General features: G+C 38.8%; 1 protein-coding gene and 3 long non-coding RNA genes across 8 annotated transcripts; 2 read left to right on the top strand and 2 right to left on the bottom strand.

Moving 5' to 3' along the window:
• Nucleotides 1-77,826: 77,826 nt before the first annotated feature.
• LOC120757765 (uncharacterized) lies at nucleotides 77,827-106,180 on the top strand. 4 transcript variants are annotated; one of them, XR_005702648.1, is made up of 8 exons: nucleotides 77,827-77,901; nucleotides 78,138-78,207; nucleotides 79,434-79,600; nucleotides 80,189-80,350; nucleotides 80,819-80,978; nucleotides 90,624-90,714; nucleotides 104,462-104,651; nucleotides 104,776-106,180. It is a non-coding gene; the product is annotated as an uncharacterized LOC120757765 (long non-coding RNA). The 4 variants fall into 4 exon arrangements; XR_009208212.1 differs by lacking the exons at nucleotides 104,462-104,651; nucleotides 104,776-106,180 and adding an exon at nucleotides 91,207-91,497; XR_005702646.1 differs by lacking the exons at nucleotides 80,189-80,350; nucleotides 80,819-80,978.
• A 6,712-nt stretch (nucleotides 106,181-112,892) lies between these two features.
• LOC131378623 (uncharacterized) lies at nucleotides 112,893-196,125 on the top strand. The gene is made up of 3 exons (XR_009208220.1): nucleotides 112,893-112,989; nucleotides 141,127-141,232; nucleotides 196,022-196,125. It is a non-coding gene; the product is annotated as an uncharacterized LOC131378623 (long non-coding RNA).
• Nucleotides 196,126-205,129: 9,004 nt separating this feature from the next.
• LOC120757988 (uncharacterized) lies at nucleotides 205,130-234,749 on the bottom strand. Of its 2 annotated transcripts, XR_005702718.1 has the most exons (5): nucleotides 234,685-234,749; nucleotides 230,181-230,301; nucleotides 218,187-218,278; nucleotides 213,843-213,972; nucleotides 205,130-208,153 (listed from the first exon to the last, which is right to left on the bottom strand). It is a non-coding gene; the product is annotated as an uncharacterized LOC120757988 (long non-coding RNA). The 2 variants fall into 2 exon arrangements; XR_005702719.1 differs by lacking the exons at nucleotides 230,181-230,301; nucleotides 234,685-234,749 and adding an exon at nucleotides 218,678-218,738.
• Nucleotides 234,750-238,072: 3,323 nt separating this feature from the next.
• CBLN1 (cerebellin 1 precursor) lies at nucleotides 238,073-241,077 on the bottom strand. Its single transcript, XM_040075180.2, has 3 exons — nucleotides 240,492-241,077; nucleotides 240,191-240,310; nucleotides 238,073-239,016 (listed from the first exon to the last, which is right to left on the bottom strand). The coding sequence occupies exons 1-3, from the start codon at nucleotides 240,756-240,758 to the stop codon at nucleotides 238,819-238,821; spliced, it is 585 nt and encodes a 194-aa protein (XP_039931114.1). The 5' UTR covers nucleotides 240,759-241,077; the 3' UTR covers nucleotides 238,073-238,818.
• Nucleotides 241,078-253,791: the final 12,714 nt, after the last annotated feature.

Genomic DNA, 253,791 nt, shown 5'->3' with positions numbered 1-253,791 from the left:
ATGTCTAGAAAAATAAGTTGGAGGTAATTTGGTTTATATGGCTGTTAAAATTTTTCAAACTTTTGTCAGTCATGTTATCCACTTTTTCTTGCTGCTGTTCAGTCAGTCTGCAGCCTTGTCCAGACTATTAGATCCTTAAACAACACACTTTCGTCATGCATGTAGAAATGTGGATAAATCAGGATTATCCCCAAAAGCATATGAACTGTATTTTAGCACAGTTAAATGCAATTTTGCCTTGGAAATAAGATGCAATTTTTGAATTTCCTCCCTGGACAATGCATACTCTTGTCTGGTTTAAAATCATCTCCTTTGACCCTAGAACATGATATATTTATTTAAATCTATTTCTAAGTCCAGTTAATCCATGGAGATTTATATAATTATTTATATTTATATTAGAAGAGCAAACCTGAACCAGTGTTACTCAGGCAGTACTGAGGGCCAAACTTCCTGCTAGAAACCATCAAGAGTAAGAAGAAAAAGAAATCTGGGATGGAACTTGATTTCTGAATTTATTTGGAGATATACTCTTGTGAAAACATGATACATAAGTTTATGACGTACAATCTTACAATTTTGAGTAGAATTTATATTCTGTTGAATCTCATCACTGAGCTTGTTCTTGGGTTCAGTTCATTTTGAAACAGTAAACTATCAGGAACATTTTTTCCCCTTACTGATGAGTTGTAAAGTTACTATAAATGAGCAGAAATGGTTCTAACCAAGTGTTTCCCAATATACAGGTGCTGCAATTTCAATTTTATGTGCTGTGACAATGAATAAGAAAATTTTTTCATTTCTCACACTCTACTGCAGAGGCATCCTCATAAGAATCAGGTAAAAGTGTTCCTCTTGTATCAGTGTTTCATTGTGCTTTGAGCTGAAAAGGACAAATGCAAGGTCACAGTGGTATTGTCTAAATAACATCACACATGGTAAGATTTGTGATAAAATAGGACTTAGTAATAAAAAAGCATGCCTGTTCATGCCAGCTCATTAACTTTGCTTACTGATTTAATTTGGGTTACTTTTGTGGCATAAGGACTTGTGAACTGCAGCCATTTCACGCTGCAAGCTTTGAACAAAGGTAGGTGATAGCAGTTTTAAGATTAGATATGTTTAAGAGTTGTCACAAAGGTGCTGAAGGTCATATCAAAGGCAACAAAGTACCCAGTAATATTTATGTAGTTTACTTTGAAATAGAAAAGTTCATTGTGTCCAATATCTTTAAGAATTTGGGGGTTATTTTTCAGTTACACTGGTGGAAATCAAGACTTAACAGTATTGATGTCATTGGGTCTACTGTGGCTTAAAAGCAGAACAAATGAGACACTGGTAAAAGCTCTTCAGTATTTGAGCTCTCTTTCCCTGAAAATTGTTTCAAACAATAATCTTATTGCTTTACCTGCCCATTGAGAAATCCGTTACAGCGGTGTCTGTGATACCAGAACCATAAAACTGGATTAGGAACTGAGCTGTGGTCTTCCACAACTCCAAGGCATGGTATAGGCTTTGTTAGCTTTTAACGAATTGTGTCAAATTGCTACCAGACATCAAACACCATCCTCTCGACTTTACTGTTTGAAAAATATCACCGCTACATAAAAGTTATTTGATGTTTGATGTGATCAGAAATGCATGAAGACAAAAAAATTGTATTGAATCTTCATACTTTCTTCACCAAAATGTGTAACTCCCAGGAAGCTTAGATTCTATGTCCTCTCTGGCTGTTTGTGTTCCTGAGAGTTCCCTCTACAAGGAAAGGCCCTTCATATATTTTAATTAAAGTCCAAAGAAGAAATAAATTGTCCCTGGCATGTGTCATGCTAATGACTACTAGTTAGTTTGAAAATACATGTTCATTGGTTTTACATGATAATTCCCTTTGAACCAAAATATTGTGTTTATACAGAAACATTTTCTGGGAGCAGTAGGGGGCATCATTTCCCTTTTGTAATTCTTCAGAGACGTTAACCTCGTGCATTTTGTGTGCAAAAGGAATTTTCGTTTTGTTTATGGCATTAATCCTGGGGTTAAGGTTGGCCTATGGTGAGCAATAATAAGTTTAACCTTTGACTTTGTGCAATAAGATGTAATTTATTATTTTTGGACTCTTTGTAAGTGCCATTGGCCTCATTTCTGCTTAAAATAGAGACAAGTGAGCATTTGATATCAGTGATCTTTACATGCAAGACATAAATCTAATTTACTTATTGTCTGAGTGATCTTTACATGCAAGACATAAATCTAATTTACTTATTGTGTGAGCTTAGTTCTTTAACCTCTGATTATGTTTTTTAAACAGTGCAAACTTTTTTTGTTTGTTTGATTTATTAGTTGATTTTTGTAATTCATAGAATCTTTGGTCCTTCACACAGATTTCAAACCAGTAAACATAAATCCTGGAATGTCTAAATGCATAGAAACGTTATGAAATGTGGAAACAAAGCAAACAAGCTATTAATATGCATAATATTTACTTGTAAAGTAACTGAGATCAGGAAAGCATTTAAAATTTGATTTTCAAAGGCAATTTAAAGATGATTAAACAACTAGCAGCACGTAAATAAATTGTTTCTGTAGCCGTTGCCTTGTCTTATAATGCATATGTTATTTACAGTTTTTTTAATTGTAAGTGAAAGATTTCTAACTTTCTTTTTTCTTTGAAAAACACTGCTCTTTCATTTGCATTGAATATTTGGGTTGCCTTTTGGATTGTAAGTGAAGAACAAATTTATAGCAAGTTTACTTCTCTCCATGCTCTTCAAGCAAGAAAAACCCCAGCTTTTTAATTGTGTACTGTGAGTGCTTCCTCTTTTTGTCCAAGTGGAGAGGGTGGTGACTCATCAAATATTTTTGGGTGGGGTGTGAGGTATATGCTGATTTAATAAATGATTTGGTTTAGGATTATTCAGGTAGAATGATTCAGGCTCGTAGTAAGACCAGAACATTGGATCTGTTGCCCATCTCAGGCTTTATATTTTGATATTGGGACCTGTGTTTATCATAGTAATAATCATATAAAAATATTTTTCAGTATATATAAAGAATGTGAAAGTTAAAGGCCAGGAAAACTTGAATAGAAATAAAAGTCACATAATGTTATTTTGGAAGAGTACTGATGTTTGGTAGGATTCTAAAATAGGTTTTTCAGTCTGGATTTAATATTTTTGAATGAAAAAAGGAAGTTAAATCGTATAAATGAAGAAGCTGAAACTGTTTATACACTCGTCCCATGAAAGCTTATATAATTCTTATATAGAATTATGTGTAATTGCATCATTTGCATGGCAGGACTGCCCATGATTGCTTTATTTGGTCTTCATAGCAGCAAGGGTTAGTTTGATGGTAGTTTCAATGCTGCTCCTAAATTTAAATGTTTGACAACTGAAGAGACTACTAGTGTCTGTAATATGTCCTGGTATTTGAATTTTCTCTGGTTTGTTTGATATAAGTTGTCTTTTGGCTGAGCTTTCTCACAATAAAAGAGCACTCAGTGGATGAGCTCAGCTTCTGCTGGCTTGTTACAGGTAAGAGATGTGCAGAATTTTACAAATCCAACAGTAACAGCTGTATCTCATGACACACAATAGATAGTGATGGATTGTCAGAATAATTAGACTACTTACAATCTTAGATGAGTAATTTTGAAAATCTTCCTTCAGCATGACTTTCACAGATATACTTTGTAATTTCCCTAAAGTTTTAATTGTTTTAGATAATGAACATGTAATAGTAAGAATTGAAGGCACCATCATTTATGCTAGTTTCATACACTGCAGCTGTGCTGAGTAGAAAGTGTTTAACTGAGATGAGAAGGAAGAAATTATTCTAGTGACATAGAAAAAGGAAAGACGAAAGGAAGTGCTTCTTTTTTTTTTCAAATGCCACACATATGACATCAAAAAAGGGCAATTTATTTTTTAATAGCTGGGCTGTTGTATTTGAGAACACAAAAGCTGTGTGAGAGCTGAAGGGTGTGCTCCTTGCTGGTGAGCCAATAAAATGTATTGCACTAAGCTGTTATTCATACTGTAACACACCATATCAAATATTTGCAATAGACACCAAATTCTAAGCTTGCAAATCCTCCTCACAGGGTTAGAGCATCAAGGGATGGTAACTTCGACTTGCGACAAAAGTGCATTTTTCAGCTAGTGATAATAAACTATCGCTTTGGATGTTGATCAGTTGTTAAAAAGGATCTCTTTTTGGGCGGCTACTATTCCACTCAGAATCTGGAATATCTGATGTTGTTATCAGAACTGTTGTGTTTGAAAATACCAATCTGGAAGCTGAAAATCTTCAAAGAGGGATAGAAAATGTGAGGATACTACATGTCAGTTAAATGTGTTAGTCTGCCCCTGGAAGTTGTACAGATAAGAGGTATGTACTGCAAAATGTCATAGTCCCAGATTTGCAGCCATCCTCAGGATAAGTCAAGAGGCCTTTTTCTCTGTCCTATTTGCAGTTATTAATATTTAATGTGCAGTTATGATGAAACAGGACAAAATCCCAGGCCTCTCCCCAAGACAGATATTTCTTCAGACAGCTGTGAGCAGACCAGACTGAGTGCCATCACCTGGCCAATGTAGGACACCAGGGGATTGTGCCCAGTCACCCTGGGTTTATGAAAGGCAGTTCCTGGCTTGAGTAACTCGATCTCCTTCTGTGACAAGGTGACCCACTTAGTGGATGAGGGTAAGGCTATGGATCTTGTCTACCTCTAAGCAAAGCATTTGACACAATTTCCCACAGCATTGTCTTGGAGAAACTGGCTGCACATGGCTTGGATAGGTTCCCTGTTTGCTGGGTAAAAAACTGACTGCAGTGTTGGGACCCATCCTGTTTAATATCTGTATCAATGATCTGGACAAGGGGTTCAAGTGCAACTCCAGACCCCTTGCAGCTGACACTAAGTTGGGCAGCAGTGTTGATCTGATGGAGCACAGGAAGGCTTTGCACTGGGACAGACTTGATCAATGGGCCAAAGCCAGTGGTTTGAGTTTCAATAAGGCCAAGCGCTGAGTCTTGCACTTGGGCCACAACAACCCCATCCAGGGATCCAGGCTGGGGCAGAGTGGCTGGAAAGTGCCTGGCAGGAAAGTGCCTGGCAGGAAAGTGCCTGGAGGTGCTGCTTGACAACAGCTGAACATGAGCCAGGTGTGTCCAGGTGGCCAAGAAGGCCAAGGGAACCTGGCCTGTATCAGCACTAGTGTGCTCTGCAGGACCAGGGAAGGGATTCTTCCCCTGTATTGTCCCCTGGTAAGGCCACACCTCAAATCCTGTGTTCACTTTTGGGTCCCTTACTGAAGGAAGGACACTGAAGTGATGGGACATGTCCAGAGAAGGGCAACAAAGCTGGTGAAGGGTGTGAAGGGTCAGTCATATGAGGAGTGGCTGAGAGAGCCAGGGGGCTCAGCCTGGAGAAGAGGAGGTTAAGGGGGGGAACCTTCTGACATCCCACAGCTCCCTTACAGGAGGGTGGAGCCAGCTAGGGGCTGGCCTCTTCTCTCAATTGACAAGTGATGAGGCAAGAGGGTTTTAGGCTGGATATTAGGAAAGCTTTCTTCACCAGAAGCGTTGTCAGGCATTGGAACAGGCTGTCCAGTGAAGTGGTGGAGTCCATTCCCAGACGTATCTAAAAGATGTGGAACTTGGGGATATGGTTTGTCTATGGACTTGTCAGAGCTGGGTTAATGGTTTGACTCACTGGTTTTAGAGGTCTTTTCTAAACTAAAATACTATGATCATTTTCTATGATTTCATCTGCTTGAAATTGTCCTTGTGGACCTGAAAGAAATGATTTCAACATTGTTGCTACTTCTCTGCTGTCTGTGTATCTTTGCCAAGTTGATTGAGAATGTCATATTGGTAGAGAATGGAAAGAGAAATCCTGATCTGAAGGTGTTAGTCCTACATTTGCATTGCCGGACTTCCATGTTTTCTGTTCTTTCTCAGAATGGATTGTAATAAATAGTATGTACTATAAAAAAACTTAGTTCAAAGACTCTTAATTAAAATACTTTTTTCATTTGATCAAACGAGAAAAGTTGAGACAGCAATGAGCAGACTGCATGACGTCATGCACAGTAGTGTCTCTCCTCACAGTACTGCAGGAGAGACATATATATAATACATCCATATATAAATAATGTAAATGTATTTTAAACATACAATATATCAATACATAGCATTTATTAATATATACGATATAATATGTGTGCAATACGCAATATATGGTATATAGATAATATTATATCTTTACATAAAATATATATAGAATATAAAGCAACAAATTAGCAATTTATCAGTAGCCACTTAAAGGCTAAGGTCAAGTGAAATGTAGCTCTGAGCTCTGAATATACCTAATTTTTCCTTCTGTGTTCCTTTGTGCCATTTCATATAGAAGTTGTAATGATAGAATACTTAAAAATCTTTGCTACCACCAAAGCTGGTACCAAAAAGCTTCCTTATTTGTCAGAGACAGCAAGTATGAAGGTCTATCATGAGATTCTCCATTTTACTAAGTAGAAATCTCTTTCCACTGCATGGATAGTAGTTCTGACAGCTCTTCAAGGTTGACATAATGTAATGCAAGTTTTTTTTCTTTTTGAAAATAACCCAACAGTGCTCAACAGTATTGGGATCTTCACTCTGTCTTCCTTTCCTGGTGAGCTTCTCCTCACTTATAACAGGGTTTTTAGGTCAGAAGAATGGTTAGCCTTTAAAAATTGAGGGTTAAGGTTTGGGGAGAGAGAAAGTTGTGGCTCATGTGGAGAAGCGAAGCACTTTGGTAGCTGAAGATGAATTAAAGTCTCACAGCAGGGAGCTGCTGCTGACCTGTTACCTCTAATCATTCCAGAGCCTTTCTGGGGTGGACATTTGCTCCAGCTGCAGCTGAGTCACTGGTGAACCTGAATTAATACAGCTTCTGGTACAGGTACTTTCCAAGAGTGAAATGATTCAAAAAAGCATAAATTCTGGTGCAATTAGAATACTTGCTTGTCCACACTAGAGGTATGTGTTGGTACAGCCGTTATCAGTGGCTTTTCATTTGGGCATATTCCCTTTTATAGACAAAGACTTAAAGGATTAAGAGATTCACTGGGAAACTATAAAGTGGGTGAAATTTTGCTCTCATTCAAATAAAAGTGAAATGCTGAGAATTGTTTCAAAATAATCTTGTGTGGGAGATGCTATATAATTGTGATGGTTTATTCTTCCTTCTAAAATCTGCACCACTTTGGCCAGTGGCCAGTAGAAGAATTGCATTATGACAGCTTTGCCTTTTTATAATCCTATCAAATACTCTTAACTACCCAATTAAGGCAGTTTCTCTTCCACTAACATGCTTCTTTTCCTTGTATTTTCCATCAAGACTTTTTTTGCCTGAGTTTAAATACTTGAATTACTGCTTCAAAACGACAGTTGAACATTTTTAGGTATGCTGAGATCAGTTCAGGTGATTTTTTTCTGATAGGTTGTTATGACTTAAGGGCTCTACAGATCCTAAGCAGTGGCATCTGAATGAAGTTTCAGTGCATGTGGAGTCTGGCCGTGGGTTTCAATGTGTTGTCTTTTCTCTCTATTCTTTTTGTAACAGAAAAAAATATTTCTGGGAATTTCCAATAAGTAAGTACACTTAATTTTTAGTTGTCAAGATAGCTGACAGTTTATTATGATACCATGAATAAATTATTTCAGGGTTCACACATAAAACAAAGGCAGAAAGACTTTCTTTTTTCTTTTTTTTTTTTTTTAAGCTGACATTTTGAATTTATATTAAACATAGTATCACCTGGATACACACTGCATGAAAATTTAGACTATTCATAATGAATTATTAACCCATAGCTTTTACCCTTTCCTAGATGCACTGGAGCTGCTGCACAGGATACTACAGAGATATAAATGTGGGAGAGAATAGGAGGTTTCTAATAAGAGATATAGCAGACTATAATATCAGTGGATGTCATTGTTCAGCAGCTATTTTCCATAAGAGAAAGTTTTTTACTACTGACTGTTGTGCAGAGACCTCTGAATATATCATTAGAAGCACAGTAATTTATGGATTTACTTTAGGTAACCTTCTAATATCCAGGTTAACTGCATAGTCAGGATTGTAGTTTAAATGTAGTCAATGAAACTCTAATCCAATTAGCAGCAGTGCGCATTTACAATAATGATGTCTAAAATGTCTAGGTTTAACCTTGTCTCGGTTCTGTTTGAAGAGTTGACAGTCCCCATGTACCTCTGCAAGACTTTTTGGAACAGTCAGCTGTTTTTTCAAAATGAAATAATCAGTTCCAGATAAGATTCTTCAGCTTCAGGTTTGGTGAACATGGTGGTAGGTGGATTGAAAACAGTAAAAGGGTACAGGCAGAACTTTTCTAAATAAAAATCGTAAGGTTTGTCTTGTGTTCTTTGGTTCACTTGTAGTAGATGAATAACTGAAGAGCAACAAGACAAATGTTACAGCTGGAGGAAGGCTGCTATTGATTTCTGTGGACTTTGAATCATATTCTCAGGGTCATATTACTGATTGTCAGAAAGTGTAGGATATTACGGGTTTGAGCTTTTTTTCCACTGTAGTCCTAGAATATGAAAATACATGGAGTTACATAATCAGCAAGCTCTGTAAAAGGACGCTGACCTGAATATTATGAGAAGACTTTTGCCTCTTTTCAACTTCTTTAATGTACTTATTTTAATGCCAAGACCTTATTTAAAAAAAAAAAAAAAAAAAAAAAAAAGGTAGTAAAAAAGGGTCAAAATTACCCAAGTAACTGAGGAAAAATTAGATAGTCCTTAGACAGTTAATATATAAGCCTCAAATCTCCCCCCAGTTAGTTGGCATACAAGGTTGGAGAAAATGAAGTTTAACAAGGGCTAAAATATGAGAAAAAAAAATTCTGGTGACTTTTACTCAACTTATGATAATTTTCACAGTTACTTTAGTCTTCTAATGCATCTTACCTGGTTGCTACTTTCTTACCCAGTGGAGAGCTGAAGTCTTCTCAATATATCCCTACATGATAAATGTTTTACTTGAAAATATTATTTAGGATGTGAAATGATGCTATTCCTCTGACTTTCACCATCTGTGTGGAGATTCAACTTTGAATTTTGAAATAATCAATTCAATGTTTCTTCCTTTACCTTCTTTCATTTTTGGCTGACATTTTCAACCTTGGATTGGTTAGTTTTTTGTCTTTAAATTTTATTAAATTATAGTACTTTTACTAGCAATTTCTGAGTGGCAATGCTATCTGACCTGTAATTCCTTAAGGTCAGACCTAAGTCCGGCATACAGCATTAAAACAGGGATAGAAACATAGTGCTAATGCTGCATAGCAATATCAAGAGGTGCAACAAGGGCAGATAGTTCTTTAAAAATCCTGCCACAAATAACTAAAATATTTTCTTCTTTTAAACAAATTTTTTCCCTTTCTGAAAAAAAGAAGTCTGAAGGTTCAGTTAAACTACTGTTTGCTTAACACTGAGCACTAAATTGAGCACAGAAAAAAAATCTCTTTTGGTCTTCTCTAGTTCAGAATGTTTGAAGAGTGACCAGCAGAATCACTCTCTCAACAGTCTCTGATGTTGTCGTGCTTTACAGCAAACAGTACTGTTTAAAGGATTCTGGACTTCACAGATTCTTGTAATCCTTCTTCTGTACTCCCATGACATGATGAAGGTCTGTTTTATTTGTCTTTCTACTGCAAGATCTTGAAATTGATATTTAGGAATTATTTTACTTGTTGAGATAGCTGGGATGGATTTGACCTCTAGTTTGACAGGCTTCATTTGGCTAAAGTATGGGATATGCTTATGGTCCTTCAGTTGGAGTCAGAAAAGTCATAGGAAGGTCCATAGCTGCATTGAAAAAAAAAAAAAATCAATAAATATGAAAATGAGTTTGAAAATAAAACATGAAAGAATTAGAGCAGTGCCCATTTTTCAGCTTTTAACTGTAGTCCTCTGCACAGAAGCTTGAATTTCTGCAGACAAAAAGAATTTATAGCTCTTTTTATTTTGTAATTATAATGTAACCAGCCAGGAGACAGTTGAAAATCTGGGTGCATCTTGTCTTTAGAGACCTATGATTCCTGATTTTCATGGATGTTCTTAATTTTTAAGAAAGTGCATATATATATGTGTATATATAAAATTATATATAATTTAAAAAAAAAGAAAAATCAGCAGGATTTTCTCCCTGCAAAAGTACAAAACAGACTAATTACTGACCTGAGTGAACGGAAATTCATTTCTCATTTCCCTTTATTAAGAGAACCACCATTGCTGTTATGATGCAGAAGACAGTAATTAAAATACAGTTAATATAAGCCACCCTCATTTTGAAGCTGCCTCAGTTTGCAGCCCGGGGGTAAGCCAAGTAATTAAGTTTGGCTGGAGCACTGAAGGGAGGATACATCTTACTAGCTAAAAACCCAAAATGGTTTGGGCAGTACTGGCACAGCAGAAGGCTCCCATGAGTTCCCAGAGCACTGCTTGTGGCCCTTAGTGGATGCACTGCTCTTAGTGATGTTAATTTCAATAAACACTAGAGTTGAGTGTTTTACATGTCAAACCACCGACATTCTCCAGAATGTCCAGCCCATCCTACAAAAGCAATGTCTCTGCATTCAAGAACCTGGCAGCTGAGGTGCCTCTGTTTGCAAAAACACCCAGCTTGTTGCAAGGCAGTAAAAAGGTGAATAAAAGCAGCAATTTGAGTGATCTGTGGATGGACTGGGAATGGAAGACAGAGGAATATGAATAGATAGAGTAAAGCTGGCCTTGGAAATGACCACTTCTGTGATAAAAATGAGCACATGATCCTGATTCCACAGGAAGGTGCAGGAAGTACCCATCTCTGAGGCTTAAATTTTGAGGAACTTGGTATTTACAGGGAAAATAAAAACATGACAAAAACATTCACACTTCCAAAAATTTGCAGGTATATTTGTCTCCTCAAGAACGGCAAGAGTTTGAGTGAACATTTCCAGTGTGACTCCCAGCGTCAATCCCGTTATTTCAGTTCTGCCTGTGCATTCCAGTTTTTCCTGTAATATAGCTATGATGTAATATATGACAGAAATATATGTATATATACATAAGTGTATTGATTAGCATAAATTCCTCATTTATTGACTGTTGCAAATTAAACTGAGTCTGCACTGAGAATTGTGATCCCTAATAAAATCAGCAGGGTTTTATATCGGGGATCTTTTCAGGCTCCAGAAAACATCATGGTATTAGCAGGACAGAGTAAGTTACTCCATTTCTTCAGAATTCCTATATTTTAGTGCTATTTTCACCACGGTTTTGTTCAGCCTTCTAGTTGCAATGTTCTGTTAGGTGGTGTGAAACACCATGTCTTCTGACTGAAACCAGTTAACACATCTCATGTGAAGAATTTAAGAGGATGCTTATCTTGTTGAAGAAAAACTTGTCTCAGGTCTTTTCTTTCTGGTGAAAAAGAATAGAAATAGACTCTGGCTTCCTGGACAACAAGTCTTCTCAATAAAAGAACTTTTATTGCCTATGAACACATCTGAGGTTTTGCTGAGAGCATTCTGGCTGCCACATTTTTCTGTACTCAATGTGCTGTCAGTAAGGTACTTTGTTAAAAAGTTCTTTGGGACACTGTCCTTAAAGAAGTATGATACAGAACCAAATTCTGTTTTATTTGTGTTATATAGAAAAGAAACCTATGCATGTGTCCACCATGATTTTATATTTATTTATTTTTAAATCTATTTGTAGGACAATTAGCTGTGGCATGATTGATAAATTCAAAACTAAAAGAATGAGCGCATGGAACAGGGAAGGGACAGGCTTGTCTGCCAGGGTTTCACTGAACTGTAGCCAGCTCTCAGACTGTTTTTACCAGAGAAAGAATTCAGTGTAAATTGTGGTGATACAAATGAATAGTATAAAGAAGAAAAATCATATCCAATTATACTCTACAGTTTAATATTAAGTGCAAATTTACCTTACTGGTCTGGAGCTTAGCTCCATGCTAAATAATGGCTGCTGTCCCCATTGATTTGGGGAATGACCTAAAGAATTCTTCCAAACCAGAGTCAGACTAGCTGTATGCAGAGTGAAAGTGATAGGATGATAGGATATGTCTGTTACAAACTTAGCACATCTGGTGTTTTTTTTAGCTTTTCAAAGGAGCTTGAATTCGTGTTACTTCGGCCATTGCACTTTGAAACACCTAAAGCACAGACTGGGGAATGCATATGTTTTCATAATACATGCTTTTCTTGTGAACCAGAATTATTATTTTGCAAAACAATTCCCTCCCCTGTGGTGGTGCGCAGTTTGTTTTATTTGTTTTATGTAAATTTATACAGTTTTCTGTAATGGTTCGTTTCTTGTACCCCCCCTATTTCTGTATTGGTTCAGACTTGTTTACTCCAAAGTGCTCCCACTTCGTTTTCTGTCAATCATCCCTTCCCCCTGTACCCAGGTTGTCAATTCCCTCTCTCTCCCCTTGGGCGCCCTGTCTATCACTCCAGGAACCTTCCCTGGCTCCTGGAAAGCTCCCGGGAGGGTGTCGAGTGATAGGCTGGGGCCCTGGAAATCCCCTCCCAGCATTTTGTGGTTGGTCCCCTGTTCCATGGTTTACACCCCCGGTTACACCCCCAAGTTCTGTGATTTGCTGACCAATTGTAGCCACACCTCTTTCCACCCCTCCTTATAAGCTCCTGCACACCTGCTCTCAGGGCTCTTCTAGGCAGCAGGTCTGAGGGTGCAGAGCTCTGTGCTCCCTCTCCCCCTCAATAAACCCGAGTTGTACCCTGCTCAGGAGAGTCACCTTTCTCTCAGCTGCCGTGATCTTCTTTACCATCTATTGCCTGTCGCTGGCGTGGGGGAAACAAGGCCCCACAGGGAGGAGGTGGCTTGCCTAGCCTGCCACCCCGGCCTACCTACGTTGGACCGGTGCACGGATCTGAGCTAGCCCGTGGCCGAGCTCACCTGCGCGAAGGACGGCACCGCGACACTCCCCAAAATTCTCCAGTAAATTCATGGAACTACAAACTCACTGTTTTGTTTTTAGTATCTCTGTACATCATCAGTGAAGTCTGGATGGATGGTCTGTGGTATGCAGAACACAGAGAACTGGTGCTGCAAGTGCTTTTGTTCCTTGGGCATTCTGCAAAGTGGGAAGCCACTTAAGGAACACTCAATCAAGGCATAAGGTTACCTAAAAAATATTTTCTCAATAGCAGAGCTTTAACTTATGAGAAATGTTTAGAATATCCACAGGGAAAATCTTTGGTTCTGCAGTTTCATATTTAGATTACCATAGTTGGAAGTTAATTAGCCCTGCTAGCCTTTTTCTTTTGGGCTAATTAGTAAGAAAACTGGATATAAAAAGTCAAAGTCATTTTGAGAGAAAGAACTTCAACATTTTGTACAGAGCAGTCCCTTTGGAGGATATTATCTCCATAATGACCATAGGATGCTCTCCAGTCTGACAGAATGTAGTTGTACAGTCTCTGGACTCATTTAGACGATGTCTTAGTCATTAATGATTTCAGGCCTAGCTGCTTGCCATTGCCAGATGAAACCACATGACATGTTGTTTAATTATGCAATGATCAGCAGCCTTTACATTTTAATTAGGGAGCCACTGTAATGAAGCCGTCCCACTTTACATATGGCTTCTTGGGCTGAAAGGTTGTCTTTACTAATTGGTTGTTTGGAAATGTAATTTTGACACAGCAATACAGGTAGACTTGTCTTCACTTCTAATGTGTTTCCTGATCTCTTTTTTTGATTTGGCTAATTAGTGCTAATAATTTAAAAGCTTCATGGATTCATGGCATTCCAAAACTCCTGCTGTTTACTATATGTATGGTAGTTTTGTTAACAGATTATAGTACTGTTATACAGGGTGACATACTGCTAGTGCCTACGCACAATTTTCTTTGGTTTTGTAAGATCACAGGGACTTTAGCATCACACTAGTCTTTCAGTTAGCTGTGTGTGAAACAGATTCCTGATTCAAGGAGTTTAAAGAACTATAATTTAATAACCATTTTCAGTACTCTTTAGAGACTACTTGCATTGGAAAATGCATGATCTTTTGAGTTTTTCAATGATTAATTCATGAATATATCTGCAAGAATGCCAAGATCTCCAAAATGATGAAAGCTTATCCTTCCACTGCTGTTTGTTTTCATTTCAAATCAAAGCTGTCTTGTTTGTTTGTATACTTTTAAAAATAATAGTCTGTTCTTTCCATTGGGTTTTTGGTATAATTTTGACAAGTAAAAAAATTATTTTACATTAAAGAATCAAATAGGTAAACTTTCCATCTCCCCTTGCATTATATTGTGTGATATGATAAGCAGAAACATTCCCAACCTGCTCCACCAATCCAACCCACATGCTATGTCTCTTTCCTATTTGGTGCTTCATTTTATTTATAACAATAAAGTAGACAGAGTTCATCTTAGTTCCTCTCAGGGATAACTGTTGATAAGGATCCTAGCTCAAAAATATTTGTCTCTGTGTCCTTTCTCCCTTTAAGCTATTTTTGTGTACATCCAGTTGGACAAAATGTAAGTTGCCTCAGTTAGTCAAGAGACTCAGCAGGAGTGTTTCAGGCAAACGTTACCGCTGCTGACTTGTTAGAGCTTTCTTCTGGTCAGACTAACATTGATTAAATCCAGGGTTATTTCACATGACACTCCCAAACCTTTTACCATCCTTCCCAGAGCACTCCTTTAGGTTTCCTTTTCAGCAGCTTCTGAGAGCCACACAGGCTTTAGATCCATATGAGTTCTCTGAAAATATTGTTTCAATTCGAAGATTTCCTGTGCATTTCAGAAAATCAATCCCACAGTTCTCATTTGTTACTAATGTAAAAGTGTTAGGGTGGGGACATATTGTGCTCTGTATTTTTATTTTCATTTTGCCTAGCAAAACAAAGACTTGAGAATGATGAAATGATTTTGCAACACTGATAAAAATTAGTAACAATCTCTCAGCTGTTAGAAAACTAACAAGAACTTGCACCACCTGCTATCTGGCAGTCAAATAATTTTGTCACAGATATTTATGTGCATCACTATTGTGTCTTCAGCCAAGCCTCAGTGAATAATGTTTGTAGGAGATAGAAGCTTATCTTGATAATTGCTTCCTCTGCGTAATACTTTTTTGTATAACATTTTTTTTGTGTATTGGTAACTTTGCTGGCATATGCTACTGGAGTACTAGAACTCTATGGGTGTTTATATAGGACAATATAAATATATTCTTCAGACAAAAATACAAAATATTTAATAATTACTAGATGAGGTACATTAGAGTTATGTTTGAGCAAGTTTACTTTTTCCATGATAACCATAATTTTTTTTATAGTTACCTACAAAAACTTGCTCTAGCATAAACGACTGTACATAATTCTTACATATTCAAAACTATTTCCTCATTTTCTTCAGCCTAAATACCAGATTCTGATCATTACACTGGAGTTAAGATGAAAATTTTCACTGAAATTAATGTTAGCTGGGATTTCTGGAAAAGACTGATCATCAAGACAGTTGAGCTGTACATGTCAAGTAAACAAATCTATCAGAATGTTTTTAGCCACTAGGGTTCCATTGTCTCCTGCCAAAGCTTTGGCTTTCAGCCAAATTCTCTTTGTTGTGTTTATACAAAATGGACACAGGGCACAAAAGATAACAAGGTGCAAAAAGCTGAAGTGATTTTAATCAAAATATGAAACATATGAGGTGGTAAGAATTTTGCGGTGCGTCTACTGCATTTTTCTGAACTTCTTTATTTGTATCCTTTCCAAACCTAAAATTTATGCTTAAGCAATTGGATTTTACTATGTATGGTTTTCTGGTTACTTCTTTATATCCAGCAATCAGGATGTGATCCTTCATGGTGCTGAGTGGTTTTCCCTTTATTTCCCATAGCAAGTGAGTCAGTGTTTCATCTTTACCCAGGCAGCAATGTCTAGTTTTATTGCGTTCTTTTGTAGGCTAAGCTAGAGCAACTTCAAAATAGCCAGCAGGACGATCTACATGCTTAGGACTTCACCAACTCAAGACTTGTACACGTTCAAGAAAATTCTAATGGGACAATAAAACACTTGCTCCTGATCCACATGGTGTCTTTAAAAGGAAATTGCTTTTGCAGTTGTGAAGTTGCTCACAACTTCTCATTTGGAATGCACTGCATACTGACATCTCTTGTTACCTGCCTCCTGTCAGGCGACTCCTGTGACACACTGACACATTTACACACTGATCTGAGGGAAAAGAAAAACTTCACGTCATTTCAATAAACCAATACAATACAGCTCATGCTAACATGAAACGAAATCTATGGTGCTTCTGGTTTTATGGGTTGAAAGTTTTTCTAACGAGAAAAAAATCTCTGTGTAAAATTTGTTTCTGTTGATCATAAATACTTTTGAAAAATGCCTTCTTGATCATACATGTTCACTTTCTGTTGCATTTTTCATGTTCTTTAAACAGTTATTTGGAATTTAGAGAGATGCTTTTAGTGAGCTGGTCTTTTTAAACTGTAGTTATGACAGGGTAAAGAGAAGAGGATAGCATTGTGGATAAATATGGCCACTTTATTTTCTCAGTCATGTCAATATGTTTGATATAAACCTACACTTACTTACCTGGTAAATTTATGAGTATTTTTTTTCAGCTTTCTAGACTTGCAGCTTGATGTTTCCAAAACATTTAAAATGAACATTTAAAATGAGAAGCCCAAGGATGAGGTTCATTAAATTTGTATGGAACATTGAATATCAATCATAAATAATAGCTGGATTTTTCGGTAATATGAAGGTCTTGGAAGACTGATCATGCAAAGAACAATCTTTGCAAAAGAGCCCTCAAGTGTTAAGCAGTCTCTGGAATGATAAGAACCATCCCCTTGCGTCATGGAGAGGTGAGCATTTGATCAGCATGCTTTCAACCTCATGCTGGCCCTACAGATTTTGATAACAGGGTGTAGTTCTTTCTTGGGTTTTCTGGTTTTTGAATGCATAATTTAGAGTTTTCTAGAATGTATGACATTTTTTTAGCTTTATAGTCACCGCTCATGAACTGCTTACCAATACAGAATTATTATTTCTTTTGTTAAGTTAAACAATGGCAAAACAGGGCCCTTTTAAAGCTTAAATGGCCAGAACTCTTGTTTCATGTAGCATTTTTGTGAGAGAGATTAAGAACTTCAGTATTTTTGTGATATAAACAGATATATTTAAGGTTTCGGCTGAGTTCAGTGGAACTGCCCAGGAGATGCACTTGGCATTACTTCCCATATTACATAAACCCAAGACTTAGATTTTTATCTCTTCTGAGAAAAGGATGGTGCATATACACTTCTGACTTCTACAACATGAAGGATTCTTGTGTTGTCAGTAAAATTATATGCAGTGGTTAAGAGTGGGAAAGAACAGATCAGAATTCAGGCAGTTTCTTTCCATTCTGCATTATGGCAGATTACTTACTGCACTGTCTGATAATTAGGTGTCACATAACCTGTATACCAATACCAGATTTTTATTGTAAATCCTTGGAAAAAGAGAGGAAAAACCCCACAATTAAAGGCAGGCAAATACACATCAGGTATTTAGATGAAGTAGATAAAGGTACTCAAATCATTAGCTGGTGATTTGCTGATAATTATGTATGCATTTCCGGTTTGTAACTCAATTTGCCAGAACAGATTTAAGTTAGGTACTTTAGAATTCAAAGTAGCTATCTAAATTAAAAATATGTTGCCAAAATTTTAGTGGTTGTGTTAAGATTTTTATGATCCTGAATTTTAATAGTGCTATATCAGCATAGCTGGTAAAATACCTGAGAAGCATGAACAGGATTATTGTTCCCTATGGCTGGCTCAAGTATTAAGTATTCAGCCTATATCTTATTTGTGCATTGCACAGCACTATCTGGCATCAGAACAAAATATGATTTATTTGTAACCCAAGGGAGGGATGGGGATACCTCCTATAAATGCTTAGTAAAGGAATAAACTAAAGTCTGCCAGCACCAGTGGGAACAATTCTGTAGATTTGAGTTTGGAGCTGGGGCCCAAGTGCACCCAGGTGGTCATAGGGGATCCAGGTCAGTGTCTACAACCAGGTTAACTGAAGAATGCCACCCACACAGCAGAACAGGAGCCAGAAATGTTTGCCTCATGCAGAAGTGCAGATTTCATACCCCACATCCTGCTGATGGGATGTGTTCATGTCTGGCAGAAAACTTGCTGCTCATCGAGGCTGGAATGCTGCCTGTGAGAATGAGAGGTTCACACGCCTTAAAGCTTAAACTGGTTAAGCAGCTGGATAGAGATAACAATAAAACCTCATATTGACTGGGTGTCAAGTCACTGGGTGTCAAGTCACCACTGCCAAGTGGTTCTTGGTCATGCTAAGCCTCTTTCTCCAATCTGTTTCTCTCCTTTCTACCAGATAAAGCAGAATATTTGATAATATACAAGTTTTTTTCCCAGTGTATTAAATGTATGTGATACAGCAGATAAGACATTAGTATGATAAAACAACCAGAGTGGTATGTCTTGCTAATTGCTGCAACTACTGAATTTTAAACACAAAAAAAAGGTTTTATTTCTCTTGAACTGGTTAAAGTGATTGGTATATTTTAAAAGATGATTAATGGAATTGTCACCTACTATACATCCTTAAATATATGCATGATATGAATTCTCTCTTTGGGGAACCTGAATGGTAAATATTAGGATTAAGCCTAAATGCTAAAAAGAAGTGATAACAATCATAACAGTATGAGCCAAGGGTATCCCACAGCAGTTCAGTGAGTCATGGCTTACCATTATTTGATTGGATTAAGTTGTAATGGAATTCCCCATCCAATTTCTACAAAGTTTCTAAATATCTCACACTAAGATCCATCTTTCTTTTAAAAATGGTTTTCAAAATTTTTTTTACTGTAGTACACAACCAAAAGGCCTCATGATTGCTATATAGTATTAGTATGAGCTGGTGCACTGAAGTAATGAGGAGTGATTTTCATACATCCTGAGCTACCTGCATTCTTATTTACCCACCAAGACAACATTCATCCCCATAATATGAGTTTTTGCTGTGTTAGTGTTTTATAGATAGAGAGGAGACATGCAAGCACATTAAGCTTGTCTCTGCAGAGAGAAGCATCACAGAGTGGAGTCCTGGACTGACAGCCCTAAGCCTGTGGCAGAGCCCAGGGCAGTAGAAGGCTAAAGGCAGAGTTTACTGGCTTCAGTGGCTGCTGCTTCAGTCTCTCCTCTTAGATCCTTGTGTATTTCCATGCCATTTCCATTTCCAAGGCAGCAACAGCACAATGACCCCCCCTCATTACACCCTTGCTACTCTTCAGAGTGACATCTAAGTCACACAGAGTCCTTTATAACAGAAAACAAAGCACAAAGTTTGAACCCACATCATGTAAATTGGTGCCTGGATCAGTCATTTCTCTCCTTAGAAATACCTGAAAGTTACAGCATATTCACCATGGTGTCCAGATATTCTTCAGAACCAGCAGTGAGCCCTGCAGATCTATCTGCTGTATGCTTGTGGAAGATCAGCTTTCAATTCCATCTTACATGCTCATCCCTAGAAATATTTGGAAATCTTAGGGATTAATTCTCTTACAGGTCCTTAAATTCTGCCTTTTGTTGTTTTACAGAAATAAGTCTCACAACAAATAGCTATGGAAATATATATTTGTTGTATCAAGAGAATGCGATAGGAATTAACATCAGAACTTCCTTGAAAGTTATAGAGATGCCTTGAATACTTTCAGTTTGTACTAAGAAAGATGCTTCCCATTAGAGAACTGACCTTGATATATTTCAAATTGAGCATGGTGGGGGTCATTTATACTAAGAAAGCTTTTGACCATCGGGATAAAAACAAAATAATAACCCCCCCCTTCTAACAGATCAGGATGTTCGGAGAGTCCTTGTGCTGCAAGATCTGTGGGTGGTGTCCTGAAAATTAAAATTCCAGTGTGTTACTTATAAGAAGAATCTACTGCTGGTAAAAAGAACACTCCTTTTGGCTTCTTCACATGAATTACTGCATGCTAACTACAGTTCTCATTATCTGGTTCCCTTTTTTGTACTCATGTGCGTATGAGCTTGTATTAAATTGTCTCTTTTTACTAACTGGGTGTGGTGAAAAAGCAGTGGCTAAGACATGTGGTCACTAAAGGTTGTTTTTATTGTTTGAAGCTGTTAGTTACATAGTTATTTACATTACAGCTATGTTGGACAGTTGACTTCATGATAATCTAATTAAATATTTTAAATAGTGACTTTATTTAAATAAAATTTTTCTTTCACCACAGCTGCCCCTGAGTTTCACAAAGTAATTTTACTGCATGATGAACTTTGCTGGTACTAGATTCAGAAAATTCAATATTTATTTTAAGAAATTTATTTTTTGTTAATATTTTATTTTTCCTGCTTTATACTTTCTAATTTTATGTGTGATTTATAACAGCTAATGTATGTCCTTGCTGCTGTATTGTGACAAGATGATATAGTAGCTGATAAAAAATATAATAACTGAAATAATTTTAACACTTGTAAACACATGAAAATAAAACTTTTATATTACTTATTATTCAGCTATTATATTGCTGACATTTATTGCAAAAAAGATATTTTGCGGAGATACAACAAATTGTGAAAGTGACCCTTTAAAAATGTACTTTCACAAGACGCCAAAAAAATAGGCAGGGAAAAAGTCAAAAGTTAAAATTTAGTACGAAAGCAGGATTCTGAGTTTTAACGGGCCCCTAGATGTTTTTGAAAAGTGGAGGTGGTCGCTATTCATGCCCTTGTGGGTGTGATCTCAGCTGTCTCTACAGCAGATCTCACACCCTGACTCACGGAGACCGTGCCCACCGGGGGCAGGAGGGAGCTCTGAGGATGGCAATGACCCTTCCAGCAGGACAGAGCAGTTTTCTGCTCGTGCCCTTTGAAAACCACTAATGCTCACCAGAATACAGTGAACTAAAGGTTCATTGTAGCACAGGAAAGGGGCAAAAATCAAACCTTGTTTTTTTTTTCACAAGCTTTAAGTTTTATGTAACAAGCTATTGTTGGAATAAGGAAAAAATTAAATGTGAAAGTCAGTCTTACTTTTTGGAAGTGAGTTTTTAATAGGAACTTCTCCATAGGACATGTTTAGTGTGAGTTTCTAGGTTTATTTCTTTCTGCAGACATGGTCTTTTCTTGCCTGGCAAAAGATAGTTTTTCACCTGTGTGTCACTGCTGTTTATTTAAATAAATTATCTAATTTACATATGCAAAAATTTCAAAGTCCCTTATAGTGACAAGTACAGGTGAGTTACAGAGACCTTTAAAAGTAGCATATTTTTGAAACATAGGTGAAATTTTATAACTGAAGTCCAAGTTAAAGAGAAGATAGGTTCTGCAGATTGGTTCAGGTAGGGAACTCACGGAATTAATGTATTTTTACTCACTTTGAAAAGAAGAGCAACAGACCAACCTTTGGTTGGACCTGACCTTAGAGGTCTTTTCCACCCTTAACAATTCTGTCATTTTATGGTTTTCTAAAGTAAAACACAGTAATTAGAACTATCGATAGAAAAATGCCACAAATCATCCCCCTCTGTTAAAGAAGCTATTAAAATCAGAGTTTGAAATGTACAGCACTGTCTTTTAAAAGCAATATTTTGAATTCTGTTTCAGTGAGTCATTTGAGCCTATGCTTTATTTAAATAAATTCTTAAACTTAAGTAAATTCCTCAAAAGTGTTGCTGAATGAGAATGACCCAACAAGTATACAATTTTTGTTTGTTTGTTTGTTTGTCTTCCTAATCAGAACCTCATTGTTCTTTTAATTGATTTTACTGAATGTAATACTTTTCCATTTTCATGGAAAATATTGTTCCTGCATTTCTCAAACAATTTCGGAGCTATTTACTGAATAATATTTTAAAGAAAATGTGCATTTTCTAACAAATACTTGCTCTGGTTCTTCAATTCTTCAGGAGACTATTTTTGCTGGGTTAGTTGACTTAAAGGTTTTGCACATCTCTAGCAATAAACAAGCATGTCGGACATGTTGTTTGATGAACTTCAAAGATTTAAGCACTCAGCTTTAATTACTGATGGTTTTAGTGACAGCACAATAACGATGGGCTCCTGCTTCACTAAATCAAAGAAATGTGACTGGGGGACTTCTGATCCAATTGTTCTCATTTAGTTCAGCTCTCACAAACATGGCTGTAAAATATCATTGTGGCTTGAGTTGACATGAAACGCTACTGACATCAATCAAATAAATAAAAAAATTTGTGAGAATCAATACATAACACAAACCTAGTAGATCCAGCCGCTTAATCAACTGCACATATTTGTGTTTTGTTTCCCTCCTGCCACTTTTCCTCTCCAACTTCTACTTTATTTTTTTTTTAAGCACTTGTCATCTGTAACCTAGTAAAGCTTAGCAGCCATTGAGATGAAAGGATCAATATTTCCCAATCAGGATGATCTGAAGGACACTATTACTACAGAGCATTCAAGTGCTAATATTACTGAGTAAAGCTCTGTACCTTCTAGTTGTTCAGTGATAATAACAATCTTTTGTCTGCCTGCTGATACAATTATGCACACTATATTGAATAGTTATGATTGTGTGGCTTGTCAGCATTCCAAGGTTTTGCCAGAGACCTGGCTCTATGAACTCATTCAGAGCAGCAGGGCAGGTTTAATGGGCAAGTTGGATGAAGCATGAAGCCAGCTGGTGTCAGCTGCCTCTTAACAATTGTAGTATGTATCAATCACTCAGCATGGATTTTTTTTTTTTAATTGGTGTATTTTTGATCTTTGAGGTCTTATACAAATAAAACATAATTACTGGGATTTTAAGGAGTAGTGTTATTTAGAGGGAGGAGATGAAATATTCCTTGAATGGATAATCTTCATCATTGCCACCTCTCTTGAAATGAAGATAATTCAAAGGAAAATGATGGAACCAAAAAGAGCTTCTTGTCATTGGATTCTCCAGAGAGAGAATCCAATGCATGGTTTCTAAAATGAAAGGGGGATTCTAAAGGATATACTTTTTTTGTTTGTTTTAAAGCCATGTAACTTTAGGTTAGAAAATTGGTTTAAAATACCCAACAGATTATTTTGGAATTATCAGATCACCAGATCTCTAGGAATATTTGTTAATATAATTCCAGTAATTAATTTTTCTGTACTATAAATCTGATATAAATATTGTATGTCTGACATGGATAGCTTAACAAAACCTTTTATATTTAATATGAGATTGTACACAAGGTGAAGCAACATCCTAATGAAGCTGAACTGATTATTGTTCCAGCGTTACTTGTATTGACTATGCTGTAATTTATCAAAACAAATGTCAGCCATGTCAAAACCAAAAAGTCCTTCCTGAAATCTTGTCTGAACTGCCTTCATCAAAAGTCAGCCACAAACTACCCCATGTACTGTAAAAGGCGTAATTTAGTCCAGGCGAGATGTTCAGAGTTTTTGCATTGCTGCGTTGAAGGCAAAGAAGAGGAGGAGACAAAATGTTGTAACCAATTAGCTAAAATGGTAGAATTGGTGCATTCTAAGCTTGATGGGCTCATTAAGCATTAAAACTCCTTGACATTTCCCTGTTGTACTGATAAATAGGAATGAACAGTTTGCATTTTATACTTTACTAAATGGTATGTCGCTTTGGCTTCTACATCTGTCATGTTTTGCAGGTTTAATTTTGCATCTATTTCATTAAAAAAAAATCAGCACAAAAGATTCTTTGCTCTTCTAATAATCTTCCTTTGAAAACCTCCTAGGTTTGTATTAATGATATTGTTTGGTTCTAAAGTGTAATAGTTAAATTGTTAAATTGTTAAATTGCCAAAAGGATATAGACTAATTTAGCATGTTATAGCTGCTTGGTGAAAATGCCATCATTAGTGATCCATGAGTTGCAAAGAAAAAATAGGAAAGGAAGAAGGCCAATAGTCTACTAAACACTCCAAATGATTTTTAGAAGTCCATTTTTATTAAAAGGGTTTTGAATTGAACCCTCCTTGATGTCATTAAATACATTAAAACATCATCTTTAAATGGAATTACAACTGCATTGATTTAATAAATAGGAAAGAACAAAAGGCAGATAGTGAATGAGATAGTGTTAGCCTTTTTATACTAATGAAATTAACCTCAGGACTACTTTTCTGTACTATTCACAGTTCAGGAAAAAAAATTCACCTGGCTTGGAAATTAGTGACATGAACTGATGAAAAAAACCCTAAAGTTTTTACCTTTTATTTTTCATTTGCATTCATAACTAATTTGTTCAAAAATCCCCTTTTGAATTTTCAACTGTGTTCTCTCTCTCGCTCTTAAGAGGAAAGCTCCTGATAAATCCTAATTTTCTCTAGGGTTTTACAGGTCAGCAGCAGGCCAAGAGCTGCTAACTTCTGTATTAGGTGTAAAGGACAAGGTTCTGGTGGCAGAGGTGGCTGCAGGGGTGGCCTCTGTGTGAGGAGTTCAGGGGCTGCCCTGTGCCAGACCTTGCAATAGACACAGCAGTTGCCAAAGCCGAGCCATTTGGAGGAGTTTGTGGCACTTCTGTGAAAATATATTTAAGATTGGATAGAAGAACAGAGGGAAGAGGGAACAGAGGAACAAACAATGAGATAGAAGAGCAGCTGCTCGATGGTATGGGATGCCCACCCCAAAGGGACTGTGGCTCCTGTGTGAGCCCATGCTGCAGCAGGTATGGCCCCAAAGAGACTGGGGGGGCTGTGGAATAGCCCAGACCAGAGCAGGTTCATCCCTGAGAGGAACTGCATCCTGTGGAGCACAGGAAATGAGTGAGGAGCACACAACAGCAAAGAGAAAGCTCTGTACATTGACCTTCACTGCCTGACCCCCCACCGCCTCCCTGAAGGGTCTGAGTGTACCCTACAGAGATAACAAGGCACACAGGAGAGGGGTCTGGAGTGAACTAACGAAATTGAGCCTGGTACTTTCCCTGAGTAAATTTTTGTCTTCTTTGTTTGCCAACATCCAAATCAATAATCAAATATTTATGTAACTGGCAGTAAATGAATTTGTTCTGACTGTAAGAGAGGTTTACCTTTTGGCGCCTTTTGTGACATGTTACAATATTCAGCCAGTAGCTAGATAAATGTGTGGTGCTTCAAAAATTATTTATTTTTCTGATCTAGCACAAAAAAGTAAGTTTTAAAATCTCTGTTAATTATAATAAGACCACTTTTTACAGTTCTGGCAGTCTAATGGGACTTAAAATTATGATTAGTATGATTAGCTTTCATGCAGGATAGGCCATAGTAGCCAGTGAAGTGCTGCAGAAACTGCAGATGTTCTGTTCCCACGCTTTTCTCGTCGTTCCTGTGCTGAGGGCCTCAGGCTGACTTTATATTCCCTGTATTCTACCACATATGATGTAATTAGCTCACACGATTGCTCTCATTCAGGTACATGGAACTGCCAGAGGTTGTTCAGTTCCAACACCTGTGTGAGACACTGAACAAAGTTTCCATGAGCACTTTCAGGGTGTCTACTAAATGCACTTTCCAAACCCTCAATACTCCTGCAGCAACATGAGCTCCTGTAAATGACAACAAAGCCCAGAGCCATGTTCTGCGTCATTATGAAATGACATGAACTATTCTTTATGAAAATGGGAGCAGGTGGCTGAATAGAAGCCTTGCAGAATGTTTTTGAGGGGCTGAAAACAGAACCAATCCAACTTACAGAATGGAATATATTCTCATAATACTAAATTTTGATTCTCCTTCCTCACCATCTCAAACTTCAGGTTAATGGACACTTATATTTAGCCAAAAATTCTCTCTAGTAACCATAGAATGGTAAAAATAAAGTATTTGAAGGTGTTTTCACTGCTTTCCTATTTTAAATGATCTTTTCCCTAGTGTTGTGACTGTGTTAATCTGTCATTTTGCTTAAGCAGTCACTCTTTAGTTCTTGATTACCCTTGCTTTGGGCAATCCCTTCTCTTCAATAATATGATGAAAGCTGATCCAGTGAGGCTTACACAATGAGACCTTTAAGGTGCTGCTCAATCCTACATGGTCTTGCTGAGACACAAATTGGTCTCTCCTTCCATAGGATTCAAGATCAGAAACACAGCTGCTATTATGCTTACAAAAAGTATCCTGTGATTAAAATAATTAATAACTGTATCAATGCAAGAGACTGGCATTGCTCTTCCTGCTGCTGCTCAATTTAATATTAAAAGAAATGTTTGTTGGTTCCAGGGAATAAAAACATTTCAGTTGGGAGGCTCACTGCAGTCACTTTGGACAAACTTATTTCCTCTCAACACAATCTTGATTAATTTTAATGGAAAAAAGCAAAAAAAAATTAAAATTTTAACTGGGTTTCACTTAAATTTATAATACTCAATATCCATATGGGCAGATTGGTTCATGGCCCTTAGAGGAATCTTTGTGGATGAACCCTGTGACAGTTCTGGGGTCTTCAGGCTAGATTTGGAACTAATTGTGATGGAAACAGGGTAAAATAGATTTGTCACCTACTTCAGAGTCAGAGCCAACAGCAGTTGTGTGCCTCTCTGAAGCCATTGATTAAAACCTCTAAATGCCTCTTAAATGTGTTACACGTTATGAATAGTTCTGATGCTCTGTTATGTGGATGAATAAATAATTTAAATGGGAGAACAGGCCAGACTGACCTTCACCACAAGTTAAAAGTCTCAGTTTTAGCATCTTCTTTGGGTTTGGAACTGGGGTTGTAAAATCAACTGCTTCACATCAAATTCCTCCTTCTGTGAAATGTCTGCCTGGCCAGTAGGGACTCCTCACTAGCTGGGCCTCCCTTGCAGGAGGAGTGGGAGTGTTGCATATTAGTGCAAAGATACCAAGTGCTTTCAGAGGTGTTTACTGCATTGCTTTATCTCTTTGTGCAACTACACAACTGTAAAGGTTTTGGCTTCTTTTCTTCTCTGCCAAGGTCAGGACGGATAATGCTTGGGAAACACCAAGCCCAAGTTCAGACTTGGAATGTTCATTATATCTTATCTATACACAGTATTTACAGCTCACGCACAGTGAGCTCCTAGAAAATGAAGGTAGAATGGAGCGCTTCTAACTCTTTCCAAGGTTATTTAAGCGATAATCCCCCAATAATGAAATGACACCTATATTATTTATACTTTTGACACAATAATGACCATCCAAGGCCTGCAAGGCAGACCTTTTTCACCCAGTTACAGAAAACCAACCAAACCCAAGAAGAAGGAGGAAGGTGAAGAAAAAGGACTTAGACAACACACAAAATCCTCTATCTTGACTCATATGTACCACTATACACCAAAACCCCAAATTCTAAGTTTCTAGGATTCAAACATACAACCTCACACAGAGTCTAGGTCTTGTGTAATCAGTTTCTGAACATAAAATTTTCATAATGCCTTAATATATTTTTTTTTTACTTCTAAACCTTGAAATGAAAAAAAAAAAAAGTGCTGTTCAGAAGTGTATCAGTTTAATTGTGGTTAAAATCTATTTATTGGAATGGACTCTGAAGAGGTGGCTGAAATTAACACATTGTTGTAAATGATCAGTCAGTTTTAGTGCTTTGATACCTGAATTCATGGACTTAAGCCAAGGGATTTTTTTTTAAATTGTGTTGTTTAGGGAAAGTTTCACAGAACTACATAAACATAATCACTGAGGATTTTTAGGTTTTCTCATGGGGTCATTGACATCAGAAAAAGAAGACAAAAACAAATTTGAAGCCAGAAAAAAGAATGAGATTAGTACAAGTAGGAAGAAAAATTGAATAATTTGTTAATAGAAATACTGAATAAAGTGAATTCCTTAAATTAAAGAAACTGTATAAATTTCCTCTGACACTTTTGGGAAAATCTTTTTGAATTATAGAAAAGCAGAAACAATAAGTTGCACCAAAGTTTTTGTGGGAAATGATGAGGTTTTCTGACAGGGAAGTTTCCACATCAGAAATGCAAAGCTAAGCTAGATAGAAATACCAGGTTTTTGTCTTAGGTGAAGTTTACAAACCTGCACAGCCATTTCTTTTGTCTTTGCTTCGAAATGCTTGGGCAATATAAATATAGCAGAAATAAAAATTTAATCGCAACAGCATAAGACTTCACTGATGGCACCTGCCATCAGTTCCTTACCTGTCTTATCTCTACAGTGGCCTCAGCTTTTAAATAGTTCTTTCATTGGAGAGGAAGGAAAGGTCAGTGATCTCTTATTGTTCAACACCACCGAGGGGTTTCCGGAGATTGGCAGCCGGCAGAACCTTGCAGGGAAAGTGCTGGATAGTGCTGCCAGCACAGGCTTGCATAGATCAGCATTTCATTACAGAAATAGCAAATGACTGATGTATTTTCTAGGTCAAGGTGGAAAAAGTTAAATAAGGATACTGACAACTTGAGTAGGGGAAGGTGGCTATTGTGTGCAGTATTCCAATGGCTGTGGATGGACAGTGAATCCTCTTTTATTACATTATATAACAACACTTAAGTATTTCTTTCCTGAAACTTATTGTGTGTTTGGATATACCAGAGGAACTACAAGTACTTCTCTTTAAGAATTTTAGGTTCTTTATTTAGTTGTGATTTAGATTTAGTCATGATGTAGAGAGAAAATTAGTTTAGTAAAAGCCTCAAAGCATTTGCTTTTTTTCCAAAATGTTCATCATAATCACAGTATCTTATCTGAGCTGGTGGAACTGAGGGTTTCAGGGATGCAACTTAGGAAACTGAAGGGATCAAGAGGAAGAATGGCTTCTAAGGCAACAGGATGGTGTCTCTGGATCTTTCAGTTTAGAAGGCTCAGCAATCAAAAAAAAGCATTGAAAGACCATTAAAAGACTTCCTTAAGACAGCTAATTTGTTCCTGTCCTCTAATTATTGTTCAGTTTTAACTATTTCTTAGTTTTATTTTCCTGACAGTAAGAAAACTGAAGAGGTGTTGCCATTAAAAAAATCATAAGAGTAATCTTAGCTGATAATTTATCAGTTCAGTGCAATACCAAGCAAATTTTAAAATGGATTTTGGAAAATTTCATGAAAATTATTCCCTGTTCAAAAGTATTACAAGTAAATTGCCTTTCTTCTTTATCTTTTTGGTCCTCCTCTGTAGAAAGAAGCAGATGAGGCTAAAATAGCAATTGTTTATTTAGGATAGCTGCTTGGAGATTTGCATTTAGAATTTGCACAATTCAGGGAGAAGTCTGTGTAAATGTGACATGGACACAAGTGACAGGAGCTGATCCTTCACATTCCGAATTCTTCTCTCAAGGCAGTTTTGATGCAGAGCAGGTGGCTTGGCAGATAGAGCTCCACCTGGATAAACCGTGGGACATCAAAATAGCCTGTTACCTACTGATATGCAGGAACCACAACAGGAAATTGAGATGAAGTATGAAAATCTTTTTGCTACAAATTCAGACAGGTCTTCTGCTAAGGTGGACCAAGGAAAATATTATAAGTTTCTTCTTTGGGTTAATACTGAATGTTTCTTAATTTTCTTTATTTTTACTCTAGTTATTTTTGCATTTAATTTCTTATGTTGTTAATCAGTTTTGGATTATAACAAAAATAAACTGTGGGCAGAAAATTAAGAATATATTTGTGTATTTTTGATTGCAGAGAAAAGAGAGCTGCAGGTTTTAATCCTGAGGTCAGTTCACAATCCTCATCAGGTAAAATCTGGTGAGCTTATGTTACACAAATTTGGGTCCTCTTGAATAAATGAAAATAAAACTTCTTTTTTTTTTTTTTTTTTAAAGTTAATGTATTTAAAGTATTAGAAAATCCCATTTTATACTTAGATTTTATAAAAAATCAGAGTTTTGTCCACAAGACAACTTAGAGTTGTCACCAAGCTGCCAGATAACAAGCTTATATTGTTCAGGAAAATATATTACAATTTTATCTACTTGTACTGTTCAATAAAACATTAGTATCTCAGCATTTTTATTTAACAATAGGCAACCTTAGGCCAGTAATTATGCAACAATTATAATAATAAAAACTGTCCCCTGCTGCTCACCTAGAAACAAGAATATATTAAACCAGTGCTAACCATCTAAAAGGAAAGCAACAAACTACACTCATTTTTAATGCCCCTGCAGTGCACCATGGGAAGCTAATAATTCACCCTCTAATTAGTATCCCTTCTGCTGCTGTTGGCGCAAGGACAGACAAAGAGGCATCCGCTTCATTACAAACTTGCCTTGGTAATCTTTAAATGTCTTTCTTCTCTGCAGGTTGAACGCATGGAACAGGGGCAAATAGAATGTGCAATTAAAAAAGGTTTGCTGGTATCACTAGTCTGACCATGCATCCTAAGTCTAATGAGTGCACTAAAAAGTGGAAAAAAGAGAGCCATTTGAATGCACTTGTTCTCTTTTTTTTGCGCTATATTATAATTCTTCCTTCTTTTCCTTCATTAGTGTCTACATTAGGAGAAAAAAGGGAATATACCAATGGGGTAAATATTTGATAAATTCACAACATACCTGCAATGACAGTGTTGTTTAGACTTTGAGCAGTTGGTAAATGTTATAAATCTAGTTTAGAGAAAAAGTGAATGACAGTAGGCCTTAATTAATGCTTGAGAAGATTATTTGTTTCAAGGGGAGTGTATCAATTTTAATATATTTCTCTTTTAAAAACCAGAATGATTTTGCCACAGGGCACTACAGGTTTGAAATATGCAAAGCATTTCTGCATAATTTTTAGTACTGTGGTGATTATAGTGATCATACTATTACAGTGATGCTTCCCTTTAACTGTCTTGTTTACACATACACATATATTCGTTGATTAATTTAAACTTATATGAAATATTGCAGGCCTGAGGATATTTTCAACTTGCCAATACACAGCCAATTCTAATTATTATAGAGAAATTTTAGTTTGCACAATGGCCTGCTGGTGCTGTCAGAAGTGAGGCTAGCAGTGTACTAGGACAGCACTAGGACCTTGTGCTCTGGTTCAAATACAGCTTAAATCAGTTATATTATTTCTTTTTCATTACTGTGTAGTGATCTCTGTGAAGCCCATTAGTAGGCTCATAACAAAGCTAAGTGTGATGTTGCCTCTTCTGTTAATTTTAAGGATTACTTATTGAGCAATCAGAGGACATGCCTCGTCATCCCTATTGAAATGCAGTCCTGCTCTCTGGGAGGTTCTGCTTGTGTGATCACTAGGAGAGCTGGGTGTGCTCAGGAGAGTTGAATATCATGTCACATTCTTATGTACAGTCAATAGAAAATTCAAAAGTGAACGAGCACAATAACCAGCTTAAAATTTTACCTTCTAATTTGATATATATTTGTAATGCTCTCTGCTGAATAGGTAATTAAACTTTTTTTTTTTTTTTTTAATAAATATGTAGTTTGAAGAAAGTTAGTGGAGACTCATAATCCTTCCGCTTGGATATTGCAGCCTAAGAGCAGGTGAGTACTGGACTATCAGTATATAAATAACTCATAGTACTAAAAAAGTTCCTTAGTTAGTTTTTAGTTTTAATATTAATTAAAGGATCCACAAGGGAAGTGAAGGACTGTTGTCTGTAAAATGAAATACGATCTTCACTTGTTGTTTCCTTCCATCTAAAATAAAGATATTCCAGAGGTTCTTATAGGAGAGTAAAAAGACTTATATTACATGTGATAGAAAAAAAAAAATTGTTCACTTCCATTCAAATAGTGCTTCACTCTTGATCCCAGTATGTTCTAATTCAAATGTGCACAAATTAAGAAATGAGAAAAGTTGCTATCTTAAATATTTATGGAGCGCTTACAAGCTTTTATCAGTACTGTATCTGTCTGGAGAATAAATGGAGGAATCAAATAGTTCCATAAATTTAGGCTTGGCACTGATTTAACTTAAAAATGCCAAAATTGGATTTGGTTGGCACTCAATCATACAAAATGACTTTTTAAGGAGTTGTTCTCCATTTCTATTATTGGAGTATCTTGATAAGAAAAGAATTGGATATAAATTTGAACATGTTGGTTTAGTGCTGCATGAAGGCACACTTTGTACAAATAAGAATGGAAGCAAAACCAAAATCCTAACGATAGTCTCTTCTAAAACAAACGTGTATTTGTAATAATGGCTAAACCACAGGTCACTTGGTTAATTGTTAGTGACATGGTGGATTTATTGGATTTGGATGTAGCACTAGAACACTTCTATAACTGGCCATTACTCTCAATACAAATACTTTCTGCCTCAGTCATTATTGCTTATTGATCTGACACACTTGAGCATAACTTATTATCTTATGAATGACTTCTTATCCAATTATGTGGTGCACTGCATCAGGGTACTTTGTTTTCCATAAAATAATATATTAAGTCTCTACTTTTCATGGTCGACTAGAAACAGCGATGTCTGGACTAGCAAAACTCTGTGGTGGACAGACTCACAAATGTGTCCCAGCTCCCACAGGAAGGAAACCTTATGGGCCAAATGATTAAGGAATCCATATGCAAAAGCTATTTTTATTGCCATTCTTTTTAACAGAATCATGCCTGGCTTGCTCACCATGATGTATTCCCTGTGGAGTCTGTTCCTTGATTTCACTTTCCCAGAAAGGTTTACACTCTGGAAGAGAAAAAGAAATCTACACACAACTTAATGGTTTTATATTTTGTACCTCCATAGAGTAATTTTGTAAGTCCATATATCCTGAGTCTCAAATGGGACCTTCTCTGACATTCTGGCCATGGGGAAGTTGTGTTCCATTTGTGTTCTGCCTCTCGTGTCACCTTCAAAGTTTAATGCAGAGAAATTCTGCATTGGTTTTGTAATGACTGGCGGCAACTTGGGGAATTATTACAATAGTAAATATATTAGAGTTATAAATGTTGGTAAATACTTGTGTATGGATTCCAGATTCATAACAGTGATATTTTAATTATATTACTTTATTTTTTTGCCTTAATTCTCAGAAATATCACTATTCTTGATATCATTGATAATTTTTAATCTAGAGAATATGTATTTTTAAACATTGATCTAGATAAACAGCTTACAGAAGGTTTAACTCAAGACTGGGGTTAAATTTTTAAAATTATTATTGGCTGCTTTCAATTTCTGCTATAAATATATTTTTCTTAAGCACACCACATGTTCACATGTTTCACATGGTGAAAAGTGAGACATTTCTGAGGAAAAGAAGTAGTCTAGATTTACTTCATGTCTAAATTGATCACTACTTCCAGAAAATTAATTTTGTTTGTTGTCTTGGCATGGCAAAAAGCATAGCTAAGAAGTCCTGAATATTTGTCACACAATTTTCTCATGTGCTGTGCCATATTTGAAAGGTTATACACCGTCATAAAAGTGTAAAATTGTTGTTGGGAAAGACAGAAGGCAGCAATGGACTCCATGTCTTCAGTGTTCTAGATTTTTAGTACATCTGAATTCTGCCAGATTGCCCACAGCTGCCTCCACAGGCTTTAGAACATTGTCTTGTCCCCACTAAATCACTGACAGCTTTCTCTGGTGGTTTCAATACAATTGGTTTCAATTTCTGGTTGAATGAACTAAGAATGAACAAACACAAAAGGAAATGGAATAGTAATTAATAAGAATTGTGACATCATTCTTAAGTAGTTTTTTAAAAGAGATCTATACTTTTCATACTGATCCATTGTTCTTCCACCTCACAGGTCTCAAGAATAGTTTGCTTTGTGGTATGTAATATATAGCAGGCACATGAGAAAAGGATAACTAAAAGAACAATTACTGTTTCGTAAGGTAACTTTCAGAAGCAAACCTGCAGCAGCAAGGTAACGCCACATTATGTTAGTTTTTATACTCTATAGCTCCTACATTCCTTATATATTTTCAAAAATTCTCTAGGATAAAGCACATATTGTCCTCGTACACAAAATTAAAAAAAAGTTAAACCACCACATTCCACACTGCTGTTTTTATTGCTCATACTTAAAAAGTATAGTGTTGCAGAATATTTAGAACATCTTAGAGCTCTGAAAAAAGAGGAAAGGCATCCTTAAAATTTTATAATGTAAAAATATTTGCCTAATAGTGTGTAATTGAATAGTAAGTGTGCCATCACTGTCACATATATTGTCACATATATTGTTACATTTAGAGAAGTGGAAAAGTCCAGATGTAAGTGATGACCATGAAGTTCTGAAGGACTCTTATAGATACTGATAATTTTGACGTGTGAAGAGATATGGCTTTTTAAAAAAATTATTTGTACCTATTTTTGAGCAGTTCTTGTTTGCAACTCTTATTAATAACAAATCATTTAGCACACCATGACCCTTTAGAGGACTACATTGCAAATTACATTTCTGATTTGGGCTGCTGTTACTGGGCTGAATATGCTGTGCATGCACAAGATCGAATGATTATTAATAGTTCTAGTCTTTCTTGTGTTGCTAGCTGCACAATAATGAAAAAAAAGTCTCATGGCTAAGGTACAAATCAGATGGAAATATCACCTGTGAACTTCTCATTCTAAATTTGTACAAAGCAATTAAAAGCCCCTGTACTTACATATTTCTTTTAGACTGCTCTAATGGTTTGGAAGTAACAAGGTAAGATGGAAGTTCTGATTAGAGGAGACCAGCACTTCCCAGATCAATAGGAACAGAATGTCCCAATACCTTCTGTACCTCTGGATGAGGGATTTTATTCCATTGACTTTCAGTTTAGAGGTACTCACAGGAATTTATAACTGTAAAATAAGAGGGTTTTCCCCCCGAAATTCTGAAATAATATAAATTTGCCTACAAACATAGTTTTTCTGCTATGTTTATTGCAGTAAAATTCATGTGTTTCATGTCACATAAGCTGTATGAACTTTTGGGCACATATATCCGTGTATGTGATAAACAGGTGAAGGTTCTTTGATGTGCAATGGAACAAGGGACTTTTTTCCTTACTTCAGGTATGATTGGTGGATGAACGAGGGTTGGAAATCCACAGGTTCTAGACAGTGAAACACTGAGCAAACTTTCCATTTAGGGAAATGAAATATTATGATAATTATGTAATGGAAGGATCACAGTTTGGAATAAAAAGGAGTGAATTTTAATCTGCTTCTCACTTTCCCCTTTTATTATAGATTATGCTTTCAAGCATCATTCAATTTTGTCAAATGCTTGCTTGTGAATTTTTTTCATTGAATTATTGCATTTGCCTCTCTTTTTGTCTGGTCTATTTCTGCTTTTTTTCTGATGATTTTTTTTTTTCTTTTAATCTGCAAAGCCATTGATGCAGCACCTTTTTCTCAGCTGAAAGGAACAGTTTAAGGAGCTGGATTGCTGTGACAGGATTACAACAGCATGATAGCTCTGTCTGTCTGTCTCGCTCCTTTAGGAGTACTGCTGGCTGCTTCTTCTGTGTAGGGTAGTAATTATTCACTGATTTACTTCTCTTCATGTCTTCTGCCTCCAACCTTTCCAATCCCTATTATACAGGATGAAAAGAGAGACTTTAAAGTATTGGTTGCCTAAGGAGAAGGAAGAGTTTTGATGCTATTCCTAAAAAATGTAATGAAGAGCTTGCATTATCTCAGGGCCAGTACCTCAGTATTAATTATTTGAGCACCTGTAAAATAAATTGAGAAACTCATTTCCTCTACAGAGCTGAGTAGGAAGATAAGGGATGCTCATCCCTGTACATTTGAGCTTTTTCCATAAAGAATCTGCTGTGCTATTTCTGTAGCATTAGAGCCATGCAGCCCATCACAGAGACATACCTTTAACACCAAGTCATTTTGGCCTGCTACGCCTCACATTCTTTCAAATGTGCTGTTCTTCAAACCAGTCTCTGCTTTCACGGTCCCAATGTCTTTCCTGCTGTTGGAGAGTGTCTGTCAGCCTCTTCAGAGACTTTCTATGATTTCTCAGGATCCTCACATGCTCTTTGACCCAGCTGCCTCAACATGCAGCTGCTACTCTCGCGCCTCTCTTTTCTCTAGTCCTGTACAGAATCTGTAGCAACTGTACAGCCTGTGCCTTGTGTTATAATTTAGAGCTCTGATGTGATTTTTAATAGAATTACCTCAGTTGCAGGAGTTTAAAGCCGCAAGAATGCAGGATTACTGCAATATTCCCTCGTGCCACCTTACATGTCCCATAAGGGCTGCTCTTAAAGCAGGCACGAAGGCGGAGCGAGTTCTGTACCGCCTCTCCCTGGGTCAGCTCTAACATCAGGGCATGGTGAAACATTTCCAATTTCTCCTAAAGGGCTACACAGCAGGATACATTGCACCAGCAGCTTGCAGTATGTGCTGAAAGGCTGCAGCATATGCTCCCTCCTCACTGCGCTCCACAAATTTAACTCCAGCAACTTTAACAGATGCTGAGCCCGAGATATTGGGACAGTGTATTGATACTCAGGAGGGAATCACACTGGAGACTTTCTTTCCTTCTTGCCTTGTTCACAAAACACTGGAAACAACATGAATCTTACTGTTCAGGGTATTGTAGTTCGTGAATGGAAAGCTATTTTCATGCCTGTAAGAAGCTATGAAAAGTGTTATTATAAAAAATAAAAATAAAAAAAATCTTCTGTAAAATTTAAGTAGTGCTATCTGAAACTGCTGATTTCACTGTGGCCTCAAGTGGCACATTAACTTTTTTTAAACTATTCCTAATAAACAAAGATTTTTATCAGCATTTACTTACTTTGAATTTTATGGAAGCAGAAGTTTCTCACTACAATAAATGCAGATCAAAAAGTGTTTTCTTTTGAATTCAAATCAGCCAAATGGGCATCTCTATCTGAATTCATTCATACAGCTGATTTCAGATTTTCAGTTGGGAGTTTCACATGGTAAAAAGGGTGTAAATTTTTTACACTGAATTATGTATTTTTATACGTGTGCCAAACAGCCAGAGCCAGAGAAACATTCTCTAGTTAACTGTGGTTAATAAAAATTACAGTCTTTTCATAGAACTCCAGTTTGACAAGGATCTCTTAAAGATTCCTAGTCCCAATTACATTAGATTTTCTTTTACCTAAATAATTGTACTATCAGCCAATACTCTACTAGTATAAACATCCTTTCAGTGTGTTCCATTTACAAAGAAGGACCACAAGATTATTTCCAAAGGATAGTAATGATAAATATTTTGTATAACCCATTAATACCATAGGAATTTTGTTTAAGAATTAATTTTTGTCTGAATGAGAGTAGTTCTTAGGGTTTCCCATAAACATCAGAATAGAAGATAAGCATAATTTTTTCTATTGTAGTTACTATTTCCTACAAGCTCTTTTCCTCTTCTTATAATCTGAAAGCAATTTCTATAATGAAAAAATTCTAAGAACTGATTTTTTTTTTCTAAAATTGGCTGATAACTCAATTTTTAATTTTTTTTCCCATTCATGTCAGATTTTTCTGGGAACCTATAGAGAGGGAACGCAGATCATTAGGCAAGATACTATTATTAAAAAATGCAAATCTTCATCAAGTCCTGTTGTGGAAAAAGATCCTGGGCCCATTAATCCCAGCTGCTGAGCAGCCATAGCTCCAAGTGAAGTCAGTAGGACATAAAGGTGCTCAGCCTCTCCAGAAGTAGAGAATGTGGATTGAAAATAGAACTATTATAGTAAATTGAACTGGTAAAAGTACAGAAAGGATTATTCAACATTGACTATAAAATATGAATCCATGGAGACTGTTTTCGCACAACAATCTGGGTTGCAGTGTGAAATTGAGATTTGTGCAGAGATTCCTGTTGCTCCTATATATTTATTTTTGTAGACATTTGTCCTCCTTCTACAAGTTGAAGATGTAATTCCTCTGTTTTACCTTGATAGGTGATGGCTAAGTCCATGTTCTTCTTGCTCTCAACTGCTCCCCAATCCTGTTCCCTGTTGCATCAGTGGCAGTGTGGAGCATGCATTATATCGAGTGTGCACTCATAGCTCCGCCCCACAACCACCCAGGCTTTGTAGCCCTGGATGGGTCTTTACACCAGAATTGTGTTAGCAGACTGGACAGAGCTTAGGAGACAAAGAAAGTATATGAATTTTCATAATATATATGAGTTTCATAATATATTTGGAGCATAATATATTTGACTTTCAATTTACTTACCATTACTTAAATATTATCATTATCCTCATTTATGCTATTTGAAAGCTTCCCTGGAAGCTATTATGTAGTAAAAGTATTTTTTAATACTTCGAACAGTAAAACTAGTACATAAGTTTATTAATTTTTGTTAAGATTAAAAAAAGGCTACCAAAACATTTTCAGCCATTGATTGTATAGTTGGACCATGTGTGTTAAATAGCTGACTTTTGCCAGCTTACATGTTGTAAACATTGGCAGTCCTGAAAGGTTTTCAGTTCACCTCTCTCAAAACAATTTTTTTTGAAAAGGAAATGTATTGTATACAATCTGAACTTGAGAGAGCCAGAGCTTGGCTTTCAGTTTGCTTTGTTTGGAGGCAGTGAAATGACGTTGTTCTTTATCTGAGGTCTCTCCCATACCACAGTCAGGTGCCAGGCAATGCCCTTTCACAGCTGCCCTCCACATGCACAAGGCATCCTGCCTCTTCCTCAGGACCCTGTCACAGTAGAGTTTGCTTAGTAATCTCTGTGGACTGTTGCTTTTTTTGGTCAAACTGCATGCCAAAAATTGGAAACAAATCCACTTTTTTTCCTCCTCTCTATCTGTGGCAAAACACAGATCTTCTGTCACTTCCTCAGGTTGTAAAATACAGTTTGTGGATTTACCCCTTATTTTAAACTGCTCTGTGCTCGTGTGGTGGTGCAGGGCAGATGTGCAACATCCTGTAACACCCATTCACTCAGTGTATGTAAATTAATGACAGAGCTGACAGAGATGTTTTAAAACAATGCATTTGCTTTTCAAAACATGTTGCATTCATCAGTTTGGCCCGGCTGTCAATTATTTGGGGTTCTGAGGGGTAACCAAGTTACACACGGCAAATAATTTGTTTGTTTAAAACAAATATGGAGTTAGTGATCTGCTTAAGTCTGTCTTAGACCTGCATCTTAGTGCTTTCAGGATCTCTGTTACTGAGAAGGATTTTTTGGAACTTATTTAAGTGGGGGTTTATTATATTTGTACTGTAAATGAGCTGTTCTGGAGGAAATCCGTAGAGAATCTCCACCAGAATAGGACACAACAAATACAGCAGCAGCTGCAGCATCAGCATGCTCCTCACACTTTCAGCCAGCAGCTCAATGAAACATTTTGGCAAGGCAGAGGACCCAGTGGGTGCCAGATTGGCATTGGTGCCTATTGTGTTTTCTTTGCCACATAGGAATTTTTTAAAAACTGTCCAACTATTTTTATGATACTGCAGCTTGAAATAAGGTAGAAAAGGGAAAAAAAAAAAAATCTTCTTTAGGGTCTCTTCCCTGTCATGGACTTTTGTCTTTATTCTTCTCTTTTCTTCATCATGTTAATTAGGAAAAATATTCAAACACCCAATGCTGAGGACAGCCCCTGGAGCATGCTGATTTTAAAGGAGAGAATTTCCTTGACATTAACACCAGTTTCTTACATCTCTTTGTCTCTGTTTTCAAACGGAAGTGTTTGAAGGCGTGCTGATCTCACGCAGTACAGCAGAGAACAGGGCTGCCTTATTTCCAGTACCAGAAGCAAACAGCTGTGCCACTGTGGTGTAATGCTCAGGCTAAGTGGGGGACCTGCTGAGGACAGAGCCTATCAATTCAAGAAAATTGGCAACATAACTGGCAATACATTACGTTTAACATTGTGTAATTACTAGAAAGGGGATGGAATGGAATTATCTCAGTGAACATCCTGTGCAGTGTCTTGGAGTGACTTCTAGATCTGTATATATGGGTTTTCTTTGTTGACAGTATCAGCAGGATATGTTCCACGTTGAATGTAGTTAGCTCTGGTCTAGGAGCTAAATTTGTGATTAGAATTCCCCTCAGTATCTGTCTTCAAGAGGTGGAAAACAAGGCTACCTGATGAAAAGTATGACTACCTGCTTTTTAAGTAGTGCCTCACATGAGCATCCTCTGTGGAGGCTCTGCAGTCACTACCAGTTCCCAATTAACTCGCAGGATAAGTTCAAGCCTATTGGCTTTAACCTGTAAATCCCTAGATCCCTTGGGACCAGGCCAGCTGACACCATTTGTGATATTACTGTAGGTTTCATCAACAAATCATCATGGTGCCTTTTTTTTTTTTTTTTTTTTTTTTTTTTTTTTTTTTTTTTTTTTTTTTTTTTGCACTGATGTGCCGTTTTCTTCAGTTCTGATCTGCACTGAGCAACAAGATGCTGAACTCCATGTCTTGTCTTTCATGTGTGTTGCTTCTGTGGGCATGTTAGATGAATGGTGGCATAAAAGAATATATGAGAGAGAGGATTATGCACAGTAAAAACTGAGAACACGTTTAGAATTAATACAAGCCTGCAATAAATGTAATTAATATGAGCTCTGGAGGACCTCAGAAAAAATAATTTTGTTCACACTTGACAGCTAGTCTGAAAAATTTGCTTGTGACAAATGCAAAAAGATAGAAGTTGCCTTTGCAAAAGATATGAATATGTTTAAAGTGTCTAAACAGATGATTATATTTCATGTTATGAACACCTATACTCAGAAGTATGTTTCTGGAGAAAAAGAAATACTAGGTGCCAGCACATTCCTGCCTGGATCAGAACTCCAAAAGATTTGAACAACAGCTTATTTTTGACAGTTAAACTTGTTTTCTTTAAGAAGATCAAACCAAGTTTTATATAGTACAGCAGTTTCAGGATTTCAAAAGTCTTAGTATAGTTTGACAGTATAATTTTGAAAAATGTATTTTAATAATTAATTTTTGTATTTTCCAAAAACAAAGATACTTGTTTGACTTTGTGCATCTCACTGAAGTCAGTGAATTTATGTATATAGACTTAAACCGCTTACATCTTTATGCCACCAAAGATTTTGATGTTATTTATTGTTTAGCTGTTCTGTGGTAAAATTGTCATCTGAAGGCCAAGTAGTTGAAATGCAGAAATATTTACAAATGGGAAAGAAAAAAAAAAAATCCTAAATGAATGAGTGTTTATTGGAGAATTTTTTAGCAAGATTTAAAACATGACAGTGATGGTAATCATTATTTGCTGTGCTTTATTTTCTGGATCATAAATTAATGCATAAACTAAGTAGATCATTACCTCTGCTTTTGTGTAATCATAGATAAACTATGAGGAAAAAATATCACTGACAAGAAAGTGTGCCTGTGCAATTATCTGCTTGCTTGCTGTTTACCATGTCTGACTATAAATGTTTTATTTTGCCCTGCCCATGTTAGCTTGAGTAGGGAGGTCAGAACCATTAGCAGATTGATCCTTCTCTCCTCTGTTTTATGGCCCATATCCATTGTTATTTTCACTCCAATGACTTTTCTATTTCTCTTTCAGTACAGCTAATTTAAATAAAGTTTTGGGTTCTCAACTCTGATTTTCCTTTTTGCTCTCTGTAGCTGTCTTTTTTCTGAGCTGTCTACTCTTCAGATGGTCACTGTGTGCTCACTTACTGATTTTTCAATACTTACATTAGTTTTTGTGACTTTTTCTATTGGGTAGAAGTGTTGTGTCTTAAATCATCTCTATTAATTTTAGAATGGGAATGTTTCCAAGCTCTTTATTCATTTTTCTCTTGTGCCAAGCTATACATTTTCTTAAGCATCTGAATTCTGCAAGGCCACCCAGTTGTCATTCAACACTGTTATTAGCCACTTTAATTCTTGAGAATCTGCATTTATTTCCACATTTGCATGCCTATGTTTTAGTCATTTGACTTTTGCTGTGGCTACGATAAGATAGGAGATGCTTTAACACACAATTAATATTTATCCTGGCAAATGAGACTGAATTGCTCATCACTCTTATAACAGTGTTTGATCAAACTGCCAGTCATTCAGCTTATTAGTGTCAGTGTTTGTTACTGATTTTTATTGTTCTTCAAGTCTTATTCAGTCTTATTCTTCAGTCTTATTTTCAATTCACTTCCCAGTATCCTTTTGTTTCTGCATTGCAGAAACTTCAGAACTCTTCAGCATCCAGCATCTTGTTCTGGCCAGCATTTTCTTTCACCACAGGACTCCAAGTTCTCCCACCAATTCCAAATGAAGCAGCAGAGAGCCTAACTGCTCCTCTGTCCTATTTCATAGGATATAATTTCTCCAAAAATGTTTGCAGTGTCCTCTCAGGCACTGGTAACAAAGTGATTGTGCAAAGGTTAACATTTGCGCAGGAGCCCTTCTCAGGAGAATGGTTATTCCTCTTCTTGAAAGTACCATGGGAGTGTTTACATTCCAGGCACAAAGGAATCAGCAACTTGGGGAGAATTGTGTTTAACAGCACCTTTGAAGTAGAGTGCTTCTAATGGAGTATTAATGAAAGGCAAGAGGATGGCAAAATGATGTGTTAGATACAAATCCACATATGAATTTTTGGAAAGGATTTAATGTAGAAATTGCATGATTGTGGAGGAGTCCATAGAATCCAGTGAAGAACAGTTTCCATCTTTATGGAGCCACAGTGCAGAGACTGTAATACAGAAAGGAAAGGGTAGAAATGGGATGGAGTTAGCTTCCCCATAGCAGCCCTCATGGTGCTGTATGTATAGAAGAATAATACAATGCCATCATATGAAATTGTATTTTCAGTTCTGGTCACCCCATCTCACAAAGAGTATAAGGGGGAAGAAAAGTAGTTCACAGAAATTATAGTAGACATAAACAAGTGATATTTTAGTATTATAAACCAGTCAGGCATTGGAAAAAACCCTTTGAGTTTTGTGTTTAGTGCAGAATCACAGTTGCATATTAGCCCAAGGCCCTGTTTGTTTGTCCAGTGCAAAAGAGCTTCCTACACACTGGAAATATTAATAAATCAAATGAGAACAAATATGTGTGCTTGTGATTTTCTGCAAAATAACAGGTGTTGAGTGCATGTATTAAGGCACCTGTTTCATTTGGCTGTTATTTGTCCAGAGATGCTTATTCATGCTAAATTTAGCTAGGCTGTGGCAGAGCATGAGTTCACTCGGGAATGTGAATCTGTGAAATATGCTTTCACTGGAGCATGGTGAATAATTTAAGTCACTAAATCTCTTTTTCAGCTTGCCATTTAACTGTGAATAGATTTCAATTTTGATTTATTTTGTTCTTCAAGTTATTCAACAAAAGGTTTATGCAAATACATTGCAGCCTAAGGACAGCTCATATATTACCCACAGTGATTACCCACTAGCTTCTGCTGCTGCTGCTGGGACTGATTCAGTGCTCATTGAAGTTATTGTAAAGGCTCCTATACACTTCAGTTACAAAATCCTGCAGATATTTTTTCCATTGACTCCAGTGAGGATGGCATGAAGTTGTTCTCAGCTGTTGTACTCATGCTTTGTTTCTGGTCAGATAGCTCATATAAAGGGGTTTTTGCTGCTTGACAAGATGACTTGAAAATCCACAGTGAGTCCTTAAAGATTATCATGAGACCGTTCTCTCAAAAGCTGTTCATTTCTTCATGGTATTTCATCTTTCTGAAAAAAAAAACCCCAAACACTTGGAAACTGAGGTAGTACAAACATGTCTGCAAGAAGTGATTTAACAGCTACAAAATACATTCCTCAGTCATTACATGTATGTTGTGTATTTACCAATTTACAATCAACTTAAACAATACCTACTATGAATTTATGCATTATATAAAAGGAACACTCTAATATGGAAAGAATTTTTCTTAATTGCAATATATAGCAATTAAGTAATTTAATTTTTTTGATAGCATTGGTCCTAGTAGTTTGGAAAATACCTGGTTTCTTGTCAGCAGTGAAGAGAGTTTGGGTTTAATTTCTTATACTTCAAAGTCTTATTGGGAAATGTATTTGAATAACAAATACAGGATAGCAACTCTCCATTGTATGATTCATGCAACTAAAGAATTTATACACTCTCATATAATTTCCTTTAATATCTGATTTTTTTTCAAGGAGATGAAAATGTAAAGAAAGTTGTTTCTAAAATAAAGTCGCTTGATATACTTAGGGGTTTTTCTCTGTGCTTAAGATTTAAAAGAACGATGTGTTCATTTGGAATCTGTACCATCAATTCTAAGAAAGACCAAAAGAATTATTCTGAATCTGATTTTATTATTATTAGGCCTTACTTAGTTGTTTATAAATTTAGAAAAAAAAATACTTTATTGTTTTATTTTCAGTGATTAACCATAGAATGGCCTGTGATTATATTGTTTGCTTAACCAAGTAAAATATTTAAGTGTGTGCATATTTCTTTAGTCACTTGACAATTTTTATGGCAGTCAATTCTTTGAATTCCCTCTTGACAAGACAGATGATGAAATATTTGCATATACTTCATTTATATGCATAAAGATAATTTGACCTATTATTTTGGTTTACAAAGTCCGTAATAGCTTATCAACACTTTTTCCATATCCACCCATCATCTTGATGCACAGTATTTATTTTGATGGTGAATCTTTAACCTCTCCTCATTTTCCTGAAGGAAATTCTTGACTGAATTTTTAGGGGAAGTCACAGAAGGACATAGTTTTTCAGTGATTACTTAAGAGATTTATGTGGTTAAACCTCATCTTGTTTATCTCGATCTGTTCTTTTAATATCACCAAAATGTCTTTCCATCCCACTCTTATTTTGGTTTATTTAATATATACCTATTACATGTTAGATATTTTGGTAGTGGTGTGAACCCATCATGTCCATCATGTTTCTTTTAATGCCATATGCTTGCACTGCTGGATTTTGGATTTCCTTGGATAATTGCAGAAATGGTAAACATAGATCTATTCTCTTTCCTATTTGTCTCATTGCTTGCACGTTCCAGGCTTCTACTTCCTTGTAACCTTTAGCAGCCAACAGTTACTTCCCTCCTGAACTGTTCCAAGTACTCTGTACCCAGGTAGGTTATTGAAAGTATCGTTGCAAACACATTGGGAAAAATAACCTTATTTCTTTTGTTTTGTGAATAAGCTTCTGAAATGCACCTGGCAAAGGAAAAACAGCAGGTGCCAAGTGATTTGAAGTGACTGCACTACAATTTTCTATTAAACTAACTGGACAAAGAACTCATCCATGTACAATAACCAGCAGATGAGAGATGATTTTGTTTGGTTGTATTTTAAGGAATATAGTTAATTCAGTAGATGGCACTATTCCTCCTGAGTCACCGAGTTAATAACCTAGATTCAAGGTGGTTCTCCACTCTGACAATTTATCTTTTTTTTTTCTAGATGAGACTGAATAAAATTTTTGAATTTTTGTGTCCATTAAAAATTCCCATGAGATTATTTGCAAGAACATGGGAAGCTTTCTGCCAAGATTCCAGTGTGATTATTTGATTTGAATAAATTTATGGTTGTGTTCCTCTGTATCTAGGCGCTGCCTGCACCCCTTTTGGGTTCAAATGATTAACGAGGTAGTTCTACATATGGTGATATAGTGTGATAGTTCAAATACGTAGGCCTGCAGAAGCTCTTGCTGTTGCTACAAAAAATGCAGTGATCACTCCCACCCACCTATTGCCTCTGATAGCTCATGGTGGCATGAACACACCTATGTGGATTGGGAAGCTGGTCTGGATTGTAACCAAGAAAGGAATCCACCTGCAAGTTATTTAGCCTAGGTACTTTTCTTGATCTGGTTCATATTACAGTGACCAAGAAAGTGCCATAAGGGAGTGGTATCAAACAGGAGAGGATGAAAGAAGCTGACAAGATGAATTCTTTTAGTAACATGAACAGTGTATATCAGCTTTAAGTGTTCGTGGCTGGAAACACTAGTGCTGAAGTCAAGATTTAGAACTTGGTATGGAAACAGTTCCAGTTCTGCAAATTCAGACCCTGGTTCAGCGTGGGCTTCTGCTGTGTAACAAAAGGGCTGCAGCTACCTGAAGCCCTGATCCAGCACAGCTTCCCTCCATTAATTTGTTTGATCCCTGTAAAGCAGGCATAAAACTCTATATGATGTGTGAGCTAGAGTGACAGCAGCACTATGTCATCAGGCCTAAGCAGTTCATGCGCTAATCTGCTGTGAGAGACAACAGGGCCATGCATTCTGGGAGTGTGGGAATGCCAGACTTCAAAACTTGGTCAAAATGGCATTGATTAGGAGCATTAAATAATGAGAAGAAAAGTTATATGTGCTCTGGATATGCTTCTGTCTGCAGAAATAAGAAGCAGCATAACCTCAGCACTTCCTTCAAAGAATTTACTGTTTGGTGGATTGGATTTTTCCCACTAAAATCTAGGCATTTTTTGTCACACCTGTCTTGAAGATAACTATTTTAATTGGTTTATTTTATTTTATTTTATTTTCCTTTTAAAAAGTGGGATTTAAGTTATTCTGTGATTCTATTTCTTTTGGTGGACATAAGAATGGCAGACACATTGACAGTTTCATTGCAGGCATTCAAAGCTGCCAGAATAAATACTGAGTCTCTCTTTTAGAAAATATTGCAAAATGAGAGATGAATAAAATGAAAGGAAATAAAATAGTTATTTCCAAAAGACAATACCAATGATTCCCCAAATGTCTTTCATTTCACCAGGTGTGAAGTTGTTTTTTTAAATATGAAAGACTTAAAGGATGGGCTGAAAAACTTGATGCATTCTGTATATTCACATTCATGCTCACATGCATGTGCAGTTATTGCATTTGTTGCATTTTTTCCTTAGCCTAATAGTGGATAGTGGTGAGCTAAGAGTATCTATGAACATAATATATGTGTTCTCTGTAATGTAGTGCTGACTTTTTAAATCAAGCGGGAAACAAAGGTATTTTAGAGTAAATATACTATAGGCAATCAAAACCATTTTTCTTTCAGTTAGATATGATGTCTTCTAAACCAGCCCGTGGTCATAAATAGAAAATTATTTAAGATAATGGGCAATTTGAAAGGTAAGGGCGGAATTTATTGTTGTGTCTTGAAATAGCCTAATCTAGAATTAATTTTCTTTAATCACAGTAATAACATTTCACTTGTTTTTTTTGGAAATGTGGTGGGAACACAGCTGCTTTCTCTGAGGAGTGGGTTGTAGCAGCTCATAGTTCCCATCCTAATTTGCAGGGTTGGAATTAATAGGCAGGTAGATATTTAGTGCAGCAGAACACTGGAGTGTTTCTTACTGGAGTAAACTGAATACCAAGTGCTGTTACATAGCAGAGTAATTAGGTGTACTTAGTGAAGAGTGGGTGGTATATAAACACAAAGCTTTGTAGAGATGGCCTTTGGATACTTACATATTTTTAGTTTTTATAATGACTTATGTCCTGAAATCACCTCCTTGAAACAGACATCAGCATTAATTAAAGGGAGAATGATCTGTCATTAAGACACAGTCAAGGGACCTGGGTAATCTGAGCACTATGCCCAGTTTGGTTTCTAATGTCAGGTAAATAACTTCATGCAGGTTGTACAGTGTTTTGGAGCTGAATCATGCCGATAATCAGGGCTCCTGTGCCTCATCCTACCGCCTCACACAGTAAGTGTTTCTCTCGCCATGTTGTCACTACCATGATTTATCTCTATTCCTTTTACAAAATAGGAGCAATTCCATTTTACTTAGAAAGATACTTTAAAATCTTTAACTTCTCTGATGTGTCTAGCCACAATGATCTGAGTAATCGGTATGGTTACAGTATTGACACATAATTTTTAAAAATCAATGTAGTGGTAGCTGATAGGAAATCTGTGACAAATAAGATGATGATAGATTCCCCCCCCCACCCCAAATCAATAGATTTTAAATTTCATGTAAGATATGTAATTAAATGCAAGCTTTTTTTCTTGATTTCATTGGTAGCTTTGTCATATCCTCCCATTACTGTGCTATCCTCTAAAACAAGCCCTGAAGAAGCAGTACTGCATAGTTTTGATGTGTAAATAACCTGAGCTTGATTTGAAATAATGAACCTATTAAAAAACCCAAACCAGCAACTATAAATAATTTCCTCTAGCTTTCTCACTGAAGTCTTGAGAGTTATATCACCCTTTTAAAAAAATCAAAATAAAATCAGAAAATTTTATGCTAAGATTTCATTTAAATAGGAAGGTCTTTTAAAATAACATGTCAGTTGCCATGAAAATATTTAGAAAGTGGGAAAATGTTTTTTTCCCTTAGGTGTATTTTTATACAGCTGTGTATAATGGAGTGTTTTACACACTGTGCTAGGAGTAGCAGTGACCCCTGTATTTCAAAACTGGTGAAATAGAAACCAGGTAGTTACTATGGATTTGTGTTAATTGCTTAATGTGCAATTCCCTATTGTTTTAGGCACTGTACATACCTTATTAAAAGTCTTTGCTATCCGGGCTCTGAGTCCAGAATAAGGATTGCTGCTCTTGTAACAGGGCAATAAATGATCAGCTTTGCATTTTCTCCACTTAAAAATACTGAATTACTAACATTGTGCTGGTTTGATTTCACTGGGTTAAAAAAGGATAGAGTCTGGCAATAAATACATTTATTTTCTGTACAGAACAGTAATGATTCTCCTTGCATTATTCCAAATTCTCCTGAATTCTGTCACTCAATAATATGCTGCTCTTGTCAGCCTAAAAGGGTCCCAGATGGACGCAGCAAGTCAGCTGCGGATGCATCCTTCCTTCATTTATATTGTTTAATAAGCTGATACTGTGTCTTCAGTCAGTACTTTCTGTCAGGTTCATGTGTGTTCTTTTTAAAGCAGTTCTAATTTCATAAATAAATCTCTGTTTGAGCTGTCAGAGTATTCATTGTGCAAGACCAACTTTGCAATATTTCCAAGGCAAAGCAATTAAAACTCTGCATTTCCCTTCGCCCTTCTGGCTCCTAATGGCTGTTTATATTTTCTGTGAGGGTGATGGAAGAATGAAGAGATAGATTTGCTCAATACAGAACAGTGGCATTAAATGATACTGACCTTCTTTAAAAATGTGTGCTTTGTTATGCTGAATGCTTTCTTATCCTTTCAAATCCGGTGTGGCGTGGCAGCTTGTTCTGTCCTTGCAGATAAAAATGTGGTTTTGTGCTAATAAAGAGTTAGCAGCTTTTTTAGATCTAGTGAGAGAAAGAAACTTTCATTTGCAGTTGTGCTGGCCATGGGAGATTGTAATTGCTATGGCTTGTGGCATATTTGTTTGCATCAGAATATATCTATGTGGGTGATTCAGTTAATTGTAGCTGTTGGTGAGGCCCTGAAAGCTTTACACATTTTTTCTCTTTAGTGGTGTCCAAGGTTCTCTTGTTTTACAGTTCCAGTGCTTCCTCTGTGAAATTGAGGCATGTGCGTGTGACAGTCGGTTTTCATGAAGACAGATCACTGTCTGTGCAAGGTTAAACCTCAAGTCCGTGAGTTTTGGCAGCCACATCACTCAGAAATGGCAAAAGACCATCACCTTTCAGTCCCTTGGCTGTCTGTCTTGTCAAAAGCTTTTCTGGAGCACATTATGTCATTTAGAATGTCTTTATAATGAGTATGCAGAAGTAATTTAGCCCATGTATAACTGCTAAAGGGACCACAAAAAAGAGAAATTAGTTTGAAGCTACGTTGTTGAAGAATGTGGATGAGAAAGAGATATGAAAAGCAGACTTCACAAATTTCCTGTAAGGAATAACCAGAATATCTAGAAATGAGGATAGGCCTGTAATTCATACATGCTGATTTTCCAGTGATCATATACCCTTGAACACAAAGTGTAGATGCTCAGAACTTCTGACAAGGATCTGTTAAATAAAAATAAAGCTTGAAGAGTCCAAAGCCTCATTTTCAAGAATTTGAAGCAGGAGACAGAATTTTAAAAGTTCTTAAGTCCAACTAGGGCACGTATATCAGGACCACATTTTCAAACACAGTCACTAGTACAGTTCCCATTGTGACACCTAAGACCTAAGTTTTAAAAGACTTTGCCCCTCAGCGTGCTTAGGTATTTTTAAAATTTGTCTGCAACTGCATAGATGTAATAGAACTTCTTTCTCTGAAGTATAAATATCTAAACCCAAGAATGGAGAGGAAGCTCATAGAGAACTTTCCTCAGTTTCTTTTGAGTGGGCGAAATTCTCCTATTCTTCTCTTATTCTCTCACTCAGCTGAGGATACCTGAAACTACAGAGAAATTCATGAGTACTGGGACAAATAAAATTCAAGGAGGTTATGTAAGAATAATTAAACATTCATCTATTTGCCAATACAAATGGAGACTCCAGACGACTTTCTCTAGTTTCTACTTAAGTTTCTGTATTGCTTTTATTCCTTCCAGATAATCTTCCTTTGTCATTAGTGAGACCAGGATACCACCAGTAGAAGTTCTATTGGAAAACCATGGACTTATTCATGGTTAAATTAAAAAATTTGTATTTCTGTAGCTGCTAGTTAACCATGCAAATGTTATTTATTGCAAAGTTGATTTTTAAAAATAAGCTTCACTGCAAAAAGGGCCACAACCTTTTAAAAGTTTTAAAATAAGATCTTAAAACAAGGAAGTAGCTGACTTATTGATAATATCCTTATTGAGAAGAAACTTTCAATTGAAAAAACTTTGTGTATTATTTTCAATTATAATTCAATTATAAAATGCATCTTAACTAGGAGGATGTAAATTATCTAAAGTGAAAGGCAAAATGTTAAATTTTCATCTTCAATGGCAGGCTAATTAAAAAAAAAGTATCTGGATTTAACATTGACCCTTTTTAAAAAAACCAAATAGGATTTTTATATCACTTTATATCACTTTTGTAACATTTAACAGACAAAAGAAGTATGAATTTATACATTTAAATAACTTATATGGTTCTTGAGTGGAAATTTGAACTAGTATCAAAGAATGCCCTGAGTGTGTAAATATAATTAGTCTGGCTATTATGAATCAAATCCTTCATAATCCTCATACACACAGAGGCTGAAGGATGAGATTTGTTTGTCTTTATAACTCCTGAAGTGGAGTTAATTTGCAATGGCTACGCTAATTTAGCTTATCTATAAAATGAGTACATATTACAAGTGCTGTTTTATGGTTCTAATATGCCGTGAATAATTTTATAACTAATTTAAACCCTTAGACACTCATTGGTTCTTGTGCATGCACACACAGAGTACCCCGGCAAAAAGCACACTGCCACAAAGCCTTGGGGCAAGAAAATACACCAGATAACCTCTTGCAATCTCTTATTTGTTGGCAATACGAGCAACGTGCATTGTAAAGGTTTAGCAAAGAGTAAAACACATTTGTAAATTTACTGTCCAAAAAAGGCTGCTGCAGAACTTTTGGAGGCATTAGGGCACAAATTTTAGTACAGCTCCACCTTTAAAAATAAGGCTAAAGCAAGGACATCCTGAGACAGTTTTCTTCATCATGGCTGTGTAAGGGACCTGTGGTTCCTCTCCTCTCTCCTACCCACCACGTATTACATTGTTACTGACTTGAATTAATTCTATGCAGTAAATAAGATAATCCATGAAGATGAAAAGCCATAGAAATAACACTATAAGGCAAAAATGCTGCTTGAGCAGAAGCAAGGATTTTATCATGTAAATTTGCAAATATCTACCTATATACTGACATTGCAGTTTCTAGTGTGTTGACACCTATGGACTAGGGGAGATAACTGTTGTATGGTTGAATTCAGTCAACTGTACTGAATTTCAGCACAGCTTTGCAAAATGCCTCAGGAAGGTTGTTTGGCACTCCTGTGTTTAACCACATTCTGAATGTATCTGAAATGCCTGCAATTTTCTTGAGGTACTAAATGAAATAAAGCCTTTCAAAAAACTTAACACAATTCAAAGTAGATGATATAAATTCATTGTTTTGAAGATGAGTAGTGTCAGTATTTTATTTGGCAGCATTATTTTTTGGAAAGTGCTATTTTCATTGCATATAAGTAATTGTCTGAACATTTGCATTTGTTTTTTACAGCCAATATAGGTTACTACTAAAATAGTGTTTCTGACAGGTTTATAATTTTGCTGACACAGGTTGGCAGATAGATGAGCATCTCACATGGAATATAAACATAAATTTCAATGAATAAATAGAACACGGTCTGTTAGCACAGTCATCAAAAGAGAAAAGCCTCATAAGAAAATAACAGAGGGCTTTTGACCCTTTAAATTATAGCTCACTAGCTCACTACTACTATGAACTGAGCTCCCAGGCATTGCTGGTACTCTGCCTCCCCTCTGGCATCTCCTTGTATGCTGTTCACATCAAATCCCCATGGAAGGTCACATACTCCCAAAATTAAGTAGCTAATAGACTACTCAAATGATCCAGGTTCTTGGTCAGTATGTTAGTCTGCAAGATTCAGGACTGAGCATCTTTAGAAAATTGTAGAAAAAAGAAAGGCATACCTGAGTATTTCTCTTTTCTGTTTAGCTTTTGCCTTTGTAAGGTAAAGCTCAAAGCAATTAGAGTAAGTAGTTTGAATGAACATAAAAGCAGGGAGGTGGTGTAATACTATTAATTAGTGCTTATTTTCTTAGGAATATTTCCTAGGCGTTGTCCCACTCACTTTGCAGGGGGCATGCTGGGTTCTGACTACCAGATTATCTGCTAGTGTGACTTTAATGAGTGAGAAATGCCGCCTCACTGCTTAACTTTTAACACATCTTTTTCAATACCTCCAGGGATGGTGATTCCTCACTTCCTGGGGCAATGTTTCAATGCTTGACAATCCTTTTGGTGAAGAAACTCTTCCTGCTGTCTGTAGGTGTGTCTGCAGCTGCTTGTAAATGCAAAAGAGTCTTAATTTCAGGTCTGAGTTTGACACCCTCACTTCTTTGGGGATGTAATTACCCTAATATAGGGTTGTAGATGGGGTTTTTTATTAGTCAGGCGCTGGTGCTTGATTCCTATCTAGATCTTGGCTGGCTTCAGGACTGTGAGGATGTTACCACCCCGCTTATGACATTCACTTACGACATTGGGATTGGCAGTAGTTACACCAAAATTTACAGGCATCCTTTCAGACAGCTGAGATGTGTGACTGTAAACACACCCGAGCTAACATAAAGCTGCCTCATTACAGCCCTACAATGAATGAACCCATCAAATGTGGAATTCGGTGCGCACTGTTCCCGGCTTTCAACGACTCTGCCGTCCTGCCTTCTAGCAGAGTCCCCAGCTGAGCTGTTGGCATTAGAAGTAGTTAGAACATGGTCACTAAAATTACAGTCCTTACTCCTTTTACAACCTGTTTTTACTTTCCTGACTCGACTTTGACAGTCCCTTTACTGCTTGTACCGTTCCTGCTAATTGTCATTTTCATACCTGTTATTTATATTACTCCCATTACTGTCTTTGAACCTTCAGTGGAAGACTCTGTTGTCAGAACAGCAAACCTGGGAACTACCATAACAAAAGACCTTTTGTGAATCAGCTAGTTTCTGTTATTTACAGGAGGGCCCTTGATGTAGAAGAAAGATGTGTGGAGTTTTTTTTAAACAGAAATTTATTATAATTCTTAATGTTTGTAGTTGTTCCAGAGACTAAAATTGTTGGAATTTTCACAATAGATTCAATAATATATTGTTTCTATTTTAAACAAGTTCTGCTTATCAGAAGGAAATTTTTACAGTGCTAGTTCCTTGATTTCTTTTTGCAGGGTTGTGGGATGGTTTATACATTTTCCATCTGAGTTACTGTAATTTTGCCTCTGGCTAATATTTTTCATTGGTACTTTGGTTTTCATTACTGGCAGATTTTTTTGAACGGTATTGCATACATATATGTTAAACGTCTTAAAGAAGGATATCTTTGGTAGATAAGGCACAGTGTGTGGGAGGGAGTGTTCTTGAAGAAAATCGGGAGGAGCTGGGAATTTGATAATTAACCTAAAGCTGACAACACATCTGTAAACAACTGGCAAATAAATAACTGTTAGATATCATTGTCTATCAGGGATAATTGATTTTTTTTTCCATTAACAGCAACTCTGATAACTTAGCCTTTTTTCCCTAACTATATGTCTTAGCACACAGACCTTTGTTCTCGTTTACATTCAGCCTCTACACTGATGTACTCTTGCAAACTTTTACCTCTTCGTATTCTTTATATTTTATCCCAGTTAATAATTGCAAATTAAACTTAGGGGAAAAAATACACTGGAGGAGGGAAGGAAAAACTGTAACACAAAACAGATTCATCAAAGTAAACTAAGTTTTCTTGTAGAGCAGACCATTTCTTTAAGGGGAGCCATGTTGAGAGTTGTACTTGGCCTTTAGCAGAACTTGTAGCGATGTGTGTGAGTTTTTCTAAGTGTGTGCTACTTGGAATGAAGTACATTGTGACTCCTGCTGTCATTGCCTGGCATTTTGTGTGTGATGTTTGTAATTGCTTCATTGTGATCTTTGTGTGTATTGAAACAGGACCTGATGTGGAGCTGATGTAAGAGTAGTTGGAGAATTCTGGTCAATCACCTCTAAACTAAATTCAAATCCCCTTTGACTTTATGAAGAACACAATTAAGTGTGTGCAGACTAAGAGCATATTGATAGTTTTCCCATTTAGAAAGGGGTTTGGTGGTGAATCCTGCAGTCTTCATTCAAACAAATCTTTTTGTTGAATTCTGTGTTAATGGCATTTGGATGACACGTATGACTGCTTTTAGTGTTTAAAATACCACCAGTTTCCTTTTCTTCCTTTCATAGTTCTTCAAAACAGACATACCACAGGTTTGTATTTAATGTGAGATGGTTTTTTGGTCTCTTTGAAGACTAAAATTTCTCTCTTGTATAAACATCCTATTTCAAAATAGGTGCACTGTCAGAGGCCATATGAAGAGGTAATAAATATGCAACTTAAAATCAAATCCAGTTTACCCAGAGTTCAAAGGCAATAGTGAAGAGATCAGATAGAGGAGAAAGGAGATGGAAATGTTGTACTTCCTGACTGAAGTTAGTTCTTCATTAAGTGTGCAAAATTTAATGGTTAAAAACAAGTCTTTGAAAAAGGATTCCACTAGCTTCCCAAACGGCTAAATAATTCCAATCTCTGTAGTCTGCTGCCAGAGCTAGAATGTAGCATTTGAACTCTTGTTTCATAATTTTTTAGTTAACATAATGTAACCTTCCCCTGCTTTTTTATGGAGCATCACTGCCTTGCTTCTTGAAAGATTTCAAACACTGCACCCATTTTTCATTGGCCCTGTATAATCAGGGCACTCTGGTTTTTTGTTCAGAATTTTAATTACATATTTTGTGTTCCTGATGATGGGGTGTTGTGTAAGTAACTTCTGTTTCAAAGAAGGAAATTTTCATGCCTTTACTGATTCTTAAGATTTTTTTTTTTTTTTTTCAGTTGCTTTGGTAAAAGACTTCAAAGTGTTGTTTTCCATGTATAAATGGAAAAAGACATTGCTGTTCACAGCAACAATTTCCAGGCTCAAAGTGGTCAAGTTGAACCTAAACCATCATGTTACATTTCAGTAATAGGACAATAATAGGACACTTGGATCTTTTTGCGGTTCTTACACCCACAGATCTGCAGTAAGGTGAATAATGAGACATGAGATGAAAGCCAAATTCTTCCAGCAGCTGTGTAAAGGCAATTACTGCATAATAGTTTTTCACTCTGGCGTGGTTCAACTCTGAATGAGATCAAATCTGTGTTGTAACATACCATGATTTGTGAATAAATAAAGCCAAATACACTGCTGTTTATGAGAGCTGTGAAAATCTAGATGTTCAAAATTTAAGCATAGTAGACTTTTACTTATTTCTGGCAAAGTTACTGCTTCCCTTGAATTTTTTTCCCATGAAGATTGTTGCAAAGTCATCTTTTTACTCGATGGAAACCAGAGATTGGACTTCAGTGTGTTCTGGCAGGACAGATCTCTCACTCTGGCCCTGACTTATGGAAAAACACACATTACTTCATTACTCTCCCCTGAGCTACTGCAGTTTGTAAGGAGAATAATTAGAGTTTCACTGGGGAAAGGAACAAAGTGTTGCATATTTATTAGGACACTACATAGCACAAAAAGTCATAGTTACCTTTAAATTGAAGGTTTTAGACTCCAACCTACCAGAAATAATGAAAACAAGATCACTACGTTGACTTTTTCATTTAGCTTTCACTCCACAATAAATGGGAAATTCCTACTAAATCTGCACACTTAAACTTTCAGTGAGACAGAATGCTTTTCAGATTTTAAAAGAAGAATATTTCTCCAAATTCTGATATTGATATATATATATAGCAATGCAATTTCATTTTGCATTTGTGATTTTATTGAGATAGAGAACAAGAGACTTATTTAAAGCTTTGTGGTAGGAATCTGCTCACCTGAGAGCAAAAACTAAAACACAACCACATGAAAACGATACTCTTCTAGTCTACATGGTTCTGTTGAATTTGAAATGCTTCATAAAACCAAGGGTTTTTTCGTTCCAGAATTTAATTTAAAATAAATAACAAGTCTTTGGAATTGTTGACATGGGAGTTTACAATTTCCTTTAAAATTTGCTTTTAATTTCTTTTAATGGGTTTTCACTATAATAGAATTAAAAACATTTTTTGTTTTTTGGTTTTGCTTTTTTCTTTTTCATGATTACATGTGGGGGTGGGGAGCTCATTAAATTTCAGTCTTAATTCTGATTTCATGAAGCAAATTTTTCATCCTCTCATGCTTTTACCATCCAATGAATGAGCACTGGAACTGCCCCAGCCTTTTGTCAAACAAAAGTCTATTGCTCTGCTATTCTGCTAGGCCATTTTGTAGATGAAACACTGTATTTTTCAACCCCTCAATGCACTGACAGCAACGTTTTCTAAAAATCTTGAAAATAATTAGCATAAATACTGATTTGTGAATTCTCCTGAGAAGTGTTATTCAAAATGATGAAGTGAGCCACAGTCAAAGTAAACTGGAGATTTAATGAGAAATGTTTGGCTTGATTCTTCTTTACTTCACTATAAATCACTAATAACTATGGTACTCTCTTAAAGCAAATTTAAATGTAATAGGAAGTAGCATTGCAACAGAATGCTTGTCCAAAAAAAACATTCCTGGAAATATTGATTTGCTACATTCATGCCAAAACAGTGGAAATACTTTGACTTACAAAATGTTTCTGTATAATATGCTCTCAGTTATTTTAAAATACATTTAAATCTGATCCCATTTATTATCAAGTTTCAAGCAGATGGAGCATTTTTTTCTGGAAATGTTTTGGGAGAGGTGCATTGTTCCACATGCTGCAATTCCACTGATTTACAGCTTCTGAAGCTCAGGAAGCTTTTCCGGATACTCTCTTTTATTCATTGCAAAGGAGAAGGGTTTACAGTGCAATTTCACTTCTACAACAGAACTTATAAATGAAAATACTCATACAGTGAAAATTTATGGTGCCAGAGTCAGTAACATATACTCAAATTTAAAGGATCAGATATTATGGTTTTACAGAGATTGTGCTCCTAAAGTGTTTTTCACTTAAACGCAGTCTAGACAGAGAGACTGGGAGATTAAACAGCCATTTAAACCAAGAGAATTTCCTTGTGCCAGATCAGAAATCCTCTATCTTTAATCACATGAATATTTGATTATCTTCTGAACTGTGTCATTTGTGGATTATCATACAGGCCTATTTTTATTTAAATTATCACATTATCACAGATTTTTTTTGGAGTGACACACCTAAACAAGAGTACTGTTAATAAATAGCTCTTATGCAATGTTTTAGATATGTAGAACACTGCTTCTAGGTACTAAAGGTGTTTCACTAACTTTTTGGTCACTACAAACATATTATCATCCAGCAATATAAAATTAAAACAGAGTGATTAATTCCTTATATAGAGACATATAGAGACAGTGAAAGCCAGCGACATTTTAAGAAACATTGGAACTGGAAAGTGGTGTGAAACCGCTGAAAGTGCAAACTGATTTAGGCTCTTTGGATCCTATGAGGCAAAGGAAATAAAAACATTTGCATTTATGAGATTGGATGCACCCTTTCAGTGTTATAAAAGTGATGAGAAAGAGGAGGAGCAAGTCAGAAGGAAATATTTGGTACCTCATCTGGCTGCCCAGAAAATGAGCCATGAAGTTGGTGACAGGCAGTGCTACATTGCATATGGAATTGTGTCCTTCCCATGAACTCGACTGTCTCTGAGCAGGATCAGCAGCCATGAATTCCCACTTTGAGCCTGGTGGACCATATGTGACACTGTCTGTATCTTCCTCAGAAGACCTTAAGGGACTGTGGGCAAATCTGCTTTGGCCATGTGAGATGGAATGAGGATAAATACTGAATAACAGAATGAACGAAGATAGGAAAAAACCCCAAAACAAAGACAAAAACCTTAGGTGTTTTGTTGTGAGGATGAAAAATAGGTTTGAGCATATCCAAGAATATGATTTTGTGAAGTATTGGAAAGAAACTGCCAAGTGGAATTAAAGAATGGAGAGGCTGAAAGAAAAAGAAGAAAAGGCTAAATTAATAATGGGATTACCTATTGTACAAAAATGTTACCTCCTGAAATCTGTTTGTGCTCTCCTGTCAACCCCATCTAATTTGCATTGGGAGAGGTTACAAGGAGATGGCAGCTGTGCACAGTGTATCAGGGCACGAGAGAGCGTGCACATCGTGCAGTGCACTTGGTCAGACTGCAGTGTGGTGCTGGCACTGGCCCAGAAGGATGAAAAGTACTGGCTTGTGCTGATAAGCAAGTATTAATGAAACAGTGTGAGAGATCAGAATGAATGATAGAAGCCTTGGCTCTGTAATTGCCATTGTCCTCTGTGTTGCTGCTTTTGTTATCGTGTGCTAACAGCCCTGAGTAACTGAGGGCTTCTTGTGACAGATGCTGCGTGCGTTTGTGCATAAATACTTGCATACACATATATACATGCAGAGAGCAGGGAGGAGGACTTTGGGTTAAAGATTTATGAAAATTTGAAGAATATCCTCAATATGTAAGATTGTTTTTCTTAGCAATGGCTGTAATACCACAAAATGTGATTAATGGAATTGAAGGGGAAAAGATAAAGACCACAGAAAGAGTGAAAGGAGGGAGACTGATAGTTGAGGAAGAAAATGCACTGAGACACTGGCAATTGGTCTGTTATAAAATATATCAGTGTGAGAAAAGTAGAAGAAAAACAATTCCAACTATACCTGTAGGTGCTAATCCCCTGCTACTGGGGACAGCTTGATGGACTTCAATGATCATGGATCCTTGCCTTGATAGGATTAAGACAAATGATGCATTAATTCAATTTCCCCATTCATTTCATTTTCAGTAGCTACCAGAAGACACATTAAAGAATATCTTCTGAGTGAGTTGATTTTAGGGTTTTCTATTTTAAAAAGAGAATGTAGTGGAATTTCTTTCCTCAACCAGGTGAACCCACATTATAAAACAGCTTCAAAATCTTCATACCTACAGAGAAAACCTACAGAGAGAAAAAACAAACAAAAATTTCATTTGAAGTTAAATCTTAGTTTATTTTTGCAGCTGCCTACTGTCACCTTTACTTATGATGACTTTGCTGAAGCAGCACTGCCTCTGTCAGTCTCCTACACTGGAAGGACTGCATGGAAGAGAGCAGGTTGACTCAGCAAGTGTAAGACCAGCGGGCTGGTTGTAGCCAGTTTCAGCAGGAGGATGTGAAAGTTATTATATAACTTGCTCTGCAACCTGTTCAGCAAAACAGATGGAGAGCAGAAACAGATGCAAGGGCAAGAAGGAGTAAGAATACAAGGGTAGTAGGACAAAGTGGGGGCCATCATAAAGGGTCAAATTGAAGAGTGAAGAAGAAGAGATTAAAAAAAAAAAAAGAAAAAACAAGAGCTGATAGAAAACTCCTGGACTGACTGATAGAAATATAATTGATTGTTGTAATTTTAGTTAGTTTTCTCTTGCAGTTCCTTGCATTTGGAATATTCACTGAGAAAAACCCCAAAACAAACCACAAAACCCAGAAAGAAAAGACCCTTGCAATTTTACAGTATCATCCATATTATTTGTACAATATAAAATTATCAATGTTGCAAATTTTGTAGAATGTCATTTCACTTTAAAAATCTTATTTATTCAGAGAAATTCTAGAATAGTTTTACTGATGTCAGAGAGGTTACTTTACTTTTATTAAGTGTAATACAAGAATACTCGCCTGTATTTGGGGGAGATTAGTAATATTTGCTAGGTTTTGCTAGTATTTATATGTATTGTTTAGTATAATAAGTTGGTGTTTGGCAGTTAAAATAATGCATCTAATCATCATTGCTACATTACTCCTAATTTATTTAGCTTTTCTTGTGGTCCACATTTTTGTTACTCAGTAATGCCTTTAGGAAATACTTTTTAAAGTTTCGAGTGCAGTTACCATTCTGTATGCAGGGGTTAGATTACTTCTTTTTACATCTGTTTGCTGTTTACATGTGATATTTAATGAAGTCTCTACAAGCTATCACTGTAACCTTCTCCAAAGTCTTCAAGAAAAAAGCGAGGGTTCTTTTCATTGCTTACCAGGACTTTAGAATAAGTTCATTACTGAATCTGTGCTATAGTTTCTCCTACAGCAAGGGTACGCTAACCAAGAAAGAAAGATAAATTCGGCTTATTTAAGACAAATCCTCGCTAATTGTGCATTCCTGTGATAACATTGGCAGGATAATTTGCTAAGAGTTTGATCTGTGTTCTCACACTGTATTTCAAGATCAGAGAAGGATGACATTAAAAAGCGCACCACTAAGGAAAAATACTAATTTAATTTTACTGAAGATGAACAAAATTAACCTTCATTTGAATATACAAGCACGTATAACATTTGGCAACTCAAAGCTGTCCTCTGAGGACACACAATGCAGTGCTGAGACTGCTTATATTCCAACTCAAAACTTTATTCTTGAAGGCTTTTACACATGAGTAGGTGCTAAATAATAATAATAATAAGCAGAGACTGAAACAAACTGCTGGTATCTGAAGGGTGTCAATGCAGTCAAGATAAAGAACTGGGAGCTCTTCAAGTGAGTTGGGGTGTGACAAAATCTGTGCTGATGAATGCTGACATCCTGAATAAAATCACTACACGGCTTCACGTAGGTCAAGAAACTACATTGTTTCCCTGAGCCACAATGACAGCGGGGTGACAGAGATTAATAGCTTTGTATTGACTGAGCAACTTCCAGTTCCTTATCTTTGTCAAGTCAAGGCTCTGTCCAAGAGCTGAAATTGTTATTAGACTTATAATTGCAAAGACATTTAAAGGGTTTCCCCTTAAGGGACTATGAAATCCAATAAACCTTTCATAAAACCTCAAGCATTCAAGTGCAAAACCCTTGTCTCAGAGACAGGCACACTCACATCCATAACAGGGGAACCTTGAAGCCTCGTACATTGAATAATGTTTGATTTATGAAGTTGGTTTTGAATTTGTATCAGTTATTTTATTAAAAATATATGAAAGAATGTTTTAAATATGAGTGAGCTGTGTTCGCTCCTGTCTTGATCAAGTACCCTGTGTGTCTGAGCTGGAGGTCTTTCTTCACCTGTCACTTAGATTCATGGGGGCTCAGAAATACTGATTTTGTATTGCTAATTTAAGGTGCTTAATTCAATTCGGATAAGATTAAATCTCAATTTCTCACTGAAATTTGAAAATAAAAGCTGTAGGATCAGGCTTTGGTTTTCTTCATTTTTGCTTCATTTTGTAAGGAAATGTTTGCAGCATGTAACGAGTTTTCAGTAGTATATGTCAGATTTACTTAATGAACACATTTGAATGAGAAGATGGAATGTTTTCAAGCACTTGATTTAATGATTATCACTTTGGCTTACTTAGAGTCTCTTCCAGTACAACAGAGTGTAAATTGAGAGATGGCACTGGCCTCAGGAGATACCAGAGTGTTTCTTTTGTTTAAGAAGCTTGAGTTTTCAAGGAAATTATTGTGGTTTTACAGTAACCCATTTTGTGCTAATTTTTCTGTTACTCTGTTTATTTACTTCCTTCAAAGCTTAAAGGACTTGCATTGATGCCAGTCATAATAGTGCTAACAGCAGTCATTTGGCATCAGAGCAAACAATATTGTATGGTGCAAAGTAAGGTAGAATCTGCCCTTGATTTTAAAGACAGGAAATCTCATAAAAATCTTCTGCTGTGATTTGTTTTGTTTTATTTTGCTAAGACATTAAGAAAAAATAGGCAATATAATTAAAAATTAAAAATGACATTTTAGTAAGGTTAATCAGATTTAAAGCCATAACACATTCAGGCACATTCCTTTTATTATTTCATTAATTCTTCAGCAAAGCTGAGTGTCATTCTCTAGAATTACTTATTCCAAGCCATACAGATCTCCAGCAATGTGTCTGCAGCCACCACTGATTACTCTCCAGATATTTCAGAACATATTGACATGTATTATCTCCTCATTTCAGTAATAACTGTGTTTGCCACCTCTCCTAGCTATAAGCCTTATTCTAGGAGCATTGGAGTGTTACGGAGATTATACATGATCTTCCATTTTTCTTCAGAGAAGACATTTAGAGCTTTTTCAAAATAAGAAAATATTTTCGTTTTAGGGACGTGTACACCTTAGCATTGAAGTGACCATTCTGCATCTTAGCATAGAACTGAGCGTCTACTGGGTTCTGTGAAGGTTTATTTCTTGTTTGTTGTGTGTCCACTTAATTCACATGCATGTTTTAGGATAATGCAACCATTATCAGACTCAAACCCTGTTTTTCTCTACCCGAGGAAGAAGGATGTTGGGAGAACTTAACTCAGTTAGAACTCTCTTGTTCTATAAAGCAGCGTTGTGTGCATATTGTCAAGGGCAGAGAAGAATGGGAACATTTCATGCAGTCATAGGAACACTCACAGAGGCTGGTGTGGGTAGTGAAGGTTCAGTGTAGGGCACAATATCCAGCATTTTAGTCGTATTCAGTTAGGGAATAAAAAACAGTCCCTGTTGCCTACAACTTGTTCCCCACAGCAAAAAGTGCCCAAGGAGTAAACAGGAAGGAATTAATAAACTGGAATAGACACAAACTGGAAGAAGTAGCTAAAAAGGCTGAGGTAGGAGGTGAAACTTAACAAACCCTTAGTGTTTCTATTTGGTGTTTTGGAGTCCATAGAAAAAAGGAATAATATCATTAATACTTCTGAGTATTTCTGTAAATATTGGATTTTTGTTGTATTATGCTTTCTTCCTCCACCGTTTTTCACATATTAGTGTCAAAGCTGATTTCTAAGTATGTTCCCACAAATTAACTTGCTTTTGCTACTTGATTTGTGACAAAAAAATTGAGCAGTAAAAATGTGACTTAGAGAAAACTGTGATCACTTAAGTTAGCCACTGGCAGAAGACGAGCAGCCCAGCCATCACTTCTCTTATTGAATATTTACCAGAAATTTTATATTTATGTATTTTATTTTGTACATGTTCCCATATATACTAAATAAGAACCTTCTGGACGCTCATTCACATGAATATGCTGTGTATTTTCTGTCCATAATTGTGTCTAAGAAAGAAATTAAGAAAGACATCCGTATGTATATCCCTAAGTTGTTTGGATGCTGTGTGCTGTTTTGAAATTGGCTTATCAGAATTTTTGCCTGTTAGTGAAGTCAAGAAGCCAGGAGCTGGTGAGCTATTGATCAAACAACAACAACCACTGCAGTGAACAGATCAGTCCCATGTCTTCAAAGTGCACTTCCAATTCTTAAGCCAGTTTTGAATTTGAATCCTGAGGTTTGCTTGTGACAAATAAAATAAAAACTACAACCTGGGTGACTACTTAACTCAGCATAAAAAACCCGTTGGCAGCTGCCTGTGATTAATAATCTAAAGGTAGGAGAGTAAATTGCAGCAGTTTCTTGCTCTCCCTTTTTTTTTTTTTTTTTTTTTTTTTTTTTTTTTTTTTTTTAACGTTCTTTTCCAACCATTAGTTTTATGTTGGTCCCTCTGTAGAGTCATGTTTCATAATTGTGGTTAGATTTATTTATTTATTGGAATAACCACTTTAAATTCTAGGAGCTTCTTTAAGAAAAGTTCTCATAACAAATCCAGAGGACAAACTGTAGTAAATAGTGAACTAATATTTTAATAGCTATATTTTTTTATACATGCAGTTTTAAAAATCATTCATTTTAGTAATTGCACTAACAAAAGTTTCAAAGCCCTCTACTTTTTTTTTTTTTTTTTAATATCTGGAGGGGAGAATTAGTCAATTCAAGTTCTGTTCAGCTGTGGGCTTTGTGCGTGTGTTCAGGAAACCCATTTAATTTTGGACTTCATTACCTGTGAAATCTAGATATTAAGCTTGGATTTCAAGACACATTAGAAACATATCCAGGTTCAGTAGCTCCTCAAGATTTCACATGGTGCTTTTACAACAAGTTTTAACCTTATGTGGAATACAAAAGGGCACTGGTGTGACCAGTCAGCAGCTGGATACCTCCGTGCCAAGTATTCCCCTCAGAATCTTACCAAAGTTTAAGGATGGCAACATCCTGCAGGAAGAAAAGTTACCTAACATGAATAACTAATTTATAGTAAAAGCTTCAGGATTCATTCTACAACTGTACTTTGTCAGTAGTGCTAGGAATCAGTTTTGGTGGTCATTTCATCATTTATCCCAAGGGATGATTTATTATGGATCATTTTTCTGCAGCTGGAGATATTCAAAGCCCTGGCAGCAGCCTGTGAGCTGAATGCTGTCCAGCTGAAAACCAACATGGTATGAGCGCAGCTTAGGTGATCTCATGCAGCTCATGCCATTACCTTCTCTCTCTGGTTACCTCTTTTTTTTTGGAGCCAAAGGGGATCTGAAGTACACATTAAAGATCTATGATCTCATTAAATATAAATAGTGGTAGCTGTATATAATGAGAAGCCATATTAATGAGGTTTTTGTCCTGTAGTCAGTGGGTATCCTACTGTCACCACCACTGAGGAGCCAGCATTCCCTGATAGTTATTATGTCATGGGAGCTGTGGCAACCATGGCTTTCTCTCCGCTGCTCAGGAAGTACTGGCACTAACCCTGCAGTTAGGAGCAGTCTGGTAAATTTTGATTAAAGTCTTCTTTTTTTAATAGTTTTATCTGTGGGGTTTTTTATTGTGGTGGTTTTCTGGGGTTTGGTTTTGACTGTTTTTTCATTTGAAGTTTTCATCATTCCATAAGTGAAAAACGTCCAGTGGGTTATCTCACTACGTTAAATAAAGAGCATGGCAATTTGGTTAGAGAGTGATATTTTCCAAGTATATTCAAGCAAGCAGCTGATGTTGAGAACAGCCCAGGCCTGTACAAGGCAGTTTGTTCTAACACTTTTTTCACATTGTTTTCTTGTTTATCCTGAGATGGATTTTAGTCAAGCTGCTGAGTGCAAATGAGGTTTGCCAAGTTATCAAATTTTCCTTTTTAAATTCCAGAGGGAGCTACAAAACAGTTGTACTCGATTCATAATCATATTAATCTGACTGTAGAAAACTATAGAGAAATGGGAGAGGATAGGATAGTATTCATTGTGCTTTTGTCATGAAGAAACGTGATGTTTCTTCAAAAAGTTGAGTGGAAGAAGAAAGAGATGGAAAAATAACACGAGGCTATTCTCCCCTCCAATTTCTTTTTCTTCAGGGTGGTTCTTAATTTAAGAAGCCTTGAAGGATCATAATTATCAAGCTAAGAAGAGTTCCTGTTTTATTATAACATAAAGGGTTTCCTCTTCTTAATTTTGTTAATACAAGACTTGAAAGATTGCGGAAAATGACCTTCTCTTCCTCAACAGCTGCAGACATTATTTATTGCATAAATATAAAGCTAGAAAAAAATTGTTGTTATTGATTATTGATATTGTTTTTTCAGTATAACTGAAACCTAATTTTGAACTCTGTAGCTACTGAATAAATGTGCTACATTTACCAGATGTATCATCAGAGATGATTCCTGCCCTGAAGACTTAATAGCTCTTGTGATTCAGTGACTTGCACAAATATAAATCACAGCAAGGCAATACATTTTCAATAAATCTGGTACCGCACTGTAAATCGGCGATGCAGGATGAGGATATGATGGATCATAGGATAGGATAAGGCTTTGCTAGGTCAGAGCCTTATTTAAAACTGGGCACCATAAGGACAGGTAACAAACCTTATGAGGGAAAGGAAATGCAGCTCTCTGTAGGAAACACATGAAATCATCTGTGTGTCACCTCAGTGCACGAGTCCATGTTTAAATTAACTGAATTTGCAAAGACACTTGAAGCTGTGATTGTTACGGCTTTTTAATATTTAGTGTCCTTCAGGAAAAGAAAAGGGAGAAGAAAAAAAGAAAAAGTGCTGTTAAAATATTTTGTGAAGAAAAACTTTTGACCTCTCTATTGATTGTTAAATTTTTTTTATAATATGGAAAGTAAGAAACAATTTCTTTTCAGAAAGTATTAACTTCAAGGATCCTAGGTCTGGGAGAAGAATATTTATTAGTTTATATAATCAAAATGGTGAAAATGTTTCTTTTTCTGTAGCCTTAGCTCTGTTTCTTTCTTAAAAGTAATAAACACTGTACACATGAGTATTGCTGAAGTAGACTTCTGATACCAACCTGGGGTGTTGGATATAGTTACATTGCTCTGGGAAAAAAAATACAGGTATTTTATGAGTATTTCAGTAAATGAAAATACTGGAGAGAACGTGGGGGAAGGGGATGGTATTTGAGATGCCAGTTAAAAATGGCCTGAATTTGTGGCACTGTTTGTCACAGGATGCCTAGGTAAACAGAATATTTTTAATATTCTGAGTTTACCAAAATTTTTTTGCTAGATGCAGGTTATTGTTTTGTGCGGAGAGCTTCAATTCATATTACTTCCCTTCTTTTTTCAGCTTTCTCCTTAGTCTGCCTTTGGTCAGATTTCTACTTTCACTGTACATATGAACATGTGCCCACCCACTTGGTGACAGATGAGCCAGTGCCATGTGGGACACACTTTTAAGGCAAATGGAATTAGCTGATGTATAAAAAAGCTCAGAAAGAATTCTGGCAGTTCTGCTGACTTCACTGCTACTACAGTTTATGTGAGCCAAAAGTTTATCTCAACTTTTTCTGCCTCTAAGCCTTGCATATTTTAGCTGTTTTTAAAGTGAGCATGGGTTCTCTACAACATGAGCATCATCAGCACTAATGAGGATATTTCAGACCAGATCAAAGTCATGTTCAAATAACTCCCTTAATATACCCATGGTCACCCCAGTGGGCTAGAAAAAGGATTAATACAAAGCCTGTTGAAAAATCTTATAGTCATAATCAAACATCTTGCTTCAATTAATTTTCTGCTTGGTTGGATTTTGACCCTGGGCTTACACTGAGACAAGCAACAGAGTAGGATATAAGCAAATACTTTGGAATTTTTTTCTTTTTAGAAATTGCTGTAATATATGTATCCTTTTTTCCTTACTCCATTTAGCTGTATACCTATTAGTTTTTAAAAATAACTTTAAAGGCATGCTAGTGATAGTGTTAAAATTTATTGTATAAGGATATTTTTGATAATAGCCTTTGGATTCTGCTGGAAAGTAGAGACTAGTGAAAGTACAAAGTATATTTAAAATAAAGTAAATATGGTAGCAAGGGTAATCAAAATGGGTGGGTGCTGAAACAAACAAACAAACAAACTTGATTTATTGTCTGTTGCAGAACTGATGCAGCTGTCAATTTGAAATGATCTATGATTATCTGAAATTCATGAGCTGACAACTGATAAGTTGATAATAGAATATCTCCCAGATATCTGAGTTTGGGAGAAAACTAGTTAAAGAACAACCATTGTTACTGAGTATAAACAGCTGGATTTGCATTCAGAGAAAAGATGGTTATGGTCTAAAGATTCATTTGAAAGTCAACAGTCAAAACAATGAGAAAAACAACTTTGTCCATTACAGAGATGGAAACAAGGGCTGACCAAAGCTTTCCTTTAAGATAGTTGTTGCTGCCTCAAGGACAGTTGTTGCTTTAAGTATAGGGGAAGGGTTCCATCAAAGAAATTTTCTGCCACTGAGGCTTAATGTTACAGTTGCAACTGAATATTCAAATATTTTACATTAGGAAAAACAATGTAGGGGGACAGCTTAGTTAATTGCCTCCTTACTAGGAAATGAAGCAATATTATTGTTGTTACCACAAGGATATTTTTTTCCTGGTAACAGGGACTAATAATGGTAAGGTATTTTTTGGAGTTTGTTATGGAATGATGATCCATTCTAAATATACTTAAAAGACTGCAAATTTTCATGTATTCCTGCTGACATATGTAGCCAATAATTTCCATCACAACATCTCTGTGGAAATTAAACAAAATATCTTATCGGAACAAAATTAACACAGATCACACATCACTCCATATGGCAAGTCACTGTGCCAAGACAACTCAAGGTGCTTTGTAGTAGATGGAAAGTCACTAACAAATACCTTTCTCTGTCAAATGGTGTTTCTGTTATCTAAAGAAATTTTGACATCCATGTCTTCAGCCAAGATCCATCAGTGGTTTTCCATTACTTGATTACATTAGCCTAATCTGACCTAGAAGAAAATATAGATGCCTAAGCACAAGCTCTGTATCCTTATGTATTACCTCAGATACCTTGAGAAGGAGAAAAAGTTGGCATTGGAATGCTTAAAAATAATCATTATAAATTCTTCCAGTGCTTGACCTCTACATACTCAAGTTCCCTCCCTTCCCTTTCTTTTGCATTTCAACTGGAAGAAAATGGTCATTTATTAATTTTAGATCCTGTATGGGAAGTTGTCTTCAACTTTACCTCCCTTCAGCTTTGCCTATGAATGTTCACTGAGAGCAAGGATGTCCGTTTTTATTCTGGCTGTTCCATACACATCGGGCTGCAAAGTGAGGGTTCTGTGATGAAGCCAGACCAATTCAGCCTCAGTATCACAGAATAGAAACTTCCCCACTGAACTTCTGCCTCCACGGTGCAAATTTTATCTCCTCCCAACTATCTGTTTTACACAATACTATCTGTAAAAACACTCTAAAGCTTATTCTGAGTCCATGCTTATCTCTGGAATTATTAAACCTCAAAATACTTCCCCTAGCAGTTTCCTGCTATAATCCACATGCAGGTTTAGGACTGCTGTTTCTGAAAATGCTTTATAAATATGAAACCCACACTTTGATGTGGATGCAAAATCACACATAAACATGCATTATTTGCCACTAGTTTCTGGTTTGATCACATATTAGTTCTTAATTTGGTTTTCAGGAGACATCTTGATATATTTCAACTGCTCTAGCACCTTTTGCATGAGTAATCTGACTGTGTGCTATGGCATTTGTAACTTGGGAATGTTGTTATTCTCCAAGTAACATACAAAAATTAAATAGATATGTTTGATGGGGTATTGACAGCAGAGTTCCTAGTGAGATTGTGTTGGAATGCAATATGATTTGGCATTGCAATAATTAGACTAATCATATCCCAGAATTTTGGAGGCATCATTCAGATTACAACTTGGGTAAAAGCATAATGCATTTTTTTATTCAGTGGTGATTGCAGGATTATCACCAGAGGAAAGCTAAATCCTTTCTGTGAATCTGTAATCTATACATTTCTCATAACAATGAGTGACCTACTCCTTATGGCCAGGTTCAAAGGACTTTGAGTTCAAAAGAATTTTTTGTTCCCTTTGTTGAGGGCTAAAAATAGCCTATATGTTACTCCATCTACTTACATGTATAAGTAAACAAACGTATAAAATACCCATATAGAAAATCAGTTTTAAAAATGGAAATGAAACAAGCTCAAACACAGTGTGGTATTGACAAATATTGCATAAGTTCCCATCTATATCTATCTATATCTATATCATCTATATCTATATCTATATAATCTGTCTCTATCTATCTCTATCTATCTATATCTATATCTATGTCTATCTATATATCTATATCTATATCTATATCTATATCTATATCTATATCTATATATCTATATCTATATCTATATCTATATCTATATCTATATCTATATCTATATCTATATAATCTATCTCTATCTCTATCATCTATCTCTATCTCTATCTCTATCTCTATCATCTATATCTATGTATATCTATATCTACATCTATACCTATATCTATATCATCTATATCTGTATCTAATTTTAAACAGATATTATCTTACGGAAAAAACAACTATTTTGTAGTTTTGTATTCCTTTTCTTCTATTATATATATAACAAAACCCTTTGCGAAATATTTTGTGAGGTTCTCAGAAATAAAATTTCCCAGAGTATACATTCGCAGGAGCACCAAGGAGCAAGCAAAGTTTCCTGTTCCATTTTTTTCCTTTGGTGTGTTTGGTGAGGAACAGACTTGACACCCATCCTCTTGTTATCCTTTATGTGAACCTGCCTGTTCCAACTTTGTAATCTCACAGATCAGGATTAACTTCCACTACAGGCTGCATTCATTTTAGGGGGATTTGCTCACAATATTGAAAGACAGGATGATATAAATGGATTAGAACTCCTGGGTCTTGCTCCCCATCTCGTTCTCATTGCGCTTTGATCTTCTTCAGGAAGCTCCGTTTCAGAATGAGAAAAGACTGCCCATTAAGCGTGAAAAACCTCTGATGTTTGATGCAAGGAGAGCATCTGCCATGTTAATAGATTTGTCAGTGAGCTAAGTGCAGAGGTACTAGCTTTTGTTCTGGATTTGTAAAGTGCCTAAAAAAAAAAAAAAAGCAAATTAAAGAAAGAAATCAGTACTGACATGACTGAAGCTCCTGAGAATGTTTTCTATTTTACTGCCTTTGATGGGAAGCTGGCTCTATGAAAATTGTCTGGAAGGCGTATAAATGCTATTCTTGTAACGCTCAAATTCCTAATATGCTACCTATTTATCTCCAGTCTGTGTCTGATTCATGAAGGGCTCTAAACCTATCTGTTGAGAGGGTTAAAATGTGGGTCGATGCTCCAAATATTGGTCTGCTCAGAAGCTCGGGCTTGTTTCCTCCACAAACACGTATGTTCCGTCCCTTTAAAAGCCAAATATCATTTGTCTGCCTCTGAATGATAGCATTGCAACTAACTGATTCCTACCAGAAAGTCTAAATTTAACAGAGCTGAGCCTAAAGATTTAACAGATATTGTTACTCTCTGCACATTTCTCAGATTTTTATTGTATGTAACTTTTCAGAATCTTGAGCCTCCTGTGTAATATAAGGTGTTAGAAACTCAGGTTATTACCGAAGTGGCAGCCCCAGGCAGGAGAGAAAATTGGCACAGAAAGACCCACGCTTACTTTCCTCATCCTTTCTTCCTGCCTTCTGGCTTTACCCTCAACTAAAGTACCACAAACTTCCAGAACTCTGAAATTTCTGAAATATGTAGACTCCTATTGTTATCTTTGCTGTATCAAGTATGAATATTTTAAATGGGAAAAAGATATGAAAACATCACTGTCTACACATATGTTTCTGTAACTCAGTCTATCAATTTTTACATGAAATTGTAGCAGGGTGCCACCCCTACAGCAGCAGCAGTTTAGCTTTCCAACAGGCTGCCTCAGTTGCCTTTTCCTGTTTTCTTTTGAATTATTTATAACTATAACTTTGTTTCTGTTCACAAACTACTCTTTAAACCTTCTCCCCTTCCCCAGAGGAACAATATGGCAATCTTATTTCCCTAAGGCACTGATTCACTTTCTGCTGAAAATTGAAGCATCTTCACTGACTTCAGAAGGATCCAATATGGCTTGTTCAAAGACAAATTAAAAATTTCCTACTTGATGAAACTAAAACCATATTATACTGAGAATTTATTTTTTTTTAGTCTTTTGGTCTGCTAAGTATCCAGGCTTGCATAAAAAGCCCCAAGAAAGTGTAATTTCTTGGTGCCTAAGCCTCAACAGCTCTAAAATTGGAAATAACCAATGTTTTTTTAATCTGTATTCCTCTTCTAAAACAACTGAAATGGAGCAAAAATTTCTAATTTTGCTAAATGAGGAGCTCACCTATAATATATATTAGGATTAATTTCCTTTCTTTTCACCCCTCATACAGAAGTAGCTGGCCATGGTTCTATTCTTAGACTTCACACAACCACATTTGACATTGTATTAATAGGTTTCTTGATCTTCTGAAGGCTATCTCTGATTTTGTTTGATGGATTGCAAAGTTGAAATGTAATGTTGTTTCATTTTTACTTAAATCCTTCACTTCATCAGTGGACTGAAAGAAAGTCAGCCAAATACACCTGCAAGCTATTACAGTGCTTCTGTGTTACTACTGTGAGAGATAGGGAGCTGAACACCTTCAAATTTGCTGAAGTAGTTCTGTGGTGCTGCTCACAGGTGGCTGGAATTAAATTGACTAAGTGACTCCTCCAAGCACAGTACCTGTCATATCTTGTCTCCTTTTCATAACTTCAAAGATATGAAAGTCATAAAACCAAACCCAGAAAGGGTCAGAAGCCACATGTTCCTTTGATTGATGTTTTGTCATATTTTGGCTCATTACTTCACCAGAAACCTTCTCTGCTAAATTTCAGAATTTATGAACTCCCAGAAAATAAATATTATTAAAAAACTGTGTAAAAGGGTCGTAGTGAATCTAAACAACATGCATGAATCAAACAATTAGGCCTCCAGGCTGACCTCAGAATAAGGTGATATAATAGAGATTACATTCAACGTATTTGTTATCTATTTCTTTGACCTTACAGCCACCTTAAAATGCTGAACTGCTGTTGCTGAAGGAAATTTTTTTGCTGCTGTGTACAGAAGTTTCTTTCTAATGAACACCACAGGGTTTACTGATCGCTCTTAATGAGTTAGGAACAAGAGTCCTGCAGGTAAATTGTCACATATTTTTAGAAATAAACCAATCAATGAAGGTGATGTATAGAATGATAGAGTTATCTGTACTTCTCCAAAAGAGAAAACAAATATATCAATGTCCTTAATGCTTTATATAAAAGACACTTAAGGAGCTGGCAAAAAACTCTGTTTAGACCTGTGTTTCAGCCCTTAAGAATCAATAACAGCAGTTAAACTGAGATTTAGGGACTCTTACAAACATAACCAGGAATAATATTCTAAGGAATGAAGAAAATGAAGGTTGTCACGGGAGAAGAAAGGTCTGATCTTCTCACAGTATCTCTGTACTTTCAGGGGTGTTTTGGAAGAAACAGCTGCCTCTGAATGTTACTGCAACAGTATTTCTTTACAAAGACCTTTCTGCCATGTTTTGGCAATTACTTGGACTTCCTTAACTTGTGGTGGATTTCAGCTGATCTGCTAGAATTCAACCAAGGAAATAATTTATGTACACTTTTTATCAGACATATTTATATCTGAGTATATGTACCAGGTTCTACTTTATATGAAATACACTTAATTCTCTTGTGTTTGGTGGTAGATACACACTTAAAAAAAAAAAAAAAAAAAGTTTAATGCATTTATGTAGTTAATTTTTATCCTTAAAGGCACATTTATGTCTTTGTACATTATTTGGAAATATGTGCTGCACACATAAAGATTGCTTTGTCCTCCACTGAATCGCAGGAGGCTTTGGCCATCAGCTTGCACTGCCTGATGCACAGGGAATGGGAACCTACTGATAGAGGATGGATGCATTAGTGCAGTCCCTGATGGGAAGAGCCTTGTGCACATAGATGTCCCTGCCAGTCATGCGAGGCTTCTTTCAGGTTTTTAGCGTGAAATTCTCATGAGGTGAGGGTTCTATTTTCAGAATTTGAGGTTATGATGCTTACATAATGAATGCTCTGATAGAGTTTATATTTTTAAAACTTTAATCTGGGCCCTTACTCCATGCAAGTCAAACATCTCTGGAAGAAGGATACATAACTGAGCTAACTCTAATAAACTTCCAATAAAATTCTACCTATCTCGTACACAATACTTAATGCACTAACTCCCTTAGTACTTTAGCCTTTTTACATGCAAAATGGAGAAATAAGTTACTGTAAAGTTTTTCAATATTTTCCTTTTTCCACATGTAAATGTCATTTTGCTTAATTAGATAATATATCTGTTTAAAGACAGAAAATCAGGATTATTTTCTGTGTGAAAACATAATGTTTTACAGATCCCCTTGCAGAAAGACTTTTTTATTAGTTTCACCATGATTCCTTCTATCTTTACATGGAAGTTTTGAAATAAGTTCTATCAAACAGATTAATGCAATTCAGAGTATATAGCATAAACCCCAAATTATGTAATAATTACATAAATAAATGCATTTTTGTGATTTTCCTTTTATATGAGAATTTGTCTCTTTTCTTAATGTTGGGATTCTTTTAACTCGTGGAAGTTAAAAGAATCCCAATGCAGGGGCTTCCGTACATGGCCAAGAGCTACATTTATTCATGCAAAAGTAAGGATTTGCATTAAATATTTATATAACTCATTTATTTGCAGCTGCTGCCCCATAAAGAACAGACTGCTTTGGGGTTGCTATTAACCGACCAGGTTTTTCTGACCTCAGTTCAATTCTCAGACTGCTGTGCTTGAAATTGTCACCTTGTATAAAACATTCCAAGAAAATGACAACACCGTTTTGAAGCATAAGTGAAGAGCACATGCTTGTCCTGCTCAGTGACCTCAGAACATCCTTTACATACTTGTACTTTTGTCCTCGCTAGTTCAGTTCAAAAATTTACTTCTCCTGTGAGGGTTGATCATTTTATTACCATTTGGTGTCTTTAGGAATTTCCTTATTGCTCAGATCCTCATTTAGTACATTGCTAGGAGTGACAGACATCTGCTTCCCAGTAAGTCCTTGCTTGCTTGCTGTAAATATGATGTTCATCTGCAGCATTTGCTGCTTTGTTGCCTGGGGAGAGGCAATGTGGAAAATGTTATTTAAGGGAAAAGTACATACAGCATGCTGCATGAAAAAGTCTGCAGTTTCAAAGCAGTAGTGGCTAGAGACATGGACTGCTCTTAATGAGAGGCTTGTTATGAGTTTTTTAGATAATAATTTTGAATGCTACTTGTAATTCGGTTTTCTGAATTCTGCTTTGTTGTGGAAAAGGCTTTGCACTTCTGTAAAGTTTTGCTGCTTTGATTTTACTTTGTTGGGTTGCAGAACATGCCATTATTTTATTTGTGTCTCGTAATTTTTAATCTGTGTATACTTTTCTGTATTTTCCTTTTTTAAATGATCTCCTGCACTGTGGAAGCACTCAAACATTTGAAATACGGGCAGTAAAATGTAGAGTTCATGATGCATCTGTGGAAGTTGGTGGTTTGTAAAAGTCAGAGGTATTGGTACATGCTTACATGTTTTGCTTCACAACAGATTAGTGGGTTATTTTACAGTAGCATGGCATTATAATCTTATTTGTATGTAGCAATTTTTTGTTGAGTCTCCTTCGTAGCATATTTCAATTTCTATGTTATTTACCCACCTGTTTTTTTCTACAGCCTGTAGAATATTATGGGTTCATTTCGGAACAGAAGTTGACCTCATATCTGTAATTCAAATTAAACTCTGTTTAATTTTGCTTAAGTTTATGGTGTATTTATAGTTCCCTTTTGAAGATAGCTGTTTAAGGGATTAGTATAATCATAAATATTAGTATCAGTTGACTCAGTATTGCCATTTGTTAAAGTTGATTTCACTTCTGGGAATAGAAATTTACCAAATTAAACTGGATTTTAAAACAAATAAGATTTTCAAGGACAACAGTAGCTCATTGGCTGACCTGGAATCCTGACAAGATACAAGATATGAATCTTGTGTAGTGTTTAACCTGTATTTAAGTTGTAAGGTCGGAATTAGTGATGCACAGTCCTTGAATGGTTTTGTTATTTATAATAAGCAGGAACACAGAATTCTACCTGGAATTTTGTCTAGGCTGTTTATTTAGCATATAAATATAATCTGATTATTAGGGGAGCTTGAATGATTTGAGATGATTATATTGAGGTCCATTAAAAAACCAAAAAACAAAAACCCTCTACTTTGACTAGCGGTGGATATGAAGAATATAGATAAATGATATATTTCATATTAAGTCCATCACTTAGACTCATGAGCCCTGACAATGTACTTCTCTAACTTTTCAGTTTGTTTTGAAAGATGGCCTAAGTAAGATTATTTTTTTTATCTAATTTGCTTTTTTTGTCTCTAATGAGTCTGAGTTGTAACTATTTGAATTGTAGCTGGTGTTTCTATTTGATCTGTTCGTTCAAATATGCCATGTCACATCAAGGAACCCTTGATTTATTTCCACATCCCTTGCAGATGGATTTGCCAAGCAAACAATTTTCTTAGATTTATTTAGATTATTTTTGGCCTTTTGTATTTAGTGAGAAAAGTGCAATAGATCACACTTTTATTAACATTTCTAAATGCATGCATATTATACTGTATTCATCTACCCCCAAAATCAATATTGGTTGAAGCTTGTTAAGATGACTGACAGGCTGGTTATTACTTCTGCCCTCCAGTGACTGTCCACATGGATATTCCCAGCCATTCACTAACGCTGCCTGATTTTGGCTTAAAAATGAACTGGCTTGAGACTGATCCATAGATTTATAGACTGTGCTTCCTTTCCTCAAATTAGTGGTGTATAGATTATTTTACTTTCAAAACAATATTTGTTTTATAATTGAGAGACATACAACACATATAAGAGTTTAGAGCTTTGTTTACTTAAAATATATTCAGAAAAAATTATGCTTTTATTAACAACTGGGTAAGAAAATATAAATACTGGAAATACTTGAAATCTCTCAAGAGAATTTCTTTTCCTAAATCACCATATTAGTGAAACAAAAAATTTATTAAGAAACTTTAAAAGCTCTTTGAAATAATCCATAAAATAGATTAGGAAGTAAATATAATTTCAGTTAATCATGCTACTATTTACTGAGCCCTCAGTGGAGAAGTTGTGAAACATGAAAATCAGATTTAGAAAAAAACTGGCAAATTGAACAAAACTTTTTTTCTCCTGGAAAGGGCAGATCTGACAATAAGGTTATTTACATACACCAGAACAAAATCAATGAAGTAATTTTACTTTCTGTTTTCTCCTCTGCTGTATGCAGGTGTAATAAGTCATCTTGACTGGCTGAGCAAGGAGGGATCCTGCAGGCCATGGGTCTTTATTTTTGAAGCTGTACATACAGCAGCTCATAAACAGATTCCTTTTCCAGATTCATTTTCTACAATCCTTTTTATGCTGAGTAATTAATTAAAAATATATATTAATCATACCTTTCCTGAGATGCCTTTTTGCACAGCAATTTCTGTGTTTCTCTGTGTTAGGCTCAGTAGAGCACAGTGACATTGGCCCCTCGCCTTCTGGTCACTGCTAAACTTTGCCAGTGGGGCTGACAGGCACCGTGTCCTAAACTGCCACAGGCTGTGACTCAGTCTTTTCCTGTGCACTGCAACTGCTCTGAGAACAAAAGAGAAGGAAGCTCTGCCTTCCACACAGGTGTCACAGAACTGCCCATCAAATAAGCAAAGGGGAGGGCAAATCTTCAGCAGATCTTACTTTTGTTAATCAGTGAGGTTTGTAAGACATTATTGGTGAACGAATATCCTTAAATCATAAAAATGAATTTGTGAACAAGGAAATGTCCTGGAAAAAAGAGCTTCTTCATTGTAGAAGGGAATACAGCTCACCTTGCCCCTGCTAAGTAACAGCTGTGTTAATTACCCAGTACAGCCCTGCCCTGATGAGTCCCAGTTGTAGCCAATAAAGATAAAGGTGATAAAAGGGAGTGGGTTAGCTAGTGATGATGCATTTGTGGAGGAGGAATTGGGAATGAGAGGATCAGGAGGAGGAAGATGAGGGCAGAATCACTGTTGTGAGGTCAGTCTGGGTCTGCAGTCACAGTCTAGCTAGGTGAAAACCTGCAGTCAGAATTTAGCTGGAAATAACCAGCAGTCAGAGGCTGCAGGGGAAACCCACAGCAGGAGCTTGCTGTGGCCAGAGTCAGTGAATAGCTGGAGTCAGGGTGGCTGAGCTGTAAAGAGGAATGAACCAGGGTCATTTTCATGTTGTGATAAACGAGTCTGTGTTTCTGCCCATTTCTACCCTCTACCAAGAGGGCTGCTACAGCACTTCATGAGCTGCTTTGTGTGTGTGTTGCTGAAATACTGTTTTCCACAATGCCAAGTGAGTTTGTAAGCCAATTGCACAAAACTGAGTATTCAGACAATTGTTAAATTCTGAAGTTCTGCAGAGGCTGCTTTTAGATACATCATTCATTTCTTCAACCAGTCTGGGGACAGATCCATGTAAGAAACAGGTGGTGTTTCTTTTAATACTAACATCCAATGCAGCACAAGATACTTCTGATTTTCAAGTGTATTAAATGGAAAGTAGGCCAAAAGGATGGAGACTGAGCCTACTTTTTCTTAATGTTTATAGGAAGTAATTGGAAAGAAATTATATTCTGTGAGGGAGTTAAATGATACGCTCTGTGCTGGTGCTCTGGTCCTGCAGGAGGTAGAGCTCTTTCAACTGCCTGCAGGTTGCTGAAGGAGATCATGAGGTTTCCCCACCTCTATTGATCATGTGCCAATTCTCCACAGGCAGCCGCTGTTTCAAAGAGCTTTCAATAACGTCACAGGAAGTAAAAGATTTCTCTTTTCCAGCTGAAATGCTTTATATGCTGCAGGATACTTTAGTATCTTAACAGCACGCAGTATATATTTCATGATGTGCTCCATTTTTATGTATAACTGTTACAGAGCAGAGCTTAGTTGGTTCTTTTTCTTTCTCTAAAAATTAATCTAATTTGCATGAGGGTTTTTTTGGAGTGGTGGGGAAGGCAGGTTAATCAGTCTTATTAAGTGATATAAACTTTGGCTTACTAAGTGATATAAAGTTCAGCAATGTACTTTACAACACACTAAAACTTGATCAAAAAAATAACGCGAAGGCAGAATTATCATTCCTTCCTGAGCTCTTTGAAGTTTTGATCTAAAATACTGCAAACTGCTAAAATTTATATACTGTGCAAAGTAAAATATCCTGTATTTCTGAATTGCCTGCTGCAAGTTAGACTTTTCCCTCTACATGTGGACTCCAGAAAAAAATCTATTGCATGGAGGTAGCAGGAAGAATAATGCCAAGTCGTGTTTTTACAAAAATATGGCACAGAAAGATTTTTCTTTATTTGTTTAATTTAAATTTGGTGATATTAAAACGGCAAAATAAGATCAGACATTTTCACTAAAAAGGACAATGTGTTAGAAAGTGGGTGCTTTTTTGTTTTTTCCCCACTCTTTATGCTCACAGAATCAACACTAAATTGCAATTTTGGAAGTTTACATTTTTTGCTTGAAATATTTCCCTTTCTCCAAAGGAAATCTGTATTTAATAATGTTTCTCCACAGGGATCCCTGGATGTTTCAGTGCTGCTGAAGTCCTATTTTGAGAATTGAAATAGTGCTGTGGTCCCAAGGTTTGAATCTTTCAGAGGGATAAATCCTCACCTACTGTGAATCTGTGTCCCTCCCCTATGCATTATTATTGTCATCACTAGTGGTTCCAGAGCTACTTTGTGAGTATGGGACTATTTCTTCAATGTGATTGTAAATCTTAATTTTTAATTTAATGTGTCTTGGGAACCAGTTTCCTTTATCAGAATCAGTTCAAAGTGAAAGAGGAGGGAAGAAGAGGAGATAAATACTAAGGCTAGTCATGTTTTAACTAAAAATATTGGGCTGACTTACCTGGGGAAGCCATCAGGAACAAGGCTTCATAATGACTTTTTAAAGTAGCAAGATACTTAATATGACACTTTCATAATGTATTTTTTAAGGTAGCAAGAGTCACAGCTTCAGCCTTGTGTCTTGTGAATCAGATGAAGTTGCCAATACTCCTTCTTCTATGTCAGACATTACTTATTCTGCAGTCTCAAAGCTGTTTGCTGTCATTATTTAGAAATTGGTGTTATTATCTTATATATATTAGAATTATTGAGAGGACGCACAAGCACACAGTGCCTCATCTGCTTGATCTGCCGCATCTGCTTTCTTTGGAAACTGTTGAAAATCTGGAATGAAAACATTTCCTGTTCTTGAATCTACTGCTTATTATTCTTTATAGTCTCTTTATTTCTGAATGGTTTCTCAACACTCTTGGATAGATATGGTGATCTACAAAGGAAAATAAATACTCAGTTGAGAATGTTATATATAGTATGCCAAGAGGGGAAAAAAAGAAAGAAATGTATATCTCATCTAAAACTTCAGAAGGGAATCATTCACTGAAGATGCTGTGCTGTTTGTTGGAGATGAGGAAACTCAAGGTACATAAAGACACTTCTGGTTTTAGTTCTTCTGGTTCTGGGCTATGAATTATGTGGCATGGGAAGTTTGATGCTCTGGAGGTTTTCTTAGATGCTGGCAGTGGCTTCAAGTTAAACTTTTTAGATGCTCATAACTTCTTGAATTAGATGCTTAGTGTATCAAATGGAGTAGCAGCATGCTTTATAAATCATCCTTCTGTGGGTATGGTATTGTCTGTCTAAAGGTTGTAAGGAAGATTTATCCTGCAGTGTTTGTGGGATGCTTGGATTCTGACTCTCTCATTGCACTTATTAAGAGGAGGAGATACCAATATAAGAATAAAGTTTCCAGCTCATCTGATTACTTTCTCAGTAATCAGCTGGCTTTTTTCAGTAGTTGCTAAGAAAAAAAACTGTCCTATTGAATCGGTGTGGATTTCATAGAGGATCTGTTGCAGGGAAATTTTCTATTTGCTCTTTTTATGGCAGGTATTATGATTCTTTGATTTGTCACATTGAACAGCAAAATAATAATAATATTAAAAGAGGCACTGGAGTTCCTTACCTAGACAGCAAACATTTACAGACCTGTTTAGTAAAGATGGAAACTGCAGCAGAGGTCTGAGAAACAAAGATATGCCAGACAGAGGTGAGTTGTGTCTTTCTTCAATCTGCTGGAACAAATTTTCTCTGACATCAGATTCCAAGACTGGGCTGGCTGGGACCCGGACAGCTTCTTCCCTGTAGAGTCATATGCTGCCTGTTGGAGACAGTAACTTAAACCCAAACACAATCTTATAAAATCAATGTGCTATCTCTTATTTTTGGACTGGATTTTGACTTTGGACTGTCCAAGATAATACTGTTATTTTTAGAGTGACCAGAGGATCTGAGTCAGCCAGCAAATGAACCAAGGTGAAATACTCCAGGAGAGACTAAGGATATGACCAAAGTAAAAAGGTCCTCATGTTGTAAAAAATACTTTAGATCAGAGCTTTCCATAATTTGTCTTACCTGTAAGTTAGAACATATAACCCAGAATACGGAGGTGGAAGCAAGAGAAATTGATGTCTTCTGTGTTTACTGACTGCTTTGGAAGTTTTTCACCTATCATTTCCACAGAGTACAATGGGAGTAGAATTTAAAATTGCACTTCCTGTGATGTGTGAATGGTTAATGCATAATCATTCTTGCTAGTATTAACTTAATTTTTGTAAATGGACTTAAGATCAACGGTGCTAGAAAATTTCTTATAGAAGTATGGAAAGGTTCTTTTTTCTCAAGAATGAATAAGCTTTTCTGGAACACTGATAATCTAGAAACTGTTAATTCTGGTTTTTTTCCTTTGAAGCTGTCCTAAAAAGTGGCATCCTTGTGACCCTACCCTTGGCATGTGCCTCCTTTATAACGTTTGAGCTTGCTGACCAATTTTAAACAAATTTGGCATGGGTGAAAGTCAGAAGTTGGATATGTTCACATTTCATGAAAATGAGAGTTAGATATTGAGGAGAGAGGCCTGCTGTCATATCCTTACCCAAGGAAGACAACAAAATTAATCTTTGGTTAGACATCAGAGACTCTGCATAAACCCACCCTTGAGACAGAAATATCAAATATGATATTGGAGTGTGATAGTTTTGAGGCTCAGAAAATAACCAGATGGGGCTTGGGGAAGTTTTTTTCCCCTCTGGTTGAAAAGAGCATCCATATACTTTGAGCTGCAATAACTTCAGACATTAAAAAAAAAAAAATAATAAAAATGCAATTAGAGCTTTGATGAGAGCACTCAGGTCTAATTCAGAACAACCTGGACTGGGCATGAAATGGCTCTAAAAATATCAGGGCACTTAAAAACTGGAAGAGGTGCATGGAGAAAATACAGATTTACATAGTTAAAAGAATGAATGAGTAAAGATGGAGATTTGCTGTCACTATTTTTGTTTCCACTTCATCACCTAGAGAAGAAAGAGATGAGGACTTTATGTATAGTTTGAAGTTTAAGGAATGATTTGTCATCCCTGAGTTACCATAGTATCTGGTTTCCCTGGTTACCAGTGACCATGGAAGGGACACTAGGGAAGCTGAAAGCTGGTTATATATTTATTTTTTGAGAAGAAAAAAGAGAGAGAGGGGTCAGAGAAGATTTTGTATGTGTGTGAGAACAGAATGTGAGAATAGTCCTGGAGGATAACAGATTTTGTCTGAAATGGAATTTATAGATTTCTTTTCAGTGCAAGGAGTTAAGTAGTTGAAAGAAAAAGATTGGTGGTGAGAAACAGAAATTCTGATTAAAAAATGAGGAAAAGAAGAGCTCTAAGGCTGTCTTCCTGTGATATTAGAGGTTGTGTCAATACAAGTGATACAGGGTGTGATTTGACCAGATTTCCTTTTTACCATGGTAGCACTGGACTGGCCCTTTCTGTGCTTGGGGCTTTAAAAACAGACACCCAATCTTCTTGTGTCACAGACAGCATGTTTCTTGCTAATCCAGAGGATTGTTTTGGTAATTCTTGTGGCTGAAACCGCTGAATGGTTCCCAGAATGAAAATTTAAGGAGATCCTTTGTTTCCTTCTGGCCTGTTGCATTATTGTCAAGAGACGAATAAATAGAGCAGATTATAGCAAGGAGGGTTCTCAATGAGTGTTTGTTTGCTGGCTTCAACAATAAGAACATTGCTGATTTTCCATTTTGTTTTCAAACTTACCTATTTCATGTTCAGAAAACCTTTTGAAAGATGCCACACTGTAACAGACACCCAATGCAAGAAAGCCTCCTGGGCAGCTTTGGGTTTGATATTTAGTGGAAAGCAAAGGAAGGCTGTAATTGCTTTCATCCTTTAGACTTGTTGACACTTAATCAGAGCTCAGATTTCCAGGGAGGAATTATTCAGGCTTGGGGAATTTTTGACACCCTTACATTAGTAAAATATTTTTTTAGACATTTTAATATTCTTATTCCATGAGGACCTGCTCATGTCAGAGAATCTTTTACAGAAAATTGCCACTAATGCAAGAGTGGCTCTGCTGCACTAATTCCAGCGTCTGAGGCAGCTTAAATGGAAACATAATTCTGTTTTCTCCCTGTGTTTTATCCATGCTACACATTTCTTTGATTTCTTAATTTCTAGGACAATTTACAATTTTCTTGGACTTGACTGGACCAGCTTCTCCCTACCCTAAAAACAACACAAAGGCTTAAATAGAAGAACAGTAAACTTTATCATGTGTATACTATTGTTTATGGCTGAAATTGTAAATATGTCTTGAATATGCTCTTTTATGTCTTTGAAGATGGGCTAGATGGTAGGAAACAGATGATTTTACTAGTTAGATAATTTTAAGCTTGTAATTACAATGTTGTGAATAAATACATAATTTTGCTATCTTTCATTATTGAGCTTGTTTATGTTCCATTCAAAACTTAGTAAATAAGTTTTGCTTTTCAGAGGTTTTCTTAGTAATTTTTTTTTCAAGTTGTTTTAAAATGGCAAATAGCCACTTTGTTGTGTGCCTTCTAAGGCAGAGGTTTTTAGGGGGGAAAAATAGAAAGACAGCATTTTGTGTATGAGTCTAAGTTCAGTGAGGTAAATTTGCTCTGGATTTGACCCTTAAATTCAAAGTTTCGGACTATTAGTAACTATGATGTGATGTTGATTTAAACATCCTGAGCATTTCAGTGGCCTACAGAATACCCTAATTCACCAGAGGAGAAGGCTTCTGTAGTAATTGTGTTCCAAGCTTATTCACAGATTACCAACTACCATTAATTTAGTTTAGCAATTCTGATGACTTTAGTAGATTTTAGTATATGAAAGTAGAAAGAAGACTTATATTTTGATTCTTCAGATTTATTGTGCTCATATTCCCTTTTATTTGCCAGTATAACTCAAAATAATTGATTCCAAATCTGAGTTCAATTCCAAAATTCTCCCATTTTTTTCCTATTTACTGTGTTTTTCCATTTGATTGCATGTTTGCTGCTGTGTTTTTAAAAGATCTTTCATTTGCTCCTGATTTGCATGAGTGCAATGTCAAATGTACACATGCAAATGGGGCGGTTATATCTGCATACCATCACGCATGCAGGCCCTCTTTGCACTGGCAGTTAGGCAAGAGCTAAAATGCAAATACAAGTTAGTCTCAGTATTGTCACGATTCTCATCCATGTGACATTAAAGGAGAGTTTTATTAGTCGATTGGAGGAAGGCGTTTGAGGGAAGCCTTCCCAGACTAATAGGCTTGAACCAGCAACATGGGCTGATGAAGTGAAAAAATCTATTGGTCCCATGCACTGTGTCTCCTTATTCCCATAAACTTTTTTTCTTTGTATGCAGGAATAAATTTGGTGCATTATAGAAGGTTCTTTCTCAGTAACATTTCTGCTTTGACATGAGACAAGTTTTCCAGGCAATGCGTCTCCTCAAATTCTACACTTTGGTGCCCACAGCCAGAGCTCAGTTCAGCACGTCCACCTTGGGGGCTGAAGAGGTCCAAGTGCCCCATTAGTGAGGCAGAAGTGAACCCCAGGTACCAGAGCCACTCTTGGGTGAGCCCAGGCTGGGTCTGTTTGAGGGCAAAGCCACTCCTCCCACCTCATCCCTACACAGCATCCTCCTTTACTCAATAATGGGAGATGGTGATCCTCCTGTGCTGGAGTGTCATTCTTTCCAGCCAGCTGGTATCCTCTGATCAGAGGTAGGAAGGTTTTCAGCAATGAGATTCTCTCCCCCACCCTGACATTTAGGGTAAAATCTCCCTTTCCTCAGGCAGAAATACTTGTCTGGCTGTGTTGATAGGCAGCAGATAGCTTACAGTTAATACATGTCCTAACCACCTTTTTAAAAAGACATGTAGCAACATTTTATCATAGCTAGCCTTCCTGAAACATGACTGTCTTGTAAAATGTTTTTCCTCTTATGCTGCTGAAAAATTTTATTCAAGATATGACTTATCTAACAGCTAATATGTCTAGGTTGTAATTTCCTTGCTAGAAAGCTTTTTCCTTTTTTCCTTTTCCCATTTTTCTTTCAATATTCAGATACAAGTGGAAAAAAAAAACCCCAAAAATCCTCCAAACCCCCAACCATAATTGCCTAACTCCAAGATCAGCACAGCATACAATTTTGAGGAAAATCTGCCATGAAATAAAAATACAACATGTATTGGAGGGGACAGAATTCAGTTAAAAGGTTGCCAGTGTACACATTTTGCTACTTGTTCATAAATAGTAATTTAATTTTCTGTTCTGTTTTGCTGACTTGTTCCAAAAATCTCTATCAGAGGGTACTTTGTTGACCTTACCCTTACTTGCTAAATTTTACAAGCACAGTGGTAGTTGCTTCCCTTGAAAAAGATATTGTTGCCAGTAATCATTGCTAAGTGTAACTCCATCTATCCTATATATGAAAATAAAGCCAGCCTTAAAAAAAAAAAAAAAAAAAAAAAAAAAAGAGAGAGAGAGAGAAGCAAAAGACATTGATATTCTGAACCTCACAGTTTAGCAAAGGGGAACAACTTTTTAAACAACCCCCTCAAAACCCCACCTGCAGCTTGTTAAATAAATGCCGAGTGAAGAACACCACCCCCAAACCACCACATGGATCCAGGTGTTGGTGGTTTGTGCTAAGGATTTGTAAGTGAATCCCATCCAAAGGGTGACTCAGCAGATTAAAACTGAGGTATTTGAAGAAGCTTGGGAGGGAAGATGATGATAGTCCTCTCCTGCTAGGGCACATTTGCCCAGAAGGTTGCTAATTGCTGTGCAAAATTTCTCCAGAGATTTAGAAGGTGTAGGTAATTGGTAGAAGGATATTAATTTATTTTCTAGGGTGGGATGTCTTCTGAGGTGAGAAATGTTTTATTTAACAGGAGCAAAGATTAAGTAAAAGCTAGAAGGATGGGAGGGGGAGGCTCCTAGGAAAGTGTGATGTAATAGTATTTTTATTGCTTTCCTGCAAATAGGCAGGAAAGATGTATTAATGATTCGCTAGAAATGCTTTAATGTCTCTTGCTGTGTAGTTATCTTGTGAAATTCGGTTTGTGTGTCCCAGGAGGCCGCAGAAGGGGTATGTGCCTATACCATTTCACATCAGTTACAAGTCCTGTACAGAAATTTGGTCTTACAATTTTTTTAGAGATGTCCTCAATGCTTATTTTAAGAATGAAGACTGGTTGCTATTCAGTTAAAGATATGTTTTAGATGCGTATTTCTGTATTCCTAAAATATGAACTCTTTCTAAAGTAAAAATGTCATTAAATGAAGGGGGCAAGTCAGCACAACCCTTTTGTAGTAGTATCTTCAGAGCCGCTTTGTTTTATGCTGTCTTTCCTGAGGAGATCAATAATGGATGGCTGACATAATTCTTTGACCACTCAGAAATGAGAAAGCCTAAATGCATTTCTTTAGGGCAGGCATGTTTTTCATCCTGAGCTGAAATGCCTGTAATTGAGTGAGGTTTATAAGTGTGATTGCTATTGGTGTGTGTTCCAATCTGATGTGCCTCTGAAAGGTTCCACTGGCATTTACCTGACTCTTAGGAATGTTGACCTCATCTCCCAAGCTGCCCAGGATGTGAGATGTCTGTGCTGGGAGACACATATACAGAATAAATCTTAGAAGCATTGAGGTTCAGCTTATGATTGTGTTGGTAACTTCCTCAAAGTTTACTAGTTCTACCTAATTTGCATACACTGTAACTTTAAACGGAAAGCAGAGATGAGAACAGCAATATTGGCTTATATTTGTATCTTCTGGTGAAGTGATTGGAAAGGCTTATAAAGCTTCCTGTTGGTAAGAACAGGGGAAGACTGGAAGCCTTCTTTGACTGGTCTGTTCTGCTGCTATTCACAGGTCTAAAAAATCAGGAGGAATGTATAGCTCTGAAATGGTGTGTCAGTATGGACATACTTACAGCACAAGACTCTAAAGTACAGTTCCCATTACTTGTCAATACCAGCAGCTTTTAGGTCTCCAAATATTTCTAGAAAGGTAAATGTACCCGAAGGAAAGCAGCAGGAACAAAGGATTACAGGTTCAGTGTGAACCCAGAGTCGTGACTGTACCCCAGATCCCTCTCTCGTGGAAGCTGTTCTTTTAACCACTCTAAACACCTTCCCTTTCTCCAGGAAGCCCCCGTGGCACAGCTGCTCTGTGCAGGACCGTGCTCTTACCAAATGGGCACTCACGGGGCCAGAGCATTTTCCAGACCCAGGCAGGCTCTGCTCTGCTGCTCTTGCCTGAGGGAATTTTATTTTGTTTTATCTTTGGAAGGCTTTCTGTAGTATATTTACAATATATTCTCCAGAACGGCTCAGGTATATGGAGGCATCACTGTGGCTGTAAAACAGACTGACACTCTTGAAGACTTCATCTTATCTGCTGATTTTACCCATCTTTTAAATCAGATTGGCAGTCTGCTTTGCCTTGTGCTCATCCCAGAAGTCTCTTGGAAAAAACCAACAGAATTCTGTAATTTAATGCATTACTGTTTTCATCTGTTATTTTGGAAGGCTGTAGATAAGACAGATTGGTTTACAGCACGTGTGAAATATTGAAATATGGAACACAGATGCAATAGGGTAAAACTGTTCTTTTCACATTAATTACTATTGCTGAGAGGAAGGTAAATTCAACTTTGCTTAGCATTTTTGAGATGCTGGTTGGGGTTTGTGTTGTTTGTGAAAGGAAGGAGTGATTCTGGGGGTGTCGTGGGAGTCCTGGCTGATGTCACAGTGGTGGTTTCTGTGCCTGACGGGGGACTGCCAGGTGCAGAATGATGTTGAGGTCCCATGGGTCCCAGCTGTCCCTGCCCAGGTGTTGCTGTGGGGACTCCGTGGAGCAGCTGGGGCTGCTCCACATGGGACAGGGCTGGTTCCAGATGGTTCTGGAGGCACCCCAGCACAGGGCACAGCTGAGCCCCTCAGCAACACCAATGGTGCTTATGTGGGAATGTGTTCAGGAGAGCAGAAAGTGCTGGACAAATGCAGGAGGGAGGAGGAAAGGCAGGGAAAGAGCAGAAGGAACACCTCTAAGGTGCCTGCCATCATTGTGTACTTCTGTGATTGAAGGTGATGTGTTGCTGTTAGCAGCACATATAGAGCTTTATCTCCAGAAATAAAATAACCCCCTAAATGCTGTAAATCAGCACCACTTGTGAAATCCACAGTATGTCTGTCTTCCTTGCTGTGTGAACTCAGTTCTATTGGAAGCAGTATTCCCATGTTTGTTTTGGTACACAGTGGAAATAAAGTACTAGTTCTCTTACCCACAAATATGCTATGTGTTTGTGAATTGAGTTTCAAACTCTTTTATCAACACTGATTGCTGCCTGGGGAAATGATTCCAATATATCAAAGCCTGAGAGAAAAGAAAGCCAAGGGTAGCTGGATATTTCAAAGCAGAATAAAAAATGAGCATTAGAATTCATGACAAGTAAAAGCAATTTGTAGTACAGAGGTAGGCATTGTATTAAATAAATGCATTTAAAATATTGCTTGTAAATGAAGTAGATGTCTGAGTTTAAGAAGGAAGAACAAGTGCTATGCATCAGTGCTTAATCAGGAATTTGTAAGTAGTAAGAGGCTTAATTTAAAAATAGGATTACCTGTAATTCACTCTGAATACTTAAAATTTTTTTCTTTATCAGAATGACTCACATTTACTCCTAATGAGCAATATTTTATTCTTCAAGTAGGTTTCTTCATTTGCTTGATCTATAACACAAAATAGTATTCAGTGCTAGAAACAGTGGGAAAATATTCCTAGGAGCAAGATATTTAGAGACAGAAAAAGGGGGTATCATTCAATTTATTCATTATGGTATGACAAGGACAGCCTCCTAGAAGGGGTGAAAAGTACTTTGGATGCCAAATTGAATGACACTCACCATTTAATTTTTTTCCTCAAGCATTTATTTTCAGCTCATGAGTACATCTATTGTGTGTTTTCCTGTTTTCCAATGGAGATGTGGCAATGTCATGAAAAAGACATTTTTGAACAACCTTAGTTCTCAGTGTCAATTAGATAATTCTGGAAGCATGAGCTTCTTATATATTGGTAAAACAGCTACAAATGAGGCAAAATACACAAAAGTAATCCTTTATAAAAATAACTTAAATTAGTATATCTCTTGCACAATTTTAGGATGTGAATAGACTACATTCCTGTTTTGTTTTGTACATTTTGGATGTTTAGAAGGACAGGAGCTGAATCTGGTTCTTTTAACACATTGCATAATAGGTGTTCACTTGCAAGGAAACTGCTTTATCTTTAAATGTTGTTTTGGATGTTTTTTATTTAAAAGACATTAATTACTTGCTGATCTCGAAAGAGCGACAGTTTCCACCATAATGTGGCTGCTATTTGGGATATGTTCACCATTTTTATTAGATTCCAGTGTTGAACTTTATTTAAATGAAGGCACTGGGATTTACTTGGTGACACACAAAATGTGTGTACATGCCTGTGTGTGAGATTTGAACGGCAGCCGCTTTCTCTTTTCAATCACAGGACATCCATAAGAGCAATGTGAAACATTGCATTCAGTCCTTGTTTCCAAGGTTCAAACTTCTGTATGAAATTGAGGTAATTTTAGTATTGCTCCCTAACTGGCATTTGCATTTTGGTAAACTCTCTTCAGATTGCTCAAAAAGCACACCCATCAAAACTACATATTTTTGTGGCGAAAAGGTTTTGAAGCAGAAAATATTCTGTGGTTTGGATGATTCTCCAGCAGCACAACGTGAAACATGCCAGCATTAGAATAGTTCACAATTGATTTCAATCAGACTCTACAATGCATGCTATTTTAAAAAAATAAATATAAATTCCCTCTCAGCAATTCTGAAAGCTTAGCAATGTGAAAGTACAGATGTCTTAACTGCCTTGAAAATAAGAGCAAGGTAAGGCAGACTCAGGTCATGCTTCAGTCAATATGGCAATGATCCTGTGGACCTCAGACTCATTGTTTAATGCATAAAAATACAAATAAAATCATTAAACACTGACACTTTTTGTAACAAAATTGCGTTGGTAACTTCAACATGAAGCAGTACTGTCAGATGTAGCTGTATGATGCTATCACTTCAGCGTGCCCTGGGGAACCTGTCCTGCTGCTTTAATGCCTGAGTTGTGAAGCTGACAACTTTCAGTATCTCATTCCAATCAGATCTGATCCTCAGACACTCCTATGAACACAGCTCATCTGTTGCCTGGACTTTATCATTTTGTCTGGTCTCAATTTACTGCATGTTTGTATGACACATGGCACTCACCTGTGAATATTTTTTTTTTCAGATGAACAGCAAGTTGACAAGAAACTTGTGGTGAAAGTTACAACACTTCAAAGGACATGCAATCTGCTGTGCTTTTCAAAATCCCCAAATAGGTAAGATACAATCAAATTTGATTCTAGATGCAGTTTTACCAGTCAGGTACCATTATAATTTGACAGGCATGATGTGACACAATGAAATCTGAATGACATAACCTAGTGTGACATATCTGATAGGCCAAGGTAGAAATTTAATAAACATTTCCAATAAGTTTCCTGTACCTGGCCTGTCATGTCCCCAGCCATGCCTCAGTGTTCTGTCAATCTTTAGGTCAGGTATTTGGTCTTAAATATCACAAAATGTAACAGTTTGCTTATCCATGAGAAGCTCCATAGGTGTTTTTGTGTACTTTTCCTGGATATTTGGGGTCTGAATAATGTGGCAACTGTGTAATTATTCCAATGGAGGCACCTGTAAATCATTGTACATGGTCAGTACAGAAGCTGCTGAATATATGGAATCACTTAACCTACTTACATATAATTTGCCTAACACTGATATACTGTGTTGTGGCTAGCTATGACCTAGTTGGCTTCTTTCTGAAGTTCTTAGGTGTTGGGAAAAAAAGAAGAAAAGACACAGCTCCAGGGTTTCTTTCCTATAATTTATCATGACAGCGGCTTACTCAAAGAATTAAAAGCAAGGTATCTCCTCATCTACTCTTTGGATTTAAATTCCTTCTGCCATGAGAGGATTCTCTTCTAATTCAATGAAAACCAGTTGATGCAGCTAAACTCCCAAACCTCCTAAAGTGGCATTTAATGCATAAAATTAACAGAACATAAAATACCTTTAAAAGAGTTCTTCACACTAACCCTTCAGCCAGTTATCAGTTATGCCTTGGCCCCTTTTCTAACTACTTAAAATTAATGATTTGGAGTCCAGACTTTTTATTCTTCTGGAGTCATCTAATTCTCGTGATTTCAGTGGGAATTGGCAGGCTCACAAATGTAGCTCATAATTAGAATATATTTGTCATATCTGCATTACCTTATTATATAGAAAACCAGATTAATATTGCGTATCACAATGAATTTGCAAATATTATTTCTAAAAACTTTATCTAAACTATTCAAGTTCTTTTAAACAAAAAACAATGTGATTTACAGCACTTATGAAATAATTGCTTTTACAGCCTGGGACAATGCTGCTACATGGTCTATTCCAAACTAGCCCATGTAAGGGTTTGCTAAACTTGGACTGGGATATGGAAACCAGAAAGCAATTTTTATGTATTACTTACTTTTCCATTTGAAATGTAAACCAAAGAATCAGTATAAATTAATTTAATATGCCTATATCATCTCCTGCCAAAAAAGCTTGTGTGTGTAACCACTGTGAAAAATGTCACAGCAAAGTATGACATGAACACACGAGGTTGTTCTGTAAAAATAAAACTTGTCTCTGTGATTCTAACTTTGAAGGTGACTTATGCTTTCAAAATAAGTGTCCACAGAGTCACTCTGCATTCATATTTCATTTGAAATTCTTGCCCTTTATTATGGCATAACTTCATTGATGAAGGGCACTCAAATAGCTAAAGTCCTGAAATGTGCTGGTTAAAGAGAGGAAGAAACTGTCCCCTGCTCCTGTGTAGTAAGAACCCTGCAACTGTTCAGCCTCACAAGCCTGACATACCTGGAATATCAAACCTCCATGCTCACTTCTGCACAGACCAGGGACAGCAGAGGTGACCACTGTCACCTTTATTGCAAGTAGCCAGATGGTCCTGTTATTTCAGTCTCCTGAATAGATAATAGGTAGCTTAGGAAAGAAGTTCTTATTGTCAGCTGAGGTGTAATAAATCTGGACACAGAATATCACTGTTTATATCTGTTCTTATTGGTTTAGTTGCTATCTAAAATGATTTTCTTAGGCACACTAGATTATAGCAGCTAAGAGTAAATAAAAATATTGCATGGTATTGAATCATGGGAATACTAATAGTCTGTGTTGTTCAGGAAATAAGTTTCAGGTACAAATGCTGTGATCTGGCATTATATTTAATGTAGCTATTTATCATTATGAAGCATTTCTTAGGTATTTTACTTAACGAGCAAGCTATGCATTAAATTTCAGTAAATTTGACATAAATTTATAGGGAAGAAGTAAAGACAGAACGCAGGTAACAATAGGCTATAAAAGATTTGGGGATGTATGTTACTAAAGGATACAAATCTTTGCAAGTTACATTGAATGGTTGCATTCAGTAAGTCCAAAAAATGTTTTCTTTTCAAATCTATGGCTGCCTTTATGTTTCAAATCTCTAGCTGTGTTTTTGTCCATTTTCTACCTATCTGTTCTCTGTTGTACTTGTGTTTTTATGGCTTAGCCCCATGAGGATATCCAGAGGTAGTGCTGTGGCAGACCTTGCTGAAACCTCTACCAGCTCACTGATGCTAACTTGTTTTAATTTATTCTCTCTTCTTTCTTCCTCTCACCTTTCAAACCTTTGTTCAACAAACAGTCCAGAGATGCCTTGCTAATTACTTTGTATTAGATGTGCTGACCACTGTCAAAATGAAAAAGTGGTTTTCACCTAAAAGGAGTTATGGAAGTTAAATTAGGATTTAACTGGTCAAGAATGGGCCAAATTCATAGAATGGATGGGCTTGGAAGGGACCTTAAAGATCATTTAATTCCACCCCCTGCCATGGACATTCATTCTGAAAGTAGCTTCTCTAGAGCTGCCCACCTCTTGATCTGCTTAGTTTCCAACTCCACCTTTACTCATAGGAGCAGACAGTTTCACAATGCTGTTTTAATGCATAGAAACCTCTTGAAAACACAGTTAAGGTGTACTCATTCTACAGCAAGATGTTTAATTTTATGCATATAGTAATGCAATACTTCAGAGGCTGAGGGTGTTTAGGAACTACTCTGTCTGAAAGAAGACACAGAAGAGATGCTCACTGACTGGAATGATGGGATGACTGCAAGTGCAGGAGGATTTGCTATAGTTCAGAAGAAAATCCAATATTATTGCCACTGGCAAGAGACTTGAGATACTTGAGAGAGAAATGTACAGCTTCACACCATTCCAAGAATAGATTTGTATTCGTACAGCTGAATTGCACTTTGGGTATGTTCCCTTTCCTTTTTTTGCCCCAGAAGGAACATACATGTAATATTCCATGTATTGCATGCATTTTCTTTCCTGAGGAAAGTATTTATTTTCCCTCTCTTCTGTGGAAATTTCAGCGAATTGGCAGTAGAATGAATCCTTGGTAATAATGAGCCGCTTACATTCTTTCCAAATTTGCTAAGGGTTTGTCAGTTTTCTGTTCTGATTATATTTAATATGCATAGTTCTGGAGAAAGAGGTATTAAGTTAAAGGTGCTTTATACCTGTAGAAAATTCATCTTGCCTTGGCGGTATGAACTTTGGTTACTTAGCAGAGTTTATGCAATTGTTGCAAGCCTCATCTTCAAGTGTCTGCATTCACAGCGTGCTCGCTACGCTGCCCTGGTATAGGTGTGAAAGGAGCTGCCTCTTTTCCCCCATCCAGCCTCAATATAAACAAGATCTATGTTATGAATATGATAATTAACTATACATTATAATTCATTAACTATTCTTAATTCTGGAGGGGGAACAAATGAAATTCATCATTAGCAATTGAGTTTTAGAATGTGTATGGGTGCATGGGAATATGTATGCTAGAAGAAATTTATGCAGATTAAATCCATTAGCAGTTTTTTGCACACCTCATTAGGCAAAATATTAAATCCTACTTAGCTCTTCTACTGCTCTCATTAGACAATTTAAACTATCCTGTTCCATGCCATGGAAAGAATAAACCAGTCCCTGGTGTAGTGTCCCACAAGTGAATTCTCAATTCACAGCTGTCATACCAGCCCCTTGGGCTCATCATGTTCCCTCAATGCACTGTGGCACTGCTCAGTCTGCTGAGAGAGCCTGGCAACCCTAGAGGGGCTCTCTGGAAAACAAGTGGGTTTTACTTCTCACAGCACTGTCCAGGCTTTCTGGCACCATAAGTGGATTAAAACATGTGTGCAGTTCTGTGCTGTGTGTTGTAAATACTTCCCAGTGGTTGTTGAAAAAGTTGTTCCGTTGCTCCCCTTTTCAGAAAATACAGAATTATCAAAAATTTGAAGTTTTCTTTCTGAGGATGTCACTCTTGTTAGACTTCCTAATGGAATAATTTATTGGGTTGATGTTGGGATATCTGCGGTTATAACTGTGTCGGGGCAGTGGGTTAACCATAACTTTAAGTCAGTTTAAGTCAATTCCACTCTTTTGGGAAGTGTTCCCAATCTGCCCTGACCTGCAGCTCATTCCGGTCCTCCTTCATGTGCCTAAGCTGGCACAGAAATGGACAAGAAAGGCGGAAAAATTGGCTTAAAATTATCCTGGTGCAATAGGGCTGAGTTAATTTTGATACAGCTAGGTTTGCTGGGCTGGCTCACCATCTGACCTTGCAAAACTCCATCACAAAAGAAGGAAAGAAAGTACAGGCTGAGACTGGAGAGAGGGAGGGCACAAAAGTGCTTCTTTTAACTGTACTTATAGCAGTTAAGGTTTCCATGATAGTGTGGCAATAATACAATCAGTAGCTCAAAGGAAGCTCTATAATGCAAAGTTGAACAAAAGTAGGTGGAAAACTTTAAAGAGTTTGATAGCAAGAACTTGTCATTATTTTTGCAGGGAGATGGGAAGAAATAGAGTTTCCTCTTATTAATTAATTTACACACAGCAAGAAGTATGAAAGAAAGTACAAGCTCTAATATTAGAACAGTCTGTTCTGAGTGGAAGTCTAAAAAGGATGGAGAGACTTTCTTTAATCCTTTTTCTTCCTGTTATTTGACTACTCTTTCTGATTTTGAGACTGAAAAGTGCTAAATATCTTTCGTGCCATGCCCAAACCATTTTGTGCAATGCAAACTTGCACAGTTTAAAAACATAGGTCTCTCTTAACTAGAAGATAGTGGAGTGAGAGGAAAAATTCTCAGCTGAGTACTCAAGGTTGAGGTCCAATTAACTTTTCTTTCTTATTTAGGAGTGAAAATGCAGTGGAGTCAGAAAACAGTAACAGAGGCACTTCCTCTCCATGTACAGTATTAGAGCAGCATTTAACTTTCAAACTAGGTTAACAGTATTTTTAGCTTCTGTCCTCTCCTTACTTCTTGCAGATACTGGAGCAGGTAGAATTTCCATTTTTACCTCACACTGGAAGCAGCAGTGTATGAGAGAACAGCTGAATTCTTGCAGCGCCACATGGAGTGTTCTTTGCTGCCTTTGATCATTTGTCATTTTGATCATTACAGCTTGAACAAAGTAGTTAATTGATCCTTTCTCATCGCCTCCTTTGTGTCCTGCCTGCTACCAGCTTTGGTCATTTCCTTTATATTCAAAAATGTACAGGAAACAGTCCTGCAGGTCTTTGCACAAGTGGGTGTACCTGTCATTCTGCTGTGAAAGGAGCGTTCTGGCACCTTGCTCACTCGGTCAGGAATGCTTTGGAGCCTCACCAGGGAATAGCTTGTACCTCATTATGCTTTCTCTAGCCAGTAGGTGCACCTCACACGCTGAGAGGAAAGGCCAGAAGAAGGAATTGGTAGACAGGAAGCTTTTGAACAAAGGCTCCTGAAGCCTATATCCTCTGTTCAGTCCCACAAAAGCAGATCCCATGTGGGATGTATGAAAGTGGCCAAGCAGAGGTTTGTGCTCCTATTGGCTTTGTGTAGACTTGTGAGGGTTATGGTTCCCAGGTATCCTACTGAAACTGGGACAGTCTGGACAAAGTGGAAGCAATTCCAGTAATTTCTATATGAGTACAGCTTGTACTGTCCCCACCCCACATGAGGGAAAGGGCTGGCTGGCTGCTTCTGACAGTGTGGGTCACTGGCATATAGGCTGGAAAAGATAGGGGTCCTCTGAAGAGCTCTAAAGAATGGAGTTTAGCCTTCTAAATGGAAAATCTAATTTTCTTGGTTTTCTTCCGTCATCTGGCAATCCAAACAGGGTTAGAATCGATTTTGGCTGTTGCATACTCTCTAGTTCCCCTGGCCTTACCAAAGGAAGGGAATTCTGTCAGGTGGTGGCATATGAACAAATGCTCATAGCCATGGGGGAACTCATGGCACAGAACAGGCTCCCAACTGCACTTGAATCTGGGGATGGAAAAGAAGAGAGGAGGAAGAAGTAATCTTGCTTTGTTTCAGGATTGCCTTTTGTCCCACACCATAACCCATTCCAAATCCCTTTGTTAAATCATGAATACATCGTATCCTAAGCCAATAATTTCTCCTATTATACTTTACATGCAATTCTTCAAATTCAAAGGTCACCAGCCAGACATGTAAAATGACTTCATGAATGACTTCAGCTCGTTAATCATGCCTCAGTGTTGCAGTGCCTCTCCCCTGTTCATTAGAATAACGTTTCTTTGCACTTTATGGCAAACCATCGTTATAATACAGAACAAGGACAACAGAGTGTGAAAGATTTTTTTAATGAGACTTCATAGCTGCTCATGGTAGGACTCCTCATCCTGTTTGCTCTTGAAAGAGCTGTCTGACAAAGGTTCAGGATTTTACCTGATGAAGAGAGCCAGAAAGAGTTTCACAGGAAAACTGTCAATGAGCTTACAGAAAACTGCATAAACTTCGCTGCCCTGTCAGCTGAGCTGTCAGTCTTCAAACAAATGCAGAGAGAAAATCTTTAATTGTGCTCACCACACACAAGACATTTTATGCTGTATCATTGTCATTTGAAGCTGTTCTTAACTGAGAGAAAAAGCGGCAGCTCAGGATCCCCAGGATCTTCAGTGGACTCTGGACTTAATAAGGAGAAACTCTGTACTTTAATAATTACCAATCACTGAGAAAAATAAACTGTTAATCAGAATTTCTAACACACAGTTGCAACATCAATGCTCTTGCTGTTATTTTAATATTATCCTAGTCCTTACCTTGGATATACCAAAGAAATGGAATCACTACAATAGTGCTGGACTCAGACAGCTAATTTAAATCTCTCTTAATAAATATTTTAAGGGATGTTAATAATATTTTAGAATCTTTCTTCTTTAGCTGGAATAATGAAATTGCAAAAGTGGCTTATAAAGTTTTGTAGCTGTTCATTTTTAATTAAAATGTTCTTCCCCGTTTTCCCTCAGGAGTGGAGCGACCTTAAGCACCAGAAAAGGATACCAAGGTTCCTCAGAAAAAGTAACAGTCTGACTATTGCCCACATTCATTTCCTGTCTGAGGCCAGTCAGGTGCTCCCAACAAAAAATAAATACTTACAAATCCAGGCTCTAATCTTGTCCTCATGACAAATTTTCAACTTCCTTTGAAGGCAAATGCAGTTTTAATTCATATGGGAAGCAGCATCAGAACAGTTCGGCAATATGCAGATAGAGGAGTAATAATGATGAGATATACTTACTTTATTTCCAGCCTCAAGAGATAAAATTGAACTTTGCAATCAATGGATTTGTGATGTGTTTGAAAATGATTGTTGTTCTTTCCTCCTGCCATCTGTTTGTTCTTTATTGCCCATCTCCATTGTTTTTGATATCCTAGAGATGTTATTTTCCAATATACCTTTCCTCTCCTGTATATTGATTAATTTCTTTGTGTCATTTCCTAATAATTTTTTCTTCATCCCTGAGTCTATTTCATACCTGTTAACTCAGTATGTGCCCCTAGTTACTAGAACCTGAAGCAGGTTTTGCCCAAGGCTTCAAGAGCTTTCTCCCCAGCTTTGCTGCTATTTTGTCCCTGCAACTCTCTTGACGTTCTGTATGTCCATCCTTTTCCTCCTCACTGGCCAAGGTGTCTTTCACATGGGTACTAAAAAAACAAACGCTGTTTTTCTCAAGCCTTGAGTGAGCAAGAAGCACTGTTCTTTGTTCCCCCAAATATTTGTCATCACTGACTGAAGCAACAGAGGTACTGAAATAAAACAGGTTGTTTAAAGTATAAAATATTGTTACTAAGGTGCTCATGAGCTCCTTTCTTCAGCTGCTCTCTTCTCCAAATCATCCGGCTCCTTTTTGCTGCATCTCATAGACTATTTTCCATCTTTCTCTCTGATAGGCCAAGAAAAGGCTTTTTTTTTTTTTTTTTTTTCCCTTGTAATCTCTAGTCCTCTTTCCCTTGTGTTGCTCTGATCTGCTTTGTCAAGTGATCAAAGTCCCTGTACAGGTGAGCTGTTGCTTAGTTACCACCTGCTTGGAATTCACTCTTGAAAAATTGCTTTGTCTTGAGGAGTAGCCATATCTTTGTTCCTTGGTGCTCCATTTAAATGGATGATCAAAGTTTATCAGCCTGCTCTATTAGCTGTGTGTTCTGTGCAAAACTTTTTCTTGTCACTTCTATGGATTTTAGGTCCATCTGGAGAAAAAAGATGGAAGAGAAGGCAGGAATGCTCTGCAGTTTAGAGGGAGTGTTTGCCAGAAGGCAATCTTGCAGGGAAACAAAGTACATGGTCTCCAGCACCAAACAGTCTGAACACAGGCAAATAAATCCAAAAGGCAGTGAAGATATTTTAGTGTTGGGTGGCTGCTGACTGTCTAAGGGGAGAAGTGAAAAGGTGTGACTGCCACTGCATGGGAATTTCTTTTGGGAAGAGTAGGAGCCTGGGGGAGGTGACTGAGATGATCCTGGAGAAGGATTTAGCAAGTGCCGCATATTTCTCTCTCGATTAAATCAGCAAGAAGCAAGTTCTCACTGTAGTATTGCTCAGGTCCAGAGCTGTATTTTCACTATTTAGGAAATACAGATACTCATTTGTGTGACTGATAATTTATTCTGATATCTTCATATAGAATATATGCATTTCTTGCACTTCTTTTGTAGAATAGAGCTGTATTTTATGAGTTATTTTCCCAAGTGGCACTTAAATATTAACTTCAACTAGCATGCTTTATAATGCCAAGTAAGTTCTCCTAATACTTTTTTTTTGTTTTCACTAAGGCTGTTTTTATGTTAGTTACATCTATGTCAAGTTCCTATAATCACAGCACTTGCTGTATTAACTTATTCCTAGAAACATAGAAACATACAGCAGTCAAATTGTAGAGAAGTTAAGGTTGAAAGGGGCCTTTGGAGATTCAACCTCCCCTGCTTAAAACAGGTATTTAGGGATATGTCCAGTGGAGTTTTGAATAGATCCAATAAGCAAGAATCCATAAAAGATCTGGACAATTAATTTCAATTTTTGTTTATATTCATACTTAAAAACCAAATTATTTAAGAGGAATTTTCAGTTTGTGTCTCTTGCCTCTGATATTTCTATGTGTAATGGCTCAATCTCCTTTTCTTCCCATCAGTAATTTACACATGCTGCTAAAATTTGAATAAATGCAAACATATGCAAATCAAGGGGATGATGTTGAGGGTCAGTAAAATGTGCTGTGGGTATGGTATTATCCAGTTTCTACATGAAAGAGTTTGCAGGGGAATGAAAGCAAAAGAACATAGAAAATAAACAGATACAACTGAGATTTGACCAATCTTGGTATATTTGATTCTGGTGCAGCTGAGTGAGATTCTTTATTTGCTATCTAGATAATTCTTTTTGGGAAAAGGAGATTGTAAAGGTTTCACTGCAGTGTTAGCATCATAGCTTCTGTTGTTCAATATCCAGTGTTGTTCACTTTTTTTGCTTTTTTATTTTGTGTTTAATTTTGCTAGTATGTAATGAGATAGCATTTTTGTTGATGATTCTTTTGCGCAGGTACAATGTCAGCATAAAAGCTACTGGGGAGATCAAGGCTGGAAGGGATCAAACATTGGGAACATAGTTTTTATATTTCTGACAATTTGTCAAAAATTTCTAGGGTCTGTGTCATATAAAGGCATTACAGATTTTTGAAGAACTAACAGTTTTGAAGAAGTATTAAAGGAGGTTTAAGTTAGAAGCAAGATTATTGATTTGATATGCAAGATGGCTTCGATACAGGGTGGAAAAGCAGGTGGGGGAAAATGAATAAAAATGAGAGCGGTTTATGAAACCTAAGCATGTAGAGATTCAAATAAAGGGCCTGATCCTGTGTCAAGGACCAAATGGTGGTGGTACTACTGATTTAAAAAGCACACTGAATCAGGTCCTATTCTGTTTAAAATAGCAGGGAAAGCTCTATTTTCCTCCACAGTGCTGCTTTTCTTTCTGTCTCTTACAGGGGCTCTTAGAACAAGTGTCAAGGCAAGCTTTCACGTTGAGTGTTTCTATATTAAATTTAGTTTTTATGAAGCAGCTAAACTCTATTTATGTTCCAAATCTCATAATAGGGGATAGTTTTTGTTAATTGCTAGGCTGTGAATAACCAACCCAAATACTTTCATTTTTAACTTATTACAATAATGGAAAGAAAGATACTTTTTGATTCCTTTTATTTTTGTTGCTAATAGCTGAGAGCCTTGCAGAGTTTAAAAATATCAAACCTTGAACAGCTTTTCTTTGAAGAAGCTCTAAGGCATGCAATTTGTTTGCCAGCTGATGTTTGCTAGATTTAAGAACAACAACAGAACTTCCAACCCTGAAGTTAATTACACATTTAGTATATATTTTTATAATCTGTTACCATCATATTTTGTGTGATGTGTCAGTGTATATGCTAAAACTGTGAATTTAACTACGGCAAACCTTTCCAGCTTCTGGCAGAAAGTGTAACCCCTCTTTTTCTGAATCTGCAGTGTGCCAAAGGGACAGGGCTGTAACATTTTATGCAAGCAGAGTTCTGACTGCCTGGTCCTGGAGGGAGGGTATGCCATACCTGGAGATGAAATCCATCTTTTGTGAAGAACATGTGTGACCGAGGAGCTTTCTGGGGAGGATTTCCCATTGTTCAGGGGAAGGTGCTCTTGCACTGGCATCCTGCCCGTTGTACAGTCCCATTTTGTGTTCCATTCTGCCAATTCCAGTTAGCTGCACATCTACTAGAGCTACATAATTTTCCAATTTTCCCTGGTCACAGGGTTTGGTAAGTGGAGATAAGTCAAAGTAGTGAAATGCTCAAACAGCAAGAGAATGGGATTTTTAAAATTTATTTATTTAGTATGGACATGTTTGCTTTTCTTTTTTATAAGATAAAGACTGCTTATCGTTCACCCCCCCTCAGCTTTCTCCCTGATTTGAAAGTATAGATGAGCAAGACCTGTGTGTATTTAAATGTATGTAACCTCACACTGTCAGCCTCTTAGAAAAGAAGAAATTCAACAGAACAAAATCTGATTAACTGTCACTATCTTTAGTGATTCTCTTCTGGTGACAAAGGGTGAAGCAGTTTGTTTTCCTGTGTTTTGCTTCCACTTTCTGCAAGATAATTGCCTCCCCAATAAAGGTAACTGAGTTCCAAGACATGATTTCCTCTGGTTTCCTACCAAGTTCTGAAAAACCTCGTCTTCAAAAGTTATCATTGGCACCAGGTTCCAGGACTTACAGATGCACTGGTTTACAGAAACAGAGGTAGTTCTTGTGCTCAAATACTGGGTGGCAGTGCAAAATTATTCATAGGAAGCTACTGTGTTTTCATGAGAGCTATAGGAACTTGAGTCCAACATCCAGCTTGTCCATACACAAGGCAAAAGCATGGTGGATTGCATTAAATCTGTAATTACTAGGAGATATTTTCCTCACTACAAATTTTGTGGATCATTAAATGTTTTGTCCACTTCAGATAATGGACTGATGTGCACAATAGTATCTCCCATATGTTTTCAGCAAAACTGGTTTTATTAGATGTTTAAATATTGTTAATAATTTCCAGCAGAAGAATTAAGAATACGTCTCATCCAGTGTAGGATTAAAAGTAATTTTGTTGACAGTTAACTCTTATATCAGGCTATGTACCTGTGATATTTTGAAAACATAACACCTAACAACAGCTTCAAAGCAGAAATTGTATTTGTTTGGACTTTGTTTTAGAGACAATGCTGCAGAGAATGCATATTTTGTATATAAATGGGACCTATAGTTCTGAGTATGGAATTCTGCATAGAAATCCTGTGTTTATGTGAACCCCAGGGATGCATGCACACATCAGATGGGCTGTTTCCTTTTTCCCAGAAATAGTGCATAGACTCATGACTGGTGTCAGTTACAAACCCAGGACTGAATATTGTACTTTAAACTATACTTACAACAGTGATTTGCAGAGGCAGAGTCATAAATGCACATCCTGAGTTTCTGAGCTAAGTTTTTGTTAAAAGATCTACGCAAACCAGGGATGAGAACTTCTCTTGAAGAAATTGACTTTATGCTGAATCTATGGTTGTTCTGCTCTTGGCACAAGTTAGAGAGTCTCAGTCAAGCTGAGAATTGATAAAGCAGAGCAAAATGCTTTTCTGCCTTACCAGTGCTCTCCCCTCCTTGGCTGCCCCTGCAGTTCGTGGGGGTGTGAGCTCATCCATTTGTACACCAATGGAAAGATTCCCTGCCCCCAGGGAGTGGAAGAAATCCATAAGAATTCTATTTCAGCTCTTCACACTGCTCAAGGGCAGAATTTCAAATACAAAAGAATGCTGCTTGCTTTTATTAGGACTAGTAAATAAATGTCTGGATTGTAATTTTGTTTTATCCGCAGAAGTGTTGAAATTTTGACATAAGCCCAAGAAAAGGGTTCTAATGCTTTTGCATTCTGACAACTCTCTACGGGTTACACTGGGGCAGTGAACATGAATATATAGATCTATAATCCAATTTCTAGAAAGCCTATGAATAGGGAAAATTGAAGTGTTGGTATCACCTGTTTCTATGTATTGAGTCTGATGTATCTCTGGTTTTGTGGTTTTTTTCTGAAGAAATCTCATAAAGATAGTTTCTTTGTGCCTCTGCTCTGCACACAAAAAGGCAGTTATCAAGCACAGGATAATTATCTGGGGCCTGTTACAACGCTGACTCCCAAATTTGAAACTAAGTGTATTCATGAACAATTGACTGAGGACTCCCTTGCTCTGTTGAACCAGGAGAAAGGAGAAGCCATGAGAATAATAAGGGAATAAAAAGGGAAAAAAAAGTCAAAGAAAAAAAATCTCTTTCTGTTCCATCATCAAGTTTTCCATCCTTAGTGTAGAGGAGATTGCAGAGACAGGAGAGTTTCTAGGCCCACTGTCCTCTTAGTGTCTGATAGCGTGGATCCCAATTAACGTCAGTTCTGAACATGACTTTTAACATGTGAATTCTTTTCCACCCAAAGCTGCATAAAATACAATATTATATTCTTTCATATAGGTCATCTAAACAGCTGTTGAATTGTTGAAGCTTCCAGCCACTGCTGATCTGAGTCAGGTCTGAACTGATGACCTGCTGATGAAAAACTAGAGTCAGATTTCAGTCCCCTGAGTCATCTACACTGCCTGCAAATGCATAATTAACATTTAAGATGCAAGTCTTTTTTTAGTAGCAGGAGATGAGGGATGAAGGTGGCCAGAGTTTAATAATCTAGACCGTCCTGATATAACACTGTAAAGAAAATATCTGTATGGCTGGAAAGTGCAAACTTTGACGTTAGAAAGGAAAAACATTGAGCCACAAGTCAATCAGTATTTCACTGAAATAAATTTCAACACTTCATTTTCACTCTTTGTTAAAGGATTAGAAGAGAGAGCCATGGGGTAGTTAGGACACTCATCTGAAGTACTGAAAATTTATTCAATTCACTTACTTAAACAAGGTCCCCATATGTTAGGAAAGGCCTTGCAAGCCCTTACATTCTGTGTAAGAGACCAGGAGTCACCATTCTCCTACACAGATGTCTCTTTTCAAAAGATTGATTTCATTCTTTTGTGGAATGGTGCTTTTGTTCTAATTCAGGGTCTTTTTTCCAGGAGGACAACAAACCTTTTCCTGTTTATGAGCAAAGATGTACTGTAGTGAGCTTGCCAATGTCCTTCCAAAACAGTGGTCACTGCATCAAGCACAGTTCACTTTCAAATTTGCAGCGATGGAATTTCTGCAGCATCGTTTGGGAGGCTTTCTGATAGACTAACAGATTTCAGTGTCACTGAGTTTTTGCTGGTAAATGCAGTATCTATATTTTCTCTTAATATTATTCTATGACTCCCGATTACATACACCTAACAATTTGCCCTATATATATTTTTTTTTTTTTTAATGTGTTTACGGGCTTCTTTATCTGCAGGTTTTAATCACAAACCGCCAACAGTAATGGCCATCAACAAAGGGGAAAGAAAGTTACAATCCAATTTTAAACAGAAAGAAATGTATAAAGATATGTTAGGCTAAATGAGAGGCTGTGGAAGACTTGCTGTTTACACTGCTTAAACCCCTCCAGATCCAAACAGGACCGCCTGCTTTGCCAGCTTCTTTTAGATAGAATTTTTCAAGTTGAAGTTGTAATAAACTGGAAAGATCCTTCAGCAGGGATATGATGGCAAGTGTTTTTGGGCGAAGTTGTGTCTGTCAGGCTGTGATTCCCAGCTGGCAAGGTGCTGTGTCTGTGATGAGCCGGTGCAAATGAACTCTGCTTGCCCTTACTTGACTCTATGAAGAGGAAGATTTGCAGTCCTTCTGCAGCATTACTGAATTGAGAGTGCTGGGATGTGTGTTGAAAAGGCTTCAGATTGCTTCTGGAGGGAGTGGGGTGAGATTATTCCACCTGTTGCACGTGGCAGTAGAGCTGCTGCCAGTGGATGGAAACATCTGCTCCCCAGGAGAGAGGTCAAAGAGGAAGAGGGGCTCTAAGGTGGGGTAGGAATGAAAAGTTTGATCTAGTAAAATGTTAGCATTGCCTGAATGTTTTGCAGCTTGATTTGCAAAGAGTAGAAAGAGTTGGTTTGTAAATGGTTTTCTTGAGGGGAGCCCTTTGATTCAGCTTATGTTATTTGTGTAGGGCTTTACCCAACTCACAGACTGATTCCTGCTTGTGTGTGATTTCCTGCAGAAAATAAGGCATCACTGCAAGTGGCTTCCTCGCTGCTTCAATTATTGAAAGCCCTTTTCTACTTTTTGGCTTGAATTTATTCACATTCTCTTTACTTACATTTGGTCCTTTGGCACAATTGTTCATTAATTTAGAGTGCTCTTCTCTCAGTGATGCTTTTCTCCCCTCAGACGTAGAGAGAGCCATCAACTTCCCCTCAGCCTTCATTTTGCTGGAGTGAGTGAGACGAGTTCCTTTATTAACCTCTTTCAAGCTCTCCATTCACCTTCTCAGTCTAATGCTCTTTCTGACACTTTTTCATCCAAAGTTCAACTTTTTAAACAAAGGTAATGATCAGTATTATAGATAATATTCCAGATGAGACTTTATTTTCCTTTCTCTCACAAAAAAGTTTATTCACTTTAAAGTCTGAGAGTAGTCTCACTGAGAATGTCAGGATTTTGCACAGGTCAGAGAGAAGTCTCCCTGCTTGTTAGAGCTTTAGATATTCCCTCCTTCACTTTGTCTCCTGATTTCAGTTGCTTGTGATAACCTGCACAAATATTTTTATTTCACCCCCAGGAACAAAGGCAAAATAAAAATTATTAATTTGTGAAGGATCATTCTTTCCTATCTTTTATGCTACGTGAGATTAAAAACACCATGTACTAATCATCTTAATGGGAAACAGAAAGTAGCTATCCACAATCAATAATTAACAAAGCAAACAAACTTAGTAAAAAAATTTAAAATAATTTCAACATTTTAAACACATATTGCAAAGTGCTCAGTTCATTGTTTTCTGCATCGACAAATGTTAAGTTTTCACAATCTATTTTTTAGTAAAATAATTTTGGTAAAACTAGTTTTATTAAGACTTACATGACTTATGTACCTAGAATTAAGAAGAATGCAGCTTTTAAGAGCATTGCATATTACTTTCAAAATGTCCTATTTTGCTATGGCAGATAAAGAAATATAGCTCCCCACTTTTTGCATTATGTGTCATACTAGTAAATCATATGGAAGTGAGTCAAAAATAACTATAGAAATTCATAGAATTACTTGTGATATAAGATACAGCTCCCCGAGGGATGTTCTACCTCTGCTGAAATCTATGGGGTTTTCCCCTGCCACGACAAGAGAGATTTTTCAACATAAGTGTATCATAATTGAGGTTTATGGCTGCTTGCTGTGACAGGCAAAGTCACCACATTTAATTTACTCACCTTATATTTACTTACCTCATTTACATGCCTAACCAAGAACAGTTAAGGCTTGCATAAAACAGACAAATACAAGATGAACTCTGCAGCAAAGACAATAGTCATACCAGGATGCATGTGGAAAAAGGCAGAACTGGAAAATAAATGTGCAATTGCATGAACAGCTAATGTCATTTTTACTTACACAGTAAGGAAGTCAATAATAATAATAACAATCACCTCCAGATGAATTGTTAATGAATTACAAACTATTTGCAATAGCAGAGGAATATTTTTAATGTGTCTGCTCCTGAAAAGTCGGGCCCAGGGCAGATCAGCACTGAGTCTCTGCCTCACTTTCATCTTTAAGGAAAGGACTTTGGCAGACAGCCCTAAGTAGGGAGGGGGTTCAGGGTTGTGCCAGTGGTTTGGGAGTTGCACTTCTGTTGATGCTTAGTTGTGTCTCATTACAGTCACAGCAGTAAGAATGAAACATGTTCTGATTGTTTTTTTTTTTTTTTTTTTTTTTTTTCCTCTGATGGTAGAAACTTTCTTCTTTCTCTTAATTATATCATGTTTTATTATATATTCTGCTTATGAGGGAGAGGTCTGGACAGTAAACAAGTGTGGAGGGAAAAGATTTAGGCCACGCAATATAATTTCTATAAATTGGAAAAATTCCCTCAATACCAGGCTTTTTCAAGACAATATTTATTTCAACCATTCCTATCAAAGATAGAGTGAAGTGCTTTCAGGTACATTTGCAAGTGCATCCTTTTTTGCCAACCAGCCTTAATGTCAGTCTAGATTGTCTCTGAAGTGAAGCCTAAAATACAAGAAAAGTATCCTTCTGTTCTTATCCTTTCTAGAAAAGGACTAGCATCTGAGCATCTTTAATGCTTATTAATAGGAAAAGATATTAAATATAGTCTTCACCTTCATGTCCTGACTGCAGTGGAAAAAGGTCAGTGCTGAGCTGCAGAGCTGACGCTGCGTATTACACCATTATACTGTAAACAACTGTAGGCAGGTTTACTTGAAAATTGTAGTATTTAGTTTGCTGCTTGAAGGAGAAAATATAATGCCAGTAAGAAGGAGACATCAGGTAGCAATTTCTTCTATTTGTTCTTTTTTGTTATTGGATGTATTTCCCCGTCCCCATATTTCAAATAGCACTAGAAGGAACCATAGGTAGAAAAACATGGACATCACGTTCCTTCCAGGGTACACCTAAAGATTTGTGTACAAGACAAAAAGGCCAAAGAGGGAGCTATCACTGATTTTCTACAGTTAGCTTCATTTAAAATGAAGCTGCCCTGCGTAGAGAAAAGCTCACCTGACACTGAAAAACCATTTCTCCTAGAAATAAGTCTGGGTCTTTTTAAAGTACTTTTGGCTAATCAAAGCCACTATCAAAGAGTTTCAGACAAAGAATTGGACTAGATGTGAATTAGACTGTGAAGGTGTATAACGTAGTCTCACATAATTGCGAAAAATAAATGGAAAAAAAAATAACACCCAATAACCTTGCCACCTTCTAGAGGATGTTTAAAGCAAACTCTGCCAAGATTTCTTGCAAAAATTGTGCAGCCAATGCAATACCACTGGCTTCAGCAATGGTGAAACACTAGTGCTGTCTGAATCATCTAAATTGCTTTGCAGGAGTGTAGGAAACATACTGATTAAGCCCTTATAGGCTTTCAGCATTGGCATTGTTCTAGTTGGTGGAATTACAAGGCACAACAGGTTGTAGAAAATGTAGTCTGGTGCAGCTTTTAGTGTTAAAGCAATTTTGAACCGGACAAACTCTGGTTTCTAGGCAAGGAGTTTAACGTATCAACTGTGCCAGCTAGCCAAGAGAAAGAAAAGTAATGATTTTTGGGCTGCAAGCACATGTTGCCAGGTCCTGCTGAACTTTTTGTACTCCAAGACCTCCAAGTCTTCCTCAGGACTCCCAATCTTTTCTCTGCCCTGTCTTGGCTTGATGTTGCCTGATCCCAGGTGCAGGACCCTGGCCTTGTTGAACTGCATGAGGCTCTCCCAGGGGCACCTCTCAAGCCTCTCAGTGCCCTGGCTGGCGTCCTTTCCTCCAGAGTGTCACCTGCACAGCTTGGTGTGGGAGGCTCTGGCATGTAAGATCCCTGCCCTGCAGGTGTGTGTCTTCAGCTCCTCTTGTCCATTCCCTGTGCCACGTGTGTTTGCAGTCACTTGAGCTGGACCCCTGATGGAGCTGATCTACTGGCTGGAGTTCCCTTGTGCTGTCCTCCCCAAGCTCTCCTGTGGATCTGCAGTCCCCTTCCAGGGTCTGGGCATCTGTTGCTGGAATTGGCATCAGACTGGTGGGGGTTGCATGGATTGGGTTCTCCTCAATTTCAAAATTCAATTTCCTTCTAGAGAGGTTTAAATTTAGCCACCAATCCACTGTTGCTCGAGTTAATATAGTCCATGAGAAACTGTAAGGTTTCTTTACCAAATAAAGACACGTGGAGGCTACGGCACAGATTTGCCCAGTCTGAGCAGGGAGGTGCCCGGCCGCTGGAGTTAGGATAGGATATGTGGGATGCTCTGTTATATGTATGCAGCATATAGGCTGGGATTTAGGTTGTAGCACGTTTTAGAAGTTCAGTATTTATCCAGGCTATACGTTCTGCCTGTGGTCATGGGAAAGAAGTACTTTACAGTAATGTACTTTGAGTACTTTACTTATTTACATCATGTTAGCATAAATATCTCCAGTAGTGTACTTGACTCTGGAGGTCTTGTTCTCTTTTGCCCTCTTCTTCTCTCTGTTAACTTTTGGGGTAATTACAAAACTAGCTAGGCTCAGGTTCCTAAATCTCAGTCTAATTAGATTATCTGACATGTAGCTTTAGAGAACTTAGAATTTGCTATGTATATCATCAGTCAGTTCTTGAATTATAGTGTCTTGGGATCAACTTAATAGAAATCTTTACTTTTCCTGAAGTTATGTCAGATTTTTGACATAACTTTTAGGAATTCTTTCCTCCCTTGAGCATTTCTTTTTATTTATGATTGCCCATCAAATTATTAATTGGACTTTATTTAATTTCTTTAGCTTTTTCTTGTATGGACACATCGATATCAATTACATTTGCTCCACTATTCAGATTTGCATAATGATGCATGCATGAGGTTTGTAAGCCTATTATGCAATAATAAGCTTTGTATTTCCATAATTATGTCATAAGCAATTCTGCCATGAGTAGTGTCAGTGAAGTCAAATACGAATGACATTACAGTCATAAAACATGAGAAAAACACTTGTCTGCAATAATGTTAGTAATGACCTTACAGCTTCTGGTGCCCCAAGTGAAAGTGGGTTATTGCAAACTGTGTTGTTGTATGTGTGGTATAAGTGGGTTTATTAAAGTGAGTTTTTGATCACAAGATTTCCATAAACAGCACTACGAAACAACATGTCCATCCTTTTATTGAAACCTCCGGACAAAATTGGAGGAAGCTGGAAGTTTCTGTGATAAACTTCAGTCAGGCCAGATGACGATCTCCTGGGTTGTTTTGAGAAAGATGGGATGAAATTTAGAAGGGGTATTTTTTCAGCTGAATCTTCTCTCTGCAACTGATACATAAAACATCACCTGTATCCCTTTTTCCTCCCCTTTTTCACCTTTTTCTACTTTGCAGAAGCCTAGTTGGAGAATGGGGTTTGTATTCTTTGGGGTAGACCCATTTGTAATTTAAGAAGTTGTACAGGCACTGCTGCTGGGCTTGTATATGTTTTTCTTTTCTTGGAATATGAGAATGCTCTCTTCTTTAGCTCAAAGGTTGGCTTAAATGAATTAATTTAGAATGCCAATGTTATTGTTCTTTTATTGTTTTCTTTTTAGCCTTTTTCACAAACACCAGAAAAATAGAAATGTGGAGGCTCTGCTAGCAGTAAGGTTTTAGAGAGAAAAGGTGAAGGGAGCAGGAAATGTTTAATGAGAGTTAGCTGAATAAATAGCTGACCTACACATCTGAGTGCTCCTTTCACACAGATAATTTAGGCAGGCAGTTTATTTTAAATATTGTTACCATATCAGATCATTGCTTGCACAAGTATGTTTGATTATTTGTTTAATTTTTCTGTAGCATTTTTGTTTATACCTGCATACTTTATTTTAGTGTTTATCCAGAATAATAATTTGTAGTTGTGAATCAGTAGCATTTGAAGGTCATTTTAAGGTACCAATATATCATGTAATGTAACAAAACAGAAACTAGTCTTTAGACAAGCTTATATTAATTGTACATATTAATTTGTCTGTAAATCATTAACCTGGTTTTGAATATTGTGCTGTATTTTTATCTTTAATATACTAGCTTTAATTATCAAATGACCATTTGAATATTTTTGCAATGACAATCCCAGAATTTTTAGTATGAAAAGCAAGCACGATAGAACACACACTAGTCAGATGTTATTGAAAAGGTCAGTAATGTTGATGCTGTTTGGTTAAAGAGATGTTCCCGTTCAAAGAGTTAAAAAGTATCAGAGAAATTTTCTGAGCTTTATTATCAACCACTCATAATTTGCTCTAAACAGATATAGAAAACATATAATACAATAAAGAACCAGTCCCTTCGAGATTGTAAACAAATATGGCTAGACACGTCTATGTTACACAAACATGAGAAGTAACTAATTTGTGTGTTCACATGTGCCTTTAATCTCAACAGAAAAAAAATTGTTCATGCAACTGATCTTGTAGAATTTTTATTGTATTATTTTTATTTACTTCTACACATGAAATTGGTTATGCTGACTGAAAAAATGCCATTCATCCACACACTTATGTCTGTTGTCTGATTTTGCCTGTAAGGAACAACATATGTTTTTAAAGAAATGACAAATTGGAACTAAGTGCACATTTCTCTCAATGTTCCAATAAAAGCTTTTTGAACCAAGGGCACAGACTGCCTGACCAGTGAGCCATGTGATAAAGCACAAACAGTGCAGGAAATGAAAACCCTGGGAGTAGCAGATGATGTGGGCAGGAGGCACAGGTATTTCACTCAACTCTATCTGGTTCACTCCCCAGGCTCTCAAAGAAAACTTAAACATTATTTACTCAACCATGTGCTGGTTTAAACCAATATCTCTAGACCATCTGTTCAGGAAGATGACCTCATGCAACTTTCTGCCCCAACATTACGTCAATGTAATTCTGACTAATCAATCTCTGCTTGATCACATTGTCTTACCTATAGAGAAGAAAAAGGTCGACTTAGATTTAGCTGGGTAATTCAGCATCATTTTGGGAAAACAGTAAGACCCTTAGATGTGATTAAGTAGTTTGGCTCTCCTGGGTGATGGGAGCTTCTCTGATATATGCCCGATGAAGGGCTTGGCTGTGTATATTCAACATATCAAACTATAATTTTGCAAATTTTCACTGTGAAAGGTGTCCCTTTTAAAAACACTCTTCAAAGATATCAATATTATTTGGATCTTCAGGATTTTCTCATATCTAGCTTTCTATTCTCTTCCAGTTATGCCTTCACACTAGAGTGGGGTTGCTTTCACAATAAATATTGTGGTGCTGAAAAATGGCTAAAATACTTCTGCATAGTACTAACTTCTCAGTGTGAACTGCTGTTACCCTGGTTTTTCTGAGTTTCTTTATTAGCCTTTTGATTTTCATAAATGGAGTCAGATCTTTTAGTTACTGTAGAATATTAGAGCAGTTTTTCTACCTTTCCCACAGAAGTAATATAAACAAATCCTTTGTTTTTCATTCTTTGTCCTTTGTTTGCATATTTCTAACCTGAAAACAATTGTAACTGACAATTCGTCTGGCCACTGAGGCTGAGGGGTGGAAACCCCAAAAAGCCAATCTTCTGCTAGACCCACAAATGTAAAAGAATAAACAAAGGGGTCTCTTCTCTCCGCCCTTTCAGCTGGAAGTGGATCAGAAGAACCTCTGCAGAAATCTCTTGTCTGCGTGTGATTTCTTTGTGTTTCACGGTGACAAACTGCAGTTGTGCATGGTGGACCTTGTATGTCAAAGTGGCTGGCTCTTGGTTATAACCAAAGAATCTTGCGAATCAGTAAGTTACAAAGTACCAAACCAGCTCACTCTGTCAGCCTAGGAATTTCTGAATGGAAAGAAGTGCAAATAATGATCAATGGCTTTTAAATTCAGCGTGCAAGTGCTTGGGTTTCCAGAAGCTTAGCACCAAAATAGATGCTTGATGAGCACCTAGAATTGAGCCAGGAGTTTTGATCAATTCTACTTCATCTAATCAGGTTAGTGTTGGGTGTGTAATATGTGGATGTACTCAGTATCTAAAGTGATGAGAAAATATTCATTAATTTGCCTTTTCTCCCTATTTTATATTCTGCTTGTCTTGTCAGATCCAGTTTAAATATATGGGCACAAATCTTACTTTAATGGTGAGAAGGATTTGATTCAATGTTCCCCTTGAGATGTTGTGAAAGCCTGGTTAGACATTCTAGCACTGAACATGGTTTTACTGAGCATTTTCACATGTCCCTGTCACTTCTGTTTATTCATTCACACCTTTGCTCCTTTCTGATATAGTTCCTGTTTGTTGCCAGGCAACTCTGGCTGTATTATGCAGGTTCTGCAGTACACCCAGAGCTAAATTGCAGTGCACTGTAAAGCAATACCTGATGGTAGGCTGTACTTTTTTATTAATCACACCATACCTTTGTTTTCCAACTGTGTTTTTATTCAAGTGTTGTTAATCTGAACATTGAGAACTTTCCAGAAATATACTCAACAGAAAAAAAAAAAAAAAAAAAGACTGATCAAGAACACAATGAATTGTGGAAAGAAACCTGAAAGGCATATCTGTGTTTAATCCTGAGTCTTCTAAAACACCTTTGGGGTGTGCTATTGTCTTTTGAGGCATGGCTGTTTTGATGCGTGTTCTCACACTTCTCAGCTTAACTGTGTTACATCAGATTGTTACTGAGCATCAGCACTACCTGGAGACAGGCAGAGATACCATGGAGGTGAATAAGCTATTTTCATTTACCTTGCTGTGGAACTTCAGGCACAAAGAGGTTGTGTGTATGTATTGTTATAGCGCTGCGACCTGCGGGGCTGGCGGCTGGGGTTCTTCTATCCATCAGAGATATAAACTTCTTTAATCAGCCTGGACAGGGCATTGCAGGGAAAACATTTTGTATAAGATCCCAGAAAGTCTTTCTAAAAAGACAAATAAGAAAGGAAATTTACAGTTGCTGTCAATGAATACATGTCTAACACTGAGGAGAATAAATCTCACACACGGGAATTCATTTACATACTATTAAAGTTGACATGTTAATATCAAAGCATTAAAATATGTAAATAGCATAAGCATGCACAAAATCCTAATTACTGCTTCACATTATCAACTCATTTACTCTCTGATATTTTATGACTATTCAGCTGTGTCAGCAAGCAATTACAGAAATCTACTACAACTTGGTGGTAATGCGTTTCTGTGTGTTTCCTTTTCTTTCCAAAAACATTCTTCCAGCCCTGAAAGAGAACAGCATGGAAAAGACTCATATTGCTGAGTGTTCTTTTTGCATGAACAACATATGCTTTGAGTTTCTAGCGGTTCAGTGGTCTTTCTTTTATACTGCTTACCAAAAAAGGCAGATTTATATGCAGGCTAATGAGAAGTGACATTTTGTACGCTCTCTGCTACAGTTACAGTGCAAATTTAATCCATTGCAGGTGTTATATCATTACAAAATAAGCTGGAGGCATATGAGCACTGAGGAGAAACTTAACAGTTATTATCATGGAAAAAGATGCTTCATTTTATAAAGCATTGTACCTTTTCAGTCATAAAGTCTTTACAGCAGGGAAGAAATTTGTCATAAAATCTGTACCACCAACCTGTAATAAGACAGTCCCTTTTTTTTTTTTCCCCTCCCAATAACTTCAAACAGCTATTGAAAGCAGACAGCAGTGATGTGATATTTCTTGATTTCGCTAAGTGTCTGAACTTTGATCATGCTTTAAATTAAACGGAAACTTCTTTGGCAATGTAATATTGGTATTGTGATGAGGCTCTTGATTTATAAAAAGAAACGTTTCATGTCACAGCAACTCAAGATATAGCAGATTCTGTTCTGTCAGTTCTTTAGTGATCTTAAAAAGGTGTTGCATAGAAAAAACCTAAATCACAGAATTATAGCATGACTTTTGTTGGAAGGGACCTCAAAATCATCTGTTTCCAGACCCCCTGCCATGGGCATGGGCACCTTCCACTAGACCAGGTTGTTCAGAGCCCTGTCCAACCTGGCCTTGGACACTTCCAGGGATGGGGCAGGCACAGCTTCTCTGGGAACCTGTGCAGGGCCTCAACAGCCTCACAGGAAAGGCTTTCTACCTAATCCAAACCTCCTCTCAGTCAGAGGGAAGTCATTTCAGCTTGTCCTGTCACTCCATGCTCTTTAACAAGTCCTACTACACCTTTCCTGTCTTACTCCCTTCAGGTACTGGAAAGCTGTGGTTAAGTCACCCCAAACCTTCTCTTTTCCAGGATGAACAATCCTAATTTGCTCAGATTTTACTTGAAGGGGCATGCCCCATTTCTCTGATAATTTTGGTAGTTTCCTCTGAACTTGGTGCAACAGTTCCTTCCTGCAGTTCCTAGACTTCATATAAAAAACATTTCTGTCACAGCTTTTATGTGTGTTTTATATGCATTAGAAAACTTAGCTGAACCCTTATTGAGAAATTTACTTTTAATTTAATTGGGAAAATAGGTTTTTTTTTTAAAAAAACAGAGTTCTGAATTTTAATTTTAATAAATAAATAATTTTAATTATTACTTGGTCATAGAGGTTTTCTGTAAAGTGTTCAGTTCTTTTTTCTTTCCTCTGAGTAAGCATGAGGGGAGTCAAACTGTCGAGGATTAGAACTGTAATCTGATGGGATTGCTGTGGAACTGATGTGGCAAAAAAAATAAAGGGAGCTAAGAGATTGACAGAAACAACTTCTGTTAAAGAGGAAGTTAGAGACAAAAGGCTCACACAGAACTATTTTAAGCCAAGGGCAGATGATACAAGATTCAGAATTTAATGAGCCTTAAATGCCATAGAGTGTGCCCCATGTGCAGTTATAGCATGAAGTTTGTACAGTTGCACATCTCCATTTTTTTAAAGCCCTTGAAGCTCACCCATGCATAAATTTAGTCATAAGGAGCTCAGAAATGAAGCCTGAACCATTTCATGTTGGAGCCATCATCTCTTTCAGGTTAGATTTCATTTTAATTGTGGCAGTCTCAAGCTCAGTTTCCCGAAGAGCACAGATCACTTCCAAGGAATATCATTTTGCATCCCCTCACTGGCAAGGTCCAGGGGGTAACACCCAGGTGGCCCCAGCTGAGTCTATGAGCTGTGCAAACCCATCTCCATGCTGTGCCTTGGAAATTTCCTCTCCTGCCTGTGACTGCCTCTTGCCCAGTGCTCCCTTTCTTTGCTCTCCTCTGTTGCTGGCTTCCTCTGCAGAGATTTTGATCAGCCACCGCTTCCACTGAGGTTATTTTGGTTTCCCTGTGTGTTTGTGTTAGGGCTGCATTCAGGTCTCCAAGTAACAGTTCTGTGCCATTTTTGTGCTTAAGTGCCAGAGAGTTGAGACGGATTTAGATGCTTGCTCTCAGTTTTGGTAGACCTTGTGTGCCAGTGCAGATGATGGAGAGAGAATGATGGTTTGTATTCGGACCCCTGGCATGCAATCATGCCCTATGATCTCAGGTAACTGTCTCTGTGGTTGTGTTAAATTTATGTTGTGTTGGAGACACTAACATCCATCCTGTTTCTGACAGCAGCATTCCAAACAAAGCTTATTCCTATTTTAGATCACCTGACTGACTTGGAGATATATAATTATCTATTAGTGCAATGAATTAGTTTATCAACAATAATTTTTCAAAGAATGCTATTTCAATGGGATGAAATTCTCTACTTCTCACTACAGGCTGAGCTTGACAAGCCATTACAGCTGCAATGAGAAAGAAAACAAATACTGAAATTTCCTTGCACTACTTTTCAAACCTCTTGATTTTAAAATTCAAAATCAACTTTTCAATTCCAATTTGATACAATTTACAGAATAAATGTAGGAAAACAATAATATTTTTTAAAAAGCCATTTCATTTTAGGGCAAAGAAAATATTTTTTATAATCAGAATTCATTTTCCATTTTGTTATTCAACAGCAAATCCAAAACGTACATCAGCTGCTCCACTTCTTTATGCTTCTAATTTTTACATTTTGCCTTGAAGTGTATAGTCTAGTCTGAAACGTATATTGTAGCTGAGCTAAAGGATTGCGTACCTTTGTGACAGAACACAAGTAACAGAGATGTTCAAGGTTCTGCTTTGGCTGGCCGAACGAAGGGGTTCCTGCTTACATCACTGTACTTTCCAAACCCCCGAGCCCCGGGGGTGCGGTGCTGCTGGGGCAGCCCCAGCGCTGCAGAGGATCCCCGGGAGAGCGCTGGGAGCGCGCCGGGAACCCTCTGGGAGCGCGCCGGGAGCCCTCTGGGAGCGCGCTGGGAGCGCGCCGGGAACCCGCTGGGAGCGCGCTGGGAGCCCTCTGGGAGCGCGCTGGGAGCCCGCTGGGAGCGCGCCGGGAGCGCGCTGGGAGCCCGCTGGGAGCGCGCCGGGAGCGCGCCGGGAGCCCTCTGGGAGCCCTCTGGGAGCCCGCTGGGAGCCCGCTGGGAGCGCGCCGGGAGCCCGCCGGGAGCGCGCCGGGAGCCCGCTGGGAGCCCTTTGAGAGCGCGCTGGGAGCCCTCTGAGAGCCCTCTGAGAGCCCTCTGAGAGCGCGCCGGGAGCGCGCCGGGAACCGCTGCTGCTCCTCTGGGCGCGGCCCCGCGCTCCCCCCGGCCCGGGCTGCAGGCGGGACATCCTGCCCTCCGTCCCTCTGCTCTGCTCCGCATTCGGGAGAGCGAGCAGGGGGTCGCCTCTGGAAATCGGCTACTTGGAAAGGAAAGAATTGTGGGCGGGCTTCGGTGTGGATGAAATGAGAATCTTTCCTTTCGTCCTTCGGGAGTGCAATAGAAGCTCATTAGTAAATTCAGAAGGATATGCGGTTCAGCACTCAAAATGAGGGGGACTCCTTACAAACGTGTAGAAATCTACTTTGAGAGAAGGTATAGATTATTGGCTGTACGTTAAACGCTTTACGCAGGCAGTGGTCTTCCACACGGGTTTCAGACTAACAAAAAAACAGCGCCAGTGTGGATGTGAAGGGGACAAAAAGAGATGATAAGGTTGAAGGATGCATTTTATGCTCTAAATGCAATGTTCCCAGCTCTGCACGCATCGAAAAGAGTGAAATGTCAAGACTGTAGCTTAAATATGTGGGAAGCACAAGGTCGAAACATACTGGTCAGAGCTGAAGAAGGGAAGGGACACGAGAAGTCCTTTATTTGCTTACTCTAAAATGGGGGGCACAAAGGTTTGTCTACTACTTGGATTTTTTTCCTCTCCCAGCTTTTTTAGTTCAATACACAAACAGGAATAATCATCTGGGATTTTGATATTTGTTTGTTTTACACACAGACCTTTCTTCCCTCCCTTTAACCCCCCTACGCCATGCTCTTAAATAGTAAGTCACTTTTGCCTGTGTGTACTCTGCCATTATTTTGAGGGGTCTTATTTTCCTGCAGTAGTATCCAGATGGAAAGTGTGTGGCTTCTGTAATAAAAAATACAAATGAGATGCTACCAAATGAAAAAGCCCTGGAAACTGAGGAAAACAAGACAGCTTGCAATCTCCCCTGAAGTCATGCAGTTATGAAAACAAATATTCTCCACAAATATATGAATTATAGATAGATTTTGACTTTTGCTGAAGTGGTTTTGGCTTTTCTTACCTCATCTCAAGATCTCACATTAATAACTGCAAATCTATGTATAGTTAGGTGTGTAAATGTATACCTGGACTAGAAGAATTTTCATGAGATGGAATTTCTCATATAATCTTGTATACATCTCACGTTCCACTCTTGTGGTACTAGATACCATTTTTCTTAAGGGGAGTTTTGCCCTCTCATTTTATTTCATAATACAACCCTGAAATTTTCTGTTTGTTCAGTGGGACATCACCTGAGTTTGTGGAAAGGGAAACAAGTCCTCTAACTTTCGTAATGTGTAATATTTGCTGTAGTAGTGTGCAATGTACTTTGCTGATAGCAACTAATTAATTGCCTGGTTTTGAGATTAAGATTATTATTTATCTGCAATGGATATGGGCCATGGAGCAATAGTGAGCTGACTGAAGCTACACAATGATTCTATGATACAAAAAAGATTAAATGCGCAGGGACTTTGTCTCCAGTGCTGGGAAACTTGTGCACATTCTAAACTTCTGTTTATGTCCTTGCCTGTTCAGTAGGCTATGAAATCCTGTCCTGTGAGCAAAGTGTATCTCATCATACTCACTCTCCGCTATAAAAAAAAATGAATCAAAATATCACTTCTGAAAGAAAACCAAGGTAAAACCTTCACAACTGTTGTACTGGGTGTATTAGGAACAAATCCCCTCTGACAGTGCTTCATTGTTTGACCTTGCTAAATTTTTTGCCTACAACTCAAAAATAGGTGCACTGTGAACTGTATTTTGGCCTTTATCTTAGAGAATTTCTCTATGGATTTACCCAAATTCAGCTCAAAGTTTAGTTCTGAGTGGATTGTAACACAGATAAATGCAATTTAATGAAAAAGAAGTTGATCTTTAGCAATAAATTAGCGACGTGTCTTGATATTAGTAGGTGGAGTGTTGCACATAAGTTACATGATGCTTTCTAGCAGAAAATTAAAATAACTTGTGTACTACACAGCTAAATGGTATCCAGCTGGGTATTTCTTCCCATGCTGGGTTAGTGCTGCTTTTTTTTTTTTTTTTTTTTCCTTTAGCAGGTAAAATAAAAGGCCAGGTTATGAAATTGATTTAACTGAAATTGAATAAAGAAACAAAAAATATATATTTAAAGTTCTAAACTACCAGAAATACATGATTGTTATTAATAAGTGTGTTTGTGTTGTTCCAAGAAGGGAATTGAAATTGTAATTTTTAGTTCTGCCACCACATACCCTGAGATTTTGAAGGGAATTCTCCTTTGGTTTCCTGCTATTTGTTTAGTGATATTACCATGTGCTTAAGAAGGGTGACAAACAAAGAAGGATTTTAATATTTGTGTGACTTAGCCTTACTATGTGGTGTTTATATCTTTAACCTAACCTCAAGATACTGAAAAATACTTGCTGTTGTGGCTGGAGGTCCTGCTGGGGCTCAGGGGTAGGAATATTATCTTGGCCACCTCCAAATGCCTGTTGACACAATTTTTTGCCAAATGCATAAAACCTCCTCTTTTTATATAAAACCAGATTCGGTGATATGAGCAAGGATCCAGATGAAAGATTGGCAGGTGAAAATAGCAGTAAAAATTTGGTGGGCTGAGTTACTGTCCTGAGTTGAGTTACTTTTTCTCTGTTTTTTCTGGATATTTTGACTTTTTTTTATATGGGAGCAGATATGGCAGGAGGTCTTGTTGCTTTTCAGTATGTGAGAAATTGTATAATACAACTCAATGTTTTGATGCAAAGGGTTTTTCACTGACAAAATTCATAAATTTTCCATAACTGTGGCCTTGAAACTTGTCTTTGTCTAACAGTCATCTTCTCTATGTAGTTACAGATGTAGAAATAACTGGGGGAAAAAACAGTTGAAATACTTTTGTGGATTTTTCTTTTTATTTTAAAGTATAGTCTAACTTTGTATTTGAGAGACTTCCAATGAGCTCCTGAAGTTTTGGTCATTCAGTTGTTTTGCTTTCACTTATAATTTGTGTGAGAAGGCTAGACTAATTCTGTCTAAAATACATGTAATAATCCTGGGGGAAAAAAATCTGTGTGAAATATTGCATCACACAGTTTCATGTGTGTTTTCAGTTGTAAGAATCTTTCCTTGATAAATAGAAATTTTTAGCTAAAATCAGAAGACATTCATATCTGCTAATGAAGCAAGTGTGCATTATGTCCAGTTGTATTCAGTTCCTGAAGCTGATTGAAATTATTCAAAGTGATGAAGTGAACACAGAATTTTAGAAATTTTGTAAAAACTCACTGAAATACAATTTGGAATGTATTTCCTCATTTTGCTGCAAGTGTAAATCTTTGTGATGATTTATAATCATAAAATCGTGATCAGCATTCATGAAAATTCACAGAGACCTACTGAGTGATGATTTTATCCTGTTCTAAATTGCTTTCTACCATAACTCACCGTTTGTTTAAGTTCAAAGTTAAATTACAATTAATACCCTGTCTGTCCTAAAGTATAGCATTTTTATGCCCCCATGCAGCAGAATCCTGAATTTTGAATTCCAGTGGTGCTCAGGAACAGGATTTCTGATTTACTGATGATGTATCAATGGTACCAATTGTTCAATATGAGATTCAAAAGCCTATTAAACTTGGCTTTTATTTTTTTAACAGTGTGCTGAACCTATAGCCATGTACAGACTATAAATAATGCATCTTTTACTTAGTTAATGCTGTAAAACTGCCCAAATACCCTTTTTTCCCCCCAAACCCCTGGTGCCTGGCTGCTCATAGCCTGTACCTTATTGGATTGTTTGATGCATGAGCATCACATTGGATGGCCTTGGGAGCAAAGGCAGCAGCTTCCCTCTTTCCCTGGGTGCTCCCACCCTGAGACCAGACAGTGCAGACCTGAGGTTTTAACCAGCATGGCAAAGCGTTTTCTGTTTCTGGAAGTGTTTTTTTAAGCACTGATGCTAGTGGCAGCAGAGCATTTAAATAAGTGCAATCAGACGTGGTCACTTGTGGTGGTGTGCAATTTGTTCTATTTGTTTTATATGAGTTTATACACGTTTTATGTAATGGTTCATTCCGTGTACCCCCATTTCTGTAATGGTTTCAACTTGTTTACCAGAAAGTGCTCCCAGTTCGTTTTCTGTCAATCATCCCTTCCCCCTTATCCCAAGTTGTCAATCCCCTCTCTCTCCCCTTGGGTGCCCTGTCTATCACTCCAGGACCCTTCCCTGGCTTCTGGAAAGCTCCAGGGAGGACGTGGAGTGATAGGCTGGGGCCTTGGAAATCCCCTCCCTCCATTTTGTGATTGGTCCTCTGTTGTGAAGTTTACACCCCCAGTTGAGCCCATCTTTTATGCAATTGGCTGACCGGTTGTCGCCACCCCTGTTTACACCCTCCCTTATAAGCGCTTGCACAGCTCCTCTCTGCGCTCTTCTGGGCAGCAGGTGCAGAGGTGCAGAGCTCCGTGCTCCCCCTACAATAAACCAGCTTATACCCTGTACAGAAGAGTCGGCCTTTCCTTTCGCTGCCGTGGTCGCGTCTGACATCTACCACCTGTTGCTGTGTGGGGGAAAAGACCCCACTGGGAGGAGGTGGCTTGCGTGGCTTGCTGCCCCGACCTTCGACGTTGCTGCAGTGTCACAGGAACTGAGCTAGCCTGCAGTAGCACTGGGCAGCGCTTACTCACCGAAAGGCACTGCGACAGTCACTGTTAAATTGTCTCTCTTGCTGTTGGTCTTAGAACAACATTCTTTATGAAAACTCAGTCTTTGCTACTGATACATGAATTTTTTAGGGTGAAAACCAAAGAACCTATAAAAGACTTTCATACGAATCAAACTGTGACGAATCCTGACTAAATTTGCAATCTAGTCTTTGAATTCTGCATTTCAGTATTTGCGTTCAACATTATTAGTGCCACTCACTAGGAGACCAAACTAAGTTCGTGTGAGTAATTCTTTTGTGACAGAAACTGTTATTTAAGACCACTCAAGGGAAGACTAAGGTTGTTTTTACTCTCACTTCATCTTTGCTGACTTTGTATATGTCTGCTGGGTGTTCCTGCTTTTCCACAGTTTGAACAGGTCTTTATCATTTGCAGATTTAGTTAGAACATCCTCTCTGGTCATAAGTCCGCATGCCACTAAAAGAGTTGTAAATGTAAGTAACCATGAGGGAGGGAAGAAACCTGAAACTCTAGAAGTATTTGTGTTTTAATACTCTGCTGACATGAAGAAACCTGAAACTCTAGAAGTATTTGTGTTTTAATACTCTGCTGACATGCTGCCTATTGACTTATGCTGCAAACAGCTTGCCAGAAGTTGAAGGTGCTGATCCTTTGCTAATTTGTGGAAAAATTTTTCATACAACCCATCTCAAATTTTTAGTAAAACAAGAAAAAACTGTTAGGTATTAAATAAGTCATGAGAAATTGTGTGACATAAATGAAGTTAGAAAACATTAAATTTGCTGGGAGAGAAGAAAATGTTTTCTGTTGATTTACTACAAAAGCAGGAACAGCTGTGGTAGTCCTAATGGCCTTCTGTAGAATATAAAAACTAAACCACCTTTTGTTCTGACAATTTTTAAAGTATTGTGAACTGTGTTTAGGGATACCAAGAAGCAGATGAAAGAACTTCAGCTGGAGTTGGTTTAGGGAACAATTCCAATACAACTGTGTGTCTCGCCTTAAGGTAGAGGCACAGAAAGTATAATAGGTGCTCTCAGCATCCTGACAAACTGAGACTTCAACATTCAGTTACTGCTTTCTTTATCTGGAACTTCTGCTATGAAAGTGCTGATCATTAACCTTGTTTCAATTAAATAAAAATGATCACTTGAGTGCAACTCAAAATGCAACTGCCAGCTCTTTTAACCAGGCAAGCACTTAATCACATCGCAACAACTTTGCTCTGAAAGATGCTGAGCTGCTCTGTTTATCACGTCCATTGCTTGAATCTAGGAAACAAGAAGTGGTTTTGACAATACTTTCTCTGAAACGTTTCCTGAATGCTTCCTGGTTCTACTTTGTGGAAAAGACAAACAGTTTTGGAAATCAAATCTGTTCTTTCAGGTTATTTGGTAGCTTAAATACAGCTTCTCTCAGACACCTGATTGTAGACACTGGGTTCCGTTTGTCTTCTTGAGAACATCTGATGACGGCAATACCACATTTACATTATTGTGGCAATACCACAAAATAAAACATTTTATATTTCTCTCTCTTGGGTTTCATTTTCTCATGTTCTCCAGCTAAAGTGTCATTTGTGAACAGGCAGAGCAGCAGAAGCTAAGTTTGCTTTGGGAGTTTAGAATACACGCAGGCATGGACAATAGCTGGTAGGATCTTAATAAGCATCTGGGGAAGTGTTATTGCTCTGGTGTGTTCCCTGGACTTTGGTGACAAAATCCTCCGAGAGATGTGTTTCTGGAAAGTAGCTTGTGTCCAAAAATTACATTTACATAGCTCCAGCTTGTCTCTTAGCCTGTTTTGAGCACGAATGATACCTTCCTCTCCCTTCTCCCTGCCTATCATCTCATTCCCCATTGACGTTAGCCTTTGGCAGCATGTCCTGCCCAATAAGCCACTGACCTGTACAATCTCTTTTGCTTTAAAGGCCACTGTCAAGACAGCCTGAACTTAAAAAAAAAAAAAAAAATCACCTTCTTGAACCCTGAAATACCAAAGAACAGAAACTCAATCAGGTCTTTCCCTTTTGTTGCTTTCCAAATAAAATTAAAAATTGTGGGTGTGTGGTGATACCTTACCTTATGAATTTCATGAGACTTACAGTGATGTGAACCTGCTGACTTCTTTATTCTTTTTTGGATGTATCTTTGGAATGAAGAGTTGATTCCACAGGGTTGACTTTCAGTCCATGGATTTTTCTGGCCAGAAAGTAGCCACACCTTCAGACATGAATTTCTGCTTTTGTGAGCATCATTAACTTTGGCTTGAAAGTTATACCAGAATGATCCTTTGTTCAGACAGAGTTTAGTAAAAGTTTCATTAAGGGGAAAAAAAGAAAAAAAAAAAAAAAAAAAAAAAAAAAAAAAAAAAAAAAAAAAAAAAAAAGAATGAAAGAAATAGAAAGAAGCCTGGCTGGTGTCCTTAAAATCATGCAGTGTCCATGGCTGGGAGCAGTGCTTCAGCCACAGTTTGGCAGCTGAACTCCAGAGCCTTGTTGGACTGAGGCTGCCTTTGCTGCACTACAAAAGACCAGTCTTGATTTATTTCTTCATATTCCAAGGCAAATTCTTTGTCTTCAATGGTGTCCCAGGAATGTGTGCATTTGTTCCCAAACTATAGCCCTGACACACTTACCTAGTTAGGTGATGGCTTTGAATGGAGTCATACAAAACTGAAACAGAATAATTTTCAATTTTATTTATTTGACACTGTATGATATCACTGTCGTTGTTCTTTCTATTCCACTGCTACAATAAAACTGTAGACAATAACCTACAGGAAACTTTTATATGTAGTGAAAGGGCTTTTATTTTTAGAAGACTGTAGTTCTCCACTTGGTGGTCTGCCTGTTAAAAGCAAACAGTTTAGAACACAGTTCAAACCAAACATTGAATGGTGGCTATGTCACTCTTGATTCAGGGGCAACTGGCTTCTGCAGTCTAATCTGCTGCATTGCACAGGGAAAAAATGTTATTGTGTTTTATTTATATAATATGTTTTTAAATAGTAATTCTGATGAACTTAATGGTAAACAAACCATTTCCTTACAGGGATTGAACAATTGCTGGGTCTTAGCATAAAATCAACCTGCGTATCTTTTGCAGACTGTCGACAACTTGGCTGCCAATGTTCTTACCTGACTGGGTGTGATGGAGGGGAGGTGGGATAGCAGCAAATCCAGAATAAACTATTCTCCAGAGATGGAGGGTACAGGTTCATCCTGGAGTTAATGTGGTTTTATCAACTTGGCTCAAAGGAAATGGGAGAGAAGAGAACATTGTGTGTGTATGAAATACTGCACTGGTATATTTGGAGATGAAATGATGAGGGAAAGAGTGAAAGCCTTGAAACTTAAAATAAGGAAAGAGACATTGGGAGAGAGAATGCAGAGTGGTGGCACACCCTCTGCAAGCAAAGCATTGCTGCTGTTTGAACCACGTGTTGAGAACATAGTGCCTTGGGTCTGGGTCTCAGAAATATTTAATTTTAAACAATTTTTTGCTCATCAGTCATGTGCTCTGGGGGAATATGTAGTGCTTCCTGCTGGAGAGCCAGCTAGCAGTATTAGTAGTTTCATATGCCGGGTAGTTTGGTATCTGTCCTCTTAAAGGAAATAAGTATAGAAAAAAAACATGTCTGCTCTGACCAGTGAAACTCCAATTTTTCTATATCTTATTGCAGACTATATAATTTCATGTGGTCTCTTAATCCAGTGAGTTATAATCTATGCCATCATAAGACAATTTCTGTTCTGACAAGATAAAAAATGTAGATGTTTAAGTTGCATGCAAGAACTAAAAAAAGGCCACATTTCCTTAATTTAAAAAAAATCATTCCAGTATTTTTACCAAGGAAACACAATTTACAAATTCCCAAGTTTACAATTAATAAGCTATTTATGAAATTTTATTTACTACATATGCAGATACACATGTATTTTATATAGAAAAGCTTTTATATATATAAAATTTGAAAGGCTTCTTAATAAAATAATTATATTTAATTACCAAATTTTAAAGGCTTTAATTTGTTCTGACTGTAAACTCTAGATTAATTTAGCCAAGAAAATGCACTGTATTTATTTTTAAACTCTCTGTAGATTGTACAATTTTTTCATGCATCAGGGTATTATATAATATACAAATATTAGATACTTGTAATACATGAGATTTTATTTTTCATTATGTCTACAAATTTCTAAATTCCTGTGTCATGGTGTGTTTATATTCTTTACATCTATAAATGTAAGAATTTGTAGACATAATGATACTATATTATGACAGCAATATTTCTATTTGCTTCTTCCATTCCAAAACAGAAATCCAAATCCAGAATTCCTAATCCCATTTCCACGTTTAGGTGTCTAGTCAGTGAGAGACCATTTATCATGGATTCAGGATGAGCTTTCCTGTAGTTTGAAATTGTGGATTTATGCAATGCCTTCCTCTAGAAAAGGAATATGGGGGTTTAATCCAGTGCTTTAAATAAGCACTTAATAAAACATGATTTTTCTACTCAAAAGAACATTGTGCGGGGTATTTTTACAGCAGATCTTTGTTTCTGACAATAATTTAGGTAAAGTTAAGACAAAATACGTGGGTGTATTGTATGGTACCTTTTTAATGTGAAGTTAAGACAAAATACGTGGGTGTATTGTATGGTACCTTTTTAATTTCTCCTGTGTTTTTTCTGTCATATATCACATGGTAATACAGGATTCCACCATTTCTTCTGTGACACCTTCGGCACCCAGCCTCGTGCTTCCCCTGTGTGGTGTGCAAAGCAGCACAGTCCACTGGAAATTTTAAGTGTTTGCTTATACCAGTGATAGAGGATAAGGTGTAGATCTAGGTCTGAAAAAGTGTCAGACTGTTTTGTGGAATTGATTGCAGTGAAAGGAGGTGAAGAGCACAGGAAATTGAACTTGAAAACATTTTGGATGTAGAACAGTTCATTGCAGGGCACAGCCCTCCCAGTGGAAGCCTGGACTCCTGGACGTTGCCATTTGAGGGTGCAAAATAATTCATAAACCTTCACTAACTACAAGAGGAGAAAGGGAATTTTCCAACCATTTGTTCTCCTTTGTGGCATTTTACTTTGTCATAGTGTCCATACTTCAAGCTGTAGTGGTAAATGTTAAAAATATTTACATTGGAGTTATTCCGGTGGATGCCTTTACTGTCCTGAATTTTGCTAAATCAAATACATGAATATTTAATATTCCTAAATGTTTCTACAAAGCCTATAGCCACTTTCAGGGTAAAATTCAATTGCCTCTGGCTCACACCAAAGAGAAGCTTCCTTTTGAAACAGCTATTCTTAGAAAACAGTGCTATAGAGCACGGAGCAGTGGAATTGCTATGCATAATGTTAGGGCAATTTCTTTTTGCCTTTAGGTGATATGACCAGCTGACATTTCAGCACAAGGATCCTTCAGAGCAATATAGAGAATTTGATGTGACAGTGTCTCTGAGTCAAGCACTGAACTTAAAAAAGTGTTCGTTACATATACAACAAATGTACTATCCTCTCATGTAAGCAGAGTTTTCTCTGGCTTGTTTCCACATGTAGTTGTCTCTTTTTTTGTCCTCATTTTTTATTTTGACTGATGCATACTTAAATGATCGCACTTCCCATGCACACACCACCCCTGTGCCTGCACTTTGCAGTAGACGCCTCGTGCGTTGCCATTTCAGCTTCCCCACCTCTCGTGTTTCTGTCGCGTTGATTCTCTTGCCAGGAGCGTCAGCTGGGGCAATGCTGTGAGCGCAGGAGGGCTGCAGCTCCTTGCCTCTGAGAGGGTGATAGCAGGAAATGTCAGAGCCTGTGACAGTTTGGATTAAAGCTGGATGGAATATTTGGCCAATGCACTAAAGACAGAGCAGAGCATGTTGGAAACCTGCAGGTTGAACAGTTACATCAGCAATGGAACTGGAAATTTAGTCTTTATGAAGAGAAGAATTAGACTACCTGAGCTGACTCCCACTAAATAAAAATAAGTTTTGCTTTGGTGGGGTTTTTTTGTCTATTGGTTGTTTTTTTCCTTTTTCTTTTCTTTTTTTTTTTTTTTTTCTCTGAAAATGCTCTTCACCTAATATTCCTGAAAGCAGATAATGAAAGGAAGTAATCTTTAGGATGCTGGATTCCCAAGTTTCTTTCAATGAATCGAGGCATTGAGGCACGTCATTTCTCCACAATGAAATCTTACCCTACTGCTCGCTTGAGTTCACGGTTTGTTATCTCCGAGTCTCTCTTTGGTTTATTTGAGAAACTTGATGTGTTCTTCTGCTTTCCCAGAGCAGGAAACAGTTTTTCTGTCTGGTGAAGGGCAGAAAAAATGCAAACCCCGAGCAGTTACTGAAAAGCATGGATTTCCTCCTTTGTGGTTTGGCAATCTTCATTCTGCTCAACCTTGCAGTACCTGGGTGAGAAAGGGCCCTTCAGTGATTGGAGTTGGTTTCCCTTTGCTTCTCTGAACACCAAAATAGCACACAGGTGACTCCAAGGGGCAATCCCTGTAGGAGAACATACAACTGCTGTGACCTTCTAGTCAGCTCCAGCTGGGTCACTGATTCACTTTGATTACAGAGTTATCCATTTTCCACATTAAATAATTTATGTGTTATTTTTGTGTTGCACTGTAACAAAGCCACTGCTTTTTGATCTCTAAGGTGGATGATGCTGCTGTTCATAGAAGCAGAAAGTCTGAAAGTCATAAATTATCGCAAGGTGTAACAGTGTTCTACTGTACAGATGTTTTACAATAAACCAATGGGACAGAGCATTCTGTAAATTTAATGGCACATCACTTTAAACATCATATAATTACAGGGTGTAAGTTGGAATAAAAATTACACCTTTGCAGGTTAAGTAAAGAATGGCTAATAAAATTGTAACAGACATACATTATACAGCATGGGGTTCATAATGAATAATTGGTAGGTTATTAGTGCTTAACAGATTAAGGGTACTTCCATTTATTACTGTGTTCCACTAAGGATGAGCATTAATTTTTTTTCAAAGCAAATTCACTGGAAACAGACAGTTTCAAATTTATGCTTGTAATGATTGCTACATGGTCCATTAAGACCACCTCTAAGTGAGCTTAATTTGTAGCAGATAAATGTACATGTCTACATATTTTTCAACGTAGTTTATGGTGCATCCTGCACAGCTGTGCCCAACTGATTAAATCCTCACAAAATTTAAATAGGAAACCCATTACATAGACAGTATTATATCCATTTATCATACACACATTTTCAATTTAACTCTCTAAGTCTTTGTGCAGGATATTTTCACTGTTTCATTAAATATGCATAGCCAGACCGTTTTCTCTCCTAGTTTGCTTTGTGCTTTTGTTTTCTGGGTTTGTTTGGATCCTCCTTTTCAGTTCTATCATCAAATAATTAAGAACTTCAGCAAATTGAACATCATCTACAACAATTATCTCAGTAATGATCCTAGATGTGACAGTCACTTAAAATCCTCGATCAAGAGAGCTATTACATGGAGTTGTAGCAGGGCTACAACCACTGTGTAGGGAAAGGTGATTGGTGCTAACACCCTTGCTTCTCTGTCTGAATGGATACTGGACTCTGGATTTGTCTGGGGAGATAAACATGCTAGATGATGATAAATATTGGAATTACAGATGTTTCTCTCCTTTCTTCAGCATTTCCCGTTAGTGAACTCTGGGCGTCTCCTGATTTTGTTAAAATCCTTTCTAGAATCCCATTCTGAACTGTCTAGTTTTATCTTGGCTTTAGGTGTTTTCAGTGTCATACAAACCATAGTTTTGGCTTATAGGATTAGAATAATTTGTCCAATTTTAGAGACAATTTTAGAGATCAAATTTAGCTGCTCTGAATTACTTGAAATCCCTCTTATGGTCATAGACTAGAGAATAGTTTAAAGCTGTTAACTTCACTCGCCCTGAGCCCTATATTAAATAGATGGTATGAATTCCCTGTCAGTCAAATACTGCTCTACTTGGTTCAGACCCACTGAATTTTCTCTGCATCTGGTAAAAGCCTTGTTCACCACATTCTGTGGTCTGCTAAACTGAGCTTCTGCAACAGGGCACGTGTTTATTAAGGTCAGTAGAGCCTGCACTGACAGAACACTGCAAAATAAGGGACAACTTTAGTTTAAGGTGTAGGACTAACTCTGTTTTTCTGAGAATAACAGTAGGGAAACAAGATTTTAAAAGAACAAGAATTATTTATTCTTGTTTATTCGTGTCTGCATTCCCCTAATTAAATGCCAGAGACAGATTCTGTGCTCTTCTACAAACTGAAAAAACAAACAGAGCCACAAGGAAGTGTTGACCTACAAAATCTTCAAGAATTGACAATTTATTATGAAAAGAAATTGCTGCCTAAATACTGCACTTTTAGTAGGTGGCTCTGTTTTCTTGATATGTGTATAAAATCAAATCATGTGGCCATCTATCAACAAACAGGTATTTTAGAGAAATTAAAAGGATTTGATAATTTTGCTTTTCTCAGTGATGCAAATAGTGACAATGACTTATTACCACCTTGTTTTTAGTCTATCTTTGAAGCCATTAAATGATTTTTTTCTTTCCAAAGTTGAGTGTCAGTCCTTGTTCCATTGAAACTGGTGGGCACATGAATTAGTTTCACAACCTTTCAGATGACAGAAACTATTTTATATCCCTATATTTTGAAATTTGTTTCAATATATTAGAATTTGATTATACATTAACAAAGAAAATGATTGCTTTTTTTTCTGATTAAGATGAAAATGCTGGTGTAACACTTTGTCAATTTGCATTATTTTCCCATATGATTTTAATGTGGGCTAGAGCTAGTCCTGATGTTTTTCAGAGCTTTTGACACATTTGCTCTGCTCAAGCCCCTTGTTTTCACCTCTCATTTCACTTATTTTTCTTTTAAAAAACCAAGTCATCTCTGAGAAGGAAATAAGATTCCCAAGTAAGAACACTCAGACAGTGCCCATCTGTTCTTCCAAACATCAGCTTCAGCATAAATACTAGGACAGACAGTAGAGCTACATCATCCTTGGAATGCAGTGGGGAATGAACTTCCCTAATCTTGGAGAGAGAGTGGAAACAGTTTAGGACATTTTAAGAGAAAAGATGTCCTCCATCTGAGAATGTGGGGTAAGAGGACATTTTTAAAGTGCTGAGGAATTGTTTCAAGATTGCAAATGCCCAGGTGCTCTGGGGATAGACCCCACACCTACAATTAGTGCTGCTGCCTTGGGCTGGGGACTGAAAACACTGGGGGAACCAAATGCCTCTTTTAAAATAGGGAAGTACATCTCTGAGTAAATTCTGTGAATGTGATACTGCAGAGTTACAGTCTTAGAAGATTAGAGAAATGCTTAGGAACAGAGAAATAAACCCATGATAAAAAACGTCCTAGTTATTTGTTTCTGTTCAAACAGTACACAGCTAAAGAAGCTGGCTGAGCTGGACAGCTCTTGCACAAGCCATAGGCGAGGTCACTTTGTAAGGGCTGCTGTGAGGACGTGAACATCAAGACCTGTGCCACAGTTCATTCAGAGACAGCTGTCACAGAATTCATTTTTTCAGTAGGAATCAGTTGTGACCAGTAAAGTGCTGTCTCCGTGGTCTGGATCATAGGTGGCTTCCTCAAAACAACTTTGTCATCGCAGGTACAGGAATAATTTTGCAAATGTATACGGTATTATTTCTAGATTTCAGGGAGAGAATGTTTTAAAGGATAAAGAATTATAGGCAGTAAGGTGCAGGTAAAGTATAAAAGAGGAAACCTATTAACCAGGAATATTAGTGGCTATCCAGTATTTGTTGATAGTTTTTTTCATGGAAGCACAAAATTATGTCTTTCAGCTCTGTGTGAGTTTTTTTTATGCCTTGCTTGTGATATCAAGGAGTTGTGGTCTGTGAGATTCTAGTGTATATATACTCACTTCATCTACATAAAAAAGGTATTTGTGCTTCTGATGAAACTGTTCTTTGCATGCTTAATGGGTAAACATTTCAACAGAAGTGTTCATGCAAAAAGGCAAAACAGTGCAACTGTATGAACCTGAGGAGGTTTGTGTCACAATCTGTTATCTTGAAACCCAACCAAGACAAACTTACTTCAGGGGAGTCTGTTTTATTTTGCTGCTGGCAGCAGAATGATTAGTTGCAGAATAATCTTCTAGAGAGCTGGTTGCTGATTAAAAAAAATTACACTGCTCCCTGTGTCATACTTTCAGAGTAATCTTCCTCACATTTTGATTTTTGAGGAATAGCTAAAGCATTAATACAATATTGTTAAATAATCATTACACTGGAAATTATTAATGTAGCTAATTATAGGTATCTAAGAATCTGCCAGCCCTTCAGTCTAAGGTTAACTTTTTGAAATAAATAGATGTATGAAAAAGACGAACTAGCTGCCTGTCAGAAAAAAGAGGACTCTATAATGATTTTTGGAATCTTTCTGGAGCAATGGAAGAATAATTGGTAGCTGGTTTACAAGCAGGAAAATGACCCTTAATCTAGGGAGGATATTGAATGCAATAACATTTTGGGTCCAAATTATATTAAATACTTAAACATTTCTATTCTTGTGTGCTTGGCTGAACCATAGCCCCACTCCATCTTAGCTCAACCTTTAGAGTTTAAATAAATTTATCAAAGTATGGCCAATTCAGAATGCAGTTTAAGGTGAGACTGCAGCCCCAGCAGAGTCAGAGGTAGGACCATGCCTCAAAGCTGAGCTAAACGGTTCAAGCAAATTCAATGAACAAGAAAAAAATTATGTGTCAATTAAAATAAATATAGAAAATATTTTCTGCATGAGAAGGTGACAAATGCAATTAACAGTAGTTCTTAACAGGTTTTTTTTTTTTTTTTCCAGTGGGGATATATTTTATCCTCCAAATGATAACCACTTAAAATATATTCATAAGAGAAGCTGACCTTTGTGAAAATACATTTTGTCCTCAGAAGCAGGAGGTTTGATAATCATATCGTTACCACAGCACACATAAAACACCTGGCTTGGAAAGCACAATTAATCTTATTTAAATAAACTTTGTTTTAAATGAGTTGACTTGTAGTTAGATTGGAAAGGGCTTCCACATTGTAATCAAAAAGAAAAAAAAAATCTTCAAATTATAGAAATATGCAAATATTGCATCACTGCTCTAGAGGAAGATGTGATTAGGGCTATTTAGGGTTTTGGTGGCTTTGTAGTGCTTTATGGTGTATGATAATGTTTGTGGCTTATATCATACTGCATTAACTGGAGGCGTCATCAGCTGTATTCTTTGGGCCCCTCTGTGTGTCACGTGACTTCTGATTATTCTACATTTTTTCTTTTCCTTTAAAAGTATTTTGGCTTTAAACCATAACTATACATTATGTGCCCAAACATTTCAAGCACTGCTCACATATGGGAAATACAAAATGTTTTCACATAGCTCTGCAATGTGATATTAAACAGATTTAACAGCTTTAATACAAACATATTAAAACCAAGTTCCTCTAAATATAAGTCTCCATAGAACATGAATTATTTTTATTTAGATTGAAAACTGAAAAAAACCCACTTTTTTTCTGTACTGCTAAGCTGTTTTTCTCTGTTTGTTACCAATTCCTTCTTTAGGAGCCTTTTTTTCCCCCCTGAAACCTCAGTGATTGTCTCCTTTGCTTTATTTCTTTCTGAATCATTGTCCCAGACCGTGTGTGCCTGCAAGGCTTAGTGAGCTGCTTGGAGTGGATCCCCCTGTCTGTCTCTTTTAGGGGCTCTTTACCACTGTGTGCCAACAGCTTTGCCCTATGTTTTGGCCGTGTGTAAAAAGCACAATGCAGAAAGTACTTTGGATATGCAGTGTGCATAAACGCAGTGCACAGACGGGGCTGAAGAAGGTGATCCATGATCCATAATATCTCTCTGGCTGAGCAGGGAGCTGTCCAGCTGGGAGAAATTTTGTGATGTTGCCGCACTCTGGAGTAGGTTTCTCTTTCTTTACAAGTTCTTGGGTCACAAAAACATGTATGGAGTTGGTGAGTTGTTGTGCAAGAGAAAGCAGAAGGGAGAAAAACGAAGTGTTGGTTGGGTGGCAGTGGAAGGTCCTAAACTCATAAATTATTTATGTTTGGACAAAAACCACCACTCGGTGTTAAAGGTCTGGTTCCAATATTGCCCTTTCAATTTATCAGCTTCCATTTCCTGATTTCCAGTGACTGTGAGCTGTGGAAGTTTATGGACTTACATGCTGGCCCTTATACACCCCAGCCAGCTGCTGGGTGTTCTGAGTAACTGAATGGGGGCAGAGGGGCTGGTTCTGCCTGTTCCATCGGTGCAGCACACCCAGACACATCCAAACAAAACATGTTCACTGCTGAAGTCCCTTGTGGCCAAAGCTCCTCAGGAGAAGCATATTCTTACCGAGTTCCCTTTGGCAACATGGGCAATTTTTTTTCTGCTATATTTTGTGGCTCATCCTTTGAATCATCCTTTAAGGATATGCTCTGGGCTGAAATCCTATTTGCTCTATTAACTTTTATTCTGTAATAACTCATTTAAAAACATCACATGGTCTCTAAATAGGTGTTTTATTAATGTTTTGTTAAAAAATAATAAATTCTGCTCCTATTAAGTCAAGATTCTGCATCCTCTGCAATGTAACCTTGACATTTCAAAACTCCTTTAAAGCCTTGTGGAGCCTTCCTGATAGATTGAAGAGTTTATTATTTTATCGAAAGATACACTCAGAGGAACTGCTGATTTTTTTTTTATTCGAGTGCTAGTGTCTTAACCCTACTTGCACCTCAGATGTGAGTTCTGTATAAATGTATAATAAATATTTAGTGTATTTAACTATATTTATATTCTTCAGAAACAAAAATTATGTGCAAAATCTGATTAGCTTCTTTTCATTCTGCCCGATTAGTTTCAGTTACTTGATTTTGAATCCATTGTTTTCTCCATTAATTTTGTAGTGTAAGTATTGAAGCCTAATGTGGTTGTGTGAATAAACAATCTGTTAGGAAACGGGAGGTCACTGATACTGTTTAGTCAGGCTATTTTCTGTATGCAGTTCTGATGGCAGCCAGGATAGCGAAAAGTTAATGAAAGCACCCAAAATCTTATGAGAAGAGTTCAAATGAATTTGTGCTGCCATGTATGATCTTGTTAGCCCATGGACAGTTCTTCAGCTCAGTATTTATTTAATCCAGACAGAAGTCATGCTGCCTGTGGAACTTTGTGTGGAGGAGGCATTTTTCTCAATTCCCTTTTACCTAGGTATATGGCATTTCTATCTTTGCTACCAAACACAAATTTAGTTTGTTATAACACCCTCCTTGAGCCGTGATGGAGTCCCACTAAAATATATCTTCTGACTCAAAGCTTAACACTGTGTTTCTACTGCTGTAGCCAATATGTTGCTGTGAAAACTCTTGGTGAGTGCTTATCCAGAATTATTGAAGGACTCGACCTTCTTCTGTGAAGTATTAGCAACATTATTGAGTTCTTTTATAATAGTGTTTTTGTTATCTCTGCCCTTGTAAGTCGCTTCTTCCAAACGTTATAGCTTATTAGTTTGTATGTTATTTCCATTGCAATTATAGCCAGAAACAGGAAAGGTTTTTTACCTTTTTAGCACATTGTCACCATGCATCATTTTTAGATCCTCATTTCTCCTTATTAGAGGTTCTTTCAGCCCTCAGCACTCACTGGATATCGAAGCATGCTTATGATATAAAGTAGCTAAAGATCATGGAAGGATGCTGTTGCTTTGGTGGCAGTCTGTGCTGTTTTATTGGGGTTTGTGTGTGTGACCTCTTAAGGTAGTTAAGTGTAATAGAAATGCACATAAATATCAGACATCTGGTACAGCCTCTGCTGGAATGACCCCATGGCTGTGCCAGATGTGAGGTCTCTGCCTGGTACCCCTCACCTCCAGTATGGTGCCACCTTCTCCTGGAGTTTTCTTCCCCTGGCATAGGTCAAATAGGAAATGATGGCACGTGTGAGGTGAGTAGCCTTGATTGTCTGAGGAGAACATGGGGATCTTTAAAACACCCCCAAACTGTTGGAAGGTAAAGTAGATGAAAATTATTGATGAGGCCTTGAGACAATTATCTTAAAGAAAACGGTGTCGTTTTCCTCATTTATTTCAGTTTTCGTTTTGCTTCTGTTTCGCTTGGTGGCTGTGTGGCCTCTGTGTGTATTACCCAAGCACATCATAATCACAATAAATGAAATAAAGTCAACTGGCCAGAGGATAAGCCCGTGCAAAGGATTGCCAAGAACCTGGTCCCTACAAGTGTTCACGTGGCTTCAATGTTCTAGGAGCTGATGTGGCATCATTTCTTTTAGTCTGAGAGAAGGACATATGGATTAAAATTGTAAACTCAAACTTTAGGAGACTGGTCGGAATGTGTGATTTCAGAGCCTTCTAGAGCAATCTGTGATACAAAATTATCTTTCTATACTCTTCAATCATATTTATTTTTTTAAAAAAATGCGATAGTAATGGTTTATTAATGTTTTAGGATATTTAAAAATGTTTTGAAAATATTATAAAATTTAAATGTTAAAATAATTATCATAAAAGCTGATTACTGACACACTGAACCAATCTTGTCTGATTTCCCTGAAAAAGTGTCTATATGCCAGACTATATTTTTCTATCATTGTCAGTGGATTTCCTGGTATATAATTAAAAGCAAAATGTGGCCATTTAATTCCCCAAACAGCAATAAAAATAGTGAACTCTGAAGAGTACGTATTTGGGGTATGAATCGTTGATTTTTCTTTTAAATTGGGTTTATAAGACTATTGTTAGTAGTGTCATTTCCTTTTTCACTGCATCCTTGAGAGTGGAGGTTTGCAGATGCACTATTACAAGAGCTACTTATTGTAATATCCTTTCTGAGTAAAGGCAGGCAGCCTGTGCTAATTGCTTTACAGAGATGCTCTGCAATGTAATATAAAATGTCACTTCAGCTCTCTTCATAGAGACCTGAGCTTCCAAATGTTCAGTGCATTACAATAAGTTTTGGGTTGGGCTAAATTGCACTATTGATTCTTTTTGTAATTAGGTCTTAATGAATTGTATTCACTAAAGTTTACATTTGTCGAGGGACTTCAAAGATTGGATTGTGATAATTTAATTCATTTTATTTATATTTTTTGTGCGTATCTAACAGTAGAGACTTCCTGGAAATATTTTCTAGGTATCAATATTTTTGTGCTTGTTAGGTTCTTTAAAGTCCAGCATCTACTTTTCCTCAGTATAATATTAATAAAAAAATGTAATATTATAGGAATTTGGTTTGTCTAAGAGCTGTTGAAGTATTCCACATCTTAGAAATTTATGTTTTCTTACTCTTTGCTCCCCTGCATCTTTTGGATTAAACTGCTTGACTGAAACTGGTCAATAACAGTTTTGTTGGGCTTTTGTTCTTTTATGGTGGCTTCTATTTGGAATAATCTTTATCACTGGGCACTGAAGAGCTGTTTTTCCTTGTTAATGCTTAATCAAATAGCATGGCAGCAGATAATCCTCTGTTCTGATTTAGTAACACACACTGTGTTCCAGGAGATTTTCTTATGCTGCTTTATTAAATTATGTCCTTTTGTAAGAGAAACACATGTTCTACACCAATCCCAAAATACTGATTTAATGATGTTTATACAGCTTCGTTTATTCTTGAAGGGTCAGGGTCTCTGCTATAATTTTGTATTTACGATCCATTTCATGCTCTAATGGAAAATCACATAATTTTTTTTTTGAAGTAGATAGTTTAAAAGTCCCTAAATGATTAAGGATCAGGAAATTAAAGATTCTGTACCTGTATGTGAGAGTTTCCTTTCCCTTCCCTATGTTAATTTACTGGATTTCCCCCGTGCTGGACAGTGGTCATGAATAATTTTTGCTGAGTGTAGTCATGGGTCAGGAGAGTTTTCCTGTGGGCTGGATGGGTCAGTGATCCCTTCAGGACAGCATCACCTCTGCTCCGGGCAGCCCCTGCTCTTTGTCAGGGGGTGCTCGGCACTTCACTGCACCTGACTGGGCCTTCTCTTACTGCAGTTACATCTTATCCCAAACACAGATTAATTTGTGCAGATTAAACACAGATCAGCTTGCTCTTCCAGCTGCAGCAGCCTCTCTCTGCCTATGAAGTAGCATTTTCCAGCCATCCCCGTGTCCTGTTGGCCAGCTCCAAGCAGAGGTGCTGCTCTTGCTCTGCCCAGCCCAGGAGCAGCCTGGCAGTGTTAGGGATAAACCAAAGCTAAAGCATCCCAGAGGGATGGGACATTTTAGCTTGACTTAACTCCATAGCTTTTGGGTTGGAATTTTGGGGTGTAAAACTGATCTGCAATACAGAGAAATTGATGTACAAGTAGCTGGACAGAGAGACCTTCATGATTTCTTTGATGCTGACCTGCTCTGTGACATTGAGTAAATAAGTCACTGAATCTTGCTGTGCTTTTGTTCTTCCTATATACCTTTATTCTACATTTTGTATTCAATCTGCAATATTTCAATCTGTTGCACCTAAAAAGCAAATATTTCTTAAAAAAAAAAAAAAAAAAAAAAAAATCCAGGTGGTGTTTTACTCTGTATGATTTGCACTTGCTTAGATAAGAATAAGTCAAATGAGACTCAAAAACATTCACAATAACTCTAGATTGCTGAATTTTACGTTTAATTTCAATAAACATGTTCATCTAGATGATTTTTATCTTTCAAGCAAAATATTATACATACCTTCAGTTTCTCTTTGGACTTAGCTACGCCCCTGGTGAATTTATGCTGCTCTCCTTGGCTGGGAATCTGTTATGTCTTCCACAACTATTTGGGCATAAGAGCAATTAGGCCTGATTTTTTTTTTTTTTTTTTTTTTTTTCCCCCTGAATTAGGCAATTAAAAAAGACACAGAGCTTTTACAACCATGCCTAAAAGCTACTTCTAAATTTGTGCATGGCCATTTCCACAGAGAAATACGCACTTTGCACGTGCGACTGTGCAGATTAAAGCCAACAGTTTCATTTTATGGTGTGAGAGCACCAGCATGTAAACCTTTTTTTTTAAATTTGGTCATGCACAATTTTGCTTTTTAATTGGGTTTTCTTTTTTTATTTGATAAAAATTTGCATATGCATGCATTTGCATATTTTGTGTCTATTTTTAGAAAGTTTTACCGTAAATTAGACTTAGAAAATTGTAGGGCACAGTTTGGATATATCCAACTATGTAATTTATGTAATTAAAAACAGGGATAAGAGTCCCAAAGTAAAACTCAGGTCTGGTTAAATCGTGGAAATTTCTTTGCCCTTTGGCTAAGGAAGAAAAGAAATTTCAGATCATAAGACTGTGTTCTTTGTGCTTCCTCATGTTTTCCTCTGGAATACCTTCTCTTTAAACTACAGCTAACCCTTTTATAACTATCAGAATGTTTAATATTGATGTTAATTTCCTTTCTGCTATGAAATAGTTTGCAGTAATATTGGTTACAATCATGGCATAAGAGGCACTTGTACAAAATAGCGATAGACTTTTTATTTGTTGAGATATTAGCAGCAGTTTACAAAGAGTGCTGCTATCAGTGATTTGTGTTCTTTAGAGTATTTGAGTACAGTGTTAGGAAGGGTATTTATGAGTCTCTGGGGCAGGACATGAAGAAAAAAGAAGACATTTCCAGACAAGCATCTTCCCTCTTCTTTCCTCTTTGAAATATATCTTTCTTTTTTTATAAATTTTCTTTACAGACTCCTTTCCCTGCGACAGCCTCCTTCAGTTTAAATCCATGCAGTCTAGCAGGACAATACCAATTAGCTCAAGTAAAGTGAATGAGCTATTTAGAGGGGAAAAGAAATTACAGTTAAGCAACTCATTCTGCTCATTTGCTGAATGAATTTCCAAGCAGGCTAACCTTGAGTTATACATATAACTTTTAACATCTTAAAAACTATAAAAGTCTGGAGTCTTCTAGTGAAGTGAAACATGTCACAATGAAATTGAAGCAAGGATCGAAGTGATAGGAAAACCATGCAACAACAAAAGAAAACCATAATTTCCTAGTAAATAAAATCTAGAAATGATAGAATTAAAACAGTTTTCAATAAACAAAGTTTACTTGCATCATTACCTTGCCTGTTACTATGTCAATACAGAAAAATTTTTTGCAGCAAATTTCCAAGTGTTTAATCCATTTAAAATACCCTGAATGACAGCGTTTCACAAGGACACTTAGAAGACTATTACATGGTCAGATACATCTAATTATCAGTATTTCCTTTCCAAATCCAGCCTTTGCTCTGTTGCATCCTATTATTCCTACCCTTTGAGCCACATGAAATAGGCTTTTCTCCCTTTCTTGGGATGTTTGGTCTTAAGACACTTAAGGACACATATCATTCATCCCTTAGCCTAGTTAAGAAGAGAAAAAAACCTGCTCCAATAGAAGAAGATGCAGAGATACAGCATTTTTTAAATGCTGGATATAGTTTTCCTACATTGCACTGCCATGCTTTTGAATAGTATGTGGTATTAAAGTATGCACTGTTTCCCTCCTTAATTATTGAGTTAAGTGGATTTCTTAAAAAAAAAATTGATCTTTTCAATTAACTTTTGCTACAGTGGTTGGATCAGGCTGGGGATTTTCAAAATGTAGAAGTTGGCCTGCTTTGTAGGTTAAATATCTTAACTGCTTGGTTAATTCTGCTTGATCCAGCGTCTCCAGGGGATCAGATCCACCTCATTTCCAAGCAGCAGATACAGAAATGGTTTTCTGTGAGAAGTGCTGCAGTTATTTACAGCATACATGTACTGCTTTGTTGAGGGTATAATTATTTCCTATCGTCAGTGATTTTTCTTTTTCTCTTGTTCTACCTTCTAGTTATCAGTGTTGCTGTTTGTCTTGGACCTGCAGTTTTCTGTGAAAGAAAGCCTGGTTTAGTCAAGATAAGTGACCAAAACCATACTATATTGCCAGCATTCTTGAGGTAAGAAGGTTGCTTTTGTCTTTGACACTTGCTGATGGTCTTGTCTGCTTGTGTGTTTATGCTCCATGGTGAACTGTCCTTGAAGCCCTCTCCTGTTTGAGGACAAGTTCTGCAACTGAAGGCAAGTGGCTTCTGCATCACACACATGTGCAGGGATTCCACCTCCCTGCCACAGTAAATTGTCATGCATGAATCGAGAGATTTTCAAAATGACCTTTCCAGGTTGCCCAGAGTCTCCTTCTCTGGGGATATTCGAAAGCCAACCAGACGCAGTCCTGACTAACGTGCTCTACAGCACCCTGCCCAAGCAGGGAGGTTGGACCAGAGGACCTTCCATGGTATTTTCCAACCTCACTTCTTTTCTGATTCTGTCCTTCAGTAAGAAAGAACTAATTTCCTTTCTGATGATATTATTGTTATTATTATTTTAAACATTGCCTACTTTTAGAGAATAACTTCACATAATGTTTAGAAAATACAGTCTGAGGGAGTTGTATAAATATTATTGGCATTATATCTGCAAACATAAAGCAATTTAGTAATTACTGCCCCAGCATGGTTTATATTTAATATATTAATTATATTTGCATACATCAGGTGGATACAGGGAGACCTCAAAGTCGTTGCTGTCAGATTTCATGAATCTGTGAGTCAGGTAAACATCTGCAGCCAGTACAAAAAGTGTGCTTAGTCAGGTGATTTATCAGGACCAGGATAAAACTGCTTCTCACAACCCTTCCCTGCTAATTGAGCCAGGACATAAAATAGCATCTGCAAATGTTTGACTCTTGATCCCAAACCAAGGAATCCATGTCAGGGTGTTTGCAGAGCATACCTCAAATGCAATATGTTAAAAAAAGCAGTAGAGCAGACAATCGAATACAACTTTCTTAAATACTAGAGATAAGGTGGACTGATTAAAGTCCATATTAAATGTTATCATTGCTAATCCAGCTTTATCCTCAGTAAAATATATATGGTTGTGGCAGAAAACAATGTTATCCTGGCAGTAAAAATCAGTGTCTGTACAAGGTTGTCTGCAAAAGACTTCTCTTTTCACATTGATTGGTCTATGTCTTGATGAAATTAATGGTGATTGTTAATGATTTTCATAATTGCTACCGTAAGCCAGAGCTAAATTTCTATGAAGATAAGGAAGTTTGTAAAAGTAAATGATTTCAGATATTTTCACCTGTGCCTAAGCACATTCCCCCTTTTTAAAAATTGTTCTCAAGCTGTATGAGCCCCAACCACTCTTTGCTGTTTGCCAGTTACCTCCGTGGGCAGCGCCACAATGCATTAAACACCTGCTCCATAGCTGCAAGCGGCCACAGAGATCTGAGCAGGCAAAACACACTGTGCAGTGGCCTTTTCATTTTAATCAGAACCTGAAATACTCCAATGCTAAAAACTGGACATTTGTCAGAATGAAAGTTTTGCCTAAGCAAATCTTATTTCTACTAACAAACATGTTCCAGAAGCTGCATATTAACTGTAGGAAAGATCGATGCAGGTAAATAATTTGAACATTATATTGGGTGGAAGCTGCTCATGTTTTGCTGGATCCTTAGACAAACTCATGTGAACTGCTTGTATAGGCTTGCTGGGCTTCATCCAGTAGACAGTGATCTCTAGACAGTATATTCATAACATAATTAAAACATCCATTTCAGGGATCCCCCAGCAAGTCCCAACAGGCAATATCATTATCACTTGAACTAACTTCACTGCTTAATAAGTTTTATGTGATGAGCTCATGGTCATGTCTAATTGGCTGAGCATTTCACATGAAAATGGGCTTGAACTTACTCGTAGAATGTAATTATAACAAATATTAAACCTGTAATGGTAATCAGGCAGTAAACTAAAGAGAAGGGTTTAAAGACTCATTTTTAGACACAGAATATAGATGCTGGAGAAAGCATCTGTTTTTGCAAGTCATATTCCTTATATGTGAATATGACTGCTGTAGCTATTTTCTGTTATAATGAGGTTTCTGAATTATAAAAGATGTCTGTTTTTCCTGTTCCATTGATCAGCAGAGATGGTCAGCATCCTTCCTCTCATCTTCTCATCATCTATCTCTTCTTGTTTATCAAATTTTATAGAGTACACTTCTAGCACTTCCTTACTTCTCTATAAGAGGTAGAAAGAGAAATTCAAACGAGTCTGGAGATAAGTAGTCAAGCAATCTAGCTTGTCTTCTTTACACTGAGTTTTGTTCATCAGTGGAGTTGCTGCTTCACAGACAAGACATTCTAATTAGGTTCAGAGAATATCATCCAGGAGTAAGGTACTGACCTTCAATTTTAATGAAGTATTACGAGAGTCTTAGTCTTAAACACTTTATTTGCCATTGTTATGACAAACAAACTAGAGCAATAAATGGTTCATCTGGATCAGCATGTTAGGAAATTTCTTTTTGAGAAAGAAAAACACAGAGACACTCTTGAAAAAACACAGAAATTCCCAAAATATTTCAAAAGTAACTATGTCTAATCAATAGATATTATTTGTTAAAACTGGAAACACTTCTATCTCATTCCAGCTAGATGGGGCTCTACATGAACCACTGGAGCCATTTGTGTCTTCTTTCCATAAAATCAGTTAAATATTAACTATTATTAATTGATCTTAGTTCTGAAGGTGACATTTTCCTCTTCCGTTCCCCACAGTATCTGCAAAGGGAAAAGCACTCCCAGTATTAAGGAAGGGATGCCAGTTGATGTAATCTTTCGGGATTTCAGTAAAGCTTTCAGTACTGTAGCTCTCTTACAGTACCCTTTAGGACAAACTGTCCCACATTCAGCTGGACAAGCACACGGTGTGAGCACCTGGCACGCGGGGTTGTGGTGAATGGGGGCGTGAGGCTCGGCACCGCCGGCCGGGCCAGGGAGGGATTGTCCCCCTCCGCTCGGTGCCGGGGCAGCTTTGGGGGGCACAGCACAGGACAGACATCGAGCTGTTAGAGAGCGTCCAAAGGAGGCCACGAGGATGCTGATGGGTCATGAGGAGAAGCCGTGTGAGGGACAGCTGAGGGCGCTTGGTCTCAGCCTGGAGAAGAGGAGACTGAGGGTGTCACAGCACAGCTGGTCTGTAGCTGGACAAGATAAATCTGGCCATAACATAAGCCAAATTCGGCCAGCCTGGCTCGTTCTAGAAAAGAAGAACAAGTCCCTGGGTGAGCAATGAGGATAGATTTGAACTCAAGCAGGGACCTCAGCCAACCTTGTTCAATCCAGAATGCTGACATATCACCAGCTAAGGAGCCGGGCAGTGTCAAGACCCCTGCCAATCAGCTGTCCAAGCCTGGGAATTTGAACCCCCTGTATAAGAGGGATCTGAGCACTAAAACACTGTTTGTCTCATGATCAGCAGTAACTCGAGTCATGATTCTATCTCCAACCTACAACTGCACGTAACTTGAGGGGACAACTCAGTGCAGTTACGACCTCCTGCGAGAGGGACAGGCACAAGTCTCTGCTCTGTGTGAGCCGTGACGGGACCCCAGGGAACGGCACCAAACTGCCTCGGCGAGCTTGAGGCTGGCTATCAGGAAAAGGCTCCTCACCAGGAGGGTGGCTGGGCACTGATCAGGCTCCCCAGGGCACTGGGCACAGCACCAAACCTGACAGAGCTCAGGAAGAGTTTGGACAACGCCCTCAGGCACGTGAGGGGATAGCTGGGGTGTCCTGTGAGGGAGCAGGAGTTGAACTTCAAAGATCTTTGTAGGTCCCTTCCAACTTGGGATATTCTATGAATATCTATGTGATCTGTGATATTCTGCGACTAAATACAGGATATCTTAATTATATATACTATATATATATAGCTATATATATTATAGCTATATATATATTATATGTGAGATTTATGCTTATATTTTTTAGAGAAATCTAAATCTAGTGAATGATAAACTGACTTTGTGTGTGTAAAAAAATCTATACCTTCCTTCTTCTGACTTTATGGTGTTTATTTTGAATTGCTGCTTAGAAAAGCTCTGTTTTAAAGCTCCAAAATTCACTCAAACAGAAAACATAAAAGTTCAGACATTCACTGAAATCAGTGTGTGGGATCTTTGGCTTTACCCAAAGCTCATGAAGTACTTACTTTTGAGGTGCATTGGTTTACTGTATCCTAAATGAAGATGTTACTATATGCCAGAGAAATTGCCCTCTAGAAATGCCTATTTCTTTCCATTGCCTGGAGAGTGATTTCAGGCAACTACCTAGATACAGACGTCTGTGCAGATTCAGACACTTAGCAGACAAGTGAAAATGCCTCTTCTATGCTACCCTTTCTATGTTTTTCTCTTGACTTCAAGGACTGAGCTCTAATCTTTTATCCTCAATTAATGCAGGAATGAAAACATGATTTTCATTTGCTTTCCACTTCTATTTTAAGAAAGGAAACAATGGTTTCGAGGGAAATCTGGAGTTGGTTTGTTAGTGCTCAATTACACATTATTTAGACGAGGGTAAATATTAGGATTTCAGACTTCAGCGCAAGAATAATAGATTTTTCTTTCTTTAAAGAAAATAGCCTCTTTGCTTTACTGCCAAGCATTGACTCTTTCAGTATGTTCAAGCCTAGAAGGCTGAAAACAACGAGACAGATGTGATTCACATAGGGCTCACCAGCATGGTGCTTCAGTGTTCTGGCTTGTTGGAAAGCTTCCAGGGGATTTAGGAAACGAACATACTGAAGAAACGCAAACTGTTATTTTGCCAATTAGTTGGAAAGATGTGGTTTTTCAGCATGATTCAAATTGGGTTTGTTAATTTTTGTTTTCATCAAAATTTCCACATACAGAACAAAATATTTAGTCACAGACCTGTTGTCTGTATACCTATTATAGTTAAAATGGTTACATATCAATACAAAGAATTTTAGAATACTGTTTATTAAGGGGCTTATGTGTCTCCTAGGTGATTGCGGAAACAAAGTGGTAGCACACTGCACCACAACAAGGTAAATCCATTATTACTTTAGGAATGTAGTTGTTGGAGGCTCGATTGTGTTTTGTACGGGGAGTTCATTTGACTCCTTTAAACCCGTAAATCCTAATCATGAGAGTATATGTAATAGGTTCTTATTTTCTGGAACATGATTACTAACATATTGGCTTTGTGGGGTGGTGAAAAGAGCTGTAGGAAAATACTCTTCAGTGATGCTGTTCTCCTTGCCTGTGTCCCAAGGAGCTGGAGTCACACAGACCAATGTGGAGGCATTTTTAAGAAGTGGAGTTAAGTCATCTTGGTTGATGTCAGATTAAGACATATTAAATTTTCCTCAATCTTTAGATGAATCTATTACAGATGCAAAAATTTTCAGATCAGAATCAGCAGTGATTTTACAGGGAGGACCTTCCAGGCTTTACACATAGTAATAAAATATGATACAAAGCAGCATGGTGTCAATAAATCTACAGGATAAAGGTCAGGTTTACATTGATGGACAGAGCCAGCAAATACATTTGTTCCTGCAATGTCTGTGTTTTAAATGCCACCCTCTGATGAACCTGGTGCAGAAATACACTTCTGGGTTTGATGAGATGTCAGTTTTGTTCAGTGCTGATCAAATAAGATGAATGAAAGTGAAACAAGAGCAAAAATATTACTTCTGTCATTTATTTTTTATGCATTACAGGAAGTGGGTCAGTCAGTGAGATTTCTCTTAAACAAATAGCAATCACTGCACAATATCACCTATTGATCTATTTCACAACAGGCATTGGCCTTTTTGTCAGAAAGGACACACAATTCAAATACCAAAGAAGACGTAGAAATGCCCAGGACAGGTTTAAAAAGTGTCTTCCCCTCCTTTTACTTGCCAAGCCATTCTCTGCAAATCAGTCATGAGGCAGGGCATTACAAAAACATTTCCATCTATAGGGAAGGCAGATATTCTTAAAAAAGAAAGAGAAAAAGAAAAAAAGTGTAATGTAAATATTGTATAAGGTAAAGGAAATCACCATTTAGGGGAAAAAAAAAAAAGTTTACTATGATACTTTAAAAAAAAAGACCCTGGTAAATTCCTGTTGCATGAGTTATTTTGTGTAACTGTAGCAATTTGAAGGCCCAATACTTAGTATGAGTGATGTATCCTATCACTAATTCATCTTCATAAAATGTTATAAAATGTGAGAGTCTGTATATCCCATAGGACTGTAAATATTTGTTCCAAAAGAATAATTTGTGGATAGACCGTTCTGAAAATGGGATACTTCCCTTTACACTTAATTTGCTTATGAAATTATTTTAAATCATTTAAGTGCAATATCCAACTTTGAATGACTCCTCGCAACTTTAATGTGTCTGAAATGAGGCAACTAAATTCCAATATCACTATCTAAATAAATAAATGACTTGAGTTCCTAAGAATTTATAACCTGCATGGAGGTAAATGTTATTTCCAGTTTATCATCTCTGTGTCAGCACCGCTGAAAGGCAAGACAAGAAATTCTCTAATAGTATTTTACAGTCAAATGTGGAAGGTCTCCTTTATAGGAGTTATTTATTCAAATAACTGAATTATTTCACTTTGCTTGACAAATTGCCTTGGTTGACCATAAAATTCATAGATTATATCTTCTTCTGAAGATGTATATTTTAATGCTGTTGCACCCATAAGCAGAATTGTTTTGATTTAATTCTAAAGACTTTTGTCTGTTGCTTTGGTTATAATATTTACGGGGGCAAATAATAAAACCTGTAAAACGTAATGACTGTCTGAAATAACATTCCTCTACTAATGAACTAAAATATGTGCAAAATACTGAGAGCTTCTCACATCCAACTGAAATCTGGGTTTACAGCTAGCTCACAATCTTCACTTGATCATTTTTCTTTTTAGAGGCAAAAATAACCCTCCCTTTCCTCTTCAAAAGAGGGGAGGAGGATAACAGCACTAAAGAAAGGAAGAGGGTTATAGAAGCAAGTTAAAATGAGGAGAAAGAAACCTACATTTCTGTGGCTGATTTCTTCCTGCTCAGTCCACTTGTTGGAGCATATACAGATATTTAACTATTTACCATTCAATATAAAATGCCTGCAGTCCTTAACCATGGTAACCATTCTATCACTTGCTATTTAATATACCTGCCTTATTCTTGCAATTTCCAGCAAGGCAATTAAAAGCATATGTTCATGTCTTCAAAAGTGTGATTATACTGTATAAGGTTTTCAGGAAAAAATAAAATCCAGATATAATACATTTTACATTCTCAATAGTTCTGCAGCTTTTCAGAGTATTTTTAAAACTTGAAGCAGCCATAACAAGAGAAAATCTGAGACTGACTCTCATTGTGACAAATCTTGAGCCCATAAGAATGACTTTTTTTACTCTTTCTCCCCACTGTATTGTAAGAACATAGCATCATTTTTATTATATCTTAATCAATAAAAAATAAGTAATATTGGTATTTGAGGATTTTTTTGCTGTGCTTTCCATTATGACTCTTTATATGGCACCAGGTAGCATCTTTACTTAAGTGATACACTGTTACAAAACTGAATTGTTAATGAGTACAAATTCATAACATTTCAGGGCAATGGTACAAGATAAATATTACTATGCACACTTGCATTAAATAATGCAATAATATAAAAGTGGATAGAGGTAATATAAAAGCGGATAGAGATCTCTGAGATCCATACCAGACATTCTAAGGTGAAATCCTTCCCGTGGAAGGAGGATAGCTCCATTTCCCTCACTAAGTCCCTGCTTTTGTCTCTCAGATCTGTGAGATTGTTGCTCTCCCCCCAGCCCCTTCCTTGCCATCATTACCATGTATAATTGACCTATTAACAGTGAGGGGGAACAGAGACCATGTGTAAAGGGAACTTTGTAGAGCTACACGTGAGACTTTTGGCTGTGTCCTCTTTTACCTGAGCAGAGAAAGTGGCTGAGAGTGTTGCAGTAACAATGGACTTGGTGGCTCTGGGACACATAAATAGTTTTGAATATTTTGAAGACAGCCAACATTTGATAAGTATGCAGTGGGCTATCCCATGGATTTCTTCTTGCTGTGGCAAATAATTGAGCTCACCTTTGCTGACTAAGCAGCTGTTTTTATTTATTGTTTCCAGTAATACCTTATAAATTACTTTAATTTACAGTGCATTATGTGTCTATGCCTCTAAATCCCCATGCAATAATTTGTACCCTTTCCCCTGATAGTTTAATTGTTTGTAATTTTTTTAATGTTAACTTCATGATCGTCCAATCCAACAACTTCTTTCCATTGCTTTTGAATAATAAGTCTTCAGGCTTTTTAAATTCCAATTATCATAGGTACTTACTTTACAACTCTTTTTAATGCGGGTAACACAAACAGTATTATTATTATGCTTCCTTGGGGAAAAAATGCACCACAAATATGTATTTCTTTACATTAATGTAAAATAGAACATCTAATTAGATTTGCTAGTGTAGCTGACAAATGATCTGAATGTACTATAAATGGGGCACATATATCACAGCCACATGCACTTCAGTTGGAGCTTTATGGTGCCTTAATACTGTATAAACACCTGTGTAATAAAGGGTTTAGTTCAGAATAATAGAGCTTTGTCTTACTTAGGTTTACTTTGGTTTTTAGTATTCAAAACTCAGCAATACAATCCCTGGATTTTAGATTCACGAGAGAATATTTGTGTGAAGAAAACTTTCTGGAAAAACCCCAAAGAAACACATCTAAATAAATCTGCCCAAATGTCCCTCCAGTTTGTGCCTCATAGATCACTGAGCATGTGAAACAGGATCTGAACCTTCCTTGCCTGTCAATGGGATAGCAAAAATAACTTTAGGGAGACAATCTTGGTGGTTTGTGGGACAGCGAGGTTTGCATTTGGATACTGGTATTTCCTACTTGTCAACTGAAAGAGGTGCATTGAAGTGGAAAGTTAGAAAAGGGTTAAAAACTCTACATTGGTCATGTTCTAAGAAGAAACTTTCTCTGCACAATGTCATTACAGAACTCACAGTAAAGCATTTCACATAATGGGCATGGAGCTTCAAATATATTTATAATATAATAAAATATATTTGAAAGATAAGTCAATCCTGCTGATTTGTTAATGGAATTTTTTTTGCATCTAATTTTCTACACCTGACTCTAATGTCATTTCCTATTGCTTCAAAGATGAAAAAGTACATGTATAGTTGCTTTGCCCTCACTACTTGATGAAAAGGTGTTTTTTTTTTTTTTTTTTTAATTAGAGTATTCACTAACACATACCAAATGCTTTCTAGCTGTTAGTATGATAGGGGATTTTGAAAAATCTGCTCTGTTTGAGAAGAATTATAAAAAATTCTGTATGTATGTATCCAACTGCAGGCCAACTTTGTTATAGTCTTTTAAGCGTTGTGCAATGGATCTACTGTTTTGCACAGTTGCTCAGTACTAGGTATATTAAGCTCATGCCACATCTTAAATCTTCTATTAAAATCTTCACAAAGATATAAAATGAAATTAATGAAACAAATTAATGGGCATAATTCAGTCCATTAAATTTGCCCTTTTACCCTGTGTAAATGGGAGTTTGCCAATTTTTATGGCAGTAGTTTCTAAACCTTTATGGGTGGATGTAACCTTTTTGTAATAGTTGACATTTTATGTATTCAACGGTTTTACCCTTCTTTCTTTTATTGCTGTAGTGACTTTTTCCCATGTTCAAGTTATCATTGGAATATGAAATTTCTTTCTGAATTACCTTACTGTCTTCAAAGCATGTAATTCTGAGTGCAGAAAGTTTTCTTTATCAGGGCTAGCTGTAGAAATAGCTTCCTCCTGCTGCTGAGGACTCCAGGACGGTGTAGATGAATGTAGACGAGAGATCTCTGAAGTTAGGTTTTAGAAGATGAGGTTTATTGTGAGGGATGTGGAGGCCTTGCTCTGAGCTGCCAGGCTGCAGCTCGTGGCAAGGCCTAGGAAAGTGGGGGAAGGGAGAAGTAGGGAGAGGAAATTCCAAGAGAGGAAAGTCCTCGGGGAAGGGTGCAAGCAGAAAGAGAGCAAAGAGCAAAGAGACCGTCCAGCCCCCTTGGGACCCCTTATCAGGGGTCTTCAAGGTGGGCTGGAACAAGCCTTGGGCCAATGGGGTTACAGATACCTGATACTTCAGGGGAGGGGTACAGGTGTGGGATGAACCATACATTGAGGGGTGAGACAGAACATTCCATTTGACCTCTGGGTCTGGCTGCAGGTGACCTTCAGATGGTCACATAACTGTTTTCCCAGAGATCCAGTATCTAATACATCTCAAACATCAAAACTTACTTTCAATTCTATCTCACCTACAGGTTTCTCATTCTCAGAATATAGGCAATCATATTTATAGGGTTTTTTGGCTTCATCCTCCCCAACAGCTAGCAGAAACGGAACAGAAGTTCATCAGCAGACTAAAGTTAAGAGCATGTGAGCAGACATCCTGATGAACATGGAAGGTTGAAATGAGGGAGACAGTTTTTGTAGGATGTTCATAGTCCCTTAGAGGCAGGTTTTGTTCCATTTTTTTCCCTCCCAAAGCAAAGCCTGGCATCCAGAAATTCATTTAAGGCCTTTCAGGTCTCTAAATACCTGACATTTTGCATTTTTCTCATGTTTAGATTCAGATTTTAGGATGTGACAAAGGTAGGCCTATTATGATCGCCAACAAGTGGCAACTTCTGTGACCTTGGCTTTTGTATATTACAGATAGTAAAAAATTCAAAAGTAATTATGGGAAAATTTGATTCATCATTTATAGTGCCTACATGCCCAGTCATCATAAATAAGCAGGGAGAGGAAAGACAAATATGCAGAAGGTCAATTAAAACATCACCATGTCAGTTAGAAAAAAATATGATCTAAAGAATTCTATTAAAAATAAATTTAAGATAGAAGTGTTTCCCAAATTTCTGGTAATCGAATTTTCTGATTTTTCACCTCTATTCTTTTGGTGTCTCAGGTAACATTTCCTTATATGCTGTTTAATTTGTTCTTACTTTCTAAAAAAACCTGTCCTGATTCCAGATAAATGGATATAAGTCATGGCTGATAATTGAAAATTGACAAGAAGTTGGACATTTTACCAGTCATTTACCCTCACTTTGTTGTTTGGATGGCTTTACTCATTATCCTTCAGAAAAAGACACAGGATCTTACTGGCTGGCATGGAAACACTCATTGAGACAGTTTTTCCATGTTCCTACTGCTTTTTGCATTCCTCCCATAAGCACAGATGCACCTAGGCATGTATGTCTGCAGGATTGGTTCTTGCTGAGATGTAATAAAAAAGGGAAAATTTCTGTTCAGGTAGGATTTTTCTTTTCTCTAGTGATGTCACATCACTTTAAACTAGGTTAGTGACCCTGGGAATAGGAAAGGAAAGTTTGGTTTGTGTCTGTTTTCTCTTCTGAGTCTACTGAAAGTGCTCTCCTAGCAAAGTGAGTATTCTCTCTGGTCAGTTCATCAGAAGTGGCTGAGTCAGATATCATAAAATAACAAACCCACATGCACTTGCTAAAAGCTCAGGCACATCATACTTATTGTTTAATTTCTTTAATAGCTACAGGTTTATTGTTGCAATAAAATATGCTGTAGCAGTAGCATGTCAATTCAAAAACTGTTCCTTCTTTGTAAAGAAGCTGTTCAGAGATTATCAAAGTACTGCTCAAGAAATTAGATGACTCTGTGACTGAGAGTTTTCATCTAGAGCTGCAGAATTTATCCTGGAGAAATCTGTGGATCAGAGAGCTGAATGTATGTATCTACATTTTAATTAAAAGTTAAGATGTTAGAGGCCTGGCTCCACTGAAATTTCACTGAATTACTGTTGGAACAGATACAGCTGATGTCAATAGTCATTTTCAAACTCTGCTGAATCTGAAGGAGGGCAAGAGATTAGTGTGAAGTGAGAAGCTACAAATGTAACCCTCATGGGCATAGCTGATAATGTTTGCACTGAAGGAGTGGATCATAAAAGGATTCTCAGGCAAAGTGTTTATGATTACTGAGGACAAAGAAGATGCTAAATAAAAAAAATTTGAAAGTGGTCATACAGAATCAGGGGAGCAAGTCAGAATAGAAGATGGCACCAGAGAGAGTAGTCGCTCAGGAGAGATGTCTGGGAAAGAATCTTATTGATGGGAGATTTTGCACTGCCAACTAAGGTTATTAAATCAGAAACTAGAGAAATCCTGAGAGAAGAAAAGCATGTGGTTGATGTGAGTAAAAATATTTTGAAGGAAATAAAAGATTGTTGAATAATATTGATTGTGCAGGGGAAATAAACTGTATCCATTAAAAGCTGAAGTAACCTCTCCCACTGAAGGGGTCAAACTCACATATTTCAAAAGTGAATTATATGCTAAAAGAACTTAAAATTTATAAGGATACAGGGAAGAAAACTGGACAGTGCCTTTCCAGTTAGATGAGACTGACATAGTACAAAGAAAGGTGGCTGGAGGAGTGTAGGAACTACCCAACCATTTCTGTAGTGTTGCATGTCAGCTTGTTAAAAACTGGCAGGGATTTAAAAGAAAACAGTTAATAGGGAGAATAAGGTATGAAAGTCTCATAAACGAGTGGAGGGAAAATTGTACGGCTGGGATTTATAACTGAGAATTTGAGTGACTCTCGCTGCTCTCAAGAGATGTTGTGGTGAGAAAGATTGAGTATGAACATATAAAGAAGATGTTGAAGATGAAACCAACACCAAAAAAAAGAGGTTAAAGAGTAGTTTAATTATCACAATCAGAAACCATTAACAGATTTTTAGGAGTAATGCTTGAGTGATTTGTTTAATAGATGAGCGGTGTTTTGGAAAATATTTTAAGATTAAAGTTCTCAGAATTATTTGATTTTCCTTAATATTAATAATCCATCTGTAACATAGTTGCTTCTCTTTTAACAGTGGTTAAGTAATTTCTCCTTTAAACCCTTTGTTAGCCCTGCCCAAACACCACTTTAATCTTGTTTCTTGCCCTAAATCTCACTTCATCTTTTCCCTTTTTTCTTCCCACAACGACACAACTCTTCTTTCCACCCTCATATTGCCCGCTAAGTCTGCAATGTTTTAATTTCATCAAGCACTAGATGGTCCCACCCCACTGCCATGTTTCCTTGGGATTCACAGGGCAGCCCCAATGAGAAATGGAATGTAAAGGTGTCAGGGGTGCAGCTGTGCTTGGAGCGGTGTGGTTCTGCTCCTACATGGATGAGTTTCTCTTAAGGACACTCTAACAGGAAGGTCTAATAGGTTGAAAGTCAGTGATCCCCAGTAGTTTGTTGTGTGCCGGTTCTCGCACTGAGTTTTGGGGCCGCGTTTCAGTGCTGGGATGGTCCCCTGGAGAGCACTACAGCCACCCCAGATGGGTGAAGTAATGAAGTAATTCATACTTTTCTGTCTGCTACCTTCCACAAATCTTTTTCTTAAAGTTATGTGCCGTGTTTCTGCTCAAAATGCTGAGTTTTCTGCGGCATATTTGGCCAGCAAATGCTTGTTTTTTGAGATTTTCCAAAGCCTGCATTTTGAGCTGAGCTGTGGAATCAGCTGAACACATGTTCCCCAGCTGAAGCTCTCTGTGTGGGAAGAGGCAGAGCTCATGGCAGAGCTTGTTGCAGGTGAGGGCAGGAAAGTGTCTGACCTCAGGTCTTGCCCAGGAACCTTGCATCCCAAATGCACTCTATTTCTTTAATAAGGTATTCCTTATTTTATAAAAAACGCTAACAATATATATTTTCCATGTGCTGTTACTTTTATTAAATGCAGTCTACTAGTCACGCTAATCACTGGCCACACAGAGACTGCAAAGAAAATGACAAAAAGCAGCAAAATGGGAACGTATGCTATGAATGTATCAGAAGCTTCAGCCATTTTTAAACCCGGACTTTGCAAAAACTTCTTTTGCTAAAGTTTTTAATTTTTGGGATTTGTTGTTTTAATATTTTTTATTTGTTGGGGGTTTTTTTTGACAGTAGAACTGAAATATCATAAAGAATAATTTCCTACAGGATTTCAGTCCCAATCTAAAAAAATTGAGTATTTTATAATTTATCATATAAATTTAATGGACCTTATGATTCCTTCCTCTATTTTAGGCACATTTTACCTGACTTCCACTAATAACTCCCATTTCCTTCTACTTCTTTTTAGAGGATCTGCCTAAAAACTTGTCTTAACAAGACTCTGAAGCCCTGGGCCCGTAAATACTGAGAACTTTTTAGAAGGCTAGTTCCTTCATTTCTCCCACGTCATAATTGCTTTGCTCATTAAGAGATTGCTGCATTAAACTTACATTTGTATTTTTTTACATCTTACATTTGAAAACATGAATGTATAATGTCTCCCTGGAACTCTGCACCATTATGATGAAAGATACAAGTGGAGTCTATGACAGACATGTTTAATTAGTGAGAAAACTTGACATTTTCAGTGTTTAGATTAGACAGGAAAAGAGCCAAGAGCAAAGAAGTTTGAGGTGAGTTTTTTTAGATTGCTGATAGAAAAATAATTGTTTTAACACAAATCAAAATGAAACTTTTCAACTTTTGTAGTGCATCAAAGGCCATTAGAGATAAGACTAAATGCTTAATCATAAATCTAAATATTCCAATTCCTACCTAAGTAGGAGGAAATACTGTATAATTTTTGAGTGATAACCACTCGAATTCTGTCAGCGGCAATTTAAGAACTATGTCTTCAATAATGAAAATATCACTTGGCAGATCATTAGGGTTGGTGGTCAAGTTTTGGGTTCAACAACTGGGGTAATTTTTTTCTCAACTGGCAATGGAATTTTCAATCTTTGGAAGTCAGTTATTCTTTGATGAGGAATGAGTGATTCAGTAGAAAGGAGCAGGAATAGTTCAATTTCACACAGCCTTCTAATTCAGGGTTAGAGGATGAAACAGCAGAACCTACAGAATCTGAGAGCTGGGGCCCTTAGGATTTAGCTAGGGCCAACTTTCTCATCTGTGAAGTTGTGTTTTTCATTATATCTGACATTTTTTGAGGGTGAGTTTTGTTACAGATTATTAGCCTATGGCACTGGGCTGGGAAGATGAGACTTCACTGAGATACAGAACACATAAAAAAAGAGTGAACAATTGAAATTACAGGGTTATTGTTATCTTGTTGCCAAGGTAGCTTGAGGTAGGTTTTGCACTGAGAGGAATTCAGCTTGCTTTTATGTGTGATACTATGAAATGAATTCAGTGCCCAGTACACCCCAACACTAATTATAAAACTTTCTAAAAACAAGGAATAAACCCAAACCAACGTTTTCCAGCTTTCTTTCACTGTTTAACTCTTCTCATGCATCTCTGAAACCACTGTATTGATTTAAACAATTGAGGGCTTTAAATGTGATTGATTACCTGTATCCTCTTCTGTCCTGGGTTATGTATATCCCTGGAAGGAACAGGAAAGATAACTTTGCATCAGAGTTTTACCTCAGGGATGTATTTAGGATGTTTAGGAGTAAATCCTGGATTCACTGCCATTAGCTTAGAAGGGAATAAGCCCATGTCAGCAAGGAACTAATAACTTCCTGGGTAGCTGCTGTGCAGCTAATCAGGTAAGAAACATATCACAGTCATCAAATATTACCAGCTTATTAAATAAAGGAGAAGAAAGGAAATTTCTAGGAGAATTTAAGGAGAACTTTCTGAGAAGCCTGGGGACATCTTTGTTCAGCCTTCCTTGGTACGTGCAGGGGATTAAGCCAGGGAGTCGATGTTCTCTGGAGAACATCTACAGTCAACAGAAAGAAATTATCAAAATTGGCAAATAATGCTTGGAAAAAAATTAGAATGTAGTCCAACTTGTATATATTTAAGGTACTGTGTTTAGGCAGGATGACAAGATGGGAGCAAATGGCTGGGTGGAAGTTTGCATTTTTAAAAGATCTGTAAGAAGAAGGAAGTAATCTAAGTTCACTGTCAATGACAATCGAACAAGCAGATTTTGTTTTAATCTGAAATAAGGAAAATTAAGATTAGTTAGTAGGAAAAAAACTTTTAAAGGTAGCAATAGCAATGCATTGGAATAGATTGCCTGGAGAGATTTTAGAATCCTTGTAATTGGCAGTTTTTAAAAAGATAGTCTAGACAAGACAAATCTGTCAAGATTAATATGTTTGATCTTGCCTTGGAACAGAGGATGGATGAATTGACCTCTTGAGGTCCCTTCCAGCCATTATGAATCTATAAAATAATGTTTTAGCTCCCAGGGGAGTAAAGAACTATCCAAGCACAGAGAATCTGCTACAAATGACCTTTGATATTTTTATTGACAAAAATTCAGAAGTGATCTCAGTATATAGCCAGTAATGAAATAAAATTATTCAAACTAACATTAATCTCTAGTTTCTTCAATCAGAATCCTGTATGAACATTTCTAGGTTAAATCTGTATCCCCTGTCACTTAAAACTTCTTGTAGGAAATAAAATTGGGATTCTGTTTGCAGAGTGAAGATCTCAATTTGAAAGGTTAAATAACATTTGTTGTCCCACCGCTGTGGAAATTCTCTCCAAGGAAGTGCATTGCTTCTCTGTCAAGAAAGTGGACTGATAAACTTGACTTAGTCTGGAAAGTGGCTTTGTGCAGAACATCATGTGGCTTATTTGTGAAAAGATCAGTGTCCTCACTTCCTGTCTTCAGAGACTTCTGGAATTTAACTTTAAAAAGAGATTGCTTATAAGGTTGTGTTCACTACGAAAGATTCTTTCTGAAATTCTCTAGACCAATGGTTTTCAATCTTTTTCAGTTTTAAAAATTCCTTGGAAGGCATTGACTATAGAGTAGTTATGGTAAGGTTATAAATCAAAGTTTGCTGGTAAGAGATCTGCAACAATAATGGGAAGAAACCCAGCCTGAGCTCACAGGTGTCTGCAGCCACAGACCAAAGTCCCCTGCTGCACATCTGCAGTGTGACAGAGGCAAAACTGTAACTCACCATAGGAAAAGGGCAAGATCTTCTGACATCAGCCTTAAAGGCACCTTTTTATTTACCTTATAGATAGTCTATGGGAAATATCATTAAAATGTAAGGCAAAATAATTAAAGTGAAGAATTTGTATAGAAGAATGAGAGATTTCAAATTGGAAGAGATCCCTGGTGATCTCTAGTTCAGCCTCCTCCCCAAAGCAGTGTTAACGCTGACAGACCAGGTTTCCAGGGCTTTATCCACAGGTGTCTCCAGAATTTCCAGGGACAGGAGGTTGCACAACCCCTCTGGGCCAGCTCTTCCACCACTTGACTTTGCTCTTGTTTTTGCGGGTCTTTGCCATCTTTAGACCCCCTTTAGCCTTTCAAGGGTGAAGGAAGATTTTTTTTCCAGCAGTTACATTGTCTGTGGAACACCAGCAAGAGCAGTTCTCAGTGTAATTTGGAATCTTTAATCTTTGTCAACAAAGGATATGTTTAGCTGTCTTTGAGTATTTGAGAAGTTTTGGTCAAAGCTGTATTTATATTAATTCAGATGTTTCTTACACAAGTAAAGATGTTTACTCTTGCATAAAAAACAAACAAAAACATCCTATTCGTTTTTACATCTGAAATGTTCAAAATTGAAAAGAAAAAATAGCTCAAAGACTAGTTTAATAAGAAGATGGAAGTACAATTATCTCTTTCTGAATTAAAGAACATTGAGATTATCAAAAAGATAGATCAACTATGCCGAAAAAAGCCTTATACGTTGATTCCATCGAAAAGACGTGTGTAATTGATTTCATTGCTTTCAAATAAGTTGGTTCTGGAAATACAATTAGGTATCAGAATGCAGAAAAAAAAAATTAGCTGATTTTGTATCATCAAAATATAAAACAACAAAAAATTGAGTACATTCCCCATACATGTGAAAAGCTTTTTCTAAACAACTAAATTAATTCATCTTTACCAGGAAGAAACAGAGATAAATAGTTCTTCTATCTTCAAAGAAGACAACTTTTCAATAACTAATATTCTTGAAAGAAAATGGATTATAATTATTTTTCAAATAGTATAATATAATCTTGTTGAATAATCCTTTTTCTGAGTAATTTACATAAATATTAAATTAAAGCAAATTAATAAGAAAACCTCTCTTAAATTCTGATCCAGTATTCTTATCAGTCAGTAGTTTAAGCGAAGATGCAATGAACAAACACATGTAAATCATACACAAGCTGCAAAACAGAATGGGAAAGGGAGGGAAGAGGAGCAGCTGCAGGAACTGCAGTGTAAGTGTAAGATGATGCCAGGTGCTCAATTCTGCTCTGAACGTTATTGGTACAGAAAAGCACAAAACACACACTAAAGGAGGTTTGCTCTTTAAGAATCGAGCCTGAAGAATTGCAGGACATGACAGTTCACCTGCTGGGGCTGAGGACAAGCTCTTCCTTTGCCCAAGGGTCAGGATCTCTCACTGAAGATTATTAAGGCTTTTAACTGGACATACAGCGCCTGATGAGTGACTTCCCTGAACTTCTCACTTTGCTTGATAAATATTTTCAGGTTTGGAAGAATTCTTCCAATATTTTTGTAAATTACTTGATTGAACCTTTGTCTGCTAATAACAGTGGGAGATGTGTCCTTTTTGCTGCCAACTCAAGCACTGACAGTATGTTCACTGCTGCACAAATGATAAAGAACTTTTGTCCTTATTTATTCATTGGCAACAGTTTGAAGCAAAAGTGTAACCCCCCCCTTGGGACACTTGACAGGGTTTTTCCATCACATAAAACATGTTCTGAAAGCAGCAAAATGTTTGCTTGCCAGCTGAAACAGATGTAATATGCTGCTCTCAATTTGTTTTGCCCTAATTCTTAAACCATGTAAAATTTGTTACCTTTGATAGCACTCTCAGCTAGCTGTTTAGGAATATTTTCAAATAAGGCTTAATACGTTCACTTCCTCTGTGCTACTACTTCAGTTTATATTCTCTCTAATACATATGAGCTTTTAAATTATTTATGATGGGCAATGTTGCTTAGAAGAATATGAATCAAAATGGTAGATTTTGATAAAATGATCACTTTTCTATCTCTTAGGAATCATATGAATGCATCTTGTCTTGCCTGTTTTGACAGAGAGCAGAGGGAGAGGTTAAATTACTTTCCTACAGAGATCAGTGAGACTGTTGAGGTGCACTCACATATGTCATTAACATTTCTCACAACAAAATAAGGCATTTGGAAGAATATTCAGTGCCCTTAAAAATTAAATCTCCTTTGATCTGGGCTCTTGCACAATAATATTGAGTAGAAGAGGAAAACCTACTATAATTCTCTCAATTTATGCTTATATTTTCCTCTCTGCATTTTTGTCTATGTCCTCAGGCTGAGTGGGAGAAAATGGCCAGTTTTCAGAAGCTCTGAGGGCTTTTTCCATTTGATAAGCAGACAAATCAATGGAGCAACACTCTTACGTCTTATAGTCTTTGGCTTTACACAAGAACAGTTTTTAATTTCTCTCTAAATAACTTTTGAGGTAAACAAATGTGTGTCTGTATGTGTCTCTGCCTTTTTTTCCCCCTTCTTCTCTAAAATCTGGAACTGGGCAGATTTATTTGTAGAGTATAACAGTATAAATGAATACCAAATATGATGGTATCAAGTAGCATTAGGAGGCTGCAGTTGAATAAGGCTGCAGATTAGGATTGCAAAATCAACAACTGATTTCACAATTAACACAAAAAGAAGTCCAAGGAACAGAGTCTTTATTTCTTCTCTTTGCCTCGAAGTGGACTGTTGCTCCAGTTATTCATGACAGACAAAAGAATGCCAAAACACCCCTCATTCAGGACCTCTGTTCATCTGACAGAAGCTGACATATGTAGGGTTAGGATTTCCTCCTCTGTGACATTTCCAGGCGTGTAGGACACAAGAGAGAAGCATGAGCTAAGACAGCTTTTGCAATCAAAGCCCGTAGCTTGATGAATGCATGGCATTTGGGTCTATTGATCAGTGACACAAGAACAAGGAGAAAAGGCAGTAAGATACATTGTTGTCAAAGCTATTCAGAGGTTTCAATTTTCCTTCTGATAATGCTATTTAAGCAGAAAATTTATACAATGAAATGGAGAAGATGCTTGTAAAGGTATAGCTCATTAAAAAGAAAATATTAAAAAATTGTGCTCTTGGGTTGCACTAAGAAAAATGTTTTAAAAACTTTTAAAATGCCAACAACCCAAAATATCAATACTCAGCCAGGCTGAAGGAAGAGTCTCTTTTTGACAGCACTTCATGTTTTTCTACCTGCATATAGAAACACAAGAGTGCTTGTTAGCTGGGGTAAATATCTCTGTCATTTACCATAAATTCTGAAATGTTTTTTGCAAAGTTAGCCTATAGCTCCTGAGACCCTCAATATTAATTAGTGTACACTGAGATTTGCATCTGGAGCAGTTATTCTTTGTCACTTTTTGTTATACACATAGTAGGTGGTTTTCCTCTTTAAAAAAGATTACCCCGTAGCACGTATTTACAGTATAATCTCTATTTATGCTGCTAAGTATGTCTGCTTCCTGGCAGAAATATCTTTAGGTGTTTAAGTTGTATGATTATTATTTTCTTGTCATTCCCAGGCAAAACCTAGGAAATGAGAGAGCGGAACAAGATGCAGGACATTTTATGTGATTTTTTTTATACTTCCCTGCTTTTTTGCTGACACAGATGAGATCAACCAAACTGAATAAAACATCCTTCTCAGCATAGAACACTGATATTTTCTCCTCTCTTTATCAAAGTTGAAACCTTTAATGCCCTGGTGTGTGCAATAAGTAATGTTTATAGAACAGTTTTGTATTATAGTAGCACTTCATATTAATGGATATTCACCTGCTGTACCTTAGACCTGCATAGGTCTAACAATATATTTATAACTCTTCAAATGTTCATAAATTGCGATTTTCTTTTCCGTCTGTTGGTAGCACCTGTAATTAATTAAGAGAAGTTAAGTGCTTCTTATATCTTTGAGAGTATAAGAAAAAAGGTTGCCATGTTCTAAGGTTTGCATCAAACATTGTAATGAATCTTGATATTGAAATAGTCCTTGGAGAAGATGAGATTTTTGCTTAGTTTGAAAAAGGAAATAAGGAAGGAATGGTTTTGTGTTTTGTAGTTACTGCAAAAAAAAAAGCCTGCTAAAATAAGCATGCACATCTTTCCCACACTCTGGAATTTTGGCACTTCCCAGCTAAAATTAGAATTGGTTTTGTTTTTTGTTTGTTTGAGATAGTAGTGTACTAAGCAATAATTAAGATTAAGTAACTCAGAAACTCAGAATATGAGAGAAACAGACATGAGAGAAAGAGGTATCAATTTTTCTAATCCTTAATTGTAGCCCATGCTTTGATTGATGATACATAAGAAATTAGAGCCTCACAGGGTGTAATTTCCAAACACCTCAGAGGTTACACATTTATTTGATTTAAAATGAAGTCTCTTCACTTGGCTTATTTGCCATCACAAAGAATGTGAAATAAATAGGAATGTTCTTTGCTCTTTACTCCAGAACAGGTAATATAAAACCCTTTAAATATAATGGTGTGCTTTGGGTTTGAAATACTGGACCTACCTGAATATACAAACACACACGTGGAACCATGGCAGTGACAAATGCACAGCCTTGCACTTCCTTGAAGCCCGGAAAAGGGAAAATATACTTATTGAATAAAAAGGTTCCAGTGATAGTGTGAGCTACACATGGGAGCCAACTCCTGAAAAAGGAATGTTATACTCTTACACAGTTCTGTTTTCCTTTGTAACCTAAAGGAATGAACTTTGGTTCAGTATATTTTCAATTGAAAATATACTAGAGTTTAAAGCTCTGAGCAGCTTCTGTTTGAAGTAAACAATATAATGTGCTAAATTTGTTCAAATTAGACACTGAACATAAAATGTGGCCAAGTCCTAATGCTTACTGTAATCTATAAATGATTCTGTGTAATTATTTCACCACAAAACTGAGGATAAATTTAATCCTACACACGTGCATTCCAAGTATATACATCCAGCATGACTTTGGTGTATGTGTTAGGTGTACATCTTAATTGTTAAGGGAAATATTGCAATCTCACTCCTTTTGAGCAGTATCTTCACTCTTCCCCATACTTTTCTGTCCTTCCATTAGTTTGAACATGTTCTTGTTAGCAGACTGTGTTTGCCACAGCGCTGCCTTTATGTGTCAAAGACAAGGGGTGTCTGGGTATTGCTCAAGGCAAGACTCTCCATTCATGTTGCTCTGGAATTTCACTTTTATCCTTCCCGATTTGGGGCATTTGCAGAAAAGATTCAGAAGAGAAATGAATTTCCTGCTGACCGAATGTAGATCTGCTAGTTGTAGAGCATAGCTTGCTTGTGTCCTGCTTTACAAAGGGAGTCTTAATGTAAATCGAAGTTTTCAATTCTAAAATGCATCATAGATTTTAAAATATTGTTTCTCTAGTTCACTTTTCCAGTAACAAAACTCAGGTAGAATTAGGCATTTTCCCAGATATTTATTCACTGTGGGAAATAATCTCTCTGTGCTTTCTATGTGTATCATAGGCTCATAGAATGGCTTGGGTTGGAAGGCACCTTAAAGCTCACCTGGTTCTTGCTGTGGGCAGGGACAGCTTCCGCTCGACCAGGTTACTCAGAGACCCCTCCAGCCCAGACCTGAGCACCTCCAGGGATCCAGGGGCAGCCACAGCTGCTCTGGGCACCCTGTGCCAGGCCCTGCCCATCCTCCCAGGTTTCTGTGGGGGTGTTCTCCAGAAAGCTTATTCAAAATGCAGAAACTCAGCATCTCACTTCGACACAGCCAGTGTTGCCTCCTGCACTCCCTGTGGAGCATATGGCTCCTGCAACAATATTGACTCTGTGTCTACAAATCACACAGCCAAGGCCGAGCTGTGAAGAACTGCAGATGATGAAAAACTAGAATTCCCATTTTGCAATTCAGCCTGTGTCCCATTTTCTCTTTTTATTTCACCCTGCTTGAATAATTAATGTGGGACTATTTAGGAGATATCTATGAAAGCATATTCAACATAATACAATTACAGAAAAATTATGATTCAAATAGCATATATTTTCTATAAAAAAGCATTGGCAATGCTCTAATAATCTCAGTTTATTGACCATGATGATGTGCTTGTGGACATTACCTTCTTCTGGGGATTTGGAGGGGGGGAAGGTTGCATTTTTAATGTTTTAATCAAATAATATGAAATTTCTCCAGTTTTCTGGGAAATTGTTGTTGCTTCATTCTGAAGATCCAAAGTGATATGAAGATTAATAAGTTTGGGGCTGAATATTGTTTTGCCATTAACAGAAATTTGTTGGCATGAGTGTGAGCAGAGTTCAGTTCTCCTATGGAAGGGACACTGCTGACAGCAGGGCAGATTCAGAGCCCACAGCACACAAAGATACCTTCCGGAGCAAAGCATATAAATGGTTGTTATGAGAGCTGAGCTATAAAAAGGCTGAGTGAAATATGGCATCACTAAAATGCATAGCAAAACCCAGTGTGATTTCCATGCTGGCAGAATTTCATTCTAATTCAGCAGAAGTTTCTAGAATGCGAGAAAAGGTCAGACACACAAACATGTATAAAGCATGAATATAATAGCTTTTGGTCAAAACTTACTTTTATTGACCTGATATTTCCTAAATTTTAACATGGCCATGACGGTTGCCCTCAGAAATTCTTGTTTGAAATAAGAAAGTGTTGATACATTTCTATAACTAATCAGAAATAATTTATGAATTTGTGGAAAATTAAACTGCAAAGTGTAAGAAAAATTTGAAAGGTTTCTAAATGAATGCCTAAATTTGGAGACAATAGTGTTACTTTAAGAGCAGCAGTTCTGATCTTCTGATGTCAAGGCAAACAAGAAAAATCCTTAAATATACATTGCTGCCTGTCATTTTACCAGTTGGTCCTGCAAGCACACATTGTGAGGTAGAATACTCAAAGAATAGGTAGCTGCTGGATTAATTACATCTAATATTTACTTTTTTGTAAATGTGTTAATGTGTTTTAGGAGTTCACTAATATAAACCTGATGATATTCAGAACGTTAATGTTGGCTTAGTATCATTGTTGCCTTCCCAATCAAAGGGAGAAAAATAGAAAATAAGAACTAGTCTTTTGCTTTATAAGAGGCAAATCATTATTATAGGAGATACTGAAGTGCTTCTTAAATGTCGAATTCAAATTCTTTTGGTATATACAAATATCTAACAAAATTAAAATCATCCTAAAAAGCAGTTATCTGGGAGTAGAATAAAATTCCTTCACCATTTGAGGCACTACAAAATTTCTAGGCACTTATCAGAAAATTATGGGATCATTCAGAGCCTTTGCATCTTTACTGGGCTAATTCAGATGCACACAGAGGTTGCGTTGGTCCCAGTGGGATTTGCCATCTCATTCTGTATTGCTGACACAAAAGTTAAAGCTACATAAGCTCTCCAAAGCAGACAAGGCTTTGCTTGTGTGGTTCTTACCATTTATTTGGTGTGAATCTTCTGATCATAAACCTAAGTGTTCCCATCAGACACACATTGATGAGTGAGTCTAAAATGATTCTTGCAAACAATTGCAAGAGCATGTCAGTGACTTCCTTGCCCACAGGAAAGTCAAAGTCAAATTGTTCCTTAGATGGAATCCAACAGAGCTCAAGGAATTGAAATGTTCAGAGTGAGATCTGCAATTCCCCATTTCATTTTCATGAGTATTATGAAGATTCCTTTGACCCTTACTGAGGTATTTCCTGAGAGTGCTTTATCCTGCAGAGCACTGTGGGTCTCACCTGCTCTGACGTTCGGAGCACGCTGGAAAGAACCAGCCTTCAGAAGATGGGGGCTGTTTTGTAGATATATCTTACTGAGCACTTGCCTTGCTGCAACAAGGAACCACCACCATGCCATAATAGTTACCCTCTTCCACAGATGTTTATCCTGTCTGTTTATAATTTCACTTTATCTAAAGGTAAGGGGAAAATATATAAGCAGACTTGAACAAGCATTTCTGAAAATTATTGAATTCTTAAGAATTATCCCAATCTTTTACTCGACAGACAACTTCCCTACTGCTTGTCTCTTCCTTGACCTTTGCTTACTGAAGCCTTTCCAGGGGCAGTGTGAGATCTTCCTACAAGAAGCTTTCTTCTTTGTATGTGAAAGAAGAGGGGCCTCTTAGTACTTTTCTTGCTTATTTTATGAGAATTACCACCAGCACAGGGGAAAAAAAAAAAAGTAAAATTATGGATTTCAAAATGTACATCTTCCAGTAAAGTGGAGATTGCAGTGTTGGTTGAGAGAACAGAGACGGGAAAAACACTCACCAGGTTCAAAAGAAAGAAAACACACAAATGAGTCACTTCATTCTAGACTTGCGTCAGGCAACACAGGAGGTACTGAATCTCTCTCTCTCTTTCTCTTCTTTTAATTTTTTTTTTTTTCCCTAAAGTCATTATAAAACACAACTGATAACTACTGGCAATTTTTATTCCACATGCTGGTTTCCCAATAAGGCTCAGATTTAGCTTTCTGAATCTTATTTTTTTTTAATGATATAAAATATTGCCGCTATTTCCTACTTACAAAATAGAAAAACATGCCAGGATTTCAAAGCATTTAATCAGTTGGAACAGAGAAATAATAGGCTCTGTTTGCTGAAATCTTCTTAGATGCAAACACTAGTGATACAAATAAAGTCACTTCCAACCTCTCTTTTTGTATAATATAGTCTTCACTTTTATTTGATCACTAGTGCCATGGTTTCTGAGAAACAACCAAAAATTAGAATTAAAGATACTCCAGAATCTACCCATCTTATGACCTTCCCAGTGTTTATATTGCTAAATTAAATTTCTGAAGAGTTTTCTGGGAGAAGTGACAAGAGCCATATGGAGAGAAAGGCAAGCTGCAGAGGAATTCCTACACTTAGTTCTGAGCAAAAGCATTTTCACCTCCAAAGAGCTCCTAAAAAGTTTGATTTTTCCAACAAATAAGAGGTGTATCCTTCAGATCCGCACTTCTCAAGAAGTAACATTTTATTGTTACAGCTGTACTCAGTTCTTTATTTGTAATTTTAAAGATAAGCAGAATTTCCTTCCCTTGCTGTCATCACCTGAATATTTAGTACAGAGCTTCTTGTATAAATAGTGCCCTGGCTATATCTTTGAGTTCCTAAATTGTGCTGTTCTTTCATTATTAACACTTACCTACACTTATTTAAAGCTTCAAATTATAACATTTATTATGAAAGACTGCAAACAGTAAGGGCTCTCTACAGAAGATGATATAAACACCGCTGCAAAAATCCTCTTCAGGCTCCGTAACATCGTAGTACTTCACGACACTTGAACATGGATTGGAAGTAGGTCAGGCTTTTTTAATCTCATTTCTTTCAATTTGCTTTGATCACAATAAAATTTCAACCGAGGAGGGTCTCTGCAGGGAATACTCAAAGTAGAGAACTTGGGCTTTGCAAGTTGATTTCACACTCATGATTTGTGTACAGGGACTTCAGGACTCCTGCACTGCCACAAAATCAAACTTGTTTTTGCTGAGGTTTTCATGTGTTGACAACATTTGTAAGATATCTGGATAAAGTATTTGAACAGGGCGTCGTTTGGGGTTTCTTAGCCCTTTTCCTCTCAAAATGCCTTGGTTTTGGTTACATTAGCCTTGCTGAGTTACCATCGGAGGTCTCATTTCATGGACAAGAAAACCAATGCAACAAGGCATGTTTATTTTGACACCACAAACACCATAATAAGGTTGGTTTACTGAAAACTAAGCAGTGATTGTTAACCTTAAGAAAGTGACGTCAATTCTAAGACAGAATAAACTCAGCTTTTGTTAGAATTAGCAAAAATGCAATAGCAGGCAGTGCCAAATAAATGAATTGCAATCTTGTGTGAATTGCAAGCCCTGCTGAGGTTCAGAGAAGGATTTTCTGGGTGATTACTGAGGTGAATTGCCTCATTCTCTTACTGGTGCAGTCCATAATGACCTATGGATGCTCTGTCTGGATAGGTAGAACAAATTCATGTGGCATCTTGCAACATCTCAAAAGACAGAAACTTCCAAGCTGCCTTGAAGAAGGTGAACTCAAAAAGACAGAAATGGAAAAGGGTTTGAGCTGGTTTCTTTTCTTTGCTGCCCAAAGATGACATCAGCATCAGGACTTTAAAGCAGCTTGTTTAGTTGGTGCTGGTGGCTCTACCCTGTGCAGTACCTGAGAGGGAGTTTTTTAATTTCATGCTCTTCCATACTCTCAGCAGCAGTAGGAGACTATAATCTGTTAAGGCTAAACTCGTTTTTATTGCTTTCCTTTCACAATCAAATGATTTTTTTTGGTAGTAATTAAGGTCTTTTGAGCAAATCATAAACATTAGCATATTGCTAATTTAGAAAGCAGCTCCTAAATAAATGCCTGTCATGCAGTGCACATGTTCCACTGTGCACTTTGCTTATGTTGATACTGCTATTTCCATTTTTATTTCAGCTGAGTAAGACAAGCCTACCCAAAAACTTGCTTTCTAATCAGGTGGATGGAAAGGATATTTAGGCACATAAATTGCAGAACTGATTAAGGTGGATTTGCAGCAATCCACCTTCAGTCCCTAGGGATTTTGCTGTGTGAATCTCCTGGCAATTGCACATATAAAAACTTAGAGAGCTAGGTAGCTACTCACAGCCAGAGAGAGCTAATTTTAATTTACCACCATTGGTGCATTTCTAGAGAATGTATTGAATCTAAGGCTTTCAGAAATGTGGGCCTTTATGATTTTAGGTTTTAAGTTTTTAAAGCTAATCAGGGGATATTGATGTCAAATTCTCTTTTAAATCCATTTACTTTTCTTGAAAAAGCTTATCTTCAGCAACTCTTGATTTTAATAGATTAAATAAAAAACTAGAGCAAAAAACATCTCAAAAATTTCCGTGAAAGTTCTGTTTACTAACTTATGTTTCCTATGTAAATAGATGAGTATTGCTGTGACAAACCACTGGTATGTGACTTGCTATAGCCAGAAATAATCTTACCTCTCAGAACACTGTATTATCATATTTTATTGCTTATTTTCCATTTTAGGTTATCACTTTAAGACAGACATTGCTAGCATTAAAACTAATATTATTTCAAAGATCCCTAGTTGCTTGATAACAGTCCTTGCTGACCTCTGTGATAAATAAGAATCCTCAGCATCTGTTTTAATTTCATGTATTGAAAGGTAGAATCTCAAGTTAAATGGGGCAAAAATTATTAATAAATTCTTTCAGAAATGATAAAAGTAATAGAATCAAAGTAAATTCCAGAACCAGTTGGGCTTACTATTGGAATAAAGGTCTGCATAATAATGTACAAGCTTAGGGCAAACCAGTGTGCATGTCCTTTGTTGGACAGACTCAGAATGGGCCTTGAATTCTCCCCTGTGAATATTTTGATTTAGCAGCAAAAAATTATCCCAACTCTAAAGCAATTTCTTACATTAAATTATTTTAATTCCTAAATAAAACATATTGTCGGGTTTTCTTACTGATATTACCATTGCTAACGCAGATCTCGATGCTTATTGAACATACTTCTTTTTAGTTATTCCTTTATGTCTAAAAGCATGCAGGTTTTATTAAATGTAAAATACTGAAAGGAACATAGAATTCATATTACATAGCATGTCCTGCTGTGGCCTTGCTTTGCCAAAGAAATGTAGCAAAAATGTGCTGGTAATGTCCTTTGTCTTCATTATAAGGATCTGTGTTACAGCATTCTTTCTGATGTAAGGCCATTTACCTTGACTCCCAACTACATTTAATCTCATTACATTCACTGTCATTATAGCAACATCTTTATTCCACTTGAAAGACTTTAAAGCTCTGGAGGATGATATTACAGTAAGGGCAGAATATGCTTTATTGAATAGGGTCCTGTGTAAATTCCAGATATGATCATGCCATCCATTTTTATGAGCCAGTTCGCATGATTCTGGGTTAATGCAGCAACTGTGATTCTTCCAGTTAAATCCAGGGATGGAAAATCAGACCATGAATAAGCATCTTAAATATTTTGATATTGAGAGGACCAAAAAAAAGGATGTATTAAGAGATCTTAATATAGATCTTTACTTAAAAAAGAACTTCTGTACTTTTCCTGCAAAAGCTTCTACAAAATGAAAACACATATAAATACAAATGCTAATGTTAGAAATAAGTTAATTCTGAGACAGGAAATTACATCACTGTAACTTACCCTTAGTCTAGAACTCAGTATTGCAAGGATCATATTGGTTTTTGTAATATTTATAGCAAAATCTACAGGGCTGAGTTGAATAAGCCTTACCCACTAAAAAATAAAAAATAGGTTTCTTGTCAAGGAATCAGCATTACATTGGAAAATTTTGCTGATTAAATGCTTTAGAAAACTAAAAAAGCCAGAGGGGTAGTATTGGGATTTCCAAGTCTTGTACAGCTCATGAACAGCCGTGGGGCTGTTAAAGGTGACCCCAGTGCCAAGCGGCAGCAGGACTCGCAGTAAGGTGGAACACAACAAACTGCCTCTCGCTGTCCAGCTCTCCCAGGCCTGTAAAGCAGATTTCTGAAAATATGTCTTTGTTTTGGACTAGCCCTTTTACCCTCTGTATTCTTGCAGGTGGCTGTACAGAGTAGCAAGAACAAGGTGCGTGGAATCAGATAAACTCCTTTCTTCATGACTTGTTCTAGATAGTAAAATAAATAGCTATGTGAAATTAATGGCTCATAAGAGCTTTGTGAAAAAACAGTCAGAACTTCTTAGTGCATGTCTGAATAAAGCATTCTTGAAGTATTCAGCATGACCGTGCTGATAAAATAGACTTACCAAATGACTGGAGAGCAAATTATTGGTTCTTGCCTTTGGTCAGTGATAATGTTGTATGATCTTGTCATTTGTTATGGTAGATTTTATTAGGTGTGTTATTATAGGCTGTCCATAAAATTTTATGTACTAGTAGGAAATAAAATTATACTTTATCAGATTATTTCTCTGCCTCTAACTATTCTGGATGGGTGAAAACAGAGATTTGCAAGGTGTAGAACTTCTTAATGAATACAGATGTAGAGGAAGATGATGTTAAAGATGATTCTGTCAGCTCTTTAGTCTTTGAAGTCACAGCATCCAGTGCTAATCCAGGGACTGACCTAAGGGAAGGGTAACGTTAAAACCATCTAGTTTTGTAGAGATAGCTTCTAAAGATTTGATTTTCCCTGGAGAGTGGCTACGTAATGTAAATACTGGGTATGTCTGAGGGCAGTATATGAAGAATATCTTTGGTATTGTTTTCCAGGGGGAAGCTCTCTGCTAGATTAGTTTAAGTAAATATCCATGTTGCTAATTGGTTCAGATAATTTAGGTAAATGGTGGTTTTTGAAGATTACTTACTGTGCGAGATTAGTCATATGAATAGAAATAATTGCCTATCTAGCCATCTCCGTAACCTCTGCTATTCTCTCCTTTTTATCTCACTTTACAAAGCAACTTCATCAGGCCATAATAAGCGTTACTCAAACAGAGCCTGTAAGCCTTGCTTTGAAGGGGCATATAAATGATGAAAGAGGAGAGAAGACAGGCAGGAAATAGAACTCAGTGAGGTTACAGATTCTTGCAGATTTTTCTTCCAAACTGTTATTCAGTAAAAAGGTTTCCTTTTCCCTCATGTCACAGAACCAGACTTCTGTGCTAGCTGTTCCTGGCTAATCCATGGCACGGTATCTTCATCATTTCTATTGAACTGGGGAGACATGAGATCAGGCTGACACAGGGCTTCCTCACAAAAAGATGCATTGGTTTTTGCCCTGAACACAGTTCTCATTACGGGGGAACACAATCTAATTTCCACTTATACAATGGATGGGTCCCACAGTTCACAAAAACATATGGAGGGAAAAGGTGTCTTACAAACCTGTCACTTCATCTTTGGTTTCTCAGAGTTTATCCCTAGATGAGTTCAACAAAATGCCATTTGTATTTTCTTTTCATAAGTAATTCCATACAGGCTTCTCTAGGAGTGACATTTGTACCAGGGTGCAGAGTCAAAGGTACACGACTGAGTTCCTGGTGCAGTGTTGGGGCTCTTCAGGATCTTCTCAGAAAGATGACTCCCTTTTGCAAATTATTTTGATGGACCTGAAAAATCTTTTCTCAATCACTGTTTTGAGCAGTGTTTATATGTGCTAATATTAAATTTCCTATTTTCTAGTTATTTTGTTAAATAGTTTTGCTCCATAATTGTGCGATGACTTTGTTACTTTTCTCCATTCTGATCAACCAGAAAACAAAGTTTTCCATCTTGTATTCCTGTCGGGGGCTTACCCCAACATTGAGGTGGTTTCAGGGTCCTTGCTCCCCTGCACAGCTCCGAGCCGAGCCGAAGGAAGAGACGGAGTTCTCAGGTTTAGATTTCTCAGTGTTGCATACTTCGTTTATTGTTTCTTATCTTACAATTTTCTCGGAGTCCGACAAGATGTTCGCAGCTGCATGGATTCCTCACGTCTCCCCCCGAGCTGGGCTGTCCTTATCTTTTATACTAATTACTACGTATTTCTTGTTTACTATTTCTTACCAATGTCTATCACTATTACTAAAAAGGTCATCTTTACTTTGACCCAATCCTCACTAACTACTTTGTGCCACGTCAATGCAGCAATGGAGTGAGGGAAGGAGAAGGAGAAGAAGAAGGAGACAACGCCCCAGATTCTCCATCTTGTCCCCATTCACTTCAATGCTAGGAACCTAAAACTACTATTTTCTCATTCTGTGATAAGCTAAACTACTATTTCTCACATTCTTGTGGCCTGTAAACCTTCTCTCAGTGTAGGAAGTTTTTCCCATGGACTGAAATCAAAGCCAGTGTCTCTCTGAGCTCTGGGCTGGGGTCCCAGACCCCCCTGCCCAGGTCCCTGACCCTCCAGGGCAGCCAAAGGAATGCCCTGGACTCCAACATCTTCCCACTCAGAATCATTCTGCTTTTATCTAAAAATGAAGAGATTTGATCTTGCCTTTTTTTTTTTTTTTTTTATCTCCTATATTAATCAGATCAAATTTAATATTGGGAAATACCAAGTAATCCCTTGTTTAGAAAGTTTTGTGTTCTGGAAATGCTGCTTTCATCACTCCACTGGCCATCAAATGGTCACAGGCTGGCTGCTTTTGCCACTGGCTCTCCAGCATGCTGGGAACTATTCCTGGTTTTGTAGTTCTAAAACTCGCGCAGCTAAAACCAAATGATTTAAACAATTTGTCCTTTTGGAAAGAGAAAACCTAAAAATGGCAGCTGTATAAACATTTAGCAGAATTGTAGCAACAGTTAAATCTACAGCAAAAAAAAAGTGACCTAAGAGTTTTTTCTCAGACTTCATGTGAATTTATTATGTAAAAAAATGAAAAAAAAGGAAGCAGGCAAGGCATTCCTAGTAGACATGCTTTGACCTAACCCAAGTGTTTTAAATTAGTCCCAAATTTGTAACTCTGATGGAGCGATTTTGTTTGAAATTAAAAAAAAAAAGGAAAAAAGTGGACAAAACAAGGGAACGTGTTTGTAAAATTGGAATCCATATTACTTGCTGAAAAAGAATTGTTATACTTCTCTTCCCAACTGGATTTTAATTCAGCAATCTGAAAGATTTTACAAAATTAATCATTAGCTTTGATCCTCAGAATACATTCAAGAATCTGAATACATTCCTTGAATCAAGAAAAAACAATAGGAGAAATCAATTGATGAGAGGCTGAAAAACCATTTTCCTATGCTCTAAAAATGCAGCTCTCTGTTGACAATTAGGGCCATATTCTACAACCAGCTTATAGGATAGCTCAGGGTGCAGAAAAAACTTAAGAGGGTCTCTCAGTGGAACACATCTGTATGTGGTATTGGAGATGACTCAGGTTCACTTTGTCCTTCACCACCTTGTCATCGATTTTCATCCCTTGAGCTGGCTGCTGGGAACAGTTTTCTATTTGCTATTGATACGTGTGAGTTAATCAACACCATTAATCTGCATTCCAGATATCTGGAAAGTGTGTTTCCTAAGACCAGTGACATTTCTCCCTATCCCTGGAAACCTATGGCTTGTATGATCCTCTCTATCACTACTGTAGGATTTCCTTGATTACAACAAAATTAATTTATTTTGTCTAGGAAATGTTTGGGGCTTCTGTGGAAAAGCACTGCTTAACTCAGCTCACTCCCTTGGGTTTAATCTGATCCAGATATTTCCTAAAATTTCCACAGACCCATCTGGATCCTCACAGAACATTGTTCTAAACAATTTACAAGCTTTCAGTAAACTCCCAGCAGACACTGCAACCTTAGAAATTGTAGTGATGGTACAAATCCTTCTCTAATCATCACAACCTCAGCAGAGAAACCTCAGTAGCAAAGAGATTTTTCTTTTCAGAAATGGTGCCTAAGGAAAAGAATTTCCAAAGTTGCAGCTAGCAGCATCTTTTGGCCACAGCTACCAGAGGAATATTTTGAGGATAAGATTTATTAAACATTAAATGAAACCAAGTCCATACAGTCCTTTGCTAATTATGCTTGGTCATCCCACTGTGCTATAGAGAATACATTTTTCTTGGTACTCTTCATATATCTCTTGGGGGAAATATGTCATGATTATGGTTGTTAGCACTGATGCCAATAGCTGAATTCTTCTGCCTGCTTTTTGACTTCAGATATTCTGAAGAGTAAGCAAAGAATTCATCAGTCTTTGAAGTCCTTAAAAAATTTCCATTGGAAATCCAGTTTGTGCCCTGAAACACACTGGCAATTAAGAAAATTATTCACTTTTTGAAAAACCATCTAGTATTACTTGATACTCTAACAAATTAGATTTTCTCCAAAATCCATTTTCATCCTTCAACTCTTATATTTTATGGTTGTTGTTCCCAAATACAGGACATAGAGGAAAGTTTCTAGCCTAAGGGGAAATGACTGTAGTACAAAAACCAGGGAAGAGTTTGTTTCTTTATCCTGTTTCCTCACCTTTTATTAATTTACTAATCTCTCATAGAAGCTTAACAGGGTGGCTGGCAGAATGCAGCACTTTGTACAGTCAGCACGAACAAAAATATTAAATTTATAAGGAAAGACATTTGATACAGCAAATAAGGAACAAAACACAGACACAGTAAATTTCTTCTTTATAATGCTTATGTATAATCAGTTTCTTGGGTTTCATTCCCAAGAAATTCCATTTGATTTAATATTATTATAATTTCCAAACTATGTGATGCATTTTTTACACAGTGTTTTCATGATGTATCTTTCTTGCCTTCTTTGCCTGCCCTGCCATTCTGTCTCTGTACTGAGCTCAGCTCTGTGCTGAGCTACCTTCACTCCAGCAGGTGGCTGTGACATGAGCTAACTCCTAAACCCTGTCTGCAGTGGGGCTGGAACTCCCATTACCCCAGAAAGTTCTCTCTGCTGCCTGTGCAGCCCCAGGAGGAGCAGCCAGAGCCTTGGCAGTGGCGTGGGTACCATGGCTTGTATGCCAGGGAGCAGCAAGCATGAGCCAGGTTTTCCTGGTTTGTGCTGAATCTCAGGTTTATTGGAGAAGTCTAGAGAAGATGGTGATGCACTGTACATCACTCAGGGAGGACTCAGAAGTTTCTATGGTGATGCTTTCCTGATCTAATCCCTGACAGTGTGTCCTAAAAGAAAAGGTGTGGAAAAATTTGAAACTGGCTGAAAGGATGAATTTCTTGAGACTTCTTGAATACCAGGCCTTATATTCCTAATCATCTGCCAAAACTTCTGCAAAAGCGTATTCAAAGTTTTCACCAGAAATCTCTACCCAAGAGAAGCTGCATAGCTAAAATTCTCAATCCTCCAGACATATATTCTGCCTTATTTCTTCTGAAAATAGGATAAAAGGATTATACAAGACCTTTTAAAAATATTTTTCCTTTATTTTTTTTTGCCTACCTCAATCTTACTAGCTGCAGAAATCTGCTTCTGCTGTTATTGCTTGCAGAGGTCACGTGCTGCTTTTAATTACAGCCTTATTCCCTTCTGAGGCCTGTGCAAGCATTACCCAGAGCAACATTTCAGCCTCTACATTTAGGCTGAGACAAAAGCTAATCTTTCATGTCAGAGTTTACTGTACTGGATTTATTAACACCTTCACAGTCTTCACCAGCACGCTTGAGTTCTTTGGGTCAAATCAATCTTAAGTCAGATCAAGGAAAATGAATTCTCAACCTGCTGTCTAATTCTGCAACAGTCAGAATTCTAATTCTAATGCTCTGGTATAAGATGAAACTACGGAGAGGTGTATCTGCATCAGAAAAAAGTAGTGGCTGTAAATAGAGATTGGCACAATCATTGTCCATTAATGATGAGCAGTGAATAAATCTGGAATAGACTCCAAAGGAAGGATCCCAAGGACCAGGAGTTGAGTCGCGGAAAAGACTTCACTGAGTTTTGTACAGGATAAATTTGAAGGATAAATCTGTGATTTTTAGTGAAAGTGCCCCGAATTGTTAACCTCTTTGTTACAGAATGCACCTTGTGTCTGTTATGTTTCATTAACTCTGTGAAATATGTGTAGAAGTGCCAAGAAATTGATTCCTTCTGCCACGTTTATGTGGTGTCATTGATCTGAGTAGGGAACACATAAAGTGCCATTGATCTAAACGGGGGTCAGGTTGAAACATCCAAGGGAAGACTATGGTATTTGAGCTCTGTAGGAGTGAAATACCCACCAGATTAATCCATTCACATTCACTTTTCTAAGTGAGTCACAAACTATTCTGGTGTATTCTGAGAACTGAGGCTTGTCTATCTCAACAGCGAGGGAGCAGAGGCAAGAGAATCTTGGATTTGTTGCTGTAGTGAGCACTGAATTAGCAAGAGCCAACACAATATTAACCTCATTTAATTGCAGACTCCTTGTCTGTTTGCTCTGCTCTATATATTTAGTTGCACAGTCTCTGGGTACTGTGGTGTTTCCAGTATGATCACAACTTCATGACTCTGCATTTTATTTTCAGGCATCAGTGATGAATTTTCATCAGCCTTTAGTAAAGAAGAATTGGATTGTTTCAAAACATTAAAGCAAATATTTCAATTTGTTCTGTTGTCTCCATATAGACCCTTTCAGGCATGATAAGAGGTTAGATTCAGATTACAGATAACTTACACAATAGCGTATCATTTATGTGTATTACCAAATCCAGGACTGATCAGAGAAGACAATGGAGAGGGCAGATGAAAATGCAAATGGAAATCAAGGAGTCTGATGAATGGGAAAATGAGTGACTCAGCAAGTAGCACTCTACCAATACCCAGATGATATCAGAGAGTACTTCATAAATGAAAGTGGCTAAAATTAGGTGGAATACAAATTTAAGGTACTCAAAACCACAGGTAGGGAATTCCCTGAGTTTTTAACATGTTCCAAACGAGGTGCTATGTGTAGACAACGCATGGCAATAAATCACCTCTTAAACCCTGATCAGATGGCTATGTAACGCAATTCTGTCTGAACCAATTCATCCTGTAGACTTATTTATTTCCACTTTCAGTTGTATAGTACTGCTGTAGAAAATTAAATCACTCCTGTATTGTGTCTAGAAGAGGGGATAATTTACTTGTGACTGAAAGAATACAGTGCCATCATAGCTCGGGTTTTTTGTGGGAGTTGCATGAAGTAAAATCTATATCAGAATCAAGTTTGGCAGAGTGATGACTTTCTGAAAACACATTTTGCCAGTGTAAGGTGTAGAATTACTGTGGAAAGTGATACACACCTAAAATTAATTGCTGTGTAGCAAAGCATTTTATGCTACTTGGCTGATCTTTAAACAAAAGTTAGCATTTCAAAAACACTTACTGAAACCATTAGCTTTCTTGAAGTGCATTCCAGTTCAATAACTTTAATGAAGAGAAGTGATACCTTCGCATTAAAATTCTAACAAGGAAAATATTTTCTTGTCATCTCTGACTCCTTAAGTTTGGTTTTCTTCACTGAGTTGGGCTAATTTAAGGGAAGAAGTGTCCATCATTCATATACAGTACCCAAACCTAAAAAAGGCCTGATTTATATCTTTCCAGAGGTCTGCCAGCCTGGGGATGTTAGCGGGAAATGACTGGAAAACAGCTTCTGTTGTACTATACATCGCGCTTTTGAAAGTCACAAACCAGCACAAGATTTGGTTCTGCATATGCATTAGTGATTGTTATTGCCTCAGTGGGTAATTATTCTGGCAGTGTTCATTTAACTGCTTAATACTCGGAGTTCCACGGTCCCGGCGCACATTGCGCACTTGGCAGAGGGGCTGCAGCAGCAAGCAGGGGTTAATTGACTTTTATTGAAGCAGTTTATAGCTTGCTCTTGTCTTCATCCTTAAGCACTACTGATCCACTGTAAACCAAGATCTATTGGGACAATATTTTTAAAGATGTTTAGTTTTCCACTAGACCGTATTTTATTTGTGTTGTTTCATTTTCTTCCCCCAAGATATCTAACGATAAAAAGGATAAGGTCATTTTTACTGAGTCTCTTCTTCTTAAGGTGAAACTATTAAATTCTCTGGCACATTAAAGGGCAGATGTTGCTTTTTTTTCACAGCAATTTACATACACCTCAATTTGTGGAACAGAAATTGCAGTGATTCAGTAGGTAGCTACATTTGTTTAGCTTACATAAAGCGTTGTAAAGAGATCTATGAGGGAAAGTATTATCCTTTTAAGTGATTTTTAAAATATCAAATTTTATTTCAGTTAATTCTAATGGTTTGCTAGTAGTGTTTTACTACTATCACTGTTCAGTGTGTTTGAGCACTATGAAAGATGTAAATGAAAGTTTTATGTGATACACTTTTCTAGAATTCAGAGGATTTTATGGATTATTATTTGTAACATCTGCCACTTATGGAAAAAAGCCTTTAAATGCTCCTTTATTATACATTTAATGATTGAGATGCAATTTTATATTAAATAAGATTTGTTTTGTTTTAGAAATTGTGTTTGTGGGAAAGTTTTGTTTGCTCTATAACCCCTTAGGTCTGAAGCTTATAGCTTGGCTATCAAAATTTTCCTTATAAGGAATCTTGATATTTCTCAGCTTATGATATATATGTCTTTTGCAAAAGATGTAAGACTGGAAAAAGAATGCCAAATAGATGTTTTAATATTAATGAATGCTTACTGGTAATTAAAATGGATTAGGTAGATGTAGATCCTTCTCATTTTCCTGCTGTATAAAAATGATTTTTATAAAATAATTTCTTAAGAAACAAAGCTTTGCTAGAATTTGAGACAGCCACAAGAGAGAGGTCTTGGAAGGTGCTCTAAAGCCAGACATTTCAAGCTTAAGGCTTCTTTTATTTTTGACTACAGGAAACCCCCATTGTTCTGTTTTGCGCTTGACATTGAACGGGGCAGGTGTGTCCACATAAGGTGCAACAGGGAGGATTTGCATGCTGGCTTGCTGAAGTGACAGAATTGTGCAAAATAACTGCAGTGGTCTGGCAAGCTTCAGGAAGCAGGTGGGTCTGAGGTACCTGTCTCCAAAATTACAATGCTGAAAATGCCTGCTTGCCTTCTGCCTAACCTGGGAGGAAAACACGGATTTTTCCCTAGAGTGTTATTCACCAGGCTCCTCCTTTGTTCGTCATGACATGCCTAGAATTGCCCCAGTCCTGATGGGTCTGAGTGGTATAGCCTATAAATGGGCAAAATTGTGATTCAGTTTTATGTGTGACTGTGGTGTATGATGAGTAGGAAAATTTGTATATGTGTATTGAGTGGTATAAATTTACAGACTAAAAAAGATGCTGATTCTGATTTTTACTGAATACAGAAAACAAATTAACAATAGTTCATTTTAGGAGGTTTAGAAAGTCCTGCTTATGTCAAATGTCCCTGTCAATCATCTGGATGAGACAGGTAAATAGACAGTAGGCCAAATTGCAGATGATACTTGATAGGGGTGGGACATAGCAAAATGCCTTTGCATCAGTGCGGAAGGATCTGTGATTACTTCAGAATCTGGCTGACTTAAACCTAATAAATATGAAGAAAGTGAAGCACAAAGTTTTGTACAGATATAGATCAGGAACCTGCTGGCCAAGAGACAGCCAGCCCCGCTGGGAAGGATTTGGAGTGAGGCGAGACTGACAAGAGCTGCCAGTGACCCTTAGCATGAGTAGGACAAACCCCAAATTGGGCTCCAGGATATGCAAAGATGATGGAGTCAATCTCCTCTCTATGCTTTACATAAAAAGTGACAATTTTCATGAACTGCAGATTGGGATATTTGAATCACACATAGTGATGGGAGTGTGCTTTCTATACTCTCATATCCCACAATAATTCCTTTTAATACCTTCAACACCTCAACCTGTTTCTGTTGTCTTTAGCTCAGAATGAGTTTAATCCAGGTGAAATTTCCATAGTAAGTTATTCAGCTCATCAGCTATCTCCTGTGATGTCGCTCTATTTAAGTCTCATATGGGAGTATTCAGGTTTTCTTTTTTGCATCATGGAGTGAATTAGACATAAGATATCAGCTTGGAATTCCCCCAGAAAGGAATTTCAGTCAGTTTTCCTAATAGGTTTTAAGCAGATTCAAAGAGAGGTTTAGTTTATGAGTTTATAGCACATGCAGAGCATCTGCACTGACCTAGCAGACATTAACAGCTCTGTCTGAAGCATTTAAGTCAGTTGGGTCAATGATTACCTGATTAAAAATTCTCAACAGTTTTTTTTTTTTTTTTTTTTTTTTTTTTTTTTACACATAATAGACTATCATATTCAATCAAGTAAACCATACAAGAGAGTGTTTAGATTTGTAATTCAGGGTGAGAAGAACTATTTTTCCTAGAATAAAGTGGAGTTATGTGGGAAATAAAGCACTAATAGAATTGCCAGAATAATTTACCATTGTATGACATGAAAGTGGCTTAAATCTCTGCTAGCAGATGAGCACACAGAGTAATGGTTCGAAGTGATCATTACTACTTAATCATGACACATTCTGCTGGAAGAGCTGGCTATAATTCTTCAAAATGAGACATTTATATTTCCTAAACTCTTTCTCTTCTTCCTCTCAATGGTATATATCAAATGACAAGGTTCATATTGAAATAAAATTTGTTCAAATCAGTCAGTGAATTAGTAGAAGAATGACCATAAAGTAGTTATTTAAACTTTACTCAAATAATGAAAAGCATTTCAAATAGCAGTTATCACTGTTACCATCACTGCCTTGAAGTCAACAGTAAATAATATACTTCTTGTTTTTACTCTAATCATTTATATTTTATTTAAATGTTTACAGGTGCAGTCAGGTAGCAGTCTCCAACACAGTTCCATATCCTAATTCTCATGTTTGTTTTTGTTACATTATGTTTGTATTGTTTTCTTTTTGCCCATAAGTTGTAGAACACAACTTAATTGCTGCTATTTTTAGTTTACCAAATTAACCTTCTTCAGCAAAAACACCTGCAGAAGGAGTCCCTGGAAACTATGTGAAACATTTTTTAAAACATTTTAAAATATTTGTGCTTAATATATGGGGGGTAGATTGAAAAACTCCATAACAATCCATAAATTATTTAAAATTATGAACACAAATTTTTAAATTGCTAGTATTTTGGCTGCCAGTTGATTCGTGCCCAAGGGGCAGTAGAAAAACAACACTTTCCAGGTGTTACCTGAGTATATGCCTACTATATTATGCTTAATATATCTTCCTGGAATTATTTTGAATGGTGTGATCAAAATGTTTTAGTTTTAACTGTGGAAGTCATTATTTGACCAAGCCTGTTGCCTGGATTACTCAGTAGTACCCCATTAATGAAACCCAAGGTTTGATGAAGATGTTTAAGATAACTGCACGCCATTAGACTCCTCAGAGCTGGTAGATCTTGTTATGTGTTCCTAAAGAACCAGCGCTGTCTTACAAAGCCCTAAAATTATTATTGGACCTTTCTAGGTAATGAAAGTTATTGAGCCATTTTCAGTTAATGAAAAGCACTGAATGATGAATCATTAGGATATTTAAATGTACTCATACGTGAAACTCCAGAGCTACTCAGTGTTTTAAATTTAATGAATTTGGTTCTTGGTATTGATTAGTAAAGGTGATTTGCAAGAAAATAGTTCAATGGATGAATCGGTCAATATTTTGGTTATAATGGACATTGTCTTGTATTAAAAAGAGAGGGATGGTACTTAATGACAACTTCCAAAGTAACTTTTGCCATGGAATTCTCTGTTGGTTCATTGATCATTTTCTGACAGGGACTGTTTGAAATTCTATGTCTCACAACAGGTCCTCTGTAAGAGGACTGAACCATATAATTTGAGAGGACACAAGCCGTTATTTTAAAGTCTACATGCAAGATGGAAACAATGAATATAAGATTTTAAATTCACACAGATGCTTTTTATAGTTTGTCTTATATTAGAATTAAATTAGAATTAATTTAATCAATCCAAAGATTTAGATGATCTAGGGAAAAAAAAATTAGTTTATGCTTTTATAAAAACTGCAGAGAAAAAGATAGAATTATAGAACAGAGAAAGACAATTACTCTGGCAATATCAGTCTATGACGAGACTATGCACAAGGGAGAGAGGTATACTCAGCATGAGTTAAGGGTTACTAGAAATAAGCCTTTAGTGTGAAATTCAGTCCTGCACTAAGTACCAACACAGACATTACACACACACCAATTAAGGACCATTTAAGACTGTTTCATTAAGGGTCTCTTAAATGTAAAACTTGACTAGATCCCATCAGTCAAATATTCACTTAAAGGTGACCAATAAAGATAGTAGAAAAGGTTTTCTTTTAAATTACCTTCTGACCAGGAAAAATCTTGCTGAGAAGCTTAAAACCAATCCATAGTAACAGAAGGTTAAGAGGTATTCTGGGCTTTCACAAGTCCCTCGCTTATTTGTAATTAGGAGATGCACTGAATTTTGCCCTGCAAGGCTGCAATTCCTCATAGAACAGCTTGTGAATTAGTAAGAAAGAGTACTAATTGTTTGTGTGATCATTAATTAGCTATCCTGCCTTTCCATATCATCATTTAACTCCATTAAGCTTAATGTTTGTACATATACTGTATTAATGATCTCACATACAGCTAGCAGTGGAATACATAGTGATTAGTGAAGCAATAATCACATACAGCATTATAAATTTCATCAGTAGTAATGCTAATTCCATAAATTAGCAGCATTATAGCAAAAACTGGATCACAACTGGAGATGTATTTTTAGAGATTATAAATTATTACTAGACAAAATTATTTCCAGAGGAACAAAACCTCAGGAAAAAAAGAAAACCGCTGTGTCTTTGTGGGGTACTCTTTAATTAACAAAGAAATGGGGGGAAAAAAAATCAAAACACATTCTCCCCTAAAAAACCCAAACCCACTAAAAACCAGAAAAAAACCCTAAAAAAAAACAGCCAAAAAAGGCTGAGTTTCCAGTGAGGACGGTATAACATCTAGAATTCTGAAAGTTCACATTTATTTTATTCTACTTTCATGACAGTGATCATTTTCAAGAGCAGTGTTTCTGTTTTTTATGAGTTACTCAAAATTTTGGTCAAGACAACTGGTGTATACACTGCCTGTGAACACTCATATAGAGGTGACAGAGCCCCTGAGATGTACAGTAAGATTTACATACAGACCATCTCAAAGGCTGTAAAGATTTAGAAGTTATAAAATGACACTCCTCTGGATCATTTACCACTTCATACCATGGATATTCTCATTATTATATTATTATTATTATTATTATTATTATTATTATTATTATTATTATTATTATTATTATTATTATTATTATTATTTTAAGGACCAATGAATTTAGAGCAAATGAAAGAATTTTTTAATGTAGAAAATAATTAGCCAACGAAAATTTCCCTGGCAGATAACCTGTCTGTATGCAACGGGGCTGGGAAATGTGTTTGCTAATGCTATTTGTGCCTGCGATAATGCAGATGATCAAATCTCACGTGTCAGAGGAATATGACGGAAAGGGAACACTCCTTTCTTTTTCTTACTGTCATTTCAAACTCCGATATTTTATGGGTATATAAAGTAGACACATAAAGTATGAAAGGAGCTGTAGAACAGAAGATGGACCCATTATGACAAATTCTCTATCACTTGCTCTGTGAATACCCAGTCCAGAATACCCATTGTTGCTAAACTGCAGAAAATATTTTGATTGTAAGAGTTAGCATGGATGAGCAAAGATGATAAATGTTAGGGCTAAAATAAAACTCTGGAGCAGAACTAAGTGACCCAATAACAATATCTTACAACTTTGTTATTCGTGACACCTGATTTATACTGCTGTAGTTCCCACTGATTTCAATGGTTCTTTGTGATTTACATTACTAAAAATGACAGTGAGATCAATTCTTGCACAAAAAGGTATTTTCAGCAGAGATTTTTCTGTCTCACTGCTATGTTGCACAGGTTTAAACACTATTTTCTCTTTTGTCACTTTTTGGTCAAGACATATTCTCTGTAAAAGGTTTGGGAAGAATTCTGTCACATTAATACTTTCTAACTGAAGACATCATTTGCCAGAACCTATATTCAGTGTCACACTCTTTAAAAGAATTGCTCTTGGCAACACAGCCTAATGGTATTACAAATCCTGTCACAATATCAATAGTGAAGTGGGAAGTGAGCTAGAAATATTAGGATGGTGCTCCATAGTCATACAGCTTGGCAAAGAATAATCTGACTCTTCTCTTGCTCATACCAATGAAATGTTGTCAGTCTCAACTATCCTGATTTTTAGTCTGGTTGGGAGATCACTGGAATCTATCTTTACCTGTCCAAGGGGAATAAAGGCTTCCAATTTAAATGCTCCACAGTGTTCTAAATAAGAAACCTGAACTCAGTGTGTAAATGGATCAGTAACATCATTGTTCTTTCCAATTTAAGAAGGAATTGAATCGCCTTAGCAAAATATTCTTTGGATAAATTTTAAAGCAAGATCATATAATCCAGCAGACTCCATATGGAATTTTGTACATCTAGTACAGTTTATCGAAAAGCTACTTAAGAAAATATCAAAGCAGCGTGAAATTTGACCATTTCAGACTACTGACTGTAGCCTGTCTCACAATGCCCCATCAGATAATTGGATAAGTTGCCACAGAATAAAGTATTTATTTGGTTCTTTCTGCATATTTCAGAACACTAACTAAGCAAATTTCCAAGACAGCAATAATGTGGAAAGTTTATAGAATTTCTTACAAGGGTATGAATGCATTCAGAGGGTGTATATACCATTACAGATGAAAACCTCTTGGTCTTACTAAAACCAAACATATTCAGTACAACAAGAATTTTTAGTGATTTCAATGTATTATTTTTTATAATTAGTTTGACTTTAATTTTAACTCTTAGAAAAAGTGCAAGGTCTTTGTAAGAATAATTGCCCATTATTATCCACTCTGATGCCACTTTGATAGGTCAGGAATTTCTATACATTGCTGGTATTGCAGAAAGTCAGTAGGAACAAGTAAGAATACCTAAAATGGAAGAAACCTTAATGTATTCCAACCATTCAGTCGTTTCTAATTTTTTCTTAATCTATTTAAGCAAACTGTCTTAAATGTTTACCAGGGAAAAAGGTAAAAGCATTGATGAATTCAACCCTTACAAAACTGTTGTATTGTGCGGATGCAATTAGTTTTCCTTCTGTAAAACCATCAGAAAAGTTAGTGCCCCCCTAAGGTATATTTAAAAATTCTTTGATGAATTTTCTTGTGTCATGCTTGATTGTGCATGTGTCACACAACTCCAAAGAATGTGTACAGTGGGAGCAATCCCTTCTCCTATATAACTGTAAAATGGTTTCATACATAATAAGAATAATTTACATATGTTGGATTTGAGCAGGGACAACCATGTAGTCCTTCGGTGAAACGAGTCTTGCCGGTCATCTACTCCTGGGCAGATTGTTATTTACAAAGCAAGAATCCAGTCTGCATGCAAGGCAAAGACTGTGTCTTTCGTTAGTGTAGTGTGCTCAAGTGGATCAGGAAGATTCAAAACAACTCAAGTATTTTTGTATTTTTAAACACCCTAATTTTTATGTGCCCATATATCAACCAGTCCATAAGTCAGGAAGCAAATGTTCCTGCCAAGGCTGGACAGCATTCCTGGCAGTGAGAATTACTCATTACAGTTCACCTGGTGTCACTGCTACCCCCTCAAAAGCATCCCTTCTCCTTAGAGCCTTCACTCGATTTCCACTGCTGTATCTTCTTCCTTTCCCCACACCATGTGTTATGTCAGCATTGCAAGCCTGGTTAGAACTGGTGTTTCTGCATCCTCTTGATTTTAGGCATCTGGAAAAGAAAGGAATTTTACCTCTTCATTTAAGTGTACACAAAGGAAAATCCATAATCTTCAGTTTCTATTTTATGTTTGATCTGTGGCCTGTGTGTGTGGAAATGATAATTACTGCTTGCTTTTGCATGAGGGTTGGGATTCTGCCATCCTTGGGATTTGCTCTCCAGACTGGAGCGGGCACAGGCCATTTCCCCCAGGCTGCGTTCTCTGCTGTTCTCTGCAGGTTTTCCAGTGTCTCTTCCATCCCACCATTATCTCCCATGCTCTTGCCTGCCCTCAGTCCAGTCTCATTTTGTTCAGCTGTCCAGGATCCACAGGCTTCTCTTGCAGCCATCCACTGACCACTCAGCCTCTCTCCTGCGTTCTACTGCCCAGTTCCAGCTCCTCTCCATTCTGTCCTCAGTGTCTTGGCAACAGCTTCTCCCAGTATGTCTCAGGAGTCAAATGGGACAGCTTTTATTCTGTCCTGGAAACAGCTGAACTTTCAGAAATGTTTTTACATCGGTTTCCTGATGTTTTCTAAAATCAGCCCGAGAATCTTGGAAATTTCCTAGAGGCTTTCAATCTAACTGCCCCTTTTTATAAAGATGTGAGCAGTTGAGCATACGACTTTATAACTGTAATACTCACAAACCTTAACAGAAGACAGCCTTTTAGCTTTGCCTTTTCAGCTGTGCCAAATAACATTTTTGACTCATTGTGCCTCGTTATGCTGTTAATTGACAATATGTGATTTCACTGAAATATCCAGTTCTTGCTATCATGAAAATTAGTGACAACGTCACTGCTAGCTATTTTTTGCTGCATTTCAAAAATATTCAAATAGATCATTGATATCAATGTATAGGTGTTGTACATCTAAGTTTGAACAACAGTTTGACTGGAGGACTGAGCAGAAATAGCACTTTTTATTACTACAAATACATCTTTTTTCTTTGAAAACAGGAGGGGGGGGGAGTAAGTTCTTTGGTGCTAATTCTATTCTTAATTAATTTTTAGGGCCATTTAACATAACTAGAAAGTTTGAAGATTGAAGTTTCATGTTGACACTGTACATTATGATTTAATGACCTAGACTTATTTACACATAAATGAGTTTTTTAATGGTCTAATTAACGAAATGCATCAGTTTGCCTCTTTAAATTAAGTGACTCTAAGGTAGTGTCTTTTAGTAATTTCAAATGTTTAATAAAAGATGAAAGTCTCCCGTTATTTTAAATGAGTACTTTCCAAACAAACTCTTTCATCGTAACATGCTATTGCTGCTTCAAAACATTGGACTTTACATTCAGACTGAATTTTAAAATAGAATCAGTGGAATTTTATATTTTGGGTAGAAAAAATAAATTAAACTAAAGGTTTACATCTTGATAAACTCCTGTATGAATTTACTCCTGGCTCCCAGGAGCTGTTTTTATCAGAAGAGGGTTCTGTTTTCCCATTGAATTGCAAAAGGTCCAGTGAGTGAAATGAGAAGTAAATGTGTCTTTTCAGCAGTAAGAATGTTTCTGTTTCCCTCAACTGCTCAGTCAGACTTGATCCATGGTGGATTGAGTCCAGTTCTAGGAGTTTGGTTTCATTAGGAGATTTAATTATTGCATACTTTTGATTTTTAAGCGTTCTTTCCAGCTGTGTTATCTAGAAATCAATTTACATCAGAAAGAGACAATGTATTAATTCTCTGCATTTTATTATCTCTTGTCTGGAGGCTTCCAAGTACCTTGTAGAGATAAATTCTGTCCCTTTTTAAAGAGCAGGAAGCTGGGATATAGAATGAATCCAGACTTGCCCAAGTTCACAGAGAAAACTAAGCATTCTTAGCTAATTCTTAATATTGTGACGCAGGCCAACATTTCTGACTTGTAATAGTAACTTAAATCAGGGGCAAACTTCAGGTACAAGAGGGCCCCCACTGGTTTCCAAGGGGCTGCTTGCATGAATGAAATTGAGCATTCAGGGAAGGTATTTGCAGGATTAAGGCTCGACATATGGTGGAGAATTGGGAATTGAGCTTTATATATACTTTAAATAGATTCCCAATCCTTTGTGCTTCCCATTGTTGTGTGTTGTCTCTCACTCTGAAACAGGGCACATCAGACAGCCAGGAGAACTGAGCAGACGACTGGAAGGGAGAAGGCTGTCTCCTATGAATTAAAAAATCTAAAGGCTGACCCCCCCAAATCATACGCTTCCGTTTCAATAACTTCCATGGCTTTGATATCAGTGCTGTGATTCTATTTTGGTTTGTCTTCTGGTTTTTGAACTCCTGGGGTTGGCTACACTGACATCATCTCTAAATTTGGTGGGGAGAGAAAAAGGCAAGCATTGTTAGGGTGAAGGAGCTGGCACAGCAGCAGCTGCTGATTTGCTCAGTCAACACAGTCTATTTTATCACACGGCTTGAGATCGAAGGTTTCTCAACTATATTTTTAGCACCTTAAGTAAAAGCTTGTTTGTTTTTTGACTGAGGTGATTATACCCCTGATGATGCGCTACTGCTTGTTCTGCAAAATAATAAAGACTGTTAATCTTATGATAGACTCAGGGGTAAAAAACAAGCATCACTCAACCCTCTATTATATTACATTCATAGTCAGAATGTCCAGAAAAGAGACCTGCATCTTTTAAATCATTATTATCTCTGCTTTATTGTGCATTGCATTGCTTCCAGAAGACAAGAAATAAGTTGCCAGAGTCTCCTGTTAGTGCTATGCAATTTAAGTGAATAACAACACAGAACATCAGCAAGACCAGACCAGGGGATAAGTGTGTTTACAAGTTGTACCTCAGGAATATTTTTACTATTTATCCCTTAGAGAAAGGATTTGCAGCAAGAAACTCAGTACATTCAGGGAGTTCATTGCCACCTAAATAGCCCCTGCAGTGGAGACCATGGAGACCATAATTAATCATCACTTCCTGTCTGTGGTAGGTCACTGATGCGGTGGCAGAGCAGAGAACCTGGGCAGTTTGGGAGCCCTGTCCCAGTAACCTGCTCCGAGGCAGCTCTGCAGGAAGCCCAGTGCAGCAGGGCTGTGGCTGTGCCCACAGGGCACCACAGCAGTGCAGGAACAGTGACAGCACTGGGCTCTGCCCGGGCTCATCCCTCCGATGGGAGCAGTGGGACAGTACTGCAACTCTGCCTGTAGAGCCAGGGAATTTGGAAATATCACTACAACTCTGCACTTCTGTGAGTATGGCTCCTTCAGCAACTGAGACAGAGAAGGCTGATTATTTACCATAATATTATCTTTGTATAGATATAGCTAAGTTGATATAATGACATTTGGCCCTATCATAGCATTTGGTGTATAGTGAACAGCATAGGGGTACCATGTATGTAAAGCAAGTTCCTTGGGAAAGAGCCTTACCTGAAAAAAAATTTTAACCTTGATTTGTAGGGTCACTATTTGAAGTAACTGATGTGAATAAATCTTTCACCTTTGCATTATACAGGCAGACACTTGGTGAAATGGGAACAGAGGGGAAATCCTGGCTCCCAGTAGAGTCTGTAGGAGTTCTCATGTTACTTTAATTGGTTTAGGATTATACCCCTCAATGCTTTACTGGCTTGGGGTTTCCTACCTCTGTATGGATTCATCCCATAGCTGGGATCATCACATCCTATTTGTTGCAATTTTTATTCTTCATCCAAGTTGTTTTGCAACTGTTGTAAATGGAAGAATAAAAGATAAATCTATGGCAATGTCTTGTCTGTTTAGATAGAAAGGTCTTCAGGAACAAGGATTGCCTTTTACTGTCTGTTGCTATAGTGCCTAGCACAATAGGGGCCTGGGTCTTCATTGGAATCAATGCAGGATCCTCATTGCAGGGATAAATGTTCCTGAGGAGATAGGAAAATATAAGAGCTACTCTGTAATGCAGTCATGTGCCATAATGGAATAAAGTTTGACATCAGACTGGTCCCATTCTGTGTGGGATCACACCCTGCTCTGCAAAAACTTCTCCAGTACTAAAACGAATCCTTCACTGATGTTCTTGCAGTAGAACAGGTAATTTCAGAGACCCCCAGGGCTCCCAGTCCCATATACACATCCCATACTCTAACCAGGAACTGAATTTGGTGAAAAGCAGCTACACGGGGGTGAAACGCAGATAATATTTAAGAGTACAAGAGCTGCAAGACAGAATGAGAGCTAAAAAAATGTGTTGCTAATAAGAGGTGGATTTAAATAGGCAAGAAATTATCTGCCAGGATGGAATTTGGCAAGTAGACCAAACTTAATTATCTCATGTCATCCAAAATGCATCCTGTCCATCTGAATAATGTTCTCACAAATGGAAGTAGGCAGAAACTTTCCAGTAAGCACTACTTCATTAGAAAATGCTGAGCTATTGAGACCAAAAATATGTCACGGGAAATTCTATGGGTCTCTGAGCTTTTCTGTTGGGTTTTGTATGGCCTTCCTCCAACTCCAGGGCACTGAGCAGGCTTTCTGAAGCTCAGCTAGGTGCTCAACCTAAAATCTCACGTATCTTCCAGGTGTCTTTGGTAGAGCTGGAAATTCCGAATTTCTGAGATCTTTGACCCAAGTTTGGGCTACTGCTGCTTTGACTCCATTCTTCAAAAATCTGGATACCTTAATTCCTGCCCCAGACAGTGGACGTGGAAACTTGGAAGCCCTAGGAAAGCTTCCCCAGAAGTGGTTCATTCTTTTGCTCCTCCAGCAGCAGTCACTGTAAATTCCAAGCTTGCTGGTTAAAGTGACTGTCCATATTTCTGAGGTTCCTACTCTGTTGGTAGGTGAGAAACAAGCAATCCCAAGAGTGCTGAGGCTCTCAGTTCTGCTGTTTTCAGGAAAAAGTTCCTGTTTCCAGGTTAATCCAAGATTTTTGCAGTTGGCTCCAGACAAAATAATCAGCAATAAAACAATCTATTTTTTCCAATGTAAAATTTTCAGAATTTTAATTCCATTGAAAATTTTGAGAATCTACTATTTTATTTTCATTCAAAACAAAAAGGTGGAGCAGAAATCTTGAATTTGGGTGAAAGCATCTGCAGGTACCATCTGGGGAATTACTCAGTGCCTGCTCCTTGGACTACTCCACATGCTCCATGCTGAATTGGTAGCATCACTCCAAACCTCTCTGCCTGGGGGTTTGCCATCTGAAGTTGTTTGAGTGAGTCATTCTCAGCCTGTGAGATGTGGCATATCCACGCTGAGAGGTTGATAATGTTTGGCACTTAATGCTTGGTGCTGTATTGTTTACACTAGAGCCATTAAATGTTCTATAACCTTCAGATATCCTGTTTTTCAGCCATGACTTTTGCAGTGTCAGGCTGTGTTGAAGCGCATGAACAGTATGTTCAGTCATGGTGTGTGCAGAGTTCAAAGCTTTGTGACTGTTACACAAAACCTCCCTGTGCTTTCAGAGCTATAATCCTTCCTCTTGACAGAATCATTAAAAATAGCTGTGGATGTTAAACATGCTCCCTGCAACCCATAACAACAACATTTCATTGCATCAGAGTTAATAGCTGCGCGAGGACTGAGCACTACTGCCTAGTGCTGTGTGGCAGAGCGCTTGCAGGATCAGGATTGGAGAGAGCTTTGGCCAGGACTGGATTGGAAGGATTGGAAGCTGTCAATACCCAGAATCAGAAAATTCAGAAAGGGATAGTGAAGACCTTATTCAAGGCAGTGAAATGGAATTTCCTCACCAAATGTTTTGCCAAAATTATATTAATGAACAGTTAATCTGGGAATTATTCCAGCAGATCCTGCACAGAGACATCAAAAAGGAAATGGTGAAGGCATCGTTTTATGTATAACGAGTGAGATGTCAGCACTGTGCAGTGATTTCAGCACGCTGGTGCCTAACAAGAGAGGAAAGGTATATGCTGGGGGAAAGAGCAAGAAGAAAGAAAAGTTTCAGACAGTATTTGTTTAAAGAAAGAAATCCATCATATGGCTTTTTAAAATGAGGATAAAACTACACTCTCCAGCTGCATACAAATGGGAGAGCAGCTCACATATTAAAATGGATCTGGGACTTTCAAGTACTTCACTCAATATGCAGAAAATTATACTGGATGTTGACAGCTTTTCTCCACAGAGAAGACAGCTGTGGGGGTCCTTTTATTAGACAGCATAAAAAAAATCCTAAAGTGAAGTTTTGCCAAGTAAATAGGCAACTATTCTATAAAACAATCAAGTGCTGTTTTTATTTTGCTGTTCAGTGTGGAGTTTGTTACATTTCCTGCAAATAATACAGAAAACAAATCCCTTTTTAGGACTGTGGGAAGTACTCACAAATGACAAATGGTGATTGGTACACAAATATGCTGAGCTGGTAATGTCTGTGTTCTCCAGAGCCTGTGAATCATCTGACAGTGCCAGTGTGATGTTAAAGTAGATAAAAATATTTTCCTTTTCCACTCTGGAACAGAACCAGGGAACCTTCCTGATAATTAGAGATGACGCCCTGTGAAACCACAAACCCTGTCCCTGGTCAAAATCTCTGTCCAGTTCCACGTGTGAACTCTGCATATTCCATGTGTGAACTCTGCACGTCACGCTTATTCTCACACGGGTACCCCTGGAGAGAGCCAAGCCCTGGATCCAGGCACTCAGAAGGATGTGCTGGATTCCAGCTCCCCTGGAACTGCCTCACCTCATCTCTCCACGGGATCAGTGTAGCCCTAAAGGCAAACTCACTGGGTTTAGATGCACAGAGATTGCTGTGGAAGTCCTTTTGCTCAGGAATGGCTTCCTGCATATCCCTGTCAGCTGATGGTGAAAAAGCCCATCCTAAAATAGTTCTTCAGGGATTCTTTGAGTCTTCTGCAAGAACAGAGGGAAAGCTGTTTAGAAAAAAAATAGTTTATACTGTTGAAAGTGATGATTATATCTTTCACAAAATATTTATGATCCTTGTATGAGCATCTGGGACACAAAACAGTTAATATGCAAACAACAGAGCCAACTGGGATATTACAGAACATCAGCAAACATATACAGTATAAATTTGACAAGAGAGATAAAAATCAGCCTGGCAGCTCTTAATTTCCATTTCCACTCAAAAGGCAACTTCCCAGAAACAGCTGCACTATTCCCATGCTTTACCTCTCTCAGATTCAGGAAGGGCCTTTGCATTTCAGGGAAGGAGTGCATCCTCCCTGAAACTTCATACATTAGCTCTCTTGGGTTTTCCTCTCTTAATTGCTTTCAATCAGAGCAGAGGTTTCTTTGTTGTTTGTCTTTTTGTGTTTGCTTGCAGAGCTACAATTAAACATCAATTACAATTTGGATAGGTGACAATGTAAGACCATTTGTGTTTAACTGTCTTTTTCAAGTCTTGGTAACGTGTTTCAATCATAGTGACTGTTATCAAGTAGAAAGCCAAATACATCAGATATAGATGTTATTATTCATTTTAAAATGATTGCCATTTAAGAAAAGCAGAAGGACTGATGAAATTGATATACTGAGAGAGTTTTGTAAATCTCTGCAAAGGCATAGGAATACTTTGCATAGTACTTTATGAAATTTGTCTGCAGCTAGTTCTTATTTAAAAAACCTTACACAGGTTCAAAAATTCATCCCATTTTATGTCTTTATAATGTATACTTTGTTCTTCATTTTCTATAGTGGTAGAAATGAAAGGCTAAAATCATCTCCATGGCTTGTCGTTTCACGGGTTATTGCACTGGCTCATTCTTTAGCTTTTTGCCACAAAGACCCTTTGAAGCTTGCCCAGTTGTCTCTAACTGACTTTTGTGTCTGACCTCCTCCTGCACTTAATTGAGAGCTATTTGCTAACTTAAGTAGTCAGTATTTCATTTTCTGTTAAATTTCCCCAACCCCCTTTTCCCATGTCTACACAAGGACCAGATCCTCACCCACAGCACAGCAAGGTGTGTAATACAGTTGCTCTTCCCTGATTCACCTTCCTCTATTCATCTCCTGTGTCCACAGAGCTGATCAAGGTGAGACAATTTATTGCCACTTCATTGACTTGTGCTACATTCCCACTGGGATTGCAGTGGCACCTGGGGCTTCTCAGTGCTAGAATGACATAAATGTTTCATAAAGTAAATGTAGAGAAGGAAGGGAGGCAGGTAGGAGTCAGGTTGCTCAGAAATGTTGAATAATGAGACTGGAAGGAATGCTGCAGGTCCCTGTAAGCCGAAATTCCACGCTGATGTCTCTATTCTGTCATTACATGAGGCGCTCCACGGTTGTTAGTTCTGGTGGGCGTTGCACAGTAAAGATGCATTAGAGTAATTAGATGGTAATGACAGAAGATCATGAGTTAAAGATGCTGTGAATCCAGTATACACATCTGAAATTGTTTGGAGCTGATGTGGGAGGTGTATCCACATGGAATTTGATAGTACCGATATTGTAATTAAAGCTGAGGAGAGAGATGAGGTTTGTACTTATTTCTTACTGCTACCTGTGAATATCAATTAGCTCATGGAACCACCTGACCTTAGCAATAATCAGCTCTGTTACATAGAGCAGAAGGGAAAATGTGAACTGCCCTCTAAATATTTATTAAGAAAGCCGAGATGAAAAGAGCCTGGTTGTGGTAGAGAATAGAGGTTCCTGGAAGCCAAGCTGCCCCCTCCGTGGTAGAAGGAAGATCAGAATCTTTCCAGTTTCCTCTGCTTTGTGGAGGACAAGGACAATTCTGTCACCACAAAGGCGACAGAGACACGCCTGGTTTGGCACACAAATGAGTAAGAGAATGTCAGGTCTGCAGAGATTTCTCTGAGACTTTCTATATTCCTGCTTGCCTTCCTAACTGCATGGGCTGTATGGAGACGTGACTCCAGAAGGCCAAAAATGAAAGCCTGAGGTCAAGAGTGTCCCCACATCTGGACACCACATATGTTAGTTTTTTTCATGGGTTTCACATCACCCTCAGAGAGAAGGGAAATTATTACTTCATAATTTGTGAGATGAGATGAGATGAAAAGGTACATTGGGAAACCCTGCATTTTTGTATTGGAGGAAGCCCTGAGAATTAAACTAAACAAAACTAAAATTCTAGTCCTACATCTTAGGCTGCCTGGCAAAGTAATCCTTTTCTCCATTCTCACTTGTAGCTTAGTGTGGGCTTTGGGGATACCCAGAAAATTTGGATCAGGGAGAAATTTAAATGTCTGGTTTTTACATGTAGCAAGTAAAGGCTGTGGAGGAAAGGAAGATTATATCTGCAGCATAACTAGGTAGCTCTGTTTCTTTCCCTGCTAGGACCCGGTCTTGTTTGCTGCAGTCAGGAGCAGCCTTCCTAATGGTTTCCTGCTAAGGCTCATTATTGAGTTCATGTTTTCGTCCTTCTCACATCTCCCTCACCTCCTATGACAGTCCCCTCCCCAGTCATGAGGATTCGGTCACCTGTGATACACAGGCTTTGGAGTCAGTGTGGAGGGACAGGCTGTGTTAGAAACGAGGTGTGCTCTTAATCTCCTCAGGTTGACTGCAAAGTAATTCTCCGAAGAGGTGGAAGAGCACGACGCTGCTGTGCAAGGGTGTCTGGCTGCTGCCCTGCTGGAGATCCATGAGCAACAACATCACGGCAAGTCCTCTTTCTTCTTTCCTGACAGCTCCACAGCACCTGTATCTTAATCAGTCAGTGTCAGACAGTGTCACAGGCTCTGAGCGCCGCTCGAAGCAAAGCACAGCACAAATGCCTCCCTGCTGCTGGTAGCTTAGGTTACCATTACCGGGCTGAGCTGCCTGATGTAACACTCCTGTGCTCCAGACGGGCTGAAACCCTCACAAGTGTTGGCAGCAACACGTGTTCAGACCAAGACGCCTCTAGCTCTGGGCGTTTCTGTGCTCCTGTCAGAGGCACCACGCCTGCGCTGCTGGGGACAGCACAGACAGGGAGCAGAGGTGCTGGAGAAGGGGCTGACCAAAGGAAAAATGGTTGCTGAAGTCACTGATATAATTTTAGTCATACATGTTATAGGGAAGGACGAATTTCTGCATATTTTATATGAAGACCTTACATGCCTCTTGGGCTGTCTGGTTTGTAACTTTTGACTGGCACGGTTTAAATCAGAAAGGATGGAGGGGAGGTCTACCTTAAATGAAATGGTGACATAAGATTTTTAGCAGAAACAATCAAATAGCTGACTAGAGGGAATAATTGTAGCTCCATCAAAGTTAGAGTGGTTTACTGTTTCCAGCAGTGAGCCTGGCATCAAAGAGAATCCTAAACCTGAAATCCTTGGAAAGGAGTGGGTTATCAGCAGATACAAATTGACTCCTGCGGAGAACAAAGATAACATTTTGTGAGTGGGACAGCCTGGCTTTTCCCAACTCAGGGACAGCTTTCCCTTCCTGGAGCATGGAGTGATTAAGCTTGGCCTTTCACCATGTTAACACATTTTCCTCAAGGCCCTGTACCTCCAAGGTTGGCATAAATAAAGCTTTATTTTTTTTTAAGCATTATATAAATTACGTCTGTTCGGAGGGTCCTGCTGGGAAAGTTTTCAAGTGAGTTAAAGCTGTGGTGTTAACACAGGGGCTGGTAAACTGTGTTCACCCGTGAGCACTGAATGAATATTCACAGAAGCTTTAGTAAAAATGTGGTGTTTAAATGTTTTGCAGAATAAGAGGCACCAATGACAAACTTCAGCAACCAAACTTTCTGTTTGTTGGCTCCCATTTCATGGGCCCTGCTGATGCTGTTTAGGCCTCTGCTGGGTGTGGAAAAGAAACAATCGTTTGGAGCTGCCCCGCTAGTAACAGCACAGAAGGGAGGCAGAGCTGCTGCCACAGAGCTGATGGAAGGAGACAGTTGTGGTGGCTGATAGAATTCTAGTTGCACACGTTGCAGAGAACAAAGTAAGTTCAGCAAGTGTGGAAATGCAGAGTGATGACAGCTTTACACTGGGTATTCCAGCTCGGCTGGGTCAGTCTTCAAACAGAGGCTCTTATGTGCAGAGCAGGGAGTTTGGGGTCTCAGATTTATTGCTGAGGGTATTCCTTCTGTCCCCTTTTCCAAACAGAAGCATTTCGCTCTCTCCCAGTTAGGATGTGCCTCAGATGTGTCCTCCACAGCACAGTCCAGCACTCAGCAGATGTACCTGTGCCCTCCTGCTGGATGACACAACAACAATTCCAGTCACCTGCAAAACACAGACACAAATGCATGCAGAAATCAGTGGCACGTTGTGTTTTTTTTTTTTTTTTTTTTTTTTTACAAGAACAAGGCCATCCACCCATTTGAGCACTGGCAGGATGGAGACCTTTTTTAGAAATAAGATGTTCAGTAAAACAGTATGTTCAATTTTAATTTTTTTAAGTCCTGTAGAGGTTGTAAATATTTTGGAAGTTAGAAAGAATACAGAAATGCTCAAGTACTGCATATTCAGAGGCCACAGATTTAGTACCATGTTTTATGAGGCTACTTCATAATTCTTTTCAGCTGCCCCAACAGTAAGCAGACAGTGGTGTTTCTGGGGCTGATTGCAGAGGTCACAACCTTGTGCGCACAATATATTGAACAATTCCATCATTCCTGCCTTCAAAGTGAATTTAGACTGACATAGCAGAATAGAAAAAAATGCTTAATAAACTAAGGGTTTTATTGCACACACACAGTCTCATAGGTATGCATTCAGCAGAGTGGGCATGACTCTATAATAGGTGCACTAAAAAAAGCCATCTGTTTGTATTAATATCTCCTTTCACCACACGGAGTAAAAAAGACTTTTCCAGTTATTTTACTCTCCATCCTCACCACCTTACATTTGTTTGACTATAGTATAACCTCAGCAGAGAAACCTTGTTATGGGAAGTGATAAATATGAAATTTAAGAGAATGAATGTTTCATGGGCAGGAGCAGAGGCAGTGCACTGAGCCAAGCGAGGGAGTCAGGAGACTGTGCCCTGGCAAGAGCGGCCTGTGCCCGTCCTCTGGTGAGGAGAGGAACTTTCCACTGTGCTGCCCCTCCAGCCTCCTCCAAAGAGGAGCAACCAAAGCAGGAGCTTCCAGGGGCCTGCTCATCAGCCCGGATGCTGAATCAGCCCAAGAATATTTAACTACAGCAGAAAAATGGATCACACCAGAGGATTTTCTCCTTGAAGGGAACTTCACACCGTTCTGATTAGAGATGGAAATTTCTGAGGCATTCTAGACTTCTTTAAGAGGTCTCAGCAGTTTAGTGGAATTAAAAATGGAAGCCACGGTCACCTTAGGCATAACCATCAGTTAACCCTGAGATGTGATAAGATTTATAAGGAAAATCTATCAGACCTTCACCGCTGTGAAAAGATCTAAAAAACCCCTATTTGATAAAACATTCCCAGTCTTTAGCACCCTCCCATTCACAGTACCTTTTATGAGAAAGAGCTTTAGTATCCCTAATTTCAAGATGAGCAGCTGAACTCCAGGAGGCTTAGACCAATTCCTCCAGGATATCAGAGTGCCTCAAAATGTTTGAGAACCTAGGCCCCACTGACCCTCTAGAGGCCAGAATGAAGGATGGGAAGCAAAACCTTCGATTCAAGGCCTTCATGCCTTAAATGTTGATCATAAACACAGCACCATCCTTGTGCTATAAGGAAGTGCCTTACCATAAATAATTCCACATTAGCAACGCTTGCAGCTAATGCTTTTGCTTTGCAGTCTCACTGTTCTCTTGTTATGTTGCACAGCCATTGCAACCCTACTTTTCAGCCATATGTTGTCAGTCATATTTTTGCCTCTTGTTGCATTGCTGTCAGACTCTAAGCTGTTTATGAGTCCCTGAAATGTGAAATTTTGGTCTTATTTAGTTTTGAGCTAACCCTGTTGCTTAGATGCAAGAATATCACATTTACTATACAGAGAGATTCATTTAAAACCCAGTTGTGAGTTACACTGAGGAATCTTCAGCAAACCATGACAATAAATAATGAGAGGATGTTTGCCTGGAGGACTCCCCTAATGAGGTTTGGTCTTAGGCAGGCATTCTGTTTAGAAGTCAAATACTTTGTTCCTCGAGATTTTCATGTTTCTCCCTATCTAGCAGGGCTTCCTGTGAGGTTTCGTTAATAATTGACCTTGGGGTCACTCATGATTACATATAATGCAAAAAGACACCAGGAACCTATCTAGGGGGAAAATAATTCTATATACAATTCCAATGTCTAATATTTATTTATTTTTAAACAAAAAAATCTTATTAAGATAGCAGTTTTTTTGAAACTAGGCATAGACTAATATGCTTAAAAAGAGACTACAGATAGCTACGAGTTAGAAAATATTATTGTGGCCCACATTTGTTCAGAGGAGGATTTCTGCTCTGAGGCGCACCTCGTTGTATCGTTAGTCTCCTGAAGGTTTTCTTCTCAAATGGATTTTCCTAAATGAACTCTCTCACTTCTGTAACAGTGGCATTTGCATTAGTTCACTCCCCAAAAGCCTCTTTCCTCTGCCAGTGCCAGCCTCGCTGTCTGCTCCCTCAGTGACACAGAGCATCTATGGTGAGATGGGATCGTGGGGGAATACTTCACCAGTTCAAACCTCCACCTCCCTGTAAGGTACACAGATACACAGCTTTGATATTTTGGACACTGTTATAAGGAGAGATAAGCAACAGCAGTGGAGGTTTTAGCAAATACACAAGTGCTGTTTACATGATGCATGTAAAGGAAGAAAATCTGTAGGGAATGTTGTAACAGCTTTTTATATTTTATATTTGAGGGAGGTGGGCGCAGTTCTACTGATGGTCAGTGAAACCCCTGGTATTCTCTATCACAGACCTGTAGATGAATTTCACACCTGTTAAATGTGTTCTACTATTTCCTTGTAGGTTTACTTAATGCCTCTTAAAAAGAGAGGGAAGCACTTTTTTCCTTGGATACCAAGAGACACAAATGTACTCACCCAGAAACCCAGGGTCCTCAGTAGGTTCGTTGTGCATGGAGAGTCATTTGCTGCGTGTTTCCTGGATCCTTCAGGGTAAATGGACATCCAGGTGGTGGGTAGGTAAGTCACCAGACTTAAGGATCCCTGTGGACAAATACCCACCAACCTTTAAAGGTTGTCAGAATGCATGTGTGGTACACCACAGTTATCAAGATATATACACATATAGCAAATGGTTCTCGTTGGATCTTTCAAGCTGAAATTCTGAATAAATATCCAGGATGAAGTCTTCCTCCCTAGGTATATTATCTTTGCTCATTAATAGTTCATTCTTATACTGGAAAGAACTCTCCTTAAAGTAGAGCAAAAGGGAAAAATACTATTGTCAAGTCTCCTAAATTAATAGAACAGCCCAACAATTTACTTAGAGCAGTAAGCAGCGCATCCTCAGGTTGAGGAGATGCACAACAGGAAAATCTATCCTTTTGCCTCAGCTGCACATCTGGTAGCCCTTAGGCAGAAGACAGATTTGAAAGGCATCTAACTAGGAGCTGCACACAGGGTCTGTTTCTTCAGGTAGTGCAAAGTTCAGCAGCCAAGTTTAAAAAAAATGCAGGGCTCCTTTCCTCCTTGCCTCCGGCGATACCTGCTTGTGTGACAAAGTGAAAGCTCAGTAGTTCTGCACTTCAAATACCAGTTTGATGTCTGACTTATAATCAAAGTGCTCAGTAACTCCATGCTTTGCACTTACCCAACTATTTTAATCTTTCACAGTGCAAGCAACTTGATAATGTAATAAACAAAAGATTGACAGAGGATGCAGCAAGCTTAACATATCCCTCCAATTCCTCTACTGAGGAGTGATGGACACTTCAAGTGAAGAATTCCCCTTGTGCCTTCCCCTTGTTTTTGAGGCATCTTTCTAGATGAACTTTTCCAATGGTAAAACCATTACAAAGTAGAAATGCAATCTCTCCAAGGGCTAACTTGGAAGCCTAGTCTAATATACGGTGCTATAATGCAGTAATGAATCTTATAGGCAAACCAGGATTTTTGTGAATGGTTCTGTAAGGTGAAGAGATGGGAGAAAATGCTGGATTGAGTTAGGTCAGAGCGCAGTGTTTGGCCACTTTATAATTTGGGATGTTACAAAACCCTGAGTTAAACTCTGAAATGAGAAACCCTTAAACTTTCAAAATGTGAGCTCTATGTTACATTTTTCAAAATAAAAAGACAGTGCTGAGAACACTGGTGTTCAGGTATCTCTGATATTCAAATCTTGAACTGGATTCAAATTTTACCTCTCAGTGGCAGCTGCAGTATTTTCTGCTTCCATTCCTTTGGAGACTGTTGCAGGGTGCATAATTCCCCAGTCACATGGTGAAAGAGGCTGGGAGAATTTTATGGCTACATCAGAGGAAAGTCCCTTCCAGTCACACTGCAGCTACATCAGACTCTCTGATGAGCAACAAAATAATGCTGTAACATACTTTGGCCAGAGGAAAGTAGTGGGAATTCAGGCTGATATCATCCCCTCTGAGATGGCTTATTGGGAATTTTTATATGCAAAACTAGAAAAAAATCTGACCCATCAGAAAATGAGACTCAGTGCTTTCTACCAGGATGGGATATAAGTAAGAAAAAATAAATCATGGTCAAAAGGTGTATTTCATTTTCAGCATGACAGAGAGGAAATAGTTGTCTAAGTTTTAGATTTACAGTGAGAGTTCAGCCAACAGAAGTCTATATAAAGTTTTGAAAATTAGAGACACTCACATGAAATAATATTTGCTTTCATCTTAGTAAAACAATTGCAATCAATTATGTTGTAACTATCATATTGGCTTCAAACTATTTTGAAAATTACCTTGTGTAAATAATGCAGCTTACGCTAATAGAAGATAAAAACTCAGTTTGCCTAGTTTGGAAAATAAGTAGTGACTTGTTCAGGTCAGAGTAAACCCATTAGTCGTATGTGTAACTAATGACAGCGGCAGTTCAGAACAATGAAATTATCATATTAGAGGTTTTTTTGTCTTTGTGATCAAATTAATAGGGAAAAAATCAGTTTTCAATTTGCTATTAATTGACTCCTTGTAAGTACTAAAATTTTTGTCTGTCTGCAATCAGAACATTTCTACTGTCCTCAAAAAAAGAGATTATAACATGATTCGGTGCCCTGCAATAAACCCTAAAGCAAACCCACCATAATTTTACTTGGCAACTGTACCAAACTACTTCCCAGCAAAGCTGTAAGCTGAGAAAAGCCCACTATTTACCAAAATTATACTGAACGAGCATCAGGGCTCAAGTCCTCGAATGAAATGTGTATAGTGTGAAAGTGATTTTCTTTTCAGAAGACTTGATAAAATTGACATTGTGTTTTCCTTAAAAAAAATTAAATCTGGGGTCACGGGAAAAAAAGAAAAAGCTCTGAATAACTGATAGTAGTGGAGAAGGTAGAAAGCAGAAATTACTCTAAGTTTGTAACTGCACTGTAACCACTCCCAAAAAGCCTTTTGGGCGAGTGTCTGGGATGCTTGACGAATGTCAAAGTGGGTATGAGACAAGGAAGAATTAAAGGTGTTAATGAGCCACGGTGTTACCCACAGGTCGGAGGGGTCTGCCCGCCTTCCCCCAGCACCCTCTGATGCAGTGAAGAAAGGATGTGCCCCGGGGGACCCACTGGCCACCAGCTGACTGAACGGGCCTCAGAGCTGTTCTTAATCTTGTTCGAGCTGCTATGATTTCCTTCCTTTTAATGCGATACATGTTACACTGCTAGGAACAGTATGTGTTCCCTTCTGGTATTGCAGCAGTCATTATTAGGAAACAGCACATTTTTTATTTATACGTGCACACACGATATATAGAAAATTACATATTATTACGTAGTAATGTATTATAATTCTATTATTTTTATTTATATAATTTTTACTTCTATAAACTGTATCTTTATATGCGCATTTTATATCTATACCTTTATATATATTCTTACATGACTTACATGAATACTTTATCTACTGGATGTGTTCCGTGTTTACAGTATATGAATTCTTTATGGAGTAGGTAGATATTATGTGTGTATCAAATGATATTATGCATTTTCTCATTTTATATGGTTAGTATATGTACAAAAACGGTAACATGAAGGTTTGTAGGCCCTTTCCACCCGTTTGAGTGGGTGGGGAAAGTAGGATAGGCGTTTGAAATACTTTTCTGAAATTTTTTTTTATTGAGTCAGTAATACGGCTGCCTCTGTGTCCCGGGCTCAGCCGGTGCCGGGAATGAGCACTGCGGAAGGGAAGGGTTTGAGGCTGCAGGAGATGCAGCAGCAGCAGCCACCTCCGAGCATCAAACTCGTGCTGCTGGCAGGGTCCCTGGCGGGCGGGTGATGGGGGACGGCCGGCGGCTTCCAGCGGAGCTCAGCCTCGCCCCGGGAGCTGCGGGTACCCGCCACAGCCCGGGTGGGCTCCGCCGGGAGCAGCCGCTGCCCGGGGCGCCGGCTCTGCCCCCGGGGCCGGCTGTGCAGGGCAAACCACGGCCTGCCGCTCCACTCGCGCAGCGCAGGGCACGGCGAATAAGGAGCAGGCTTTTGACGTTGCAAAATTCTCCATCTGTTCCCGGGATTTCTAATTACAGGCATTAATCTGTGCCCCTCCAATGAGCCATAATTGGTAGGCGTTCGCCTCATTAATCATTCAGGTGCTGAGCCTCTCCATGCACAGCCGCGGCGGCTACGGCCAAGCAAATGGAGCTGTACGGGCTTTGTACGCGGTACCATTGCAAGTTTTGGAATTGTGGCGGATTCCAAGGACGTTTGCAGTTACTATAGCTCAGGGGCGCTTTAATATCCTGAAATGCCACAAGATGGCACTGAGCGATTCCGAGGCCCCTGGTCCCGCCGCCCGGGCAGGGCTCTGCCACGGCCGCAGGTGCGCTCCGGGCTACTCAGGGCCTATTTTACAAACTAGCTGGTGGCCAGCTGCACTCAGCTGCTCGTGGCTTGTTTTGATGTGGTTTGTTTTAAGCTGTGGCTATGAAATGCTACGACGCCGTGACAGTGACATAAAGCTTTTGGATTTAGACAGATTTGATTTTCCAATGTTATGCGCAATGCCTGTTTGTCCATTATAGGCCAGAGCCAAACCATACAAACAGAACAGGAAGCCCAGGCTGCCTAAGTCCACCAAGAGCTGACATTTGTTATTTGTTGCTGAATGGGGCGAGTTCTTAGCAAAAAGCAGAACGCCATAGCCATGGGACACTCAGAGCTTGGCTGGAGGGGTCACAAGTGGGTACTTGTAGCTCTGCAATTCAGTGTGTCACCATGGCTGCTTCTTTACAGCTCTCTTCCTGCCACCATGTGTCACTGTGGCTGCTTCTTTACAGTTCTCTGCCTGCCACCATGCTGGCGAGCCCAACGCAGCTGCTCACTTCACGATGGTTCATAAGCCTCTCCTGTACCTGAGCAGTGGACACTCGTGTCTGGACTCCCCAGGTATCCCCAGCTGGTTCGTAAAATCTCTTCTTGTTTTCCTGTCATGGTAAAGTATCATTCCCTGCTTTTGCCCAAATGCTTTTTGGCTGGCTGTAGCCTCCTGAAGGGTGCTGCAGTGGCTCAGTTGATTGACGAGTTGCAACAATTACTTTTGAGTCCCTTTGTTGTGACAGTGGTTTTGACCCATATATAATGAATAGCCTAACAAACATAGTGTATTATTTAATTTCTTTATTAAGTAATTAATTATGCAGTAAGTTCTTTAACAGAATCAGAAAAGTTTCTGCATAGAACCAATTTACTGTCATCATGGTGTAACATATGGCTCTTACAAGGACTTCTTTTCAGCAAATCCAGACATTGCAGAATCTGCCCAACACTAAAACAATAATTTTTTCATTTAACAAACTTGTAGTCAAATCTAATCTTTGTTTTGCCTGGGAACTGATTCTTTTCTGGTTACTGAAAGGGGAAAAATTCTCTTTTAAATGACCTTCTCATCTGTGAGAAGGTACACATTGGCCAAATGCTGAAATACTGCCAAAACTCCGCTTCTTTAAAAATAAGATGAATCCCACACTTTTTCTAGGTTTAAATCAAACTTTTAGTCAAAAGAAAATAAGGAATAAAGAATAAATGATACATACACTACAGACACAGAACAGATGCTTACATTTAAACATATGCCATTCAGCAGTTTCAAAAATGATTCAGACACCAACATATCAAAGGCATATTAGTGACATATGGTGTCTGACATGCTTCCACAAATGAATACATACACTGGCTTTGATGACAACCATGCAAATCATATCTTTCCACATGAACAGTTTATCAGGAACAGTCAGATTTGTGCCTGCACAGCAACATGTATTTTGGATTTCTTGTGGAGGACACACCATGCTGTAAACACACAGTATGCCAAATCAGGGGAATGTGTGTCAAATCATTCTCCTCCTTGTTTCCACTGAGACCCAGGCTAAGACTTTAAAGCATGTGAGCCCCAGCAAGCAGCTCTGCTTGGCAATAAAGGCCAGCTGGCAGCTGTGCTGCTGCACAGGACTGCATTACAGCTCCTGGAAGAACTCCTCCTTCTGGGACAGCAACCCTAGCCCCCCAAAAAAGGTCAGGGCAATGTACCCTCTAAACCAGACAGGCCAAAAACACAGAGGCAAATTTCAGCCAGCCACACCAGGTTGGGTATTTGCCCTCTGTGCTGTAGATTTGCTCTGGCTCCTCCAGTCCCTCAGCATCTCTGAGAATACAAAACCCAAGCACCATCTCCCACCAGTCATCACAATGCAGTCCTCATTTGGTGCATCTGCTAAAACCATTCCACGCCACATGACTCACGACAAAACAGGAGCCCAGGAACAGCAGAGCCCAAGCGCTGCTGCTGCTGCTGCTGAGCTGTTCTCCCAGACAGGCAAGCAGAGTGAATTGGACACAGGGCACTTTCTCACTGAGGGCTGATCTCCTTGGCAGATGGTTGGCAGCTCCAGGACATGGGAGCTGACTATCTCACCACATACGTGTTAAAGTTTATTAATATTAGGGGGTATGGTCAGGCTAACATGTCAAGGTACTTGAGTCCTGTCTAGACTTCAGCCTGTTTCAGTGGAAAAAGCATAATTTCAGGTGCTGGGAGAGTTATGCTGGCCAAAATTTGAGGTGCCAACTCAGAGACTCTCGAAGGCACCTGGGGTCAGATGTAGGGTTAAGAGAACTTTTAAGATTTTAGCTTTAGAACTCCATGGCTCAATTTTGCCTCTGTTCCTTTCTAGAAAGTCGTCAGGGGATAGCTGTTCAGTTCAGAGCCTATAAAGCGAGAGCAGAATAAGGAAAGGTCATACTGAAGTCTACACAAATAGCAGCTGAGGAAGGTCAGGTTGTTGTGAGAGACTTTACTCTGCCCACATATCTAAACAAACAAAGACAAAAAAACTCAACAAAAGCCCCCCCATTTACTTAAAAAAAAATCTAAAGCTCTTTAGTTCTCTTCCCCACGAAACAAGTCCAGCTCCAACACTGATTTCAGTGGGCAGTAGCCTAAATAAATATTTTTCTCCATTAAACAGCTAATTTATTTCTTCATCAGGATATCCTTGGGTCTATCAGTCAATCCATCACTTTAAACAATTTCCATACAATTATGGAGGGTCTTCTAAGAATGCACTAAACAAGGAGAAATGCCAAATTGTTATTCCTTCTCTGGCTACATTTAGAGCCTAACAGGGTACATGTGCTGGTCCCACTGATGCCTGGATGAGGCTTTCAGCTCATGGCTGGCTCACATCCTGTCACTTTAGAGAACAGAGAGCAAGCTGTCCTCCCTCCCTGGGGACAAGAGTACATCTGTTCCTCAGGCCAAGGTGCTGAAGACAGGCAGCAGCTCACCAGTGTTCAGCATAAAAATACCAAGCAACTTGGGCTAGCCTAAAGATGCAGGTTTGATTGCAAGAGCTCTGCCTTAATGTTTTCTATACTTAGGTTCTCAAGCTTACTGCCCTTAAATAAAAATACTGTTAGTGTTTATAGAATTTCCAGTTTATTTTATCAGCCTCTCCTGTGAGTTCTCTCTGGTATAGAAAAGGGGGAGGAAAGTGCAATATATTGTCTTCTAGTCACTAGTTGGTCCTCCTTTAAGGACCTTGTAAGACATTTTTTGTGTATTGTTTCCCTGCATATGTGAGCAGCTTTACTACTTCATCCCCCTTAGGACCACTTAACAACATCAGCAAAGCAATTAAGTGTAGTTTTCAGGAAAATGCCAGAGGCATTACACTGTCTGGATGGGAGTCTCAACCCAATTATTTTCAGCTAGTTGTGAACTGTGGAAAGTGGACTTTACTTCATTATAACTTCAGTTCCCACTGATTAAAAGTCTAGGATGTTACAGACGGTAAGGAAAAATGAAACAATTAAACTTTCCATCAATAAAATTGCTGCATATTCTTCAACATAGGGGTTTACTTCTCTCCAGAGAAGTGATTAAAATGAACTGATTGAACTATAATTTGATTGACTGAAGAGCTGCAATCCATTGCACTAAAGCTGAAATTCCATCTTATTGCTCTATTTAACTCTGAATATAAAAAATTACTGGCGGTCTTGCAAAGCCCTTATGCAGTCATCCAGCTGAAATTTCTTGTTGCTCACAGACTGCGGCAGGTTCTGTTCTTTCACTGATGTGTCTGCATGATTCACAATGGATTGATGTCGAGAAAGACATGATGACACCTGAGAAATTATATTAATACAGCTTTAGAAAAAATAGAAATGCCTGTTATATTATCAGCTGTCTTCTACCTATTACATAATCATTTGGGGATGCTAAACACAACCACAGATAAAGTGAACCCAAGAGACTGGAGAGAATAATGGTCAGGTAATATACAGTTGTTGCAGCAAAAATTAGCATATTCTCCTGATGAAAAATGCAGCTGTGATGCTCCTTTCTGCTGCAGAGCTGTCTTCAGGAAGGCGTGAGGCTGCCAGATGCAGAGGTTTGTAGGTGCGCACACATATAGATGACTCCTTCCCTCCCAGAGGATACCAGAGTGCCACGCTGGTCTCAAGTCAGCTATGCTGGCTGTGAATTAGGATGCCTGAGTTCCAGCGCAAACACTGTGTCTTGGGACAAGTTTTATGGTTTGCTTAGACTATAAGGGCTTTGTCTCCACAGATGTAGAATTCTGCTGCCAGAGTCAGGGGCTCCTACGGCCGGTGAGGGCTAATGAACACCAGCTAAAAAACAATGAGCTGCTTGCTTCTGTTAGCAGGCTACCAGGGTGTTCTGGTCTATAACATACCCAGAATATCATACCTTCTCTGAAACTTGAGTTGAAATGCCATTTCCTGTTATGAGGTTACCCCTCTGTTGTATGACACCTGCTCCTCTATTCCCACCATGTATTTTGAAATAAAACACAGTATTTGACCCATAGTAACACTGGGTAAGAATATAGTATCATACTAAATCACAGCAAGAACACCTTATATTGGTAATTAAATGTATCAGGCTGGGTAAGATGTGGATAACAGCTCGCTAAAATACTTAATGCACTTCCTCTGATAGGCAGCTCAAATTCTGAATGAATTCAATACATGTTTTACCACTAAGGTCACCAAGAACCAGGGCATGTACTCTTTGATAATATTTACTACTGAGCTCCGTTTGCTGTGGAGCTTTGAACTTCTGGCTGTGCTGATCTATGAGGCTGGCTCATGGCTAATCAGGCCATGGATGTGATTTGTGCCACCTTCAACCCTTGCATATTGCCAATCCCAGTTCTGCAGCAATACCTGACCACAGTCAAGGTCTATTAATCCACTAAGTTCTTTGGTCTTAATGTTTGCACATAAGACATATCAATTCTTCCTATTTGTTAGCCCAAAGCTACCAGAACTGTACTGGAGTCACTGAGGCAGTATTGATCTGAAAAAAATGCTGCCTTCATCCAATTTAGAAGGAACACCTTTGACAAATTATATTTGGCACTTAATGATTGTCTTGCATTATTGGCCTTTTCCTCTTTTTCCTCTTTCCTTTTGATTACCAATTACTATACACGTTATCCTCTACTCTGCCTCACCAGAGGTAACGTTGAATAAAGATGTGCAGCAACAGGAGCCTTTTAAAGGGAGACAAGGGCAAATACAGAACCACAAACTGGTAGGTATCTCTGGAGGCTGCAGAATGTTTGCTACATTCCCTGAGCTGAGCTTTATGTACACACAGCAGAGGCACGTAAGGCTCCAAACAGCTTAAATGCCTGTTTAATGCCTATTTAATCTTTCAGTTCTTACACAGAAAGATAAATTCTCTCAATTATAAGACCTTTGCATCAAAGCTGAAGCAGAAGGTGCTGTGCTTGAAATAATTTGTATCTTATTTTCTTGCAGGACAAGAAAATGGTGAAAAAGAGGAGCCCCAAGTGTGAAACTAGCCTTGAGACTCCTCGAATTCCTGCATGAGAAAGTGGCAGAGCTCTTGCAAAGCATTTATTCATCTTTAACAGCACTCCTACATCCAAGGCAGTAAGCAGAGCCTGGGAAGGGCTTTTTGACTGACAAAAGTCACAAGAAATCGGGACAGTGTGCAAACAACATCAAGAGCAGAGCAGGACCATCTCCCAAGCCCAGCCTGCGCTGACACATGGAGGAGGAGGTACAGACATCTGGTGACCCAAGCAATTGCTTAATGCGGTTCCCCAGAGAAGTGTCAGCAAGACAGGAGCTGGCAGACAGTTCCACTAGACCATGCTGGCCTGGCACATCATGGAAAAAGTGAAGAATGATGCAAGCTGGATCTGTTTTCTGTACCCGTGGTCTTCCTGGCACATGCACAGGAATAAGAACATCGTTTTGCTATGGGTGCTGCAAATCACACATGTGACTCCTCTCTCCTTACCCTGTAATGGACAGGCAACAATTTTCTGTGTTTCACCAAGAAGTTGATTTCAAAATCTCCAATTACACAAATATACAAAAACGTATTTGGCAGCAGATTTTTTTGTTGGGAAAAAGACGGCACTTTAATTACATAGATACCGTAACCCCCTATTTTTACAAAACTCTGATTACTGCAATTTCTTCATTAAGGAATAGTTTCACTATTTAAGAAAATGTTATTTAAGAGGCGTGGTGTTATCTGTTTATCCCACACTGTTAACACCCCAGAAAAACAAGCAAACACTTGAATGCTTTCCTCCTAGCAACCAAGGTCTCTCACATCAGAAAAACAGCATACTTGTCTTTTTCTGTACTTTGTATTAAGCCAAAGTTCTAGTTAGCAACCCTTTGGCCATTCAAAAACCATCAGATTCTTGGAATATAATTTTAGGTGAAAGTCTAAACCAGTGACTATGGTCACTGGGCCAGATTTTCAGAATTTTTGTGTATCCCTTACTACCGCTTATGGAAATATTGCAAAATTAATCTTACAAACTAAACTTCTTTGTATTTACTAGCTTGCTGCATGACTTAACTCTTCACATTATCAGCAGCTTTTACAAAGTGCTGAGTTTCTGCAATTCCCACTACGGTGAGTCTAAAGCACAGATACTGAGTATTGCCTTGGGATCTCATTGTCTTTCAAGGCTGGGATAATGGTGCTGGTTTTACTGAAGAAATGGGGGTTTTGGATCTCTTGAAATCTTTGCAGAATATTGGGGACCCCAAAACCCCAAACAAACCAGCAAATACACTATCAGAATCCTCTCCTTGTCTACTTCCTTCTTTCCTTACATAAGGGTAAGTTCTCCTTTCTTTCTTTTCTTTTCTAAGGGAGACTTACAGTTCTCCTTGCTAACTCCAGGAAAAAACAGAGGAGCACCAGAGAAATCTGTCTTCCAAGGAAAAGATGAAAGATATAACTAAGTGAGAGGATGTGTCCTTCTCAACACTGACAGTGTGGTCACAGAGACAGCTCCCCCTGACTTTTCCCTGAAGAGTTCACAGACAACTGTCCAGAAGAGCGCCCGATCTCCCCGGCAGTTCTGCTAACAGCAGGAATCACTGCAGCACTCTGGACTGCTGCTGCCGTGTCATTCCACTGCCTCTGGGGTCACCTGAGTGCATTAAATTAACACTGTTCCCAGGCAAAGGAAAATGTCTGGGAACAGGATGGCGCAGCATAATAATGGGATAGGAGGGGTAGGTACACACCTAAATATGAAATTATTGCAAGGAGTGGGGAGCGCTGATTCTGACCGACGTGACTTAGTGCCAAATGCACATTCTCACACAGATCTCCCAGCAGATTATGTGTCTCTTCACACCACTTAACATTTTTATAGCTTATTTCAGTATTTTTGCATTTGTTTCACATGTAATAATTTATTTATGAGGTTAAGATTATTAAAAATTTGAAGCTTCATTACAAACTATCCTGAGGGAATCTCACCTGCCTCATCCTATTACATTATTATTACCAAGTGTCTAATTTATATTTAATCAGACATCAATTGAACATCAATAAAATAATAATGAATTAATAAGCTACCTCTTCCTAGAAATACTAGTAGCTTAAGTATGTAAGCAGAGGCAGTGCACTGTCTGTGGGTCAGCTATCAAATCGCTCTGAGACTATTTGACAGAACAATTTAGTATTTAGAATACGATAATAAGCCATAAAAATAGTTAATTGCTATGGTCTTCAGCTAATTCTTGTGATAATTATTGTCCATACCGACCTGTGAACCTGAGCTGAGAAGGAGCCCAGAGTTCCATGTAAGACAGTCATTTCCAAACACTGTAAACGCCTAAGGGACTCCATGTTTCCACAAAATGAAATGACAAAAGAATTTTGGCTTGGGTAAATGCTTAATTTTTCACTTTACCATGACCTCTCAAACTGAAATGATTTATTTTTCTACACAGAAAAATCAAAAGAAATCTCATTTTTAAATTAATATAACATTGCATATGAACATTAAAATAGCATAGTTCAACACTGCTGTTGAGTGTTCCATTTTAACAAAATATCAACCTAAAAAACAAGCTCTGGCAAATACTTCTCTGCAGAACTGGCATTATTTCACCCTGGGGAACTTCAGTAAAGATCCTACTCCTATTCCATCCTATGGCTCCACAGTGATTGTCATCCCTAATTAGTGATGAATATCACTAATTGTGGACTACTTCCATGTAGTCCCCACTTAAGCCCCATTTAGTCTAAGCACTTCTTAAGCTTATCCTTCCCCTGCTAAGCCTCAAGAGTCAAAATTTTCATTCTGAATCTTTTTACTTCTTCTTCAATTTCCTACTATGCACGTTCCTTTATAGTTCAAATTTTATGAGGGATTGAAAAAGAGCCCTAGATGCAAAAGATAACCATGTTGTCAGTATTCTTCTCTGTCCCAGTCCACTAAGAATCACTTAACCCTGTTCTTCAGAATGATCCCACTTCAGTCAGGGGAACTGAGTCAGCCCCTCACTTTGCCAGGATTTACATGAGGGCTTTAAATACCCATCTCTGGAAATAAAGCCAAAAGACAGTATTATCCTTCTGTGACAGTCTGATATTCTTTAATATTCATTGACTCTCCTGCCCTTTTCATCCACAAAAAGTTTTTCTTTTTGAGCTGCTTGGGTCCACTACGACTGTCTATATTACCCAAGCAAGGATTATAAAGCCAAGTTTCCTCAGGCATGCAGCATGGGGTCCTGCAAAATTACAATCCCATGGAAAGCTCAGTGTCACTTGGGATATTGAGAAGTCCACCAAAAAGTGCTATCAAATCTAACATAAAGAAGTTCCAGTTCAAAATTTAAAATTTTATTAAGATCTAAAGGGGCCATCAGACATTCTGGTCTAATATCTTATATGAGATTTTTACTCAGTTACTTCTGCATCAACCCCCACAACTCCTGTTTGAGTAAAACAAATTCTGTTGAAATACTTCTGGTGTAAATCTGTAAATGGAAAATCCATCATCTTGGTAGCTTACACTAGCATTTATTACCACACCCATTTATTACCTCACTTCTCAATTGAACTTGTCAGGCTGTCACTCCCCCTCACTGACTTGTCCTTCCCTCCAAGCAGGGCTTTGGCAGCTCATGCTTTGGTCCCAGGGATGCTGGTACACCACCACCTGAACGGGCTGGACTCATCAAAGGTACGGGCAGTTCCACCACTCAGAAACGGGAAAGCCATCGCAGGCTTATGTTCCATCCTCGGCAAGTCTCTTTACCATGAAGGATTCATCAGAGTTCAGAATCAAGGACATCTCTGTTCTTCCTGAGCAGACCCAAATACACTCCTTTCTGGGACACTCTCATGGGGAAATGATGACTAGTTTAACACAGAGAGCACCTTCCCACATCTCTGAGGGATGGTTATAATTTTTGGGCAACCCACTTACTGGATTTCACATTTTCTGCCATGTAACCACAGTCAAATTTTGAAAAAAATGTGACTCACCTCTCTTCTTAAAAATCTTCCACCATGGACTAGTTTGGCTGGTCTCATTCAATCACTGACTTGACAGATCTTTCTCATGAGTAAGGAATAATATAGGTCTTGCATTTTTGGATGTGCTTTGCAATGGATCCTGTGAAAATCAAGATAAATAATGTGCACTAATTCACCTTTAGTCAGCACAAAAGTAGTCCCCCAGAGTGACAGCTATGGGCTTGTATCCAGTGAGTGCTGTATAACCCCTTCTGTAAAGCACAACAATGAGTAAAGATCAGTCTCTTACTCCTTTCTTACTCTCCAGTGTGACAGACTCTTAATTATGGCTATTACATTAATAATGGCTTTAGAGAAACCTACATGGCCGAGGCTGCATTCTCCTCTGGACATCAAAGACAGTATTAAAACCCTGCCTGGGAGCACTCCTCAGCAACATCTGCTGATGTTCATCCCAACCAAGGAGTGCTCTGTTCCAGACAGAAAACACACACCTCCAGCTCACTTCCTCCTACTCCTGGATGATAAAGTGGCCTGCAAAAATTGATACACCATTGAAAAGGGAAAGATTTATGCCTGAAAGCACTGAGGGAAAAGAAAACTCCACCTCTCATTAAGCTCTGAAAAACTACTAGAGACTCTTGGTAACTTACCCAGGCCTCTCGATCCTGCAGGGTTCACCCATCTTTAACAAGTCCCTGACTGACAGTGTTTGTGACTCAACAATGCAAAAACAGTATCACAAATTGTGATTGTGTAACAGAAAATTGAACTAGAAACCCCGGTGGAGCCCTGTATCACCAGCATCTATCACTGCACCAGAGCAGCAACATTTTAATTCTGCATGTGTAGCATTTATGGGCCCCCTTCGGGTGTAAACACGCTTCTACGGTCATCTGGGGAGGATGTCTACACAAATCCCCAGCAAGGGGACAACAGGGCAGAATCGAGATTCATGTTTGCACCAAACAATGAATAATTCATAAAACCTCTACACGTAGGTAACATGTAATTCTTACATAGCAGTTACTAGAAAATTAATGTAACTGCCTCTCAAGAGAATTACTAGAAAACACCATTATCCTCTGCAGGTATGCACATGCAAGCTAAAGCTAAGTTGATGTAACAGGTGATGACACATCTAGTGATACGTTATTTGGTTTAAACTTGTTTTGGAATATGTAGCAACTTATTGATAGCCAAAATCTTACAACATTGCCTATGTGGAAAGCAATGCCTGGCAAATTATCAATTCTTAATAAAGCTCTGTGCTTCTAAGTATTACTGTTGATGCTGCTCTTGATTTAGATTCAGCTAATTTTTGTCTAGACTCAGCACTCTGGCTCATCCATGTTTCTCCATTTCCCTGCGGATTTAGAAATACAAATTTTGACTTGATGAGCCTATTAAAAAATTAAGAAATGCATAGGCAGCACTGCCCTTGTCTGTCCATGAAAGCAAAACTGATGCTATAAAGGCATATATGTGTGTCTAAAGCCCTGGCCCCAGAATGAACACTGTGTTATTTACAAGCAAATTATGCTGTCCTAAAACAACAGTCAAAATGCACTACCACACTCAAGCCTGGATGTCCCAAGCAGGAAAAAAAATTTTAGACAAACCACATCTGTAAAGGTTAAGTTTCTTCAGAATTTCATGGCTACATGGTGATTGTGCAGAAATAAGCAGAATCAACCAGCTCTCTGCCAAAATTTAAGACTGCTCCATACCTATATAATCACACAGCACACTTCATTGTCAAGAGCTGCTGTAAGCAACACAAATCTGTTATAACCTTAGCAGTAACATTTCTTTGTGAATGTTTGCCTTTCCAAATACCTTTTAACCAACACCATATCCAGTACTCTGTAAGACATGAACCTCAGCTGTGGAAGCTTAACAGTTTGCCACTCAGGAAGCTTAACAGTTTGCCACTCAGCTCAAAGCACTGCTAAATATCAGGTCTAATGTAATTCTGAATTCAAAAAAGTCTTCTGAAAAAGGAAATTTAAACTATTTATGATCCTTTTTGCAGTTTAAATCCTTTATAATATTCTTGATAGAGTTTTTTGACTTCAAAAACCCACAGTTTAAACTAAGGTCTAAAAAAAACCCCCTCTGCTTTGCCACAGAAATCAATCTTCTGCTGTCCAATTCCATTCTTAATGAAAGAGACAATTCAGAAACCTACAGGAACATGCTTTATCGATTCAGTCACTAAAGCCTGTGCCTATGTTCCTTCCAATAAACCTGACCACATAGTGCTTCTCATGCACTGAATTGCAGGGAAAGACGATGACCCCAGATCTGTTCTGCTGGAAGTCCAGCGAGACTCAACATGCCCAATAAATGTAAACACAGCACACCACTAAGTTAATGGCAAATGTGTGTAGGAGACAAAGAGACTTATATTTCCTCATTACTATTCCTTCAGCTGAGTCTCTGCCTCCTTTGTAATTTATTTACCCCGGGCAGTTGTGCCCAGATGCATTCCTGTTTCTTCATGGAGATCTTTGTTTTTCTCAGTTTTGCAGATGAATTAAACAAAGGAGGAGGAGGCCAACCTACATGTGTGAGGTCACACAGCCACCTGCAATCTGCCCTGCAGCAGATGCCCAAATTCACTCAGGTTCAACAGCTAATTTGGCATAAACCTGGAGTGTAGCTGCACTGCACTGGATATTTTATAAATATGTCTTTCAATAATCTCCCTCACTTCTTATGAAAGCAATAAGAAGCCATAAGAAGAGCAGAGCCTATATTGGGTGAGTTTTCCTATTAAATTCCTCTAATGCATCTCAGCTATGACCTGTAGTAATTTGGGTAATCTAATAAGGCTGAATGCCCTGTAAGAATCTGGGATGATACACTGTCTACCTGCAAGACAGAAGCACAAGAGAGCAGCGAGATAGCAGGTATCCCCCAGCAGTCAGAACAAGAGGGAAATTAAAAAACAGCTGTTAGAAAATACAGAAAAACATGTTATCAAGAAAATATGCTTTGCACAGTCCTATTGGTACTTTCAAGTACCACCAATTCAGCATTCATTTCCAATTCAAAACATCGCATCTACTTGTCCTGCTTAAGGGAATATGCTACGCTCAGATTTAGCATCAGGTTTTATGGTAACTACAGTTAATCCAATTATTCCAGTAGAAATACCTTAAAGTATGGCATTTTTTCAGGTTCACCCAGGTTTTTCCAGAAATCCAAACAGTCTTTTTCCTTCTACCTTATGACACAACAGATTGTATGGAGCTCATTTCTCTAATATCATTCTAATATTATTTTCCCTTTACATATGTTTTTGGTAAGTATGCACAGACCCAGTCAAGAATAACCCTCTTTGCTGCAAAACTTATCTGTCACCTGTATTAGGACTCAGTGGCTTTAGTACAATTCTAAGTGAAGAACAGTTTCAGAAAGCAGCCTCTGCTGTTAACTGGATAAGATAAATAAAGTAACAAACAATTTAGTGGTGTATAGAGGAGTTAAAATATTTTCTTATGCTCTATAGTATTTCCCCTAATTCTAAAATCAGCCAAAACTCCAGCATAAAAATCACTTTTCCTTTAGAATTGCCTCTCAGCAGGGTAGTGGGCCTAAGTTATCGCTTTGTGCCATACTGTATGTTCAAAGCCATCAGCATTCAATGTGTTAAGAAGTGACACTGAATCCCACCATCAGAAATAAAAATGAAAGTTTCAAAAAGATTTCAGAATTTAGATGAATATAAATAGCTGCTTTGAAGATGGAAAGCATTTTACAGATTTACATTTTGGTCTGTTTTGTACGGATAAACAGACAAAAATATGTTTTTAAAAGGAGCAATATGATTTTCAGTTTAACACTTTCCATAATTAGATTGTAAGAAACACTAGGAGCCACAGAAAGAATTATTTATATTCACTGTAAAGAGAGCTTATGTTTTGCTTCTGCTTATTACTTGAGCTTCTGAAAAGCATCTCATTTTATAACCTTAACAACTATTAATGTAAGCCACAAGGTTTTTGCACATGTACATTCCCACTATCACCTTTCCCAAGTATGAGATTTCAAAGAAATCAGGGCACTATCATTGTTTAGTCAAGAGACTCAGAAGGTTTATCAAAGGGGGTTTTTTTTCTTTCTTTTGAAAGACACAACTGATGTTGGCAAAGAATTCATACAAACTTAGAATTAAAAATGTTACAAGAAGTGCTCTGAAAGGAAAAGTAATTGGAAGGATTCATACTCTAACACTGCTTGCTGTCACTTTGCTCTTAATGACTGAAGTGTTTTTATAGTTTTCTGTGTTCTTCCTTAGTGCTGTATAATTTGATTTTCAAATCCCCCGAGAGCTCTGTGACAAACCTGCAGGGTGTTTCCAGGACGCAAAGGTCAGAGCTGAGGACAATGGGCACAGAGTGTGCAGAAGACAAATCTCAGAATCTCTTGCTTCAAATCTGTCATGGACACAGAAACCATGGTCAGTAAATCACAAAGAGAAGTCTCTTAAAGGAAAATCAATCATGGTGGCAACTTTCTAAAGAAAAATCAACTTTGGTGGAAACCTCCTAAAGATGTTAGTGTAGTTGCCAGCAGAATCCAAGTGACATTCCTTAAACCAAAGGAAGAAGAGAGCTTTCCCAGAGATCTGCTGCATAGAAATCAAACAAGCTTCCTAATTTCTTGAACAAAAATCACATTCTGGGGGAAGCCCAAACTGCGCCTTGCACATGTGTCTCATGTGTAACACTTGGAATTTAGGGAAATCCTCCTGTGCTGTATTCCTGGACTGCTTCCCGCCCCATTTTCCAAAGAAGTCTTTCCTCAGCCAGTTCATTCCCTGCCCTCACACCAACCTCTAGTTTTCTGACAAGATATTGCTCTTTTGGGCTAGACACCATATGACCTTCCCTGTGCTGGCCCCACAACTGTTAAATTAGTGCCAGCCAATCTCTAGCTTAGGGTTCCTAACAACCTTATTATCCTTTTTATTGTTTAATTAACATAATCACTTCTTAAGAACAACTGTAATACTAGTTAGGGAACAGGTGTTGTAACTAGTAAAAAGTCTATAAAGAGAAAAATCAATATCCCACCAGATGTATGTAGAGGATGTACCTCTCAACAGCACAAATTCCCTTTTGGGGACCTGAAAGTATTCTCTGCTGCTTCTGCATGATGTGCCTCAGTTTTAATTCACTTGTTATTCTTTGCTTAATCAAGTTCATCTGTAGTATAAATGGGAGCACCATTATGCTAATTTCTGCACTAGACATGCAAATATATAAACATTTGTGTGCCAAATTATTAAGGTTCTGTCTATAATGTTATGCCCCTATTTACTATCTGTATTTTATGTCTTATGGATTTCTAAACATTTAAATTTATATCAGTGCTGTCACATATCTGCAAGCAGAGACAGTTTTATGAGCACTAAAAAAGCTGCAACACACAGCCACTAAATACTAATGACATAAATGGTATCCACTAATGGTCTCTATTTTTATTACAATGCAAAACTTCAATACATTGCAATTACCACTGCTCTAAGGCTGAGCCATACACACTGTATAATGCCAATTTCCATCTCCGTAGCATAAAATGACATTATTTGTTGTTCAGCCCTGTACTGCAGATGTTGACTGAATGCTCAAGTCAGCAGTTGGAGCTAAAATTCTATTTACAAAGTCTTACTGTTAACTAATACCCTAAATTGTCAGATATGCCAATGCATTAGACATTTTTCAAAGCCTGCTGCACTAATAGCATGTAAGTGTAGCACATGTCTTCTTGTACCTGTCAAAAGCCCAGGAACCTTGCAGAGGTAAAGCATGTCAAAAAAGGGAATTATCTTCTTATGCTTCTGTGTTAAAAAAATCTTTAGTGAGCAGTTTTTTCTCAAATATTGCAATACAAAAGTGCATTCAACAGAGCTTACTCTCTTGTAACTGGGTTTCTTTTTCACCTTTTTAATGTTAAATTTGAAATTCTTCATTCATAATTTCAAGTGTCTCCTTTTACTTCAGCTACCAAAGAGATTAAAGCTTCCTCTTAGACCCTTGAGACAGTGGAAATCTCAATGTTCCTAAAACTGGATGAAAACAAGAGCACTACAAAATCTCTCCTACATGAGTCAGGCGTGGAGGGGTTAATTTAATTTCATCAATGCATTTTGCTTGCCAGAAACTTTCACCAAAATAAAGGACAGCTAAGTTCATCTCTCAGACTTTCTCAAGCTGGTTCATCTCACATAAAACAAGCGCAATTATGTTCCCTCCCGTTTCCTTCGAGAATAACCTCCAGAAAGCTGAAAGTTTTGTTTCAAACAGGAGACATTTTTCCTATTTCCATGCAGCTGGGAAGTCATTTACACAAGGAAAACACTGGAGACAAAGTAGGTGTCAGACTGGGTAGCATTTTACATGCATTTTCTGACACAAGGCAGACAACAGAAACGTGCACACAAAATATTTCCTTTCAAGGGCTGGCTAGTGTGAACAGCAAAATCAAGGAGACATTCGTGTAATTATTTCAGAGTTACCAAATACTCCTTGTCCTTAGAAACACAATCCAATTATCACTCATAACTTTTAAGCATGGAAAACCATTCCACATGAAAACAGCACTTTAAATTTTCTCACTCAGATTGCAAAATCTAAACTCACACAGTTGACTAGAGCAGAGCACATGATGTAAAAAGCATAGAATAATTATACCTAAATCTTACAGCTGGGAATACTGACATTGAGTTACTTATTTTTTTCTTCTTCCTTTCTCTGCCAAGAATCTTTAACATGGCAAGTGCTCTCTAATGCAATCTGAATCCACTTCAGTGTCCTAATATTTTGACTAAATATATTTTATAAAAGATCCCAGTTAACTATCTCTGTTGTACAATTGCAGCAACAAAATATTCCAACTGAAAATCAAATGGCAGGTTTAATTTCAGAATCCAGGATTTCTCAAAAGAACAAATTCATTAAACAGTTTTAAGAAAACACTGCTTTTCTAAATAAGTAAAATATGCTATGCATTTCCTCAATTAGGCTTTAAAATAAGAATTTTAACATAATGATTTTTGATATTCAAAATGTTCAGGGGTGAGTAATTTTTAATCCTCTCTACACATCTTAAAACTTGAAAAAAAGCTGACTGAGTTCACTAACACAAAAAGGAAATATCTCAGTACATGAAAAACATTTTTCTTGAGAAAACCATTGGGTAACTGCAACCAATTTTGAGGAGCATTTTGGATCTTTTGAAATTCTGTCTTTGACAACCTGCATTGTTCACTGTAATTCTTTCTCCTTGCTTAACGATCACACTGTAACAAAGGAGGAAGCGAGTTCCTCATAATAAGACCTTGGACAAAATCTGAGGGTATCAACTTGAAAGAAAATGTTAACTGTGTTTCAGTTTGTAAGTGTAATGCCCCCCTAGAAAAGTCATGGGTTGGCTAATGCTAAAACAAACAAGTTCCTGACTTTTTTTTTTTTTTTTTTTTTTGGTGTGTGGTTTTGCTTTTTATTGTGGTTGGTTTGTTTGATTTTCTTTAGTTTCATTCCCCCTTACTTTGTCTTCACAAGTTTGCCCTCATAACTTTCAATGCAACAAAAGCCCAATGTCATTCCCCTAACAGACCACACTTGATGAGGCGCCTAATTAAGAAAGCAGCTGCCCTAAAAACTCTGTCGTATCAAGGAGAGAGAATGAGACACCTGCAGAGGCAGAGGCAGGTGTCTCTGCTCGGGAGCTCCCAAGCTCCTAACGCAGGTGCCTCAGGATAGCAGAGCTACATGGTCTGGAACCAGCCCATGACCCAAATAGGGAGTTCTGTTTCAGCATAAAACATGTACATTCCACGAGGGCACAGAAAGAGAACACAGGTAAGAGCAGCGCTGCTGCCCAGAATCAGGCTTACAAAGCTCTCCATGGATATTACAGACATTCCCAGAGCACTAGGTCTGGTGGGTTTCCGAATTTAGCAGCTGTCTCTGGGCTTCTCTCCCATAGTAAAAAAGAACATGAGTTTTTGTGTAGCTTAGCTCTACCTGAGTACACAGAGTGAAAACATTCTCCTTCACTGAAACAATAAAAAAAAATGGAAAACAGTAAGAGGTTTTCTGTCCACTTCTGCGGATGGTCAATTGAGCCATGAAGTAAAAGACTCCTGACCCTGTTCCCTGCTTGAAGTATTTGGCTGTAGTTTTGTTTTAAACTGCAAAGACATTATTTTAAAAAGCATTCTAGGAAGGACAGCTGTCTGTAGCTGCATTCCTTCCAAAGCAAATGGGGTAGAGTATTTACACCCAAGGCAAAGGTGTTCCTTCTGATTATAACAATACAATGAAACAGCTATAATACCTGGAAGCTTTAGACTTCTGCCTTGTAACCATGCAGATGAATAGCTTCAACCTTTGCAAGAAATTGCAGTATGAATGTCTGGTTTATTCCACAGCTGTGTCTGAGCAGACTATTAATAGAATACTGATAAATGCTACAATAGCTATTCTTTTTCCTCCCCTTTTGCTTTTATGCTATCGTCAATACCTATCCTTCCCCTGGTGCTGTCAGCTGACGCCTGTCTCATAACTCTTGGGGTAACAGCATGAGGTGAAAAAGAAATTAAGTTCAAATAAAACTGCCAGGTAGAATCAACATTATGAGATTATGGACTGAATTGTTTTCTGAAGAGGCACATATATGCAGTGTTATACCACTAATGACCTACAAAGAACTTACATATTAAAATTTAATTACCATAATATTATTTAAGAGAAGGGCAAAGATACTAAATCTGAATTTGTTTCTTTTTCTAGGAGCTCTGCAATTTTTAACGGCAAGTAATAACTACATCTTCTCTATATACTTCCTAGGGACTGTGTAGGTAGCACCACACACCACACAATGTTCACACAAAACCAAAAGGTGTTATGAAATCTTGGTAAAATATGCATGTGGCTGGTAGGACATTTACACCAAGGCCTTTGCCAATCTGCACCATTCTTGGGCACGTGGCTGCATTTTTGTACAATTCTCTTGTTTGTGTTCACTCTTGTGTAAGAAATCTAAAAAGATAGGGAGCTGCCACTGTTGGTCCTGTGAGCAAAAATAAATCAGTGAGATTATGGAGAAGAACACACAACATAAAGACTACACAATAAGTATGAAGAAACCAAAAAAACTGGACTTCTTGCAAATACTTGCAAGCCATGCAGCTGAAAATAAATGAGTATTTAATTATGATACCAGCAGCCTCAAATTATCAGTATGGCATGGGAATGAGTGAAGTTGTTTACCATGTAACAGCAGTGTTATCTGTGCTAATGTTTGCGTCACATATTCTAGAACCACAGTCAGATCCTTCATCTGGACTGCAGCAACTGCTATTGCTGTCAGAACAAACCAGCTCCTGAACTGGGTCTTTCAAGGAAGCCAAATAATGAAGTGCCATGGAGAACAAATATATTTTTTGCTCCCTGAAGCAGTGTCTTCAGTGAGTTAGAGGAAACAGATCTGTCCCAGAAAAGCCTCTAAGGCTGTAACTGATGTTTCAACTGCTTTGAAAATTTGTATTTTCCAGAGTTCTCAGACTATTAAGATTGTTATTTCTCTTAGTTTCTTTTACATGTGTTATTTTTGCTTCAATCTCTTTTTTCTCATAAATGCCTAAATACAGGTGGGAAGAATGAGAAACATCTAGATGTTTGTCCAATCTGAACACAATCCAAGCCAGCAACAAAAGGCTCTAGCACATCCACAGTTAAAAGTAACAGTTCTACTGAGCAGTAAATATTTATCTTTTAAGATCACAGTGGCAAGTACTGTAGAAACATACATGCATACCTTTTAGGAATAGCTAACATTTGCTCACGGCTGGAAAGCCGTTTTGGTGAAGATGAACAATCTTATAAATATACTTTAATAAAATCAACAAGGAAATGACAAATGTCGTATGTATAAAGTGGGACAGTCATGGAAAATAAATTACGTGGTGTTTTCAGGAAAGCTGAGTCAGCTGTGGCTCTGGCAGCTGGAAATCTGGACAACAACAGATATCACAGGAAATCCCAAGTGTGTACTCACCAAAAGAAAACTGACTGAATTTCAGTACACAGAGGAATAAACTGGACCCTATAACTGTAGTAAAACACTACTATGAGACTGGGAAAAAAAAAAATTATCAATGCTAATGGTTGAATGCCAGTGAGTGCAAAAAGTGTAGGAAATTATAAGGATGCAGTAGTCATGGTGAAACAGATATCAAAAGAAGAAAGGAGGTCTAAGTACATCTGGGAAGGCAGGTAGAATGGACAGGGGCTGACGGGAAAGAGGGACTGGCAAGATGCAGAAGAAACAAAAAGAAGTTGGAGCCTTTATCAAGAGATACATGTTAGAGGCTTTTAAAATATATCTTATTGTTTATAAAATGCAAGGATTTTTCTTCAGCTGAGTTTTTTTGTGTACTTATCTGCAGTTTTAGAGACTGTCAGTTTTGGAGATTACATCTTATGCATATTAGTCTTCTAACATATTGAAACTTTTTTTGACCTTTCCTGAATAATAAGTGGTATTTTTATGTAAATTAGTCTTCTTCAATCTTTGTTGTGGTATCAAATATCTTAAATATTGGGCATGCTTCCCACAGCAGAACTATTTCAAAGAATGAACAAACTGAGAATAAATAAACATGGCTGGTAACTTTAATTATTTCCCCCAAACTTTATTTTAAATGCTTGAAAATTTGCAGTTTTCTCTCACAGAAGCCAGAGACAGCACTTTTCCCATCTCATGGCTACTGCCATTGATACCTGCTCCAAGAAAAGTTTAAACGTTCAGTTCTGCTGAGTCAGGCTGACAGATTTCACAAGACACAATGGACCAGTGAAACTCAGCTGAGGGCTCAGTGGCTAGGACCTGGTTACAGTTCATACTCAGTCCTTCCAGTCTGTGTTTATAACTAACAGGTATTTACCTGCTACAGCAGACCCTCACCTGGCATCTTCTTCACTTCTCCCTTTCATATTTCCCTTAAAATCCAAATATCTGAGGTGTCTAACGATGGGAATGGATCAGAATCGATTTAAATCTGTCTGCACAAGGAAGGTTAAAAGCGACAAATCTCTCCACACAACTCTGCACTAAGCAGTAAAGAGCTGAATTAAATGCAATAGTAACGCAGAGCTGAACTTTGAGATGCATCCCCTCCATTTGCTCTGCCTTTCCTAGTAATAAAGGTACTGCTCAAAAACATAAAGCCCAACTAGCTGGTGTAAACTAACTTTACATAAGCAATTATGACCTAAACAAAGTTTGAACAGTACATAGCCTCTGGGTGTTCTTTAGAGTACATTTTAAGTTTAAATTTAGATTTTTATTGCCCTTGGAATGCTGAAATAAACGTTCAGTCCCACTGGTGCAACTCCAGGAAGAGAGTATATTAAATTTCTCTGTTCATGAAGGTGTGTGCCTTCCTTCTATTCATTACCAAGCATGCAAGTCACATAATAAAGCTGAGCTGGTTTTATTCTTATCCAATATGTACCTTATTATGCTTAACAGAATTCTGCAAGGGCAGTTCCCACTGGCAAGTGGTACCATGTAAGAGCTGAGCATCCCATCAGGGGGCTCTGGATTTGAGCACACAGATCTGACACACCCAGGGTCTACCAGGGAATGGTCACACAGCCTGGCCTTTACTCCTCTGGCCTGGGATAAGTATCCTCAATCTCCCTGTTTCTGCAGAACAACATCTAGAACTAACTCAAATCAAATCAAACCAAACCAATCAGCTTACTAAGATGACATTGTGGAAACGCAATGGAAAAATTAAACATCTGAGGTTTCAAAGGGCAAACCTGGAATTTGCTTATTTGACAAGACGTCTTGAATACTCTAAATGCACTAGCTTTACACATCTAACATTCTACCAGCAGAAGAGAAAAGTAGGCCCAAGCAGAAGTAACAACTCTGACATGGGAACAACCTGACACATCAATAAATTAAAAATCATTTTTTGTCTGAGATTTCATTATCACTTCCCAAACCAAATCTGGATTCAAAACAACTTAGCTAGCGGGGAACAGGAAACAGCAACCTTTCTCTTACAGGGTAAGGCAAGATTCACCTATTTCCTTACTTGCTTAGCTGGAAGAAAATTCCTTGTTTCTGACGTGCCTAATGCTGCACGGGCCCAAGGCAGAACCTTTAAGGTAACAGTTGTAACATGCAGTGAAGCAGAGGCTGCTGCACACGAGACCAGATGCAAATCATCATTTTCCTCCACGGATAAATAAATAAAAAAATAAAGTTGCGATGTAAGTTGGAAGTCAGGCAGATTCCTACAACCTGAAAATAGCCTTTGGGGCAAGATGATGATAACCATGCTTATCACAAATAAAATAAATGTGGTGTGTCTTTCGATGCAATTTATCATTATTTTATTGATGTACTCCTATCAAAATCTCATTCAGTTCTGCTTTTCTTTCAAGCACAATGCTTCAAGTTGCAGGTCCACATTGGTGGCAGAAACAGTTCCATTTGTGGGAAATTTGAGAGAGGTTATACGAATCTTTTCCTGGTAGGAGCAGCTGTAGCTGGTATGAAATGCTGTGTAAAATGAAAGTAGAGCATGGAACATTTTATAATTATAGTTCTCCATTGAATTGTTTATTTTCCAAGGTGGTATAGAAGGAAATATTATGGTTTTAATCATGTTCATTGCAGCAGAAGAGAATTTGTGATCTAACCTCTAAGAGTAAGTTTAAAGAAAAATCTGTCATTTTGATGGCTCGTTTCTAAGATTTATATTTTGTGGTGGTTTGTGGTTTTTCAGTTATTTAAAGACAGAGAGGAAGTGTGAGGAGAAAGATGAGAGATATTTTGTGTATTTTTAAACACTGTCTGAGCAATATAATCAAATTGTATTGTCAGTGCTTCTCTGATCCCCTTTACCCAGAGGAAAGTTTGTGGTTATTTCTTCTTTCTGCATACAAAGTGAAAAAAAAATTGCTTAACCTTCCCCTCCTATTCAGGTCCTAACCTATTCACTTAAACTGGCCTAGATGGGCTTCTTGTTTACTGATTTGGGGGAGCTTCTTTCATATTTTGGCCTTTTTTTGGATCTTTTCAAAGCTGTTTTATTCCAAACAGCCTGTTACGTGGAGTTCTGGCCCTTCCTCTTCTATTTGAAGTATTTTGAAATTTAATTTTATATACTCTATAGGGATTTTGATTTTTTAACCCCTACTGCTGCCTTTTCTTTATGCTTTTATAGATATTGATAACATTATGAATTATATTATACAATACAGAAATAAAGCTTGCTCAAACTGAAACTTGCTGCCATTTTCTTCCAGTTTCTGAGACTCCCTATGAATTTATTTTAAAATCCCCTTTAATCCTTCTCCTGGACTGATGTTTCCTTTCAGAAAAGGAGAACACTGTTCTAGCCACAAGAAATGACATAGCATGAAGGAAATGAGGAAAAAAAAAGTCCTGAGTCATGAAAGCAAAGAAGAAATACAAGTGAAACAGACTTGAGAGAGGATTAAAATCCACAAACTGGAAGGGACAGAAAAATAGGATGGAGCTCTAATTGAAAGGAAGAGAGGACTAACTTTACATAAGAACTAGACAGATCAAGGAGGGAAAACTGGACTAAGGGAAAGCTGAACTAGCAGACACCTCTCACCTTTTATCCCCCTTCATTATCCTCCCTCTGTCCCCAGGGAGAGCTGGGAGCCCTCCTGATAAACTTTTCCTGGCCACAGTCAATGCTGAAGCTCAGAAGCAAAGCATTCAGGACAGCAGCTGCTCTCAGAGGGTCACACAAGCGCTGCCAGGGCACAGTGATGGACCTGCCCCTCCTTCCAAGGGTGGGATGAATATCTGGGCTCCAAGGAAGTTCTTTTTCCCACAGCACCAAGAAAAGGGAAGATCTGTATCGAAGGCCTGCAAATCGATGTATTTTGTGAATAAGTGGTTGCCTTCTGTCCTGCAGCTCTGAATGTCTGGTTTGTGTGGAGGCAAACCCCACTGCTGAGAGCTGCCCAGCCGTGTCTGCCAGCACTGAGAACACCTCAAGCAGGCACCGACACAGCGCCGCTGCCCGGGAACGCCGACCGCGCCCGGCCGCCTCACCTGGGCTGGCTCCTTTCGGCCCGCTGCAGAGGCAGCCTGGGGTTCCTCTGTTCCTAGGGCTCCCTTCTACTCCTGAACACCACTTTGGAGAACCTGTGTTTACAGGGACTGAAGCACTCTGCTCTCCTCAAAAAGAGGGCTGCGGTTAAATCAGAGCCTCCAGTCACAGATACACAGCTGAATTTACCATTCTGGGCCACTCTAGTGTGAGGCATCAGCACTTGAAACAAGAGCTGTGCCAACTCAAAAAAGCTGAAAAGGGCATCATTTCCTTCAATAATTCCCACAGAATGCATGACTGGAGTTTACAAAACTATGATCTTTTAACATTCATCCTTCTGAATAGGATGTTAAAACGCTAAAACTGGATGCCCTCTGAGCATCACAGCTATACTTTAAAGATGAGTCCAGCAATAAAAAAGATTTTGTATGGATAAGTCATACATTTTCTACTAGGTAGAGAGAGGAAAAAAAAAAAGAGATACCCCAAGCTATGACAAGTTTGCTGTGTAGGTGATATATGGTGGTAATTGACATCCTAACAATAGGAGACTATAAAGATACCTTGAAATTATTTTCTTTTCTATTTCTTCCCTATCTGCTTTTCCTCCTCCATTTCTTCAGTAAGGCAGATCTACCAGCAAGACAATTTAATTTTCCAGGGATAAAGAAAGGCTTCCTTGTCTAAGAAAAATAAAAACTTCTACTGGTCAAGGACAGAAAGCCCAAGAGAAGGAATTATCTCCTGACAGTGAGCTATGTTTTTTTATCTCCAGAAACGGAAGCAGCAGTATTCAGGAAGAAATAACATTGATTTAGCTGGAATGTAAGGAAGACATCTCCTGCTTGATGTACGTAGCCTTCTGGACAAGGGTAGGACAATAGCTTGTATTCCCTGAACAAAATACCTCCTACTGTGTTTTCGCTAGCATTTAGTAAGAAGAACTTTATTCCCTTGTAACATTTAACTCTGAACTATGAGAAACTTCATGCTCAGTCATGAGCCTGGGTGGATACTCATTTAATGAGCTACCAATAGGATAATTCTCCTGGGCTCTCTTGCCATGCATAACTGGGACAGGGAGCAGCCATTGTCCCATTGAGTATGGATAATAAAGTAAACCACACCAGCCAAAGACACCAGTGCAATTTACCTCCTTGGCAAAACAGACAATGGAACCAAACCTCAGCTATTGTATAACTCCACAGTGTAGAGCAACTCTTTCCATGATTTTTGCTACTGCCCTTCACGACATAGCAGTATGCCAGTCGGGTTCAACAATATTTACTAAAGCAACTTTTCAGTCAAAGCAACAAACCTTCTCACCTGGGCTTATACTTAAACACAGAACAAGGCCCTACATCTGTCTTCACAAACACTGTTTTGCCATCCACCTTAAAAGCAGCTGACTGTTTGTGATTCCTTCTAAAGGAATGTTCCCTTTTTCAAAAGGCTACTTTTATCTGCTGGCTTAAATATAAAACAACTCTTGTACTTCTATTATCTAGCTGTAGGCATACAGAGCTGGCAAGCTTATGCTTAAGTGCTTTAACTTAAAAATCAGGAAGGACCTTGTTGCTTTCAACTCCATAGACACACTTTGGACTTCAGTGTTTTGCAAAATGATAGGCTCCTCAACAGAGTAACTAGAGATACCAGTATCCATCTCCATCCTTTCCTGGGGAACCAGTCAGAGATGTGGGGAGCCAATACTTCAGCCAGAATGAACATATTACTGGTTTCCAGCAGAGATCCTAATACTGAATATCAACAGGGTTCTTCCAAACAAGGAAAAAAAAAAAAAAAGTTAGAAAAGGAAAAACACAGCATGAACAACCAACAAAGGCAGTGGAGAAAGCTGGAAAGGGCTACTCAAGGCAAGGATTATTTTAAGTTAATCTCAGAGATGACAGGAAGTCGATGCACAAAGAGGCAGGCACAAACTGAGTCAGCACAGCCAAGAGGCTCTCCTCCTGATCGGCAAGGCTGAAGTATTGGGCCTTTTGAGAAGAAAGATTACTAAATCAGTTAAAAGTAAAAAGCTGCACAACTCGTGGAGGAAACTCAGCAAATGAGCAACTGCAACAGAAGGAATATACAAAAAAAAGTCTCAAGATATAAAGGACTGTAGAACGTTACTGATGTTGTGGACATAAACTGCTGTGGCAAAGGGTTTAAAACTCTGCTACACTTGGTCACACGTGGCCAGGGCTTACCTTGCCTGCCCAGAAGTGCTCAGTGCTTCCTACCATGGAACAATCCCTTTGCTTCAAGCTTCCAGGAATGTTTCCATGCTGTACAGCTGTAGGAAGGAGCATCCACCATCCTCCTCTGCCCCTGAGAACAGACACAGTGTTAGTGCAACCCGGCCATGGTGTAACAGGAGGGAAATCTCCATAACCCGCAGAGTAAAGGGCTGAGTGAAAAGCACCTGAGTCAGAGAGGAGCTCGCTCAGCTGCACAGTGTACAGCAGCCTTTGTGCAGAAACATTCATTAGACACCAGTGTAGATACAGTCAGATGGAGACACGGTGTGATGTGATATGCTGCCACCATTAAGGTAGGATGTGACAGATACATTTGGAAAATATAAAATATATTCACACAGCTTCAAATTGAGAGAATACACATGAAGCCAACCTGAATGAAGAGCCATGCCTTCTCTGGAATGTGCTGACATTGACAGCACTGCTCAGACCAGCTCCTAATTTTATCAATTTATAAGCCATACCCCAATGTTGTATTTACAACATCTTCTGCTTTGCTGAAAGCACAATACAGTAACGGAAGATTAAAAACATTAAACTAAAATTACCATTCTGCAGTTGATTTCTGATTATACAGGACCCATCTTCCCAGCTGCTGACGCATAACCAAAGGGATTTGGCTGCATTTGCACGTTCTGAGCATAAAGCAGTCATGACCAAACCTGTGGGTACTGACTAGCTGGCCTAGAGAGCTGCAGCTTCAGTTTGCCTGGTCTCAGGTGCCAGCACTACCTCATTGTGACCATCTCAGCACAAAGACACACAACAGCCAGAAACAAAAATTGTGTTTGTCCTTGATATTGTGTTCCCCACATTTTTTGTGAGCACTTCACTCATTTTGTCTGAAAACAACTCCAGAACAGTTCAGCTATTTCCTTTCCCACACAGGAAAGTGTTCAAATCTTCAGTACCATCTACTAGGAAACAGAGGAGAGGTGGTTTCTTCCTAAAACCACTGACAGTTTCAAGAGAAAATAGTATATTTTACCTGATATATTACGTTTTAATGCTTTTTAATAGATTTTAGGGTTTTTTTTTATCTTCAAAATATATAAATATTTTAAAGGGGAAAGTTTGTCATGGGACTAAAACAGGCTATGCACCTAAAATCCCACACTGATAGAAATTTACATGACAATTACCAGATAACACTGGGTCACTCAGTGACATCCCAGCTATTTAAAAACAAACGAACAAACCTATCCTGGGCATCATTGGACAACATTTTTTTGGACAACAGCATCCTTTCACCACACGTTTCACCACTGAAGCTATTGAACATCTCAACAGTTATCCAGAAGACTTACATGATCTTGAAAACATGGCCAAAAGAATTCAGTTGTGTTACGTAAGGCTCCATGAAAATATTAAAATGAAATGTGAGAAGAAGAAATATGAATGTATTTCTTCAAAATTCTGGTCATCCAAATAATCCTTGTCTCATGCAAGCGTATCTACTGCTTGCAACAGTTCCAGAAATGGGACTGGGATGTATTTCTGTGACAGCAGTTTCCTGAATTCTGCCATAATATCCCATGGGCAGAATAAGTTGCAAGAATCTGCACTGCAACACAACTATGCAAATTTATGTCAGCAGAAAAAACTCATTTAACGACCCACTGGAATTAAAACCATATCTTCAAAACTGAGCCCTGGCATCTCTACTCTAAAAAAGAAAGATCCTCCTCTTCCTACTACCAAGGAAAGCTGATTTTTCTCTCAATGTATTTGTTTCAAGGTCCTTTCTTGTCAATAAAGTCCTTCTACTATGGATATTAGGAAAATAAATATGACTTTCACAGGTCAAAATGCTAAACTTGTGCTTCAAGACAGTGACGTCTTAGTTCTGTACAGAAAAAAAAAAAAATCCAAGTTTGGTTGGAGCTGTGCAATCGTTCATGTACACGATAGGCTAAATGCAGAGCTGGGAGGTTTACATATATTAATGGTGGTTAATTCCCAGCAGAGCTCTCAATTAGCTTAATCAAGCCACAAGAGGGACCTGGGAATATTGCAGCAAACTCAGTGAAGGTCTCTGCTCAATGCAGCACTGCAAGAGGCTGGCCACATGACAAGGTGCACAGCTACAGGAGTTTGAATTTCTGCTGTGGATATAATAACTGCTGAGCCTCATCTCACTCTTCTGGATAGAGCTGGTCCTGCCATTTCAAAGGAGGTGTTTCAAATCTAGCGGCTGCAATCGTTGGGATTGTGTGAACAATTGAGCATTTGGAAAGGCTCTTCGAAGAATAAAATAGTGAGATTAACCTCTTAGAAGACAGCAAAAGAACAATAAAACTAGATTAAAAAGAAAGACATCAGAAGCTTCTCTTTCCCCACACCTCAACAGACAGAAATGTAGGAAAATTCAGCTCTATTGTCAGCCAGGAAACACAAAACCAAAAGTTAAGAAGTTATAAAAACAATCAAAAGGGAATTCTGAATCCATGCCAATCAACAATTTTAAAACATGATTTAATGTATGCTGAAAAATTTGGGAAGAATCAAAGTAGGAAGGATAACTGACCCATGAAATCTCAAGTCCTGTGGACCAGATTTTAACAATTACACAATCAGTACCACATGCATGGCAAAGAACAAAATCTCCATTTTTTCAGTGGAAATGGTATTAATCAGGTCATCAAATGAGCCAGTGTGACCAATATCCTGAAGAGTTATATGAGAAATTTTGATGGAAAGAACTGTAGAGTGAGCAACATGACATGTTCATAACTTTTAAGTCTCAGCATTTTTATTTCATAACAGAAAGAAATATTGACCTGCTTTGGTGACAGCAACACCAAAACCAGTTGTCATGCAATTAGTGGCATGGGGATTTTATCAACAGAAAAGGTTCAGGACTATGTTAATTTCCACTAAAATATTTATGTTTTTAAGGGGGTTGTTACTACTGGAAAAATTGGAAAACACTGTCAGTATAGAAGCAGCTCAAGGAGGATGGCCCTGACTTGAATGACCCTGAAGCCCAAAACATTGAAAGTACATTAGAATTTATTACTGTGAAGTCCAACAATGCAGTGAGAAATTCCACTACAAGCTGGATGACTATTAACTGCAAACAAAGCAGGAGTCCTCTCGTGAACCTTTAGTCCTTGAACGAGTGTTGTGTAGACAAAAAAAACAAACCCTGAAAATACAACTGCGGCTGAAGCACTGATACTTCTTTGAACATACAGTATGCAACATAAATTACAAATGTGAATGACAATTATTCACATCTGCTGTCTTCATTCTACTCAAACTCTTCCAACATATCTTTTTTTTTTTTTTTTTTTTTTTTCCCCTGATAGTTCAGCAGAATTTCAGTCAATTAGAAGGTCACCAACAGCAAGAGTGCCATGAGCAGCATGCTGCATGAAAACTCATGACGAAGTCTAAACCCATCTTGGTTAGTGATGTAGGCACAGGAGGCAGAAGACCCTTGGATATATTCTTCAAATCTACTCATGTTCATGCAATGTTGGACCCATTCTCCAATAGCTTCACAATTCTTTCCCAAAGAAAAATTTTACAAACAGGGTTTTTTAGAATCCCAGATACATCCTGAGTTCAGAACAACTGTTTCACTTTAGGAATCCCACACTGGATCCCATACTAAGTGCTACTGGTGAAACGGGAAGTGGCTCATTACCACATCTCCCAGATGTATAAAGCTGCAGAAAAGCAATGGCGTTATCTTGTCCAACAAAAGGCTAAGTTGTCACGGGTGAGCGCAAGAATGCTCTGCACCCAGATGTGCACAGCTGCTCACACTGGGATCAACACTGCTTTTGACTTTGGGCTACCATAGTAGAGGAACCCCACTGCCCTGTATCCTAGGAATACACTGTAGGAAGGAAGGAGGTACTAGTGAAAGGGGACGTGCACCCAGAACAGGCATCACCACCTTCAGCCCACACTGGATTCTCTGAGTGCTCCAAGGCACAGGGACAGATTACTGCCAGCCTTGCCCGAGCCCTCTCCTCCCATGCAAGGCACACAGCTTGTTTCACTCTCCAAAAATACACAAGGCCTCTTTTCTTTTTGGGCAAGCAACAACAGAGGCCTTTCAGCAGCTCCGAGCTGGTAGAATACACATCACACTTCACCCACTGACCCGGTCTGAGGGTGAAACTAAAACAGATCCACAAGTGCGTGTATGTCCCACCCGGATTTCTGCACTACAGGGGTTTCCTCAGAACCTGAGCATTCCTGCTCTCCCTCTGCACATCCTACTGGAGATTCCCCCAGCAAAACCCTGATCTTTCCCCTCTCGGGCCAACTTTCCTTTTTTAAGGGAAAGGACACACTCAGGACACCCTCAGGAACACAGAGACCAGATGGAGTACACAAACTGCTTCCAACTTCCTCACGGCCAGTCCTCACGGTACTCTCACAGTCCCCTCCCCGCCTGTAAAATCCCTCCGCGGCCGGCCCGCTGCGCTCCCCGTACCTGTTGCGTCCCTCGGTACGGCTCCAGCCGCGGCTCCCCCGCACTCGCCGGTCTCCGTCTCCAGCTGGCGGGAAGGGTGCGGGCACGGCGCTCGCTGCCGGAGCCGGGCGAGCCGGCCCCGCTGACCCCGGGCAGGGCGCAGCTTCCCCGCCCGGCAGCGGCGGAGCCCCGGAGCCGCGCAGCCGCCGGCGGGGCTGCGGGGAGCCGGCTGCCCGGCCGCGCACGAAGCCCTGCCTCCGCGGGCTCCTCGGGAACGGCCGCTTCCAAAGCAACTTACTGGGCTTCCAGATGTACCTGGGGGGCAGACGAGGGGAAATTATGTTTTGCAATGTCGAGCGTGCATTAACTATTCCCCGAGTTAACTGCATTTGACGTGCTCTTCTGCTGGACCGAACTCCCCGTCTCCTGCTGGAGTCATTAATCTGTACCTTCACATAGTTTGCGCAGAAGAGAGTTGGTTTGTTTCTCCCTGTCCACCCCCTTCGCCCCCACACGCAGTCCCTAAAAACCCAACAATTAAAATGTGGATTTTCCCTTTAATTCCCCTACACTGTGTAATTATATTCACATTAGAAATCAATCAACATTGGTCATTACCATTAGTGATATGCTCATAAAGCAAACGCTAGACATGCTAATGAACTGAAGCATAATTTCTTGTTGTGTAAACTCATGCTCAACGCTAATCAGCAATAAATTCAATCAGACATTACATACATCAACTGAAAACACATTAAAGCAGCGTACAGAGCAGCGGCTGCTCATTTCTGGGGGCAGCGCGGCCCGGAGCAGCCCAGCAGCGCCACGGCCGCGGGGAGCCCGGAGGGAACACGGCCTCCCTGCGAGGGACGGCCCGGTGCCGGGGCCGTTCGTGGTTCCTGCCCGCTGCTCACCGCCCGTGGCGGGGCCACGGGACAAAGCCAGTCCCTTTTCCGTCTCCGGCTCTGCGCAGCCTGGACAGCGGTGACCGCAGCCAGACCTTCCAGCCTGTCCAGCTCTCCCGCTTAGAACAGCACCTATGTCCAGTTCCTTCGGCTTGGTCACCCCCTCGGAGCCCGTTCTCCTCCCAGGACCCGCCCGCGGCCCACAGGGCTCGGCGCTGCCCAGGCAGGAAAATGGCCTGGCCTGGCCTTGCCCGCCGAGATGCGGGCGGTTTCCAGGACGAGAATGGGCTCAGAGCAGGTGCAACCAGGTGCTCATTTAACATTTCGCCCCCAAAAACACGGGGCCAAAGCACCGGTCACGCGTAGAGAATGGCGATGGCAGTGAACAGGGTGCGACCGGCCGCCCGGCCTGGGGAAGCCCAGCGCCCTGTTCGCCCCGTCGGGCGGCGCCGGCCGCGGGAGGCTCGCCAAGGATGGCTTCCCCCGGCCTCCCACCTGATCGGGGGCACATTCACGGCCTTCCTCTCCCTGCCCGGCGGGGGCGCAGGGATGGCAGAAAGGGGCTGTTTTTAAGCACAACGAGTCGGCTGAAGTAAATCGCCGGGCAGCAGCCCCGCAACCGCTCGGACGCACCGCCCGGATACCGCGGCCGGGGGAGGCAGCGGGACCCGCTCGCCCCTCCAGGGAGCCGGGGCGGGGTCCCGGGCCACGGCCGCCGCCCAGGGCTCCCCGGCCCGGCGGGGCGGCCGAGAGCCACGGGGGTCTTGGTGGGGCGGCTTTATCTCCTCAGCCAGGACGCCGTAACTCCCGGCCCGCCGCGGGGCCCCGGGCGGGCCCGAGGTGCGGGGCTCGCTGAGGGGAGCCGCGCTGAGCCGGGTCGGGGCTCGCAGCGCGGGCGCGGAGCGGACGAGGCTGTTTTAAGCAGCCACGGCGGCGTTTTGTAACAACCGCAGAGAAGCGATTTGCTGTGATCGGAGTAATGTAATTTCCAGCTGCACAATATTAATGAGACGCTCAGAACCAGGGGAAAACTTTCAGCGGAAGGTGGCGGGTTTATTTGTTTCGCGTTAAGGGAGAGGAGGGAAAAGGAAAAAAAACAAAAGGCAAGCATCAGCATCATCAGCCCCCGCACCTGCGGCGATCGCCGGGATCCCCGCGGCGGGCCCAGCCGGGAGCTGCTGCCTGGCTCCGGCGCCATGAGGGCACAGGGCCGCCTTTCTTTCTCTTGCAACCTCGTAATTTTTGTTCCTTCTCCCCACCCCCCCCCCCCCCCCCCCATTTTTCTTCCCCCCCCCGCCCAGTCCCCGCAGTCACGGGAGGCAGGGGCCGCTCTGCTCGCCCTGACCATGCCGTTCTGGAGAGGAGGGCACGAAGGGGATACGAGGCTGGCAGCCGGGCGGGAGGGAGGCGGCGCGGTGTGAGAAGCTTCAGGAGAGAGTAATAAAAGAGTCTCGCGTTGAGAGAGGAGCATGCGGCCGGAGAAGCCGACGTGTTGGTTGTCTTGAGCAGTTTGTAACTCCAGGTGAACGCAGGCCGACTGCCTTCCGTCATTACTCCTTGTTCACAAGTGCCGGTTGTTCCCTCGCACGGCTCCTGGCCCGCGGCCGCAGGTGCCGAGGCTCCCGGCGAGCCGCGGGCAGGGGCTGAGGAGAGCCGGCCGCGCCTTCCCCGCCCCAGCGGGGCGCGAAGCACGGCTGGGGCCGGGCGGCAGCCCTGGGGCCAGGCGGCGTTTTGGCCCCTGCGCCGCAGGGTGACAGAGGGGTAGGAGCTGACGGCAGGCCGGTGTATTCCACTTGGGCCCCAAGGGCCGCGGCCATCCCCGGCTCCGGCCGCCCCCGCTCCCCACCGCCGCCCCTCGCGGAGCGCGTCCCCGCCCGCCCCGCCGGTCTGTTTCCAGGGCAGAACTTGCGAATAAAGCGAGAAGCGCTGCTTATTGTGCTCGTATTAATCCCCCCGTTCTTGCAGCTGATTAAATTCCTTCCCGGGGAGTCGCGCTGGTGCCGCAGCCGGGGCAGCCCCGCGCCAGCCGCCGCCGCGCCACGCACACAGCCCGGGGCTGGTTTCACCGATTTATTTCACGTTAAAGTCTAGATACAATCGAAATCCTCGGTACGCACCTTTTAATAAAAGTAGTAATCTCTTTGAGTGCTGCAAAATTATAGCATTTATATCTTCAAAAGACGGTAAACAAATAATACCAGCGAATCAATAGTACCAGCCTCGAATGCACATGGTCAGGTGGTTCTAGGCGGCCGTATAAAATGCGATCTGCCTTAGAGAATATGATACAGATAAATGCTATAAATAAGTGGGTATCAGAGACGGCGTGACACTCGCTCCCGTGTTCGGATCCGCTCGGGCTGCCGGCACTGCCCGCAGGGCTTGCGGGACCCGTGCGGGGGAGCTGCGGGGGCCAGGGGGCCGCACCCCCGGAGCCGGGACCCCGCTGAGCCTCCTCCCTCCGCCTACCTGCATTGAGAAACCTTATTTCTGGTTAAGAAAAATAAAAGTCCCATTTAAACTTTATTGAATTAAAGCAAAAATTAATTTTCAATATTCACACATATATTACAGAGTAATAGTAAAAGTTCAATATACTTCCTGGCATTTAGTTGGGCCACGTTGTACAAGAGCAAAACAAGCATCAAAACATTTAGCAGCCTTAAATTTCACAATCACTCAGAATTACATAGAAATATTGAAATACTCTAGTCAGCCTTGGCTGTGGATAGTTCTTCATGTAGAAATTTTTCCTTTTGCCAGCCAGTACACAGCAAGAATTGCATTTTCCCTTCCATCATGGCATCCATGTATTCAAAAAATACTTTGCTTTTTTTCTTTTTTTAAAAGTTAAACTCAGAGAAAGAGTCAAGATTAACATGTTTTAAAAACAAAACTACAAAATATGCTGTAAAGGACAATGAAAATATCTAAAGTCTACTTGTGTGAGGCAGAAGCCATGGGGGAACAATGGCAGATTACACCAATGACACAGAGATGGGAACTAATTTTGTGGGAGGAGAGAGAAGAATATAAATGGGGGTTTGATCAATTATAGTGTCTCCCGCCTGTTGGCTGCAACACAACAAAAATAAGTAGTAATTCTTCAAAGCAGATGTACACAAACCTAAGCAGGATTAAGCTTCTTTAATATTTGAATGTAAAAAGTCTGCTGTCCATGATTCTTCAAACCCAGCTCTGACTTGGGAATTTGTAAGAGATTTCTCCCTTTTCTTGGATGAGAAGTGATTTAAAGCGGGAACACTAGAAATCCAGAGAATGTTGAATACTTCCAGCCTCCCATCAAGTTTCCTCTCTCCAGTTTTAGATAAGCTCTGTCTCCTTTCTCCATCTGAATCAGGACTCCATTGCTAGCAGCTTCTCGGGTCACATCTTGGTCCCCTGCAAAGGCAGAAATCACTGGCCACCCATTTAGCATCAAACTCACCTAAAGAGCAAGATAAAACAAAGCCCTCTGTCAATTAAAGTCAGACAATAACACCGCTGGGGCTTGCCTAACAGGCAAAATGCTTAGTTAAGGAAAGGCCTCTTTTGACAGCTGAAACTCCAGCCCCATAAAAAAGAAATGCCAATCTAAACCCAGCTAAGGTATGTACTCCAAAGGAAGAAGTCTTTCACCACTGTTTTAGACCAACAACCACATCAAAACACTCGGTGCATATAAAGAAGGACATTGATCCTATTTTGGAGGATTTCAATAGGGTGCCTGTGTTTTCAGGCTATGAAAAGAGGTCTGCTTGTACTTATTGAAAGATGGCTTTATGCGAAACCTCAGAGACAGCAAGGAGCAGAGCCACAGCCGCCGGAGTCAGGGCCTTTGAAGTGTATTCAAGGGGTAGTTTTCCTTTGTTAGGCAGCAAAGACAATATGCCACAACACAGTCAATAAGCTCTGCTAAGCTCGAGTTAATGATCCCCGGACTGCCGTACCCCACATTAAAAATACACTACCTGCCCAATCTAAAGGTGTTAAGCCACTTGCAGCAGAACGGTGCTGTATAGCTGTCCATCCACCTTTGCAAAGTGATTATACAGCCAGATTCCCTGTCTTGATTATGCTACCTGGCTTCAGGCCGGTAATTTATTAACCCTACCTACAGCAGCAGATGCATCAAACCCCACAGAAAAGGCAGGTACGTATAGGGCAGCTGCATAGACATGCACAGATCCATCATCGTTTCCATGCCATAGGCACTTCCCTGAACCCCAAATCCCTATGAAACCTTCTGCCACAGGAGTAGCGAGAAGCCCGCCAGGGGCCGCGGTTCCTACGGGCTCTGTGCAGGGATGCTCCCGCCGGCGCTCCGCGGCACGGGGCAGTCCGAGGGCCCGGACAAGCTGCGAGGGGGCGGCAGGCGGCCGGCCACCTCCCATCCCGGGACGGCTCATACAGACAGCGGCCGAGCGGAGGCCTGGTGGGGCTTCGCGGCCCCTTGGGGACCGTTCCCTCGAGCGGAGAATCGCCGCAGGTCTGCGCTCCCACGGAGGCCCAAGGGGCACGTCCCGCCCCGCAGCCCGCACCGCCCCGTCCCCGCCGGGCCGCCGACCCGTCCGCCCCTCCCGCGGTGCCCGCGGAGCCCGGCGACGGCGCTCGGGGCTGACCTGGATGGTTTGCCTGTTGTACACTTTCACCACGTGAAAATTGAAACTGTAAATCCCTTTCCTGGGCGCGATGAAAGTGCTCCGCTCCGAGTCGAAGTTGCTGCCGATATTCACTAGTACCTGTAAGGGAAGGGCACCCGTCAGCACCGACGCGGGGCCGCCGCCGCCCGGCCCCGCTGCCCCCCGGCCCCCAGCGCCGCCCCCTCCCGCGGGCAGGGTCCCCGGCGCGGCCCCGGCAACTTCTCCCGCGGCGGCGCGCCCCGAGCCCCGGAGCGCCCGAGCCCCGCCGCGCCCGCCCCACCTGGTCGAAGTAGATGATCATGGTGCGGTTGCTCATCTCGGAGGGCTCGTGGTTGGTGCTACGGATGGCGGAGAAGGCGACCTTGGCGCTGCCGGAGCGCACGGAGATGCCGAGCGCCGTGCCGGTGGGGTCGGAGGTGGGGTTGGAGTCGCACACCACGAGGCACTTGCCCTCCAGCACGATGGGCTCCGTCTCGTTCTGCCCGCACGCCACCCACGCCGCGCCCAGCAGCAGCCCCAGCCCCAGCCCGAGCCCCGGGCCCCGCATGGCGCCGCGCTCCCTTCGCCCCGCGCCGGGCGGCACCGTCCGGGCTCCGCTCCGCTCGCTCCCCTGCCCCGCCGCGCTCAGAGCGGGGCCGAGCGCGCCCCGCCGGGTGGGAAGCGGCCGCGAGGAGGCACGGGAGCGCCGGCACACATAGCGCGGCGCGGAGCGCTGCGGTGCGGAGCGGGGGCCGAGCGGTTCGGAGCGGAGCGGAGCCGCCCGCCGCGCCGAGCGGGGCCGAGGGAGGCGGCGGGAGGCGGCGGCGCTGCCGGGGCTGCCGGCGAGCACAAAGACGGCGCGGGGCGCGGCCCCGCCTCCCCACCGGCCCCGCGCTGGCGTCAGCGCCCCTCGCCCGCCTCCGCCGCGCCCGGCCCAACCGGCGCCCGCCGCGCGCCGCCGCCGCCAATGGCCGCGCAGTCCGCCCGCCGCCGCCCGCCGCCGCCGCTTTTGTGGGGCGGCGCGGGCGCGGGCGCGGGAGCAGGTGCCCGGCAGCCGCCCGCACCGCACCGCACCGCACCGCGCCGCGTAGGTAGGAGCGCCGGCCGCGGAGGCACCGCGCGGGGCTGAGGCGGGGCGGGGCTGGAAAGCTCCCGTGGAGCGGCTCGGACCGGGGCGTCGGGCAAAGCCGGGCCCGTGGGGCGGAGCGGGGCCGCGGCCGTCCGCGGTGCAGCTGGGCGAGGCGGGCTGGAAGGGAGCGGGCTGCTGGCCGGGCAAAGGCCTGCCGCCGCCTCCGAGCAGCCCCAGCATCACCGGCTGTGACCCCGCGCCGCTCCCGCCGGAGATCGCACCGAGGGATGGGATGCCGCGGGTCCCCCTTTCAGAAGCGTCCGGGCTCCGCTGTCTTCCTCAGCCGCCTCGTTCGCGTCCCGGGGAGGAACAAACCGCGAGGCTGCCTGAGCAAGAAACTCCGACGGCGTCTGGAGCCTTTCCCGGCCGGCAGAGCGCCCCGCTGGCGGGGCCGGTCCCTCTCGGGCCGGGACTCCGTGCCCTGCCCCGCCACGGGACCAGCCCGGAGCGCGGGCTTAGGGTCCTCGTTCTTTCCTGAATGCAGAGATTGCTTTGTCTCGGTGGACGTCTGACCTGTGTTCGTTCTGGATGTGCTGTCGAAAAATCACCGCCCTGGATTGTAAATGAAGACATCAGAAACGAACGACTGCAACAGAGTTATTTTCTAACTGGCAGATCTGTTTACAAAGTTAAACTTCAGAGATAAAAAAACTTTTATGGAGTTTGTAGCATCTTCTCTGGGAAACTGAATGTCATCCAAAACTGGGCTCCAGTGCAAATCATTATGAATTTTGGTAAAGGCTTTACTTTATTTTATTGTGCTGTTCCGATTGTGAGATTCGTAAGAAATTTTTTTTTTTTTTTTTTTTTTTTTTTTTAACCTGGGAAAGTGATCTCTCTCTCTGAAAACTGCCGTAAATAAAATTTTATTCATGTAACTGCCCTGCTAAGTTAAATGCGTGTCTGTAAAGTTGTCCAGACAGTCTGTGAAGTGTCAGAGTCTGCCCGTGGGTTGGTACTGGCTGGCTGCGAGAGGACGGGATGTAGCGGGAGCCAATGGCATCAGGAGCCTCCTCAGGGAGGGTCAAAATACCCCGCACTTTAGATGTTCAGCAGTGAAGCAGTCTGGAAATCAGTGTAGTGGCAAAACGATTACACGGGAAGAACAGTGGTCAGAGAGGAGTTGGGGAGATAACAAAATAGAAACAAAAATTCTCCTGAGAAGTAGAAAGCGAGTGGGTGGAGCCACAGCGTGTTAGGAGGTGTGTTATGTTTTACTTCAAGACATGAGCTAAGATTTACAATGTATTGTTGCTGCTGACAGTCTAAACTGAGTCCGAAATCAAAATCAGAAACTTTAAAATAAAATTAATATTTCTAAGGGGTACTAAACCAAATTAAAATTAGTGAAAATGAGCATTTTTGCATTCTTGTCATTTTGGTGAGATGACTTGGGGAAATGGAAACTGAAGGAGCACGACTCTGCCCTTTTAATTTTTTTGAGTGCTTGACTCAAAGAAATATACATGTTTTTTCAACACACATGACTCATAAAAATATTCATGTATTTCTTTTGTAAGCCACTTCTTGTGCATGACAGAAATCAATTCTCTCTTGCTATAGAGCTCTTTAGATGTAGCTTGCGGATTTCTGCCTCTGGCAGAGGAGGGTCTGCCAGAGCTGGAAGTTGTTTGGTGTGGTGACCCCTTGGCAGGGTGGGCCTTGAACCCCCCCAGCTCCTTGACTACTCCCATGGCTTGGAGGCTGGAGTTACCAGGAGGAACAAGAATGGGGCACCGGGAAAAATGAACAAATTTGTCTCTTTACCTCACACAGGAGGTGGGCAGGCAGACAAGGGGGGCTGCCAAGATTCCTGTGCCAGACACCTTCATTGTCAGTGACTTTCAGTCCTGCACACTTGACTAGCGCTGTAGCATCCAGCTTCTGCAGCTCTGGCTGTAATAAAGTAACACCTGCCATGCAAATTAGACCTGACTTCATTTGCATTAAATGTCACCTGCAGCGCTAGGCAGTCGTGTTGATTCTCTCTGTGTTGACAAATGTCTCTGGCTCGTACTGGGCACAAAGAAGAAGCTCGGCAGGAGGATGTAGGGACTGATAGATAAGCACAATTGGCATAATTAATGATGTGTGGCAAAGAGCTCCCGGTCTAGGAGGGGAGGTTTGCAAATCCAGATGTTTACAGAGGGGCAGGAATTAAGTTACCCCACCTGAATACAAACTGCCTTGTTAGTCGATGCCATTGAGATGCAAGAGGGCAATGGTCATTGAGATACAACAGAAATGGTGTCGAGGTGTTTGCAAACTAATAGATGCTGTAGATGTTAGTCTAAAATGGATATATTTGTCAAGCAGAGCTCTTTGGTGTTTGCTTTCAAGAAAAAAACTGTTGTGAATATGGTGAAAGTGTATGAACTGTCCACAGTGTGGTAACTCACCCTGACCTCAATATTGACAGATTGACTGCAGACTATGAGTTTGTAGAACTCCCCTACTGTTTCACCCACGGTTAAAGAGATAATAATAATTTAAAAAAAAAAAAAAATAGACAAACAACTTGGAAATAATCTGGAGGGGAAAAAAATTGAATGGTCCTCATTAAGTCCCTTAACACCACTTCAGAACTGGTTACTATCCTTGGATGAGGGTTGCTTATTTTGTACTAGAAAAAAAACTCTATGGAGAGACCAAAATAACCTGTTTTTTTTATATCTTACAGAAACCAGCTTAAAGCTCATGAGCTTTTTTCTGTAGAAACCAAAATATAGTTTAGCCACCAAGCAGCAGCATCACCTGCCTTCCATTACATTGTCAGTGAGCCTTAATCCTGTTTTAGGAAAATCATCCTCAAAACTCAGTATCGCTACACATTTAACTTCAGCTTCACTCATAAAGAAAGTCTCTAAGGAGGACAAGCATAAGCTTCTCTGAAAATAAGCACAGAGAAATCTACTGGAAACCTTTATATTTCCTTCAAGAGAACAATTTAGCAAGAGTTTAGCTCACTGTGTATAAATTCACCTTTTCACAGACTACTTGCCTTTTGATTTAATCCTCCTTTAGCAAGAAATGCAAGGTCTGGTCCATAACTGGATAACTTATGTGAAATGCTGTTCACTCACAATTCTGAAAATGCAGTTTGTCCACTACTTTATTAGTTTATGAACTATAAGCAACAAAAAGCAACTCAGAGATTTATCTATGCCCATATAAACTTAAGATACTTCTCTTCCCAAGCATCTGCTGGGATTCTGTACACAGTCTGAAGATGTGTGAAAATGAGATTTAGAGCAAAACAGCTCTTGCTGATCCATACTGTGCCCTATCTAGAGCCATCTGATTTGCTGTTGTAAGAGAGGTTTGCATGTATTTGTGGTGGCTTGCTTATGGTGTCACCTTCAGCTTCCACAGCAAGCAATTAAGGTATCTCAAAGAGCAGGCTGAGTTCACTGAGAGAGTGCACAGCAGGAGCAGATGCACTGCTAGGGTGCCATCCAGCAGAATTAGCTGCAATGCTCCACATTGTGGAATAAAAAGGCCCAGGACCTGCCTGTGCAGGTCGTACTCAGCAGATAAAAACCCCATAAAATGGCACAGACAAGTTTGGGGGCCAGGGGAGAGCAGCCCCAGGCCAGGGATGGACACCCAGGGAGTGCCTGTGTGCCTGACTACAGCTGCCAGGGGATCATTTGTGTGTACTCCTGTTCCCAACCTTCTGGAATTTTATTTGATTAAATGAAACCAGGCTGATTCCCAGTATTAATCATGCACTTTGTTATGCAGAAAAATAGCTCTGATTTTTACTTGCAGATCTCACTTCTGGCTAGAGAATATCAATCAAAATAAGCTTAGTGTTTTCCCTGTGTCTTCATGTGTTTTTTTTAGCGTTAAAAAAACCTGATAAAATGTTGAAACAAAAATTCAAATTTTCCAGTTCACATTTTTGGCAAACCTTGGTCTCAGGAGTTGGTATTTTTGATGGACACAGGTAGTTACAAACAGAAGGTCAAAGGGGAAAGAGTTACACTGTCTAAACCAAAGTGAGGATTGCAGAAGTAAATTAATGTCAAATTATCTACTTGAAGGATCCTTGGGCTACACAGGTAGCAGAACTTGTATATTTTGAAGAACAACACAGCTTATTAGGATAACTTCATAATAAATTTCATCTGGTGCATTTTACTGCCTGCCTGCAATACAGTATTTGAACTTCTGATCTCACATATATATTACATACGGCAACTTTAGAAATGGGAAAGAGTATTAACTCACTGCTAAGGGCATTTGAGAACTCCATCTCTGAGACAAATGTTAAACACTCTGGTTTATACAATTGTCAATGTTCATGCATAGTATAGCACTATCAAGCTTTTTTTATTTTAAGTAACATTGGATTTCAGTCTTACCTTGGGATATTTGTTTTACAGCTGCATTTACTTATGGCACGCATAGCAACAGATCTCTGTTGCTGTATTGACTGATGATGTGAGATAATTTATTACTGCGTGGAATATCAGCAGATTTTCTTTCAGGTACAAAAGTTTCCTAAGTGAATGATGATGTCAAGGTCAGGAGCTTGATTTGTTCTTCTTGTCATAGTTCTGTCAAAACAAGTGCATTGTTACAAAGGAATCACTCAATCTGGAAATCAGTTGCCATTCAGATAGGTAATTATATTTTAACAGGGCAAAATCCCAGCCCAAGCTGCCAGAGAAGGCTCAGCTAAAGCCAGCACAGGCTGGAACAGCGTGTGTGCTCACTGTAATTGTACATGGGGCCACCTCGGTCACGCTGCCTCTTCAAACTTAAAAGAATTAAGACCAAAGCTGTCCAAATGTTAACTGAAACTCCTAATAATTAAGGGTTATTAGGGGCTGTTGGCTGGCTTTATTTTCTACTGCAGTGCACTTGTGCTTGTGGATTCTATTTATACACAGAATTAAGAGCTCTGTTTGAACAGGTAATCCAATCTCCTCTGTGTAATTTAGCCAATGATTTTTTTTTCTCTTGGCCCTTAATTTTGGCTGTGTTTCATGATGTACAATGCAACTGCAATACTAAAAATAATCTCATTCAATACACTTTTTCTGAAAGGATAAATCAGACCACCCAACAAATGCTGGGTAAAACTCAGATTTTTCTTTTTTTTTTTTTTTTTTTTTTTTTTTTTTTTTTTAAATTACAAATGAAGCCCCAGAGGTGCTGAGAGGAATTTTCCATGTGCATCTTCCCCTCTAGTGGCTGCTCTTCTCGGGGAAAAGCAACAAGAGCAACACTTCTGCACTTCTGTATGGGGTACAAAGGGATGGCAGGATGGAGGGAAGGAGACAGGTAGACCAGCTTTTAGGTACTGGGAAATTAAAATCTTGTGATGAGCCATATGAAGACAAAGATACAACAGCCATTAATCTGACTATATCTTCATGGAAAATGCAATGTGTTCTTGAAATGTTATAATAATTTTGAATAGTTGCATGCAAGATCAGCTTCTCAGCCACTTCATAGTCTCTCACACTGATCCTTTTTGTCGGTCTGTCATATTCCCAGTGCCTGCAGGACTGATGGAAAATACCTCAGTGACCCCATAAACCAGCTGTCCCTCATGTGTCTATTCTGCACTCTTTTCTTCTGTTTGCTAAATACTTTTTTCCTTTTGTCTGTCCTTTTCTTTTCGGCAGCACTAAACCCAGAGCCAAACATCCATGTTCAGTTTCCTTTGGGCTGTTCCTGCTCTGGGGTTAGTGCCTGTCACACAATCCAGCATCCCTTCCCAAATTGCTCTGGTAAAGGGACCAGTTCAAACCACGAATCCACGATTGTTCAGAGGAAAATCACCACCTGGAATATTTCATTAGGACTTATTTCTGGTGTGCATGCAGCAGTGAGTTCTCACAGGCAATGAAGCCCATGCACTGTGTTGCATCTCTGGTCACCTTTTCCAGGTGTTGAAACAGAGTTTATGTGGAGGCTAAACACCTCAAACGGAGTGGGCAGAGGGGAAAAAATAAATTAGAAAGAAAAGAAACAAAGGAAAGGAAAGAAAAGAAAGAAAAGAAAGAAAAGAAAGAAAAGAAAGAAAAGAAAGAAAAGAAAGAAAAGAAAGAAAAGAAAGAAAAGAAAGAAAAGAAAGAACCTGCTATATTTTCATCTATGGCTCACATGGGTGCAAACCTGAGTTAGTTTTCCAGTCTTTTAGCTGGAGACATCTTTATTCCTCTTTGCTTATTTCCACTCCTTTGTTTTCTTCAATTTTTGCAACTTTTATGGCAGAGTTGCTCTCTCCAGCCAGACTCATTTGTTCTGGCTCAGAACTGAATGGTTGAGGTTTTTGTAACCTACAGTAGCTGAGAGATTTCCTTCACACTTGTCATTTTCTGCTCTGATGCTCTACAATAACAAAGGCTATTGATACCTCCCCTTATTCAGTGCACATATTGGGCATTTGCGGTACCTGGCTCAGAAAATATCTCAGGGCTACCCCAGGGTGCATCCCAGGATACACTTCCATCAGAACTCAAATCTGACAGGACTATCGGATCTAGGAGGTTAACTTGTAACCATAAATCACAAACAATTAAAATCCTGAAATATTAGTATTTCATCAAGAGCTACGTGTGAGTAACTTTTCTGTTATTCAACCAGTTAAAAGTATCTATAGCCTTTCCCAGAAGAATTTAGGCAACCTATGGTTAATAATAATAACAACAATAACAACAACAACAACAATAATAATGGGTCACTTACAAGATCTTTGGATTTCTACTGGGACAGTTCTTCCTGCACTTAGTCCTCTTTAAGTTTGAATGGGAAAATGATTAGTAGTTATATCTATCTTCAGCAAAAAATGTAAAATAGTAATTTCCATCAAACACTGACTACAGCTACTTTTTAATCATAAAATTTTACAAAGTCCTCACCAGTGAGCTCATTAGTGTAAATGATAGAGCCTTATCTCAGGTTGAAAGTCAGCAGTTTTCCTTAGTTACCAAGCAGCCTGTTTCCTTCTGTGACAAGGTAATGGAGGACCTTACTCCAGAGAGCAGGGAAAAATTCCTCTCTGTCCTTGCAGGGCAGTCGAGTAGGGCTGCTAAAAGCAAGCAGACTGAGTAGGATTCCAGCACTGTCAGTCTCCTTCTGGAAGCCTTTTTGGAAAGGAGCAGAGCCTTTGTACAGAACAGAAATGCACATTGCACCCCAAGTTTGTTGTGAGGGGAAATGCCAAAGGATGACAGAGGAAATAAAAGAATAAATTCTCCCTTTTTGACCTCCCCAAATCTTTGTGGCATACAAGCACTACATGACACACACATTACCCCAGGATACCATCACTGTGCCTCACCACGCACCGGTACCTCACCAGAGCTGGGGACACTGCAGAGTCCTGCTGGCAACAGACACAGGTGGTGCAGGTCTCCTCCTCGACTTCCACGTGCACCTGCAGGGGTAGGAGGAACAGGTGGAACTGTTAAAGACACTGGCAACTACAGATAAAGATAAAAATATTCAACTGAAAGTGATTACTTCAGTGGCAAAGAGTGGAAAGGGGGGGGACAAAACACTGAATACCAGGTTTTTGGTATTCTTCTGACTTTCATCTGAAAACCCCTAGCCTGGTAATTGTGTGTTGAGCGTGTCAGCCAGCACATGGACGCCGTGCCATGCTGCTTGCTGAACTCTGCTTTTCACGGACAGCGATCTCTGCATTCACCGCAGCGCATCCGAACAGCTCTACCGAGCACGGCCAGGGGCCGAGGCTGGTCCGTCCAGGATGCTCGGCGGCTTTGTTGGGGAAGAGGGAGGCTGTTACTGTGTGCTCATCTGGCGCTTGCTGAAATCGTACCATAGCACATTTCCATCTTCCGAGCTCTGCGGGTATCTCCGGGAGCTGTTTGTGTCTCTGGAGGAGGGCGCAGCCCCCGCGGCCGGTGCCGTGCGCGCTGCCAGCGGTGCCGGGGCACCGGGGAGCCGGGAGCTGCCAGCGGGGCCGGGGCACGGGGGAGCCGGGAGCTGCCAGCGGGGCCGGGGCACCGGGGAGCCGGGAGCTGCGGGGCCGGGGCACCGGGGAGCCGAGAGCTGCCAGCGGGGCCGGGGCACCGGGGAGCCGGGAGCTGCGGGGCCGGGGCACCGGGGAGCCGGGAGCTGCCAGCGGGGCCGGGGCACCGGGGAGCCGGGAGCTGCGGGGCCAGGGCACCGGGGAGCCGGGAGCTGCCAGCGGGGCCGGGGCACCGGGGAGCCGGGAGCTGCCAGCGGGGCCGGGGCACCGGGGAGCCGAGAGCTGCCAGCGGGGCCGGGGCACCGGGGAGCCGGGAGCTGCGGGGCCGGGGCACCGGGGAGCCGAGAGCTGCCAGCGGGGCCGGGGCACCGGGGAGCCGGGAGCTGCGGGGCCGGGGCACCGGAGAGCCGGGAGCTGCCAGCGGGGCCGGGGCACCGGGGAGCCGGGAGCTGCGGGGCCAGGGCACCGGGGAGCCGGGAGCTGCCAGCGGGGCCGGGGCACCGGGGAGCCGGGAGCTGCCAGCGGGGCCGGGGCACCGGGGAGCCGGGAGCTGCCAGCGGGGCCGGGGCACCGGGGAGCCGGGAGCTGCGGGGCCAGGGCACCGGGGAGCCGGGAGCTGCGGGGCCGGGGCACCGGGGAGCCGAGGGCTGCCAGCGGGGCCGGGGCACCGGGGAGCCGGGAGCTGCGCGCTGCAGAGCCTCTCCTGGCGGAACGCGAGCACTCCCCAGCCCCGCAACATTCGAAACCACAAACTAGGGCATGTGGCACGCGGAGTTTGGAAGTTTGAGTTAGGAAAAGCTGGAGGAGCGAGCCTGTTTATGCCATTTCTGAAAGAAGGCTGCTACACCTGGAGACAAGAGCAATCTAGTAAAAAAAAATCCTGGAAGCAAACCACCTTGACTTGGAGAGGAAAGAATACATCTCACAGAAAACAAAATGTCTTCCGTTGACTAACTGGAGCATTATTTAAATATTAAGCTGTGAAACAAAAAGTCGCTATTAATTTGCCTGAGGTTAAGCAGTAAATTCTGTTCTCTCACTTCTAGATTTCTAATTTTGCAGCTGGGCCTGTGGTTCCCCCCACAGCAGCATCCTTTGGTGTGCTGCTTCCCTGTAAAGTTCCACCCAAAGCCTATCAGGCTCAGAGTCCGTTTTTTATTTCATCTTCTCTCAACCTTGAATTTACCTCACCATCCATGGACTTGAATGTTTTGTGTCATTTCTGGAACTGCAATTGTGCTACAAGATTAGGACAGAAAAAGAATAAAGAGAATTGCTTCACTTTAGGAGGACTTTTATACTGTTTTTTTTTTTCAGGGTCACAGAGCACAGGGAAATGCCAGTCTGTTGCAGTAAGCTCTGGCGCTGGTACGAGGCTCAGGGGCATGGGGAAGAGATTTTTTTTATTTGCTGAGCATTGAAACCACCCCCTCCATGACCAGTGTGAAGGGTGTCTGGGATAGGCAGGGAGAATTCCTCTTCCTCAAGGGCTAAATCTGCTTGTTTTGGAAACTGCTGATATAGATGAACTTCTGAGGGGTTACAAATTGCACTTCAAATTGCAGTAGTAGTCTTCACTGCTACTTAGGGCAAATTCTCATTACACTGGAGTAATTTTTGCATATATATTAAATACCACAGTGGTGGAAAGAATAGTTAATGATTATGGGTATCTAGTTTTTCATCAACACTGCCTCCACAGGTACATTTCAGACCCTGAAACAAAAAATCCAAGTTAAGCCTGTCACAAATATCATCTTTTCTTACGTATTCCTTCCTCTAACTATATTCACCAGCAGATTGCCCATCAGTGCTGCAGGCAGCTCATGACAAACTGCTGTTTCAGTAATTACTGAAGGTCTGTACCACATTTGTGATGCTGTTCACCAGAGGGGTTCAAACCTAGAAAGACAGACATCATCATTTTTCTTTTGAAGCTGAGACCAAGTCTGAGTCACTGGGCCGACCACTGACTGGCTCAGCAGATCAGCAGTGGCACCAAACATATTGTATTTATTGAATATATGAGGGGAACAATGAGAGGTAGGATGGTAACAGCAGAGATACAAAGGGAGCGAGACAGCACCGGATAAGGAATCCAGTCAGGTATTGGCCAGCCACCAGCGTGAGCATATTTATAACAAAGATCATTTGAGGGTCATAATCAGGACATAAAGGGAATGAATCTGCTTTGTTTGCACATCATCATCGCCGTTGCTCAGCACGTCTTTAAGGTACAAAAGCGCACGTGTATTTTCCAAGATTTTAATTAAAAGTACATTTTTCTTTTCCCGCATAACTTTATTATTATTTTTGCATCTCAAGTAAGCTGGGAATTCTTTGTTTAGGTTATGTAAAATATCTACCTACAGAGAAACCCAGCTGCACTGAATGACTCTGCACCATACCATTTTCTTCCAGGGTCAGCAAAATTCTTAAGGGCTGAAGTGTAAGAATTGTGTTGCATTGCATTTGCTCGTTGCCTTCCCTTTATCCACAGACACTCACCTCACTTGCCTCAGTCCTTTTGCATCCTAGGGTTTATTTACAAATTGGCAGTAAAGTGCTGTAGTCTCTTTGACAGTTTGCAATTAATTGCACACAATCTGTTTGGGTTTCAAGATGCACTGTTCATAAATGATGATATATTCCAAAAGGCAGCCCAATTGGCTGCTTTGCATATTGCATATATTTTTCATATTTCTGAGACAGGACATATGCAAAATCATTTTACTGTGGCACAAACACAGACAAGATTATTTAGAAGAAAGGCCAGAGGTTCCATGTCTAATTCTTTCACTCACCTGCTGCAGACTGTGGGTAAGTCATCTAATATTTCCCTGCCTTTCTTCTGCATGTGCAGAAGATTGTTTATTCTTCTAGGAGCTAGAATTCAGTGAATGAAACTGTAATTTATTATTAGTAATATATTCCAATAAATGGTGTTGCAATGCTCTAGCATTGCTATGAAGTCAGCATTAAAGAGTATTAAAGAGAGAATTAGAAGGAAAGGCAGTTAAGTCCATCTGATATGCCTGCATGGGAATGCTATTTGTGGAATAACCTCCTCAGAACACAAAACTGATAAAGGCATATGTGCTAAATGGACCCCAGAGCCTTGACAAGCTTCTCCTCTTCTTACTTGTCTTGAGTAAATAGTGACATGAGTCATGTGTGCCAAACCAGTAAAAGCAACTTTTACGACATAAAGCATTTAAATGTGCCAGTAAATATCTTATATTGACATCATATCTCTCACTATTCTTACAATGAGCTCCTATTTACTTTATTTTTTTCTCTCTTTGACGCTGCCTTCCTGTTGTGAATTATGGGCAACTCTCAGAAAAGAGACACACTTTAATGATACATGTAATACTATAATTGAATCAAACTACTTTGTTTCCCCACAAAGCTATTCTTTATTTGCTGGCAGGCTGCTTGTTTATCCTAACATTGTCAGTCACATCAGGAAAGCCATATTAGTCATAAAATAGCTATTGTAGAGGAAGCATTATTGGTTCTGTACAGGGCTTTTTAGCAGTAATTATGTACTGCTTTTAGTAATTTTGAGAGTCACCCAAGCATCATTGATACAAACCATTTGCAATGACATGCAATGATGCCTGTGTAGTATTTTTACAAGCAAAATAAAATAAGACATTTTGGTGGTAACATGTAAATTAGCCTGGAGGCTTGCAATGCAATGCTCATCAAGTGTGTAACATTTAATTACAAGACCACTGAGCATGAGTGAGGTCCCCTGAGCTTTTTCATCCCCACAGCAGAAAGATTCTCCCACTGAACCGATGATTTGAATCCTCTCATCAGATGTGGAGTGAATTCACTGCTCTCTCAGCAGGCCAAACTGGCATTTAAGGGTCTGTTGTGTTTCAGGACCCTATTTGGTAAAGTACTTCATGGACCTGCTGCTTCTTGAGATCCCTTGTTGAATCCCATCTGTGAGGAACCGAGAACTGCAGCTGACAAAACTAGCATGTCAGGAGGAAGGAGAGTGTACAAGAATTTGATTTAAGAAAATCGATTGCAATTAATTGAATTAACTTCAATTGATGACAAGAATCAAGTAGAAAACCAATTAGGCATTGCAAATTCCCAAAGTGATGCTGTTTTCCAGCAAGAGAGAAAACATTACTCTGAAGGTTTGCTGGAGACAGGAGTTTCATTTTCAGTATCTATCTATAGCAGATAGATTTGCTAGCTTACTTGTTATAGACAACAATATAGACAATATTATGTGTGTGTTGTCCCATTCCTTAGACACTGGATGATGAGACCCCTGAGGGGCTTGCTGCCCTGCTGGATGTGGTAAGGGACAGCTGCTCTTGCTGTTCTGAAATGTCCTGGCTTCCCAACACTGGAGTGTTACCTTTTTATGCAAATGGTAGTGGCAACAGCATGCTCAATCTTTGTTATTTCATGATTGGTGTTTTCACGTGCAATCAAGAAATCCCCAAAGCCTCTCTCTCTTGCTCAGCCTCTCCAGTAGGGAGATCTCCA

Source organism: Hirundo rustica, chromosome 11, assembly GCF_015227805.2.
Source record: "Hirundo rustica isolate bHirRus1 chromosome 11, bHirRus1.pri.v3, whole genome shotgun sequence".
Lineage (NCBI taxonomy): Eukaryota > Metazoa > Chordata > Aves > Passeriformes > Hirundinidae > Hirundo > Hirundo rustica.
Note: the sequence above shows the minus strand (reverse complement) of the source record. Positions and strands in the feature narration are given on the sequence as shown.

What these genes read in the sequence shown, in the direction of transcription:
- CBLN1 (XM_040075180.2), bottom strand. Translation starts at nt 240,758, where the DNA reads ATGCGGGGCCCGGGGCTCGGGCTGGGGCTGGGGCTGCTGCTGGGCGCG. An exon ending in TGATCATCTACTTCGACCAG is followed by an intron (nt 240,311 to 240,491) that starts GTGGGGCGGGCG and finishes CTTCCCTTACAG; the next exon opens with GTACTAGTGAATATCGGCAG. An exon ending in ACAACAGGCAAACCATCCAG is followed by an intron (nt 239,017 to 240,190) that starts GTCAGCCCCGAG and finishes CTTGCTCTTTAG; the next exon opens with GTGAGTTTGATGCTAAATGG.